The sequence below is a fragment of the Rhinopithecus roxellana genome, chromosome 3, assembly GCF_007565055.1.
Source record: "Rhinopithecus roxellana isolate Shanxi Qingling chromosome 3, ASM756505v1, whole genome shotgun sequence".
In the NCBI taxonomy this organism is placed as follows: domain Eukaryota; kingdom Metazoa; phylum Chordata; class Mammalia; order Primates; family Cercopithecidae; genus Rhinopithecus; species Rhinopithecus roxellana.
Genome location: NC_044551.1, coordinates 39,850,880 through 40,139,237, shown reverse-complemented (window position 1 = coordinate 40,139,237; position 288,358 = coordinate 39,850,880). Strand labels below are relative to the sequence as shown.

Below are 288,358 nucleotides of genomic sequence, written 5' to 3'. Positions count from 1 at the left end.
CTGGCATTTCTACTGGTTACATACATAAAAATTATGATCCTTTGTCTTGTAAATTTTTGAATTGATGGACCAACTTTACTAAAAATGATCTTGAATTGCAATGCCCTCTTTAAGATTCCTTTGTTCTTCCTGAAATGGCTTTTCTCTGGGGACAACGGGAAGGATTGTGCTCAAAAACTTCTCAGCCTAAGTGGGACTCGTTTTTTTAACCAGTAGCTTGAGGCATCTAAAAAACTTCAGGAATCTAAAATTGCCTCTAAAAGAAAATATCTTGAAGCTAGATCATAAACTTTCCAAATTAGAAAAATCTTCTGACACCTGTAAAATTGAAACCACTACTGAACCAACTGCTCCCTAGTATATCTACCCTCTGCCTTGCCCTCCCCCAAGTTCAAGTCCCCTCATTCCTCTACCTCCTCCTTGCTCTTCACTTATTTACCCAAACTTATCTGAACTCCCCTTCTTTAATGAACCCCTTGGCCCTATTTCTGATTCCTCTGCCCCCCTCATCCATGCCCCATTTAAGGTTAAATATAATGAAGGAGCTGAAAGACCTCTTCAGTAACTTAGTCCCCTTGAACAAAGGCAGAACTCAGGGCTAGAACAAAGGACTTTCCTGACTCCTTAGAAAATCTAACTGTCTTTGCTAAAGAATTCAACTTGGTTACTAAAACGTACCAGCCTGGCTATTCCAACCTTTACCAGCTGATACACGTGCTTACTGGTGAAGGACGTGCTAACACGTATACGGAAAAGGCTGACTAGTAAAACCCTTTAGATGATTTCTCTAAGAGAAGAGTGACTGATCTTACCGATGTTCAAAAATTGGCAAAAGATCTCATAAACAAATCCCTGACGTTTTCTAAAAAACTGTGGACTGGAAAAACAAAATCCAACAATGCACCTAAGAACCAGATGACCTAGTCTACAAATTCATTATAGACTACAGAAAGTTTTAAGGCAATACTCTGGCTTTGGCAAAATAAATTACACAACCTTCTTTTGTAATTCAACTGTTACCCGTGGAGTGGAAGAAGAACATGATAGTAAAGTGAAATCAACTCAACTGGGCTACTATGAAAACCTCTGACTTGCTTAATCTGTCCAAAAATCTCTCTAACACACCCCTGAAAGGGCAGCTGGGAAGAAAGCAACTCATGCATTAGATCTTCAAATTCAAGCTGCTCAAGTAATGAATTGTCAAATGCAGCAATTAAAAACTAAACCTGTTCCCACCACAGACTGAACTCCCTCAGGCTGGAGCACAGTGGTACGTTCACAGCTCACTGCAACTTCAAACTCTTGGGCTCAAGTGATCCTCCTGTTTCAGCCTCTTGAATAGCTGGACCTACAGGCAGGGACACACCACTATGCCTGGCTAATTTTTAAATATTTTTGTAGATATAGGGTCTCGCTATATTGCCCAGGTTGGTCTGGAACTCCTGGCCTCAAGCCATCCTCTCACCTCAGTCTACCAAAGTGTTGGGATTACAGACGTAAGGCACTGTACCTGGTGTATTTCTCATTTTATTTTTATTTTATTTTATTTTATTTTTTGAGACACAGTCTCCCTCTGTCACCCAGGCTGGAGTGCAGTGGTGCGATCTCAGCTCACTGCAACCTCCACCTCCCAGATTCAAGCCATTCTCATGCCTCAGCCTCTGGAGTAGTAGGGACTACAGGCATGTACCACTGCGCCCAGCTACTTTTTGTATTTTTAGTAGAGATGGGGTTGGGGTTTTGCCATGTTGGCCAGGCTGGTCTCGAACTCCTGACCTCAAGTGATCTGACCACCTCAGCCTCCCAGTGTTGGGATTACAGGCATGAGCCACTGTGCCTGGCTTTATATCTCATTTTAAAAAGGCCTTTGTTCCTAAATGTTCTCTGAACTCACTGGAAATTTAAAACTGAAGTTAACTAAAAATAAAAACCATTCTGTATTGGAAGCAGACTATATCTGAGGCAGACAACTTTTCCCCAAGAATCTGGGCCAAGCCAGTATGTGATCATCCCACCACAGATAACAATTTTGATGTATTTAGTGTATATTGTCTTGTATGTACTTGTGTAACACTGTATATTATTGTGCTGTTGTTGTATGTGCTTAATGAATGTAAATGATACCACATTAGAATTTTGTTCTGTTTCTTCCTTTTTTTTTTTTTTTTCTGCTAGGCTCCATTCATGTTGCTAGGTTTCCAGTTACTACTAAAACTAAGGATGGAAATGCCCTTTGGCCCAGATACTCCACTTCCTCGTGTCCACCTTGAAGAAACCTTCCCATATTTCCTAAGAATGTGTATATAATAATATTCTTTGCAGCATTGTTTATGACAGCAGAATATTGGAAACAAATTCAGTATTTTACAAGGTTTGTTCATTAAATTGTAATATCAAATCTGTACTTTCTTACTCAATATCAACTTGCTTGTGACCAATATCTGATTTAAATTGCTTCTAGGCTGGGCGCTGTGGCTCACAACTGTAATCCCAGCACTTTGGGAAGCTGAGGCAGGTGGATCACTTGAGATCAGGAGTTTGAGACCAGCCTGGCCAACATGGTGAAACCGCGTCTCTACTAAAAATACAAAAATTAGCCAGGTGTGATGGCAGGCACCTGTAATCCCAGCTACTCGGGAGGCTGAGGCAGGAGAATCACTTGAACCCGGGAGACGGGGGGTGCAGTGAGCCAAGATCGCAGCACTACACTCCAGATTGGGCATCAGAGACTCTTGTCTCAAAATAATAATAATAATAATAATAATAATAATAATAATTGCTTCTAAGTGGAGTTATCATTCTGTGCATTGTGGAATGTTTAGCAGCATCGCTGGCCTCTATCTACTAGATGTCAGTAGCACACCTCCCTTGTGTAACAATCAAAAAGTGTCTCCAGACATTGAAAAATGTCCTCCAAGGGTGGATGCGGGACACTGAGAACCACCAGTATAAACACTAGGGGAAGATAAATAAATAAATTCACTTAGAGACCTTGCATGGGCCAATGACCATCATTTCTTGTATTTGTATAGAACTTTGGAGTTCTTATATACTTTAGTTTTCTTTTTTTTTTTTTTGAGACGGAGTCTTGCTCTGTCACCCAGGCTGAAGTACAGCGGCGCAATCTCAGCTCACTGCAAGCTCCGCCTCCCGGGTTCATGGCATTCTCCTGCCTCAGCCTCCCAAGTAGCTGGGACTACAGGTGCCCGCCACCACGCCCGGCTAATTTTGTTTTGTATTTTTTAGTAGAGATGGGGTTTCACAGTGTTAGTCAGGATGGTCTCGATCTCCTGACCTCGTGATCCGCCCACCTCGGCCTCCGAAAGTGCTGGGATTACAGGCGTGAGCCACCACGCCCGGCCTATACTTTAGTTTTCTACAAACTATGTTCATTGTAAAAAATGAGAAAATGTACATAAGCAAATGGAAAACAGACATATACATAATTCCACCAGCCAGAGATCAACTATTATTCCCCTAGCCCTAGACACACACACATATTCATTTTTACAAACAACCTTGCACTATAATATTGTCCTACTACCTACCTTTCTCACTTAAGGATATATCATTAGCTCTTTTTGATGTCACATTATAATATATTAAAACTTAATAGGGAAACAGAACAGAAATTTATTCTACTTTAGAGATGAGATCATTGAGGCTTAGTGAAGTTAAAAGAATTTCTAATATTCTGTCTTGTTATCAGCTCCCACTATCAACAGAGATTTGGAAAAGCAAATTTTAGAAAAAGGATGTGCAACAAGGCTAGTGAATAGGATTTTTTTTTCTTTTTTTTTGAGACAGAGTCTCACTTTGTCACCCAGGCTGGAGTGCAGTGGCACGATCTTGGCTCACTGCAAGCTCTGCCTCCCAGATTCATGCCATTCTCCTGCCTCAGCCTCCCGAGTAGCTGGGACTACAGGCGCTCGCCACCACGCCCGGCTAATTTTTTGTATTTTTTAGTAGAGACGGGGTTTCACCGTGTTAGCCAGGATGGTCTCGATCTCCTGACCTCGTGATCCGCCTGCCTTGGCCTCCCAAAGTGCTGGGATGTCTCTTCTTTTAGTTTTTAGTTTTTTTAAAAAAATATTTTCCTTTTTAGTTTTGGAAGAAACTAAAACTTTCTACCTAATAGCATTACAAACATGTTAAAGAGGATAAATGTGTACTGATCTTCCTTGGTTTTTATTCTTCAGATTTGGGGCTATCTCACTCTGGTGCATATGGGAGTGGGAGACAGGGAAAGGGGAGGGAGATCCTGCTTTTGTTCTGACTGTGACACTCTGGGTGGGAACTGGCCTCCTTTTAATAGTACAATAACAACATTATTCTACCCGAAGGAAGGCAGCTTCCCTTTGGCCTTAGCTGCCTTGTGAGTTTGGTGAACTCCCATCTTTGGCAATGTTCGACCTCTAAAATTCAACTGTAAAATCTTAAGAAATATTTTTTGGAACCCTAGTTTCCATGATTCCAAAACTACAAGCTTCTAGAATTCTGAGATTCTGGGATTCTAGCACAGTCTCTCAGTTGTTGTCCTGGTCTTTCTCTACAAAAGGCTATACTCACAGACAGAACCAACCCCAGGAATGCTTCCCACCTTCCCAGTAGGCTGGGAATTGAGGGACATGACTATTTTTGATACTTCATGGCAAGTCTGAAATTAATTTGGACAACATGTGTGAACAAATGGAAAATTCATCAGAGAGATAGAAATTATACAAAAGAGTCAAATTGAAATGTGATTAATAAAAAAATAGTAACAGAGAAAAATAATTTCTTTTAAAATATATATATATTTTTAGAAACAGGGTCTCACTTTGTTCCCCAGGCTGGAGTACAGTGGCACAATTACAGTGCACTCACATCCTGGAACTCCTGGACTCAATTGATCCTACTGCCTTAGCCTCCTAAGTAGCCAGGACTACAGGTGCATGCCAACACACCCAGCTATTTTTATATTATTGTTTTTAGAGATGGGGTTTTGCTGTGTTGCCCAGGCTTATCTTGAACTCCTGGCTCAAGCAATCCTTCTACCTTGGTCTTCCAAAGTGCTGAGATTACAGGCATGAGCCACCACACCCAGCCTAAGAATTATTTTGATGAAATTATCAGTGGACTCAATAAAGACAAGGAAATAACCTGTGAACCTGATGATAGGTCAATAAAAATTATTCTAACCGAAATATAAACAGAAAAAAACAAGTGGAAAAAAACGAGAACATCCAAGAGTTGTGAGACAATATCAAACAGTTTAGTATACGAGTAATTGGAATCCCAGATGAAGAAGACACAATGTGGCAAAAGAAATATTCGACTTTGAGAGGACAAGGTGAGAGGGTCACTTGAGCTCAGAAGTTCAAGACCAGCCTGGGCAACATAGTGAGACCCCCATCTCTATTAAAAAATACAAAATAAATATTTGAAGAAATAAATAAATAATGGCCAAAAATTTTCAAAAAATAATAAAAGACATAAAACTATAGATCAAAAAGTTCAGGGCTGAGTGCAGCGGTGTGTGCCTGTAGTCCCAGCTACTTCAGAGGCTAAAGCAAGAGGATGGTTTGAGTTCAGGAGTTTGAGGCCAGCATAGGCAACATCATGAGACCTTATCTAAAAAAAAAAAAAAAGTGCAGAGAAAAATACCAAAATAAAGAGGATAAGGAGGATAAGGACCAACACAACACACACACACACACACCTAGACACATCATATTCAAACTGATGTAAAGAAAAAATGGAGAAAACCTTGAAGGCAGCCAAGGGAAAAAGACATTTAGATACAGAGAAACAGATATAAGAATTAAAGTGTCCTTATCAGAAATTATGCAAATCAGAAGACACTGAAGTGATAGCTTGCCAGTGTTTACACAAAAACATTGTCAACCCAGAGAAAATATCTTGCAAAAATGAAGGAGAAATAAAGCCGTTTTTCTTTCAGACAAGTGAAAACTAAGGTAATTAATTACCGGCAGATCTGTTCTATAAAAGTTAAATTCTTCAGGAAGAAGAAATATTATTCCAGACAGAAACTTAGATCTGTAAAAAGAAATGACAATCTTTGGAGATGGTTAAAGTATAAAAGATAGTTTTTTCTTTTTTTTTAATTTTTTAAAAAACTGTTTTAGAGACAGGGTCTTGCTCTGTTGCTCAGGCTGGAGTGTAGTGGCACGGTCATAGCTCACTGCAACCTCAAACTCCTGGGTTCAAGCAATCCTCCTCCCTGGGCCTCTCAAAGCACGGGGATTACAGGTATGAGCCACTCAGCCTGTTCTTCTTTATTTTAAATTGCTCTGAAAGAGATTTGATTAAAGCAGAGACAAGCAAACTATAGCCTATGGGCTGGTGTGTATGTATGTGTGAAAGATTCTCCCCGGGGCCTGAAAGCTTTAAGGGATGACTAACTCCTCAGTTCTCAGGCCCCGTCCAAGGCGCAAGGCCACTTTTGCTAGCAGCGTGCGCCAGCAAGAGAGCAGAAGCAGGAAGAGAGCCGGCTGGAAGACACCTACCCTGGCGGGGAGACATGTACCCCTGAAGATCTAGAAAGAGGCTGTCCGGGTACTATGTAGCAGTCATGTCAGACTGGGACACTTCCTGTTTACAGAGGACTATGAAACCTCTGTCCCGTCCTCACTTGGGGCTGACGCCATTTTAGGTCTCAGCCCGCCTGCACCCAGGGGTTCATTAAAATAGCATGTTCTCACGCCTGTAATCCCAGCACTTTGGGAGGCCGAGACGGATGGATCACGAGGTCAGGAGATTGAGACCATTCTGGCTAACACGGTGAAACCCCGTCTCTACTAAAAATACAAAAATTAGCCGGGCGCAGTGGCAGGTGCCTGCAGTCCCAGCTACACGGAAGGCTGAGGCAGGAGAATGGCGTGAACCTGGAAGGCGGAGCTTGCAGTGAGGGGAGATCGCACCACTGCACTCCAGCCTGGGCGACAGAGCGAGACTCCGTCTGAAAAAAAAAGAAAAAGAAAAAAAAAAATAGCATGTTGCTCCACACCACCTGGTGCTGTCTGTTGGAGCGCTCTTGGAGTTCAAACGGATACAAGAACCTTTCTATGTGTATGTGTATGTGTGTGTGTGTGTGTATAATATTGTTTATCCATTCATCCATTGACAGACACTTAGGTTGATTCCGAATACTTGCTATTGTGAATAGCACTGCAGTAAACATACTAGTGCAAGTATATTTTTCATAAAATAATTTCTTTTCTTCTGGGTAGATAGCCGGTGGTGGATGGATCATATGATTGTTCTATTTTTAGTTTTTTTTGCGAACTCTCCATACTTTATCATAGAGGCTATAGTAATTTACGTTCTGTAATGCAAATAATACAATGTATTAGCATTTCTTTTATTCTGCTCCTTGCCAACATCTGTTATATTTTGACTTCTTAATAATAGCCTTATAGACTTCTTAATTCTGACTGGTGTAACATGATATTTCATTGTGGTTTTAATTTGCATTTCTCTGACGATTAGTGATGTTGAACATTTTTTCATATTAAAAAATGTCTACATACGTCATTTGGCAACTTTCTAATGGACTTATTAATGTTGGGGTTTTTTTTTTTTTTTTGAGTTGTTTGAATTCCTTGTAAATTCTGGGTATTTACGGATGCATAGTTTGCAAATATTTTCTCCTATTTTGCAGATTGTCTGTTCACTTTGTTAATTATTGTTTTGCTGTGCAGCAGTTTTTTAGCTTACTTAAGTCCCATTTGCCTATTTTTGTTTTTGTTGCCTGTACTTTTGAGGTCTTAGTCATGAATTCTTCACCTAGTCTAATGTCCAGAAGTGTTTTCCCTGGGTTTTCTTCTAGCATTTTAATACTTTCAGGTCTTATGTTCAAGTCTCTCATCCAACTTGAGTTGATTTTTGTATATGGTGTGAGATAGGGGGTCCAGTTTTATTCTTCTGAATATGGCAATCCAATTTTATCAGCATCATTTATTGAAAAGGGTATCCTTTTTCCAGTGTATGTTTTTGTCAACTTTGTCAAAAATCATTTGGCTATAGGCATGTGTCTTTGTTTCTGGGTTCTTTATTCTGTTCCATTGATCTTTGTGTCTATTTCTATACCAGTGTCATGCTGTTTTGGTTACTATAGCCTTGTGGTATAATTTGAGGTCAGGTAATGTGGTGCCTTCAGCTCTATTCTTTTTGCTTTGGATTGCTTTGGCTATTTGGGCTTTTGGGGGAGGGGTTCCATATAAATTTTAAGGTTTTTTTTCTGATTCTGTGAAGAATGAACATGGAATTTTAATAGGGATTACATTGAATCTGTAGATCACTTTGGGCAGTATAGTCATTTTAATGATATTAATTCTTTTGATCCATGAGCATGGAGTGTTTTTCCATTCATTTGTGTCATTCCTTTCATCAGTGTTTTCTAGTTTTCCTTGTAGAGATCTTTCACCTCCTTGGTTAAATACATTCGTAGGTATTTTATTTTTTGTAGCTACTGTAAATGGGATTGCCTTCTTGATTTCGTTCTCAGCTTGATTGTTATTGGCATATAGAAATGGTACTGATTTTTGTATATTGATTTTGTATCCTAAAACTTTGCTGAATTCATTCATCAAACTTGAGAGTTTTTTGTTTTTGGAGGAATTTTTAGGTTTTTCTAGACATAAGATCATATCATCATCAAACAGACGTACTTTAACTTCCCTTTTCCAATTGTATGCCTTTATTTCTTTTTCTTGCCTGATTGCTCTGGCAAGGACTTCCAGTACTATGTAGAATAGGAATGGTGAGAGTGGGTATTCTTGTCTTATTCCAGGTCTTAGGGACATAGCTTTAAAGTTTTCCCTCTTCAGTATGATATTGGCCATGGGTTTGCTGTATATGGCCCTTGTTATTTTGAGGTATGTTCCTTCTTTGCCTATTCTGTTGAGGGTTTTTATCATGAGGGAATGCTGGATTTTATAAAATTATTTTTCTTCATTTATTAAGATAATCATATTGTTTTTGTCCTTAATTATTTATGTGATAAATCAGTTATTGATTAGATAAATCAATAAATAGTCTAGCTAGAAGTTTGTCAATTTTGCTTATCTTTTCAAAGAACCAACTTTTTGTTCTGTTGATCCTTTTTATAATTTTTTTTTTGTTTTCAATTTCATTTAGTTCTGCTCTAATCTTTATTATTTCTTTTCATTTGCTAGCTTTGGGTTGGGTTTGTTCTTGTTTTTCTAGTTCCTGGAGGTGTGATAGTAAGTTGTTAATTGGTGATCTATTTTGTTTTGATGTAGGCATTTAACTCTATAAGCATCCCTCTTAGCGCTAATTGTTTTTTATATATCCCAGAATTGTGTTATATATCCATTTTCATTCATTTCAAATTTTTTTTTTTTTTTTTTTTTTGAGATGGTGTTTCAGTCTTGTTGCCTAGGCTGGAGTGCAATGGTGTGATCTTGGCTCACTGCAACCTCCGCTTCCCAGGTTCATGTGATTCTCTGGTCTCAGCCTCCTGAGTAGCTGGGATTATAGGTGCATGCCACCACACCCGGCTAATTTTTGTATTTTTAGTAAAGACGGGTTTTCATCACATTGGTCAGGCTAGTCTCGAACTCCTGACCTCAGATGATCCACCTGCCTCGGCTTCCCAAAGTGTTGGGATTACAGGCATGAGCCACTGTACCCGGCCAAAAAATTTTAAATTTCCATCTTAATTTCATCATGGACCCAAAGATCCTTAAGGGACATATTGTTTAATTTTCATGTATTTGTATAGTTTTGAAAGTTCCTCATGGTATTGATTTCCAGTTTTGTTTCCCTGTGGTCTGAGAAGACACTTGATATGGTTTTAGTTTTTAAAAATTGAGACTGATTTGTGGACTAACATACAATATGTCTTAGAGAATATTCTATGTGCTGATAAGAAGAATGGATACTCTGCAATTGTTGGTTAGAATGTTCTGTAAATATGATTTGGTCCATTTGGCCTAGAGTCCAATTTGAGTCTAGTGTTTCTTTGTTGATTTTCTGTTTCAGTGATCTGTCTAATGCTATGAGTGGGGTAGTGAAGTCCCTCAGTATTATTATATTGCTGTCTCTTTCTTTAGGTCTAGTAATACTTGTTTTATAAATCTGGGTGCTCCAGTATTTGATGCATATATATTTAGAATTGCTATATACTCTTCTTGAATTGATCTCTTTACCATTATATAATTATTTTCTTCTTTTTAAACTATTTTTGATTTAATATCTATTTTATCTGATACAAGTATAGCTACTCCTGCTCGCTTTTGGTTTCTGTTCGTGTAGAATATCTTTTTCCATCTTTTAATCTTCAGTCTCTAAGTGTCTTTACCAGTAAAGTGAGTTTTTCTAAGTAGCATATAGTTGGTTCATTTTAAAGCTCAATCCTGTAATCTATGTCTTTTAATTGGGGTCTTTATTTAGTCCAACTTGGCTTAAGATAACTTGAAATGGGCTATGAAGCTGTTGAGCAAGGGTGATGTGATCTTCACATCAGGTTGATGTTGGCTAATTTCCACACTGGTACAAACATTGCTGTCTCCATGCAAGAAAAAGGTGAAAGAGCAGGACAGTCATTCACTTTTATTTACAGGTTTTTAATTTTTTTATGGGACTATACAAACCACTTACCAATATATTCAAAGTTCTGGTTCATTAAACACCATCCCAGCAGACTGTGAACTGCTTTGAAAAGCAGAGTATGGCATTCATAGTAAAGTCTTTTCTCCCACACTCCATTTTCAAGGTCAGCAAAATTGGGGTCTTTGCCCCACCAAAATATTGACAATTCTCTTCTTCTAGGTATTTGATCTTGCTGCCAAACACCAACTGTATCTGTCTTAACGCAGCGATTAAAGCTGTTCAAATTAGGGTCACCTTGAGTCGCGGGAAACATATTAGGGGCAGAAGTTGGGCCTTGCCATATATATCTTTTCCATTTAATCCTTGTCAAGTCAGCCAGGCAGAAGAGGTCATGGTGACCATCTTGCAGGCTGGCCTGGTTCATCATGAAGGAGGAATTCATCATCTCTCATAGCAGCTGCCACCAGCAGCCACCATCTGCCATTACTGCCATCGCCAACCACAGACAGAAACGCTGGACACCGGGGAGGGTGAGAGGTGGGTGGTGGTTGGAGGAGTTGAGGTAAAGGAGGTTGCTGGGCCACTTGCCACTTCTACTCACCCCCTGCCACTGCCATGAGCATCCACTGCCACTTGGCTGGCACACAGCCACCTGGGCCTGAGGGCCAGAGGAGGGGGCCAATGCTGCACTCACCCAGCAGGCTGGACTGTGGAACCTATGGATGGACAACTGTCTCTCTCAGAAGGACAGAGGACATGTGTGGCCTTTTCACAGGAACAATAATAAATTACATAATAAATAATCAAAATTGGGTCAGAGCTGGCAAAGCCCAAGCCCTGGAGGGTTCTTCCAGGTGGGGAGGTGCTTGCACAGGGGCAGGAAAGCTGAGAATGGGGAGAGAAGCCCAGGCCCCCAGCCTGGCAGTGGTAATGTCCTTACGCCTATAGTCTCCTCAATGGTGGCAGAATTTTCAGACTGAGACCATTCTCTGGCTCCATCTTTGTATTGTCTCTTGATGAGCCAGACTAACATTGGCCCTCCTGCTGCCTCACTGCCTGGATGCCATAGTCTCCCCCATTTTATGAGCCCAGCAGGCAATGGTTTTCCCCTACTTTAATTGAAATTTATAGGTTTTCTTATTTGTTTATTTATTTGAGACAGAGTTTCGTTCTTGTTGCCCAGGCTGGAGTATAATGGCACAATCTCGGCTCGCTGCAACCTCTGCCTCCCGGGTTCAAGCGATTCTCCTGCCTCAGCCTCCCGAGTAGGTGGGATTACAGGCATGCGCCACCACACCCAGCTAATTTTGTATTTTTAGTAGAGATGGGGTTTTGCCATGTTCGTAAAGCTGGTCTCGAACTCCTGACCTAGGTGATCTGCCCACCTCGGCCTCCCAAAGTGCTGGGATTACAGGCATGAGCCACCGTGCGTGGCTCTCTTCACTTTAATTGTGGCCACAGGGACCAGCTTGCCCTCTCTGGGGTAAAGTTAATTTTAACATTATATTTAACTTAACACAATATACCCCAAATATTAACTATTTCAATGTGTAACAATATAAAAACTGTTAAAATATTTTACATTTTTTGTATCACAGTTTTAAAGTCTAGTATTTATTTTATACTATGGCACGTCTCAATTCAGATTAGTCACATTTCACGTGCTCAATGTGGCTAGCAACTACTATATTAATGCAGGCATACAAGAAATATTATAGCATTAAGTGCTTATGTAAGAAAGAAAATAGATCTCTAATCGATAATCTAAACTCTGATGTCAAGCAACTAGAAAAAAAATTAACTCAAAGCAAGGTGAAGGGGAGAAAAGGAAGAAAAAAATGCACAAAAGTGAAAACAGTGTAAAAACAATAGAGGAAAATTAATAAACCAGAAAGCTATTTGTTTGAAAAGATCAATAAAATCTACCAGACAGTTCAAGAAAAAAAAGACAGAAGACACAGATTACCAATATCAGAAATGAAAAATAGGAGATCACTCTAGATCCTATTGACATTAAAAGGCTAATAAGGAAATATTAAAAAGAACCCTAGGTGGGAGGCTGAGGCGGGTGGATCACCTGAGATCCGGAGTTTGAGACCAACCTGGCCAACATGTGAAACCCCCTCTCTACCAAAAATATACAAATTAGCTGCCACAGTTGTGGGGCGAGGACTGGAATAAGCAGGACAAACAAGAGTGTCTGGAAACCCAAAGGCAGAAGCAGAAAGAACGGATACTGCAGCTCAAGACCCAGCTAGATGACCTGGAAACATTTGCCTATCCAAAAGCAGTTATGATGCCCTGCCGCAGTTCGTGGTGTTGGAAAGACAGTGGGTGATCCTAGACGAGTTAATAAAGAAACTGGACATGAATCTGAATGAGGACATCAGTTTCGTTCCCCGTCCACGGAAGAGCTTGGTCAGTGTGTAGATGCAGTAGTGGCTCACATCGTCAACCCAGCCCTACTCAAAGATCAGTTGGTTGAGCAACTGGAAACTCAGATCGGAGACTTCTACATGTTCATCAACCTCATCCAAGATGAAGTGGGAAGCCTCTTGCAGACAGGTGGTGGACACTGTAAGTGCAAGACCTCTGGGAAAACAGGAAATGGCTCCACCAGAACTGGCAGCAGTGGACCCACTGCCTCCAGGACACAGCAAAACAAAGACAGGGGAGGTGAAGAAAGTCCAGGGAACAGGGCTGCACCTGATACTGCAAGTGCTGGCAATGCTCCAGATTTTGCTGTTAGCTAATTTGGTTGTGCCACAGTCCAGATCCCTCCAACCCTGTAACAGAGGAGCCAGGTTGACAGATTACGCTCCCTTGCTGAAGAGGCTGGAGGTGTCAGTGGACAGAGTAAGCAGCTAGCCTTGAGGCACCAGTCACACGACCATGTCACCACCTCTGCCATCCTCCAGGACCTCTCTCTGGCAGGCAAGGATGAACTGGCCATGTGGCTGTGTGGAAGGGGCTGATGGTGGCTGTGAGGGACCTGCTAGCCCATGAACTATATGTCTCCTCCTCAGGAATGAGCCTCGTCATGGCTCCTACTGCCTGTTTGCTGCCAACCTTCTCCTCAGCCCCTGAGCCCATGCACCCCTGGGAGCTCTTTGTAAAGTACTGAAACCACCTTTGCAAAATGATGACTGAGACAGTGAAAGAGATCTAACTTCACTCACTCCATCTTGCTTCTAACTTGCGAGCTGTCTTTGTTCATTCCTGGGCACAAGCTGAACTAACTATGGGAGAAACTTAGTTTGTAGTTTATAGTTTAAACAAAGATGGTAACAGCCCTTTCCCAAAACAGAACTCCTTCTTACCTGGGGACTAGACTAACATTAGCCACAGGATTAGAAATTATGGTTTAGGAGTCATGCAGCTGGAGGCTACAAGATTCTGACCCTCCCGAAACTGCTCCTAAGATCAGTGCTTGAGATATTTTGCAGACTCCGCACTTGATGGATCAGCTGGCACCACCCAGATTGATAAACTGGCTCGTCTGATCTTGTGGCCCCCACCCAGGAACTGACTCAGTGCAAGAGGACCGCTTTGACTCTATGATTTCATCCCTGACCAATCAGCACTCCTGGCTCACTGGCTTACCCCCACCCACCATGTTATCCTTAAAAACTCTGCTCCCCGAATGCTTGGGGAGACTGATTTGAGTAATAGTAAAACTCCGGTCTCCTGCATAGCCGACTTTGTGTGAATTACTCATTCTCTATTGCAATTCTCCTGTCTTGATGAATCTGTCTGCGTAGGCAGCCAGCAAGGTGAATCCCTTGGGGGGCTACAGTACTACTATGCTAAAAATGGCGGTGCTTATGCCCAGCCCGGGAGCTCTCCCAGTCTTTGCCCTTTCTGTTACAGGAGGCACTGTTGTGACCCCCAAAGAGAGCCTACTGACCGTCATCCACGTGGTGCTGACAGACCACGACCCTTGTAAGCACAGTGCAGACTCAGAATTGAAGGCTTTGGTGTGCATGGCACTGAATGAGCGGCCTCTGATGTCCTGGGTGAACCTCATCTGCAAGTCCGGGTCACTCATCGAGCCTCACTACCAGACTGGGAGCTACGGAGCACACACAGGCTTTGAGAGTGCCCTCAACCTGCACAGTTGCCTCAGCAGCCTCAAGTTCAGCCTCCCTGTAGATCTGGCCACGAGCCAGTTCAAAAATATCAAAGATGCCTTTTGATGAGAATGCCCTGACCCCAGGCAAGCTGCTGGCTCAGTAGGGATAGATGTGTTAGTCTTCTAGCATAGAAGCAAGGAATCAAAGGTGGGGTTAAAGGCATTTTTCCCAGACGCTGCTTAGGTCCTCAACCAAATGAGTGCAAAGTGTGTTTTCCCCACCAACTTAGCATCTTGGAAAGATGTGCTGGAGACCCTCTTGTTAAGAAGGTTCTGCCCTGGTGTGTAACCACAGTGTACATATGGACACATGTGCCTGAGCCTGTGTTAAAGGAATCAATCGTGGCACATAGTACCCCGACTAATTGTGCCAAATCTGATTCTCAGAAAACCTGGGTTGCTTTAACCATTCTTTTTATGGCCGTGAGTGACAACATGAGTGAGTCATTGGTCCCAGAATAATTTTGCCCAGAGGAACCTGTTGGTTGAGCCATCTTTGTTCACTTGAAGCATGTTTGAGAGGCCAAGACCAGAATCTAAATTCCTTTTATGAATAGATTTCCCTTTCTTCCTGACCCCAAGGCCAGAGAAGACTATATATTCCATGGCTGCCTCTAAAACTAGGAATGGGAATATCTGAAAACAACATTGCTAAGGGAGGTAGCCACAGGTTGATTTTAATATGGGCCCTTTTTCTTGGAGAGGTAAGGAGTGACATCTTCCTGACAAGGTGGTTCTCTTCTCATGGCACAGACAATGGGCTTTCTGTTTATGAGGAGAGAGAGCTGATATTTGGTATTCTGTTCTCTAGCAAGTAAACATTCCTCTGCTCTCCTCCCAGTAAGAGAGACATGGTCTTTTAATTTTTTTTATTTTAATTTTTTGAGATGAAGTCTCGCTCTGTCACCCAGGCTGGAGTGCAGTGGTGCAATCTCAGCTCACTGCAACCTCCACCTCTTGGGTTCAAGCAATTCTCCTGCCTCAGCCTCCTGTGTAGCTGGGACTACAGTCACATGCTACCACACCTGGCTAATTTTTTGTATTTTTAGTAGAGACGGGGTTTCACCATGTTAGCCAGGATGGTCTTGATCTCCTGACCTCATGATCCGCCCACCTCGGCCTCCCAACGTGCTGGGATTACAGGCGTGAGCCACTGCACCCAACCCACTGTCTTTTTAGAAGTAAATATATTCAAGCTAAATGAGAAAATCCTTGCCACCCAAGTCGAGTATGTACAGGAATGCAAATTGGTAACCTGCAGCTGTTCCTCCTTGGGTTGTGACTCACTGGGCACCACTTGTCCTGGAGGCTGGCTGGCTGGAGGACATCTGATCTGGTAATAAGTACTGCAGCAGGGGTAGGTGCCACAGCAGGATGACAACTGCAGCAGATTACTGTTTCCAGGCCGGGGTGGAGTATTTCATTGTGAAACGGACTTTAGAATGGCTTTATTTGGTCTTCAGTATTTTAGCCTCATTAGTTCACATTTGTCACACAGCTTGTGATGAGTACTACTCTAGGACTGGCCAAAGATGGGCAAAATGTATCACTCCAAACACTACTGATTCAGCGTTGTTATCATGTCTTAAATTGCCAGCTGCGCTTTTTTTCTGCACTACCTAATGTCGTGCATTTTAACTTAATTTTTTTTTTTATTTTTGAGACAGAGTCTCACTCTGTCGCCCAAACTGGAGTGCAGTGGCACCATCTTGGCTCACTGCAAGCTCCGCCTCCCGGGTTCAAGCCATTCTCCTGCCTCAGCTTCCAAGTAGCTGGGATTACAGGTGCCTGGCACCATCCCCGGCTAATTTCATATTATTAGTAGAGATGGGATTTCACCATGTTGGCCAGGCTGGTCTCAAACTCCTGACCTCAGGTGATCTGCCCACCTTGGCCTCCCAATGTGCTGGGATGAGCCACCGCACCCAGCCTTTAACTTAAAAATTTTTCAGCAACATGTTACTTGTTTAAGAAATGTTATTGGTATTTCATTAGAATTAGTTCACCTTCCCTGTGAAACAAGGCCATTGTAAAATGTAGTGGAAAATGATACATATGTGGTTGCTAATAAAATCATAGTGTTTTGTGACAAAAAAAAGAACCCTATCCCATGAAGGTAAATGTCTTCATTTTTGAAATTCTTCAAATTTTTCTCTCTAAAATGTTTTTATCTTCCAAAAAAAAATTTCCTAGTGTGAGCTGCATAACATGTTGCACCCTAGATTGGGAATCAGGAGACCTGTGTTCTAGTCCTCGCTCTGAAACTAACTCTCTGGGAGATCCAATATGTATCCTCTCCTTTCTGGGTGTTGGCTCTTGAGGCACTTTCAGCTCCCTTATCTGTGCTCCATGAATTATTAGTTACTTGCCCGAGAGGTCTGACTCAGGGTGCCTCCAAAACAGTTCTTAGATGTTAGGGGTGAGCCAGGAAGAAACAATGCAGGAAGAGAAATCTATGAGTTGTATATTTAAAACAAATGAGAGCTAGCAGTTTACACATCTAGAGTGAATATTTTCAAGGCAAGCATGTATGTTTCATGACTTCTATAATCTGCAGTTTACAATGCATCAGACAATAGCTAAAAAGCATCATCCTTCAGAAATTTTTGATTTTCACTTACAAGGAGAACCAAGGAAGAGAATCTCAGACTTGGAAGGAGCTTCTCATAGGTTATATAGCAAAACTATTCCTCTCTTGAAAATTGGTTGTCCTGCCTCTGCTTAAATACCTTCAGAGATCAGGCACTCACTATCCTCTTCTCACCCAGTGTAAGAAAGCTCTTTGTTATGTTGAACCTAAAATATGCAACCCTCGAACCTCTCACTCATTAGTGCTTATTCCAACCTCACAGTATAAGCCATTCCATGCTCTCCATTTACAGACATGAAGCCATTGTGCTGAACAGCCAGTAAGGGACCCTGAAAGTCATCCAGTAACAAAATATAAAGTCAAAAAGATACAGAAAGAAGTTTGTTTTATTTGGCAATCTTATCTTTTTTAAGTGGGGTGTGTATGTGTGTGTGTGAGAGAGTGTGTGCGTGTGTGTGTGTGAGAGAGAGAGACAGAGAGAAAGAGGGGTGGGAGGGTGCTTAAAGGCCTTCATAAATACCTTGGGAATAAAGTCTAGGTCCTGGTTGCAAATTGGCCACCTGAGTACCACACTTTTTGAATTAGCTGCCACTATTTAAAAACTGGAAAAGTTGCACAGGCATACACATAACTAGAATTCCTGGCTTCCTTGAGACTTGGAAATGACCCAGCATGGACCCTCACCAGCTGGAGATGGGTAACTTAGACTGAGCCATGTGCTGTTTCCTGGGCATGGCCCCTGCTCAGTCACTCACCTACTCTTCCCACCTGGCCATGGCAGGCAGGAAGAAAAAGTCACATTTTTAAACCTAGTTCTCTGAGCAGACTGTGGAGATCCTGGGAATTTCCAAGGAGAAAAATCCCAGAATCTCCATCCAAACTGGAAATGCCATAGAGGGCTTCCTACAAATTCTCATTTTCCAGATTGAGAAATGATTTACATTTTCATCCTTGTCTCTGGTAGTAATAGTGGCCAGGATGGGGCCAGGTAGCTCTGAGGAAGTAGATTCTGACTGAGACCATCTGAGAGGGCAGCCTCTTTGTTGGCAGAGGTTCAAATCTTTCACAACCCCTTTTGCCAAATTGGGAAGAACTAGGGAATCTTAGGGCAAAAACCCAACAAAACAATAAAAAAAAAAAAAAGAGACAAAAACCAAATCAAACAAACAAACAGCAACAACTACCTTTACATACCATTTTTGCACACAATTCTAGGAAGTTTATGAGTCATTGTTCAGGTTCTAAGATGAAGCCTTTTAAGAATAGAGGTTTCCTTCTGTACCTTTTTTCTTTTTTTTGAGACAGAGTCTCACACTGTCTCCCAGGCTGGAGTGCAGTGGCATGATCTCAGCTCACTGCAACCTCCGCCTCCCAGGTTCAAGTGATCCTCCTGCCTCAGCCTCCTGAGTAGCTGTGATTACAGGTGCCCACCACCAAGCCCAGGTATTTTTTTTTTTTTTTTTTTGTATTTTTAATGGAGATGGGGTTTCACTACATTGGCCAGGCTGGTCTCAAACTCCTGACCTCGTGATCCACCCGCCTCAGCCTCCCAACGTGCTGGGATTGCAGGTGTGAGCCACCGCTCCTGGCCCCTTCTGTATCTGACTTCTTCAAATTATGAAGCCAAATTTCGGCTTTATAGTTTGTTGTCAGATCTTCAGGGTCCCCTACTGGCTGTTTGGCAAGCTGGCTTCATGTCTATAAATGGCACGTGTGGAATGGCTGATACTCTGAGGTTGGAATAAGCACTACTGAGTGAGAGGTTTGAGAGATGCGTACTTTAATTTGAACTTAGTTTCCTCCTGATCCAGAGCTTTAACTAATTTTAGTATTTGAAGACAATAACTCTGACCATTTCTCTAAGTTGGCTAATGTCATATCTAACTCTGTCCTGTTTTTCACAGTTACCCTTACGTGGTGACTTCTGTCATGTGATGTTCATTTGTGTGGACATCTGTTGCTTTTAACACTCTCCAATTCCCCATTCTTGGTGTAGAGCTCATTTTTGCTTTGCGGTACCATCCCTCTCACTGCATGGGAGTCTTGGTGGCACTGTCAAACAGATGGGCTTGTGCAATTGGACACTCTCTCCATAGAATTTGCATCTTGAGCATTGCACTGAAGAACAGAAAACAGTTGGTGGAAATTTATCCCAGAGGCAGAGTCCCACTGACTTCAGTCTCAGGCTCTGCCTGGTCCCTGTCTTTCTCAATGTCTGCTTCTTTGACTTTCCCTTGACTCTGTGAGGCATTTTCAAATCCATTTGTTTTAGTTTAATTGTCCAGAGTTATATTCTGTTGTTTGCCTCCAAAGAACCTAACTGATGTGTTTCTCTCAGGTTCAGCTTAATTCCACAAACATTTACTAAGCTTGGAATTTTGCACTTGCTCTAGGGAGGTCCTGGTAGCCCAACTCCTGTAAACTCCTGGGGCCTGGTGGAGGGACAGAAAAGAAGCAAGTCTTTCTGCCTTTTACTCACATGTCTTTCAGAGCATGGCAGAGCTAATGCCCAGGTCTACCATGAGGGTTCAGCACTTGCACACCCAGGAAACAGTGAAGGGCACAATGATCTTGGCAGAGACATAGAACTGCAGGGGGTAGGTAAGGCAGATGCCATCCAAGTAGAGGAGCTCGACAGACTGGTACAAGCTGTGCAAGGCAGAGGGGATCAGGAAAGATCCACACACAGACACCAGCAGGCTCTGGAGGACCCATGGAGGTTAGTTGGGAGATCATTCAGGCCAGAGCATGAGGCAGAAATTGGGAATAGTTAAAATTGCTTCCAATAACCCCCTAATTGCCAGAGAATATAGCAAGGTGCTAAGAAGCTATCTAGTAGAAACAATTGTATACATGTCTTTAGGCACTAGAGTCTCACTCAAGTGGCAAGAGTCTCACTCTCTATGAAGGGCATGAAGGTGCCAAGACCTACAGAGAAGATGGTGGATTCATGTTCTCCATCTCAACTCCTTCACAGACACCTATTCAATGAGTTGGGTGGTGGGCGAAACTGCCTGCACTATTTATTTATTTATTTATTTATTTATTTATTTACTTACTTACTTACTGAGACAGGATTTCACTCTATTCCCAGGGCTGGAATGTAGTGGCACAATCCTAGCTTGCTGTAGCCGTGAACTATTGGGCTCAAGTGATCCTCCCACCTCAACCTCCCAAGTAGCTAGGAATACAGGCATGTGCCACCATGCCCAGCTTGCCTGCCCTTTAAGGACTCTTTGTCTTTTTGAGAACTAAACTCTTACCTTTTTTCTTCTCTTGCACAAATTCCTATCTCAGGGGCCTGGGAAGTCGTGCCCTACAGAGCATAAAGTCTCATCAGGAGGGTTTTATTTAACCCTATATATGTGACTTGCTTTCAGATCTGACTCTGGCATAACATCACATAACAGATAAGGAAATCAAAATATCATAACCCCAAATATATTTTCCTTGCCATATCTTGAAATAGCCCTGCAAAGTTGTTTCTTGTTAGGGAAAAAAATCTACATTCTGTAGAGAACCCCCTTCCCATTCCAGGCCTTTTTCTTCAAATCCAGGAGAGAATCAACTAAGTCTGGTTTCTTTTAAGTCTGAAAAGAAACATTTACAGTCTATTCTCTCTGAAGCTTGCTACCTGGAGGATTTGTCTGCATGATAAGAACCTTGGTCTTGGCAGTGGCTCATGACTGTAATCCCAGCACTTTGGGAGGCTGAGGTGGGCAGATCACCTGAGGTCTGGAGTTCCAGACCAGCTGGACCAACATGGAGAAACCCCGTCTCTACTAAAAATACAAAATTAGCCAGGCATGTTGGTGCACCCTGTAATCCCAGCTACTTGGGAGGCTGAGGCAGGAGAATTGCTTGATTCCGGGAGGCAGAGGTTGTAAGCCGAGATGGCAACACTGCACTACAGCCCGGGCAACAAGAGTAAAACTCCATCTCAAAAAAAAAAAAAAAAAAAAAAAAAAAAGAAAAGAAAAAGAAAAAGAAAAAAGAAAAAAGAAAAAAAGAACCTTGGTCTCCACAGTCTTAACCCAGAAAATATATAAAACCTAGTTGTGGCTCAACCACCTTGGACACATATTCTCAGCGTCTCTTGAGGGTTGTGTCATGGGTCATGGTCACTAGGATTTGGCTCAGAATAAATCTCTTCAAATATTTTACAGAGTTTGACTGTTTTCGTCAACACTTTCATAATTGAATTCACATGAGGTCAGAGAGTGTGTGCTGTTTATATTGGAAAAACTACTAAATTGAAATTCAGGAGACCTGAAATAACTCAGCCTCTACCCCTAAGTATTTAGGTCACTTTACTTCCCTGAACTTTATACGCCTCATCTATAAAATGGAGATACACTCTTTACCTGCTAGAAGGTAGGGGCTGGATCTGATGGTCTTTGAAAATCTACAATCATAAAACACTAACCACATGGAACTAATTTTTATCAAAAATAGAAAAAAAACCCCACTGCTTTTAAGGGACATAAGGCAGATGAAACATTAGTGCCATGTTACTCTGATACTTAAAAAGTCTTTAATCATATCTCATTGCCTACAGGAAAGAGTTACAAACTTGATCCTGGGATTCAAAGTCCACTGGACTTCAGGTCCAGTGGTTCTAACTGTCTGGCCCGGTTACAACGTTGAGAATATTGTTCCTCCCTCTGTCTCCACCTTCCTGTGCTTGATGTTGTAACCATTCCAGAGAATGTGTGAAGCATGCAATACACCTTCAAACTCCATGCCTTTCCATGTGCTATTCCCTCTGCTAAGAAGGCTCTTTTCCTCCCTTTGTAATCTGTGATATTTCTGCTCATTGTTCAAGTTCCTGAGGCTCCTGTAATGCCTCCTGTCCCCTGGTCATAATTAATCCTCCTTTTGAGTTCCTATAACACCAGTCCTCATCCATGTCACAGAGACTCTCACATGGAATGTGAATTGGTGTGTGTGCATCAGCGTTTCTGTGAAGCTAGGGATTGTGGCCAAATCATGTCAGGATTCCTTGTACCTAGTACTCTATCTTCAGACAGAGTGGTAGATGGGCTGTGATAAGGATGAGGTCATGCCTGGAAACCACTTATGACATGGGAAACACTCAGTGAATACATACTATTTTTCTTTCTTCTTTATTATTATTATTATTATTTTTTGAGACAGAGTCTTGCTCTGTCACTCAGGCTGGAGTGCAGTGGCACAACCTGGGCTCACTGCAACCTCCACCTCCTGAGTTCAAGCGATTCTTGTGCCTCAGCCTCCTGAATAGCAGGGATTACAAGTGTGTACCAACACAGCTGGTTAATTTTTGTATTTTTACTAGAGATGGGCTCTCACCATGTTGTCCAGGCTGGTCTCGAACTCCTGACCTCAAGGGACCTGCCCACCGTGGCCTTCCAAAATGCTGGGATTACAGGTGTGAGCCACTGCACCTGGACTTATTCTTCTTCCTCCTCCTCCTTCTTCTTCTTCTTCTTATCATACATATATATGTTTTTTGAGATGGAGTCTCGCTCTGTCACCAAGTCTGGAGTGCAGTGGCACAATCTCGGCTCACTGTGACCTCCGCCTCCCAGGTTCAAGTGATTCTTCTGCCTCAGCCTCCTGAGTAGCTGGGACTGCATGCATGCACCACCACGCCTGGTTAATTTAGTAAAGATGGGGTTTCATCATATTGGCCAGGCTGGTCTCAAACTCCTGACCTTGTGATCCACCCACCTCGGCCTCCCAAAGTGCTGGGCAAGCCCGGCCTCTTCTTCTTCTTCTTCTTTTTTTTTTTTTTTGAGACAAAGTCTCGCTCTTGTCACCCAGGCTGGAGTGCAATGGCGTGATCTCGGCTCACTGCAACCTCTGCCTCCTGGGTTCAAGCGATTCTCCTGCCTCAGCCTCCTGAGTAGCTGGGATTACAGGCACCTGCCACTATGCCTGGCTAATTTTTGTATTTTTAGTAGAGATAGGGTTTCACCATGTTGGCCAGGCTGGTTTTGAACTCCTGACCTCAGGTGATTCGCCCACCTCAGCCTCCCAAAATGCTGGGATTACAGGCGTGAGCCACCATGCCCGGCCTCCTCTTATTATTATTAATGATGGGTATGAACTACCCAGAAAGCAAAATCCAAGTTATCTCATTATATTTTTCTAAGTCTTTATTCTTTATAAATTAGATCAAGAATGTAGATTTCTGTTCTTTGGGACCATTGACTTACAGTAGCCAATAATTAATTAGGGGTCACACACAAGAAAAAAGAAGTATGTTGGTTTAGATTTTTTATTTAAAGAAAGAGGAATGACGTGAATGGGATTGCATTTCCAGGGGGAAGGTAATAACTTAGTGAGTCACTTCTATGTGGCAGGCACTGTGCTAAGCTCTTTACTTGGATTTATATTGTTTGACTACAACCCTATGAAACAGGCACTGTTTTCCCATTTTACAGGTAAGGAAGCTGAGCCTTTGACAGGTTAAGCAATATTCCCAAGTTCATGAAGCTAGCAAATGAGGAACATGAACTTGGACCCAAGTCTCACTGACTTCAGAAGTCACACTCTTAAGCATTCTGTAAGGGCTCAGCTAGGCCACCTCTCCTTTCATATGAGTTCTCTGTGACCCACCATCCCTGGGATATTAGTGATGCGAATTGTGTGCTTATGGACCATAAGCACTCTGGACAGAGCAGTGTGAGTCCACATGGACTTCTCTGTGGGCCTGGTAAAATTAATAGCAATTACCATCCAATCTCATTTGTGGAGTTTATAAAGCACTTTCATTCCCGATACTGCACATGATCATTATACCAGCTCCTGGCTCCACGTAGACAGCTCAGCTGAAGCTCACACTTAAAACTTCCCACCTGTGCCTTTAAGGACCAAACACTGTCTGTTGTATTCACCCCACACATACCCACAGAGCCCATTCCCAGCGAGGATGTTAACATAAGAGCACAAAGTGGGGAGCGAAACAAAAAGGGTTTGTGTGCCTGAGAACCCGAGTGCTTTTGGAAAGTCAAGATGGTGAGCAAAAGGCAGAAGAAGCTGCTAGCCACTCTATAGTGATATCCCACTCACCACCCTTTTCAGTGATTCCCACATCTTGCCTGACTTACTGAGAAGTGGTAAGAATATCAAATGGGTAGGACACAGTGGCTCATGCCTGTAATCCCAGCACTTTGGGAGGCCAAGGCGGGTGTTCGAAACCGGGGCCAACATGGTGAAACCCCGTCTCTACTAAAAATACTACATTAGCCGAGCATGGTGGTGCATGCCTGTAGTCCCAGGTACTTGGGAGGCTGAGGCAGGAGAATTGCCTGAACCTGGGAGGCAGGGGTTGCAGTGAACCGAGATCACGCCATTGCACTCCAGCCTGGGCAACAAGAGCAAAACTCCAACTCAGAAAACAAAACAAAACAAAACAAGTCAAATGACTGTGGCCTCCAGATTTAACTAAAATTATTACATGTGGCTGGGCACAGAGGCTCATGTCTAATCGCTGTGCTTTGGAAGTCCGAGGTAGGAGGATCGCTTGAGTCCAGGAGTTTGAGAACAGCCTGGGCAACATGATAAAACCCCATCCCTACAAAATATTATAAGAATTAGCCAGGCGTGGTGGCATGTGCCTGTAGTCTCAGCTACTCAGGAGGCTGAGGTGGGAGGATAGCTTGAGCCCAGGAGGTTGAGGCTGTGGTAAGCCAAAGTCGCACCACTGCACTTCAACCTGGGTGACAGAGTGAGACCCTGTCTCAAAAGAAAAAATTATGTATGGGCAGTCATTGGATTAACTGACCCAGCAACCATTGCCCCTGAGTTAACAGGAATCACCCTATACCTCTGCCTCTGAGTAGCTTCATGTCCCACGGCTGAAGACTATCATCATTATTATAATTTTTGTCACAGAAAATGGCAGTTAGAATGTACAAGCTGGTGTCTTTGCAGGAGTTCAGTTTGTACGCTCAGTCCACCAGGAGGAGCACCATCCCCATTTCGGGTGTAAGGTGACCCGCAGTAACGCAGGTGTGTGGGCTGAAATAAAATTTTGGATTCCTTTTGCTTGGGGTGTTAAGAAGAAAGTATCATATATATCAGAATATATAGCAGCTCCTGACCAAAGGATGGAAAAGGAGTAGATATTGTACTGGAACCAGGACTAAAGAAACCTGTTTCCTTATTTGTGGTTTGAGTTAGTTGTCTAGAAAAAGCTCCAATTGCTCATCCTGTATTCCAGCCCCAACTGTTCATGATCTGTGATTCTGTAATGTGTGAGCATCAGCTCCCAATAACTCAGTCTTGTCAAAGGAGAACTAAAAGGAAAACTGTTTAAAAAGAGCAACAGGGGAAGACCAGAGAAGAATTTGAGTGAGGAATGAATTGGTCTGGGAGCTGATGGGTAAGGGTGCAAGCCCTGGCTTTGGAATTTAACATATGCTCTCGGACAGCCACGTCACTTCTCGCCCTTGGTTTCATTATCTGTGCACGGATGTGGGCACCACTTCAAAATAAGGATAAAATTATGATCACTTGATTTTGGAATATTTCAGACTTACAGAAATGTTGGAAGAGTAGTATGAAGAATTCCCATATACTTTTTGCCAGTTCCCCAAAGATTAGCACATTTGCTTTATCATATTCTCCTTCTTGCTCTGCATGTGTGTATTTTAATGTGTATATATATGTGTGTGTGTGTAAATATATATATACATATATATTTTGTTTTTGTTTTTATTTTCGACAGTCTTACTCTATCACCCAGGCTGAAGTACAGTGGTACGATTACGGCTCACTGCAACCTCTGTCTCCCAGGTTCAAACGATTCTCCTGCCTCAGTCTCCTAAGTAGATAGGATTACAGATGTGTACCACCACACCTGGCTAATTTTTGTATTTTTAGTAGAGACAGGGTTTCACCATGTTGTTCAGGCTGGTCTCGAACTCCTGACCTCAGGTGATCTGCCCACCTTGGCCTCTCAAAGCCCTGGGATTATGGGCGTGAGCCACCGAAATGTACATATATATTTATATCCCCATACATATATGTTTGAGGGATGTGTGTATTTTTTCTGAGCTATGTAAGAATAACTCGGATTTATTTTAAATACTTTGTTCTTTTTGAGATTTCATTCGAAAGGTTCAGAGGATAAGAAATATTTGAAAACTACTGCTAAACTTTTAGTGCTGACTTTTAGTAATTTTTCTCATGCTGGATTAAAATAGCTGTAGCACTCAAATATGCTGATGAGGCCATACTCAATTAAATAGTGATTTTTAACATGAAAATAATAGTGTGTCAATAGGGTGACTTGTTGGTAGAGATTGTCATACAGAGATTTTCAGTTCTCTCATTTTACAGATGAATAAAATGAGACCCACTGAAAAGAGAAGATTTGCCCAACATTCCACAACTTTCTATCAGATATTTTCTCTAGCACATTAGCATATTTTGCATACACATAGTAAGGGATCGTGTAGCAAAATAATAATAATCATTGTTTACTTTGTGCCTGGCAATGTGCTAATCATTTTGCCTTCCTTATTTCTTTGAGTTGTTGCAACATCCATGCTTCGTAGGTATTATAATCCCCATTTTACAGATGAGAATGAGGCTCAAAGAGGCTCTTGTTTATTTATTTAATTTACAACTTTTAAATTTGGGGGTATATGTGCAAGTTTGTTACATGGGTATATTATGTGATGCTGAGGTTTAGGGTATGAGCGATCCCATAACCCAGGTAATGATCACAGTACCCAATAGATGGTTTTTCAACCCTTGCTCCCCTTCCTCCCCCGTCTAGTGGTCCTCAGTGTCTACTGTTCCCATCTTTATGCCCAATGTTTAGCTCCCACTTATCAGTGAGAATATGTGGTATTTGGTTTTCAGTTTTTGCATTAATTTGCTGAGTATAATGGCCATAGCTGCATCCATGTTGCTGCAAAGGATATGATTTCATTCTGTTTATGGCTGCATAACATTCCATGGAGTATATGTACCACTTTTTAAAAATCCAATTCACAATTGATGGACATTTAGGTTGATTTCATGTCTTTGCTATTGTGAACAGTGCTGTGATGACCATGCGCATGCATATATCTTTTTGGTAGAATGATTTATTTTCCTCTGGTATATACCCAGTAGTGAGATTGCTGACTCGAATGGTTGTTCTATTTTTAATTTTTTGAGTAATCTACAAACCGCTTTCCACAGTGACTGAACTTACTGTGAACCACTGTTCCACCAACAGTGTATAAGTATCCCCTTTTCTCCACAGCCTTGCCAATATCTGTTTTTTGTTTTGTTTTGGTTTGGTTTGGTTTTTTACTTTTTTGTAGTAGCCGTTCTGACTGATGTGAGATGGTAACTGTTTGTGGTTTTGATTCACATTTCTCTGATTAGTGATGTTGAGCATTTTTTCATGTTCGGTGGCCACTTGTATGTCTTCTTTTGAGAAGTGTCTGTTCATGTCTTTTGCCTACTTTTTAATGGGGTTATTTGGTTCTTTTGCTTGTTGAATTGTTCAAGTTCCTTACACATTCTGGATATTAGATCTTTGTTGGATGCATCGTTTGTGAATATTTTCTCCCATTCTGTAGGTTGTTTGTTTATCCTGTTGACAGTTAATTTGGCTGTGCAGAAGCTCTTTAATTTAATTAGGTATCACTTGTCAATTTTTGTTTTTGTTGCAATTGCTTTTGAGGGCATAGTCATAAATTATTTGTCAAGGCCAATGCCTGGAATGGTATTTCCTAGGTTTTCTTCTATGATTTTTATAGTTTCAGGTCCTACATTGAAAGCTTTAATCCATCTGGAGTTAATTTTTGTATATAGTGGTAGGTATGGAGTCCAGATTTATTCTTCTGCATATGGCTAGCCAGTTATCCCAGCACCATTTATCTATTGAATAGGGAGCCCTTTCCCCATTCCTTAATTTTGTCAACTTTGTCAAAGATCTGTTGGTTGTAGATGTGCAGTTTTATTTCTGGGTTTTCTATTCTGTTTCATCAGTCTATGTGTCTGTTTTTATACCAATACCATGCTGTTTTTGTTACTGTAACCTTGTAGTGTAGTTTGAAGTCAGGTAATGTGATACCTCCATCTTTTTTCTTTTTGCTCAGGATTGCTTTGGCTACTTGGGCTCTTTTTTGGTTCCAGATGAATTTTAGAATAGATTTATCTAATTCTGTGAAAAATGACATTTGTAGTTTATAGGAATAGCATTGAATCTGTATATTGCTTTTGGCAGTATGGCCATTTTAATTATATTGATTCTTTAATCAACTCCCTTAAGAACTCCCTTAAGGAGTTGCCACACCCCAGAGATGTTGGTATGTTGTATCACTGTTTTCATTTATTTCAAAGAATCTTTTGATTTCTGCCTTAATTTTGTTGTTTACCTGATATGATTTGGATTTGTGTCCCCACTTAAATCTCATGTTCAATTGTCATCCCCCCCAGTGTTGAATGTGGGGCCTGGTGGGGGTGATTAAATCATGGGGGTGAATTTCTCATGAATGGTTTAGTACCATCCCCTTGGTACTATTCTTGCAATAGTGAGTTAGTTCTCGCAAAATCTGGTCATTTAAAAGTGTGTGGCACCTCCCCCTGCTCCCAGAACCAAGCTCATGCTCTTGCCATGTGATCTGCCTGCTCCAGCTTTGTCTTCTGCCATGAGTAAAAGTTCCCTGAGGCCTCCCGAGAAGCAATGTACAGCCTGCAGAACCATAAGCCAATGAAACCTTTTTTCTTATAAATTACCCAGTCTCAGGTATTTCTTTATAGCAATGCAAGAAAGGGCTAATACATTACCCAAAAGTCATTTAGGAGCAAGTTGCTTAGTTTCCATGTAATTGTGTGATTTTGAGATATCTTCTTGGTATTGATTTCTATTTTTATTCCACTGTGGCCCAAGAGTATGCTTGGTATAATTTCTGTTTTTTAAAGTGTATTGAGACTTGCTTTATGGCCAAGCATGTGGTTGATCTCAGAGTATGTGCCATGTGCAGATGAGAAGACTGTATATTCTGTGGTTGTTTGGTGGATTATTCTGTAGATGTATATAAGGTCCAATTGGTCAGGGGTCAAATTTAAGTCCAGAATTTGTTAGTCTTCTCCCTTGATGATCTGTCTTACACTAAGTGGGGTATTAAAGTCTCCCACTATTACTGTGTGGCTAAGTGTTTTCACAGGTCTGGAAGTACTTGTTTTATGAATCCAGGTGTTCCAATATTGGGTGTGAATGTATTTAGGATAGTAAGTCTTCTTTTTGAATCGAACCCTTTATCATTACGTAATTCTCCTCTTTGCCCTTTTTTTTACTGCTGTTGGTTTTAAGTCTGTCTTATCTGATATTAGAATAGTGATCCTTGCTCTTTTGTTTTCTGTTTGTGAGATAGAGCTTTCTCCATCTCTTTATTTTGAACCTATGGGTGTCCTTACATGTGAAATGGGTCTCTTGAAAGCAGTTATGTTTAAGTATTAATTTTTTTTATCCAACTTCCCACTTTGTGCCTTTTCAGTGAAGTGTTTAGACTGTTCACATTCAAGGTTAATATTGATAGGTGAGATTTTGATCCTGTTGTAATGTTGTGAGCTGATTACTTTGTAGCTTTGATTCTGTAGTTGTGATATAGGGTCTGTAGGAGATGTAGTTAAGTGTGTTTTTGTGGTAGCTGGTATCATTCTCTCATTTCCATGTTTAGAACTCACTTAAGGATCTCTTGTAAGGCCGGTCTAGTGGTAACAAATTCCCTTAGTGCTTGCTTTTCTGGATAATATTTTATTTCTCCATTGCTTATGAAACTTCGTTTGGAGGAATATGAAATTCTTGGTTGGAATTTCTTTTCTTTAAAAATGCTGAAAATAGGCTGCCAATCTCTTCTGGCTTGTAAAGTTTGTGGCGAGAAGACTACTGTTTAGCCTGATGGGGTTTCCTCTTTGTAAGTGATCTCATTCTTCTCCAGCTGCCTTTAAGATTTTCTCTTTCTCATTGACCTTGGAAAGTTTGATGACTGTGTGTCTTGTACAGTATCTTGCAGGGGTTCTCTGAATTTCTTGCATTTGCACGTAGACTTCTCTAGTGAGATTGAGGAAATTTTCATTGACTCTGTCCTCAAATATGTTTTCCAAGTTACTTACTCTCTCTCCTTCTCTCTCAAGAATGCCAATGAGTTGTAGGTTTGGTCTCCTTACATAAGCCCATATTTCCCATATTTCCCAAAAACTTTGTTCAGTTTTTAAATTCTTTTATTTTTGTTGGACTGGGTTGATTCAAAGGACTGGTCTTAAAGCTCTGAAATTATTTTTTTAGCTTGGTCTAGTTTGTTATTAAGGCTTTCAACTATATTTTGAAATTCCTGTAGTAAATTTTTCAATTCCAGAATAATTTAGTTCCTTCTTAATATGGCTATGTTGTCTTTCAACTCTTGAATTGCTTTACTGACTTCCTTGGGTTGAATTGCTACTTTCTCTCTTTTTTTTTTTTTTTTTTTTGAGACAGGGTGTTGCTTTGTCACCCAGGCTGGAACACAATGGCCTGATCATGGCTCACTGTAGCCTCAACCTCCCTGGCCGAACAATCTGCCTGCCTTGGCCTCCCAAAGTTCTAGGATTATGGGTATGAGCCACTGCACCCAATACCTCTTGAATCTCATTCTGCTTTCTTGTCGTTCTATATCCGTCATCTCAGACATTTTAATCTAGTTAGGATCCTTTGCTAGGGAGCTAGTGTGAACCTTTAGAGATAAGAAAATACTCTGGCTTTTCTCATGCTGATTCCTTCTCATTTTAGGGGGCTGGTGTTTCTTTATCTTTTTGAATTTGCTGTTATTTGGACGGGGCTTTTTGTTTCTGTGTTCTTTTTCACTCTTGGGGTTTGACTGTAGTATATCGTGTATAGTTGATTGGCTTCATTTCTGGCTGCTTTTAGAGGGCCAAGGCTCTGTTTGGTTTCCTTAGTTTTGGTTATTTACCTGCATTGGGTTTTACAGGTGTTGCTTGGTGAAGAAATTTATCTTTGTTTGCTAGTATAATTTAGGCTACAATCCAGTAGATAGTGCTTAAGAGTGAGGGCTGACAGATAGGCTGTTACTCAAATGCGTGCCTCTTTTGTGTTTCAGTGCCTTTGCAGTAGCACTCTAGGAAAGGAGGATGAGAGGGTAAAAGATGATCCCTTCAGCAAGTCTCTTCCTGGGCATTAGGAGTTCCCCCTCCAATCACTGGTGCTGCACATGCATTTCCTTAGCCCCAAGAAGGGCCCTGGCAGTTTGCACACCTTCCTCTCTTGGGGTGGCTTGAGCTGAAGGTTAGGTCACCAGGAAACCTGCAGGTCCCTAGAAACCTGCAGTTCCTCTGAGCTTGGCAGAGTCAGAGCAGGCTGTGAAGTATGTCTGTGGATTCAGAGAGATTTTAAAATAACTGTCCAAGATCCAATAGCTTGAAAGGATGAAAAAAACGTATTCAAATCCATGCCGTCAGGCTCCAGAGCCAGTACTCTTTATCTACCCCATGCACCTTCTTCACTCTGCATAGGGGATGGGGGCACTCACTCCATCTCAAACCTTACCACTTCAATACCTTCAAGGCAAAGACAGTTGTCCCAAAGAACAGGGACTAGGTCTTCCAGTTTGCCACTAGGGGCAGACTGCTGGAGTCTGGGATTTCTTGAAAGAGAAACACAGGAAAAATGGTAATGGTTACCATAAAACTGGACTTGAGAAAACCCAGTGGAAATAAAGCAAACAGCGAAACAGCCAGCTAGCAGAGCTCCACAATGGGTTCAACTTTCTGCTGACCTTCATCCTTTGGTGGATGGACTTTGTTTCTTTAAGAAGACAGCAGCAGCAGGAAACCCTTAGACTCAGAGGGGAATCGAGAGTGAGAGGGGCTCAGTTCTAGGGCTGAAATAACCACACAAGCATCTGAACCTCAGTTTCTCCATGTGTATAATTCAGTGGGGTGTTGGGTCTGGGGATGGAAGTTGGCCTTCTGCCCTCTGGCGTTCTCTGGAGCCAATGTTTGGGCTTAGTGAGAGAACAAGAATACTGGATGACCAGAGACGCTTAGGAAAGGAGAAGGAAGGTCCTTAGAAATCCTGTGGTCTGATGCGTCATTTTATACATGGGAACCTGTTAGGAAGGCTAACAGTGATTATCATAATAAAGTTCCTCCTCTAATAAGATAATATAAGCAGTGAATATTTCTTAGGTTCTTGTGATGGGCCAGGCACTGTGCTAGTGCTTTAAATGCGTGGTTTAATTCTTGCCACAATGTTACAAAGCAGGGATTATTATCTTCATTTTAAGGATAAGGAAATCAAGGCTTATGGTCACTCTAGCTTTAGGTTCTCTTCCCATAAAGTAAGAAAGTTGAACTAAAACAGCATATCTTCAGTCATTTATTGTATTTTTCTCATCAAGTCAGTGTTTTTTTTGTTTTTGTTTTTGTTTTTTTGTAGTTGTTTTTTGAGACGGAGTCTCACTCTGTCACCGAGGCTGGAGTGCAGTGGTGCGATCTTGGTTCACTGCAACTTCTGCCTCCTGGGTTCAAGTGATTCTCCTGCCTCAGTCTCCCAAGTAGCTGGGACTACAGGCACACACCACCACACCTGGCTAATTTTTGTATTTTTAATAGATACAGCGTTTCACCATATTAGCCAGACTGGTCTTGAACTCCTGACCTTGTGATCTGCCCGCCTTGGCCTCCTAAAGTGCTGGATTACAGGCATGAGCCACCGTACATGGCCAGGTCAGTGGTTTTAACATTAGATTAATTTTACAAAGAAGCATTATAATGCAATTCTCTCCATTTCCATTAATAGAGGAGAACATATATACATACATACTACAAATACATAATTAACAAAACAAACATTGTATGTCCCCTCCCCAAATTTATTACACACACCACCAAAGGCATGGAAATGCACCTTGAAAAACCACTGAATTAAATGACTTGTAAGTCTAGCCCTATATCTGTTTCTGTAAGAATGCAGAATTCTGGAGTCTGGTGAGGCCTGAGAGCTGGAGAACAATGCTTTTAAAGAGATATTCAGTCATGAAAAGAAACACCAATAAAAATCCACTTGCAAACAGGATGACCTCCAAGATATTTATAGCAACTGATTTCCAGGAAGGATTTGTTTGTTTGTTTGCTTTTTCCTGTCTGAGAACAGTTAGAAACCTTTCCAACCAGGAAAGTGGTAAGTGAATGACTTCTCCTTGAAGTGAAACATGGTAAGGGTGGATTTTCTTTTCTTTTTTTTCTTTTCTTTTCTTTTCTTTTTTTCTTCTACTTCCTTTTTTTTTTTTTTTTTTTTTTTTTTTTTTTTTGACAATGTCTCACTGTGCTGCCCAGGCTGGAGTGCAGTGGTGTGATCATGGCTCATTGCAGCATCAACCTCCCAGGCTCAGGGTGATCCTCCCACCTCAGCCTCTGGAGTAGCTGGGACTACAGGTGCATGCCACTACACCTAGCCAATTTTTTGTGTGTTTTTGGTAGAGACAGGGTTTCGCCTTGTTTTCCACTTTGGTCTTGAACTCTTGGGCTCAAATGATCCACCAGCCTCAGCCTCCCAAAGTGTTAGGATTACAGGCATGCGTGAGCCACTGCATCTGGCTGGGGTCGGGGTGGGGGGATACATTTTCATTGTTGCTCAGGCAGGAGGGCCCTCAGGAGGCAAAGACTATCTGAGGAGTTTGCATCAAGCCTCCTTTTACTTGCATTGCTTTTGACTATCAAAAAGAAGAAACAGTGGCAGCTATTTGATCTCAGTGCTCGATCTCCAAAACACTGATAACCAAGTGTTCAACAGGCATTTTGGTCCCCCGCATTACTGAGGACGTGGAAACCACAACATACATGTACACAGTGCTTTGGAGCTTTTGACTCAAAATGTGCGCTGTGAACCAGCAGCATCAGCATCAGCTAGAGGCTTGTCAGGAATGCAGAATCTCAGGCCCCACCCTGGATCTCCTGACTCAGAATCTGCATTGTAACAAGGCCCTCAGGAAATCTGTGTGCACATCAGACTTTCAGTAGTTCGATTCTGCTGGTCCAAAGGCCACACTACAAAGCAGAGATTCAGAGCAGCCATCTCAATACTTGACTGATCATCTAAACCAGCAGGGGAAATGTATTTCTACAGAAAGATTCCTGGGTTCTGAATTCCAAAGATTCACATCCAAGACAACCAAAGCAGAGCCTGGGAATCTGTTATCAAGCAAAATCTCAAGGTGATTCTGACGCTCATCCAGGTTTTGGGGAAATAACAACTTGCATTTATTTAGGGAACACTCACTATATACTAGGGAAATCCTGAGCTCTTTACATGTATAAATCCATTTGATCTTAACAATAGGTTTTGGAGATAGGTATTAGCATTGTCTCCTTTTCCACTTGGGAAAACTGAGGCACAGAGATAACTTGTCAAAGTTTGAAATGGTGGAGCTGTAATCAGATTTCAGGTAACTTGGTTCCAGAGTAGAGTTTCTCAACCTTGGCACTATTGACATTCAGGGCCAGATAATTCTTGGTTGGGAGGGGCTGTCCTGTGCTTTGCAGGCTGTTTTACAGCATCTCTTGCTTCTATCCACCCTGTCCAGTTATGACAACCAAAAATGTCTCCAGCAATTGCCAAATGTCCACTGGAGAGCAAAGTCTTTTCCAGTTAAGAACCACTGGTCTAAAGTCTATGCTTGTACCCACTCTGCTGACTCTAAGAACTACTGTGTTCTCACTTGCAGTTTTACACCAAAACAGCCCATCAAGAGAGAAGTTATTAGCCTTATTTTAAAAGTGTGACTTATCCAGGATCACAGAGCTCATAAGTGGCAAAGCTAGGACTCATATCCACATTTCAAACCTGTCCTTTCATTCTCACCCATGGTGGGTGTCAGGAGGAAGATTTGTGCCTCAAAAATGAGCAAAGTTGAAGGAGAAATATTTACTCCTGATTTCTCTTATTTCTTCAGGGCTTTGTCATGGATACCTACAGAATGATCTGCTCAGCAACCGTTCCCCACGTTCCTTAAATGACCTGAACCCCCTCTGTATCAGGTATAGTTTCTATTCGTGTTGCCCCCAACTGTAGGAGATTGATCCAGGGACGGCACCTGACCCGAGCTGAACCAATGAATTCCTTTCCTGAAATTTTGAGACCTGAGAGAACATCAGATTAGTCTCCTTCTGGTGGCTAAATTGTAAAATGTAAAACTCAGAAGCTGTGGACAGAGCCAGCTCACATCGAGAGAAAGAGAGAGGTATAAAGCCAATACACAGAGCCAAACTAAGCAGAGGCGTTGGAGTCCTAATGTGGGTCCACCCCTGGGTTGGTGTGACCTGAAAAGCCTGACTGCCTCAGGATCCTTTCAGGGCTTGGCTGTTCCTTGACACCTCCTAGAATCTTTCTAATAGTCTCTTTTTCCCCCAGTTACTTCAACTTGAGTTGAACAAGGGTCCTTAGTACAGTTTTTCCCATGGATAAGAAAATACCTGCTTGTTGAAACAAAACAAAACCAAACCTCCTTCATAACATTAATCTGCTCTAAAAATCAGATGATCTGGGCAAAAACACTGATAACCAAGTTCCTACTATTTTAAATAGGAGAAATTGTGAGATGAACATGCATCCCAAATACTCAACCAATTCTTAAGACGTAACTAAAACAAGCAAAATGCCAGTATGTAAGCAACAAACTATGACGTTAGTCTATGAATGCTTAAAACTTGATAGTAGGCTGGGTGTGGTGGCTCACGCCTGTAATCCCAGCCCTTTGGGAGGCTGAGACGGGCAGATTATGAGGTCAGGAGATTGAGACCATCCTGGCTAACTGGGTGAAACCCCGTCTCTACTAAAAATACAAAAAAATTAGCTGGGCGTGGTGGTGGGCAACTGTAGTCCCAGCTACTTGGGAGGCTGAGGCAGGAGAAGAGCGTGAATCTGGGAGGCGGAGCTTGCAGTGAGCCGAGATCATGCCACTGCGAGACTCTGTCTCAAAAAAAAACAAAAAACAAAACTTGATACTAAGCACAAATGAACATGGTTGTCACAAGAAATTGCTTTGTCTCTGGTCACATCCTCCACATCCTCTTTGTGGATGCTTGTTCTCTTTCCAAAGTGTCTGTGTGGGTCCTAACATTTAACTAAATCTGGAAGGTAAGACAATGTAAAGAATGTCTCAAGACATTTCCCACAGGTTGTTTTGTTAAATATGTTATATTGCGTTTGGGGACAGAAATGTAAACATTTCCTATGTAAACATGGGGAAAAATTGTAGTGAGAGAGATATATTCATTCCCTGGAGTTTGGGCATTACGCAGAAATTTTCTGTGTGATAATTCCATATATATGTCAAACAATACAGACACATATAAGAAAATAGCAACCTGAACTTTCCCTCTCTAGAGGAAATCATTGACAGTCCGGAGGACGTGTTTCCAGGCTTTGTTCTATACACACACACACACACACACACACACACACACTCTTCTCAAGGCGACGGCATGGGGTGGGGAATCTACCTGGAGGAGGTGTTGGAGGATGAGGATGAGACTTCCCAGTGTGGAGACTTTGTTCAGCACCGAGAAAGTAGGCAGGACACAGAGGCTCTGGAGGAACACCAGCAGCACCAGCAAGGGAAATGTGAACACTGTGTAGATGTGGCATCCACGGTGGGTGTGGGAATCACCACCCTTCTGCCCTGGCAGTCAGCTATGATCTCATCAGTTGTCTTGATCACCTATGGATAAAAAAGGATGATGTGAACCTTAGCTGCGACCTGCCTGCTCCCACCGTTGTGTCCTCCAGCCATTCCTGTCAATCTTCAGCCCTTAAAAGCACCAGCCTCTGGAGATTTTCTCACTCCTGAAAATCTTCTCTCCCAAAATTCCCTTCTTAGTGACTGCTCAGCCTTTAGAGACAATGTTCCCTCCAAACTCCATCAGGCCCCTACTCTTATAGCACCATTGCCTCTATAGGGCTTATCATGATTTGTAATTTTACACTAGCATGATTATTGCTAAATGTTTATCTTTCCCACTAGAATGTAAGTGTCTGAGGCAGGAACTTTATGTGGTTTGTTCACGGCTATATTACCAGCACAGTGGCCAGCTCAAGGACAGATATTCAACATGTATTGGTTGAATGAATTAATTCATTCATTGAAAGAGAGTAGTGAAATTCTGAACAGGGACAGAGAGATGACCTAGGCATCTTTTTTTTTTCCCCAAATTATCTTTGGAGACTCTTTACAGAGTTTTTTGTATTGTTTATGACAGCAATAACATAAAATAAAATAGAAATAACCAAAATATCTGTCTTTAAGGACTTGGTGCATAAATTATATACAGTGAGTCCATGATATATCATTAAGCATGGAAAAAAGCAAACAGCATATCAATATCATAGTCTGAAAAATTATTATATATGCATGTTTGAATATTTATAAAAAAATGAAAAACTATTCACATAACTTTTGCTTTTTTATTTTTTATTCCCTCATTTTACAGATGGTCACATAACTTTTAATGTGTGTTTTTGCAGAAGGAGAAATATATGGAGACCTTTGATATTTTATAGTCTCATGCTATTGTTTGATTTTGTTTAAGAAAGAGGTGTTGCTTTTGTGTTCTGAGGGGAAAAAACCAACCACATGGATTTTATATCACTCAAGAGACATCATAAAAAATAAATAAGAGTTTAAAATGAAGATGAAAGATGGGCTTGTAGATTCATTTCAGAAAGGTATATTATATATTGGCAGTAGATATTATATTTATTTTTACACAGGATATATATGTATATACATACTTATGCAAACATAATATATTTATAAACGTAAGATCTAAGTGAACACAGTGCTTTGTGTCCTGCCTTAAGTGGCTATACCACTTGAATTTCTTCAAGCACTAGAATGTACAGATCTATTTGCTCAAAATACACATATAAAAATAACTTGCTGAGTACTTACTTTGTTTTAAGAGCTCCAAAGGAACTTGTCTACTCTCTATGAGCTCACAGCCTAGCTATAAAGAAGACATAACTGTATTCAAGGAAATCTGTAAATATATTTAAAGAGTAGGATTAAATTAAGAAGAGGAAAATAAGGTAGTGATTCCATTGTGTGACTCAGGGAATGATACCCAGAGGAGGTGAGCGTTTAGGATGGGTGTGATTTGGATACATGGAGATGAGAGAGGAGAAGGGAGCATGTTACCTATAGGAAAAACAGCATAAGTAAGGGCTCAGTGTTGGGAAAATGCACCATCTATTTGAGAATGGTAGATAGAAAAAAATGTACCATCTATTTGAGAATGACAGATAGCCCAGATGTGTTGAACATATAGAGAGAAGTAAAAGATCAGGCTGGAGGGCAGGAAGGGACCAGAGCACCTAGGGTCTTGTGAGCCAGATTAAGGTATTTGGAATATATCTTGTCCAATAAGGAGATATTGAAAATTTTCCAGTTGAAAAAGTATCCTGTTTCATCTGTTGTTGCTCAGAGACAAGGACCTGGAGTGTCCAAAGCAAAGATGATTTCACAGGCTTTCACGAACTTGGTTGATTTGGATGGAGCTGCTTGAAACTGAAGCTGGGCTATCTCGTGCCATCTTGTATTTCCGCTTGAGTTCTCTGCCCTACTTGTTTCAGGTTATCTGTCAGAAACATCAGGAACACACAGCAGAAGCCCAGCTGGTCCACAGCCAGGAAGAACACAATGTCCCTGGGCATTGGGAGAAGATTGTTATAAAAAGAGGGAAGGGAAGGTGACTATGTGGCTATCTGATGTGCTGGTGTTTTCAGCTACTGCCTTACCTCTCTTATCTGATGCCCTCACTTCTCACAGCCACAGGTAGAAGCCTGGCTTGTAGCCTCAGACCTCCTCCAGCTCCAGAAGGGGCAGGAATACCCTGGCAGGCTCATTACATTTATGTCCAGGTATGTTTCCAGGCAGAGCCTTTGCATCCAGGTATGGAGTCAAGAGGGCCTGCCTTGATCTCCCTTCCTATCATCTACCACCCAACCTCATCTTCTTGGAGAGGGAGGGGCTTTGTTCTAAATTCTGACTGATTTGATTTTGACACTGAATACTCTGCTTGGTCTTGGCTGTCCCTTCCCCCATGGAAAAAATCAGCTTCCACTCTTGCCCCTCAATCTATGTCCCACACAGCAGCTAGACTGATCTTTTGAAGACTATTGATTTTATTATGTCCTTCCTACGCTTGGAAGCCTTCTGGGGCTTCCCTCTACTCTGGGAACAGCATTCTGATGTATTAACTTGCCTACAAGTCACTGAGTGGTTCAGCTCCGGCTGACCTTTCCATTCTTCCCTTCTACTTCTCCTCCGTGCTCTGCCAGTTCCTGCAGTCCTCTGAGCTCTTTCCACCTCACAGTCTTTTGCTGATACCTTTCCCTAGGAAGTTCTTCCCACCCCTCTTCAAAGGGCTGGCTCTCACTTACCCTTCAACTCTTAGCTTAAACTTCATCTCCTCAGAGAAGTTTTCACCACCTCTTTGCAGCTCTTATCCCAGTTCATAATTAAACATTTGTATCTTTTCTTATTTATTTTCCATCCCTACTGCAAGATCATAAAAATCCATTGAGGTAGAGATCGTGTCTATTTTGTTTGTTTCTATTTTCCTAGCACCCAGCGTGATGCTCAGCCCATAGTGGTTACTCGGTTGATGCTTGTCCAATCAGTAGATGAATGAATTAAGGAGTGAATGAGGCCCTGTTTCTCTGTGAATAGGCTGATACTCTAGAAAGTACACAGAGTCCAGCTGGGCACAGTGGCTCATGCCTGTAATCCCAGCATTTTGGGAGGCTGAGGCAAGTGGATCACCTGAGGTCAGGGGTTCGAGACCAGCCTGGCCAATATGGTGAAACCCTGTCTCTACCAAAACTACAAAAAAAATTAGCCAGGTGTGGTGGTGGGTGCCTGTAATCCCAGCTAATGGGGAGGCTGAGGCAGGAGAATCACTTGAGCCCAGGAGGCAGAGGTTGCAATGAGCTGAGATCACACTATTGCACTCCAGCCTGTGTGACAGAGTGAAACTCCATCTCAAACAACAACAAACAAGAAAGTACACAGAGTCTATCTGACTTTGAGTCCCCACATGCTGCCTGGCATTCCCTAATGCCCAGTTTCAGGAACAATCTCAGGCATCCCAGCAGCCTCCTTATCCTGTCCTCTTTGTGCTTACATGCACCTCTTAGCTTCTCTGCCCTGCTTACTGCAGCCACTAGAGCTGGATGATCTCCACCGCCCAAGTCCTGGGGCCTAGCTTTCCTTGGACCTGGACTCTTACTGCTTTGATCACAAGTAACAAAGTCAATAGAAGTGAGGAAATATGTTCCCAGAGCACACCGAAGGACAGTTACAACACAATGTGGTGTCAAAATGTATTTCTTGTACATGATTGCTGGTAAATGCTTTATCAAAACTGGACCTTTGCTAAATTGACAATGATTTATTTTGCACTATGAGAGCAATACCAAGGAAATAACCTCATTGTTCAATCTGTTGCCTCCTAATAGCTAAAGACTAAAGTAAAAGAAGAGCTGGTGAAGAAAACAAAACAGCTCTGCTGTCAGGGTGTCAGGGTGTCCCCTGGCTGCTAAGATAGGTGATTACAAACTTCAGCTACCAGAATCTGTCCATCCACACTCAGGATAATCCAGGACGACCAGGTGATATGGTTAGATTTTGTGTCTCCACCCAAATCTCATCTTGAATTGTAAACCCCAAAATCTCCATAATCCCCACATGTCAAGGGGGAGACCAGGTGGAGGTAATTGAATCATGGGGGACATTTCCCCTGTGCTGTTCTCATGACAGTGAGTGAGTTCTCATGAGATCCTATGGTTTTATGACGGGCTCTTCCCCTCTTCACTTAGCACTTCTCCTGCCTGCAGCCTTGTGGAGAAGGTGCCTTGCTTCCTCTTTGCCTTCTGCCATGATTGTATGCTTCCTGAGGCCTCCCCAACCATGCTGAACTGTGAGTCAATTAAACCTCTTTCCTTTATAAATTACCCAGTCGTGGGCAGTTCTTCATAGCAGCATGAAAATGAACTAATAGAGTAAATTGGTACTGAGGTAGTGGGGCACTGCTATAAAGATATCTGAAAATGTGGAAGTGACTTTGGAACTGGATAATGGCAGAAGTTGAAACAGTTTAGAGGGCTCAGAAGAAGACAGGAAGATGTAGGAAAGTTTGGAACTTCCCAGAGGCTTGTTGAATCACTTTGACCAAAATACTGACAGTGATGTGGACAATGAAGTCCAGGCTGAGGTGGTCTCAGATGGTGATGAGAAACTTGTTGGGAATTGGGACACAGGGTACTAAGTTCTGCGACTGCACAAAGCACCAAGGCCTTGGGCCCTACCCACGAAACCATTTTTTCCTCCTAGACCTAGGTTACTCTTGCTATGCTTTAGCAAACAGACTGGCAGCATTTTGCCCCTGCCCTAGAGATCTGTGGAACTTTAAACTTGAGAGAGATGATTTAGGGTATCTGGTGGAAGAAATTTCTAACAGCAAAGCACTCAAGAGGTGACTAGAGTGCTCTTAAAAGCATTCAGTTTTATGCATTCATAAAGAGATGGTTTGGAATTGAAACTTATGTTTCAAAGGGAAGCAGAGCATAAAAGTTCAGAAAATTTGCAACATGACAATGCAATAGAAAAGAATAACCAATTTTGGTGGGGGGAATTCAAGCTGGCTGCAGAAATTTGCATAAGTAATAAGGAGCCAAATGTTAATCACCAAGTCAATGGGGAAAACATCTCCAGGGCATGTCAGACATGTTCACGGCAGCCCCTCTCATCACAGGCCTGGAGGCCTAGGAGGAAAAAATGGTTTTGTGGGCCAGGCCCAGGGCCTTACTGCTTTGTGAAGTCTCAGGACTTGGTGGCCTGCACCCCAGCAATGGCTAAAGAGCTCAGGTCATTGTTTAAGAGGGTGCAAGCCCCAAGCATGGACAGCTTAAATATGGTGTTGAGCCCACAGGTGCACAGAAGTCAAGAATTGAGGTTTGGGAACCTCTGCTTAGATTTCAGAGGATGTATGGAAATGCCCAGATGTCCAGGCAGAAATTTGCTGCAGAAGAGGGGCCCTCATGGAGAACCTCTACTAGGGCAGCGAGGAAGGGAATTGTGGGATTGGAGCTCCCACACAGAGTTCCCACTGGAGCACTGCCTAGTGGAGTTGTGAGAAGAGGGCCACCATTCTCCAGACCCCAGAATGGTAGATTAATTGACAACTTGCACTGTGCACCTGGAATAGCCACTGACACTCAACACCAGCCCCATGAAAGCAGCCAGGAGGGGAGCTGTACCCTGTGAAGCCACAAGGGTGGAGCTGCCCAAGACCATAGGAACCTACCTCTTGCATCAGTGTGACCTGGATGTGAGAAATGGATTCAAAGGCGATCATTTCAGAGCTTTAAGATTTGACTTCCCGGATGGATTTTGGACTTGCATGGGGCCTGTAGCCCCTTTGTTTGGCCAATTTCTCCCATTTGGAATCAGTGTATTTACCCAATGTCTGTACCACCGTTGTGTCTAGGAAGTAACTAACTTGCTTTTGATTTTACAGGCTCTCATAGGTGGAAAGGACTTGCTTTGTCTTAGATGAGAATTTGGACTTAGGCTTTTGGGTTAATGATGGAATAAATTAAGACTTTGGGGGACTGTTTGGAAGGCATGATTGGTTTTGAAATGTGAAAGGGACATGAAATTTGGGAAGGGCCAGGGTGGAATGATATGGTTAGGCTTTGTGTCCCCACCTAAATCTCATCATGAATTGTAAACCCTATAATCCCCATAATCACCACATGTCAAGGGAGAGACCAGGTAGAGGTAATTGAATAATGGGGGCCATTTCCTCCATGCTGTTCTTGTGATAGTGAGTGGGTTCTCATGAGATCTCATGGTTTTATAAGGGGCTCTTTACCCCTTCACTTGGCACTTCTCCTGCCTGCCTCTATGTGAAGAAAGTGCCTTGCTTCTTCTTTGCCTTCTGCTATGATTGTACATTTCCTGAGGTTTCCCAAACCATGCTGAACTGCAAGTCAATTAAATCTCTTTTCTTTATAAATTATCCAGTCTTGGGCAGTTCTTTTTTTTTTTTTTTTTTTTTTTTTTTTTTTTTGAGACAGAGTCTCACTCTGTCACCCAGGCTGGAGTGCAGTGGCCGGATCTCAGCTCACTGCAAGTTCTGCCTCCCGGGTTTACACCATTCTCCTGCCTCAGCCTCCCGAGTAGCTGGGACTACAGGCGCCCGCCACCTCGCCTGGCTAGTTTTTTGTATTTTTTAGTAGAGACGGGGTTTCACCATGTTAGCCAGGATGGTCTTGATCTCCTGACCTCATGATCCGCCTGTCTCGGCCTCCCAAAGTGCTGGGATTACAAGCTTGAGCCACCGCGCCTGGCCTTTGGGCAGTTCTTTAAAGCAGTGTGAAAAAGGACTAATACACCAGGAATTGAACACATTTCGATAACACCTTTGCTCAGATCATGATTTTCAGCCTATCATGATTTGCTGTTTACCCCTGGGAAGTTTGCTTTCTGTCTTTAGGGCCTGATTTCCCCATCTGTACTTTCAGTAAGTTGGATTCCAGCAGCATCTGGCTGTGTCCCTGTAGGAATCCATCTGGACCCATGTACACATCTTGAGTCTTGGTTATTGTCCCATGGCTGTCTTGATTTTAGGACTAAAGAAAATTCTCAAGCTAAGCACAGGAAATAGCAATTTCTGATATGTTAATTTGTCCCCAGAAGCTGCCTTTGTTGTCAACAGTGTAAAGTAATTTCTTTAGGGCAGTGGTTCTCAAACTTTTGTGTGAATTAGAATCATCTGGATGTCTTGTTAAAATACAGATTTCTGGGTCCCATCCACAGTTTCTGATCAGTATGTCTGGGTGGGGTTGAAGTATTTGCATTTCTAATAAGTTCCCAGGTGGTACTGATGCAGCTGGACTGGGGACCAACTTTGAGAACAACTCTTTAGGATATCTGAAAGTATTAATATTAATTAGAACTGTATTTCCAGAGGGACAGATACCAACATTGGACTACAGGATTTGTGGGACCTCGACGGGATACATCATCCTTCCCCATCCCAAGCAAGGAGAGGACAAGTTACCTCCCCCAGTGGGCGTGATCATGGAGCCAGGCATGGGGGCTGGCCTCTAGCACTGCATTGCAGTGCCTCCATAGTCCATCAAGGGCTTGTTGAGACTGTGGGAGAGAGCAGAAGACTTTGTTAGGTTCAGAAGTATAACATGGGGAGAGAGAAAGGTAGATCATTTCCTAGTACAAGGCTGAATGGAAAGATGTATAGTAGGCAATTTGGCAGAAGTGATAGGTCCCATTACCCACTGGTGCCCACCGAGCCTCCCTCATTTCCCTGAAGGGCTCCAAAAATCATGCACCAACTCACTGAACAAGTATTGAATGGCTACTGAGTGCTGGAGTTATACAAGGCCCTAGGATCCATGTCAGTGAATAAAATAGGCAGGGCTCCATCCTTCTGGAGCTGTCAGTCAAGTGAATTAATGAGTTCTATGCATTCACTGAATGCCTGGGGTCACTTTGGCCCATGGCAGGCAGGGCACTTGTCCAAAGCCACACAGTGAGCTGAGGACAGAGTCAGGACCTGACCCTAGGTCTCCTGACTCCCATAACAGTGATTTTCCTATGACACTCTGCTGCTTCCCCGAGACCACACACACTGCTGGTCTTCCTGCTAATGATGGGGATGATCGTGCATGCCACCCATTGGAGTAATGATTTTTACTAGGAGCGCAGGAGCTCATAATCCCAGGAGTGCATCAGAATTTCAGGAAGTGAGAGGGAATGTGATTATTTTCCCAACTTCATTAAAAAATATAGCAGTAATAATACCTACTATAAAAAGTCAAATGGTACAGAAGTCTATAAAGTAAGAAAGGAATGTCCCTGTGCATATCCTCCCCTGTCTCATCCCAATGTAGTTCTCCTCACCACTTCTTTTAATAGTGTGGAGTGATTAAGTCCAGACCTTTTAAAATATATTTATAAATAATAAATGTAAATAGGTTATTTTTAAAGAAATCTTATAGTTTTTCCTCCCTCCTTCCCTTCTTTTTTCTTTCTTTCTCTCTCTCTCTCTCTTTCTTTCTTCTCTCTCTCTCTCTCTCTCTCTCTCTCTCTTTCTTTCTTTCTTTCTTTCTTTCTTTCTTTCTTTCTTTCTTTCTTTCTTTCTTTCTTTCTTTCTTCTTTTTTTTTTTAAGGTCTGGCTCTGTTGCTCAGGCTGGAGTGCAGTGGCATGATCTTGCCTCACTGCAACCTCCACCTCCTGAGCTCAAGTGATCCAGCTATTCCAGGAACTGGAGTAGCTGGAACTACAGGCATGAGCCACCACACTCAGCTAGTTTTTGTATTTTTTGGTAGAGATGGGGTTTCAGCATGTTACCCAGGTTGGACTCCAACTCCTGGGCTCAAGCGATCCACCCACCTCAGCCTCCCAAAGTACTGGGAATACAGACATGACCCACCACACCAGGCAAATCTTGTAGTTTTTTCTTTTTCCTTCTTTCTTTCTTTCTTTTTTTTTTTTTTTTTCTGTTGTTGTTTTAGATAGAGTCTCACTCTGTCGCCCAGGCTCTGGAGTGCAGTGGCATGACCTTGGCTCACTGCAACCTCTGCCTCCTGGATTCAAGGGATTCTCTTGTCTCAGCTTCCCGAGTAGCTGGGACTACAGGCATGTGCCACCATGCCCAGCTAATTTATTGTATTTTTAGCTAAGATGGGTTTTCATCGTGTGTTAGCCAGGATGGTCTTGATCTCTTGACCTTGTGATCCACCCACCTCAGCCTCCCAAAGTGCTGGGATTACAGGCATGAGCCACCGTGCCCGGCCATCTTATAGAGTTTTTAAAAGCATGCTTAATGTTATTTTTTAAACTGTGTAGAAAGTGGAAGAAAGGACACAACTTTTGTGATGGAAACTGCAGAATAAAAAACTGAGCCAACTCAGGGCTGGTGGGGTGTGATCAAGAGGCCATATTCTGGCAGGTTCCTGAACACAGATAGCAGGAGAGTGGGAAAAACATGCTGGGGGAGGTAAAGCAAAGAAAGTTGTGCTTGCAAAGAGACTTAGAGCCTCTCACCTGTGGTGAAAGTGGCAGGTACATTTCACCAGGACACCCACAGAGTACACGGCCAGGAGGCCTGTCACCAACAGGCTGACAGCAACCTGCTGGAGAGGAAGAGAGTTGAAGAGGTATGTTAGAATGAAAAACGTAGGACAAAAATTGATTTGTTAAGAGAATAAGAAGACAAGCCATAAGGTGGGAAAAAGTATTTGTAAAAGACATGTGGGATGAAGGGCTGTTATTCCTCTTCAAACTCAATGATAAGAAAAGAAACAATCAGATTAAAAAATGGACAAAAGGGCCTGGAGCAGTGGCTCATGCCTGTAATGCCAGCACTTTGGGGAGTGGAGGCAGGAACCTCTGAAACGGCAGAGTCTTTAGTCTTCCTTCAAGACCAGCCTGGGCAATTTAGCAAGACCCTGTCTCTTAAAAATATTTTAAAAATTAGCTGGGCATGATGGTGCATGCCCATAGTCCCAGCTGCTTGAGAGCCTGAGGTGGGAGGATCGCTTGAGTCCAGGAGTTTGAGGCTGCAATGAGTTATGATTATGCCACTACACTTGAGTCTGGGTGACAGAATGAGACTCCATCTAAAAAAAAAATATAGCCTGGCCCACATAGTGAAGCCCTGTCTCTACTAAAAATACAAAAATTAGCTGGGTAGTAGTGGCGTGTGTCTGTAATTCCAGCTACTTGGAAGGCTGAGGCAGGAGAATCGCTTGAACAAGGGAGGCGGAGGTTGCAGTGAGCCGAGATGGCACCACTGCACTCCAGTCTGGGCAACAGAGTGAGACCCTGTCCCCCACCACTGTCCCCTCCCCACACAAAAATAGACAAAAGACCTGAACAGACACCTCACCAAAGAAGATGGCAAATAAGCATATGAAAAGATGCTCCACATCACATGTCGTCAGGGAATTGCAAATCCATGCTACAATGAGCCACCACTACAAACCTATTAGAACAATCAAAATCCAAAATACTGATAACAGCAAATGCTGGTGAGAATGTAAAGAAGCAGGAACTTTCATTCATTGCTGGCTCCGGAATGCAAAATGGTACAGCCACTTTAGAAGATAGTTTGGCAGTTTCTTACAAAATGAAGTATACTCTTACCATATGATCTAGCAATTGCATTCCTTGGTATTTACCCAAACGAGTTGAAAACTTATATCCACAAAAAAACCTACATGTGAATGTTAATAGCAGCTTTATTCATAATTGCCAAAACTTGGAAGCAACCAAAATATCCTTCAGTAGGTGAATGGATAAATAAACAATGACACACAGGAACATTGGAGTATTATTCAGCACTAAGAAGAAACGAGCTATCAAGTCATAAAAAGACATGGAGGAGCCTTAAATGCATATTGCTAAGTGAAAGAAACTGATCTGAAAAGGCTGCATATTGTATATTTCAACCATATGATGCTCTGGAAAAGTCAAAACTATGGAGACAGTAAACAAAATCAGTGGTTGCCAGGGTTTGTGGGAGGGAGAGATGAATAGATGAAGCACAGAGAATTTTTAGGGCAGTGAAACTACTTTGTACGATACTATAATGGTGGACACATGCCATTGTATATTTGTCCAAAAAACATAGAATGTACAACACCAAGTGTGAAACCTAATGTAAACTGAGGGCTTTGGGTGATAATGATGTGTCAAGGTAGCTTCCCTGATGTAACAAATGTACTACTCTGGTAGTGGATGTTGATAATGGGGGAGGCAGTGAGTGTCTGTGGGGAGAGGGTATATAGGAAATCTCTGTACCTTCCTCTTAATTTTGCTGTGAACCTAAAACTACTGAAAAAATACGATCTATTAAAAAGCAAACAAACAAAACAAAAACTTTGAATATTTAAGAAATGTAGACGGGAAGACTAAGAACTCTGTCATTTGATAACATTGGTACAAATGTACAAGTCGCCTCACATGAATGGGCAATAAGACACCATGGAGGGCAGGCGGGGCTGCCTATGCCACCCTCCCTCTCAACCACTCTGCAGAAAAAGCCTCTCATTGCCTGGGTGTGGAGAGTGGAGAGTCTGGCAATGAAAGTACATTATGTTGGACAGGACGTGGGTTTGAATATGGAGACTCTCCCAGTCACCTCTAATATCACAGAGAACAATGATGGAACCCAAAGTGTGCAGCAACTTCAGAGAAAGGGGAGGGGTGGGGATTTCAGTGACACTGGAGGAAGAAAGGCAGAGGACAGGTTTTAGGGACAAAACTGATCTCCAGAGCTAAGAAGGCAGACAAGGGAAGCTAAGAAAATAGGAAGGGAAGACAACATGGACTTCCAAGTCAAAAGGGAAGAAAAGGGTTATCACTCCACAAGACTGTCCAGAGAGAGACATTTATAACCTTTTCTTCTTTCATTGTTTTGTCACAGACTCATTTTTCATGAAATAAATTTATCTCCCAGAAAAACAGCAGATGTTAATCACTAGACTTTGCCTACAATTTCATGAGTCTTATGGAATTGGTAAGACCCAGGTATGATCCCCTGGCCTAGGGAATAAATGAGATGAGAATAATCATTAATAAATAATAATAATAATAATAGAAACCATTTGATTGTCGAGTATTCTAAAGTTTACAAAATAATCTTACAAAATTATTTAATCTTTCTAATAACTAAGCTGTCAATTCCCATTTTACAAGCGAGGAAACTGAGGCTCAAAGAGCTAGGGAGAGAGTGACTGTAAATAAACAGAAGGTTTTTGGGGGCAATGCAATTTGTTCTAAAATTAGATTGTGGTGACGGTTGCACAACTTTGTAAATTTAATGAAAATTTGTTGAGCTGTACACTAAAAATGAATAAATTCTACGCTGTGTAAAGGATACCTCAATAAAGCTGTTAAAAAATAAACAACAAAAAAAGGGCGAAGGCTCACATAAGCTCACCTGGCTTACAAGCAGCAGAGCCGGGGTGAACTCAGACTTTCTGATCCCAAGTTGTGCAGCAGAGTCAACCTGTTATCAGGGACTCCTGAGAGAGAAGTGGTCACAAGGACACTTGATGTCAAACTGTGCCCCATGTCACTCAAATGAGGTTTGCTTTCAGGCGAATGTACAAGCACCAGAGACATCCCAATCCCACATTGCCTCCCAGTCAGGACCACTCCCTGCCCCTCTTACCAAGATGCCCACATTCTTCATGATTGGGGCAACCTCAGGAGCCACAAGTCAATGTTGCATTTTACTATGTGGATCAGAGTTGGCAACCACCTAGGGAGGAAGAGAAGGAAGGCATGAGAGAGGCTGGCCACTGCTGACCTTGGCCCCAGAGCCAACTGCTTGGGGAAGAGCTGGCAGACAGGCTTCTTGCAAATATCCAGTGTAGAGAGTCACTGTGTGAATGTAGGGGGACCAATGGATGGATGGATGGGTGGATGGATGTACGAGTAGATGGATGGACAAGTTGATGGATGAGTGGATGGATGGATGGATGGATGAATGGATGGATGGATGGATGGGTGAATAAATTAATTAGGTAAACGACCAAAACAAAAATAAAATCCAATGTGTCCCAAGTCTGTATTTACAAAAAAATGTTATCTAGAAACGAAATTCACAGCCTGACTTTTCTCTTCAGAACACAGGCCGTATTTGGACTATAAGGCCTACTTATTTTTAAATAGATACATAGTTTACCAGAATAAGTGATATTATACATGGTGAAAATATAAATACTTTAAAAGTTTATAGAATGAAAAGTAAATCTTCCCACCTGTGACCCCTGAAATTCCAATTCCCCTTTCTGGAAGCAATCACTGTTAATAGTTTCTCACATATCCTTCCAGAGATAGTCTCTCTCTCTCTCCCTCCCTCTATCTACTCTATCTATCTATCTATCTATCTATCTATCTATCTATCTATCTATCTATCTATCTATCTCTTTCTCTCTATCTATACCTATGTCCTTACACACATACTTTTCTTTGCAGTATTAAACTCACTTCTACGCTTATGTTTTTAAGGAGGGAGGTTGTGCATATCAGTGCATAATAGATGTGCTCATTCTTCATTTTAACAACTGAATCCTATTCTGGTTGTATCTGAAGGGGGCCAGCCCCTCTACACCTGTGGGTGTTTCTTGTCAGGTGTGACGAGAGACTGAGAAAAAGAAATAAGACACAGAGACAAAGTATAGAGAAAGAAAAGTGGGCCAGGGGACTGGCGCTCAGCATACAGAGGACCCACGCTGGCACTGGTCTCTGAGTTCCCTCAGTATTTATTGATCACTATCTTTACTATCTCGGTGAGGAGGATGTGGCAGGACTATAGGGTAATGGTGGGGAGAGGGTTGGCAGGAAAACATGTGAGCAAAGGTCTCTGTGTCATACATAAGTTTAAGGAAAGGTGCTGTGCCTCGATGTGCACGTAGGCCAGATTTATGTTTGACTTTACACAAACATCTCAGTGCAGTAAAGAGCAGTATTGCCACCAGCATGTCTCACCTCCAGCCATAAGGCAGTTTTCTCCTATCTCAGTAAATAGAATGTACGATTGGGTTTTATGCCAAGACATTCCATTCCCAGGGATGAGCAGGAGACAGAGACCTTCCTCTTATCTCACCTGCAAAGAGGCCTTCCTCTTTCACTAATCCTCCTCAGCACAGACCCTTTACGGGTGTTGGGCTGGAGGACGGTCAGGTATTTCCCCTCCCACAAGGCCATATATCTCAGGCTGTCTCAGTGGGGAGAAACCTCGGACACTACCCAGGCTTTCATGGGCAGAGGTCCCTGCAGCCTTCCGCAGTGTATTGTGTCCTTGGGTTCTCGAGACTGGAGAATGGCGATGACTTTTACCACACATACTGCCTGCAAACACATTTTTAACAAAGCACATCCTGCACAGTCCTAAATCCATTAAACCTTGAGTCAACACAACACATGTTTCTGCGAGTACAGGGTTGGGGCTAGGGTTACAGATTAACAGCATCTCAAGACAGAAGAATTTTTCTTAGTACATGAACAAAACGGAGTTTTTAATTTCTTCTTTTTTCTACATAGACACAGTAACAGTCTGATCTCTCTTTCTTTACCCCACAGTATCATGGCTTATTTAGCCAGCCCCCTATATGTAGTTGCTTCAGTTTTTTGCCACTCTCAGCCAAGCTGAAATGAATAATTGTGGACATATAATTTCATACATACATGAGGGCTTGTCTGTTGGATACATTCTCAGAAGTGGAGGTAGTGAGTGGGTCAAGGGTAATTGCTTTTAGAGTTTTGAGAGACATTGGCAAATTACCCCCATGGAGCTGTTTCGATTGCTTCTGCACCAGCAGAGGGTGACAGGGACTATTTGCACCTGATCTGGCAACCACCGTATGTCACACTTTCTGTCCTGAGTCGCAGCTTCCTGTGGGGTTCGTTTGCTTTTTGGGGCTTAGTTCCTTATTTTTCACTTTGTTAAGAGTTTTGTCAGACTGAAACCTGTTCAGAGGTGAGTTAAGTTGTCAGGGGCCAGGAAAGTAGGTCTTAGGAGTAGAGCATGAAAGGACCTAGTGGAAACTAGGATGGCCGTACATACTCACACCCTGCCCCTCTCAGAAGGGCTGTCACTGGGATGAGGGGGAGACAGTGCCATGCACTTAAGTGGGAACCCCTGTGCAGCAACTTTCACCCTAATCACAGCACTCAGATCTCTCCAACATAAGGCGAGCTCCCTGCCACTCTGGGTGTTCAGACAGAGATGGAGGGATGCAGGATAGGGTTGAAGGACATTTACATTATTTTGATGTGCATTCTTCTACTGCAGAGGCTGGAGAGTGAACAGTTACATCTCCCAGACTCCTGGAAGGCACAGTTCTAGACAGAAAATAGAAAAGTCAAAACGGGAGTCCAAAGGCCACTGCAGCAGCAGCACCAGCGGATCCCCAGGACACAGCTACAGCCTTTTGCTCCTGACTCTGGTCCCCCAGGGACTCAGGCTTCAGCCTCCCGATTGTGGTGGAGGTGGTGGCTCTCCCTGGTGGCAACTCCAGGGACGTGTTTCTGGGAAGTCCAGCCTTGAATTCTCTCCTCCAATCTTTCTAATGGCTATGTAAGCCTTAATTACCATTCCTAAATATATTTCTGGTATTTTTCTGCCCCAAGTATGTTTTTTCCTCTAAATCCTGACTGATAGGAGGCAGGGGTGTACAGGATGAGATGACCTCCATGGTCTTGTCTCACTTGCAATTTCTGTGACCTCATGATATTGTCCCTCAGCAGAAAAAAGCAGTCTTCAAAAATCAGTTGTTTTTACTGAGGGAGGCAATCCTGGAGGAGCAAGGGGTGGCCCAGCTCCCAACTCATCCCCCTGGCTGCATCTCCAGGCCCTAGCTGGCCATACAGAAGTGAGCTCCAGGTGTCACAGCGGCTCTCTCAGATGCATTGTTCTTCTTTGTTCTCTTGGCAACAGTGTTCCAGGACAGGCAACCTGGCCTTCAGTTGGGGAGCATCCTGGGGACAAGTGATAAAGAGCATTTCCTTCCTCTGTTGCCTTTTTTTTTTTTTTTTCAGACCGAATCTCACTCTGTTGCCTAGACTGGAGTACATTGTCATGATCTCAGCTCACTGCAACCTCTGTCTCCCAGGTTCAAGCAATTCTTCTGTCTCAGCCTCCTGAGTAGCTGTGATGACAGGCATGCACCATCACACCCGGCTAATTTTTGTATTTTTAATAGAGACAGGGTTTCACCATGTTGGCCAGGCTGGTCTCGAACTCCTGACCTCAGGTGATCCACCCACCTTGGCCTCCCAAAGTCCTGGGATTATAGGCGTGAACCACTGTGCCTGGCCATCCCTCACCTGCATTTTGAGCTCTTGAGGAAAAAGCTCCTTGTGAAATGGGTAAAGCTGTCACATCTCTGGAATGGGCAGAAAATCCACAGGATGCCTGAACCAGTTTCAGACCCTACCCCACACAGGATCGTAGGGAGAAATCCCAGGTATGAGTGCTATCTGCATGATGCTTATCCCCATGGCCTCATTTCACTCTCTCAACAACTCTAAGCAATGGATATTCTTCTCAGCATTTTACCTATGATTTAAAAAGGTTTGGGCTCAGGAATGGGGAGAGCTTGCTCAAAGTCACACAGCTAATATAGGAATAGCAAAGCTGGGACTGGAATCTGAGTGTTTCTCTGTGCCTTAGCCACATGTTATCCTGCATCTTTAGAAATCATTTAGCTCAATATTCTCTTCCTCTCATAAAATGCTTGACTTTTTCCTACTACAGCCAATGCTTGAACACATGTAGAAATAGACTTCAAGCAGGCTGGCCTCTTAGACCTTCAAGGACAGATGACCATTTTATCTTCTTAAAATATCTTTGGCAATAACATAGACTTCTTCAGAAACCCATTCCAAGATTCAATGATACTCATTCTCAAAAAAGATCTTCCCTCCTGTGTAATTTAACAGGTTGATATAGAAGATCCCTTTTCTGTGCATGCATTCATTTTGCAAACCTTTACTGAACTCCTTGTGCTCAGGCTCTGTGTTAGGAGGATATAGAGGTAAATAAAGCCTGGTCATTGCCTTTGGGTTTCTCACCATCTGGGCAGCTAGTCTGAGTCAGACTAGAATTAGCTAACCCCCTTTTTTTTTTTTTCCAAGATGGAGTCTTGCTCTGTTACCCAGGCTGGAGTGCAGTGGCACGATGCCTGATTCAACCAATTCTCCCGCCTCAGCCTCCCAAGTAGCTGGGATTACAGGTGCACGCCACCACACCCAGCAATTTTTTTTTTTTTTTGAGTCTCACTCAGTTACCCAGGCTGCAGTAGCATGATCTCAGCTGACTGCAGCCTCCACCTCCTGGGTTCAAGCAATTCTCTGCCTCAGCCTCCCAAGTAACTGGGATTACAGGTGCCCGCCACCATGCCTGGCTAAATTTTTTTGTATTTTTAGTAGAGACAGGATTTCACCATGTTGGTCAGGCTGATCTTGAACTCCTGATGTCATGATCCACCTGTCTTGGCCTCCCAAAGTGCTGGGATTACAGGCATGAGCCACTGTGCCCATCCATAGAATTAACCCTTTACTGAACAGTTACTGTATGTCAGGTACTGTGTTAAGTTTGTTGCATGGATTATCTCAGTTGATGCTTATTGTCTGAAATCAATACCATTGTTATTATTCTGCTGGATAAAGCTTGATTTATCTTCTTCAGTGGAGGTAGATAATGCTTTTTGGGTATCCTCACTGGCAACATCCTTTCTCCAAGGACTAGATCAGTCTTAGCTCCTGTAACACAAAGCCTTTCCCATTTTCACCATCTGGTAATAACACCCTCCTTTTCTGAATCCTTGTAGAACACTGAGTTCATTCCCTGGAATTTCACTTCTATGTGTACATATCTTCCTCCCTAGGCTGTGAGATCCTTAGCTGCAGGGACCCAAATGGTATATTGTGTTCATTGCTTTCATTCTACAGTTCCCTGGTGTTGGATGTTGAATGAATGGGCCTCTAAAGAGTTATGCTTAGGATTCGAAGCATCACTTCACGGAGCATTATTTTTGCTACTAACACAACTTCTCTACACCTCTTTGCTTGTCTGTCAAGAACTACAGGAGAGCACAGATTTAGATCTTTGGGTTACTAGAAAGAAGAAGAAAAAAAATCCCACAAAAGTTTTCAGGTCCAAGGTCTCAGGCCCAGAAGCTTCTGTGGAGCAAATGACACTTACGAGGTCCTGCTGGCCCTGTCCTGGCAGCAGGAGCCCTGGGGGGAGGAGTTGCTGTACCCTCCCTCGGGGCTGGCAGGGTATTTTTTGGGCTGCATCATCCAGGGACTGGTAGCCGGCAGAGGCACCCTCAGGCCCAGGCAAGTGGATACCTCGCTGTTTAGCTCCACGTATTGGGCAGGTGAGGGGTTTGGAGCAGCCATGGTGATATGGTTTGGTTGTGTCCCCACTCAAATCTCATCTTGAATTATAACTCCCACAATTCCCATGTGTTGTGGGAGGGACCTGGTGAAAGGTAATTGAGTCATGGGGGTGGGTCTTTCCTGTGCTATTCTCGTTATAGTGAATAAGTCTCATGAGACTGGATGGCTTTAAAAAGGGGAATCTCCCTGCACAAGCCCTCTTCTCTGCCACCATGTGAAACTGCCTTTCACCTTCCGCCATGACTGTGGGGCCTTCCCAGCCACGTGGAACAGTAAGTCCATTAAACCCTTTTTCCTGTATAAATTACCCAGTCTTGAGTATATCTTTATCAGCAGCGTGAAAATGAACTAATACACATGGCTTTGGCAGAGGCTATGAGCAAGAATAGCTTTGGCATGCAGGAGCTGCAAAATATGATCTCAGCTCTTGGGCCTTAATAAGTTCAAGAGCTTAAATACAGCTTCACCCTCCTTGCCCAGAGTGGCTCAGACTCTGCAGCTTAGGAAGAATGAATGACCAAAAGCATGAATGGATGGATAAACGGGCTTCTCCACCACCCACACAGAGGCCACTCACAGTTGCTCTGACAATCTGTTCTTTTCTTTCTTTTTTCCTGCCAAATGACTGAGTATCACAGGCCAGGCACTTTGATGGGTGCTGGGAACCAAACAGTTCCAGATACTGCAGTCCCTGGAGGCGATTAACTTGGAAATTATGAATATTAATCATAGTTTCTCATAAATAAGTTTTTAAAAATTCAACAGTGATAAAGCACATTGAAGGAAAATGAAAAGAGGCAGGAGTGTATAACAAAAGCAGTTGCTCTCGCAAAGGTGGTCAGCAAAGCTTTCCCTGAGAATGAGGAAAATCCCTTGCATTGCAATGTCTTCCCCACCTTCTTGCTCCCACTCAAAGGTGGCTCCCCGTGAGGCCACTGCTGTCTTTGCAGGCCTCTGAGAGAAGTGTCTTTTTTCCTCACCCCCCTCATATTAATATCACAGGGCCAGGAGGGGGTAGGCATCCTTGCTCCCCCTTGCTTTCAGATCCCCAAAACTCTTATCCCCTGGTTATTCAATTAAATACTAATCTAGGTACTCCTGTGAAGGGAATTTGCAGATGTCATTAAAGTCTCAAGTCAGTTGACCTTAAGATGTGGAAGCTAGGAAGCTATCCAGGTGGGCTTGACTCAATCAGATGAACTCTTTAAATGCAGAATTTTATCTGGCTGGGCAGAAAGGGAGGTCAGAGAGACCAGAAGCATGAGAAGGGTTTGATGTATCATTGTTGGCTTGAAGATGGAGGTGGCCACATTTCAAGGAATACAAGGAGTAGAAGCAAAAAGCAGTCAGACATCAAGAAGCCCGAGCCCTTAGTTCTATTACTGCCAAGAACTTGAATGAGCTTGGAAGAAAATGCTTCCCCAGTCACTTCTACAGACAGAATACAGCCTGGAAACACTGTAATTGCAGCCTTATGAAATCCTAAGCAGAGGACACAGTGAAAGCCATACCTAGACTTCTAACCTAAAGAAATGATGAGATAATAAATGGATGTTTTGTCAAGCTACTGAGTTTGTGGCAGTTCGTTACATGGAGGTAGAAAATGAACATACTCAATAAAGCATTGTGATTCTGGGATTCCAGTTTATAATTTTCAGAATAAAATACTCATTATAATTATTACCATGGTAATATGACAGGCTAGGTAACCAGGTTGGCCTTGCTGCTGAATATAACTAAAACTTCTGAATAACATATATAACATATATGTGTATATATATATAAAAATATATATATATATATATATATTTTTTTTTTTGAGATGGAGTTTCACTCTTGTTGCCCAGGCTGGAATGCAATGGCAGGACATTGGCTTACCGCAACCTCTGCCTCTCGGGTTCAAGAGATTCTCTTGCCTCAGCCTCCCAAGTAGCTAGGATTACAGGCACCCACCACTACATCCAGCTGTTTTTTTGTGTGTGTTTTTAGTAGAGACGGGGTTTCACCATGTTGTCCAGGCTGGTCTCCAACTCCTGACCTCAGGTGATCTGCCTGCTTTGGCCTCCCAGAGTGCTGGGATTATAGGCCTGAGCCACTGCCCCAGGCCTGAATAACATATTTTTTAAAAAATTCTTAATAATATTGAGGGGAGATCAAGAGAGCAAGGAATTTCTAGGTGAGTACTCACTCAGCCAGGTGAAGATGGGAACTCTGAGACCTTAGTGGAATGCAGCTACAGCTTCACTCCCATGGGTATTTGCTCAACCCAGTGAAGTTGAGCTTTAATATTATGACCTTATGGGGCATGAGACAAATTCCAGAGCTGAGGACCTCTTCCTCAGAGTAAGAGGGAACTAGAAATAAATCAATATCCCACTCCCACGCTACTGCCTCCCTACCTCCCAATCAAGGGACTTGGAAAAATAGCGACTGTCCTGAACCTAGTGCCCAGAGGATGGAGTAAAATTGTGGCTAAAATGTGGAATGAGAATTCAAGCTTCACTCAGTTCCACAGTCCACTTCATCTACCGTGGTGGTTCAAAATACCTCCAGCCCAGAATGTAGTTCACAAGAACCTAGACTGATAGTTGCCAGCTGCTGGCAGAAGCAAATACAAAGTCTTTCAGGAGGAACTCACCTTCATTTCAGATCTCAAAGAATTTCTGTAAGTAAAATTCCAAGGAGTAGCAAAACAAGAGAAAATTTAAATAGAGCGCAAGAACTTTGCAAAAGAGAAATGTATGATACAAACGAAAAGTGGCTTTTTTAACATATTTAGAAACAAAAAAAATGTACTGGAAAATATGTACAAGGAGAAAGATACTCTGAAGCGTAATCAGGTGAAATTGAAAGTTAATTAAATAAAACTTCTAGAAAATAGAATTATAGTAGTTGAAATTTAAAACTGAATATTAATTTGAATTTTAAAAATATATTTGAGTTAATTTTAGTTGAAATGGATAGACTTGATAGGAGATTATACACAGTGAAGAGAGAATTAGTGAATCAGAACTAGATCTGGGAAAGGTATTCATAAGATAGTCCACAGAGACCAAGGGATGAAAAAACTAAAAGAAAAGTGAGGGAAAATGGAGAATACAATGAAAGACCTAAATATATCCTACGTCTGTTATGGACTGTGTATTGAAATCCTAGCTCTCAATGTGATGGTATTAAAAAGGGGGATCTCTGGGAGGTAATTAGGTCATGAGGTAGAGCCCTCATGACTAGGATTAGTGCTCTGTAATAAGAAACATGAGAGAGTTTGGATCCTCTCTGCTCTTTGCTATGTGAGGATACGATGAGAAGACAGCCACATGGAAGCCAGGAAGTGAGCTCTCACTAGACACAAGATCAGCTGGCAGCTTGATCTTGGACTTTTCAGTCTCCAGAACTGTGAGAAATAAATGTTTGTTGTTTAAACCACCCAGCCTATGGTAATATGTTATAGTAGCCCAAACTGACTAAGGCAACATCAAATCAGACTCCTAGAAGGAAAGTTTAGAGAGAATGTGGTAGAATAAATACTTGAAAAGATAATGGCTGAGAATTGTCCAGAAATGATGAAAGACACCAACCCACAGATTGAAGAGGACCAGTGAATTCCAAGCAGCGTAAATAAAGGATACACATATCTGGACACTTTATAGTGAAACTTCAGAACATTAGAGGGATCTAAAGTCAGCCAGATTGGTGAAAAGTATTACATTCAAAAGGATTGCAGTGTAAAAGAAATTTCAAAAGGAAGAGGAAAGATTTGCAGTCAGGCTGTCAGCTGTTTTCTTAACAACAGTAGTGGAAGCCACAAGATACTGGAATGATCACCTCTATATGCTGAGAGGGTATAAACTATCTGTTAAGTGCAAAATAAAGACGTTTTCAAACAAAAGAAATTGGAGAGACCTTCACTAAAGGAAAATTTAAAGTCCATATTTAGAAGAAGATCTGAGATGCAAAAGGAAATAACCCAACAGAGGTAAATGTATGGGTAAATTTTGATTCTAATAATAAAGTATTATGGAGCATAAGAAAAATGAATTTAAAATACATGACATTATTATTATAAAAAATGGAATGCAGTGAATAGAGATTTTTTAAGTGCCTATATTTTCTGCAGTGACTAAAGATATTGCTTAACTTTTTGTTAATACTTTATTAATTCATACATGTTAAAATTATTAGGGTATGGCTAGAGAATAGAAATAAAGTCTTTAAGTTCCAAATTATTAAGAATAAAGCAAAATAAAATAAGGGAAAATTAATCCAAAGGAAGCTCAATAAAGGAGCAAAAAAATAATAGGTGGAAGCTATAGAATAAAATAACAAGGTAAATATGACTGTAAATATATCTATAATTATTAATACAATAAATAGAAATAGAATAATTTTTAAAATATCAAAATAATATTTATAAAAGACATATCTAAAACATAAGAATGCAGAGAGTTTGAAAGTAAAAGGGATAGGAAAGATTTAGCAGGCAAATTTTACCAAAAGAAACCAATATATTAATATTAATTCAATAATTATTACTACTGCCCCTGCTACTACTGTTTACTGAGCACCTACTATGTAATAGGCAATATATGAATTAATCTTAACAACATCCCTCTAAGGCAGTTGCCTGAAATGTTTAAAGTATAGTTTATATACAATGAAATGCACAGATCTTACGTGTATGGTTGAATTAGTTTTGACAAATGAATACACTGGTACAACTTACCCAGAAAGTTTCTTTTTGCTTGTTTGCAGTCAAACATCACCTCTCTCACTTACCCAATAACCACTGTCTAGATTTTTATCACCATAAATTAGTTTTGCCTGCTCTCGAACTTTATATTGATGAGATAATACAGTGTGTAGTCTACTCTTTCCAGTCTCTACAATACTGAAAGGCAGATTGAAGGGAGGTTGGAATGGATGTTGATGGCCACCCCACCATATCCACCATTCTGCACCTTCCTATGCAAATCATGATCAAGGACTCCAAGGGTCTAAGTGAGGGGTCACAGATTCTCACACAACCTTATGGCAAATTGTGACCAAGGAATCCTAGGGTCTATGTGAGCGATCACGGGAGAACCCATAGATTCTCATGCTGGTTATAAAGTGTGACTTTGAACAAATGCCTCTGTCTTTCTGAGGCTCAGTTTCCCGTGAGTAAAATGAATGAATTGCCATAGACCATCTCAAAGAAATTCTAAACCCTAAAGCCATGGTATCATATATAATGATATATTATATATGTCCTGGGACCTATCCGGTCATGTTTGGTAGGAGAAATGTAGCTGAAGCCGGGAAAAGGAGGACTCTCAGAGTTGCAAGATCTGAGAGCTGAACTTCTCCTATTCATTTCATTGGTGAGAAACAGAAACCCAAACTGAAGGGGACCTGCTAGTAAGTGGCAGGGCTGGGCTCAGTCTTTTTTTTTTTTTTTGGCGCCTATGTCATCACTTTTTCACTGGCAATGGGTGGTGTTCCTCTCATCCAAGCACTCCCAGGCCCTTTGTTCCCATTGTGAGGTAACCCTGAGGTCTGCCTACCCCATAGAGGGTGCTTTGGGGGTTTCCTCCGGAGTTCTTAATCTGCCTGGGCCCAACCCTGGAACTATTCCTCATTCAATGGTGTCTTTTCCTGCCTTATTTCAGAAGGATCTACCAGTTGGCCCTATCTTGTGCCAAGACTGACAGCAAGGAAGCTTCTGGCTGAGTAAGAGTTTAGGGGAGGCTCTGAGTTGGGTGGAAGCTGTGAACACATTTTAGGTAGAAAGGGGCTACAGCTTTGGAGAACCTGAGCCCAATAAGCTCTTGAAGTTGTCCCCTAACACAATTTTACTTTAACAATTAATATTCACATTTTTAAAAAATGCTCATGGTTAAACTATGATTTATTTTAACTGAAGGATTTACGATGAAAAGCTATAATCTCCTTATCTGACTTACTCTATCTAAAGCTGTTCTTTTTAGGACTATCTTTCTGTTTTTTAATCAGTGATTTGATCACTTCTTAGTCTTTTGGCTAAGATCAAGTGTAGTAAAATCAGTGGTTTGTTTTAGTTCTTTAGTTCTTCATTTCTCTATACAATATATCTATAATGATATTTCTCAATTGATCAACATTATATTAGATGAAAATTTGTACCTCTTAAACTCCCCTACTTCTCAATATAATTATTTTACTGTTTTAGTTCTGTATTGCTTACCTTCATAATTTTAATAATGATATAAATATAAAGCTAAATTTCTTTTAGATTATAAATAATATTCATTTCCTGTTGCTGCTATAGCAGATTACTACAAATTTAGGAGATTAGAACAATGCAAATGTATTCTTTCATAGTTCTAGAAGTCAGAGGTCCTAAAATCAAGGTGCGACAGGGCTCTGTTCCTCTGGAGGCTCTAGGGAAGAATCTGTTTCCTTGTTTTTTCCAGCTTCTAGAGGCCTCTTGCATTTCCTTGGCTCATAGGCATCTTCTTCCATCTTTAAAGCCAGTAGACTAGAAACTTCTCACCTTTCTGACCCTCCTGCCTCCCTTCTATTAAAAAAACCTTGTGATTATATTAGGACCATCCAGATAACCCAGGATAATCATCTCACCTCGAGATCCTTAACTTCATCACATCAGGCAAGTCCCTTTTGCCATCTAAGGTAACAAGTTCCCGAGATTAATTAATGTCTTTGAGAGCTGTGATTCTGCCTACCACACCATACATTCCACTTTACCTGGGACAATTCCACTGTGTGCCTGTTGTTCTGGTGAAATGTTAACACAGCCCCTTTTATTCTCAAAAGTGTCTCCACTTGAACAAATAAATTATATGAACACCCTGCTTATCCAGTGCTTCCCAATCTTTTTCACATCATAACATGAAGGAAATAATATTTTGGAGGTCCTTGAGATCAAAGAACAGGCTGTTCTTAACTAGAGATTTAAAAAAGAAAAACACCACAGGTGCTGTAGCTACCTTAGGGCCCACCTGGCACTCAGCACCCCCTATGACTCATTTGTGGTACCCCATTGGTCACCGCACATGATTGGGAAAGTCTTCCTCATGGTAAAGCAATATAATGTGTTTAAAGCCTGTTCTTTTGATGAGCTCCTGTGTGAGCAGCATTTTGTTCCAAGAAGAGGAGTATACCTGGGTCTCATACATGTGCTCTGACACTCCTGTCACTGTGATCCTGCCTGTAGATTGCCAGGCAGAGGTGCTCTCTGGCATCCTTTGACATATGCTCTGCAGGTCTCTGTCCCTGCAAAATTCATCATCTCTCATGCACTCTCCCAGGCACCAGAGTCCTGGCATTGGTGGCAGAGCAGTCCTGTTTAATCACAGGATGGGATCTTGAATTACTTGCAACACTTTTTTCTGAATCCTCAGAGTGCATGCATCTATTACCTCTGTCACATTGTTTTTTCTTTAAACATATTTTGTTTACCACAAAAATACAATTGACATAATGTTTTATTGGGTATTAGTTCATTCTCACACTGTATTAGTTTGTTCTCACACTGCTATACTACCTGAGGGTGGGTAATTTATAAAGAAAGGAGGTTTAATTGATTCACAGTTCCACATGACTGGGAAGCCTCAGGAAACTTAGTCATAGCAGAAGGTGAAGGGGAAGCAGGCATGTCTTACATGGCAGCAGGAGAGATAGAGAGTGTGTGTAGGGGAAGCTGCCACTTTTAAACCATCAGATCTGAGAACTCCCTCAGTATCACTAGAACATCATGGGAGAAACCACTAATGACCCAATCAACTGCCACCCAGGGCCCTCCCTTGGGACTTACAATTCGAGATGAGATTTGGGTGGGGACACAAAGCCAAACCACATTATATCGTAATTACCTCCTTTCAAATCATCAAAAAATCAAATAAGAAATGTGTAGAACATGCCAGATGTGGTGGCTCATGCCTGTAATCCCAGCACTTTGGGAAGCCGAGGTGGGCAGATCATGAGGTCAGGAGATCAAGACCATCCTGGCCAACATGGTGCAACCTCATCTCTACTAAAAATACAAAAATTAGCCAGGCATGGTGGTGTGTGCCTGTAGTCCCAGCTACTCAGGCGGCTGAAGCAGGAGAATTGCTTGAACTTGGTAGGTGGAGGTGGCAGTGAGCTGAGATCATATCACTGCATTCCAGCCTGGGCAACAGAGTGAGACTCCATCTCAAAAAAAAAAAAAAAAAAAGAAAGAAAGAAAGAAAGAAAGAAAGAAAAAGAAAAAAGAAAAATAAATGTTTAAAGTAATAGCATAGCCTGAGGTACGTTCCAGTTGTGTTGATCCGGCCCCAGCACTTTTCCTATGTACTTGAGCTGATGTTTTCTTGCTTCAGTGACTGTTTTTCATCTGTTCCACTCCAGTGCTAATTTACTTTATAAGATATACCCTCCTAAGTCACCAGCATGTCATATCCTGATGGTGTTTGGCCTTCTTTAGAGCAATTTTATTTTTTCTAATTTCCATTTCAAAGTTAAGGAATTTTCAAATTCATTTTTCAGCACTTGTGCCACTTAATGAATTCTTGAATTTTGTTGTGATTGGATTGCCAAATATTGAAATCATAATGCTGATGAATGCTTATACCACAGCAAAGAATTACCCAGACCACCCATAGGAGTTCCATGAGTGTGAATAACGGCACTGCTGTCTGTATAGTGACAAAAGTAGGTGGGCCTTTTGCATCCCAGCTGAAGTGTCCACTGTGTGGCAGTAACAGTGTAGCATACTTTACAGTGTAGCAGGCAACACTCACCGCAGCTAGGGGATAGGGCTCCAGCTCTGGTAAAGGAGATACGGGAAGGGTACCTACAGCATCTCCTATATGCCTCATAGGGCTGCCATGAGGATTGACTCAATCATCAAGAAACTAGCACAGTTCCTGGCACATTGTAAGCACATGATTCTTTATTTTTATTTTTTTTTAAGATACAAAACCTGAGAATTTTAGAGCTAGAAGCAACTGTAGGGGGCAGTGCTCTTAACAGAGAGAGGCTGGACAGTAGTGCGATCAGTCACAGAATGTTCAGGAGGATGGATCAGGGACCCAAGGGGTCTCAAAAAGGGAGAAGGAGAGGGAAAGGGGACACTGGGTAGGGTTCCTGTGACATCTCAGGGGCTGGTACCCTTGAAGGCTTGGGATGGGTACAGTGATAAAAAAAAAAAAAAAAAGGGAAGTTACATGCCTCAAGATTATTAAATGCAAAAGGATTAATTTCCCTAAAATCTCTCAGCAGCATAACCCCTCATGTTATAAATAGAAACTTTGGTGCCTGATCTCATCTAATTTTCCAGTAACCCAGGGAGGGAGGCAGAACCAAGGAGGGTTTTCAATCTCACTTTCCCGATGATGAAACCAAATGGAGATCAAAAGTCTTGCCCAGGTCACCCCGCTGGGAAGTAAGGGGGAAAAAACCTTCAAATTACTTTCTACCACTCAGCAGAAATAAGTCACTACCAGGGGCTGGCCACACAACATGTTAGCACATGACTGAAGCAAGTCCCTCCAGAAGCTTGTCCTTTAGGGCAGTGGTTCTACAGCATGAGAGAGCATCAACTCTCCTAGATGGCTTGTCAAAATGCAGATTGCTGTCCCCCCATAACCCAGGGTTTCTGATGCAGTAGGTGTAGAGTAGGACCTAGAATTTGCATTTCTGCAAGTTCCCAAGTGATGCTGACACTGCTGGTCTAGGGACCACACTTTGAGAAGAACTTGCACAATGGTTAAAACAGAATGCATGCTAGCGAGGTGCAGTGGCATGCACCTGTAGTCCCAACTACTCGGGAGGCTGAGGTGGGAGATCACTTCAGCCCAGAAGTTTGAGGCTGTAGTTTGCCATGATCACTCCAATCTGGGCAACATAGCAAGACCTCATTTCTAAGAAAACGAAACAAAAGACAGGAAAAATGGAGTGCATACTCTAAGGCAAAGTTTTTAATAGTATGTGCTATAAGCAAGAGGTTGTATTTAATGTGAGTATGTTAATATACATCAGAGCTTCTAAGAAGACCTATGAAAAAACAGTTGTGCACATATTGAAAGTGGAGGAGACAGCTGGGGTTAGAAGGGGGAGAAATGAGAAAATTGTGAAGAGGAAAAATCTTAAGCAAAACAACAAGTACCAGTATTTATGATTTTAAATTTAAACACCATAAATCTGTACCTTTCTATACATAGATACATATTTCTATAATTGTATAAGATAGGGTTTGGAGAACAATACACACATGCTGGTACCTATAAACCTTTGGAAAGGGGATTTTCAATTTGTATATTTCTATATTGTCTAACTTTTAAGAATATATTAACCTATTACATAATTTTTTACTGAATATCTTAATGGCTTTATTGAAGTATAAATTACATACAATAAACTGCACATATTTAAAGCATGTAACTTGATAAATTTCAACATGTGTATTCACCTGTGAAATTATCACCGCAATCAAGCTGGTGAACAAATTTGTCCCCTCGAAAATTTCCTTATGCCCCTTTATAATTACCCTCTCTCCTGTCCCTCCTCTGCATTCCCAGGCAATGATTGAAGTGTATTTTCTGTTACTCTATATTATTTTGTATTTTCTAGAATATTATATAAATGAAATATTTTTCCTAATGTCTTTTGCTTAGCAGATTTTATGATTTATCCATGTATAATTATTTTGATATTTATCTATTTTGTAGCTGCATTAATAGTTTATTATTTTTTTAGTTGGGTACATAATTTTTGTTTTAAAATTATTTTTCAAATAAATGTTTTTGTGTATATTTAGCATTTACAACATGATGTTATGGGATACATATAGATAGTAAAATCGTAACTATAGTGAAATGAATTGTCATCTCCATCATTTCACATAGCTACCCATTATTTGGGGTTTCTTTTTTTGTGGCAAGAGCAGCTAAAATTTACTCATTTCACAGGAATTTGAAATACAGTGCAATTTTTTAATTTTTAAAAATTTATTTTTAATTGACATAACTATACATATTTATGAGGTACACAGTGATGTATACAATGCACAGTGATTACATCGGGGTAATTAACATATCCATCATCTCAAACACTTATTTCTTTGTGTTCACAACATTCAAAACCCCTCTTCTAGCTATGTGAAAATACATCCTGTATTATTGTTACCTATGCTCATCCTACAGAGCTCTAGAACTGATTCCTAGCTAGCTGTAATTTTGTATCCTTTAACAAATCTCTTCCTATCCTTTCCCTCCACCTGCTCAGCTACTAGCAACCTCTGTTGTCATCTACTAGCAACCTCTGTTGTACTCTTTGTACAGTACAATTGTATAACCTATAGTCCTCATGTTGTCCCTTTGATCTCTAGACTTGGGGATCCTACATATCTGCTACTCTGTATCCTCTCAGCTGCATTTCTCCATTTCCTCCCTCCAACACTCCTGGGCCCTGGTCACCACTGTTTGATTCCCTATCTCTGTGTATTTGACTTGAAAAAAAAGATTCCACATATAAATGAGATCATGCAATATTTTTTCTTTCTCTGTCTGGTTTATTTCACTTAGCATAATGTCCTACAGTTTCATCCATGTTGTGGCAAATGTCAGGACTCCCTTCTTTTTTTAGAAAAATGTTTATATATATACCACAGTTTCTTTATTCATTCTGCTGTCAACAGACACTTAGATTGTTTCTACATCTTGGTTATTGTGAATAAAGCTACAATGAATACAGGAGTGCAGATATCTTTATGGGGTGATGATTTCATTTCTTTGAGTATTTGCCCAGAAAGGGGATTGCTGGGTCAGGTGGTAGTTTTATTTTTAACTTCTTTAGAAACCTTTATACTGTTTTCTATCCCACCAACAGTGTACTAGAATTCCCTTTTCTCGACATCCTCACCAATATTTGTTGTCTTTTGACTTTTTGATAATAGCCAATCTAACATGTATGAGTTGGTATCTAATCATGGTTTTTGATTTGCATCTCCTTGATGATTAATGATGTTGAACACTTTTGCATATACTCGCTGAGCATTTTTATTTCTTCTTTGGAGAAATGTTTATTCAGGTCCTTTGCCCATTTTTAAATTGGGTTGTTTTTCTATTGCTGAGTTATATGAGTTTTTGATAAATTTTGGATATTAAGCCCTTATCAGACATAGGGTTTGCGTATGTTTTCCAATTCATAAGCTGCCTTTACACTTTGTTGATTGCTTCCTTTGCTGTGCAGAAGTTTCTTAGTTTGATGTAGTCCTATTTATTTATTTTTGTTTTTGTAATCTGAGCTTTTGGTCTGATATCCTAAAAAATCATTGCCAAGGCCAATGTCCAGGAGCTTTTCCCCTACGTTCTCTTCTAGGAGTTTTGTAGTTTCAGATCTTACATTTAGGTCTTTTATCCACTTTGAGTTGATTTTTGTGCACAGTGTAAGATAAACATCCAATTTCATTCTTTCTCATATAAAAGTCAGTATTTTCAGCACCATTTATTGAAGACGCTGTCTTTTCCCCACTGTGTTCTCTTGATGCCCTTCTTCAAAATTAGTTGACCATATATGTTTGAATTTATTTCTGGGCTCTCTATTGTGTTCCATTGGTGTATCATATCTGTTTTTGTGCCAGTACTATACTGTTTGGATTACTATATCTTTGCAATATAATTTTGGATCGGGAAGTGTGATGCATCCAGTTTGTTTTTCTTTCTCAGAATTGTCTTGACTATTCAGGGTCTTTTGTGTTCTCATGCAAATTTTAGGATTGTTTCTTATATCTCAGTAAAGAATGCCATTGGGATTTTGATAGGGATTGCATTGACTCTGTATATTGCTTTGGGTAGTATGGACATTTTCACAATGTTAATTGTTCTGTTCCATGTGCATGGGATATCTTTTCATTTATTTGTGTCTTCTTCAATTTATTTAATCATTGTCTTATAGTTTTCAGTGTACATACTATTCATGTCCTTGGTTAAATTATCAAGTATTTTTTAATGCTATCACAAATAAAATTGTTCTCTTAATTTCTTTTTTAGGTAGGTAATTATTTGTGTATAAAAATATTATTGAGTCATATATATATATATATATATATTTTTTTTTTTTTTTTTTTTTTTTTTTTTTTTGAGGCAGAGTCTCGCTCTGTCACCCGGACTGGAGTGCAGTGGCCGGATCTCAGCTCACTGCAAGCTCCGCCTCCCGGGTTTACGCCATTCTCCTGCCTCAGCCTCCCGAGTAGCTGGGACTACAGGCATGCACCACTATGCCAGGCTAACTTTTGTACTTTTGGTAGAGACAGGGTTTCACTGTGTTGGCCAGGCTGGTCTTGAACTCCTGACCTCAGGTGACCCGCTGCCCTGGCCTCCCAAAGTGCTGGGATTACAGACATGAGCCACTGTGCCCAGTCATGTATGTTGATTTTTATGTTCTGGAAATGTACTAAATTCATTAACTTTACAGTTTTTTTTTTATTCTTTGGGGTTTTCTACATATAGGATCATGTCATCTGCAGATAAAGATAATTTTACTTTTTTCTTTCTGATTTGGATGCCTTTCTTTCTTTTGCTCTTTTGACTGATTGCTCTTGCTAGTACTTCTAGTACTATGTTGAATAGAAGTGGTGAGGGTGGGTATCCTTGACTGGTACTGGATCTTGGTGGAAAAGCTTTCAGTTTTTCCGCATTAATTAAAATGTTAACTGTGCGTTTTTCATAAATGACCTTATTATGTTGAGGAATGTTCTTTCTATACCTAAACTATTGAGAGGTTTTTTTTTTTTATTTTTGTCAAGAAGGTATGTTGGAGTGGGGGTTAGGGAAGGAAAGGATGTTGGACTTTGTCAAATGCTGTTACCAGGTCAATTGAGATAACCTCGTGGTTTTCATTTTTCATTCGGTTAATATGATGTATTATATTGCTTGATTAGTGTATGTTAAACTAGCCTTGCATGCCAGGGATAAATCCCACTTGGTCATGCTATATAATTTTTTTGATTGCTATTGAATTCTATTTGCAAATATTTTATTGAGGATTTTTGTACCAACATGCTTTAGCAAAATCAACCAGTTATTTTCTTTTCTTGTGGTGTCTTTCTCTGGCTTAGGTATCAAGGTGATGCTGGCCTCATAAAATGTGTTTGGAAGTATTCCCTCTAGCTCCATTTTTTGGAAGAGTTTAGTAACAAACATTCTTCTTTGAATGTTTGGTAGAAGTCAGCCGTGAAGCCACCTGGTCTTGCTGGGAAGTTTAAACAGAAAACTAGAAAGTCAAATAGTCCCTGTCTCATCTTCAATCTCTTTATTTGTTATTAGTCTGTTCAGGCTTTCCATTTCTTCTTGATTTCAATCTTGGTAGGTTGTATTTTTCTAGGGATTTCTCCATTTCCTCTGGGTCATCCAATTTGTTGGCAAATAATTGTCATGATAGCCCCATATGATTCTTTTTATTGCTGAAGTATCTGTTGTAGTGTCTCCACATTCATTTTTTAATTTTATTAGAGTCTTCTTTTTTTCTTAGACTAGCAAAGGGTATGTCAATTTTATTTTTTCCAAAAAATCAACTCTAGTTTTATTGATTTTGTCTGTTTTTTTTTTTTTTCTGTTGTCTATTTATTTCTGTTCTGCTCTTTATTTCTTCTTTTAACTTTGGGTTTTGTGAGCTCTTCTTTTTCCGGTTTTCTGAGGTGTAATGTTAAACTAATTGCTATCTTTCTTCTTTTTAAATGTAGGCATTTATTGCTATAAACTTCTCTCTTAGAACTACTTTTGCTGCATTCCATAAGCTTTGGTATGTTATGCTTCCATTGTCAATTGTCTGAAAATATTTTTAAAATTTCCCTTTTGATTTCATCTTTGACCCATTGGTTGTTTAGAAGCATGGGACCAGGTGCAGTGGCTCACACCTGTAATCCCAGCACTTTGGGAGGCCGAGGTGGGCAGATCACCTGAGGTCAGGAGTTTGAGACCAGCCTGACCAACATGGTGAAACCTTGTCTCTACTAAAAATACAAAATTAGTGGGCATGGTGGCACACGCCTGTAATCTCAGCCTCCCAAGTAGCTTGAGAATCGCTTGAATCCGGGAGGCAGAGGTTGCAGTGAGCCAAGATTGCACCATTGCACTCCAGACAGGGAAACAAGAGTGCAACTTCATCTCAAAGAAAAAAAAAAAAGAAGAAGCGTGTTGCTTAATTTCCACATATTTGTGAATTTTCCAAGATTCCTCCTGTCATTGATTTCTAGCTTCATATTATTATGATCTGAAAGAATATTAATATGATTTCAATCTTCTTAAATTTAAGGCTTGTTTTTTGGACTAGCATATGGTCTATTCTAGAGAAGTTCCAAGTGTGTTAGAGAAAAAATGTGTATCCTGTTTCTGTTGGATGGAAATTTCTGTATATATCTGTTAGGTTCATTTGGTTTAAAGTGCAATTCAAGTTCATTATTTTCTTATTTTCTCTCTAGTTGCTCTATCCATTGTTGAAAGTGGGATATTGACTTTCCTACTATTATGTTGCTATCTATTTCTCCCTTCATGGCCATTAATATTAGTTATATGTATTTAGGTGCTCCAATTTTGCATGCATATATATTTACAATTGTGTTTTCTTGATGAATCGACCCGTTTATCATTAAACAATGATCTTCTCTGTCTCTTGTGACAGTTTTTGACTTCAAGCCTATTTGTTACATAATTGTTAAAGGAAAAATCTGTAACAGGAGGTAAAAGGAGAAGCCTAGATAATATGATACTGAAATGCTGCCATCCATTTAAAAATGTTACTTTAAAAATTTAAATGTATTAAAAGATAACGTTGCCCTACCCCACAGTTCCATTTCCAGTAGCAACCACAGATGAGAGTTTTTGTATGCTCCTGAAAAATTGACTGGAAGATTTTTTTTTAAAAAATGCATATTTCTTATTATAAAAGCAATACAAACTCATCGAGACGTGTAAAAGAAAATACAGCCAGTGTAAAACTTAGCAATATTTCACAAACCCACAACTCAAGGGACAGTGCTCTTCGACTGGACTCTGTCCCATGCCGCGTTCAGTTCCTACTTGCAGTCCCCAGCTCCCCGGAACACAGTTCTCCCAGCAGTGGCAGTAATAGGTCGCCAGGTGGTGCTGTGGAGCAGAGCTCCGGAGCTCAGTGAGAAAAAAAGGCGCGGCCGCGCAAGGGAGCACGTGACGTAGGACTCTGGCGTGGGCGGTGGGATCACGTGACGAGGCCCGGAAGCTGCTGCCCGGGCAGCAAAGGAGGATGGATAGGGGCTGACACTGAAGCCGGGAAGGGTGGGCTGTGCTGAAGCCAGAGCCGGAGCCTGAGCTGGGGCCGGAACCCGAGCAGTGAGTTCCTCCACTGACGAGCTCCGGCTGGCGGCGCTCGCCGCCTTGGGCAGGACCCACCTCGCCTTCCTGCCGGCGTAGCAGATGCTGCAGGTCAGGCACTGGACCCGCCTGGGCTGCGGGTGCGCGACTCCTCGGTGTCCCCGGGCCGCAGCTGCGGTACGACGCTGGCACCCCTCTGTGAATTGGGCGAATTGTGGAGATCCCTTGTCCCTCGCGCTGTCTCCCTTGACCTCGTGGGGTTGGGATCTCACCGTCCTGTTTGACTGACAGGTGGGGGAAACTGGGGTAGATGGTGAAGACAACCCAAACGACCATCTGGGGCGTCTTTCACGCTTCGCAAAGGGCCCCAGCTGTTTCCAGTAAATGTCTTGCCCGCTGCGGGAGCCCTGCTCGGGACAGGCTAATAATGGGTCTTTGGGTCAGAACTGCAAGGACCCTGGGAAGTCGTCTGGTGCAGCTCCCTCCTAGGACAGTTGGAGAAACTGAGCCCTTACTCCAGGAAGGCGTAAGGGCTTGCCTAAGGTCATCCAGAGAGTTAATCGGAGACCCGCGATTAGAATGCAAATATTCCTAAGCTTCAGCAGCTGTTTGCTTTTCACCACGCTGCCTCCTGCGGGAAACTTGACATATGAAAAGGCACTCCTTTCTGTCCCTTTCTCCTTTTCCTCTCCCTTTTTAGCTATCTGCATTTTCCACCGCTGGGGTTGGATTGGCTCTGGGTGTGGTTCCCTGTTTGTTCATTATTTTTCTGCAAACTCATCCTTCTGTAGGTTTGGTTTCTAACCGTCCTGCATTCTGTGTAAGTCACACCAAAATATGAAATATGAATCGTAGTGTGCTCCTGGGAGGATAGGTGGCTGAGCCGAGGTTGTGGAGAGCCCTAACATTAACTTGAAGAATGTAAAGACCTTTGCTTTATTTTTTCTGTAACTTGTCAGATTTGGGATTGCTTATTTGGATGGATGTTTTGCAGTTATTGGAATTTTGCTGAAGATAGCATCATGGTGCAATGGACAGAACAGAGATTGGGGAATCAGGACGTTTTGTCCTAGCTCAGCCGCTTACCTGGCAATCTTACGTGACTCGTGTTTAGGTTTCTCAGTCTAGACAGTGATGGAATTGAATCCTTAAGGGCACCTTCTGCTGTGATCTGGATGCTGTGCATCCTTCTAGGTTTGGGTTTTTGTTTGTTTTTCAGTAGAGATGCGGTCTCACTATGCTGCCCAGGCTGATCTCAAACTCCTGGGCTCAAGTGATCCTCCCACCTTGGCCTCCCAAAGTATTGGGATTACAGGGGTGTGAGCCAGTGCCACTGACCAGGGTCTGTTTGGTTTTTTATTCAGAGAGATTTTACCCCCTGTGTACACTGAGTATCAGCCTTGCAACAAGACCTAACTGTTGTCTAGGAAGCAGTTGTCTCTGCTTATTCCTCTGATGCCATAAAATCCTCCTTCTCTTTCTTCCTATCACTGTATTATGTCTAAGCTAAATACTAACAACTGAAAATGATTTTTAACTGTCTTTTATTATTTTAAACATGATCAGGGCCCTCTTCTGACTCTTGTCTAGAGCCTCGTTTACAGTAATTAACTTACTTGTACATTTAGAACATGTTTTCTTTAAAGATGTTCTTGAAGTCAAGTAGAAAGGGACACAAAAGGCTCTGTCCTTCACTTTGTGTTTGCCTGGGGATGGAGGCTACGTGCAGCAGAGGCAGTGCTGATAACAGCATTAAGCCTCTCCCTTTGTTTTCTGATGGTATCATTTATATTTGCCTGCTCTGGAGTGCTTGTTTTCCCTTTAAGTCCTGTAGCTGTTCGTTCAGCCTCCTCTTGTGGCAGTTCGAAGTGCTCAGAGCTGTCTCTGTGCCAAAGGCAGTGTAAGAAAAAGGGATTCCATTTATTTTGTAATATTCTGGAGACTACAACTGGGACCAATAGATGAAAGTGCCATAAGGGAAGGGTGTTTGGTAAATGTAAAAACTTTCAAAGAATTAGTGGTCTCCTGTATTAGAATACTGAGCGCAGAGCTCCCTGTCACTGGAGGTAATCGTCTCTGGGCAATTACTTCGGGGATGTTGTAGATGAAGTTAGATTGTTGGGTAGCGGGTTGGACTAGACAAAGTTTTAAGTTTTCTTTCAACTCAAGAGTCTGCGACATTCTAGGACCGGACTTACTAGCATGTCGAGTGGACGGAGCAGACGTCCACTTACTAGCGTGTGGGATGGACGGAGCAGATGTCCACTTACTAGCGTGTAGAGTGGATGGAGCAGATGTCCACTTACTGGCATGTAGAGTGGATGGAGCAGATGTCCACTTACTGGCATGTGGGATGGATGGAGCAGATGTCCACTTACTAGCGTGTAGAGTGGATGGAGCAGATGTCCACTTACTGGCATGTGGGATGGATGGAGCAGATGTCCACTTACTGGCATGTAGAGTGGATGGAGCAGATGTCCACTTACTAGCATGTGGAGTGAATGGAGCAGATGTCCACTTACTAGCATGTGGAGTGAATGGAGCAGATGTCCACTTACTAGCATGTAGAGTGGATGGAGCAGATGTCCACTTACTAGCATGTAGAGTGGATGGAGCAGATGTCCACTTACTAGCATATGGAGTGGATGGAGCAGATGTCCACTTACTAGCATGTAGAGTGGATGGAGCAGATGTCCACTTACTAGCATGTAGAGTGGATGGAGCAGATGTCCACTTACTAGCATGTAGAGTGGATGGAGCAGATGTCCACTTACTAGCATGTAGAGTGAATGGAGCAGATGTCCACTTACTAGCATGTAGAGTGGATGGAGCAGATGTCCACTTACTAGCATGTAGAGTGAATGGAGCAGATGTCCACTTACTAGCATGTGGGATGGACGGAGCAGATGTCCACTTACTAGCATGTGGAGTGAATGGAGCAGATGTCCACTTACTAGCATGTGGGATGGACGGAGCAGACGTCCACTTACTAGCATGTGGAGTGAATGGAGCAGATGTCCACTTACTAGCATGTGGGATGGACGGAGCAGATGTCCACTTACTAGCATGTGGAGTGAATGGAGCAGATGTCCACTTACTAGCATGTGGGATGGACGGAGCAGATGTCCACTTACTAGCATGTGGAGTGAATGGAGCAGATGTCCACTTACTAGCATGTGGGATGGACGGAGCAGACGTCCACTTACTAGCATGTGGAGTGAATGGAGCAGATGTCCACTTACTAGCATGTGGGATGGACGGAGCAGATGTCCACTTACTAGCATGTGGAGTGAATGGAGCAGATGTCCACTTACTAGCATGTGGGATGGACGGAGCAGACGTCCACTTACTAGCATGTGGAGTGAATGGAGCAGACGTCCACTTACTAGCATGTGGAGTGAATGGAGCAGACGTCCACTTACTAGCATGTGGAGTGAATGGAGCAGATGTCCACTTACTAGCATGTGGAGTGAATGGAGCAGATGTCCACTTACTAGCATGTGGGATGGACGGAGCAGATGTCCACTTACTAGCATGTGGAGTGAATGGAGCAGATGTCCACTTACTAGCATGTGGGATGGACGGAGCAGATGTCCACTTACTAGCATGTGGAGTGAATGGAGCAGATGTCCACTTACTGGCATGTAGAGTGGATGGAGCAGATGTCCACTTACTGGCATGTAGAGTGGATAGAGAAGATGTCCACTTACTAGCATGTGGGATGGACGGAGCAGATGTCCACTTACTAGCATGTGGAGTGAATGGAGCAGATGTCCACTTACTGGCATGTAGAGTGGATAGAGAAGATGTCCACTTACTAGCATGTGGGATGGACGGAGCAGATGTCCACTTACTAGCATGTGGAGTGAATGGAGCAGATGTCCACTTACTGGCATGTAGAGTGGATGGAGCAGATGTCCACTTACTGGCATGTAGAGTGGATAGAGCAGACGTCCACTTACTAGCATGTGGGATGGACGGAGCAGATGTCCACTTACTAGCATGTGGAGTGAATGGAGCAGATGTCCACTTACTGGCATGTAGAGTGGATGGAACAGATGTCCACTTACTGGCATGTAGAGTGGATAGAGCAGACGTCCACTTACTAGTATGTGGGATGGACAGAGCAGATGTCCACTTACTAGCATGTGGAGTGACTGGAGCAGATGTCCACTTATTAACATGTAGAGTGGACGGAGCAGATGTCCACTTACTGGCGTGTAGAGTGGATGGAGCAAACGTCTAATTTTGTGATTACTTTGTTTCTATTGATAACCTTGTGTCAGGTAACTATTCTCATGTTAAGTACTCCTGTTTTTTCTTTTTATCACCACCCTCTCTCCTCTAGTGAGTGTCTCAGTTCTTTAAATGCTTGATACCTCTTCAAAGGTCAGATGAGTGAATAGTCTTCTGTTTCTGCTTTTCCTGGCCTGGTGCTGATAACCTGTTCTGAAGTGCATGACTGATTAACACTACTCATACCTAGGCCAGCTTTTCTTTTTCCCGTGGAGGAAACTCACATGGAATCTGTTTATTTCCATCCGGGCCTTCTCTTGTTTCCCATAGAGGAAACTCTCAGTCTGTTTACCTCCACCCAGGCCTTGGAAGAATCCTGTATCTCTCTCCTTTGGCCAGGCCTTACTGTGATGAGCACATAAAGATAGCCTCTACTTAATGGGCATGGGGGCCGATACACGGGGCATTGTAAATAGGCTGAAATAGGAACCACATGGTGCTGCATTTCGGGTTGTTTAAAAATCCCCCAAAACATTTCTCTTGGAAGCCTTGACACCCAGGACCAGTTGTTTTTTACTTATTTTTATTATTTACTTTATTTCATTTTATTTTATTTTGGAGATGAGGTCTCACTATTTTGTCCAGGCTGGTCTTGAACTCCTGAGCTCAAGCAGTCCTCCCCGCTTGGCCTCTCAAAGTACTGGGATTACAAATGTGAGCCACCAGGCCTGGCCCCAGGGCTAGTTCTTAATGACTATCTCTAGTAGGAAGAGCCCCTCTGTGCCTTCCTTTTCAGTGAAGTTAGGAAAACTGTCTGTGGGTTACTGAGATGTTCATGCCACTTAGATCGCCATCTGCAAGATAGGAACCTGGCTCCACAATCCAGTTTTAAATGGAGCCCATACTGCAGACTTTGTTTAGTGAACTTTCTGATTTCCTGTCCTTGAACTTATCTGTAGTGATAATCACAATTGCTATCATTAATGAGATTTTATTGTGTTCCAGACAACATATCTAACATTTATTTATTTTTTCCTCCTATCTATCTTCATAACAATATTGTGATGTAGCTGTTATTAATGATATCTTTCAGATGAGGAGACTGGGGCAAAGGGAGGTGAAGTAACTTGCTCAGAGTCACACTACCAGACTACAAACTCAGGTGCTTTTTATTATGAAGAATACCCACTGCAGACCTAATCCTGCCCCAGGCTCTGAGGCCAGCTTTGTTCACAGGGAGATTTTAAGGAGGGTTTATAATTTAAGGTGTGGTAGAAAGAACACTGGACTGGGATGCTGGTTTGCTAGATTCTCATCTCAAATCTTTGACTACCTGGGCCCTGAATGAGTCAGCCTTTATGTGTGGACCCTGGTTTTCTGACCCCTAAGAAGGAAGCTGGAGCTTGATCTTTTCTAAAGTTATACCTGGCCCTAACATTTAGTGGTCTTCATGGTTGTGAGTAAAAGTGTGCATGTTTGCCTGTTCAGCAGCCGCTTTGTGCAGAACCTGCTGAGGTCAGCAGCTGCCCTGTGCATGTTCTAGCATCAGACTCTTACAGGAAAAAGTCTCAATTTATGGAATGTTCTGCTCTGGTAAGTTGGATGGAATTCTATCCAATGCTGTTTTAAAAACAAATTATGTAGAAGTCAAACCATGTTACTTCCCTCCCTGTAGACCACACGTAGCAGTACAGTCTGTGTCCTTGTTCATGTTTTTAGAATTCCATCGACAGAGAGGAGAAAATACATCTGGGGAATTTGCTGCTGCTCTGAGTTCCAAAGTCCAAACCAATGTAATTGTTTGAGAATAATGGATGACACTTTTAGCTTGCAAACAAGTGGCACCATTGCATGAATTCTGGTAGGAGGTAAGGCCTAGGGTACCTATCATAATAAGATTGTATATTTTTTGTAGTGCTTTATATAAATCTACCTATAATCAAGATGACCTAGGAAGCTAGTTAAAAATAAAACACCTCGTGCCTGTAATCCCATCACTTTGAGAGACTGAGATGGGTGGATCCCTTGAGGTCAAGAGTTTGAGACCAGCCTGGCCAACATGGAGAAACTCCATCTCTACTAAAAATACAAAAAATTATCCGTGCGTGATGGTGGGCACCTGTAATCCCAGCTACTCGGGAGGCTGAGGCAGGAGAATCGCTTGAACCCAGGAGGCAGAGGTTGCAGTAAGCCGAGATCACTGACACTGCAGTCCAGCCAGGGCAACAGAGGGCGACACCATCTCACAAAACAAAACACAACAACAACAACAACAACAACAACAACAACAACAACAACACATAGGTTGGGCGTGGTGGCTCACGCCTGTAATCCCAGCACTTTGGGAGGCCAAGGTGGGTAGACCACCTGAGGTCAGGAGGTTGACACCAGCCTGGCCAACATGATGAAACCCCATCTCTACTAAAAATACAAAAAAATTACCCAGGTGTGGTGGTGCACGCCCGTAATCCCAGCTACTCAGGAGGCTAAGGCAGGAGAATTGCTTGAACCTGGGAGACGGAGGTTGCAGCGAGTCGAGATCTCACCACTGCAATTCCCTGGGCAGCAAGGGTGAAACTCTGTCTCAAATAAATAAATAAAAATAAAATAAAATAAAATGCTCAGGTGGAATCAAGTTGGACTCAGAAATGTATTTTTTTTATTGAAGTATGTTTCATTTTAACCCAATATATCCCAGATATTATTGCAATATATAATCAGTGTAAAGATTATTAATTCATAGGATATTTCACAATTTTTTTGGTACCAGTTCATTGAAATCTAGTGTGTGCACATTTCAGTTTTACCCAACTGTATTTCAAGTGTAAGATAGCTATTTATGGCTAGTGGTTACTGTACTGGATGGTACAACTTTAGAATATGTTACCATCTGTTGAGTCTTAATCCTCCTTTATTTTGAACAAACCCAATCACTAAAAAATTGAAATTGGAATCCTGAAACTTTAGAAGTGAAAGTGTACTTAGAAATCATCTAATGCAATCTTCTCAATTCTGTATCAAAATAAGAAAACAACTTTGGGATTAGAATGACAGCCAGGTTATGTTCTCCTAAGTCCTAAATCCCATGCTGTTAAAATGGGAATATTAGCATTTGAATTTATTAGAAAAATTTCTGGCCTTGCCTTGAAAAAAAATCACTGTAGAATTCCCCTTAAAATTGCCCACTTCTGGAAAATTTAATGCCTGCAAATTTTTATTTTTAAAAATAGAATAACATGTACTTTATTTTTAAAAATAAAAATTCAATTTGCACATACATTTTCCATACTGCATCCATTGCACAAAGTGATTCCACCTGCTCATTTTTAGTGCCAAGTTAAAAATGGCATATTTTGTAGATTGAAGAGCAACTCTTATCTATTTACACAGCTAAAAGGAAAAAGAAGGAAATGTTTTAAGGTTTATACACTTACATTTTTTATTTTTATTTTTTAGCCATCAAACTTGCAGACTTTTCTTACTTAGTTGCTCACTCTTCTGAGTCTAAATATCTGCTGGAGATTTTGACTTTGTGTTCTGTTCATTGTCCTCGAGAATCTGAAGGACAAGCTTGCCTTCAACTCTCACATAGTACAAAACTCATTTGGACAGTTACTAGGTACTATTAAAATTTCCCATAGGGCAGGAACTGGCGATTGCAGCAGTAGACTTGATTATCAGATTTCATCAAAGGGAGCCCAAGGGCAGCGTGGCCATGGATGCCAGCACTCATGGGGATAGACAGAGAGCAGCAGGAGGAGACCTTGGTTTCCAGAAAGAGCCATAGAAAGAACTCCAGGGAGTGGCTGTGCCCACCGTCTGATGCTTGAATCCTTACATAACCACTCTGAGAAAGGACTTTTGCTTGGATTTTTTTTCAGGGATAAGGGAACAGGCTTTCTCCCAGAGTGATCTGCTCTATTTGGAACAGATCTGTCTTTGATAGAAAGTTCTTCCTTACGCCTAGCAAAAAATCAGCCCTCTTGACTCTCCACGTACTGATCCTAGCTCTGCCTGACCTTTGAGGCTCCAAATAACAAGTCTAATCCATGTGACAGCTTTTAAAGACAGGTTGTGTACCCCTCAAGTTGCTAGGTAGAACCTCCTCAGTGCTTTCAACCATTCCTCATTTAGTTGGTTTCCTACCCCTCTTGACCCTAGTTCTGACCCCTGGATATACCACAGTTTGTTGTTATCCCCTTTATAGCATGCTGCCTGGAAGAGAACACATTATCTGGCAATTCTGAGTTGTGTAATATCTACCCATGTGTAACATCTAGCATGCAGAGTGGACAGAGCAGATGTCCACTTACTGGCACATAGAGTGGATGGAGCCGATGTCCACTTACTAGCATGTGGGATGGATGGAGCCGATGTCCACCCGTGATTCTCTCATGTCCTAATGCAACCTAGAATTGTGTTGGTTTATTTGGTATCTCGGATTATATTATTGTCTTCTATTGAGCTTATCATCAACCAGAACTCCCAAGCAGAATTTTTTTTCTTTTTTCAATATGCATGCAGTTGCTAAGCCACATCTTCCATATCCTGCAGGCTTATTGGACCTTCTGTAGATTTCAGCTTCTTCTTGAGCAGTTTTCTTAGCAATATTCTGCAGTGGGTAACTTCAGTTTTTATACACAGCATAAAGAAGGCTCTTTACAGTGTTTGAGATAAATTGAACATCTGTACCAAGTAAGCAACAGAGTGGCTTCTCGGTTGCTAGGGAAGGATTGGGCAATTTATGAGTCCCTGTATTCCATCCTTTCACCTTCAGTAATATATAGGTGTCAACCTAAAGGAAGAAGCTGAGACACAAAATGCAATTTTTAACAGTTTACTTGAACCAAAGTGAGGACAGCTGCCCGGGACACACTTTCAAGTTGCCTGGGGGAGTGCTTCCTTCGACCTTTGTTACCACAGGTTCTTAAAGGCAAAAGCGAACAAGGAGAGGACTGATACAAAGTGATATGACAGGAATTCTCATCAGTTTACAAAAATAGCATGGATTAGTGATGGGCTGTACATTGTTGGACTATAGGGTATGAGTTATGATGTCCAGTGTTAGCATTATATGACTTAGTGATGTCAGTCTAGAACCCACATAGCAAGTGGCTTCAAGAGGTAATTATTTAACTTAAGGCGGGAGAGAGACGTGACTGCTGTCACATTTCAGTGCCTCTCTGGACCTGTAATTTAAAGGGATTCTTCAGATAAAAAGTTTCTTTTCTTTCTCATAAGATTCACTTGGAAGGTTCTATCTTCAGATGCTTTTGGTATGTTGGGACTAGAAATCAGCAGCTTTTTCTTTTTTTCACCAGAGGCAGGGTCTTACTATGGTGCACAGGCTGGTCTTCAACTCCTGGGCCCAAGTGATCCTCCCACCTCGGCCTCCCCAAATGCTGGGATTACAGGTGTGAGATACTGCACTCAGCTGCTGTTTGCATAAATAATTATGTTCATGGACACCTAGAATGTTAGTGCTAGAGGGAGCTGAGAGGTATTTTAGTTTACATCCCGTGCTTTTTGCACATTTGAAAATGGTTCAGAGGTACTAAGCAAACTGTTGACAGAGGCAGGCTTGGCGCCTCGGCCTCCTGATAATGCCTATAAACTGACTTACGAGCTTATGCCTATATAGCAAGAGGTTTCAATGCTGGTGTTAAGATACTTCAGAGATTTTTTTTCTCCCCACCCTCTAATGAGTTTATATGCCCCAGAGCTGGATGGTGTCCTTGAATTCCTCTAGCTTATGAGTAAGTGAAGCTGTCATAGATTTTTAGCCAAGTGGCTCTGGCAGTGAAGCTAGGCAGGATCCTCTCTGGGATTTCCAGGTCCTTTGCTGGCATTTTGCCAGATACTTCCCTTGTGAGATAGCTTGGGGGTCCTTCCTACATTGCAGCTGGTGAGAGAAAATGTGATCTCCCATGGATCTCTCTGGTGCCAGGCTGGGGTGTTTCCAAAGGAGTCCCCTGGGACTGGACCTAAGGGGAGGCTTCTGCGGAGCACCATCCTCTGGCAGGTGGTGCTGGGTGTCAGGGCAGAGTGGGGTGCTGTGACAGCAGTTGGAGATCCTGTCTCCTCTCAGGGTAGCTGAGATAGGGTGCCTAGGCTTAGGGTGGGCATCCAGCCCCATGCCGGAGGACAGTCTCACGGGCAAGCAGCTGTGCCAGTCTGCCAAGTGTCGGGAGGGTTTTTGTCATTTTTAATCTTAATGTACCATTTTGTTGTCACTTGGTTCTCGAAGAGCAGGAAGTTGACTCTTCCCTGTGCTCTAATGCTCTCTCATAGCAACTGGCACTCTATAGAGTAGATGTTTACAGATTCCGACAGGGGTCAGGAGATAACGTTTTCTGCTTGGCACTACCTAGCTGTCATAAGGCAGGTTACTTCATGTTTTAGCATTGATTCTTCATCTTTAAAGTGGGGCTTAGAGTGACCTGTGAAGGCTCATTTAGCAATGGTCTGTAGGATTCTAGGGGCCTACGTCACTCCCAAGATGTGTCCTTATTGTGTATCTTAAAGAAGCCCTTGCTCTTCTCTTTTGTGTAGTATTAATAGTATTTCTGAGTAAATCCACCCAGGGGACAGCACTCTCACCATCCTCCCAACATATTGAAAGGAGAATTTTTTTCTCTCACCATTTTAAAAATGAGCACATCTATAAAAATAAAAAGGAAGAAGGGTTGTGGATGGGAAGTGTTGAGACAAGGGCCAGGGTGAGCACCCTTCAGGTTCCTGGTCTTCCTCTGACCTGCTTTCAGCTGCCATTTCTCGGTACTCAGGTTGGCAGCAAGAAAGGAGTCCCAGGGTCAGGGTATAAGAGTTAATTGGTGGCCTCCAAAGAGTATTGGATCAGCCTGTGGCCACAGCAGGGAGAAAGAGAACGGCACGTGTGGCTCTGGGATTTGGTGGGAGTTTGAGCGGAATTGGATGATCCAGAGGGGATTTCTGTTTTCTTTGTTTTTTTGGTTTTTTTTTGAAATGGGGTTTCACTCATTGTCGCCCAGGCTGGAATGCAGTGGTGCGATCTCGGCTCACCGCAACCTCCGCCTCCCGGTTTCAAGCGATTCTCCTGCCTCAGCCTCCTGAGTAGCTGGGATTACAGGCATGCACCACCACGCCTGGCTAATTTTGTATTTTTAGTAGAGACAGGGTTTCTCCATGTTAGTGAGGCTGGTCTCGAACTCTGGACCTCAGGTGATCCACCCATCTCGGCCTCCCAAAGTGCTGGGGTTACAGGCGTGAGCCACCGCACCTGGCCCAGAGGGGATTTCTTGAGTGAAACGTGTTCTGTATTGAAGGCAGAGGAAAAATAGTATACAATGAGAAATACCCAGATTTCCATCCCCCCACGAGCTTGTGCATATATATATATATATAAAATCGAACTTTTGCGCAAGGTCCAAGAAATTCGCTCAGAGAAAGGAGTCCATAATCCTGACCTACGGAATGGGGAATCCTTCCAGGAAGCACTTCCCTTTCATTTTCGCCCACTCCTCCCGAGCAGTGCCTCACGTCTGCCTTGTCTAGCTGTACTCTGGAAAATTGAGAAATGGATGAGTGTAGCACCGAGTATACCAATGGGAAGGATGGGAGTCAGAAGTCAAGTAAACTCAGCCCGCCCCTGTGTACTTTGCACTTTTCCATTTCCCTGGGTACCAGGCACTTTCATACTTAATCCATAGCGCAGCTGTCATGGTGAGCAACTCTGACAATGACAGCTTCTACCCCAGAGGCCACCCCAGACATGGAGCTAAAGGCTCCAGCTGCGGGAGGTCTTAATGCTGGCCCTGTCTCCCCAGCTGCCATGTCCACGCAGAGACTTCGGAATGAAGACTACCACGACTACAGCTCCACGGACGTGAGCCCTGAGGACAGCCCGTCGGAAGGCCTCAACAACCTCTCCTCCCCGGGCTCCTACCAGCGCTTTGGTCAAAGCAACAGCACAACGTGAGTAGCTGCTACCTTCTCCTCTCCCGGGTGGGATTCGTGTTCCTAAGTCTCCCTTGGACTTATTTTTCCTCCCCAGTTTCATCAGTCCTCCACTTTACAAATGAAGGTCAGCAATGAAGAGATTGGGCTGAGCGACTGCGCTGAGATTTGCCTTCCTGGGCTTCCACTCTCTAGGCAGTTTCGTATTCTTTGTTCCTTTCAGCTGTGTTGGCCCCACAAGGCTGGTGCCAAGTAAGAGCTTGGACTTAAGAAAAGCATCTACAGAGGACATTCTTTTAATTTAGAACTGTGTCATCTGTGCTAGAACCCCAAATAATCTCCAAGCATAATCGGAAGCTTCCTTTGCAAAGTCTTCCCCTGACTTCTGCCTCATCACCAAATCACTATTTGTTTAACTGAAGAAGTGGGAATAGGGAATTAACTCCTGCGCTTAAAAAATTCAGGGTTGATAGGAAAGGAAAGATAGACTTTGCATTCTCCAAAGAGGGCTTACATCTTGTCTCCAGAAACTGGAACCCCAGACTCATCTGGGCTGAGTTTGGCCCTCTTCAGGTCTCACTTTCCCCAAATGTAAGGAAAAATTGAGGACTCCACTGTGAAGCTATGCTGGCTATGTGGGGCTCACCACTTGAATTAGAAAATTCAGAGGAAGTTTTGCTATTCCATTGAGTTTCCCAGCTACTCCTGATCTCAGCAGACCTCTGACATTTCTGTGTCCCAGCATCTCAGCTTTTCCAGCCCTTCCGTTTATTCCTCAAGCTTAGCTATCAGCCTTTCTGTGTGTCCTTGTGGATTGAGTGTGACTTACTGAGAGATCTTTCATGTCCTAGACTTGGGCCATTCCTGATGACTGCCCAAGCAGACCATGGAAGCTTCTCCTGGAGCTCATCACTGGAGAAGCTCCCCCTGCGTGCACTGTCTCCTGGTACAGGGCATTTTCTCTTGTGAACTGGGATGGAACTAGAAGATGTGGTCTGTCTGTATTCCCAGCCCATCACCACTACCAGCTGATTTCTATGCCCCAGGCTGGAAGTACTCAACCAGTCCTCTAAGATTCGGTTTCTGTGGCTTATTTCTCAGGGGTATGTTTTTGTAGATTCCCGATTAGCCTGCAGTGGGAGTTAGCTGGTGGTAGATTGCCTAGAGCACAGCTGGCAGCAGTGTGGATCACCCTGCCCCTCTTTCCTCCAACCTTATCAGCATTGGCAGCCCCCATGCAGAAGCAGCTCCACACACAGCCAATGGCATGTGATGGCTTCCCTTCAGAGGTCATGCTCGTTATCATAAGATACTTTTAAGCTTCCCTCTCTGTAGTTTCCTTTGCAATTTTTGCTCCTTTTTGATCTCAGATATCAACTTGTCTAAGCAATACTTACCAGATGGGATCTGGATTTTTATTTTTAGAGAGACCTCTCTGAAGCTCAAAACCTACCAGCTCGCAACTGTAGGATAGTAGCTCATAGGTTGTGGACATGTGAAAGCTGATGCATGCCTGTTAGCTATTCTGAATATGTCTTTTATCTCTATATCATGTTATAATTAACGACCAATTCAAAATATGTCCTTGTTTCTTGGAAATCGAACAAATCAGAAGATGACTTCCTGAAGCTTGTATTGTGACATTTTCCAGGATACACTTTGTTCCAAGGTTCCCTTCCTGCCCTGATGTTGTGATACAATGTAGGTGACCAGGAAAGCCCATCTGTAGTTGATGGCAGGTATTACAGTCCCATTACAGGTGGTACAAGATAAAGTAATTTGCTAGGGCTTAGAGGACTGGTTGAGTACTTCCAGCCTGGGGCATAGGATCCACGCAAGCATTTATGTAGAAAACATGCTAGGTATGATTAAGGTAGAGGTTGATTTGGAGGACCTTCTTTACCTAAATTAATCTTTTAATATGTAGGAAGTATTAGGGACAAGTTTTTGAGCTGGGTTCCTTTTATATTTCTGTTTTGCCCCACCCTTTTATCTAGTTTGCCAAGGAACAAAATACATGGAAGTACTTCTACACCTACGGCACATATGCATGCACACACCTGGCTCTTCTAGAAGTCAAGGGCTCAGTAAAATTCCCTAGTTAGGGGGTGCAAATAGGAACCCCAAACACTTCCATGAGTTTCATGAGTTATTTCCTTTTTTTTTTTTTGAGACAGGGTCTTGCTGTGTTGTCCAGGCTGGAGTGCAGTGGCACAGTCATGGCTCACTGCAACCTCCATCTCCTGAGCTCAAGTGATCCTCCCACCTTAGCTTCCTAAGTAGCTGGGACTACAGGCATGCACCTGGCTACCTGTTGTATTTTTTTTTTTTTTTTTTTTTGTAGAGATAGGGTTTTGCTATGTTGCCCATTTGGTCTTGAACGCCTGGACTCAAGTGATCCACCTGCCTCAGCCTCCCAAAGTGCTGGGATTATAGGCGTGAGTGCCATGCCCGACCTGTGAGTTATTTCTTAGTGTGTTCAGTGAGGTTATTTACTAACACTTGATGTTGTCAAGCTATTGACTGCTTTGAAGACAGCCTCATTTTATGCTGTTGGGAAAATTTTTCTTCTTGTTGCGCCTCTGAGTTCCATTATATATATCAAGCCTCCGTGCGTCTTCCCCATGCAGACTGAAACCAGCAGACTGAAACTGGCTATCTAAAGGTGAGCTGGAGTAGTCATTTGCACAATGTGGTCTGCACACTTTTTGGACTTCCCAAGACCATTTCAAGAAGTCTATGAGGCTAAAACTATCTTCATAATAATACTAAGATGTTATCTGCCTTTTTACTTGTGGATATTTGCACTTATAATGTAGAAGCAATGGTGGATAAAATTGCACTGTAGAATGAACCAAAGCAGTGGCACCAAATTACACTAGTTGTCATTGTATTTTTTGCTGCCACACATGCGCAAAAAAAAAAAACCCTTTGCACTTAAGAATGTCTTTGATGAAACAGTAGGATTACTAACGTTTAAAAACTTGAGAACCTTCGGTATAGGTCTTTAATATTCTGTGTGGCAAAATGGGAAGTATGCATGAAGTACTTCTGTGAGTACCAAAATATGTTACTTGTCTCAAGGCAAAGACTTTAAGTGATTGTTTGAGTTGTCAACCAAACTTGCTTTTTTTTTTTTTTTCATAGAACTAGAAAGAACAACTAACAAACTGTAGGTCATTCAGACCTGAGTACTTGTAAGACATTTTCTTGAAAATGAAAGAAATCAGCTCATTACCTCAAGGAAAATAATAGACAATACATATCTCTCGCTCAGAATAAAATTCAAACTTTCAAGCAAAATTAGGAAAAAAAAACTTGTATCCAGTGCCATGAGCCTGATAGCCCCTCTACTTGAAGACTTTTCTGATGAGATAAGTGGTGATATTAACAAATGTGACTTTTTGGTATTATTAATCTATAATGAAGATGTTAGAGTTGGAAGATCTGTATAAACTCAACCAAAGTATGATGTTAGGAATTCTGTGTGGGTAAAAGATCCATTGAAAGAGCAAGATCACCAATGGATTTTTCTTTCTTTCTTTTTTTTGAGACAGAATCTTGCTCTGTTGCCCAGGTTGGAGTGCAGTGGCACAATCTTGGCTCACTGCAACCCCTGCCTCCCAGGTTCAAGCGATTCTCCTGCCTCAGCCTCCCAAGTAGCTGGGATTATAGACGGGGCCACCACGCCCAGCTAATTTTTGTAGTTTTAATAGAGACGACGTTTCACTATGTTGGCCAGGCCAGTCTCGAACTCCTGACCTCAGGTGATCCACCCTTCTTGGTCCCCCAAAGTCCTGGGATTACAAATGTGAGCCACTGTGCCCAGACCACATTGCAGGTAACCTCTAAAACATTAACATGTGTTGCATTTTGGAGAAATGTCAAAGAAAAATTGCCATAATTGTCTGGAGGCCATTAAAATACTCCTCCTTTTCCAACTGCATGTCTATGAGAAAATAAACTTTTTTCGTGAATTTCAACAACAACATATAACAGTAGATTCAACGTAGAAGTAGGTAGTCCAGCTGTCTTCTGTTAAGTGAGATACTAAAGAGATTTGGGGGGAAAAAAAAAGACAGTGCCATTCTTATCACATTTTCTTTTTTGGAAAACAGGGTTCTTTTTCATTAAAAAACTATTCGTATTAACATGCAATGAACTTAGTTATTTTTAAATTAAATATTTTAAAATTTTTCTCAGTTTTAATTTTTATTATGGTATAGATCAGCAGATGTAATCCACATCAGCTAAAGCTATTTGGCATCTTCAATGATTTATCAGAGAATAAAGGGGTCCTGAGACCAAAAAGTCTAAGAATGAGTGATGGAGCATGAATGGAAGTACAGAGATTTGCTAGGCTTCTGCCTTCCCTTTTCAGAAAGATAGTCCTCCCTTGTAGTTAAGATTTCACTGTTCTTGAAATTGATTTTGTGCTTTTTACACAGTACTGGGTAATCCCAGCTTGGGGCCATCTATTAAAAATAGTAATTTTGGTCAGTTGCTTGGAGTCCTGGTATTTCAGAGCTGAAGGGATCGTGGAGATCATTTTGTCCTAGTCTGGTTCCCTCACCATACAGATGAGACAGCAGGCCCAGGAAGGGAGGAGAGGAATTGTCATATGAAGGTGATGGCAGAGCTAGGGCGAGGGACCTAGTGTCTCATGCTAGCCAGCTCAGAGGCATTTTGGGGAGGTCTCTGGTAGGTAGGTGGGTTTGATACAGTTCTTACCTTTGCCCTTAAGTGGATTAAACATTTGTCAAGATAGAAATTTACTGAACCCACTGTCTTACAGCCACAGGATACTGATAATGCATTTACTGTAGACACATATAATGCTTAAGCTGTTTCCTCAGGACGTCTTAACCTCTTCTCATGTGGAAGCAAAGTAGTTTCCTTGGTCTCTCTTGAAAAAGATGGGGACAGTAGGAAGATCAGGAGATTTTTTCCCTCAAGGTAAAAGGAGAAAGGTTAAAGTGAAGTTCTTTTCCAGGGGGTGTAGATGGGTCTTATTCATGGCCTATATGAGTAACAAGTGTTACTTGCTTTGAGTTTCTAGTGGATTGCAGATCTGAAGAAATGCATGTAAACATCAGTTTTGAGGGGTTTAGGTTACATGTTCTGTAGAACCACAGACAGTGCCAGGGGCCAAATCCTAAGTGATGTGGGGCAGAAATACTGTATTTGACCTGTTTCCTATCCTTCTGGAGGTAACAATGGATAGAAACTGAAGACATGACCACCACTCTTGTCTTCAGCATAGTAGGAAGACAAGGAACCCCTTGGATGAGTTCCTAGTCCCTGCAGAAAAAAGAGAAACTTCCTGCCTCTGTCCTCACTCTCACCCTAACTCGAATGGCAGCTAAACCCAACTACTCCTTCTGATTCCCATCCCAGGTCTCTCTCGAGGGTGCTGTTCTGAAGCCCTTCTCTTTGCCAGTGGTGTCTTTTTCCCCAGAAGCACATTTACAGTTCCTGCCTGTGCTGCTGGGCTCAGCTCGGGTCTCTTCTGTACAAAGCCTCACCTGCCTCCCTTCTCCCTGCTGTCTGTTCTTGAGTTTTTCTTTGTTTTCCTTTTTTTGAGACGGAGTCTTACTCTGTCACCCGGGCTGGAGTGCAGTGGTGTGATCTTGGCTCACTGCAACCTCCGCCTCCTGGGTTCAAGCAATTCTCCTGCCTCAGCCTCCCAAGTGGCTGTGATTATAGGTGCCTGCCACTACACCCAGCTAATTTTTGGTATTTTTAGTAGAGACGGGGTTTCACCATGTTGGCCAGGCTGGTCTTGAATGCCTGACCTGGTGATCCACCCACCTTGGCCTCCCAAAGTGCTGGGATTACAGCCGTGAGCCACTGCGCCCAGCTGCTGGGTTTTTCTTAAAGACAACAATCTATTTTTGGTGGTGATTAACGTGTTCCCTTATTTTCCCCGAGACATTATTTCTGGAGGCTGAGATGCATACCAGATTCATACTTATTTTCACCACTGCAGTTAACACAATGCTTTATATGTGATAGATGGCATTTGTTGAGTGAAAAAAATGAATGAGGAAGTATGAGAAGCTTTACCATTGCAGCTTGAAGGGGACAGTTTGTACAAATCTGCCCTCACAGCAGAAGAGTAAACTAGGTGACTATCTGAAAGGGCTTCTCTGATCCTAGGACTCTATGGCATTTGACTTTTTTTTTTTTTTTTTTGAGATGGAGTCTCGCTTTGTTGCCCAGGCTGGAGTGCGATGGTGCGATCTCAGCTCACTGCAACCTCCGTCTCTCGGATTGAAGCAATTCTCTTACCTCAGCTTCCTGAGTAGCTGGGACTACAGGTGCCCACCACCACACCCAGCTAATTTTTGTATTTTTAGTAGAGACAGGGTTTCACCATGTTGGCCAGGATGGTCTCAATCTCTTGACCTCGTGATCTGCCCGCATCAGCCTCCCACAGTGCTGGGATTACAGGCATGAGCCACCGCACATGGCCTGACTTTTTTTTTTTTTTTTTTTTAATGCAAAGTGTATAAGGGACTTCCTGGCCTCTTATGGTATGGTGTGACTTTTACGGTATTCACTTTGTATCTTTCTGTTACAGGGTTTGGGGCTTCTAGTTTTTTTTTTTAATTTCTTCTGTTCTCTCACCAGTGTTTGTCCATCATAGTTTGGTTTGTCATCCTCTGTTGCAGTTTTGGGGTCTGAGTCTTGTTTATTTTTGAGATGGAGTCTCCCTCTATTGCCTAGGCTGGAATACAGTGGTGCAATCTTGACTCACTGAAACCTCTGCCTCCCGGGTTCAAGCGATTCTCCTACCTTAACCTCCTGAGAAGCTGGGATTATAGGTGCATGCCTCCATGCTCAGCTAATTTTTGTATTTTTAGTAGAGACAGGGTTTTGCCTTGTTGACCAGGCTGGTCTCGAACTCCTGACCTCAGGTGATCCTCTGCTTCGGCCTCCCAAAGTGGCGGGATTATAGGTGTAAGCCACTGTACCCAGCCAGGTCTGAGCCTTTACAATGGTCAGTTCAGTGGTTAGAACCAGACCCAAATATACTTGGAAAAGATAGAGTATCTGGAGAGAGTTGGAGCAGGCAGTCAGTTGGAGCACCCCTCTGGTCTAATCTCTGAGAGAAGGGATTCTCAGAAATGTCACAGAGAGTGGGGACTTACAGCACAGTGGATAAGAGGGGGAGCTCTGGAGTCAGACTGCCCAGATTTGAATCCTGCCCCAGCCCTTTACTAGCTGTGTGACCTTGAGCAAACTGCTTGATCATCTGTAAAATAAAATCTTACAGGATTGTTGTGGAAATAAAGTAAGATAATGCATATAAAGCACTGAGATCCTAATAAAAGTTAACTCTCATGGTTATCATTTCTTTGGCTGTCTTCCACTTCAGATGGTTCCAGACCTTGATCCACCTGTTAAAAGGCAACATTGGCACAGGACTCCTGGGGCTCCCTCTGGCAGTGAAAAATGCAGGCATCGTGGTAAGGGTCTGCATCAGTAGAGGGGAGTGGTGACAAATTTTAGGAGATAGGTTTTTGTTGTTGTTAAAATGTACTTGCTTTAAAACATTTTAAATAGAGAAGCATTTTTTAAAAATTCAGTTGACAGAAAGCAGAATTCAGACATTCATTCACCTAAAGATATTTATTGAGAGTGTTCTGTGTGTTAGGCACTGTTCTAAGCTCTTAGAATACATCAGTGAATTAAAGATTCCTGCCCTCATGGAGCTTACTTCATGGTGGAGAGGATGTACTGAGATGGCTCGAGCAGTTTCTGTCAATAATATGAACTGATGAGTTAGTTACAGATGTCTGCCCATTTTCTACACGGTCCCCCATGCCTTGTTCCTAAATGGCCAACTGCAAGAATCTTATGTCTTCTTTTTGTGATTTACCTCCAGTTGACTGCCTGCCTAAAGCCATTCTGGTTTCTTTTGGAGTTGAAGAGAGGCTCGGAGATGTGGGTTGCCCTTAGCTAAATGCAGTCTTTCTTGATCTGGCATTGCTGTAAAGATAACTTACTCGTCTCACCTCACATCCCTTAGCCCAGCTCTTTCCACAGTCACAGGAGCCTTCTATTCTGCTGACGTGCACCGGTCTCGGAACAGACTTATCTTATGTCCTTCTTCTCCACATGACTAAATCTTTCGAAAATGTTCAGAGTTCAGATAGCGCCCATCTCACAGAGCTAATCTCCACGATCACATTTCTCTCTCTAATGCTGGGCCCGAAGTTTTGTCAATGAAAAGTGCCTTAGTAGCTTTTTAATCATTTGCGAACCGAGTATCCATTGGGTTCACTCCTAATTCTACCCACTTCTCTCTCTCTCTTTTGCCTGCAACACCTGTCCCCAGATGGGTCCCATCAGCCTTCTGGTCATAGGCATCGTGGCCGTGCACTGCATGGGGATCCTGGTGAAATGTGCTCACCACTTCTGCCGCAGGTGAGAGCCCTCTGTGCCACCTCTCAAGGGACAATTTGTTATTTTGGGTTCTGTTATCAACCCTGAAAATGAGCACTGATGCAGACCACTCTCAATTCTTTACACTGGCTGGAGGTAGTGGCTTATGATTGCAGCGTTTTCCTTTCCCTGATTATTTTTGTGTTCTTTTCTGGCTCATTATCATCTGTTAAATTGACTTATGCCCAGTGGGTAGACACTACATTCTAATTTCATGTGCGTTGTCATGTTTACCCCAGTGAAATGATTCTACCAGATGGTTGTTAATTATAATAAAAGTAACCATCCTGTCGACTTAATACTTCTGGTCTTTGAAAGCACAAGGTACAGGACTCAGAGTGGTACCTCCAGGGTGACAGGTGGGAACTGACCCAGGTCTCAGTGGCTCTATTGATTCTGTCTAATCCACATGCTCTGCCTTTCCTCTTCCCTCCTCCTCTTCCAGGCTGAATAAATCCTTTGTGGATTATGGTGACACTGTGATGTATGGACTAGAATCCAGCCCCTGCTCTTGGCTCCGGAACCATGCACACTGGGGAAGGTAACTGATTTCCTCCTTCCTTTCAACTGTGGCCTCCCAGTGTGAGACCTTCAGATGGGGAGGTGCAACATGGGAGACAGTGTAAAGCATGGAAAGAGTTGCTGTTTGGGTCAGTTTGTCTTGGGCTGTGGCTCAGCTTCACTGATAGTAAGCTGTGACCTGGGGCTGGGTAACTTCTTTTTTCCTTGGGTTTCAGTTTCCTTATCAGGAAAGCATGGGGCCTGGCCCGAATGGTCTCTAGAGCCATTCCAGCTTTGACAATCTGTGACCAGTGATTGTTTTTGATTCACTCATTTGTTCAACAAATGTATTTAAGCACTATCTTATAAATGGAACAAAACAGTTCTAGGTAAGAAGGGGAGATTTCCTGAAGTAAATTATGTGGTTCCTACCCTCCAGAGGCTTGTAGTCTGTAAGGAAAAAGATATCTGGGAAGAGAAGCCAGGGAATAAGATACGAGATGAGTAGTAGGAGACACTTGTAAGAAGAAAGTGTTGTGAGCTAGGAATACATCCTCAGCGCTCAAAGAAGGAGGAACTTTAAAGATTCTCTTGTCGGCTGTGGCAGGTGAGAAACGCCCATGAGAGCTGGGAGCAGAAAAGGCTTCAGGAGAAGGAGAGGTGAACTAGAGCAGGGTGTGGAGATGAATTTGGAGGTGGGAAGTATTTGCACATTTCTCCTTGTGGTAACTCTTAGATGTTTGGAGAGAAATATTATTTTTGTTTTCTACATTTAAATGTAGGAAATTGATACTATCAAGGTCTAAAAATTATTTAAAAACAAAAACAAAAACAAAAACAAAAAACGAACCACATTAAAACTATGTTCTCTAGAAAAGTTCCTTTTTGTGGCCATAGAGGAAACTTACCTTCATTCATAGTCACCTTTATCCTGTGATGCAGATTATGTAGTTCTTTTGGCCAAATTATTTTCTGTAACTGGGAGAAGCTAGATTGCCAAGTGACCACCATGAGTTGGGTGGTTGTTAATTCTTCCTTCCTTTCTTTCTTACTACTTCCTTTCTTCTGCCCTCCTTCCCTCCGTTCCTTCTTTCTTTATTAAAATGTGTGTTATTTTAATGTGTGCTCATAGTAAAAACTTTGTTTTGATCAAGATAGGATATAAAGTAAAAAGTGAAAGAAAATTTTGGTCACAGTTGCATGGGTAGCCTTTTGGAATTTGCTGTATAAGTAGAAATACAGACATACTCTTAAGTTTTTGCACAGATTGACCATACTGTGTGTACTGTTTGGAAACTTGCTCTTTCCCCTTAAATGTCTGAGACGTTTTTCTCTATCAGCACATAGAGATTTAACATAGTCTTTTTAACTGCTGTGTAATGTTTCATTGAAGAACAGTCTATAATTTAATCACCCTCCTTTTGATGATCCTTTAGGTTGTTACCAGCTGCTATTGTTCAACCAGCAGTCTGTTTTTGGTACATCAGTTTCTGTGTCCTTAATGTAGGACTTGGTTGGTTCTTGTATCCAAGTTAGAGAGACAGTGAAGGAAACTATTCTGGTGTTTTATGTCAAAGGCCCCCTGTAACTTTAACGAAACAGTGTGAGATGGGATAGTTGGGCAGATGTGTAGAGAGGAGGCGAAGGGGCTGGGCAGTGGTCATGGTGTCTGTGCATGTGTCTGACCTCATGCAGCATTCCAGATGAGAAGCCAGGAAGGGGATGTCGGAAACCACGCAGATAGCACCTCCCTCACCTTCTTCCCAACGCCCCCAGCCGGTGGCACCTAGCATGGTTTCTTCTCCTGCCAGGGCATGCTCATCCCTGTCACTGCCAGGAAGGGTCTGTGATGGCTTGGGGAAAAAGCACTGTTAAAAAAACACTGGGTACAAGGTGCACTATTTGGGTGATGGTTACACTAAACGCCCAGACGCTACCACTATGCAGTATATCTGTTTAACAAAACAGCACTTGTACTCCCTAAATCATTAAAAAACAAAAAGAAAAAACACCTCCCCTTCTGGGAGTGTTGCATTTGTATTGTAACAATCTTTGTATTCCTTCCTTCCCCATCTCCAGACGTGTTGTGGACTTCTTCCTGATTGTCACTCAGCTGGGATTCTGCTGTGTCTATTTCGTGTTTCTGGCTGACAACTTTAAACAGGTAGGCACCTGGTTAAAAAAAAAAACAAAAACAAAAACAGGAGAGAGGATGGCAAAAGGGATGATTGAAATTTTTGTTTAGGATTTTTTTCCAAGCCAGCTTTTGTCCACAAAAGAGTTAAAGTTTTCACATTTTACGTAGAGCCACGTCTTCTGTTTGATTCCCAGGGAAAGAGCTCGGGCGTAGAGAAACCACCACGTCTTGTCCATCCTCCTGTGCTAGGTACATACTGATCAAACCTAGCTCAGACAATTGGGTTGCTGATGATAGTCATGAAGATCTCTAAAGATGGCTCACTGGCCACAGATTCTAAAAGGCCTTGTTCACACACGTGAGCCTTTCCTCAGGAACCTCTTGCAGCAGAGGATCCACTGGCCTCTGTTGTTTGAGAGGTGTTTCCGTTTTCTTCCTTCCCCTCATTCTAGGTGATAGAAGCGGCCAATGGGACCACCAATAACTGCCACAACAATGAGACGGTGATTCTGACCCCCACCATGGACTCGCGACTCTACATGCTGTCCTTCCTGCCCTTCCTGGTGCTGCTGGTTTTCATCAGGAACCTCCGAGCCCTGTCCGTCTTCTCCCTGTTGGCCAACATCACCATGCTGGTCAGCTTGATCATGATCTACCAGTTCATTGTTCAGGTCCGTGCCTAGGCCCTCCCATATCATCTTGATTCACTATTTTAAAAAGGCTAGGTGCGGTAGCTCACGCCTGTAATCCCAGTACTTTGGGAGGTTGGGGCGGGTGGATCACCTGAAGTCAGGAGTTTGAGACCAGCCTGGCCATCATTGTAAAACCTGTCTCTACTGCTAAAAATACAAAAATTAGGCGTGGTGGCGTGGTCCTGTAATCTCAGCTGCTAGGGAGGCTGAGGCAGGAGAATTGCTTGAACGTGGGAGGTGGAGGTTGCAGGTGAGCCGAGATCGTACCGCTACTGCACTCCAGCCTGGGCAGCAGAGCAAGACTCTGTCTCAACAACAACAAGCAACAACAACAACAAAATATATATATATGTGTAAGCAGAATGTAAGTAGTTATATGTTGCTACCGGTATATCTAGATTAGAGGTTCTTATCTTGGGCCCTGCTGACATTTTGGGATGGATAATTCTTTGCTGTGGGACTGTCCTGTGCACTGTAGGATGTTTAGCAGCATCTCTGGTCTCTACTCAGTGGGTACCAGTAGCAACCCCTCCACAAGTTATGACAACCAAAAATGTCTCCAGATATTGCCAAACCTCCCTGGGGAGCAAAATCGCCCCCCGCCCCCCAGGAAGCACTGGTTTAGACTTTTTTCAATTAGATGGTTAATTCATGATCATTCTATACAACTGGAAAACAGAGGAAAATATTAAGATTAAAATAAAAATTAATTTTTCTTTTTTTTTTTTTATTATACTTTAAGTTCTAGGGTACATGTGCATAACGTGCAGGTTTGTTACATATGTATACTTATGCCATGTTGGTGTGCTGCACCCATCAACTCGTCAGCACCCATCAATTCATCATTTATATCATGTATAACTCCCCAGTGCAATCCCTCCGTCCTCCCCCCTCCCCATGATAGGCCCCAGTGTGTGATGTTACCTTTCCCAAGTCCAAGTGATCTCATTGTTCAGTTCCCACCTATGAGTGAGAACATGCGGTGTTTGGTTTTCTCTTCTTGTGATAGTTTGCTAAGAATGATGGTTTCCAGCTACATCCATGTCCCTACAAAGGATGCAAACTCATCCTTTTTTATGGCTGCATAGTATTCCATGGTGTATATGTGCCACATTTTCTTAATCCAGTCTGTCACTGATGGACATTTGGGTTGATTCCAAGTCTTTGCTATTGTGAATAGTGCCACAATAAACATACATGTGCATGTGTCTTTGTAGTAGAATAATTTATAATCCTTTGGGTATATACCCAGTAGTGGGATGGCTGGGTCATATGGTACATCTAGTTCTAGATCCTTGAGGAATTGCCATACTGTTTTCCATAATGGTTGAACTAGTTTACAATCCCACCAACGGTGCAAAAGTGTTCCTATTTCTCCACATCCTCTCCAACACCTGTTGTTTCCTGACTTTTTAATGATTGCCATTCTAACTGGTGTGAGATGGTATCTCATTGTGGTTTTGATTTGCATTTCTCTGATGGCGAGTGATGATGAGCATTTTTTCATGTGTCTGTTGGCTGTATGAATGTCTTCTTTTGAGAAATGTCTGTTCATATCCTTTGCCCACTTTTTGATGGGGTTGTTTGTTTTTTTCTTGTATATTTGTTTGAGTTCTTTGTAGATTCTGGATATTAGCCCTTTGTCAGATGAGTAGATTGCAAAAATTTTCTCCCATTCTGTAGGTTGCCTGTTCACTCTGATGGTAGTTTCTTTTGCTGTGCAGAAGCTCTTTAGTTTAATTAGATCCCATTTGTCAATTTTGGCTTTTGCTGCTGTTGCTTTTGGTGTTTTAGACGTGAAGTCCTTGCCCATGCCTATGTCCTGAATGGTACTACCTAGATTTTCTTCTAGGGTTTTTATGGTATTAGGTCTAACATTTAAGTCTCTAATCCATCTTGAATTAATCTTCGTATAAGGGGTAAGGAAAGGATCCAGTTTCAGCTTTCTACTTATGGCTAGCCAGTTTTCCCAGCACCATTTATTAAATAGGGAATCCTTTCCCCATTTCTTGTTTCTCTCAGGTTTGTCAAAGATCAGATGGCTGTAGATGTGTGGTATTATTTCTGAGGACTCTGTTCTGTTCCATTGGTCTATATCTCTGTTTTGGTACCAGTACCATGCTGTTTTGGTTACTGTAGCCTTGTAATATAGTTTGAAGTCAGGTAGCATGACGCCTCCAGCTTTGTCCTTTTGACTTAGGATTGTCTTGGCAATGCGGGCTCTTTTTTGGTTCCATATGAACTTTAAAGCCGTTTTTTCCAATTCTGTGAAGAAACTCATTGGTAGCTTGATGGGGATGGCATTGAATCTATAAATAACCTTGGGCAGTATGGCCATTTTCACGATATTGATTCTTCCTATCCATGAGCATGGTATGTTCTTCCATTTGTTTGTGTCCTCTTTGATTTCACTGAGCAGTGGTTTGTAGTTCTCCTTGAAGAGGTCCTTTACATCCCTTGTAAGCTGGATTCCTAGGTATTTTATTCTCTTTGAAGCAATTGTGAATGGAAGTTCATTCCTGATTTGGCTCTCTGCTTGTCTGTTACTGGTGTATAAGAATGCTTGTGATTTTTGCACATTAATTTTGTATCCTGAGACTTTGCTGAAGTTGCTTATCAGCTTAAGGAGATTTTGGGCTGAGACGATGGGGTTTTCTAAATATACAATCATGTCATCTGCAAACAGGGACAATTTGACTTCTTCTTTTCCTAACTGGATACCCTTGATTTCTTTCTCTTGCCTGATTGCCCTAGCCAAAACTTCCAACACTATGTTGAATAGGAGTGGTGAGAGAGGGCATCCCTGTCTTGTGCCAGTTTTCAAAGGGAATTTTTCCAGTTTTTGCCCATTCAGTATGATATTAGCTGTGGGTTTGTCATAAATAGCTCTTATTATTTTGAGGTACGTTCCATCAATACCGAATTTATTGAGCGTTTTTAGCATGAAGGGCTGTTGAATTTTGTCAAAAGCCTTTTCTGCATCTATTGAGATAATCATGTGGTTCTTGTCTTTGGTTCTGTTTATATGCTGGATTACGTTTATTGATTTGCGAATGTTGAACCAGCCTTGCATCCCAGGGATGAAGCCCACTTGATCATGGTGGATAAGCTTTTTGATGTGCTGCTGAATCCGGTTTGCCAGTATTTTATTGAGAATTTTTGCATCGATGTTCATCAGGGATATTGGTCTAAAATTCTCTTTTTTTGTTGTGTCTCTGCCAGGCTTTGGTATCAGGATGATGTTGGCCTCATAAAATGAGTTAGGGAGGATTCCCTCTTTTTCTATTGATTGGAATAGTTTCAGAAGGAATGGTACCAGCTCCTCCTTGTACCTCTGGTAGAATTCAGCTGTGAATCCATCTGGTCCTGGACTTTTTTTGGTGGGTGGGCTATTAATTGTTGCCTCAATTTCATAGCCTGCTATTGGTCTATTCAGGGATTCAACTTCTTCCTGGTTTAGCCTTGGGAGAGTGTAAGTGTCCAGGAAATTATCCATTTCTTCTAGATTTTCTAGTTGATTTGCGTAGAGACTTTTATAGTATTCTCTGATGGTGGTTTGTATTTCTGTGGGGTCAGTGGTGATATCCCCTTTATCATTTTTTATTGCGTCTATTTGATTCCTCTCTCTTTTCTTCTTTATTAGCCTTGCTAGCGGTCTGTCAATTTTGTTGATCTTTTCAAAAAACCAACTCCTGGATTCATTGATTTTTTGGAGGGTTTTTTGTGTCTCTATCTCCTTCAGTTCTGCTCTGATCTTAGTTATTTCTTGCCTTCTGCTAGCTTTTGAATGTGTTTGCTCTTGCCTCTCTAGTTCTTTTATTTGTGATGTTAGAGTGTCAATTTTAGATCTTTCCAGCTTTCTCTTGTGGGCATTTAGTGCTATAAATTTCCCTCTACACACTGCTTTAAATGTGTCCCAGAGATTCTGGTATGTTGTATCTTTGTTCTCATTGGTTTCAAAGAACATCTTTATTTCCGCTTTCATTTCATTATGTACCCAGTAGTCATTCAGGAGCAGGTTGTTCAGTTTCCATGTAGTTGAGCGGTTTTGATTGAGTTTCTTAGTCCTGAGTTCTAGTTTGATTGCACTGTGGTCTGAGAGACAGTTTGTTATAATTTCTGTTCTTTTACATTTGCTGAGGAGTGCTTTAGTTCCAATTACGTGGTCAATTTTGGAATAAGTGCGATGTGGTGCTGAGAAGAATGTATATTCTGTTGATTTGGGGTGGAGAGTTCTATAGATGTCTATTAGGTCCGCTTGGTGCAGAGATGAGTTCAATTCCTGGATATCCTTGTTAACTTTCTGTCTCGTTGATCTGTCTAATGTTGACAGTGGAGTGTTGAAGTCTCCCATTATTATTGTGTGGGAGTCTAAGTCTCTTTGTAAGTCTCTAAGGACTTGCTTTATGAATCTGGGTGCTCCTGTATTGGGTGCATATATATTTAGGATAGTTAGCTTTTCCTGTTGAATTGATCCCTTTACCATTATGTAATGTCCTTGTCTCTTTTGATCTTTGATGGTTTAAAGTCTGTTTTATCAGAGACTAGGATTGCAACCCCTGCTTTTTTTTGTTCTCCATTTGCTTGGTAGATCTTCCTCCATCCCTTTATTTTGAGCCTATGTATGTCTCTGCATGTGAGATGGGTCTCCTGAATATAGCAGACTGATGGGTCTTGACTCTTTATCCAGTTTGCCAGTCTGTGTCTTTTAATTGGAGCATTTAGTCCATTTACATTTAAGGTTAATATTGTTATGTGTGAACTTGATCCTGCCATTATGATATTAACTGGTGATTTTGCTCGTTAGTTGATGCAGTTTCTTCCTAGCCTCCATGGTCTTTACATTTTGGCATGTTTTTGCAATGGCTGGTACCAGTTGTTCCTTTCCATGTTTAGGGCTTCTTTCAGGGTCTCTTGTAAGGCAGACCTGGTGGTGACAAAATCTCTAAGCCTTTGCTTATCTATAAAGGATTTTATTTCTCCTTCACTTATGAAACTTAGCTTTGGCTGGATATGAAATTCTGGGTTTAAAATTCTTTTCTTTAAGAACGTTGAATATTGGCCCCCACTCTCTTCTGGCTTGTAGAGTTTCTGCCGAGAGATCTGCTGTTAGTCTGATGGGCTTCCCTTTGTGGGTAACCCAACCTTTCTCTCTGGCTGCCCTTAAGATTTTTTCCTTCATTTCAACTTTGGTGAATCTGGCAATTATGTGTCTTGGAGTTGCTCTTCTGGAGGAGTATCTTTGTGGCGTTCTCTGTATTTCCTGAATTTGAATGTTGGCCTGCCCTACTAGGTTGGGGAAGTTCTCCTGGATGATATCCTGAAGAGTGTTTTCCAACTTGGTTCCATTTTCCCCCTCACTTTCAGGCACCCCAATCAGACGTAGATTTGGTCTTTTTACGTAATCCCATACTTCTTGCAGGCTTTGTTCATTTCTTTTTCTTCTTTTTTCTTTTGGTTTCTCTTCTTGCTTCATTTCATTCATTTGATCTTCAATCGCTGATACTCTTTCTTCCAGTTGATCGAGTCGGTTACTGAAGCTTGTGCATTTGTCACGTGTTTCTCGTGTCATGGTTTTCATCTCTGTCATTTCGTTTATGATCTTCTCTGCATTAATTAGTCTAGCTGTCAATTCTTCCACTCTTTTTTCAAGATTTTTCGTTTCTTTGTGCTGGGTACGTAATTCCTCCTTTAGCTCTGAGAAGTTTGATGGACTGAAGCCTTCTTCTCTCATCTCGTCAAAGTCATTCTCTGACCAGCTTTGATCCGTTGCTGGCGATGGGCTGTGCTCCTTTGCAGGGGGAGATGCGCTCTTATTTTTTGAATTTCCAGCTTTTCTGCCCTTCTTCTTCCCCATCTTTGTGGTTTTATCTGTCTCTGGTCTTTGATGATGGTGACGTACTGATGGGGTTTTGGTATAGGTGTCCTTCCTGTTTGATAGTTTTCCTTCTGACAGTCAGAAGGACTGTCTGTTGGTCTGTTGGAGATTGCTTGAGGTCCACTCCAGACCCTGTTTGCCTGGGTATCAGCAGCAGAGGTTGCAGAAGATAGAATATTGCTGAACAGCGAGTGTACCTGTCTGATTCTTCCTTTGGAAGTTTCCTCTCAGGGGTGTACTCCACCCTGTGAGGTGTGGGGTGTCAGACTGCCCCTAGTGGGGGATGTCTCCCAGCTAGGCTACTCAGGGGTCAGGGACCCACCTAAGCAGGCAGTCTGTCCGTTCTCAGATCTCAGCCTCCGCGTTGGGAGATCCACGGCTCTCCCCAAAGCTGTCAGACAGAGTCGTTCGCGTCTGCACTGGCCCTCGCTGCTTCCCCTGTTGGTCTTCAGCTGTGCACTGTCCCCAGAGGTGGAGTCTACAGAGACAGGCAGGCTTCCTTGAGCTGTTGTGAGCTCCACCCAGTTCGAGCTTCCCAGCGGCTTTGTTTACCTACTTAAGCCTCAGCAATGGCGGGCGCCCCTCCCCCAGCCTCGCTGCTGCCTTGCGGATAGATCGCTGCAGACTGCTGTGTTAGCAGTGAGGGAGGCTCCGTGGGCGTGGGACCCTCCCGGCCAGGCGTGGGATATATTCTCCTGGTGTGCCTGTTTGCTTAAAGTGCAGTATTGGGGTGGGAGTTACCCGATTTTCCAGGTGTTGTGTGTCTCAGTTCCCCTGGCTAGGAAAACGGATTCCCTTCCCCCTTGCGCTTCCAAGTGAGGCGATGCCTCGCCCTGCTTCAGCTCTCGCTGGTCAGGCTGCAGCAGCTGACCAGCACTGATTGTCCGGCACTCCCTAGTGAGATGACCCCAGTACCTCAGTTGAAAATGCAGAAATCATCGGTCTTCTGTGTCGCTCGCGCTGGGAGATGGAGACTGGAGCTGTTCCTATTCGGCCATCTTGCTCCGCCCCTCCAAAAATTAATTTTTCTAACATGTATTTAGATAAGTAATTCCTTATCAACTCCAGTTAATTTTTATTTGTCAAAATTATAAATTCACCTGTTCCCTGCCCTCACTTAGCCCATGCAGGCAAGTCTGTGGGGTGGCATGAGAGAGAACATCTGTATATAGATGGGTAGAAGATCAGGAGATCAGGCTAAGAAAAATGTGCCCTTAAAACACTATGACTGTTCATGAAAATGACAATGCATTTTCTAAGGCTTGAGAAAAGGAAAAAAAGTAAAAGCAGGTAAATAAAAGAATAACTTAAAAATGATACTTAAATTCAATTCACCAACTAATTCATCAGTACATATTCATTAAAATGCAGACAACACAAATACCTCTTGAATACCACGTCCCCACCCTGAGTCTCCTCTCAGGGACTCGCTCTGTGTGATTGGTCTGTCTCATTCTAGATCCTGTTAATGGATTTACAGCCCATGTAATATATCGAGAAATACATTAAAATATATTTTGTTTTCGTTTTTGAAACATAATTTTGTAAAGTTACATGTTCATCTACCTTGCCTTTTTCCACCTTAAAAATGCCTTAGCGAGCCTTCCAGGTTAGTATTCCTGGCTCTACCTTGTTGTTAGCTGTCACATTGTATCACAGAGTAGAGATTTGCTGCCATTTATTTAACCAGTCCCCACTCAGTGGCTATCAGGTAATTGATAATTTTTAGTATTATTTCAGTATTAAGACAGTGAGATGTTCTTGTGCATTCCTTTTTGTGGACTTGTATAAATACTTCTTTAAGATATTTGTCTAGATGTGTAATTACTGAAGTATGCACTTTTGATTTTTTTTTTTATGTTACCAAGTTGTTTTTTCCAAAAGCTATTTCCTAATTTCATAGAGACTCCCTTCCACAGTATTTACATGCCCATTTTTCCACCCTTAACTAATACTGGATGTATTAGTATTATTTATATTATATTAGTATTATTTATATATAGTATGTATTATATATTATATTAGTATTATATATAGTATAATTATATTAGTATTATTTTGGTCAGTCTGACAGGTGAATATTATCTCATTTTCATACAGTCTGCTTAACAGTGACCCAGTCACCCACTGATACAGTTTCCAGGAAATCAGTGGCTCATAAAAAGCAGAACTTATTGTGCTAAGCAAATGACATTATCAGTTTAGATTAACATTGTGCTCTGTGAATATTGACTGTTTTTTCATCATGATAAGTCAGATGAGTGGCAGATATTGACTCTTCTTCTGCAGAACTATTTTTTTAAACATAAAATAAATAGTTCTTTGCGTCCCCTTTTTTATGAGACTGGAAGGAGGGCCTGCGAATGCACGATAGACCATTTCCATTACCAAACAAGGAAGGGTAAATATTTACCCATGATTTCACATTGTAATAAGAGCTCTCAAGAGCACCTAGGATATACTCCAGTGGACATTAAAGATGAATTGAGTGATGCCACTCCCCATAGACAGGCACACCTGTTGCATTTAGTTTTAAATCATTGCAGGTAGTCGGGCTGTGGTGGTTGCCATGATCAGAGGGCTGGGATGAGAATTTGGGTTCTTGTAGCGTCTCAGTCCCAACCAACTGGTAGTATGCATCCAGAGTGATGTCTATTCATAGTATAACCAGGACACAGAGCAATGTCTGCATAAGGGCAGCCCTGCTGATTTCTTGAGAGCAATTCCGAGTCTTCCTCTGGGCTTAGCCAGAAGTTGTGCTGTAATCAAATAGTGCAGCATGGGGGAGGAGGTTTGGCTGTGTTTTGATGTAGTCGCTGCCCATAGTGTTGTAATTGCTTCATTTGGATGTGTCATACAGCTAAATACGCTCCCTCTAGGTCATTTTTGTTGCTGCTGCCTCTGCTGCTTGTTACTACTGTTCTGTTTTGGCATTTTGCCCCACTTACCATGAGGATTCCCCTACTGTTCAATGTTTCTGATTTTTTTCCCTAATCCTAAGCACATATATGACTGTTCCTTTTGCCCCTCATGCACGTGCCATTGTAGGTAGCAGACCAAGGTCTTCCACCTGAGCAGGTTCCCTTCTGTCTTCGGCATGTGGAGTCTCAAATGGAAGAGTTCCAGGCAGAGTGCTTTGCACAGAGGGAGCTCCCAATAAATGTTTTATCACTGCATATTGTTGCTTCTGAGATGTATTTTTTCATAGTTATAACAGTTTCAGAATTGCAAGAATACATCTCACAATCCATGTGTACATTTAACAGCATTTTCTCAAAATACTGTTATTATTATAATTGATAATATGGTAAGACCTCACATAACATCGATACGTTCTTAGAAACTGCAATCCATGAAATGTATATATAGCAAAATCAGTTTTTTTTTCATCAGTGTTATAACAAAACAGCATTGAAGGAAGTGACTACATCGTTTCACTTAAGGTCTCAGTTTCCAAGAACCTATTGATGACGAGTGAAGACTTACTGTGTTACAGAATTGAGGAGCTATGTTGATAACAAGCTGATTTTAACATGTATGTTTCTTTATAAATTAAACTTTTCTCATTTAGTTGGCTGGGTCAGTAGCAATCAGTAAGTATGTAGAATATACACTCCTTCTGCTGGCGTCATTCCCACAATATCCCCAGACATGGATTGTGAAATTCCCGATCTGATACTTGAATCTGATCTAATGTATGAACAAGAGCGGGAGTCATTCACTAACCAACAGATAGCACCTGTTTCCAATAACTTATGTCACATTTGTGACTCAGGAATAACTACAGGGCACTCTTGCTCTCAAGTCCCATTGTAGACGAAAAATACCTATTAGCCTGTCTTCATTCCACGTATTGAAATGCTTCTTACGAAGAGACCTAACAGATTTCTTAGCAGGGGCCCAGGGAAACGTATTTATTTAATTTTTTTTTATTTTTTCAAAAGCAGTATCGCTGCTTTGAAATCTTTCAAAGAGAAGGCTGTTACAGAGATTAATAATGGATCTCCTTTTACTTGCCTGAAATTATTCTGAAGCCTGTTAAGAGCATGCCTCGTATTATCCAACTATCCATATAGTTAAATCAATTGTAAAACATTGTAAAAGGCTGTTTTAACATCAATTTTCATTTTAATTGAAGCAATGTATGCATGAGGTTTAGAAAGCCAAATTTTAAAAAGAGAGCAGTTTGAATCCCCCCTCCTTACCCTGCCCCTTCCACACAGTCTGTTACTGGAGACTTGTTCGGTGGAGGATTTTGCAACTATACCTCTGTATTAGTCAGGGTTCTCTAGAGGGACAGAACTAATAGGATAGATGTACACATACAGGGGAGTTTATTAAGGAATGTTAACTCACACGATCACAAGGTTCCACAACAGGCCGTCTGCAGGCTGAGGAGCAAGGAAGCCAGTCCGAGTCCCAAAGCTGAAGAAAGCGGAGTCTGATGTTCAAGGACAGGAAGTATCCAGCACGGGAGAAAGATGTAGGCTGGGAGGCTAAGCCAGTCTAGCCTTTTCATGTTCTTCTGTCTGCTTTTTAATCTGGCCACTGATTGAGCTGGCAGCTGATTAGATGGTGTCCACCCAGATTGAGGGTAGGTCTGCCTTTCCCAGTCCACTGTTAATGTTAGTCCCAGTCCCAGTCAAATGTTAGTCTCTTTTGGCAACACCCTCACAAACACACCAAGGAACAATACTTTGCCTCCTTCAATCCAATCAAATTGACACTCAGTATTAACCATCACAGCCTCCTTCCTTATACAATCTTAACATTGTACCTTCAGTTAACAGTTGCCCCCTTTTTTTTGGCCTATTTTTGAAAACATTCTTTTTGCTCTTTCTCCCCACATGTTCCAACACTCCTATTGTGTGCTTCTTGGTAATACTTTCAGAGTGCTCAAGCTCATTGATAAGAATTTTAAAAAAGGGTAAGAGAAGAGGAAAAAGGAAGAGAACCAATCTGAAAATTTACCACTTTCTCTTCCCTTCCAGCTTTATCTGTGGTGTTTATGTAGTTGTATCAGAGTGAATATATAAATTAAAATTAAAATTTTTTCTCCCTAATATTTCATAAGTAGATTTTCATAGTCTACTTAGTTGTCTCAATTTTTACTTTTTAATAGTGCATACTGGCCAGGCGCAGTGTCCAATGCCTGTACTCCCAGCACCTTGGGAGGTCGAGGTAGGCAGATCACTTGAGATCAAGAGTTCACAAACAGCTTGGGCAGCATGGTGAAACCCTGTCTTTACCAAAAATATACAAAAATTAGCCAGGTGTAGTGGTGCACACTTGTAGTTCCTAGCCACTTGGGAGGCTGAGGCACGAAGAATTGCTTGAACCCAGGAGGCAGAGGAGGTTGCAGTGAGCCGAGATCTCGCCACTGCACTCCCGCCTGGGCAACAGAAGGAAACTCTGTCTCCAAATAAATAAATAGTGTATGTATTCTGTGGTTTAGCTGATATGTTGTTAATTACTTAACTGATCCCTTGTTTAGGATCTCTACAAAATATACAATATATGCTTGTTTGGGAGCATTTATGTTGTTTTCAGTTACTTTATTAAACAGCTTTGCTCAGTGTTTTTCATCTTTGGTTTTTTCCTACTTGAATTCACTTTCTTGGGATGGGATTACCTCGTGAAAGAATGTGACTCTTTTTATGCAAGCCCCAACATTTGAGTTTTTAATAGTATGTTGGGCTTGTCTTTCCCCCAAACAAGTGGGTTTTTCTTAGCCTGAAGAGAAAAACGTACAAAGGTTAAATGTCCCTAAACATCTGTCAGATATTAGACTACCTTCCTTTAGAGAATCTCGGATTTGTTAAAAGGTATGACCCGTCTGATTCACAGTTCAAATCTTGAATTTCTGTATAGCCTTTTGCTTTGCTTTGCTTTCTCTCTTTCAGAGGATCCCAGACCCCAGCCACCTCCCCTTGGTGGCTCCCTGGAAGACCTACCCTCTCTTCTTTGGCACAGCGATTTTTGCATTTGAAGGCATTGGAATGGTAAGAACCTGCACTGTGATTTGGGCTAGTGTTCTCTGGTGCCCTTGGTGTCCTCCAGGTCTGTTTCAAGGAATGCTGAGGAAACATTGTTAGAAATTATCTTCTGAGGCCAGGCGCAGTGGCTCACACCTGTAATCTCAGCACTTTGGGAGGCTGGAGCCTGGGGATGACTTGAGGTCGGGAGTTCGAAACCAGCCTGGCCAACATGGTGAAACCCCGTCTCTACTAAATATACAAAAATCAGCTGGGCATGGTGGTACACGCCTATAATCACAGCCACTCAAGAGGCTGAGGCAGGAGAATCGCTTGAACCAGGGAGGCGGAGGTTGCAGTGAGCCAAGATCGTACCACTGTACTCCAGCCTGGGTGACAGAGCAAGACTCTGTCTCAAAAAAAAGAAATTATCTTCTGTGACTCACTGGTCAGTTAGTGAATAGTGTTTCGGTGATTCCATTGAGATTTCCCAGCTTCAACTTTTCAAGACAAATTATATGTAATTTTAAAATGTTTACATTCAAGGCCCCTTCATTACACACTTATCTCCTATGTGTGCAGTAAACAATAGTATATGGCAATCAGGAAGGCAAGGTCTAGAGTCAGACTGACTTGGGGGTAAGTCCTGGCTCTGCCATAGAGTAGCTGTGTGACCTTGAGCAAGGGCTTCACCTCTTTGAGCCTTCATTGTTTATTCCTGAAAAGTGAACTTAATGATTCATAGTTATTAGGATTAAATGAGATATGTGCAAAGTGCTTTGCACAGACCCTGACACATGGTAAATGTTTAATAGATTTTAACTTTATTAATATTATTTTATTATTGAATCAATAAATGTATGAATAATTTCTCTGCCCTACAACATTGGTTTGGTGTATTTTCTGCATGCAAAAAAGCAGGCTTCACTCTTGGCTCAGCATTCTGTGATTTCACCGAATGCTTTTCCTAAAGAGGAATCTACCCCTCAATTTTACCTAATTTGAATTTGATTTGTATTTTTCATAATAATGGTACAAAACTCTTCGCTGAAGAAAGTTATTCCTGGCCAAGGGCTCCACAAATGGGAAGAGCCTCCTCCTGGCATGGCACTTCTTTCTCTTTTTTGATTTCCCAGACACCTTATTTGCTTTTAAGAAAACCTAGAAGCTGTACACATTTTTTGTCAGAATCGTGAGAAATCACCCAAGTGGTGTTGATGGAATACGTTGAGGCTCTGACCTCATGGAGGAGGCTTTGGGAGTGATCACATGTAAATCACTGATCTGCTTGAGGTTTTATACCTTGCCCTGTGCTCTTTCTTGGGGCTTTTCATTGCCCATGAAGAGGATCTCACTTTAATTCAGAAACACAAATGGTTTCTTGCTGCTGGGGCAGAAGCCTGAGCGGGCCCGTATTTCAGCAGTGAGAAAGAGATCCCAAGAACTCAGGACTGGAAAGAAGAGGCCGAGAAAGTGTGGAAAGATGCCAAGAGGCCTTGGGTTCCTGGGCATCCTAAGGGACCTCGTGCTAAATTGTTAGTAGCTTTCCCTAACAGCACAGTGCAGAAATTGTTTGCTTGGTTTCATCACCACTTGTATATAAAGTTATTCTGTAAACATTATTTGTTTTCAAGATTTCTTTGTATTTCTACTTTTTTTTTTTTTTTTTTTTTGAGACGGAGTCTCGCTCTGTTGCCCAGGCTGGAGTGCAGTGGCCGGATCTCAGCTCACTGCAAGCTCCGCCTCTCGGGTTTACGCCATTCTCCCGCCTCAGCCTCCCGAGTAGCTGGGACTACAGGCGCCCGCCACCTTGCCCGGCTAGTTTTTTTTGTATTTTTTAGTAGAGACGGGGTTTCACTGTGTTAGCCAGGATGGTCTCGATCTCCTGACCTCGTGATCCGCCCGTCTCGGCCTCCCAAAGTGCTGGGATTACAGGCTTGAGCCACCGCGCCCGGCCTGTATTTCTACTTTTTTACAATAGAGAGAGAACACTGCTAGATTGACTCTTGGTTTTGGATCTAGAGCTTGTTCATTGCATCAGGGTAAAGTGCCAGGCTGCACACTGTGTATTCATCGTGTGCTCTGTGTTCATGCAACTGTCACAGGCCAGATAGGACATGGAGGAGATGGGCTCCCTGCCCTCTGGCTCTTTGTATTCTTGGTATGAAGAAAACTGACAGATACATTTAGAAGCTGTTTCTAATGGATGTGGATTAACTGAAGCTGGAGCAGGTGGTGGGGGACACTGGGAGCCCCTGGGAGCACTAGGCCTGCAGCAGGATGGTGTTGGTGTGTGCAGCACAGACCCATTGTGCTTCATGGCCGCAGGCGCTGCAGGAAAATAAGTGTAATAACAAGATCAAAGTTTGTGGCACGGCTAGACATTGCCCAGTGCTGCTCTTCCATATTAGCCGTGCCAGATCCAGTTGATGGCAGACCGTGAAGATCCTCACAGTCACACCATTTTCCCAATTCCTAAATAAACTCATTTTCATAGGGGCCTTTCCTTTGCCTTTACCACAGTTAAAGAATGTCCTCTGTTATGACGAAGGAGGCAGCAAAGGTCAGTGGTTTGTAATAGGAGTCTGGAAACTGGGCGTTGTTAAGTACCCATGTCTCGAGATCCTCTATGAAGTCATGCTGTCTTTCGCACTGCAGCTTCTATCACTTGGAGGTTTAACTTGTCGCTGCTCGTGCTTGCCCCTGTTGAGCTAGAGTGGCAGTTTCCCTGACCTATATTTTGCATTCTTTAGACAGGTTAGCAGGAAGCTGTGATCTCAGGTTAGATGCCAGGTGGGCATGATGTGGGAAGGCCTTCTGATTGCCATGTGGCCTCACTCACAGGGCAAGGGACATTCCCAGCCTGCAGGGATCCTGCAGCAGGAGAACAGAGCACTGTCCTGAGCCAGGAGTCCTGGGCTCGTGTCCTGCCCACCCTTACTTTTAGGACTTCCTGGCTAGGCAGTGGACTGCGGAGTCCCTTCTAGTTCCAAGAGCATAACGTCTGATGAAATAACTTTAAAGAGGAGATGTGCTTCTGGAGAATTCTGGGGATAAAAGAGTTACTTTTTTTCTGAGCATTTTTTTTTCTTGGCCATTAACTTTGCTTTTTTCTGCACTTTCTCTCCTCTCTCACTCCTCTCTCATAGGTTCTACCCCTGGAAAACAAAATGAAGGATCCTCGGAAGTTCCCACTCATCCTATACCTGGGCATGGTCATCGTCACCATCTTCTACATCAGTCTGGGGTGTCTGGGGTACCTGCAATTTGGAGCTAATATCCAAGGCAGCATAACCCTCAACCTGCCCAACTGCTGGTACGTCAGGGGAGGATGGAAACCTAGGAGCACTGGATATTTTTTAAAACTAATGGATCAGAGTGTGGATTTTTCCTCTTACTTATCTCTTAAACCAGCCCACTTCAATCTAGCCCACCGTCTTCTGCTACTGCCAGCCCTCACTGGCTGCCCTGGACTGCATTCTGTTTACGTTATTCATGTAGAGCCTTCTGCTGAAGCCAGTGGTGCTGATCAGCTGATGGATAAGCCATTTCTCCTTGGAATTCCTAAGCTCAAAAGGACCGAGTATCTAGTCCATTCACTGTAAACCATTCCAAATGGACAGGGAGATGGGAGGGCAAACCTGCATTTGGTTCCCAGCATCAGTTGTGCCTCTCCCTTGGTAGTCACAGGCTTGATATGCAGGTGGGAGCATCTCACTGTGGGCCGGGGATTGTTGGGAGTCCTTTCGTACCTCTCTTGCATTGATGAGTGTATTATAGGGAAATAGCCATATTGAAATGCTTCCTGAAAAGGTAGATGGTATCTCAGGGCATGTGCTGAGCAACCATCCTGTTTTGAAGATTAATCATCTCATGGTGGAGAGCAGCTGTTAGCAGACACTGAGAAGCTTGTTGAGTGCCCTGTGGATCAGAATCACCTTTCAGTCTAGGCTGGCTGATCTGCCTGGGTGTGCTTTTTATTTTGTTTTGTTTTGTTTTATTGTATTGTATTTTTTAAATCAGCAGCACTCAATATTTCCAGGGGCTTTCCCATTCAAGTACGAACCAGGCTTGACCCTGCTTAGCTTCCAAGATCAGATGAGATTGAGCACATTCAGAATGGTATGGCTATAGACCTGGATTCGCTTTTTATTTTTTAAAATTCTTTTTCAGTTGATTTTAACTCGTGAGGCATACTAATTATATATCTGTATGCAGTATGTGTGACATTTGGATACATATATACAATGTGTAATTATCAGCTCAGGGTAATTGGCATATCCATCTGGTGCCTACTTTTAAATTGCCAAACATTTCTGCCCTTCCAAGAAGGAAGAGGCAGGTAGTAGCTTGGTGTAACTGTGTCACTTTTCCCTGAAAGATAAATGAATCGGGAGCAACAGAAGCAGCCCACATGATCTGAAGCCATAGAGGAGCATCTGTCTTCTTTCCTAACACCCCAAACCCAGCTGCTGTAACTTTTCTGCCTCTATTTGGGTGTAATTTATTTGGCTATCCCTGCAGGTGTCACTCTCCTGAGTCCAGACTTCACAGCTCTCCAGAGGCTTTCGGGCTGCTTTGAGTTTAATGATAGAGCCACCAAATTGTTTCAAAGAGTTTTTATTATCTATTCGTGGAGCAAATATGACCTTTTACCAAACTCAGTCTTTACAAGGTTGTTCTCCTGCTTATAGCATAAGAACATCTTCTAGATTTTAAGTTCAACCACAGAGAAACTCAATGCACATATACACAGTCTGTATTAGCACATTTAAATAGATTTCCAACAAGGGAGAACAAATGTTTCTTGCTGCTTAACACATGAAGGTCTGGTTTGAAGTGGAGCTTTGCTTAGGGACAGAGACCTTTCCTTTTAATGACCACGTCAGATCTGTAAGTTGATCACAGACTTTTTTCCTACTCTGCAGTCAAGGCACTGAAGTGATAAAATAGGGATATCCCATGGTGAGTTAACGTCTTTTTTGGAAGCTACACCTGAAGCAGTAGTAGGAAGAGAGCCATAGTGGTATGGAAAGATGGAATTCTGCTCCGGCCTCTTGGTCCTGCAGTGTCTTCATCTAATTCTAGGGACACTTGACTCGGATGGGACAGATATAAATAGGCTTGTGACATTTTAATTGCATTTTTGTTTTTATTTTCGAAGGCATATACACCCATATACCCATGGCAAAGATTCAGATTTTCAAAAGGTACACAGAGAGCATTTAGTTTCCACCCCTCGCCCTCCACTCTAGTTCCCAGTTTCACAATTTCCCATTTCAGAGGCAATCATATTCCCAGTTTCTTTCTTTCTTTTTTTTTTTTTGAGATGCTTAATGTATGTAAGATTGTCATGTGGGGCGAGGGTATGTTTTTTTTCCCTCTTTTTTCTTTTTTAAGACAAATTGTAGCACTCTATAGATACTGTATTGCTTCGTGCTTTCTTCACTTAAAAAAAGTGATATAAAAGTGTCCCCATGATAGTGATATACTATATCACATGATAGAGTGATATATCATGGGGATAGTTTCATATCACACCTGGAGTTCTGCCTTATACTTTGTTAAAAGCTATATGGGGGCACCACGATTTGTCTAACCAGTTCCCACTGGTTAACATTTAAATTGTTTTCAGTCTTTCCTTCTTAAATAGTGCTGCAGTGAGATATTGTGAATATAAGCTTTTGTGTACATGCGCGAGGATATCTGCGAGCTAAATGTTTAGACATGAAATTGCTGGGTCCGAAGGACGTGGATTTGTAGCCTTGATAAGTGTCAACAAATCGCAATGGGACCATTTTGCACTCTTGCTGATGATGTATAAGTGTGCTGAGCAGGCTTGGAATGTCTCCTGTCTGTCTCGGCAGGTTGTACCAGTCCGTTAAGCTGCTGTACTCCATCGGGATCTTTTTCACCTACGCGCTCCAGTTCTACGTCCCGGCTGAGATCATCATCCCCTTCTTTGTGTCCCGAGCACCCGAGCACTGTGAGTTAGTGGTGGACCTGTTTGTGCGCACAGTGCTGGTCTGCCTAACGTGTGAGTAGAAGACAATAATTGCCTTGCTTGTTTTTCCCTAAAGGGCACCCAGTCTCCAGGGCTTGCGTGAGAAAAGACAGTACGTGTCTTTTGACACATACTGCCTATGTTTGTGAACAGAGAACCTGGCCCATGGCCTCGCTTTCAGAGTTGAGGCACCTCCAGATGGGGAAGTGAATTAATTACATTATGTACTCTAAAGAACATGGGAATGAGGACAGTGGTTTATTTATAGATAGGGTATGAAATGCTGTGGAGATGGTTATCATTCAGAGTAAAGACATACAACTGCTATCCCATATTAAATAAGGTAAAGGTCTGAAAGCCATTTAACCCGTATCTGTAATGAGTATAAGTTACTTTGATGAAGGGTACTTATTTGTTTTTTCGAATTGTTGTTTTTCCAGTGTGACAAGTTACTCCTTAGATTTCCTTTAGAGCCTGTACGATAGTATTCTACACATTTTTTAATGTCAGTCTTACTAAATATGTTTCAGAAAATTTCTAGTGATTAACCTAGGCATTTGATTGATCACTTGTGTTTTATTCTTCTTCTCTCAGCCCCGTTCCAAGGAGTGTAAGTTAAAAGACAGGATATCCTTCTGTTTGCTGTGGTTGAAAACTGGTGACATTTAGAAAATAAAAGTAAAATTTTTTTTTTGTAGCTTTTGTGAGTTGGTAGACTAGAGAACCCTGGAGCAAATTGGTCTATAATAGTGAACTTAAGTTTCTAAGAGATTTGCAATAGTTTTCCAAATGGAAATGCTTAAAGCATAGATTCCTCTTTTTGGTTCTATTTGTTTTTGTTTTTGTTTTTGTTTTTTTTTTTTTGAACAAGAACCTCTTTGCTTACATTGAGACTTCCCTGAGAATTTTCTTAAATTATTCAGTCTGAGCCTCTGTCTTTGGAATAAAAATAGATCCATATGATTTTTAAAATTCTAATTCGGGTTGAATGTTTTAAGGATGAAAGATGGGAATGTTGTCTAGCATTTGCTCTTAGTCATTCTTTCAGGCCCTCTCCTAGACCAGCCTATAGAAACAGCCCACGCAGCTGCTAATCCAGGGCCCAGGGCTGTTGAAAGCCAGCTGCTCTTCCCACAGTGACTGAAAAAGAAGGAACATGATGTATCCTGCTTTTCTAGTAGATTGCCTTAACGTGTACTGCTAAGATGGGATGTTTGGATTCCAGATTTTAATCCTATCTTGTGCCAGTAACTCCCCATGCTTTGATTCTAAGGTGTATATTTCCATCGTGGATGGAGTAGCTCTAAGTGCTGAGGAGACAGCTTTCACGTGTACCGTATTTATAATGTAAACTCTCAGGGCCCAATTCTTAAATCTAAAGGGCACTGGAAGAAAGAGTGTGGTTAGTTCAAATAATCTGCTTTTCTCCAAAGTGTTTCTTCCAGAAAAAGTAGGTCTCTCTAGGTAAAATGTGCCTTCCTGACTAAACAGCTTCTCCTCCCTGCCAATTGAACTGGGGCAGTGACAGGAGCCTGGCTCCTCTCCCTGCCCAGTTTTCCCCTCCAGCCTGACTCAGCCTCCCTGTAGCATATGTCACACTTCCTGCCAGGTTTATTTCTGCAGCACCCCACAGGAGACAGTAGTCTCTGATTCACAGACCTCATGTTATCCTTAGATGCCTCTTGGATTTTGCTTCACTTTTCCTGGCCCTGTCTGTGAGTCTCGTCTCCCTTCAACAGCACGATGCTCAGAAGACACGGCTGCTTTTGGTCTTCAAGTGTGTGCAGTTGTTTTTCCCTTCTGTGATCTGTTGTGACTTAGCATTGCATGTCATCCTGTTCAAAAAGGCAGCCCCCTTTATCTCTCAGAGCACTCACCTTCTTTGGAGACTTTGAAGTAATTGTGGGACTCTGTAGAGGCCTTTCATGGTAGCAGCAACTTAAATGTATTCATGCAAGTTCATTTTGTTCTTGCTTTTCTGTTCTTTCAGATCTTTCAGCACCATTGATTAGTGTGTGATTTTAGATCTTTAATTGATGTTTTTCATTTATACTCATACATTTTAACAGCAGCTTCTTTTTTTGCTGTTTCTGGTGTTTTCCTATCTTTTCCACAACTTTTCCTCCTCCTCTTCATCCTCCAAGGGGAACAGGAGGAATTTGGTGTAGTTTCATTTTTTTTTTTTTTTGCCTTCTTGGAATTCAGCTTTCTCCCCACTCTCCCCCATCCTCCAAAGATGACTATGGCTGATACGGACTTTGTGATGCTTAATTTCAAACTGTTGGAGAAAAAGGGGAGGAAAAACAAGTATTTCATAGAATAATGCTCATTTTGTTATGATTTCATATTGGACAGTATCTACTTCCAGCCCATATTTTTGGAAATGCTGACTTAGCAGGTCACCTTATGTCCAGACCTTGTGTGGAAGAGGCTGGCCCCACCTGGTGGAGTCTGGAGTTGTAGGATCAATGGTTTTTTAGATTTCTTTGGAGCAATAACCCATCCATCCTTCAGTGATTCATACTGATTCTCTGTGGCATTTGCCATGTGACACATTTTACTTCAGTTCGCTATGAAAATTTCAGAAACCTATTTCTGAAGATATAATTACATAAAATCGCATTATTCAAGAAGCCTGTTCAGACTGGAATGCAGAGCTGCAAAACATTCCAAGCAGTCAGATTTTTAGAGGATGAAGCTTCCAGGTCCAAGCAGAGTAGCTTCTTCGAACCTCTGGGCCTTTCACACTTTTTAGTCTTGCAGCTACAGTGAAGAAGAGCAGTATCATTCACTAGCTGTGTAACCCTGGCCCGCCTCCAGGAACCCTCGCAAGGCCTCAGGGTCCTCAACTGTAAGATAGGACGGGTGTCTGATCTCCAAGATTTCTCTGAACTCCAAAATTCTGTGATTCTGTACAGATGCTTGGCGCTTGATTTTAAGTTTCTACACAAATATTACTCTAAAAGAAAGTCAGTGTAAAAACATTTGGGAATAAAAGAAGAAATTCCAATATTCCACCAATTTAACAAAGTAATATATTTTTTGCATTGTATCTTCTGTGTCTTAATCCTCATGGGTTCATTGTAAAAATAGTTGCAATTGTAGTTTACATATGACTTTGTCTTTCACATTTTATTTAATTTTATATCACGAATATTCATATCTTTCACTAATATTTTCATGACCTCATGGTATTTCACTGTATTGGTGAATCATATTAACTAAGGTACTTCTTTAATGTTAGACATGGAGGTTGTTTCCTTTGCTTTCATATTTTTTAAATTTATACCCCCACTAAGTCAAATTTTGTATTCTGTCCAAGACTATTGTGAATTTTAAAGGCATATTTATAAACATTTAAAAGTAACATGGTAGGTTTTAAGAGCTTTGATCATAATAAAATAGCAAGAGCTCCCAGCACAAGAGCCGTAAATGGCGAGCATACTTCCTAAGTGTGTGTTCTTTTCAGTGCTTTGCTCTTGTCTTGTGCATAAGTCAGCTCTTTCTGATGCTGGTTCAAAACCACAGGCTTCAGAATCCAGTTCCTTCTGTGAACATGACTGTTGGCCTTATGTTGCTTCAGCAGTTTAAAAGATCATATTCTTTGTGTCTCTTCACCCGAAGGGAAGACGTTTTGTAATACTGTTGGAGCCCTCTTGACTAATCGTGTGGCCGAGCTGAGGTTGGCCTCTGTCCCCGCTTTGATACATACCACAGCTGAGCTGCTGCCGGGAAGTGTATAACTGAGTTTGTTATACATATGTCTTCCTCTTTGTCTGGGCTGGGGTCTTTTCGTGTGGGGGGGCGGTGCAGGGATTAGGGGAGAGTTGGGAGAGGGGTGTTCCTGACTGGCTGCTTCCTGAGATCTCTACCTTGTTGAGTTTCTCTTCGTAGGCACTTTAACTCACAGAACACATTTGGTGCCAGAAGGGGTTTTATTTGCCCCCACGTGTCTGAGTAGTCAATTGCTGCTTCTGGAGTTAAAGTCATTTTCCATGGTGGCAAAACAGATACCCGTGCTGTTGAACCCTGGGAGCTGCTGATACTGATTTGGTTTGGACATCCTTCTCTTCTTCCCACTTCATGTTAGTGGGAGGCTCGCTCTTGCCCTCTGCGGTGTCACGCTTTGTGTAGGGTTCAGTGGTGAGTATGTGGTTCAGCTAGGACACGAAGAGGGACTTCCCTTTGCAGCCATGTGATCTTGGCTTTAAGAGGAGAGAAATGTTCTTAAAATCTCTACTAAGGATATTTTTATTAGGCATATTTATCTTATATAGTGGTGAAAACAAGAACAAGTTTTTAGATTACTTATAAAATATCATGATGAAGCAGAAGATCTTTGTCCGATCAGAGGAAAAATTGTGATCCCAAGCTTCTGTATCTGTTTCCACTTAACTCTCGCCACAGAGTGGAGCATGTCTCTGACTCCACTTAACTGTCATGAAGTGCCCATATGTCCTGCTAGGTCAGTATGGGAGAGGGTGGGGAGATGACAGACTCTCAGGGCTGGGAGAGGCTCTGATTTGTCTCCTGCCAGGGACTCATTTTCTCTGATAATAAAGGCCTCCTGTCTCTTGAGCAGACTTCAGCATTTGTGGAGATGCTTGTGTGGCTGGGACTGAAGGAATAACTCACATTTCCTTTATTCATACGAAACCAAGTGGCTTAGAAGCTCCCTTTTGGGCAAGCCATGTGTTCCAGGAAAGGAGCCCCATCACTTCGCTGTGCCACCTTCAGGCAGGATGTGGTGCTTCCCAGTTGTCAGTGAGGTGAGGAACATATCCCAGAACACAGTCCTAAGTGACTAACACTGGAATGTATAGTCCTTAGAATTTCAGAGTTGGGCGAGACTTCAGACATCACCCAGTTACCATATTTCACAGGTAAATGAATGAACTGAGGCTCAGAATAGTAAGCTGATTTGCCCTGTGCCACTCAGCTTGTTATGGAGCAGGGACTAGTGATAATACTGAAATATTTATTATTGGTTTTTAGAGCTCTAATTTCTTTACATGAGTGATATCATTTGACCATCCTGTTTAGTAGTTGGGGAAATGAGTCTCAAAGAGTTTAAGTAACTAGCCACTGAGTGGTAGAGCTGAGGTTGAAGCCTGGGCATTCCAAATCCACAGCCTACACTCATTCCTATACCACCCTCTCCCTGGGGCTCAGTTCTCCCGATTGTTTCCTCAGTGCAGTTTCCACCCCACGGTAACACCTGGCGCCATCACTGCGAGGGTGACATTAGGCAGGAAGACGCAGAGCCCACAGAGAGCAAGTGTCTTGGTGTCGGTACCACAGTAGACCAGCTCTTTTGTTGAGCGTCAGATGACCTATGATGAGAATGCTGTTTTGTCATCAGCCTACAATTTTACCTCTAATTTTCTCCATATTCAACCCTCAAGGTTTGGGAGATGTCACCAACTCTATTTAGAAGCAGCGAAGGGCTGAAAACATACTATTTTTGAGTTGCAGGGAAATTAAAAGCCTAAACTTTTTGCACACTTCTCAAAGCCTTGAGATCAGTGAAGATGTTAATGAGAATTGCCGTTATGGTTGATTAATAGAAGAAGGAAAGATGAAGAACTGATCCAGAGTATATAACACTGTGGCAGAGGTGGATCTGAGACTCAATATCCTTGTGCCCCTTTGCTGTCAGGCTTTGAATCCCTTGTCCAATTCCACTTGACAAAGCAGAAAGAGGTCAGGGCTGATCGTGTGCTGGATTCTCCACCACGCCCCATGGTGCGTCCCTGGGAAAGCTAGCCTGGGTATCTGCCTCCCATTTCCTCACAGACAAGATCCTGCCACTGATCCGCCAGACTCCCTGTCTCCTCTCCCTCTGCATTTCCTTGACCATCAGGTCTGTGAGGTTATGGCCCAGGGGCTTGAGGTCCTGGATCCTGGTCCCAGCTCTATTGCTTCCTGTCGTTTACACCCTCTGGGCCTCTCTTTCCATAGGACTGTAGTAATTTTATGGAGTTACATACCTGTGAAACAGAGGCAGATTCACCTCCACTAGTGAGTGCTTAGCAGTGCTGTCTGCTGGGTATCACTAGACATTCTGCAGTGATGGAAATGTCCTATGTGAGCCACTAGGCACCAGTGGTAGTTGAGACTTTGAAATGTGGCTAGTGTGAATAAAGAACAGGATTGATTTCATTTTAATTCATTTCAGTGTAAATAGCCATCCATTGCTAGTGGCTACTGTGTTGGACAGCACAGCTCCAGGGTAGGTGTGAGGCAGGAGGCATGAATCCACTCTTTCCTTGGTGTGTTAGTCCATTTGCATTGTTATAAAGAAGCACGTGAGACTGGGTAATTTATACAGAAAAGAGGTTTATTTTGGCTCATGGCTCTGCAGGCTGTACAGGAAGTGTGATGCCAGCATCTGCTTCTGGTGAGGGCCTCAGGAAGCTTCTAATCATGGCAGAAGGCAAAGGGGGAGCAGGCCTCACATGGCAAGACAGGGAGCAAGGAGAAGGGAGGTACCAGGCTCTTTTAAACAACAGCTCTCTTGGGGAGGGCACCAAGTCATTCATGAGGGATTTGCCCCCATGACTCTTCCCACCAGGCCCCACCTCCGACATTGGGGATCATATTTCAACATGAAATTTGGAGGGGACAAATATCCAAACTATATTACCTGGTAAGTCCTGGTTCCCACATGTCTCTCATCTTACTGCAGGGAGTGCTATTCTATGTTGTTTGTTTTTATGGCTCCTCAAAAATCAACTTCAGACATTTCAGTTTAAAGTGTTTCTTACAAAATCTGGTCTCGAAATGCAATCCAATCCTTTCTTCTGGTGCTCATCCAAAGAAGCAGTGATCGATGTAGACATTGGCTGCCTTGGACTCAGACGTCCTGGCAATCTCACCAGTGTGATGCCTTCTTAGAGTGACTTGACTACATTTTTGCCTTACAAAATGAACTTAGAAGCAAACCTCTCATATAAAAGGTAACCCTCTTGTAGGAATCAGTGAGGTAGTAGATAAGCTCTGGATGTCTGTATCAAGGCTGGGAGCATCCAGCTGTAGCCCAGCAGTGGGAGAGACAATCTGTGAAACTGTGTTTGATTACTGACAGGTTAGCAACTAACAGGAAGTCATGCACTGTGGCAGGATGCACTTTTCATGGCCAAAAAGATGAATACTAATGACGATAACGTTAACATGTAAGACATCCCTACTGTACACCAGGCCTTTTGTGAAGCACCTGCATAACCTCATTAGACCATCATGACATCTCTATGATATAGGAGCAGTTAATATCCCCATTTTGCCAACAAGAAAACGGGAATAGAGAGCTACCATACCTTCCCCAGTGTCATTCAGCTAATTAGAAGCAGAGCCAAGATCTGAACACAAGAACCTAGTTCCAGAGCCCACAACCCTCAATAAAGCTGTGAAACACTGGCCTTTGCCTGCCTGGTGGAAAGATCAGTGAGATGGGAAGCATGGGGTCAGTGGGCACTAGGATAGGTGTATTCGGTGAAGCCTCCTCCTGCTTCCAGCACTGTCTGGCAGTGTTGGCAATGGCTGGTATGGCACGGAAGCTGATGGCACCTTCTGCGGCAGTGCACCATTGGTCTCTTGTCAGTTCCTCCTTCCTCGCTCACCCGTGACTGAGTTTCAGATGTGAGAGGCAGTGGGTGTCCTGACACAGAGATATGGTTATTGTGTGGGACTTCGCCAGGGGTCAGCCTGCAGATAGAACTGCTTTTTTTCACCTGTATGAAAATGCTCTGTGAAATGTGGTTTTATCACGGTGTCTTTCCAGAAAGAGGGGTTTCTTTTCCTATTTGGTTTCTTGTCAGTCAAGTAGAAATGTTTGTGTTGGAGTCTCCCTGAGTGGTAAGAAAATGAGCAGCTGCTCAGAAATGTCCACCTCCTTTTCTGCCCCCTACCCTCCCTCCTTTGGTAGAAACCAGATTGCCCTGAAATGTAATTTGGTTCCTTTTGTGCAGAAAGATGGAAGTCATGCGCTGTAGCAGGAAAAGCTGAAAGCCCAGGACCTGGAGCCAGAAGATCCAGGTTCCAGTCCCAGTTCTGCTGACCTTGCAGGGGGACGCCAGTTCTTCCACGTTTCTGGGCATCTGTTTCACAGAGATTGAACTGGATAATGTCTGCGTTTTCTTAGAGCTCTCTATCCTAGAACACGGACAGATGCTGAATTTGCTCAACAGTAGGGAGACAGACCTGTCCCAGCTCTGGGCATCTTAAACAGGCATGTCCTCTCTTTCTGCAGGCATCTTGGCCATCCTCATCCCCCGCCTGGACCTGGTCATCTCCCTGGTGGGCTCCGTGAGCAGCAGCGCCCTGGCCCTCATCATCCCACCGCTCCTGGAGGTCACCACCTTCTACTCAGAGGGCATGAGCCCCCTCACCATCTTCAAGGACGCCCTGATCAGCGTCCTGGGCTTCGTGGGCTTTGTGGTGGGGACCTATGAGGCCCTCTATGAGCTGATCCAGCCAAGCAATGCTCCCATCTTCATCAATTCCACCCGTGCCTTCATATAGGGATCTGGGTTCGTCTCTGCAGCTGTCTACCCCTGCCTCGTGTGTCCCCCGTTACCTGTCCCCAGAGCCTCAGGTATGGTCCAGGCTCTGAGGAAAATCAGGGTTGCTGTGTGGGAACCCCTCTGCCTGGCTCCTGGATACCCCGGGCCAGGTAACCTGAGGGCAGGGGAGAAGTGGGGTGGCAGACATGCAGAAGTGCCACTAGTGACAGGGCCGCCATCGGTCACTTGTACCTATTTACACCCAGAACTTTCCAGCTCCCCCTCATCATGCCTCCTCCTTCCTCCCCCGCTGCTGGTGCGCCTCACCCAATTCATTCTTACTGCACAGTTCACTTTATTTAACAATTTTAGTGTCCCCCACCTCATGTGTTCACCTTTTCTGGTCTAGGCATAGATTAAATAACTGGGAACTCCCCCTCTTTATAAAGCTGGGCTTCTTTCTCATCTCTCTCCCAAATGTTGTATCTCAGTATTCTTCCTACTCGAGTCTCCAGGGGGTGGCTGGACCTACCTGGTCGTTTGAAACAGGCCCCCCAAACTGGAGTTTTTAATCTTGACTCTCTGGCTTGCTGTGCCCCTTAAGGCAATGCTTCTCTTCCGCGGATTCCTTAGGATGGGTCACAGTACTGTATTCTTAGTTGCTTTAGCTCTTAAAACATAGGAAGTGTTGCCTAAACTGAAAATATTTATCTTTTATTTAAAATCAGATTTTTGTTTTTAGACTGTCTCTAGATCTGGGGCTATTACGAATTACTTCTTCTTCAGTAAACTTTGACTCAACTTCTCCTGCTGAAAAGAAGCCTTGCTCCAGGAGATGTCTGCTGGGGTCCTCGGCACTCTTGGCTGAGGACTCAAAGGTTTTAATCAGGATCATCTAAAAATGTACCTCGGTGAGGAGGCACAGATTTTGCCTCCTGTTGACCAGCCTGGTTTCATACTGAAAAGACATTGAAGGACTGCAGAAGTGTGTGGGTGCACTGGGCTGAGGGAAGGGTGGCTGAAAGGCGTATAAAATGGGGCTGTGTGCGTGCAGGCCCATGTTTCAGCCTCAGCACATGCCAGGTGAAAGGATCAGCAATGCTCAGTTGCCATCGTGCCGGGACGACACCCGCTCTATTGCCATGGATGAGTAGCTGAGGTCAGTGTGCACAGAGAGTTTGAAATTAAGTTCAGTAGACTTTACAGCAACTGGTCTGACACTACGCGTGGTGCTTGGTTGTTTACAATCAGTGGGGAATAGGGCAGAACCAGTGCCCGGCCCCACACTGCCTCTGTGTCTTGGACTTTGAAAGGAACCACTGAACACTAATTATGAGCCCTGTCTTTCCCCCAGAATGCCTCCCTGGGTTTCGCAAACAGCCTTGAGGTTGGCCCTCCTCAAGGTCAGCCTTCAGATTTGGGAGCAAACTTCAGAGAAGGCAGAGGAAGATACATTGCCTTGCTGTGGGCTGCCTCGTCTTTCCTCTTGGTGTACGAAGTATTTCAGAAGGCCATTGATGAATTTCCCCTCTTTAGCTGTGTGTGTGTGCACATGTGTGTGTGCATGGTGTGTGTGTGCACATGTGTGTGTGCACAGTGTGTGTGTATGTGTTCCTGTGTAAGTAACAGACCCGACTCCTTGTCTCCTCTGTTCCGTCACCAGGCTTTTACTTCACTGCAGATACAGTTCACTCTGAAAGTTGGTTGAAGGAGAGCAGCAAAAATGTATCAGGGATTTTGCTTCTGTGTTTCACCCAAAGCTCATAAGGGCTGTGACCCAGCCACATGGCCCCAGTTTTTTCTGTCTCTTCTGTTCCAAAGCCAGGAGAGCTGACTTCCAGGTGAAGGGATGGGAAAAGTGGACTCTTACTGTAGTGACTCCCCACCTACCTAATAATTTGTTAACTTAGGAACATGCCGTCATTGTTGACTTGTTCTTCCTTAGGAGAAGGACGCTTTTCACCACCCTTTCTGTTCTATGGTGGACTCTTAACAGGTGCTATGTGACCACGAATCTAGCTGGGAGTAGCAGAGGCCCTGTCTTCTGAAGTCTCAGGCTTAGAAGTTACCAAAGTGGGCTCGGAAACTGTCATCTCCTGGTTCCAAGTTTGGGCTCTGGCAGCCCAGCCACTATCTTAGCTGTCTTCCCCAGCGGTGCTAAGAGTGGTCTCAGTGAGAAGGTAGAGGCCAACTAGAGGGCCAGACCTGTGTCCTGCCCATGTCCTCCTTGGTGGATGTTTCTGTTTACTCAGAGCTGCTAGAGGCCATCCTGCCCAGCCGAGTTCTGAGATTGGGACTGTGATGTTGGCACCTGAGGACTGGATGGGAGAATACTGGGAGTCCCCCAGCTCTTAGCAAGATGCAGGCTATTGCTGCCTGACTGTGAGAACACGGTATGTAGGAGAGTTGGCTGTAGCTTTAGGATTTCTGGAAGCCAGTTTGGCATTGCCTGTTTGATCTCTGGCTTGTGTTCCTGCTACACTTACAGACTGATTGCGTGGCTCCTCCAAAAGACCCAGGAAGGGCAGCTCCAGCTGGTGGGCCTTCCTGGCTATGCAGGTGCACAGCTGTTAGGCATCAAGCAAAGGGTCAGCCAGTCAGTAGTAGTGGGAGGAAGCCCTTCTTCCTCTTATGCAAGCAGCTCTCAGCCAGCCCAGAATCTCTTATGCAGCCCAAAGGGCTTCTTGAAGCAGAGAAGCCTCCCTGGTGTCCTCCCACCATAAGTAGAAATACGATCACAGAGCAACAGAGCAAAGGCTTTCAGGAGTGTGAGGCTGCATCTGCTGGAGCAAAGGGGAGCCGTGGGCTTTCCCAGCCAGATACTCTTGAGCTTTGTGACTCTGCTCCTGTCACTCCAATTTCCCCGAGTCAGAGGTAGCTTTCTCAGAGCCCCTTGGTGGTTCTCTCCTCCAAATGCTGCTGTTGGGAGCAGGCTTCCAGCTCTCAGTGGGCAGTGCACCTCCTGCTAAATGCAGACACTTGCTGGGAAGAGTGTGAGCTGGCATCTTCTGTTCACTCTGCCTAGCAGTTGTCACCATTCAGAAGTGGCATTATTTATGTTGTGCTGCTGTCCAGCTGCTATGATCCCTTCATCTGCACAAGCCCTGGCGAGATATGTGTGAATGTGTGTCATTTCACTTCAGCCGCCCTCTTCCATCTCTCCTCTGCAGCCAGATTCATTGGCTGATGCTCACTGCTCACTGTCTATCCCCAGGAAATTTATAGTTTTATCAATAGTCTTAAAGTGTTGATCCTAAACAAGTGCATTTGAAAAATCATGTTTCTTCTCTCTCATCTTACTTTTCTCTTCTCAGATTTCTCCCTTCCTAGAACATTATCTCTGTTTAGCACGAATGTTCACCTCATATTTTTCAGAAGTGCAAAAATCTCAATTTATGTCTGTTTACAGCTCTCTCTCCTCACTGCTCACAGCAAGGGTTTCTGTATCAGTGAATTTTATTTTGTAGCTGCTGAGATGTTAAGGCAAGCTTCAGCATCTGCCCCCACGGGGTCCACAATGCTGCTTCCTCAATGCTGCTTCCTCAAAGAGAAAACACACAGTCCAAGTGGCAGGACTTGAGGCTGGCTTCCAGTCTGCCTTAGAAGTTAATTTTCCAAAGTACATTACAAATCTCTGAGTCCATTAGGGGAAAAGGAAGGGGTGTGGTTTGTCTTTGAAATTACGGTTAATACTTTTAGACAGTAAGTCCGACTGGTTGTTGCCCCGACAATATCAGCCTGTAACATTTCTTCTCTTTCCTTTGTGCCACTGAATCGTTCCCTGGCCAGAGGACATAAATGGTCCTGATAGGAGGTTATCAGAGTGAGGAAGGTAGGAGATATAGGTGCAGGGTGCCTGTCATTCACTGTGTTATTTGGTTTAAATCAAAGTGATTCTGGGGAAGCTATGTTCTTTCAGTGGATAATAAAATTGGTAACTCTATTGTAAAACATGTCAATGGTGTGTGAAGAAAATCAACCAATCCATAGGTGTTGCTAACTAGACAGTACTGTGTATGTTACTTGCCTGCGTGGATGTGCACTTCCAGCATGGTATGTGTAGCGATGTGGATCATGCCAGAGTTCATAGATTCTGTTTGGGGGTTTGCACATGGATCATATGTTAAGCTTTTTCTTTTCAATAAATGAATTTTATTTTTTGTTTTTGAGAGGTTGCTGTGTCTTTTTTTTTTTCCTTTTTATATCACTCAGATCCCTTGACTAGATACTGGGTTAGATGTTTCTGGTTTATGCCACAGAGTTCATATGAGAGTGGCACAAGCAGTAGACCCTTCCATGGAATTAAGAGTTGCCCAAGAAGAAAGGGACCAGGAATTTTTTTTATTTTTTTCTGTTAGACAATCCTCCCCTCCCTAACCCTCCTTCCGCTTCTCTCGAAGATTTGAGTAAGAATTTTCAGCCCTCTCCTTGCATAGCAGATGAGCCCACATGATAGGTGTGATGGCCAGTTTTATATGTGTCAACTTAAAATTCAGTCAAACACTAATCCAGGTGTTGCTGCGAAGGTGTTTTGTAAATGTGGTTAACATCTATAATTAGTTGCCTTTAAAAGAGGTTTTCTCAGTATTGTGGGTGGGCCACATTCAATCAGTGTAAAGGCCTTTAGAGCAAAGCTGAGGTTTCCTTGGAGAAGAAATTCTGCCTCCAGACTGCAGCATCAACTCCTACGGGCCTGCCCTATGACTCGCAGACTTGCCGGCTCACACAGTCATGGGAGCTAGTTCCTTGATCTCTCTCTCAGTCTCTCTATGTGTATTTATATTCATATATGTGTATGTATATATGTGTGTGTATATATATATATCTCCTACTGGCTTTGTTTCTCTGAAGAAATCTGACACAATAGGTAACACTTAATTTTCTTGAAATGTGGAGATTTCAGGACAGGACAATGGAAGAGATGACACCCCTTCCCTTCTCTTTTTGTCACTGAGTGGGAAAACACACTTAAGGCTTAAAATGTTTATTCTCAATACATTGACTCCCCCCCCCCCAAAAAAAATTACTTGGAATTTGTTCCCACCAGCAAGCATGCAATCAGTTCTGCAGCAAACACTAGCCAGGTGTGCTCCAATTCAATTCTGACACCAACTGCCTGGAGATGGCATCAGATCCCACAGGATGAGGGCTCAGTCCCCAAGAGTGACACCCCTCATCACCACCACCACTTCCAGTGCCAATTGCAAGTACCAGGTTGTTTACCTGTGCTTCTGACTGGCTAAAAATTGTAAATCAGGGTTCCCACGACTCTGTTTTGGGGTTTGATTAATTTGCTAGAGTAGCTCATAGAACTCAGGGAAATACTTACTTGTATAAGTTTAAAAACAGAGCCTTCAAGGAACACTCTTAAAAGTATAATATTTTGCCAAGAGAGGAAGGCGAGCATGTAGTCTATTTTCATTGTCATTATCATTTCTGGAACAGGAAGGTCAAAGAGATTTAGCAGCTATACCAAGCTGCCCACCAGTAGGTAGCAGCATTGGGATACACACGCAAGTCTTCTGGTTCCAGAACCTGAGTGCTTCCCAAGGCGCTGGCTGCCTGTCTTTGTTGCAACCTCAAAAGGGAGGTTTGCCTTGAGGAATTGTCATGAGGGTTAGAGAGAAGGTTGTAAAGTGCCATATGTCATAATCACAAAGGACTTATTAAACATTTTCTGAAATATTTGCTGACTTGTAGAAAACCAGAACTCCAAAGTACTTCTGCTTGTTGTTCTGGCTGGCTGTCCATGCACTGATGTCTTGTTGACTTCCTCTGTGGAGGGCACTTGATCCTCTTTTAGGTTGTCCACCTCTTGAAGTTTTTATTTCTGCTCACATTTATACCTAATGGCTGTAACCTCGTCTTCCAGAGAGCCAGGGCCCTCCGGTAAGCCCATTGCACTACTACTGGAGGCATAAACCTGAGTGACAGTGGACTGAATTTAGACCCTAAGCCTGGGGCTCTTTGCTATGTAGGTTACCTTCCTCGTACTTAGCCTATTGTGGTTGTGCTGAGGAACTATGTGTGTCTTTAATGGGTATGCTTTACTAGACCATCGGCCATTGGTCTCCTTTTAAAAAAAAGGAGTAAAATTTACATGTAATGAAGTTTAAATCTACCTTTTCAAATGTACAGTTCAGTGTCTTTTGCATACAGTCATGTGACCACCATCTCAGTCAAGATACAGACCATCTCCTTTGCCCCCAGAAGGTCCCTTGTGCCCCTTTGCAATCAATCCCATCCTCACACCACTCAGCCGTTGGCAACTACTAATCTGTTTTTTCTGTCTCCAGTTTTGTCTTTTCTAGAATGTTGTATAAAACCATTAGGTATGCAGCCCTTTGTGTCTGGTTTCTTTCACTTAACATAATCATGCTTTTTATATTCCTCCACATGTATCCATAATTGTTGTTACATGTTGTTACATGTATCCATAATTGATTCTTTTTATTGCCGAGTAGTATCCATTGCATGAGTGAACCATAATTTGTTTATCCATTCATTAGTTGATAGTCTTTGAGGCTGCTTCAAATTTTTAGCTGTTATGGCTTAGTTATTTTAATGTAAATTCCTGGTAAACAATTTAGAAACTGCCTCTTCTTTCTTCCTTAAAACTCACTTGTAACTGCTGCTAATCAGAGTATGTTATGAGGGCAACTTAAATCTGTGCACCCCAGTGGCCATTCTCAAGTTTTGGGCTCAAATATACTCTATACTTAATTATAAAAAAATTACTATTATGAATAAAGCTGCTATAAATACTCATGTACAGGTCTTTGTGTAGACCTATGTTTTTATTTGTCTTGGGTAAATACCTAGAGGTGAAATGATGGGGTTGTATGGGAAATGTGTGCTAACTTTCGGCAAATTGTTTTCCAAAGTGGCCGTTCCCTTTTGGATTCCTAATGTATAACAGTTACAGTTGCTCCATATCCTCACCAATACTTAATATTGTGGTCTTTTAAATTTTAGTCCTCTAATAGGTGTGAAGTGGCATCTCATTGCCGTTGTAATTTGCATTTCCCCAGTGACTAGTGATGTTTTGCACCTGTTTACATGCTTATTGGCCTATCTTTTTAATGAAGTATTTGTTCAAATATTTTGCCTCTTAAAATTCAGTCATCTACTTCTTTTGATATAAGTTTTTTATTGGAAAATAATTGTAGATTTACAGGAAGATTCAAAGGCACAGGAGGGAGGTCCAGGTCCAGAGCACCCTTCAGCTGGGCTTCCCAGTGTTAATATCTTGCATAACTGTAGTACATTATCGAAACCAGGAAATTGACATTGGCACAATCCATAGAGCTGATGCAGATTTTGTTAGTTATACAGATACTCATCTGTTTGTGTGTATGTTTGTGTATAGCTGTATGCAGTTTTATCATGAGTAGCTTTGTATACACCACCACCACAAACTAGATGCCTAACTGTATCATCACCTCAAGACTCCTTTATGCTCCCCTTTATAAATACCCACTCCCTTCAGTCCCCCACATCCCTAACCTTTCCCAGAAGCCACGAATCTGTTCTTCATCTCTATAATTTTGTTATTCATGAAATAATAATAATTCAGTAAATTGAATTATGCCATATGTATCTTTTTGGGGTTGGCTTCTTTCACTCAGTGTAATTTCCTTGATGTTCATCTAATTTGTTGCATTTATCAATAGTTTGTTTCTTTTTATTGTTGAGTAGGATTCCATGGTACTGATGTTTAACCATTCACTCATTGAAAGAAATGTGCATAGTTTCCAGATTTGGTTATTACAAATAAAGTGCTATAAATATTTGTGCAAGTGTTCCTGCATGAAAATAAGTTTTAATTTCTCTGGGATATATGCCCAGGAGCACAACTGTTGAATTGTATGGTGATATGGTTTGGCTGTGTCCCCACTCAAATCTCATCTTGAGTTTCCACATGTTGTGGGAGGGACCCGGCGGGAGGTGATTGAATTGTAGGGGCATGTCTTTCCTGCACTGTTCTCGTGATAGTGAATAAGCCTCACGAGGTCTGATGGTTTTAAAAAGGGGAGTCTCCCTGCACACGCTCATTCTCTCTTTGCCTGCCACCATCCACTTAAGATGTGACCTGCTCCTCCTTGCCTTCCACCATGATTGTGAGGCCTCCTCAGCTATGTGGAACTGTAAATCCAATTAAACCTCTTTCTTTTGTAAATTGCTCAGTCTCTGGTATGTCTTTATCAGCAGCGTGAAAATGGACTAATATATATGGTAAGCCCCATTATTAGTTTTAAAAGGAACTTCTAAACCATTTTCCAGAATGACTGTACCATTTTACTACTCTAGCAACAATATATGAGTGGTCTATTTCCTCTGCAACTTTGCCAGCCTTTGCTGTTATCACTACTTGTGGGTTTTTGTTTATTTGTTTGTTTTTTGAGACAGAGTCTCACTCTCTCACCCAGGCTGGTGTGCAGTGGCACCATCTTGGCTCACTGCAACCTCCGCCTCCTGGGTTCAAGTGATTCTCCTATCTTAGCCTCTTCAGTAGCTGGGACTACAGGTGTGTGCCACCATGCCCAGCTGATTTTTGTACTTTTAGTAGAGAGGGGGCTTTGCCATGTTGGCCAGGCTGGTCTTGAACTCCTGACCTCAGGTGATCTGCTCGCCTTGGCTTCCCAACACTATTTGTTATTGTAACCATTTATCAGATCCTGTGTTTTGTTAGATTTATACTTAAGTATTTAATTTTTTTTGGAGCAATTATAAATGGTATTTTTTTATTCCAGTCTCTGTGTGTCCATTGGTAGTATATAGAAATACAACTGATTTGTGTATTTTAATCTTGTATCCTGTGACCTTTCTGTACTCAATAATTCTGTGAGTTTTTGGTTAGATTTCATGGTTTTTTTTTTTTTTTTTTTTTTGAGATGGAGTCTCGCTCTGTGGCCCAGGCTGGAGTGCAGTGGCATGATCTTGGCTCACTGCAAGCTCCACCTCCCGGGTTCATGCAGTTCTCCTGCCTCAGCCTCCCGAGTAGCTGGGACTACAGGCACCTGCTACCACGCCCGGCGAAGTTTTTGTATTTTTAGTAGGAAGAAGGTTTCACCATGTTAGCCAGGATGGTCTCGATCTCCTGACCTCATGATCCACTCGCCTCAGCTGCCCAAAGTGCTGGGATTACAGGTGTGAGCCACCACGCCTGGCCGGGATTTTCTTTTTAGACAACCACGTTGTCTGCAAATAGAGATAGGTGTATTTCTTTTTTTCCAATATGTATCTCTTTTCTTTTTTCTTTTTTTTTTTGGCCATATTGCAATGGTTCAAATTTCTAGTTTAAAATAAGTGGTGAGAGTGAACATCCTAGTCCTGTCTCTGATCTTGTAGGGAAAGCATTCAGTCTTTCACTTTAAGTATGATGTAAGTAGTATACTTTTTATAGAAGTTCCCCTCTATTACTGTGCTGAGATACTTTAAAAATCATGAATGAGTACTGAATTTTGTCAAATGCTTTTTCGGTATCTGACATGATCATACAGTTCTTCTTTTTTCACCTTTTAATATGGTGGATTCCGTTAATTGATTTTTGAATATTGAACTGGCCTTGCTTACTTACTTGGAATAAATCCTACTTTATCATTGTCTACTATTCTTTACATTGTTAGATTGCCTTTCATTTTTCACCCACCCTGATATTTACTCTCACAGATGTAGAATCCAGAATGGTGTCTTTTTAGAAATGAGCAGAACCATATGCATAACCTCGATTTTTGGCATAAGTGTACTTTTGCCCCAGGCTAGATTTCCAGCTGCTCCATGCTACATAAAGGCTGCATGGGTTTCTTTAGGGCAGAGTTTCTTAACCGCAGTATTATTGCCATTTGAGGCTGCCTAATTCTTTGTTGAGGGGCTTTTCTGTGCATTGTAGGATGTTTAGCAGCATCCTGGGCCTCTGCCCACTAGATGTCATTGCACCCTGCAAGTTGTGACAACTAAAAATGTCTCCAGAATTGCCAAATATCCCCTTGGCTGGGGTGGGGGATGGGGTGGAAATCACCCACCTCAGCTGCCAGGAACCAATGCCTGAGAACATTTAGCTCCCACCCACCTACCTTTAGCTGGGAGGATGTCCTTTTTTTTTTTTTTTTTTTTTTTTTTTGAGAAGTCTTGCTCTAGTCCCCGAGGCTGGAGTGCTAGTGGCACGATCTCGGCTCACTGCAACCTCCGCCTCCCGGGTTCAAGTGATTCTCTGCCTCAGCCTCCCAAGTAGCTGGGATTACAGGTGCCTGCCACCACGCCTGGCTAATGTTTGTATTTTTAGTAGAGACGGGGTTTCACCACGTTGGCCAGGCTGGTCTCGAACTCCTGACCTCAGGTGATCTGCCCGTCTCGGCCTCCCAAAGTGCTGGGATTACAGGCGTGAGCCACTGCGCCCAGCGGAGTGGGTGGGAATGTCCTTTTATTGTGGCCATGGAGCAAAGGAAAGTGTGTCAATATGGATAGTACACAAAGAGCTGCTTTTCCAGTAGTAGTGGTAAAATATCTCTAACATCTCCTGAACATTCACTTTACCAGCTACGCTAAGCACTTTATGTATGTTGTCTCCTTTAATACTCAAATCCAGTGAAGGAAAGTGCTGGTAATATCCCCACTTTGCAAACTGGGCATAAAAGTTTACATGACTTGCCCAAAATCACATTTCTAAAGTGGCGAAGCCAGGTCTGACATCAAACCTCATGTCCTTGCTGCTGGAATTTTCTCCCCTGCCAGCTGATTCCTTCATTCCTGACCTCACCTCCTTCAGTGAGCACAGCACATTTCCAAGCCTGTCTTTTGACTCCAGTCTGCTTTGCACCCTGCCCTCCATAAGTCACTCCCAGCCGTCAGAACTACCCATCATTGCCCAAATACTTAAAACCTCTAGGCCTTCCCTTTGGGATTTTCCCTTAGCCTAGCTGACCCTCCTTTCTGTGCTAAATCAGAAGCTCTGCTTTAAGACCAGCTCAGATGGCTGGGCCCCTGTAGACCTTCCCTGGCCAGTTCAGTCAGAACTTACAACTCGTCCTCAGCAATGCTGTCACCTTCCTCCTCTGGTTATCCTCATACCTGCCTGCGCTGGAGACATGTGACTACTCGGCCACTTGCCCCAGATTGTGAGCTGTCTGAGGGCACTGATCAAGTCAGATGACATCTACCCCTACTCTACCCTTGGGGGCTAATTATATATCTGAAATCTTTGGTTACTAAATTCAGTGTAGTCTCCTTCCATAGTGAATAGTGCCCTGGACTGCTAAGGAGGTGACATCACTATATTGTCATCTTTGTATCAATCTAACCAAGCACCTTTCTTGGTTGGACCCTTTGGATTCATTGAGGAATTTTGAGAAAAGTTTTGAAATTGTCTTTTTGCAGCTGGATGCCTGAGAAAGTTCCTGCTTTTCATTCAGTGAAACAGCTGGTGCCCCTGTTCTGGAAGAAGTCAGAGGCTGCCCGAGGGTTTCCAAAGCCTGTCCTTAGACACTGCACCACAGGTGATGGATCAGCACCTGGGTCTGGTGCCCTAGCAGGCTGGCAGTGCACCAATGTTTCAAGTCGTGCAAAGAGGTTGGGTTGACTCTTCCATACTAGACCAGCTGCGGGCTCTGGGCACAGCATTCCGTGCCTTAAAACTTTACCTGGTGGGTCTTTTTTGCCCTCTAGCTCTTTTAGAATCTTCATACATAATCTTCAGTGCAACAGAGGTCATTTTCCCCCCAAGGCCTTTGGCTCTGTCCTTCCTTATCCCCAGATACTCACTTTTTGAGGGTTCTAGCCCAGGCCTCATGCCTGCCCCAGAGATCCTGTGTGCCTCCCTCCAGAGCACTGCCCTGATGCCTGATAAAACATATGTGCCCTTCCTGTAAAGGCTTGAAAACCACCCCTGTGACAACAACTGCAAGCCCTTCCTCACCCGCCAGCCCCAGAAGGAAGCTGTTTCCCAATTCTCCTGTTTCCCAATCCTTACACCGTTTGTCCTGGCAAATGCCAGCTGCGTTTCCTTCTCCAATAGCAAGGCCTCGTCTGGCTCCTGAAACCACTCCTCACAGCATGGCAGCAAGTCCCCACCCTGCCCCTCCCTTCCAGCCTGCTCCTCTTGCAATGCTCAAGGTCGCTGTGCCACTCTTAAGGCCCAGCCCCAAAAGTGGATGTAGGGCTTCAGGAGAGGCCTGGGGTTGAGCCCTAAGGGGAGCAGACCCCCACCTCCCCAAATCTGGATACCCTGGCTCTGTGCCACCTAGAAATGAGCGTGGCCTTCTCTTGGCTTGTTCTGAACTCAACCTGCTCCTTTGCACTTGCCGCTGCTCATCAGTCCCCTATATTTGTAATTTATTTCACGAACCCAAATGTAATGCGCACCTCCCGAGTCAGGCCAACCTGGATTGGAATCCTGGCCCTGTCACTCATGAACTCTGTGACTTACCTTATTTAAGTTACTAACACAAATTGTGAGCCCCTCCGTTTATCTGTGCCTCGGTTTCTCCATTTGTAAATGATGATAGTACCTACCGCATTAGGGTTTTTGTTGTTGTTGTTGTTTTGAGACGGAGTCTCGATCTGTCACCCAGGCTGGAGTGCAGTGGCATGATCTCGGCTCACTGCAAACTCCATCTCCCGGGTTCAAGTGATTCTCTTGCCTCAGCCTCCCTAGTAGCTGGGATTACAGGCACATGCCACTGTGCCCAGCTAGTTTTTGTATTTTTGGTAGAGACGGGGGTTTCACCATGTTGGCCAGGCTGGTCTCGAACTCCTGACCTCAGGTGATCCCACCACCCGCCCTCCCAGAGTGCTGGGATTACAGGTGGGAGCCACTGCGCCTGGTGCCTCGTTAGGTTTTTGTGAGAATTAAATGAGATAAGACGTTAAGTGCACAGTACCTGGCATAGCAAATGCTCAGTAAGAGGAGGCAGTAGAGGTGGTGGCTGATGGCAGTGAGGGTAATGATAGTGAGCTGAAAATCTGCCTGAGCGCCAGTTGTTTAGGATGCCGGGATTTACCTGAAAACCTTTAGCCCTCCCCGCAGGCTCAGTAAACTAGTCCTTGATCCCAGAGAGCCCTCTGGTGGCTAATCTGTGAAGACTCAGGCTGTGGACGAAAAGGAGAAGGCGGGGCCTGGTGGGGAGAGGATGCAGGTGGGCTGGATAAGAAGGCGTTCCCCATCCGGGAGAATGGGAGGCAGGGAGGTGCTGTGTGGACATTCCCAGGCTGGGTGTCGGACCTGAGTTGGGGTCTTGCCCCTGGAATTCTGACTGAGAGACCTCAGACAAATCCCTTCTCTATGGGCCTTAGTGTGCAGAACATTAGGAATGAGGAGGACCAGGACATTGTTTCCCAAAGACAAAGAGGGGGCCCCTGACAGTCATTTTTTAATCTGAATGGTTACTTATTTTCATGGTATCAGGAAGAAATACTCTCAAATCCTTTAGTGTAGCGATATTATTGTTTAAAGATGAATAGAGAATATTTTGTAAACATCGAAATATATTTTTTTAGTATTATAGTACGAGTTGTGTTCTATCAGGGTAAAAATTATGAAAGTGATAAGCAAAACAGAAATTTGGACAACACTGGACAATTTGTGATCTCCTGCACAGTCCTGATAAATCAGTCCTATCTGTATGCTACCTGTCCTTTTTTGTTTTTTGTTTTTTGAGACAGAGTCTTGCTCTGTTGTCCAGGCTGGAGTGCAATGGAGCAATCCTGGCTCACTGCAACTTCCACCTGCCGGGTTCAAGCGATTCTCCTGCTTCAGCCTCCTGAGTAGCTGGGACGACAGCCGCCCACCACCACACTCGGCTGGTTTGTGTATTTTTAGTAGAGATGGTGATTCACCATGTTGGCCAGGCTGATTTTGAACTCCTGACCTCAGGTGATCCACCCACGTTGGCCTCTCAAAGTGCTGGGATTACAGGTGTGAGCCACACACCTGGCCTGGTATTATTTTCTATTATACTGGCCACCATTTATTGTTTATGCTTTAATAAGCTTTCCATTTACATATATTTCTTATGACAATATGAGATAGCTATTATTCCTATATTATTTACTATCTTCATTTTACTGAGGAATGAGAGGCCCAACTGAACTTTGATAAAGGGGCAAAGGCACCACAATGAAGCAGACAGCCTTTTCAGCAAATGGTGCTGGACAGCTGGACAGCCACATGAAAACAAAATGAACCTAGACACAGATCTTACACCCTTCACAAAAAATAACTTAAAGTGGACCATAGACCTAAATGTAAAATGCAAAACTATAAAATTCGTAGATGATAGCATAGGAGAAAACCTAGAGACCTTGGCTTTAGCAATGACTTTTTAAATAAAACACTGAAGGCATTATGTATAAAAGAAATAATTGCTAAACCGGACTTCCTTAAAATTAAAAAACAGTAGGGCAGGTGCAGTGGCTCATGCCTGTAATCCCAGCACTTTGGGAGGCCAAGGTGAGGGGGATCCTGAGGTCAGGAGTTCAAGACCAGCCTGACCAACATGGCAAAACCCTGTCTCTACTAAAAATACAAAAATTAGCTGGGTGTGGTGATGGGCACCTGTAATCCCAGCTACTTGGGAGGCTGAGGTGGGAGAATTGCTTGAACCCAGGAGGCGGAGGTTGCAGTGAGCTGAGATTGCATCACTGCACTTCAGCCTGGGCAACAGAGTGAGACTCTGTCTCAAAGAAAAAAAAAAAAATTAAAAACCTGTGCTTTGTAAAAGAGTGTCAAGAAGACAAGGCACAGACTGAGAAAATATTTTCAAAGGCATATCTGATAAAATACTGTTTTCTAAAATATACAAAGTACTCTTAATACTGAACATTGAGAAAACAACCCAGTTTAAAAATGAGCCAAACATCTTAACAGCCCCCTCACTAAAGCAGATCTAGAGATGTCAAAAAAAAAAAAAAAAAAAAAGAAAGAAAAAACATGAAAAGATGCTCCACATCATATGTCATCGGGGAAATGCAAAATTAAGACAACAGTTAGATACCATACCACACACCCATTAGAAAGGTCGAAATCCAGAACACGGACACCACCAAATACTGGCGAGAATGTGGAGCAAAAGGAGCTTTCAGTCACTGCTGGTGGGAATGTGGAATGGTTCCGCCACTTTGGAAGACTGTTTGGCAGTATTTACCCAAAGGTGTCAAAAACCTATATCTACATCAAACCTGCACACAGATGTTTACAGCAGTTGTATTCATAGTTGCCAAAACTTGGAAGCAACCAAGATGTCCTTGAGAAGGTGAATGAGTAAATAAACTATAGTACATCCAGACAGTGGAGTATTATTCGACACCAAAAAGAAATGAATGATCAAGCCCTGAAAAGATATGGAGGAATCGTAAATGCGTATTACTAAGTAAAAGAAGCAGGTCTGAGAAAGCTACATATCATATGATTTCAACTATATGACATGCTGGAAAACTGAGACAGCAATAAGTTTTGTGGTTGCCAGGGGTTGGGATAGGAGGGATGAGTAGGCAGAGGGGTTAGGGGGCATGAGGGATGAGTAGGCAGAACACAGAGGATTTTTAGGGCAGTGAAACTATCTGCAAGAGCCCGTAATGCTGGATCCATATTATACATTTGTCCAAACCCACAGAATGTACAACAGCAAGAGTGAACCCTAATGTAAACTATGGACTGTAGGTGATAATGGCCCATCAATGGAGAGTTGTCAGTTGCAACAACTATACCATTCTGGTGGGGAATATTAATAATGAGGGAGGCTATGCATGGGAGGGAGGGCATATCCCTGTACCTTTCAGTCAATTTTGCTGTGAGCCGTAAAATTGCTCTAAAAAAATTCTCATTGAAAAATGAGAGGCCAGCCAGGTGCGGTGGCTCACACCTGTAATGCCAGCACTTTGGGAGGCCGAGGCGGGTGGATCACGAGGTCAGGAGTTCAAGATCAGCCTGGCCAACATGGTGAAATCCTGTCTCTACTAAAAACTACAAAAATTAGCTGGGCGTGGTGGCAGGCGCCTGTGGTTCCGGCTACTCGGGAGGCTGAGGCAGAAGAATAGCTTGAACCCAGGAGGTGGAAGCTACAGTGAGCTGAGATCATGTCACTGCACTCCAGCCTGGGTGACAGGGCGAGACTCCATCTCAAAAAGAAAAAAAGAAAAATGAGAGGCCAAGTCATGTCTGCTCAAGGCCACATAATTAGTGTGTGACAGAGCTGGGCTTGGAATCAAGCCTGTCCAACCTCAGAGCCACCGCCTGTGTGGTATCTCCCATGGGTGTGCCTTCTTTGCCTAGCTGGACTGGGAACTTGAAGGCAGGAACTGGGCTTTCCTGTCTCGGTGTTGTCATGGTTGCCTGGTGAAGTCACATTTAGCTGGTGACTAAGGGTGTGCTGTGGAGTAGCAGCCATAGCCTGACCCTGGGTCCCAGGAGGGCCGGCTTCCCAAGACTTGTGATAGTTAAGTCCTTTCTCCGTAACTAATGCCATGCAGTGCAAAGGGTGCTGCAAGGGCAGGAAGCCCCAGGTCTTGTCCTGGGCTTTAGCTAGCCTGCTGGTTAGTGGACTCATCACTCAGAGCTTCAGAGCCCCATCTAAATGGAGGGGTTTGAACGACTGCAGACAGTTGTATCAGAGGCAGAAGGTTTTTTCCAAATAGTTTCCTGGGCCCCACCCCCAGAGGTTCTGGTTTTGTGTCTGGAGTAGGTAACGTTGCCAGGTCGGGAATCTCTTTACTTGACAATCTCTAGGATCCCTTCCAGCTCCCAAAATCCATGAATCTTGGAAGGGCCTGTGGACCCTTGCATCATTCCCCTGACCCCAAACAGGCTAAATGACACAGAAAATAACAGTAAAAAAGATACTTTATTGTTAAAAAAAAAAATTACCAATGAAACCATGTATCCGTCACTCACACTCACAGTCACACACGCACCCGCAAACCACTCACACAAATTGGCTCTCGCCCACACAGCTCCCTCTCGCGTGAAGCAGCAGCCCTGTGGGCAAGTCTCCATTGCTCTTCCTTTTGACTTCTGTCTCCAGAAACAACACACATGAAAAGGAGTGGACCAGAGGGAGGGACTGGGTGGGAGGGAGTGGTGAGGTCACCAAAGGCCACAGAGGCTTCTGGTCCCCACCACTCCTGGCTACATACATTCTACACATGTGTACACACGTATTATCCATGGGCACCCACATGTGTAGACATGTGCCCACATTGACCCTCCATGCATAGGGTTGAGTCGCTGCAGGTAACACTTGATGGGCAGGCGTTTGCAATGGAGAGGAGGCAACGGCAGGTGTCCAGCCTGGACACTGCGGTCCAGCTCCCTGCTTCCAACCTGCCCTAAATAGGAGTTCAGAGTTCCTTGTGTCTAGGGAAGAAAAAATCCCATTGAGGAAACTCATCCAGACAGCAAGGTCAAAAAGTGCCTAAGAATTTTTAAAATGAAGAATTAGTTCCTTCCTTCCTTTGGCCAAAAGTGCCTGGGAAACTTGGGATGAAGAACCCAGAGTTCCATGAGGTCTGAATTCTTTAACAAAGAAGGTTCAGAGCTGCGTAGACTCCTGGCAGGCCCTGACTGGCAGACAGTGGTGTGACTCTGAGGCAGGCCATTCCTCTGCGTGTAGGCTGAGGAGCGGGACCTCTGGAGCCCGAGGCCCGGTGATGCTCCTCGGAGTCCTTGTTGCCCTCCATCACCGTTTTCTCTCCGGTGCAAAGCACAGTGCCTGATATGGAGCAGACACTTGACAAAGACACAGTGAGTGCTCGACTGAGGCAGGGGCACAGGGGACTGTGCCTGCTCCCCTGCTGCTCACCTCTCAGTCCCTAGTAGGACGCCACACAGCCCTCTAGAACTCCTTGGTATGGCCCGCGTAGTGGGTGCTGTCAGGCACCAACCTGCCTGCCTCCAAAATGGAGCTGTGGGCAGGTATGAGAATGCATCTTGGCGAAGCTGAGCCAGCACAGTCAATCAGGCTCTGCCCTGGGGACTGAGAGATGGCAGATCGGGGAGACCGCCTGTCTCTCGCGCACCCCGGGAGTCAATTGTTCCTGGTCTTCCAGGGTCACTGCTCTAGGCATGCCCCTCTCCTGGGACCCTAGTGCTGTTTCTGGAGCTCTATCCTCAGCTTCCCTCCTCCCTCAGGGACTAGCTGGGGGATTGGAAGACCACATTTCAAGGGACAGCAGCCTGGGCTGGGGGTGGGGCCTTCCCTCCCACTCTCCCAGCCACACTCAACTCACCCGCTATGAGACAGGAAGAAATAAGCCAAGTCCAGTCCTTGGCCTCCCGCCTGCCTTGCTCTGGGAATGGGAAGCTAGAACATGACCTCCTCACAGCTGCCGTAATCACTCTCCACCATGTCAGAGCCCTCATAGTTGGGGGGCACCCGGTGCTGGCCCTGGCCTGCAAGAGGTGCCCCCTCTGCCTCACAAACAGCATAAGAGGGCCCAGCTCGGCTGAGGCGCATACTCATCCCCTTGTAGCCCCCCTCTGCCAGGCAGGGCCCTCCCCCTCCCTGCTGGAACTGCGAGTGGTAGTAGCTGATGGCCGTGTACTCATTGAGACAGGGGGCAACCAGGCGCTCCCGGGGACTAGGGGGCCGAGAGGGCATCAGATCTTCCAGGTTCTGGTTGCTGTAACGGGGTGGGAGAGGTGCCCGCTTATTTTCCATCTCCAGGGGGAAGGGGAAGCCCCCATAGAGGCCAGTGGGCTCTGACATCACGACGGGGTTTGAGTGGCGGTGAGCCGAGGGCGGCAGAGGGCCCTGAGTCACTTCAGAGTGGGGGTATTCCCAGCGTTCATTCCTGGAGTAAGTTGGTGGCCAGACCATAGCTCCGCCAGGGTACACTGAAAGGGAAAAGCAAGATAGGGTGACTTCATTTTCCCCGGGGAAGGTTTCAGCTGGCTCTAGTAGCAACTATATATAACCTAGCGTGTTGTGGAGACAGGAGTGGGTGCATTTGGGCCCATCTGTGCAGGTTGTCTCTGGTGGCTCAGGTTGATATATAGAATCCAATGGAGCAAGCTCAAGGCTAGAGGTTTCACCCAAAGCCAGCCCATCTTGCCTAAGTCTCTGCCACTAATCTGAGGGTCAGTGAACAAGGGAAGGATCTGGATGGCTCCATGCACCCCACCCCCACAGCTGGGTACAGTAACTCCATCCCAAGTCCTACTGGTGAGTTTCATCCCCTTAACCGAAGGAAACACACACAGTTTGGACTCACAGGTATGATGGAGTCTATCATGGAGAGTGATGAAAGGAGATGTGGCTCAGAAATCAGGAAACCAGGAGCCCTTGGTCCTAGCCCTGCCTCTGCTACTGAATAGTTGGGTGAGTTAGAACAAGTCACTACATCTTGACGGGCCTCGGTTTCCCTATTTGACACAGTGAAAATACTTGTCATAACTGCTGATGATTATGCCAAAACACGAAGTGCTTTACTAATGCATCTCCTTTTGAACCAAAGATGAGAGGAAGGTGATATTCCCCCTCTAGATGAGCCGGGTCTGGCCCAAGGCTGCTGCACTTCCAGGTTGAGTAACCACAAGCTTAGACCACTGCTTCTCCTTTCCCTTCCCAGAAAAGCACAAATGTGCAGAAGCCCCCTTCTCACTCCAGGGATTTACCCAACCCTATCCAGGGTCTACAAATTTCTGTCATGAACATCAATCCCATGGGGTGACTTGGAATTTAGGGGAGTGCAATAGAATGAGACCCAGAAACCTGGCATCTGCTCTAGCATCAGTGCCCTGTAACCTTGAACACATGTCATCATGTCCCATCCCAAAGGGTTGGATGTGTGGTGGCTAAAAATGCCTGTGCCTCAGATAACGGAGTGTTTAGGACCACCACCCACTGCCATCAATCCCGGAGGCTAAGCGTCTCTGGCTGTACTGACCCATCTCCTTGCCGGACCAGGTTCTCTTAATGACAGGCTCATTGTCAGAGTGGGAAGGGACTGCAGCTGGCGGGAGTCTGGGGGGCACACTGCAGACCACTGGCCGTTGCTTAGAATTGGGTCCAAATGTGACGAGTTCATTTGGAAGTGAGGTCTTGCTGGGTTCCGGTTGGTTCAGGTTGTTGCAGGAGCTGGCAGTCAATGGGTTGAGCTCGATGGCAGGTATGGCTTGGGTGTCAACACCAACACTCCTGGCCAGGAGGTCTGGGTCCTCCATGGCCACAGGCTTGTGAGACTTGCAACGGCGGCAGTAGAGGAGAAACCCGACAGTGCTTATGATAATTAACACTACGGCCACTATGATGATCAGTAACTCCTGCTGCCCCCAGTCCCCCCTTGTGATCTCAGGAGTAACTAGGCAGTGTTCTTCTGAGCAACCCCTTGCCTCCATTTCACACCTGCAGAGATAGAAAAGTAGTCAGGGGGCCGAGTCATGAAATTGCCCTTTCCATGTCCCGTCTTACAGAGATCTATGGGATAGAGACCGCTCCCCCAAAAACCTACCATCTCCCATTTTTCACCCCCCAAAAAAGCAATTATCAAGCATATCAACATCAGAACTTTCCACCTTCCACCAGTAAAGTACGGGTCTCAGCTACATCCTCATTTGTGACCATTAGGATCTGGGAATGTCTATTATTTTTCCAGCAATGAGATCTAGGCACTGGATACACTCTCTATCATGAAGTCAGATTTCTTCCCATATCACTGCAGTAGAGACATCGACATACCCGCTGCCCTCTAGCAATGATGTCAGGGTTCCAGATACAAGTCAGCATTGCCCAGTAATAGCAGCCAGGCACCCGTGTTCCCTGCTGTGCTTCACCAGGAGGTCACAGGAGCCACCGTGGTCCTGCACAGATCAGCCACCTTACAATGGGCAACTTGCTCAGAGAAAGCATGTGATCTCTCAGGGTACCTCTTGCTTGGCATTCCATGGTGTGAAGCTCCAGGGAAACTTCTGTGGCCAGCTTTATCCACTTTTGAGGGTTATTGGGAAAGTTTGCCCCATCCCATTTAAGTCCAAAACATTTCTCAGGGCCTGAAATTTCACTACCAGTTGTTTGTTATTTTGGGTTACATGTTGTCTTCCCTAAGGTCCTCTTTTAAAATGCAGACACCACTTTCAGCTGTGAAATGTCCTCCCAACACATCTCGTGAACGAATAGCATTCCCTACTGCAAAACAGGACAGGAAGCAGAGCAGGACACGCCAGTTGCTGAGAAAAAGGACTGAGGTCGACCAGGCGTAGTGGCTCACGCCTGTGATCCCAACACTTTGGGAGGCCAAGTAGGCTGGATCACTTGAGGTCAGGAATTCAAGACCAGCCTGACCAGTATGGTGAAACCCTGTATCTACTAAAAATACAAAACTTAGCCAGGTGTGGTGGCACATGCCTGTAATCTCAGCTACTTGGCAGGCTGAGGCAGGGGAACGGCTTGAACCTGGGAGGCAGAGGTTGCAGTGAACTGAGATCACGCCATTGCACTCCAGCCTGGGCGACAGAGTGAAACTCCTTCTCAAAAAAAAAAAAAGGACTGGGGTCATCAACATACCCAGAGTAATCATGGGAAAGCCCTTTCCCTGCCTAGGCCTCAGTTTCTCCAGCTGTAAAATGATTGGGTGAACTACATCACTGGCTGTTATACACAGGCTAATAGCAAAGGGATCCATTGGGAGCTTGTTAAAAATAGAAGCTAGGCCCATTCTTGGAGATTCTGGTTCAGTTGGTCTAGGCTGGGTCTGGGAATCTATATTTTTCATGTCTCTTTCGTGATTCTTTAAAGTCTCCTAAGTTTGGGAGCCATAAAACTAGATAATTGTCAAAGTCTCTTTCCCTCTAGGAGTCTAGCAATGACAGTTTCACTTGCAACTGCCGCAGCCCCACACAGTATGAGGCACAGACAGCTGGCAGTGGGGTTCCAGGCACAGCAGCACCTGCCCAAGTGGAACCATTTTCCCCAGGCCACTGGGAAGTTTGGGTCCAGAGTGAGAGAATAAGCACTTCAGCCATTTTCAGACTGCAGCAAGGACCAGAACTACCTGAGGAGCTGGTTACACGTATAGATTCCTAAGCCCCAGCTTGTGAATCTGAGGCAGCAGGTTCAGAATGGGGCTGGGGAAATCTCTAACAAGCAGCTTCTTCCTCCAGAAGTGTTGTAATGCAGGGGTTGGAGAGAGATGCCCTAACACAAGGGTCCCCAACCCCTAGGTCATGGACACATACTAGTCCGTGACTTGTTAGGAACCGAGCTGCACAGCAGGAAACGAGCAATGGGTGAGCAAGCATTACCACCTGAGCTCCGCCTTCTGTCAGCTCAGTGGGGGCATTAGATTCCCACTGGAGCACGAACCCTGTTGTGAACTGTGCATGTGAGGGATCCAGGTTGCGTGCTCCTTATGAGAATCTAATGCCTGATGATCTGTCACTGTCTCCCATCATCTCCAGATGGGAACGTCTAGTTGCAGGAAAACAAGCTCAGGCTCCCACTGATTCTACCTTATGGTGAGTTGTATAATTACCTCATTGTATATTACAATGTAATAATAATAGAAATAAAGTGCACAATAAATGTCATGAGCTCGAATCATCCTGAAACCATCCCCCCTTTCTCCTGCCTCGTCTGTGGAAAAAGTGTCTTCCATGAAACCTGATGCCAGAAAGGTTGGGGACCACTGCCCTAACACATGGGAAAGGCCTAGAAGCCAGGTCCTTGCAGCACTCTCCCCTGGCCTCCCATTGGACTTTCTAGAGGTCAGAGTGCAGAGCACATTCCCTAATGGTGCCAAATCCAAGGTGAGGAGCCCATGGCAGGTGGCCTCTCTTGGGATTACCTGTCTCCTGTGAAAGGATGAGGGCAGTTACAGGAAGCTCCTTTGGGGGAGAGGATGCAAGTTTCACCTTCCAGGCAGGGTGCAAAAGTACAGTTCTCCCTTCCTTGTTCACAGTGCTTCCCAGAGAACTGTGGGGGACATTTGCAGACATAACCTGGGAGAAAAAGAAGGGAGGTGAGAGAGCACTCTGGCCTAGCAGTTAGAGACCTGGCATTGGCAGACTCGTGTGTTCGTGCAGCCATTCAGTTACCGTTTATTTATTTGGTTTCTCCTCTCTGTGCCCAACACTGTGCTGGGCATTGGTGCCCTGCTGAACCAGAGCACTTTGGTCCCTGCCCTCGAACAACTGACAGCTCACCAGAGAAAACAGTCATCTAAAGAACAGTAATAAACAGGATAATAATCATAGACACTAACTTAGTCACTATTCCAAGGATCTTCCTGTGTTGGCTCATTTGATCCTCACGATGACCCTGAGATTGGTGACTGTCACCATCTTCATCAGGGGACAGGTACAAAGGGATGGCAGATGAGGAAAGGAGGCACAGAGAATGGACAGAATTTGCTCAAGGTCACATAGCCAGTAAACGGTATAGCTAGGGTTCAAACTTAGACAGCTAGCTACAATTCAGTATCTCACTAATTATAATAAAATTAGTTTTATTAAAGGGAAATGCTGGGAGGGGTGGGGGATGAGGCTAGCTTACTCTAGGGACCTGGAAGCTATTTCATTTGAGATCTGAAGGATGAGTAGAAATTAGCTAGCAAGAAGATAGAGGGCAAAGAGAAAGGTGTTTCAGATGGAAGAGAAGAGTGTGTGCAAAGGCTAGGGAAGGGTGTGGCGTGGTCAAGGAACTCAAACCACACCAGGGTGGGCCAGCCCGGTGAAGGACAGGGAAAGTTTGAACTATGGCCTGGGAGGTGCAGAAGCCACATGCAGGGATTGGACACTATCCTAATAGCACAGCAGCCACTGAGCAGTTCTCAGCAGGAGAGTGCCATGCATAGGTCTGTGCTGGATAAAGATTACCCCGGCTCCTGCTGGAAGGTGGAAGGCAAGGGGAGAAGCTGGAGAACAGGGAGGAGGCTGGTGCCAGGGTGAGAAGTGATGGGAGCTTGGGTGAGAGGGACGGCAGTGGGGAGGGAGAGAAGTGGTGGACTCCTTGGATATTTTGCGGGTAGAAATGACATGATTAACCAGACAAAAATCAGAAAATGGGGTAATGCGAAGTGTTGACAGGCACGTGGGTACATAGGAACCTCTCACGTTGCATGTGATATATAGATGGCTGCGGCCATGCTGAGAGCACTGTAGCCCTATTTAGTCAAAATAATTACTTACATGCTGTGAGCATGAGACTTCCACCCCTGGCTGTTGGGGGTGTGTGTGAAGGAAATTCTCACACAGGTTTACAAGAAGACATATAGGAGAATGCTCACTGTAGCATTGATGATGGAGATGGGTGTCTGGAGTGCGAGGGTGGAGAGGGAAAATGTGAGTGCGTGTACATCATGGAGTACTGAGCCACAGTTAGAAGCAGTTAATGAGAATTGCTCATGGCAGCATTGACGGATCTTAAAAATATGGTGCTGAGCAAAAGTGTAAATAACATACCACTTATATAAATTGGAAATTTAAGCATACGAAAAACAACATGTATTTTGTAAGAACTCATTCAAAAACTTTAAATGTTTGCCTCTAGTGTTAGGGAAGGGGAAGGGAGTGGAATACAAGTTAAAGGGGAATGAGAAGGAGACTCTGCATAGACCAATGAGGACACTAAGGTATGTGATTAATTCAACCCTCTGCCCCTGAGGTCTCCATTCATATCCTCCCTCATCCCCCCAAAAGTAGAAAGACAGTTTTTGCTGATGGGGAAGGAAGACTCCTGGCTTCCCCCAGTCTAGATATTGCAGATTCCAACCTGTTACTCACAAGATAGGGGAGAGAGAAATTTGGAACCAGGAGGCTCTGAGATCTCCACCCTGACATGCCTTTCCCACCTGAAGAGCCTTCTGGGATAAACCCTGGGTTCAGCCTGGCATCCCAGCCCTCACCTGCCCCATGGGTCCATGAGCACTTCCCACCATTGAGGCACGGATTCTGGCTGCAGTAGTCACTGTGGAGGCAGCACTGGGTGAGAGCTTGTGTCTCCAGCAAGCCTGCCACCGTCTTGCCAGGGACCAGCAGATCTAGAGCCTCTTCATTGACCATGACAGCATCCAGGCAGCCTTCAAAGCCCTGGGAGACATTCGAGGAAGAATGTGACAAGACGAGGCCGCCCAGCAAAAGGTGTCTTTCGGGCCTCAGACCACGGCAGTTCTCTGGGACCACAAGGGAGGTGTTGCCCATGCTGTCAATCATCAGGCGAATGGAAGCGTCCATCTCCTCCACCAGGATGGAATGCCACTCATGGTCATTGACATGGCGCTGAGAGGAAAGGTTTCCATAGAAACCACCCAGACAGTGATATTCCAGCTGGGGCACTCCACTGACCAGCTGCAAAGGAACCCAAACAGCCATCAGCAAAGTCAAGGAGTCCTTGTAAACCTGCTAACAGGCTGCCAGTTCAAAGAATGTTGTTTGTATTTTTATGGGTTGGGGGCGTGTTTGGTGATTTTCAAGGCTGGTTTAGACATGGCATTTGCAAAGCATAAAAGCCCTCAAAGTGCTTTTGTGTTGATGGTTTCCTTTGCTCGCACCACACGCCATGGGATGGTCTGGGTAGGGGGTGGCATCTCCATTCACAGATGAGGAAACTGAGGCCCAGAGATGCTTTGCTGATCAAGACCCTGTATTTTGGATGCTTCTTCACAGGCCTGTCCAGAGTTCCACATTTGTGAATACTGGCCTTCAGGGATTTGAAAAACCTCTCTCTCACTCCCACTTCCTTATTCAATAGCTTAGCAGTTCTCAGAGTAGGTCCCCAAGACCTTTTCAGGGGAGCCACAAGGGCAAAGTATTTTTATAGTAATCCTAAGAGTTGATTTGCTTTTGTTTTCTCACAAGTATACAACAGAGTTTTGCAGACACATGTTGTCACAACTGATGAATGCAGAAGTAAATATGAGAAGCCAGCTATCTTCTATTAAGCCAGACAAAAGAGAGGCTTGCAAAAATGTAAAACAATGCCACTCTTCCCTTTTCTTTTGGAAATTATTTTTCATAAAAGTGTATAATTAAAGACATACACTCATATGTTGATTGCAGCACTTTTCACAATAGCAAAGACATGGAATCAACCTAGATGCTCAACAACAGTGGGCTGGATAAATAAAATACACCATGGACTACTATACAGCCATAAAAAGGAATGAAATTATGTCCTTTGCAGCAACATGGATGGAGCTGACAGCCATTATCCTAAGCAAACTAACACAGGAACAGAAAATCAAATACCACATGTTCTCACTTATAAGTGGGAGCTAAATGCTGAGTACACATGGACAGAAAGAAGGGAACAATAGACACCAGGGCCTACTTGAGGGCAAAGGGTGGGAGGAGGGTAAGGACCAAAGAACTACCTATCAGGTACTCTGCTTATTCCCCGGGTGATGAAGTAATATGTACACCAATCCCCTATGACACATCAGTTACCCATATAACAAACCTGCGTATGTACCCCCGAACCTAAACTAAAAATTGGAAGAAAAAATTAATTTATTAACTAATTATGGTATTTATGTTAACATGTGAGTTTCTTATTATTTCTAAATAAATTAATACATATTTTTAAATGTCTCTGTTTTAATTTCTAATACTGAAAATGTTGATAGTTATAACCCACATAAACAAAACTTCCCTGGCATCCGCAATAATTTTTAAGAGTGTAAAAAGTCCTGAAGTCAAAAGGTGTGAGAACCACTGGGTTAAAACATTTTCTTTCACTTCATTCCCAAGAGGTAGGACTGCTTGTGGCCAAATACTTTTCTGGTCACTTTGGGCTACGTAGAGTTTTCTCTGTTGAAATTTGAAGATCTAACCCAGTGTTTCTTATACATTGGTCATCTGTACACCACCTCTCAGATTTTTGCCCTGGTTGAATACTACCTATACCTTTATTTACTTAAAAAGGAGACACTATTATTAGGGTAAGTAGAAAACCAATACACTTGCCATTAAGAAATGGGAATAACAAAAATGAATGCAACTCAAGTAAAACATTGCAATGAAATCATTTCTTTTTATTTGTCTGGGACCACAAATCTGTTGATCCCACTGTCTTTTCATTGTCTCCCACCTCCGTAATGTCCTCGTTCCTCTCCTTATCCAGCTTAAGTTCCATAGTCAATCATCCTAACTACTCCCTTCACATACTCTTGACCTGTCTCTTTCTTACTTCATAGAACTCGCTTGGTAAACCCACAACTGTGGAAAAAGCTGACTCTCCACCTGCTCTATACAGACATGGAGCAGAACATGGCTGGAGAAAAACATGCAGCTTTGCTCACCAGCCTCTCTTTAATTTCATGACCATGGCTCTCAAATGAGCCTTTAATGATGCCCAGCAATCACACTCCCTTCCTGAGTCCATCCATTCTTTCAGATGATGGTTTTCACTACGTCTCTCTCCTGAGATCCCTAATGCCTCTCTCCTCATCCCCACTCTCAGCTGATCATCTCACATCCTACTGAAGTCATCAGATGGCGGAACCTGCAGACACTTTCACCATCACATCTAGCCACCTTAGCTAAAGCCAGTCTCTCCATTTATGCACTAGATTCCACCTCCTCACCTCCTCAAGGCTCTACTGATTCTCCTTCCTCTTTCCTACATCTTTATTCATTCACCACTGAATCATTCCACAGCATACAAACATGCTGTTATTGCTCTAATCTTTACTTTCAAAAATATACATTCTTTACAGATGATAATCTTTATTTTTTTAAAAAAGATTGTCTTCACCTCAGTTTTCCAGCCAGATATTTTCCTTCTTTGCTCTCCCTTTTCAGCAAAATTTCACCCTAACCCACCATACACGGAAACCATTGGTGTCAGGGGATTCAATGATCTCTGTGTTGCCAAATCACTTCCCATCTTACTGGCCTCTCAGCAGCAGATCACCCAGCAGATCACTCCTTCCTTCTTGATACGTGTTCTTCACTTGGCATCCTGCATACAATATTCCCTGGGTTTTCTTCCAGCATCACCAGTTACTCATGTTCAGTCTCCTTTGTTGAATCACCTCTTCTCCCAGACCTGCTAATGTTGGAGGGTCTCAAGGAGTAATCATTGGCCTACTCTCTCTTCAATCTACACTGCCTGGTGATCTCCTCCCATCTCATGGCTTTCAGTACCATGTATGCGCTGAAGACTCCTAGATCTCCATCTCCAGCATAGACCCCTCACAACATTAGGCTTGTCTTTCCAGATCCACTTGGAGGTCTAATGGGCATCTGAAACTTACACATCCAAAATTGCTCCCTGATCTCCCCTCCCGAAACTTTGTATCCACCCATGCCCTTCGCCAGACCTGCTGGAACAAACTCCATTCTTCCAGTTGCCCAGGCCAAAATCTCACCACTTGCCTTCTCTCCCACCCTTCATTCAATTCACTGGGAAATTCTGTTGACTTTGCCTTCAGAATCTTTGCAGAATCTATCTTCTTTCCAGTTCCTTTGTCATCACCCTGATCTAAACCACCACCCTGTCTTATCCAAATTAATTCAGTGGCCTCCTGACTGGGTCTCTCTGCTCCTATCTTTGTTTCTCTAAAGCTGATTCTCAACAAAGAAGCCTTGATGACGCTTTTAAAATAGATCATTGCAATTATCTACTCAAAACCTTCTAATGCCTCCACTGTGCTCAGAATAAAAGCCAAAGTACTTACAATGTCCTACAAGACCTTTATATAGATGTGCCCCATCCCATTATGTCTCTGACCAATTCCTCTTCCTACTGTTCCCTTGACTCACTTCACTGGAGCCAGGTAGAACTCCAAGCCATTGCTTAAACATGCTAAGCATTCTCTTGCCAAAAGGTGTTTGCATTGTTATTCCCTCTACCTAGAATGTTGTTCCTTCCAGATGTCCATAGAGCTAACTTTCTCACCCTCTCCAAATTATTGCTCAATTATTATCTCAATGAAAGCTTCCCTGGCCACCTTATTTAAAATTGTAAAATTGTAACTCTGGCTGGGTGTGGTGTTTCATTCCTGTAATCCCAGCACTTTGGGAGGCCAAGGTGGGTGGATCCCTTGAGGCCAGGAGTTCGAGACCAGCCTGGCCAATGTGGTGAAACCTCGTCTCTGCTAAAGATACAAAAGAAAAAAACTAGTGAACATGGTTGCGCACACCTGTAATCCCAGCTACTCTGGAGACTGAGACACCAGAAGCACCTGAACCCAGGAGGCAGAGGTTGCAGTGAGCCGAGATCATGCCACTGCCCTCCAGCCTGGGCAACAGAGTGAAACTCTGTCTCAATAAATAAATAAATAAATAAATAAATAAATAAATAAATAAATAAAAATTGCAACTCTCCTCACCCCTGATGCCCCTCCAGTTTTTCCTTTTTGCTCATAATACTTATCAAATTTGAATGAATTCTATAATTTTCTGAGCTATTATTATGTTTATGTTTATTGTCAGTCTCTCCCCCATAGAACGAAAGCTTTAAAAGGGATTTCTATCTTTTTCACTGATGAGACCCAAGCACCTAGAACAGTTCCTGTCACATAGTAGATGCTCAATAAATCTGTATTGAATGAATTAAAATCTAGTGGCCAATGTTGAAATGGTAGGTTGGGGCCGAGCACAGTGGTTCATTGGTTCATGCCTGTAATCCTAGCACTTTGGGATGCCGAGGAGGTGGATCACCCGAGGTCAGGAGTTCGAGACCAGCCTGGCCAACATGACAAAACCCCATCTCTACTAAAAAAATACAAAAAACAGCCAGGCGTGTGCTTGTAATCCCCTACTTGGGAAGCTAAGGCAGGAGAATCGCTTGAACCTTGGAGGTGGAAGTTGCAGTGATCCGAAATCACACCACTGCACTCCAGTCTGGGTGACAGAGAGAGACTCTGTCTCAAAAGAGAAAGAAACGGTAGATTGGCACATGTGATAGAGGTGTTAAAATCAGACAGGCAGACTGTGACCTTCTACGTGACATAATCCAAATAACTGAATGATTATTACAAAGGAAATTTATTTTTCTTCCATGTGATTCCATGTGACTTCATGCTGGGTTTGTCATCTTGAACACCCCCAGTGGTAGGCAATCCCCCCCTCCCTGGGAAACACTGGCCTATTACTCAGCAAAAATGATAATGTCACCAGGGCTAGGTGACCTCATCCATCTCCATTTCTATCTTACCTCCCAGAGTAAACAGCCCCATTGTGGTTGTCCTTGGACATATATCTCCAGATTGGGTGGCTGTAACCATCCAGGACAGGACAGTCATGTGGTCCAACAGTCACACCCAGAATCCTTGAAAACTGTGCAGGGATTTCTTTGGCAGAAATGGGCTTCCTGACATTCCTCATGCCGCACCCCATACCTCCCCAGCCTGGCACACCCACGTGAAATCTCTCAGGCTGGCAGTGCCTTACCTTCAGGGAGATGGATGCTGTTTCATTGGTGAATAGGAGAATGGCCTGTGGCTGGAGTGTTTTCAGATAGAAACGGATGTGCCAGTTCTGAGCCGCTGGGGCCCTGTACCGCACGTAGCTCTGACCACTGAACCTTGCAGCAGTACCTGAGAAAGCAACCAAAGCTGTCACCTCTACTTGAAGTGGTCCCCACTGAGTCCTTGGACTGACTTTGTCTTATTTGATCGTTGGGTGGCAGACAGAATCATTGCTCATATTTTATACGAAGAAACTAGGCTCGGTGTGGGGCGTGTCGTACCTTTCCAGTCTCACACATAGAGCCAGACAGGAGCCTTCACCCTACCTTTTGTTGGCTGCAGGGACCCCTGCCTTAGGTCCTGGCCTGGGTCAAGAAGTATGAACTTAAACTATTAAGAAAGCAAAAGTCATCCAGGTGTGGTGGCTCATGCCTATAATCCCAGCACTTTGGGAGGCTGTGGTGGAAGGATCACCAGAAACCAGAAGTTCGAGACCAGCCTGGGCAACAGAGCAAGACCTCATCTCTAAAAAATAAAATAAACATAAAAATAGCCAGCCATGGTGTCACATCCCTGTAACTCCAGTTACTTGGAATTACATCCTCTCAGCTGAGGCAGGAGGATCACTTGAGCCCAGGAAGTCAAGGCTGCAGTGAGCCATGATCTTGCCACTGTATTCCAGCCTGGGTGACCGAGAGAGACCGTGTCTCTAATAATAATAATAATAATAGTAGTAGTAATTTTAAAAATAAAGTAAAAATCAGGCCAGAAATGTAATGAATCAAGTGTGTGAAAATCAAAATTTTTATTCTACTTAGTTTCCATGTTATTTCTGGCATTGGGAATCTACATTGGGAATGTAGATTTTGCATGTGGGTGTGATTTTAGACCCACAAAGGTTTTTGCCTCAGGATATTTTCTTGTATCAGTAGCAGTTAATTATTTAGGAGGTCAAGAGCCACTCTATATGATAAAGAGAGGGGGGCAGTGATAGACTGTATGGCCAAAAGTTTTTTAAAGTCTGGCATCCTCCATCCCGCCTTAGCAATGGCTAATGCACAGTTGCATAGTATGGAGTAAACTTGAGTTTCTTAAGCTTCTTTGACTGTGGGACACTCTTATGTGGACCACTCTTAGGAATAGCATTCTGTTGAACCCCCTTTGGGAAGCACTGCCCTCCCCAGATTTTTTAAAAATCCATCCTCCCCAGAAGTGAGTCCAGCTATTAAATCCCCAAAACCTCAGTGTAAATTAGCTTGTCAGTTGTCAGGGGAGAGGATGAGCGGTCCAGTCTCTAGATACCAAGCAAAGAGGAATTGTTGAAAAGAGAGAACAAAAGCCAAAAGAAGGAGAAGGAAGAACCAGAAAAGATGAGGCACAAGGGATTATAACATCCACAGATTCCAGCTGGATGCAGTGACTCACACCTGTAATCCCAGAACTTTGGAAGGCCAAGATGGGGGATCACCTGAGGTCAGGAGTTCGAGACCAGCCTGATCAACATAGTGAAACCCCGTCTCTACTAAAAATACAAAAATTACCCAGGCATGGTGGCACTCGCCTGTAATTCCAGCTACTCAGGAGGCTGAGGCAGGAGACTTGCTTGAACCCAGGAGGCGGAAGTTGCAGTGAGCCGAGATCACACCACTGCACTCCAGCCTGAATGACAGAGCGAGACTTCATCTCAAAAACAAAAACAAAAATCCAGAGAAGTCCGAAATTCCCTGACACTGGCAATTCCATTGTAGTAGGTGTGGGTGGGATATTGAATGGGATGGGATATTGAAGACGATCTAGATCAGAAATTCCCACCCCTAGCTGGATATCAGGATCAGCTAGAGAATCTTTATGACACAGAATCCTAAGTTCTCCTCTCAGAGAGTCTGATTCAGTAGTTCTGGGTGGCACGTGGAAATATGTATTTTAAAAATCTTACCATCGTGGGTGTAACTGGAAGGGGGCCCAAGGGAGGCTTCTGAGATGGTGGTCATATTCTTTCCTTGATCTGGGTGCTGGCTACACAGATATATTTGCTTTATAAAAATTATCTGAAGTGTGTACTTATGATACATGAATTGGTTTCCTGTGTGTTTTATATTTCACTAAAATGTTAAAAAATAAAAAAACCTCTTTTCAACTGATTCCGGTGATCCTTGAGTTTATCTAGTATTTCTTCAACTTAAGCCCTTGCACCTGCTGCTTCAGAATTAAATGCCAATTCTAGGACTCACTCAGAACCTTCTAAATAAAAACCTCTGGAAGTGACACCCAGGAGCATGTCTCTTTATAATCACGCTCTCCAGAAGACTTTGCAAAATCTTGAATTTTAGAACCCCTGCTGTCTGATGCCAGGTGGCTGAGAGAGACCCTTCAGCCTTCTTGGCTTTCCCTGCAGCAGGCCCTGGGGCAAGAAACACAGAGAAGGAAATCCTCTCCCTGACAGAGAGAAGCCCACCCAGCCTAAATCGAGTGGTCCCTGGACAAAGTCCACAAATCTTCTGAGAAATTATATCCCTAATGCCAGGCGGCTGGACCCATAAGGGGCAGGCCAGGCCAGGCCAGGCAGGAGCGCTGGTGAGCTGAAGGTCATGTCACTTTCCTTTAGCCAAGACTCCTGAGCTGCTCCCTTGGTCTTAATGCCAGGGGTGCTGGGTGAGTCTTGGAGTGCCTGAAGAGCTTAGTGAAGAGTTCAGGCTTTAGAGTGGGACACACAGATATTTGAATAACCAGGCCTTCATTGGAAACTGTATAGTTTCAGGCAAACGAAATCTCATATCTCAGTTTCAACTGCAGATGGGGATAACGACCCTGCCTGGTAGGGCTGTGGTACCAATTAGTTTAGGTGACATCTATACAGAGCGTGGCGTACAGCAGGCTCCTTAGAGCAACAACTGCTACCACGGGAATGACAGTCACCATTGATCTGGGGCTTATCATGGGCCAGCCACGGGTTAAGTGCTTTTATAATTATTATGTAACTTCCACCCCCCACCCCAGCCCAACTCCAGGAGGCAGATGTATTTATTTTCACTATTTTATAGATGGGAAACTAAAAAGCTCAGAGGGTTTTAACAACACACCCAAGGTTACACAGCTAGTGACTGATGGAGCTAGGGTTTGAACCTGAGCTGTCTGAGCTGCCTTGAGCTTACAACCACCAGACTATGGTAATAATAGTAGCAGTATTAGTAACTCACATGTATTGAGCACTTTCTATATGTCAGGCACTGTTCTAAGTAAGCACTTGATACATAGAACTGATATAATTCCTACAGCAGCCCAGCTCAAAGTCGCAGAGAGGTTAATTTTCCTAAAGTCCCCTGGTTAGGAAGTGGTAGAGCTGGGATTTTAACCCATGAGGACTGAAGCCACAGCCTATGCTCTTAGCCATGATGTTAAACTGCATATTGTAGTCTTACTGTTATTTTCTAAATCTTGAAAGGGAGCTGAGAATTGGGTATTATGCCATAACCAGATTTTGTGAGGCCACTAACTGTCTTATGGTGATCAGTGGCCTTTGGGCTCATTAAAACTTCCCTGAACTCTCCCACAGAGCCTCAGTGGAATCTCCATGCTTAGAGTCAGGCGGGCTGAGCCCAGCAGTGCTGCTTGTCCCTAGGGAGGACGCGGTACTTACCATTGCAGGAGCAGCTCCTGTGCAGGTGGTGCCGTGGGGTCAGGATGCTAAGCCTGGCGGTGCTGTATGTGGGCCCAACCTTGGGGTCCAGATGCACTGTGTTATGGCAGATTTGACTCTGGCAGGTTGGCCCCTGGCAGGGCGCCACGGGCATAGCTGACCGCATGTGAACCCCCACTGAATGCTCCATCTCCTTGGCTGAGTGAGTGATGATGGATGCCAGCTCCTGGAACTCATAGAAGGTTCCAGAATGCCCCTCAAAGACCAGGAGCACGTCCACCCCAGCCACGGCCTCTGCAGGCTGAAGGCTGGCCAAGTGAATGTTAGCCCGTTTGATGTCCAGCTTATGGCTGAGGAACCTCTGCAGGTTCCGCCAGTGGTCACTCACCAGCTCCTCGGGGGTGAGCTGGTAGAAGCCCATCCACATGGCCTGCTGCAGAGCCTCCCGCCCCACATGCCACACGTACACGTGGACCCCAGCAGTCGTGGTGAAAGTCCCATCGCTGACTGAGACGTTGAACGAGTAGCGGCCACGAGGCAGGCCCTGGGCGGCAATAATCTTGCCATCGGGCGCGCCCACTGAGAAGTGCCTGCCCAGGGTCTCCTCTTCTGCCAGGCTATAGGTCAGCATGTCTTGGGGGTCTCGGTCTGTGGCATGGATCTTACCCACCATGCCACCCTGGAACTCCTCCTCCCCGACAGTGATGAAGATCTCCAGTGGGAGAGCAGAGGGTACATAGTGGCTCTGCTCTGTGACATGGACACGGACAGATGTCGAAGATGAGAGGGGAGGGATGCCACTGTCTGACGCCTGTGGACAAAACAAACACTGCTGTCACCCAACAGAACTGCAGTGCTCTTGGGCCTGACTGAGGCTGGGCCTCCCTGTGGAGCTACGTTTCTCTGCCCCACACCCAACTTGAGGGCTGGCTCAGTGCATTGTCGCATTTAGAGAAAAAAAAAATCTAACTCCAAAAACACTGACATGTAATAAAGATTTTCTGAAGGTTTTGTAGAGATTGAAGGAGGGAGTTACATCCTATACCATGCAGTAAAACAATGCAGTTTCCTCGTCTGACATCTCTCTGAGCCTCTTCCTAAATCTCTCCAGCCATAGACTTGGGCTAACTTCCTCATGAACTTTCTCATTCTGTCCCTGTCCTCAATTGCGCTGTCAGATGTCTCAGCGATTCTGATGCACCATGTACCCTGCTCAGCCTAAGAAAATTCTCCCTGGGATACCCTTTTGCTATGCGATTGGAGTGGGAGTCGGGATTTGTTCTTCTAGTCAGTCAACAAAGTCTCCTGCTGTGGCCAGGAGAAAAGAGATGATAAATAAGTTACCAAATAACTTGGATAAAGTGCTGTGAAGGAAATAAACAGAGACCTAACTTGGATCAGGTAGAAGGGAAGGAGTCTCTGTGGAGTGACATTTGAGTCCTGAGGAATGAGAAGAAGAGGTGACAGACAGAGGGAACAGGAAGTATATGGTCCTGGGGTAGGAATGAAGGCGGTGTGTTCAACAGCACAGACGGGGCCACTGGTGCTCGAGCAAGTGGGCAGGGAAGCAGGCCTGGCCTCACCGCTGGGCTGGCACATGCAGGGTTGCAGTTTATGTCAGAACTGTGAAAAGCTGTGAGGGTGACAGGGCCTCACTTAAGTAGGGAAAAGAATGTAAATCATAAATGCATTTTCCTTTCATGTTTCACCACACATCCCTGCAACTTCCTGCCTGACTCAGAAAGGACAAGCTTGCCTTCCTCTCCTCAGTGATGTTATCACTTCCTCAGCTATCAACAAGGGTCTCCACAATTTTCCCTGTAGTGATATCTTATTCACCTGCACTCCAACACTTTCAATGTACAAGAAAGTTGTAGGATTACACCTACTGCTGGAAGTCATGCAAACACTGAAGAGATATCAATGGCAACAACAATAATTAACTACTACTAATTATAATGTATAGCTAACATTAGTTACAACAATACTACTACTACTGATTATGTATAATACAGAGCTAACATTAACTGAGTACAAACCATGTGCTAGTCATTATCATAGTTTATCTTTCTTATGAGATAGGTACTATCAAGTCACCCATCCTACAAAAAATATAACTGAGGCTCAAAGAGGTGAAGTAACTTGCCCAAGGTCATACAGCAGGTAAGGCCTGAGCAGAATCTAAATGCCTATCTGTCTCCATAGCCTGTGTTTTTCTTGGCTGGCCTCTGGTGCCTCCCAGTGCACGGAAGTGGAAATATGGGACAAATGCAATTGATGGTGATGATGCCATTCGTTATCAAGCTCCTGTCTAGGCAGGGCGTGTGCCTGGGTCTTAGAAAACAGAAGTCAGGAAGCCGTTCTCTGTCATCTCTCCCTAGGCAATCACATCCATGCTCTTGACTTTAAGGGCCATCTACCTATCCTCTGAGCTGCCAACTCCAATTCCCAGCTACTCATTGGACACCTCCGCTTGGACGTCTCACAAACAACTGGGAAATAATGTGCAAAACAGAGCTACGGTTTAGCCCATAAACCTGTCCTGCCTTCCCGTCTGGGCCTTTCCAGTCTCATAAATGCACTACCACCCAAGTCTTCACAGGAGCCAGCAATTTAGAAATCCCTGAATCTTCTCTTTTCTTTCTATCCCCACATCCACTCCACCAACTCCTATCAATTTACATACAAAATCTGTCCCAGATCTGTCCACTTCCTGCATCTTCTCCATCATCCCTTGGTCTCAGCCCCACTGTCTCCAGCTTGGATGACTTCTCATTTGTCTCCCTCACGCACTCTATAGAGCTTGAAAAATGAGCTTCCTGAGACACAAAAAGGATCCCTTTTCCATCTGAAACCCTTCAACCACCTCTTATTGTACTTAGATTAGAATCTAAAAGTGTTACCAAGGCTTATACTTAGAAGATTGGCTGCCCTGGTTTGTCAAGGATGGTTTTGATTTTTACCTGTTGTAAATCAGCTATTACCAAGTATTATTTTTAGTGCCTGTTTTGGACTGTATGTTTGTGTCCCCTCAAAATTCATATGTTAAAATCTAATTCCCAGTGTAACAGTATTTGGAGGTGGAGCCCTTGTATATGGGATTAGGGCCCTTATGAGAAGGGCCATGTGAGCATACAATTAGAAGCCAGCAGTCAGCCATCCAGAAGAGGGCGCTCACCAGAACCTGGCCATGCTGGCACCCCGATCTTGGACTTCCAGCCTCCAGAACTGTGGGAAATACATTTCTGTCCTTTAAGCCACCCAACCTGTGGTATTCTGTTGTAGCAGCCCAAATGGACTAAGTCAGTGCTTCTCTCACTCTCAAAAGGTCACAGTTTGGATCTCAGGTAGTACAGTCATCCAAGCCACAAGGCCCACATGATCTACCCAGTCTATCTCCTCAGCCTCATTCCCACCCCTGCTCATGATGTTCTGAGCACCTCAGGCCACTTCAGGCTCTTTCCCAACTCATGTTGCTCTTCCTGCCCAGAAGACTCTCCTGCCCACTTTTCACATGGTTGGCGGCTCAGCTCTCTGCCCAAATGTCACCTCCTGGGGGCAGCCTCCCTCTGAATGTGTGTCCCCCTGTCTTATGAGTCTCTCATCACTTTACTTCCTTATCATCATTTGTAAGGATGTTACTTCTTTCTTTATCTGTCTATTGTTTATCTCCATGATTACAGTTGAAAGCCCCTGGAGACAGGAACCATTCCCTCCTTTCCCTCTGCTATGTTCCTAGCAGCTTGCAAAGGGCCTCCCATGTCATAGATGCTCAATAAGTACTTATTGAGAGATGGACTGACTGACTGAAAGAATGAATACATTATTCCCAGCCCATAAGTTCACAGAATAGTAGGGTCCACTGGACTTGAGATTTAGGAAAGGGATTTGGGGAAACAAAGTGAGGTAGAGATATCGGACCACCATCTTGGCCGCTGTTCTTTAGCAATTGCTATGCAACCCATAACACCACCACCAGAATCCCCTGCACATGTGCATACAATATCTGACTTGAGCCCCATGCCGGTTCTCTGAGGTAGGTTGTTTTAGCTCCTGAGGTTCAGAGAGCTGTCCTGGCTAAGCTCTAAGAGCTACAGTCAGAGGGTGTTTTGCCCAGGCACAGAGCAAGGATTAAGAATTTGGACTCTGGGGTCAGAGTGCTTGGGTTTGAAGCAACCCACCTTTGCCACTTATTACCAGTATTACTTTAAGCCAGTCACTTAAATCCTCTGTGTTCCTCAGTTTCCTCATCTGTAAAGTAGGGTGGTAACCATACCTGCCCTGAGTGTTGTGAGGCTTTAGTCCTGAGAAGCACCTAGCCCAGTGCCTGATGCATCCTAAGTGCTTTGTACATTTTTCCCCTAATGATAGAAGCACTGGTGGGGCTTGTGCCAGCATCTTTACTGTCCCCATGGTCACCACGAGAAGCCTAGCACAGCTCTCACCTGGATCTGAAGCTGATACCATTCCTGGGCCTTCCTGCTTAGGCCCTCAGCAGTCACCAGCCATCCATCTGGGGTCACTCGGAAGGCAGAGCCATTGTTCCCCTTGGTGATTCGAAATGAGTAGGGGGGGCCATTCTCTGGAGAGTCTGGGTCACTCAGGATCAGCTGCAGGACTTTGCTGCCAATGGGGGAGTTCTCCTGAGACCAAGAGTGACAGGAAAGCAAAGAGCAGAATGAGTCCCAGTTCTTCCTTTTGCACCTGTCTGGGTCCATCATCTGGAATGAGTCATCAGTACTCTGACTGCTTGTAGATGATGCCTGGACATCAAGCTGCTGCTCATTCATTCTGCCTGCCTTTGAGGTAGTTGTTGACTGTCCTGTCTCGACCAGGAGCTCCCCAAGGGTAGTGTTGGGTCTTAGAAACACAGCCCATTGGGGCAGGAAGGATCCTTAGAGACCAAAGGTTAAACCCTTCATTCTGTAGAGAGATGACTTGCCCAGCATCACACACTGCTGAATCATGTATTTAAATTAGTTATTACCTGGGTTACAAAAGGGAATGTTGTGATTTGCAAAGCCAGTTGAACACTTATAAATGATTTCTTCCTTAGAAGACCTGCATGCAATATGCATCTGGTAAGCACACTTAAAGATGACTAGGAATTTAATTAAGAAAAACCAGATTCCCTGAGTATCATTTTAGACTTTGTTGTATAACATGGGAATTTAGTATACTAGAACACAATGATTGCTAACTTTTTAGCTTCACAATATTATCTACAAAGAGAATCTAATGGGCAGAAACTGATCATTGCCTATCCAACAGACATTCTGTGTTCCTTTCTTATAAAATCCTGCTTGTGTTCAGATGTGGACTGGCGATATTCTCAGAAAAGATATTTTTAGTCAGGTAACTTGTTATTTGCAGCTAAAGCATCCTAACCTATACCCATAATATATAAAACAGGTAAAAGTGGAACAGCCCTAGGTAATGCACAGTGGGACCTAGAACTCTGCCTTTTTATTCACTCCCTCACCTCCCTCACCACTTATGACCCTGAAAATTACTCATAGAATCCCAAGGCCCTCTCCAAATCCTATTTGCAAACCATTAGTAGGGAATAACTTGGGTTCTGGAAACAAGCAACAACAACAAAAATGGGGTTAAATCCCAAGTTTGCCACATTGTAGGTATGGCATGTTTTTATACCTCAATCTTCTAAATCCGTAAAATGGGTACTACCTACTTCAGGCTGTTATGAGTCTCAAATGAGGTAATGGATACGAAAGTGCCTAACACAGTGCCTGATTCCTTTTATTTCCATAATGCCCTCCAGCAGTCTGTGTTGCCTTTGGGGACATCAGTGGCAAGGTCACAGCCATTGTTCATGTGGACTAATACCACTGAGGAGCATCTTCTGCTAGGAGGGAAATGAAGGCAGGAAGGGCTCAGGGTGCCTTGGAAGCTCAAACTTACCTGGACAGTGGTGCTGTAGTTGAGCTGGAAGAATCTCGGTGGGTTATCATTGACATCAGCCACTTGGATAGCAATGTCTGTGTCCTTATGCAGTGGAGGCTGCCCACTGTCTGTGGCTCGGAGCTTCAGGGAGTAACTAGAGGCCTGTTGCAAAATGCCCAGTGCAGGTTAGCAATGAGGTCGTTGTCCCTCACTTCTGCCCCGTGAGTCACCACTAATATTTTCAGAAAAATAAGATGGAGACACTTTCCTATGCCCACCCCCACCGCCCACCCGTAGCATTTTAGGGCTTAGGTTCTGGAGTCAGACAGAAATAGGTGTGATTCCCTACTCAATCATTTGCTAGCAGTGAGACCTTGGGAAAGTGAATGAATTTATGTGAGGATAATGTCAGGATGCACTTCCTTAAATTATTTTGAGGATCAAATGGCATAAATCCTTATAAAACATTTAGGAAAGTGTCTGGCTTACAGTAGATGCTCAAATAATGTGGCTATTTTATAATGATCTAACGATCCCTGCTCAATTGTGAGAACCCACCTGAGCTCCTCTAGGAAAGGTTGTGGGGTCACTCAGGCCCTCTCCTGCCTCTGGCCTCACAGTCCACAGAGGCCCCACAGAGAAAACAAGTGAGAGACATTCTGGGCAGGTCTGAGGAAGTTTCAGGATGGGGTTTTGACTGCGATTCATCTTTTGGACCTGCAGTGGGACTGTGTCTCTGCTCTAATGAGCTCAGGGTGCGCCCCTCCCACATGACTCACCTGTTCCCAGTCCAGGGCCTTGGCTACCTGTAGCTCCCCCTTCTTGGGGTGAATGGTGAAGTGCCCAAGCTGGTTCCCTCCTACCAGGCTATAGGTAATGTCACTATTTAGGGGTCCATCTTCATCAGTTGCTGATACCTGCAGTGGGGGAGGGGGATTGTGAAGGGAGGGACAGGAATCTTGACTCCTGGGAGTGTAGGGGGAAACGGATATGTCCCTGCCCCAATGACTGCCTTTGGGCTAGCAGTGCCTGGATCACAGTCATCCCTGCCAAAGTAATCTCTTCACTTATATCCTCGTGTGGACTTCAGCATGCCATAGTTTATTCATTCACTCACCATTCACTTTTGCTAATAGCATGCTAGGCCCTGTCCTAAAATGTGAGGAATGCGCTAAAAGGAATATGCCTGCAGGAAGTTTAATGCCTAATTTTATGGGTAATTCTAATTTGGGGTAAAGTATGATCAGCCTTATGAGAGCACAGAGCACACAGTGATACATTACACTGGGGATATTAGGAAAGGATTCATGAAGCCTTGAAGGATCAGGAGGGCTTTTGGGGCTGGAGCAGGCATTCCAGGCAGAGGAAATACTGCGAGCTCAGAGTGTGGAAGTGCAGATGATGTTTGGGGGAAAGGTAGATATTCCTGTGTGGTTGGAGCATAGGGTGTACCATAGTAGGGAGTGCAGGGAGAGACTGGAAGGTGGGATGAAGAGTGTGGGAGTGTGGGTGGACAGAACTGGGTTTCACTCCATTGAATGAGGGAGCTATTGCATATTTAAATGCAAAGAGGTATTATCTGATGTCCCCTCAGTCCCTGCTGTCATTGACATTCCATGTAATCCGCTATGGCCAGGCCCTTCCCAGGCTTAGGAGCCTCTGGCAGTCCTCTGGGGCCTGTCTCTTTTCTCTCCTCTCCTAACAAACCTCACCTATCCCATGCCCCACTGCATCATCTCTGATCTTATTATATGGCTCTGAGACATTCTCTCAGGAGAGATCGTTTGGCGGAGCATGGTTTGGCCATACTCAAATCTCACATAAACCTCTGACAAGTCAGAGTCAAATCTACAGTGTGTTAACTTAATAAACTAATCCATGCTCATAGATGGCTGGGTGTGGGGGTGAGATAAGAACCCACCCCAGAGTTCGTCCCCACAAAGAGCAAGGTGGCAGATCCTTACCGTAAGGATGACGTCACCCACAAGGGCATTCTCTAAGACCCTTGTGCTATATGGATCTTGGGGGAACTGGGGCCGGTGTTCATTGACATCAGTGATGTTGACCACGACTGTGGTCACGTCACTGAGGGAAGAGGAGCTCTTCCGGCTGCACTCAATGGACAGGAAGTACTTGGGGCTTGTCTCAAAGTCCAGGCTCGCGTTGACATACAGGATCCCTGAAGAAGCAAGAGGTGACAGGAGGAATGAGACAGTTGGGCCCTCAAAGGCACAGGACTGAGGGTCTGAGCCCAGCCCTAGGAGAGGCAGCTCAACAGGGTTAGGCAAGGCGAGTGTCCTCTGTCATCTCCCTGTCCATCTCCCTTTGCTATCCCCTTGACTCCGTTCCCCATCATCTCCCTCATTTTCCTTGTTATTATTCCAACAGCTGTATTTCCCTCACTTACTTCTGTAATATTTGATTTAAATCTCATTTAAATGTGTGATGCTAAATTTATCTCATTGAGACCTATAAGAACCCTGTGGGGCAGGAACAGTTATGATTCCCATTTTCTAGGTCAGTCCATTGACCTGGATGCTCTGATAGGCAAGTGACTTGTCCAACCTCACCCAACTACTAAATGACAGACCTTAGGTCATAAAATGAGATTCATAATACTCCAACTTGCCAACAAGTTGTTAGGGCATAGGTTATTATTCTGAAAACTGGAAAAAAGAAATAAAAGAACAAGGATTTATCCTGCCTTTCCTGGCTAACCAAATAGTTAATGGTGGACACTCTGCTTTTTGTTTTATTTTATTTTTCTTTCAACAGCATCACTTGCCAATGAACATCTTTTTATAATTCAGTCAGAAAATAATGAGGAGTAATAGGATTAGAAAATCACCATTTTACAGCCCTTAATGAAAAGGTATATCTATCTAGGAAATGATCAGCAAAGGCTGCTAAAACCATTAGAAGAAAGGCTGATGAAGAAGTCTATAATGGACTTACATACCCAAATTATAACTATACATTTATATATAATGGATCAGGTTGACAACACCTGAACTTACCATCTATCTTAACACCAGAAAAAAAAAAAAAAGCCAGTTAGCCCTTATGTCCCTCCAGACATGATGCAAACAGCATAGCATCTTCTATGAAGCACCATGTTGACCAAGCACTGTCAACTAAACCTGATCAAGGCCTTTGATCCAAATGTCATTCCTGGAAAATACAAGGACCCAAGGGATATGCTATATGACACTATAAGGAGCCAACCAATCCAAACGATGGAAAATTCTATCAGACACATGACTCAAATGTTTCATTAAATAAACGGCAGGGGGAACTAAAGAGGAAGAAGAAAATGTTAGAGATTTAAGGACACTTAAAATCTTGCATATCAACCAAATACAATATGTAGACATTTTGGGGATACTAACAAACCAACTTCAAAAAGACATTGATGAGAATCTGAAAAATCGCCTGGTGATATTAAGAAATTGTTATCTTTTAGGTGTGATAAGGTATTGTGGTTTGGTTTAGAAAAAGACTTCTTATTATACAGAGATACACACTGAAGTCCTTACAAATGAAATGACACTGTGTCTGGGATTGGATGGATGTGGGGGCCGAAGGGTAAAGAGGAAACCAGGCTGGCCTCTGCTGATGGTTACTGAAGCTGGGTGGTAGGAACATGGGGCCCATTGTACTATTCTATTGTTTTAATATGTTCAAAATCTCCATAGTAAATTTTTAAAAATATTGCTCAATGATAAGGCAGCTGTTTGGGGAGGTAGAGAGCACCATTCCAGGGGAGCCATGGGGAGGAATCTGCGTGAGACACAGGCTGACCTGGGTAGTCTCTGAGGCCCTTCGCTGAGTTTCTGTGAGCCTTAGATTCTTCTGTGGCTAGTAGGAAAGAAGAGAGAAGGTTTCCTAGTTCTTTCTCTCTTCATGAGAATAAGAGAAAATTAAGGGGTGCCAGGATGTTTGGAGCGGATGTGGGGATCCAGGAGGGAAGCAGGCAGGCTTGTCCAGGGTTGCTTAAGCCCCAGATTCCAGCAAGGGCTTCCTGCCTCTGCAGCCAAGCCTTTTCTGCCTCCTGCGCTGGGCCTGAGCTGAGACCATGAAGCCGGTAACTGTGGGAGGAGACTGTTCTTTGAGGGTCCTGGACACAGAGGCCTGACTGGGGACGTGGGAGGGTCCCCTTTAAGGGAGGCTCCCACATAAGCTGGCCCCCCGGGCGGAAGGAGGGACCTGGTACTCGGAGAGAAGCAGGAGAGAGTGGAGAAACGACCACAGGAGGCCTGCTCTGGGAGGCGCAGCACAGGGCAAATACGCACACAGGGGAGGAACACAGCGCTCCCAGAAACCCTGTAGGCGATGCTTCGGGGCTTGGTGGATCAGGCTCTCACCTGTGCGAGCATCCAGGCGGAACCGGCCTTGCTCGTTCCCGCTGACCATACGGTAGCCGGTCTTCTCTGCACCCGGGCGAGTGAGGGTGGCCAGCTGCAGCACCTCCGTGCCAGGTGGGGCGTCCTCGGGCACCTGCACGCTGTGCTCGGTGTTCAGGAACACGGGCAGGTAGTCTTCTAGGCCCACCACCGAGACTGTGACGGTGCCCAGCGTGGACAGCGATACTGGGGTGCCCAGGTCGGAGGCACGGACCGTGAGCTCCAGTGGTGCCTGGGGCCTCACTTGCAGCGGCTTTTCCAGGCGGATCACCCCCGTGGTGGCGTCGATGGAGAAGTGGCCTTCGGCTGAATCCGGCAGAGAGTAAACCACTTGGGCATTGGCGCCTGGCAGGGAGACCAAGGGTGTGATCCACACTGAGGGCGCCTCCTCCGGCTCTGCCTGCAGCAAACACTGCAGCCACAGGAGGGGCTGAGGAGGGGGCTCCCATGAAGGCTGACAAGCTGGCTCGGGTATGTGAGGAGTTAGGATCTCTCCAGCAGGGGGTCTTGACTGGGGCAGGGAAACCCAAGGCCTCACTGAAAGGTTTTTGGGGGAACCTAATCTGCAAATCTATCAAACTATCGGAAAATATTATGTGGGGATTAGGGTCTAATATCAGTTTATTAATGAAAAACGTGCAGATAAAACCACCCATAGAGAGTTCCTTGACTGAGATAGAACAGCTCTGTAGCTTGATTGTGGTGTTGGTTACAAGAATCTAAACGGAATAATATTGCATAGAACTAAGTGTGTGTGTACACACACACACACACACACAAATGAGTTCATATAGAAACTGGTGAAATCTGAGTAACAAGGCTGTAGTCTAGTTACCAACAATGGACCAATGTCAGTTTTCCAGTTTTGATATTATTCTGCTGCTATGTAAGATGCTCCCATTAGGGAAGCTGCATGTAGCATGCACACAGTCCCCACCAGTCCTATTTTTGCAACTTCCTATGGAGTCTATAATTACGTCAACATAAAAAGTTAAGAAAACACCCATGGAAGTTCTTAGTAAATCAAAACACACAGTGTTTCTCCAGCTTTGTCTCCAATTCTGTTATTTTCTTTGGTTAAGTACCAGATGAAGCAGTTGGCCATAGTGTATGAAAAACACCAACATTTAAGGCTCAGCTGTGAGATCCTGCCCCAGTGAGATGAACACAGCCCCTGAGTCTAAGCGTCTCACGTCTCCCACACACGGAACACACACTTCTCCGGTGGAATGGTGACAGGAGTTGCCTCTGAGAAGAGTTGAATTTATATCCATTAAATGCACATCCCATGCAACTTCCCCATATAGGCACTTCTATGAAGAAACCATAATTTTTCTAGAGACAGAGAGATGCTGGTCAAGCCACACCTGGATTATTTAGTTGAAATATTTGGGTTGGAATAACCATTTTGGAAAGATTAATGGTAAATTGATACAAGGCCACTCTAGGAGCCATCTAGGAGATCTGTGTGATTGTAGAGGGCAGGACCAGGACTGACAGATGTCCCACTTGATAATGGCCTGAAGAACCATAGAAGGAAGGGGCTGCTTAGGAAGTAGGGAGCATCCTGTCCCTGGAGGTGTGTAAGCAGTGGCTAAGGGAGCACTCACAGAGCCCTATAGCCATTAGATGGAGAGGTAGATAAGATGGCTTATGGGTCACTCCAGCTCTGATGTATTCCAGATCTCTCCTATCAAACCCATTTCTGCATCTCAAGCAAGTCTATTCCACTTGCACTTGTTACCTCCAACACACACGCACACACACACACACAACACATACATACACATTTCCCAGATCCAGCTACCCTGCCTTTCTGTTGACTGTTTGCCCTCTCTAGAACCCCTTCATCCCTCAAATATCTCACCTCCTTCAATGCCAAGCTAAAACTCACTTTCTCTAGGAAATCTTAATTTTACCCTGCTGGTGTCAAACAAAGCAGGGTGTTTTGATCCCACTTTTATCATCATCATTTTCCTGTGTTGACCTGGCTACTCTGATGCTGACAGCATTTTTTTTAACCCTACCTGCATTATAAAATTTGACTCAAGAAAATTGGACAGCTTTTAAATATACATATATATATCTCTCTCATATTAATGAGATATATATATGTATGTATACACACAAGTATGTATATACAATCAGAATAGAACACTTTGTGGTAGCAGAAGCTATAATTGGTACAATATAGAACAAATATGTTTGAATGAATGCAATTTACCTTGTAAATTTTAAAAGAAAAAGAATTAACTCCAATGAAAATAGTGGCATCAGAGTTAAAATGTAAAATATTGAAAATGATTCAACTTCACTGTTTAGAAAATTGATCAAGGAATGTAATGGGTTTACTGGGGTTGGTGCCCAAAATTCCTTTCCTGAGGCAAATTAATCAGAATTGAAGAAGTCTGATTGGTATATTTCTGATTAAATTTTTGTACTTAAAAATGCCTTTGTGGTTAAATGGCAGTATTGAAAAGTCCCCAGGTCTAAGTGGAAGGGGAGAAACAATAAGGCTGAAATACCTTTTATCCTGCTTCAAAACATTGCTAAAATCATTTGTCATATAGCACTTAGGTGTGCAGTTTGAGGATAAATACTTTTTACTTTTAAGTGTCCACAGACTCAACAAGGAGGCACAGCCCTTACCAGTCCTAGAGAGACACAAAGGGGACCCAGGAGATCATTGGAAATAGCCTCAATCCTTCTCAGACTCACCTTGGTCGGGATCCCGGGCAAATACTACAGCCACAGGGGTCTTCACTGTGGTGTTGTCAAAGACAGCCACAGTACAGTGGCTGGGGAAGAACCGTGGGGCATTGTCATTCACATCCTCCACATGGAGGGTGATGTCTGCTTGGCACGATCGGCCACCTCCATCTGTTGCTTTGGCAACAAGGTTGAACACATCCTTCCTTTCTCGGTCTAGGGCTGTGAGTGTGGTCAGCTCCCCTGGCCAGAGAAATGACAAAAGTTGAGCTTTCTCTGGGGAAATATTACCCAAGCATGTGCCCTCTAGATATCTACAGGAGACAAACCCAGCCACACAGAGTTTTGTTCACAGCAAGGAGGGCTCAATACAGTCAGGAAAGCAGCTAAGCCTATATTCCCCCACACCCATTCACCTTCCTGATTCTCCCAAACACACTTCATCACATTGCCAGTTTAAGATCATCACCAACAAGCTAAAAATAGGTATATTCTTAAAGGCCAAGTAGGCAATTTCTAACAATATATAAAATGCATTTTTCGTTTAGTTCATAATTCCACTTCTAGGAATATATATATTCTAGAGAAGAATCAACCCAAAGATAAAAATCCTGTGTATAAGGATATTCTCTGCAGCACTGTTTATAATAGCAACATACTGAAATCATTCTATATGTCTTTCAAAAAGGGACTGGCTAAGTATATTATGATTTAGCCACACAGTAAAATACCATGTATGGTGTTATATGTATCTTGGTTTTCATGAGTGGCTTCTGCCTATAACTCCCACAGCCCTTGTTGCACAGTCTTTTGTTATAATGTTGGGTGTGTTAGGCCTCAGGAAGCACGATGTCTCTGACCTTCTCCTGCTCTCCTTTCACCTGCCCCAAGGCAAGACTCCCATCTTTCCCCCCTTTTCTGATTGTGGGTTTTAAGACTCTCCCCAGAGAGGGTCCTGCCTTATACCCTGGGGGAAATAATGCTGACATCATGAGGCTCCCATAACCACCCAAGAGGACTGGGTTCCGAGAGCTTCCACATAGCTGAACACATGGCGATTCCTGGAGGGTGGTGCGCCCAGGGAGGACATGGGAGCCCCTTTCCTCATGTCTCACCCTACACCTCTCTTCACCTGTATCCTTTGCAATATCCTTTATAATAAACCAGTAAACACAAGTGTTTTTCTGAGTTCTGTGAGCTGTCCCAACAAATTAAACCCAAAGAAGGAGTCTTGGGATCCCCAACTTGAAGCCGGTTGGTCAGACATTCTGGAGGCCTGGACTTGCAACTGGTGTCTGGGTAAGGGGGTACACCTTGTGTTGTGTTGTGGACAGAGCCCTCAACCCGTGGGATCTGACACTATCTCCAGGTAGATAGTGTCAGAATTGACTTAGAGGACGCATGAGTGGTCTCCGCTGCTTGTTGTATGGGGAAAACCCACACACATTTGGCCACAGAATTCTTCTATGTTGATGATTGTTTTGGTGTGAGAGCAGAGGAAAAACCTGGTTTGAGAGAGGTTTGTCCAAAACACCATAAAACCAAAAATGGCCAGGCGCGGTGGCTCACGCCTGTAATCCCAGCACTTTGGGAAGCCGAGGTGAGCGGATCACGAGGTCAGGAGATCAAGACCATCCTGGCTAACAAGGTGAAACCCTGTCTCTGCTAAAAACACAAAAATTAGCCAGGCGTGGTGGTGGGTGCCTGTAGTCCCAGCTACTCAGGAGGCTGAGGCAGGAGAATGGCATGAACCTGGGAGGTGGAGCTTGCAGTGAGCCTAGAGTGCGCCACTGCACTCCAGCCTGGGCGACAGAGCGAGACTCCATCTCAAAAAAACAAAACAAAAAAACCAAAAAACAAAAAACAACCAAAAATGAATTATGATAGAGCTTTGAGATACAGCTGAGTGAAGAAAAGCAACTTACAAGTAGTATTCTACTTTCATGAAGTAATTATATAGAGATTTTGGAGATGCGTGGAAAACCAGTTGGACAGAATATATACCAAGAGTCCTTATCTGTGGAGGAAGGGGTTATCATGCAGACGTTCCAGTTTCTGCATAATGCATAACTACATTACTTGAATTTTATACCATGAACATGTATTATTTCCATATTCAGAAAAAAATGCCAGTTTTTTTTTTTCTTTAAGTCCTTACTGATCATCCTGCAAAGAGCAGCAGAGAGAGGTTAGGTAACCTGCCTGGGTCACTCTGCATGCCCCTGCTGGGTTTAGGAAGGACAACATTGTCCCCTATCTACCCAGACAGCTTCCTATGACACCCCTCTCCCCTGCCACCTCCTGCTCAGGTATCTCCAAGTCATCCTTTGAGCTATTGGACCCAAGCCAAGTGTCAGCAGCTGTCCCTTGTGACCTAGGCCTTCTGTGCTGCCCATCCCCACACCCTCCCCTGCAGCAGCAGGGCAGGAATCCCTCCTAAGTGGGCTGGTCTTCCAAAGGAAGTCCAGTCCACCAGACTCTCACAGCCCAGCCTCTCCTGGCTACTCCTGGCCTACCCTGCAGGAATCTCTGCTTCTTATTTTGCTCTATCCCCTGGCTAGTAACAATGATAATGGCAACCACATCTACTGAGCCAGACCTGGGCTAGGCTTCCATATGGTTTCTCACTTGTGATCTTCACAACAATTCTATAAGACGTTATCCCCGGTTTGCAGCATAGATACCTTGAGATCATGTTCTTGGCCATGACAGTCACCTGCCTAAATCCTCCAGTGGCTCTAAAGGTGGGATTTGGCCCTGCCCACCCTGGGGCCTCATTCTTTGTCCTCTCTCTTCCCTCTCTGGGCACCAGTTTCTGGCTTTCTCTCAGGTCCTCAGTGTGCGTACTATTTCCCCAAAGAAGGTCTTCGTATGAATTCTCCTGCCTTGAGTGCCCTTTCCCCCACTCTGTCACCCCTGGCTAACTCTTCTGTGTCTGCAAGGCTCACATAAAGTGGCATTTCCTCGGTGATGTTTTACTTAACCCCCCTCCATAGCCCAAGTCAAGTTCTGTTGCCAAATATTCCCATAGCTAGCAAAAAGACAGAAAGATGAAAGAAAGAGAGAAGAAAGAAAGAAAGAAAGAAAGAGAGAGAGAGAGAGAGAGAGGGAGGGAGGGAGGGAGGGAGGGAACAAGAGGAAGGAAGGAAGGAAGCAGGCAGGGTGGAAGGGGAGAGAGAGAGAAAGAAAGAGAGAGAGAGAGAGAGAGAAAGAAAGAAAGAAAGAAAGAAAGAAAGAAGAAAGAAAGAAAGAAAGAAAGAAAGAAAGAAAGAAAGAAGGAAAGAGAAAGAAAGAAGGAAGGAAGGAAGGAAGGAAGGAAGGAAGGAAGGAAGGAAGGAAGGAAGGAAGGAAGGAAGGAAAGGAAGGAAGGAAGGAAGGAAGGAAGGAAGGAAGGAAGGAAGGAAGGAAGGAAAAGGGAAAGGGAGAAAAGAAAAGGAAAAAAGGAAAGAAAAGGAGGGGAGAGGGGAGGGAAGGAAAGGAGAAACCAAGGAGTCAACTGTGCTAAAATAAATTTTTAAGGAATGAAATTAATCCCCTTAGCATTCTGCATTTTTTCTTAATTTAGCTTATTTAAAACCACTAATTCAACGACTCCATTTCCCACTAGATTGTAAAGACCCAAATCTTGTCTTATCAGCCTATTTATTATGTCCCCAGTACAATGCTTGGCACATAGGGCCAATATATGTTTGCAGATGGATGAGTGAACTCCTGTTTCTTCTCCAAGGAGAATACCATGGCACTGCGCACTTGCTATTCAGTAAAGATGTTCTTGTCTTGATCCTGCAACTCAGGAAACCTACCTGTATGAGGATCCAGCTTGAATTCATGCGCCCCAGGGCCATGCAGAGAGTATGTGATCTGAGCATTGGTATCAGTATCCAAGTCTGTGGCAGAAACCTTCAAAATGAAGTGTCCTGGAAATACATCTTCATGAACCTTGCCAGTATAGAGAAGCTAGAGATGGAAAGACAAAGAAGAGGGAGATTGTGGGAACTGCATTCAGATCCAGAGAGAAGCAGAGTGACTGACTGAGGGAGCCAGAAGCAGAAAGAGAGAAACTAAGAGGGCAGAGATGAACAGAGACAGAGAGAGAGAAAGAGAAGCAGAGAGAGGGAGGGAGGGGAACAGAAGGAGGTAGAATAAGATGAAACATCCAAGGAAAATTGAGGTTTAAAACAGGAAGAGGATGACAAGAGAACAAGTCAGAAAAGAGAGAATAGAGAAGTTCTGCCATCCAAAAGCCCACAGGCAGGGCTAGAAGGGAGTGCTACAACTTCTTCCACCCAGTCCTTTGAGGCTTTTGGAGGAGGAAGGAGAGATGAGCCTGACGCAAGCATTCTGGAAGGTGTCAGGTCAACCTCCCCTGCCTCTGTGGCGAGGCCATGCTATTAAGCTCATCTCCCTGATTTGTCCCTATATTCCCAGGACAGACCCTTGACCTCTGAGTCAGGTCTGGACTCAGACCATCGCTTGGCCTACCCTCCCTTTGCTGCAGGTATCATCACGGCATCTGAGGGAGTGGCAGAGGGGAAAGGTTAGAGTTCCCTGAGAATTCAATTTTTCTTCAGTGGCTGGCTCTGAGCCAGCCTCCAAGCATCATGGTTTCAACCACTGTGGAGTGTGGGCAAGCATGGACCCCTACATGCCCTGGATGGAAGCTTTATTCATTTTCTTGTTTTCTTTTTTTTGAGACAGTCTCACTCTGTTGTCCAGGCTTGAATGCAGTGGTACAATTTTGGCTCACTGCAACCTCCTCCTCCTGTATTCAAGCAATTCTCCTGCCTCAGTCTCCTAGGTAGCTGGGAGTACAGGCGTGTGCCACCACACCTGGCTAATTTTTTTTGTATTTTTAGTAAAGACGGGGTTTCACCATGTTGGCCAGGTTGGTCTCAAACCCCTGCCTCGGCCTCCCAAAGTGCTTGGATTACAGGCGTGGATGGAAGTTTTATGCCTGGGCAGGCCGTGTGGAGGTGGTTCCCCAGGCCTCTTTTTTCTGGCTCTAATGATGCTGTGAACTATCTCTGGGAGGGCCAGGGTGAGCCTGATCCCAGCCTCTCCCAGCATGGGGAGGACAGAGGTTGGTTGTAATGATGGCTGAGGGAAAAGAGAAGGAAGGTGACCACCATTCTCCCCAAAAAAGCCTCCCTTCTGAGACCACCCCAAATATGGTCATCTCGGATCCTGAAAAGACATTTTGCATGCATACCAATAACCAGACTCTCTTTTTCTACTATGCTTTTATGTGACTGGCATGTAGAAGAGCGGAGGAAGAAAAGGTGAGGAGATACATGTATTTATGTGTGTTGCTAGGTATGTGTCTATACCTGTATATGTATGTGCAAGCAAATCAAAGTTTGTATATATGCAAATGCGTAAGTATGTTCATGTGAATTTATTATGTATAGTTGCATGTGTGGGTGAGTATATGGATGATTATGCTAGGTATATAGGTATATGCTTATACGTTTATGTGTATACATGTATAGGCATTTGCCTGTGTGTATAGGGTTGTAGATGATCTTTTGTGTATATGTGTGGGTATATATAACTGTGCATTTGTATATATATATGGAATGGCTGGATTATGATAATTTGAGATGTTATAAAATTAAAATGTTAGCAGTTTAACTTTGTAAACTTTGAAAGAATGTAAATCCTCTCAAAATTAAAAATTACTTACTGTATTTTAAAAAATATGTTTAAAAGCAAAGTTCCATGACAGCAATTGTTGGTTTATGCCTCTAGGAACACAGTTTCTCTCCTGACAATGCACACACACACACGCACACACAAACACACCACTCAACATTTGTTCCCGCTGGAATTTTGGAGTTGAATTACATGAGATCCTTAAGAAAGTATCCCTCACCAAATGAAATTGCCCTATCTCATGTTTGTATCTGTATAAGTGAAAGAGGGTATCTCAAAGGGCTAAATTACCCCAGCCGATGTGGAGAGGTGCATATATGGGCATGGGGCAAGGGGTTTGTCTGGGGCCAGGTCTCTATGAGTGTATTTGATAATAGTGAGCCATGTCAACAAGTTGAGCAGTGCCAGGGGTTTGCCCATTGGGCATGGCTGTCTGTGTTTGGAGAACGCGTATGTTACTTTCCTTCTGGATATGTTCTGCAGAGAAATAGACCTTTGTTGGGAATGTAGGGGGAAAGATGTGGACCATGAGTCTTGAACAGCTTGGTATATCCCTATGGGGGCCAAGGAATTACCTAGAATGGTCCCTGCCCCCAGGAACTCGTCTGAGGCTTGCTGGGGAGAAGCAAGGGAGGTGAGGTCAGTGATGGCCGGCCTCAGAGATGGATCCCTTGGTCCTCCTTTCTCCTGCCCCTCACTCTCTGTTCTCTTACCCCTCAATCTCCCTTCTCCTGCCCCTCACCCTCTGTTCTCCCACCCCTCACTCTACCTTCCTTGCCTCCACTACCCACTCCGCCCCTCACCAGGCTCTCACCTGTGAGCACTGTGGGCTGTTATCATTGACGTCCAGGACAAAAATCTCCACGGTGACTGAAGCCTGGAACTTGCCATCAGATGCTGTGATTCTGAGTAAGTACTTGGCTGTGTGCTCGCGGTCCAGGGTCTTCCTTGAGGAAATCCTCCACTCATCTCCAACTTGGCTGATGCCAAACTGGCCCAGGGGGTCTCCCTCTAAACAGATGGGGCAGAGCTTTCAGAAGCCAAGCAATAGAAATAAACTCGACTTTGTGTCACAGGTGGCTGCCCATTGGACACATTTTTTAGAATTGCTGGGAAAGCAAACATTTCCTTCCTTAACTAGGAACCCACACTTCTCCACTGAGTCCACTTTTTGGTGTTATGAAGCTACTTCGGACTTCAAATGCCTTCTGTTAAATGAAATTATCAATGCAAGAAGCATCACTCCAAAATATGTGGCTGAAGGGAGGGTTTTTTATTTTTGTGGCCCAGAAGACATGGGAGGAAGTTAAAGGGAAATAAATTTCAATTCTATGTAAATGTCTAAGAGGCATAACTATATAACAGTGGAGAGGTAGGAAGCAATCAAAAACACTAAACACTCCAAGGTGTTATTTTATAACTAAGGACCCACCCTAAGTGGAGGTTCTGTAGGAGCACTAGGTTTGCTTGCTAAGTCATCTTTCTTTCCTTGACACTAATCACTGACAAGAATGTAGGAATATGGATTTCTTACTCTGAGATCCTAAGATTCCAGAGTTCTAAGATCCAACTGCTCCAAGAATTGATAATATGTTGACATTTATTACTCTATTATCCTGAGATTTTAAGACTTCTGTGTTTTTAGGGGTCTGATATTTTAAGATGATAAGATTCTATTTTTCTACAACTCTGTATTTCAAACAGCTTTGATCCTATGTCTTCAGGAGTCTGTGGTTCTTGGTCAGAATTACAGGCTCATGGGCTTTTCACTGGACAGCTGTGAGAGCAGAAGGAGCCATGTTCATGGGAATAGGGGGACATGGCACCCGGGGTGAGAAAAAAAAAGGACACAGGAGTGAAGAAACTCTCTCATGGCCACTGGTTAGCTGGCTTAGTCACTGGATTGGGAATAGGGTAACTTAGTTTCACAGTAGGTATCCACTAAGAAAAGCAGCTTGTAGGTTTGGGTTTTAATCCCAGCCCTGAAGCAAGCACAAGAGTGTGACCTTGGTTGAACTTCTCCATCTGGGTCTTGGTTTTCACATATGCGAAATGAGGGAATTATACCTAAGGAAGTGCTGTCATTCCTACACTTAGGACCTGTGATTGACTAAGAAGCGTTTTTTATCATTCACGACTTTCCCTGGGCAGGACACTCTCCATAAAGATAGTCACTTGACAGAATTTTCATGGATCACACAACTTTCTTGGTGCCTCCTCCATCTTTCAAAACACAACTCACAGCAGTTAGAGTATGACTCACGTGAAATAATGAGACGTCGTTTTTGGAAAGCACTTTCTAACGTATAGGTGCTTTCTATAAATTACAGATCTTACCAGCATGCCTGTGAGGTGAATCATAACATGCATGCCAAGTCTATAGGTGGAGAAACTGAGGTCCTAGGGATTTAAATGTGCCCAAGGTCACACTGCTAATAAGTGGCAAACCCAGGACATGAACCCATTTTAGGGCACCTCTTCCTCGATGTTTTTCAATGCATTCCAGAGCCTATAGTCCATGACAGGTGTTCTTACCTGTGATGTAGCAGGTGACCTGCCTGTTCTGCTCAGAAATGTCAGCATCCAGGGTCTTTAGAGTCACCACCAGTTTGCCAGGCTCACTGTTCTCAACCACAGATCCTCTGTACTCTTCAGAAGCAAATCGGGGAGCATTGTCATTCTCGTCTGTAATGGAGACCTGAACCAGGGCCTGAGAGGATAGCTGGATGGTCTGTCCATGGTCATAGGCCACCACATGAAAATGATAAGTCTGGCAGGTCTCACAGTCAAGTTCTTGGAGTGTGGTGATCCAACCACTCTCACTGTCAATGGCAAAGAGCTCATGGACATTGCTACCAGGGTCTGCAGACAGCCTGTAGCTCACCTGGCCATCTCTCCCAGTATCCTTGTCAATGGCAGTCACCTGAATGACTGAGGTCCCCACTGGCATATTCTCAGTGAGGACAGCCTTATATGGATCAGCCTCGAATACAGGCCTATTGTCATTGACGTCTCCCACTTGGATGTTGACAGAGACCAAGGACACCACGTCACTGTTCTGAAGGCAATGTGCCATCACATCAATCTGGTACAATTTGGTGGATTCATGGTCCATGGGCTTCCTCACCTTTATGACCCCTGTGTCTGGGTCCAGGGAGAAGATACCATCCTTGTTGCTCTCAGGTGTGGTGCCCCGCACTAGACTGTAGATGACTGGATCTTGAGCTGCCACTGCTTTAACAACCCCAATTTCAGACCCCTCTGGAAGGTCTTCAAGTGCAGAGAAAGTATACAGAGGTTCAGAAAATTTCGGCAAGGATACTTTTTTAGGAACCACCTGAAGTCGTACTGGCACCAGAGAATTCCAGTGAGGAGGGCCTCCATCTTGGGCTTTGATGAAGAAGTCAAGGGTCTGATTTTCCAATCCCACCAGGCTGTCTTTCACCTTGACCACACCAGTGACTGGGTTAATTTCAATGACATCTTTAACTAGGTCCTCTGGATTCATTGAGTAGGTGACATCTGCATTCTGACCTTCATCTGCATCATAGGCCAACACCTGGATAACCGGAGAGTCTTTACTGACATTGGATTGAATGGATACTGTGTACTCAGATGCTTTGAACTGTGGAGGGTTGTCATTTTCATCTGTGAGGATGATCTTCACCGTGCAGAAGGCTACTCTTCCTCCTCCATCCCGAGCCATGACCTTAATAGCAATGACCCTCTCTGTTGAATTTTCCCGATCCAGTTTCTGTAGAGTGGCAATCTGGCCATTGGGGTTTATGGAGAACTTCTCACTTGCTAGTTTATTGATGATAGTATAATCTATAGTGCCATAAGGACCACTATCTTTGTCTATGGCTAGCAAATCAATCACCTTGGTTCCAACCATTGCATTCTCTGCTAATTCTGCCTCATAAAGGTGCTGCTGGAACTCTGGGCTGTACTTGTTGACATTTGTAGTGTTGATGTACACAGGCACAGTTGCTCGGAAGACTCCATCAGAAGCGCCTATCCTCAAATTGTAAGAAGAGTCCAAGTGCTTTTTGCAAAGGTTGAACATAGAAATTATTCCTGATGAGCTGTTAATGGAGAAGTGCCTGTCCTGATTGCCAGAAAGAATTAGATACTCCAGGCGGGAGGTGTCCCTGCTATCAGGATCAATAGCCTGGACTTTAAGAACCAGGTGTCCACAGGTTGCCAATTCACTGACATTGGCTTCATATTGAGGTTGTCTGAACTCTGGGGGGTTGTCATTGATATCAGACACATTGACAACCACAAGGGTTTCACCAGTGAGTGGGGGATCTCCTTTATCCATGGCCCTGACTTTCACATGAAAGTGTTGTTGGACTTCATAATCCAGTTCTTGAACTGTGGACATCTCCCCTGTGCTCCCATTGATCTGGAAGAACTTGGAAACATCTGAGCCATCCTCCACAATCTGATAAGAGACGTCACGGTTCTGCCCTGAGTCCCGGTCAGAAGCCAACAGTTGGATCACAGGGGTCTGAGCAGGCAAGCCTTCTGAGATGGAAGTGGTATAGACCAATTGGGAAAAAGTGGGAGGGTTATCATTGACATCCTCCACTAGGACTTCCACTGTGGCTTCAGAAAATGACCCCAGAGCTGTATCCGTGGCTCTGACTGTGAACACATGTTTGGTCTTGGACTCATAGTCCAAAGGCCCTGTTACTGTTAGGACACCAGTCTTAAAGTCAGTGGTGAACAGCATCAAGGGTTCTTCCTCCACAATGTTGTAGATGAGCCGGAGTCCCTCTGGACTCCGGGCCTGGGTGTGGAGAATTGGGGTATAGAGGGTGATATTTTCAGGTACTCTGACTTTGTAGTAAGGACTCTGAAACAGTGGGTTGGATTTATTTCTCACAGTGACAAGTACCTCTTCCTCACTCTGGAGGGATGGCGTTCCTCCATCCCGAGCAATGACTTTGAGGCGATACTTATTTAAAGCTTGATAATCAAAGGGTTTCTTGAGTGTTATGTCCCCAAGATAGGGGTCAATTCGGAAATATGTGTAATCTTCTGCAAATTCATATGTAATGGCCCCATTTGTCCCCAAGTCCTCATCAGTGGCAGATACCTGAAAGAGGACATCCCCTGGCTCTGTGCCATCTTGGATGATTGTGTAATAGGGCAGATGCTTAAATTTGGGGGGATTGTCATTGACATCCTCAATAGAGACTCTGACCAAAGCCTGAGCCACCCGCTGAGGTGTCCGATTGTCCCTCACTTCCACTGCCAGCTCGTGAGTGTCCTGCTGCTCCCGGTCAAATGCCACACCTCGTGTCTGTAACACGCCTGCTGACTGGACCATATGAAACACATCCGTGCCATTCAAGAGGAAGTAGGAAAGGGTGTCATTCAAGTGATTGCCCTGGGCACCAAGAATCACCAGTGCCTTTCTGTCCTGAAAGTTCTCCTTCACAGCTGCCGTATAGACATCCTGACCAAACTGCAAGCTTTTGTCAAGCACTTGGGTCAAAGAAATTTTTACCAGTGCAGTGTCTTGATATAAGCCATCAGAAGCCCTGATGGTGAGCTTCCGAGAGAGTCCCAAGAAAGCAGGATTCAGCACAGATATGCTACCAGTGATAGGATGGATGGTAACAGCTTCATCAGCATTGCCAGTTTTGATGCTGTAATTGACTTCCGAGTCATCATCACTGGCCCGCACCGTGAGAAGCTCCATGCCTGGATGGATAGGTCCCACTATTGCTACCTCATATATCTGTTCTGAGAACCTGGGAGGAGAGTCATTCACATCTCTGACATGAATGATGACTTGGGCAGGTCTAGGTGCAAATAATATGGGGCTTCCTTGGTCATGGACATAGACACAGAATTGGAAAGAGGGCATGCTCTCATAATCCATCTCTGATACAATGGTTAGGGTTCCCATGCTGGGATCAATTTTGAAAAACTTCAAGGCCTCCGGCTCCAAAATTTTATAGACCAACAAGGAATTAGTTTCTTTGTCACTGTCAGAGGCATGAATCACAAAGGGGTTGTTGTTTTTATCCATGATCATGCTGTACAATGGAGCTGCTTCACTAATTTGGCCCACAAAAGTTGACTTTAAGAACATAGGAGCATTGTCATTTTCATCAATTATGTCAACCACCACCATGACATCAGTAAATGCACCTGCCATATTGCTGCCTCGGATTTTCAGCTGGTAAGACGAGATTTTCTCATGGTCCAAGTTCTTCTGGGTGGAAATGAGGCCAGAATATGAGTTCATAGAGAAGACTCCATCCTTGTTTCCCTCTCTTAACTCATAGGTAACTTCAGAGGAGCTCATAGCAGAGACAAGGAGGATTGGGGAACCAACAGGGATTGATTCAGGGATCTCTACAAAGTACTCAGATTTTGAAAAGATGGGGGCACTCCTATCTGAGGGGTAGACGTGAATGATCACTGTAGCCAGGTCACGCCATTGTGGGGAGCCTTGATCTTCTGCCTTCACTGTCAGAGTATGTGGGGCATGATTTACCCGATCAAGCTTTTGAGCTAGAGTAATGATGCCTAGCAGGGCGTTGATGTTGAAGAAACCTTCACCGTTCCCTGAAACAGAAGACAAGACAAACAAGTTTGCCACACCCTCGAGAGGTTATCAACTAGGCTTTCTAGATCAGTAAAGGGACCATCAGACAAAACCTGGACAGAGCAAAATCTGCATATAGTGTATATCCACCATGGATATAGTGTATGGAGTAGATACTTTATAAAATCTCTAACATGGTGCACTTAGTAGGTGCTTCATATCACACTGTCAATTATCACTAAGTTTCTGGGACACAACTTAAGCTACAAACCAAAGCTATAGTAGGTGTTTGAAACCAAACAAGGAGGCTCCATAGGAAAAGCATACTCCACCCTGAATTTCAGTGAAGCCTTTCGTAGGAAAAGCTTCATTTTGCATTATACAGAATTTGTAACCATCTTTTGTATAACTTTTTTTTTTTAGAGTCAGGGTCTTGCCTGTCACCCAGGCTGGAGTGTAGTGATGTGAGCATGGCTCACTGCAGCCTCAAACTCCTAGGCTCAAGTGGTCCTCCAGCCTCAGCCTCTGCTGGGATTACAGGTATGAGCCACTGTGCCTGGCTACATTTTTAATATGATTTTTAATAGCTTTGGTTATATAGAACACCCACATCTCAAGGCTCCTGAGCAAATGTCTTTGCCCCATGCCTGTATTTCCTAAACTCTAGGCATTCTCACATCATCTTTATAATTTTTTCAATATCCATCTATTGCTTGTGTTATGTTACACTATTATTTAATTGATGTTTCCTTTAAATTAATTCACTCAAAATTTGATAAATATTATAAAGGTAACATTATGTTGCTTCTTTAAATAAAAACACCGTATTGCTTACCATAAATCAGAAGTTACTGTAAAAAGAAGTCAATGAAAAAATACCCTATTAGAATCGAGATAAAATCTGCTTGCCAAAAGGTTTGAGCCTGTGAGCTATCCTCTTTCTTTGGTAGACAAAGAGTGGCAGGTGTTAGAGAAGACGACAAGACATTCTAGAACCCAACAGAGGCTTTGTTCTTCATTCTATCAGGGAGCTTGAGTAATTTAAAGAGGAGTGCTTTCTCCATGCCCAATAACCTTTTAATGCCATTAAATGAGTAATAGTTGAATCATTTTGCTCACCACCACAGGTACAGCCCTTAACACTTGAGAAAATATTGCCGTTTACATGTCTTACTCCATCACATGGGTGCATATTTTATTATTTCAACAGCAAAGCAAATGGCTAAGTTTTGTCATAAACTTTCAATCTGATTCTTCCACCTCTGAAGCCCTTCTCAAGCTGACTGGTTAGGTGATTTGTCACATAACCACTAAATTCAGTCAAAGAACATGGTTTTAAAGAGTAAGTAGTCGTTTTAAAGTGATTCCATTAAAAGCGGCTAAGTTAACAACCTAGATGTAATTCTGATTGTAATTTATGATATAATATCACACTGCTGAAAGAAATAAATCAGGGCACAAAATTGTATATTCATTATGATCTCAATATTACAAAAATATGCATAGGGCAAGATGAGAGGGAAAGACAGAAAATCATTCTTTTGGGGTGATGAAAATGATGGCTGTGTGTTATGTTCTTTATATATTCCTGTATTTTTCATGTTTTCAAAAATGAGCATGTGTTACTTCTATAATCAGAAGAATATTTTAAAACTAATCTTATCTGGAAAATAAAATCATTATCTCCATCAGTGAGGTTGTTAATGAGATAAAAGATGTGATTTCATTTCATAAATCACAAAAAGCAAGCAATGCATTATAATCCATATTCTTCTTCTTTGGGGGTGAATAGACTTCTGTTATATGGCAACTGTTTCTTCCAAAAAGAAAAGTTAAAGCTACTGGCTTTATACAGTACCAGTAGCTACTGTATAAGCTACTGGCATGCAATAAATGAACATTAGGTCTTGTGAGGGCAGACAGCAAATTATGTTCATCTTTGTTTCTCATAGCAACTAGCTCTATGAAGTATTATTATTAAATATAATTATTACTATTAAATATCATTAATTATATATTATAATTATTACAAATTATCATTAATAACTAGTTGGATACTGGATATTATCGCTTTTGTTATAGTAATTGCTTATAATTAACACTTATCAATGATAGTAGTAGCCCCTGGCATTTGTACAATATTTCAATTTACAACATATATTAACATACATTTTCTTTTTTGAGATAGAGTCTTGCTCTGTCACCTGGGCTGGAGTGCAGTGGTGCAATCTCAGCTCACTGCAACCTCTGCCTCCCAGGTTCAAGCGATTCTCCTGCCTCAGCCTCTCAAGTAACTGGGATTATAGGTGTGTGCCACCATGCCCGACTAATGTTGGTATTTTTAGTAGAGACAGAGTTTCACCATCTTGGTCAGGCTGGTCTCAAACTCCTGACCTCAGGTGATCTGCCCGCCTCGGCATCCCAAAGTGCTGGGATTACAGGCGTGAGCCACCGCGCCCGGCCAACATACATTTTCTCTTTTAATCTTTGCAATGACTTTCTGGCACAGGTAAAATTATTCCCATTTTTCAGATGAAGAAACCCATATAATAGATACTAAATCACTGTGCAGCCTTGTCAGAAAATAAAAATTACTTCTAAAACTATGCCATACAACTCATAAAATATTCTAACATACATACGTGAAGTTATTACATTTTTAAATGTTGCATGGACTTCATAAATATCTTCTACATGTTTGGTCACTGGTGGGTTTATATAATATATATGTAAATTATCCCACAGCATGAGTGGTCCTTACTCATACTGTAGTAGTTATGTTATTACTATCTTTGGATAGTAATACTATCTTTGGAAGTGCATTAATTTAGGTAGTCCCAGGGAATGCTCTAGAATTATTGTTTGCCAAGGCCTAACGAGCTTGGTACTCGATTAATTTGCAAATTCATGCCTCTAGTGCTTTCCTTTCTTTCTAAAGCATCTTGACCCATCCTCTGAGCTCATGGCCAGGCGTCTCACCTTTCAGGAGGGAGTAGTGGACCTCAGCATTGACTCCCCGGTCGGCATCCATGGCTCGGACCTGCAGCAGCTCTGTGCCAGGGACTATGGTATCAGGAACACTTGCCTCATAGTGGAGCTGGGTGAAGCGGGGTGGGTGGAGGTTTCCATCCTCCACATGAATGGTCACCCACACGAAGTTCCTCTTGATGGGTATTTCCTGGTCTCGGACCTATAGGCCCAAAGGGGTAATTGGGTGAGCAGCAAATGGAATTAGGAGGAGGCAGGGTTAGGGTAAGGTCAATGAACTAGAATGCCAATTTAAAATATGCCCAGTTGTAACTAACTCTCCGTATTCTTTTAAATCTTGTTCTAATCTATGCTCTTTTTCTTCTTTTATGTAAATTTGTCAGTCAATGATTCCTAGGCTTAGCTATTTTAATGGATAATTCTATTTTAGAAGAAAGGCAGAAATAGGCAGAGAAGCAATGTTTTCCAAATTACGTCTCGGAGAATAATACTCATTCTTCAAGATGTTAACATGTTATGCAGGGAAAAAAAATTATATGGTCACGTAAATTTGGGGAGCACTGAATTAAATGCAAACAGTTTTCTTTGCTGCAGGACTTCACAGAGCCTTGAATACATATTATATGCCCAAATGATGATAAATTAGCGTAAGAACCCTGATCTTTAAGACAGGAGGCCAGACTCCGATTCTGGTTCCATCATAAATAACTATATGGCAGTGAGCAAGTCTGTCTTTCTCGGTGGGTTTCAGGTGTAAGATGAGACAAATGGGCAGGATCAGGGATAGAACTAGGGGTAGGCAAGTAGGGTGCAAAATTTAAAGAGGCCCTAACTCTTGGGGTCATAAAAATGCAGGCACATGGCCCAGAGAGAGTGAGCCCTCCTTACATTTTGTGTCCTGCATGGCTTGCTGGCCTAACCCTAGTCCTTGCTCTCAGTGGGAAAGCCTCCGTGTCCCTTCCAGCTCTGACACTGTATGAATCCACATTGTGTCATGAAGTCACTGAGCAGGGAGATAGCTCTTGGGGAATATTTGGGGTGAATCCAGAGAAAGCTGAGGTTGACAGGAGTTTCCTTGGCAGCCGTCCCATCTCTACCTTCACTTGCAGGCATCCCTTATGGAAGGTGCCCTTCGCCAGCTCTGAAATGTCACAACTCTGCCTCATGTATGGTCTTTATGAGCACTGGTGTGCCTGGCTCACCAGGGAAGGGGACCTTCGGCATGTCTCCAAGCACGTCCACCCCCACACATCTGCATGCAAGCATATTCTCACCAGGTTTTTCCATTTACTCACCATGACTGTCAGTGTGTGCTGGGAGGGCCCCAAGCCCAGGTCCAATTTTCCCACCGTTACCAGGACACCAGTGCTTGGGTCCAGCTGGAAGAGGCTGGCACTTCCTGGGTCTTGGCTGCCATGTATGGTATAGATGAGGCTTTTGCCCTTGTCTTGATCTATGGCCTGGACTCGCAGGAGCTCCACCCCTGGCACGGTGTCCTGGGGCACTCTGACCTCATAACGAGTTTCCAGAAACTGGGGCCGATGGTGGTTAATGTTGGCAATCATGAAGATGTGGACCTAGGGAGGGAGGTGAGGGAGAAGGTCCACTGCAAGCCCCAGGGGAACAGGGACTGGGTCTGTCTGGACCTCCCTGTACCACGCAGGCCTAGCACAGTGCCTGGCACTCAGCAATCACTCGATAAATATTTGTTGAATGAATGATAGTATTTCAAAATCAAAAGACTTTCAGATGCTGCACAGTCTAGTGTTTTTCAAAAACAAAAATTTTCTTGAAGGGCCTTTCCATCAAGTGAAATGTTGTGTGAAATCCAAATGTGAGAAACAGATAAAACTCTGGCTGAAGCCAGAATAGAAATTCAGAGCCCCACTTACCCAGTCATCATCCCCCTATACCCATGGAAGCCCCATGGTACTCTATCTTTAATTAAAACTGCTCATTTAAACAAGCTTCCAATTATAGACAGATTCAGAGTGGGAGCAAGAATTATCCCAGGGTCACAGAATTACAGAGTGCATTAGACAAGAACCTTGATTCTAAATTCAGTGTTCCTTGAGGAACACCACATCCACAAAAAACCTCTGTAGCCTCATCCCAACCAAGGAGGCCTTCCATCTCCTCTCAACACAGCGGTCCCCAGCTGAGGCCTCTAACCTGGGTGGCAATGGTGCGGGACCCATCTGTCACCTCGACAGTCAAGTTATAGCTCGACCTCCTCCTGGTATCAAGAGGCCTGGCAATGACGATGCTGCCTGTGGTCTTCTCAATGTCAAAGTCCATGTCCTTATCCCCACCTAGAGTGGGAGTGGGGAGAAAGCACACACAACCTCAGTGATTTAGGCATCACAGCATAAGACAGGCTTTGGTTGTCAGGCTCAGAGGACGTGGTGGTAAAGTCCACAGTGGTAAAGATGGTGAAGATGGTAAAGGTGGTAAAGGTGGTAAAGATCTGGGTGACAGGCCCCCAGTCCCAAAAGTGTAATTTATTCTGTCAAGTTGTTGTCAAGTTATTTTCATTTAAATTTTATTAATAAATCAAATTGATTAATAAACTATAAGAATCCAAATGTAAAATAACATGAAGTTTTAAAAATGTCTAGTATATAGAAATATGTTTAGTGACATGGAAATATATTCATGACATATTACACTTAAAAGTATTACAAAACAATATTTTAATATAACCCTAAGGGTGTGTGTGTGTGTGTGCGTGCACACGTGCATGTAAAGGAAAAATGACAAGAAGGAAACACATCAAAATTATAACAGTGGATTATCTTCTGATTGGTGGAATTTTAGGTGATTTTTATTCTCTTCTCTGCATTCATTTGTATGTGCGTATTTACCTATTTATAGACAGGCTGTCACTCTGTCACCCAGGCTGGGGTATATGGTGCAATCATAGCTCACTATAACCTCGGCCTTGGCCTCAAGTGATCCTCCTACTTCAGCCTCTCAAATAGCTGGGATTACAGGTGCGAGCCACTGTGTCCAGCCCATTTGTGCTTTTGAAATGTTTTAGAGAGCACATGCATTAATTTGGTATTAAAGAAAAAAAGTCAAATAATTAAAAGAGCAGTAAACCAGAACTGGAAGTAAGTCCAGGAGTTTCAAAGAGCTTGGGTCAGGAGCATATGTCCTATCCTACTCTTAGCCAGGACAGAAAACTGTACCAGGACTCCATGTTCATGTGGGTGTTGAAACTCTTAGAGATTTTTAACCTGGAATCCCTGGATGGGTTTCAAAGAGCCTATAAATCCTCTAAATTGTAGGCAGGTTTACATTTGTGTGTGTTTGTGCATGCAACTTTTTGGAATGAGGACCTAAGCATTCATCAGATTCCTGAAGGGTTCTGTGACCCCCAGATGTTGAAACAAAACCTTGATTTAGAGACAGAGAGGAATTTCAGAGAAGGCCATCAGAGCCTGGATCCAAGTGCCTCCTAGAATGAGAATGGGCCCTTTCCCCTGATCTCAAGGGCAAAACCTGAAGCCAGAACATTGTGCATGGCCCCAGGGTATAGCTGATGGCAGGCTCACGGTCAACTATGATTTTCACATTGAGGCGGAAAAGGAAACACAAAGCGTTTCTGCTCTGAGTCTTCCTGGACCATCTTAGGTCTCCCAGGTTCTTGGGGCAACTGGAGGCACTGCCAACTCTGGCTGGGGTTACAGATCGTGGCTGGAGTGAAAGGAAAGCTTGGCATTCGTGGCATTCTTACTGCCTGTGCTCCCAGAGAACCAGGGAAGAGGCAGTCCGCCCTCAGGGCTGAAAGAGGGGGTGCCAAGGAGCCCGACCTTGAGAGGGCTCAGAAGGACTGTAGCAGGAAAACTAGAGCTGGTGTATAAGGACAGGAGGGCCTGGCCCTCGTTGGGCCCTCAGCCTCGCCTCACCTGAGATGTTGAACCAGAAGAGGCCAGGTCTGCCCTCTACGCTGATGACCCCCACCATGTGGTTCACCGGGTCTGTCTCCATGACCGTAAAGCTGTAGTGGGTCTCATCAAAGGCCAGGGGGATGGAGGATGGCCGAGGCTGAGGGATCCACTCAATGTGTAGCCGGACACTGGCTGAGAGTGGTGGCTGCCCACTGTCTGTTGCCTTGATCTGAAAGGAGGCCAACACCAAAACTGAGGGCAAGAGACAAGAAGACCCAAGCAGCCAGGATGAGAACCAGAGTGTTCTGTGATTCTGACCAAGCTGGCCTCTTATGCAGTCATTCATTCATTTGATGCACACTTGAGGGCTTGCTGTAAACAGGCACCCTGACAGTTGCTGCAGGCACGGTGGTGAACAAAACATATAACCTGTGCTCAAGAACCTCATGGCTAGTGTAAAAATAATAAATGCCACTGTTAACTGAAGACTTACTGTGTACTACTTCCTAAATTGAACTTTACATACATATGCCCTTTGCTCTTCCCAACTACCATAAACCTAACAAGCTAGAATTGATTGAATTCTCACTATTATCAGGCCTTGTTCTAAGAGCTTTGTGCACAATATCTGATTTAATCCTCACAATAACCTTGGAAGAGGTCCTGTTATCATCTCTCTTTTACAAGAAGAAACTAGGGCTCAGCGTGATCAATTCACCTACCAGATGAAATGCCTGGCTAGCAATGAGACTGGGGTTGAATTCAGGCTGACTGATGAAAGCACCCATGCACTAGCTACTTGATATATTGGCTTCTCACAAGAAAAACTTTCTTATCTCCATTTTGCAAATGATAAAACAAAGGTTAAATGACTTGTCCAAGATCACACAGGTGTAAAATGGCAGTACTAGGGTTGGAACCCAGGCTTATTGATTCCAAATCCTCTCTTACTCTCACTAAATCCTTCTTTCTATGAGTCGAGGGGATTTCCCAGGCAAAGACCTTATTGCCCTCAAAGAGAAGGACCCAGAATTTGATCCTTTGGCTGAAGCTGGGACTCCCAGTTTCTCTGGTAGAAGGCCAAGAAGGAGAGTACCACTTCCCTCATGACGGCGGGCTGTCTTCCTCCTCCTGAATTCTCAAAGAAGGTCACTAACCAGCATGCCACTCCTCCCTCTGTGGCTTCCTTCTGTCTGCTCACCGTTAGGATGTTGTACTCTCCAGCTGTAAAAGTGCTGCTGGATGACACCACACCTGTGACCGGGTCGATACTGAAGCCCTCCTCATCGCTCTCCTTGATACTGTAGGTGACTCTGCCATTAAGACCCTCATCCAGGTCTGAAGCCACCAGCCTGTACACAGGCCCAGAGGACACTGGGCTCAGCCTCTCTGGAAGGCGGACATTGAAGAGCTTATGGGAGAATACAGGTGGATTGTCATTGACGTCCAAGATGCCTATCACCACCCTGGAGGTGGACTTCAGTGAGGGCTCCCCATTGTCCAGCACGGTCACCTGGGGGCAGAATTGAGCATGAGCACCTGAGCTGACAATTGCAAATTAGTGACTATGCTTTGCCACCCACCACAGCCCTATCACCCCTTTTAACAACCTGGAAATATCAGTCAGTTTGTTCTTTGGTATCAGCTTGTGCTTTTTATTATCATAACTTCACCTACTTGGAACTCAGCTCTCTGGCAACTTTGCCCATGGGAAAGCCAGTGAGAACAGAGAAAGGAAGCAGAAAGAACTGGAAGAAGACAGAGTCAGTCTCTAGACAAAAGCTGGTGCTGTGTATGTGGGACAGCCCTGGGCCATTTCTCAGAGACTACGTACTTTTTACTTGCTTGTGTTTCTCATAATCTTAGTTCTCTGGTTTCCTTAAGCTGCTCAATATTAGAGAAAACAAATGAGAAAATGTTTATGAGGGAATGAGTGGTACTTTTTGAGTCAGACACGTGGCCCAATGCAATGAAATCGAGTGAGAAAAAGCCCCCAAACCATTTCAGAACCAGTAGTTATTTAATGCAAGGGCAAATAATCACATGCATCAATAGCCCCAAGGGCATCATATCAGACAGGACCTTTCCACATGAAATGGTTCCAAATTTTTAAAAACACTTCGGTGTTTAAAGGTAAATATCTGTTACTGAACTGTGGAGAATGCTTTCAGTCCTTAGGAATTCTAGAAAGCCATTTAGCTACTTCTTACTAATAATACCTGTTTCTTTTTTTCTTTTTTTGAGACTGAGTCTCGCTCTATCGCCCAGGCTGGAGTGCAGTGGCACGATCTCGGCTCACTGCAACCTCCACTCCCGGATTCAAGTGCTTCTCCTGCCTCAGCCTCCCAAGTAGCTGGGATTACAAGCGCCCGCCACCACACCTGGCTAATTTTTGTATTTTTATTAGAGATGGGGTTTCATCATGTTGGCCAGGCTGGTCTTGAACTCCTAACCTCAAGTGATCTGCCCGCCTCCGCCTCCCAAAGTGCTGGGATCACAGGCATGAGCCATTGCACCTGGCCAATAATACCTGTTTCTTACCAAAGGAAAAAGAATGTGCAGAGCATGGAAGTATCAAAGGCAAAATTTATTTCCTGCTGAGGAATATGTATTGCCCCCTCCTGATGCCTTTAAAACTAGAAGAGATAATCAGTGAAGGACAGCTCAGGAGGGGAAATAGTTAGATTTCCACCTGATCTCCTTCTCTTCTGATTTCATTCCCTCTAAGCCACTAACTAAAGCCTTTCATTGGAATAGGCACCAGGAATGCCTATGTGATTTTAGAGGCATCCTAGAAAGAACACAGATCTAGAAGACAAAGGTCTGGTCTTCATCCTGGCTCTGCTACTGACCGAGAATGATTCTGTCTCCCTGGGCCAGGAGGGATGGACTGGACTCAATAAGTACATAGCACACATGTACTGCTCCCCTGTCCTTCACTCCCTGCAGGCATTACTAATCAATCAATGGTGCCTTCCCAGCCTGGACACAGTTTCAGACTCCTTCCCTTCTCAGTGCTGAGGAGCTAGCAAAGATCCAAGGATCATCCAGCAAGGCTCAGCTCATGTGTATCCTCCTCCCTGAGGCCAAACCCTCCTCAGCCACAGGGCTAGACATGCACGTGGCTCCAAGGCCTAACATGGCTCCACAAATCGCCTTCTGTGGGAGGCATTCAAACCCAGTCGATGGATTCACCACCATTACTTACCTCCAGGATGTGTTCATCCTTGTTCTCTCTGTCCAGCTGCCGGGCTGTAGATAGGAGACCTGGGAGAGAGACGGTAGGGGAGAGACATGAGCAAAAGGCTTTCAAGGCCACTTTGCTGAGGCAAGTTCAAGAATTACATTCAAATCTCAGATAAGAATTCTTCTGATCTTTGAAGAACACCTAAAGATCATCCTCGACTTAGGATAGTTCAACTTAAATTTCCTACTTTATCATGGTGTGAAAGCAATACACATTCAGTACAAACCATACTTCAAGTATCCATACATTCTGTTGTTTACTTTCACTTCAGTATTCAAATACTGAAGTATTGAGTACAAATACTGAAGTGTTGAAATATTCAATACTTTATTATAAAATAGGCTTTGTGTGAGATGATTTTGCCCCCTTAAGCTAATGCAAGTGTTCTGAGCACGTACAAGGTAGGCAAGGCTAAGCTATGATGTTCTGTAGGTTCAGTGTTTAAACACAGTTTGGACTTACAGTATTTTTAACTTATAATGGATCTATTGGAATATGACCTCACTGTAGGCTGAGGAGCATCAGAACACTAAGGGGAAATGAAACTCGGGGGAAAGGGACGGTGAAGTGAGGAGCTGGGAGAGAACAGCAGAGATAATATGTCAGGTGAAGTTCCCAGCTACTTCCTGCTTTCACTATTAGGCAGGGGTGATACATCAAAACTTCAGCAATCGGCCCACCGTGAGCAGCCTCCGCAGTCAGGATGGTTGCCAGCTGGAAGCACCCAGTAGGGTTACTGGTGCACAGGGGTTAATGTCAGCACTGCTGTGATTTTGGTTTCTTGTCACTAAAATCTATGGAACATGTTTGCATCTGGATGTCTTCTGCTCATCATTCATTTCCTCTTCTTTTAATTAACAAACGCTAGTTCTCCTGAGGGGAAACCAATTTTAGTCCTTCACTATCTGGGGTGCAGCTGAACCTCCTGGGGAGAAGTTTATAGCCCAAGGAGAGCCAGTCAGCACAGACTATCCCCCTGGCCCTCGCAACTGGCTCTGCAATAGACAAGGGACCCGTCTGTCTGATAAGAATCAATTCTGGGACTTTTGCAAGAGCTCTAGAAAGATACTTTTTCTGCTGGTGTGCTGAGAGGACAGGAGGAAGCCTGACAGCAACAAGAAGGACTCCTGAGGATAGATCCACTCAGAGAAAATAAGGCCAAGAGATAAGCAGAGGCAGAGCCTTCATTACATTATTCGAACGCTGGCTACACCTGTGCCTGCAGCCATCCTATGTCTGGAATTTTCCATAAAGTAAGAAAAACAATGTATTTTATTGCCTCAGCCAACCTGCATTGGGTTTCTATCTTTACATCTGAAAAAGTCCTGGCAACCAATTCAATTCTGAGAATTCATATGTTGGGACAGGAATGGGTTAGGGGTCATGGTGAGGCTGGGAAAGCATTCAGGGTCTTTGGGATTGGGAGGCCTCCAGAAAGGACTCTACCTCCTGCCTCAGCCTCTCCCTTCCCCTCCTATGGCCCTGCTAACCCCCAACTCCAGCCTCAGGTTCCTTACAGGGGACCCATTAATCCCCTCTGTGCCTTGCTTGACTCCAGGAAGCTCCTGTTAATTTTCCCAACCTTATTTCAACCCCAGCCTCCTCTGCAAAAGGAGGAGTGGAACTGGGCGACCTTTAACATCTTTCTGGCTTAAGTTCTGAACTTCTCATCACACTTTAAGGAATTTATTCTAAGGAAATCAATGCATACATCTGGGAAGATGAGTACACACGGTGTTCACCTTAGTCATGTTTTAAAAGCAGATAATTGGACACAATCCATATAAGGGACCAGTTGGATACAGTTTACATAAAAAGGAATCTTAAGCAACTATTCAAAATACATTTTGTAGATGGGGAAATGCTGCACACAATATATTGTTGAGTAAAAGAGGCAGCTTGTCGCCCGGGCATGGTGGCTCACACCTGTAATACCAGCACTTTGGGAGGCCAAGGTGGGCGGATCACTTGAGGTCAGGAGTTTGAGACCAGCTTGACCAATATGGTAAAACCTCATCTCTACTAAAAATACAAAAAAATTAGCCGGGTGTTGTGGCATGTGCCTGTAGTCCCAGCTACTAGGGAGGCTGAAACAGGAGAATTGCTTGAACCCAGGAGGCAGAAGTTGCAGTAAGCTAAGATCGCGCCACTGCACTCCAACCTGGGTGACAGAGCAAGATTCCGTAAAAAAAAAAAAAAAAGAAAAAGAAAAAGAAAAAGCAGCTTGTCAGGAGCTGCAGCAGAAATAACAACTATTGCCTTCAGTTTCAGAGAAACCACGAAGTGATAGCATTTTCCCCATTTATTATTATTACTATTCACTAGGGTCCTAGTACTGGCTCTTCCCATGACAGGCTGGTGCAGATGAATAGAGAGGGGGCTCCTCTGGGCTTCTCTCAGTTCATCCGTAATTGAAGAAGTTGGGCAGAGAAGGTGCTAGCTCTCTGAAAGATTCCGGGAAGTTGAGGTGGAGGTTTTCAGGGGCCCAGAGGTCATCCAAAGCCATGGCCTGAGAGGCCATGGCTGGTGTGGATGGTCTCTTGTAAATGAAAGCAGAGTTACTGGTCAAGGTTAATGGAACATCTGAACACTTTCAGTAAGTTTCCTGATCTTGTTTAGGTGATGAAGTGATTGAGATCATAGAATTAAGTGTAGAAAAAGAAGCTCAGTGAAGAGCCCAGAGGTTCCCTGGGGGGCTCAGTGACAGAGCTGGGAGCTCAGCAAGAGGAACAGGGATTCAGTGCTGGCCCAGAGCCTCCAGTCATGGCAATGGGAGTGTGGTGCGAGGATGTGGGCTCTGTCAGGGGCATGTTTTCGCCTTGTGTAGTTGAACACAAGTCATTCCAGCTTTTTCTTCCCTAACTGAAGGTTGGCATGTGAGGAATTGGAGAAGGCTCCTGAGAAGCTCCACACTCAGGCACCCTTCCAGTCAAAGAAGAACAAGTGGAAGGAAAGACACACTCCTGTAGCGGGAGGGTGTGGATACTGTCCCAGCTTGGCCCCAAGCTCAGGTGCCTCATGGGGGAGGGCCTAGGGCTGGGGTCCCCCAGGAGAGGGTAAGGACTAGGGGGTCTTGGCAGGTAAGCTTTCCATCTGGCTCCATCCCTTCCTTTCCTCCCTGCCCTTCTCTCCTCTCCCTTTGCTCTTTTCTCTCTGTGTATCTCCTTCACCATCCTACTCCTCTCTTCCAGCTCTTCTCTCTCCTCTCCCCTTTTGTCTCTGAATCTCAGCCTCTCTGTCTCTCTCTCCCTCTCTCCTCCAACCCCATATGGCTTTTCTTTTCTCTTTCTGCCTCTCACCACTGCCTCCCCTGACCTTCTAAGGTCCTGTGCCCCTGGAATCAATGCTCTGTGGCATCCTGCACAGTGGCCCCTATTCTCATCTTCATCCTCCTCTCTGAAGTCAGTGTCAGAGTTCCCAAGAAGTGCCTGAATAGAATGGGGATATAGCAGAACCACCTCCACAGGGCTGCGTGCACATTCACTAAGGTGCATAGAAAACCCCTCTCGCCCTTCCTGGATGAGGTGGCACTCAGTGGACTTCACTCTTACCATTTTTCTCCTCCAAACAAATGTTTCCCCAACACCCTATCTCAGACCCATATTTGACCCTTCATCTTCCCTCCTCCAACAGTTTTCCGACTGTTGTTGATTCTATCTCTGATAGATTCCTGATCTTGAATTCCTCTTATCCTGAGTCACCAAAATCTAGGTCTTGCCCCAGCTACCTTTCCATCTTTATCTTCCTCTTCTTCCCTCCTGCAGCATCAAAGAACCAACCCTATTGGAGCTCTCACATGCACAGGCATTCAGCTAAGCTCTTTCTGTAGCTCTGTATATTAACTCATTTAATCCTCACAACAGCCCAGGTGGTCTCTATTATAATCTCCATTTCACTGGTGAGAAAACTCAAGCATAGAGCAGGTAAGTCACTTTCCCAAGATCTCATTATTTATAAGTGGTGGAACTGCGATAAACCTTTAGAAAGTCCATCTACTTGTATTGTCTTCAACAAGATCAGGGTCTTCCTCCCTCTCAGATAGCACCTGTGTCATCATCCTCGCCCATTTGCTCTCCCAGACTGCTGCCTCTCAAAATCCTCCCACTCTCCAGCTCAGCATAACCACCCCTGTTCCGTGAAGCCCTTGCAGATCTACCACCCAGAGCAGCTTCCTCCTTCTTCTGAGTGGCCAGGGCACTGTATCTACACATATTTTTGCGATGTTACACCCTTTCAAACTGGTTCTATCGTGTTTATATCCAAATCTTCATGCTCCTGATGGACTGAATTTCTCAACACTTGAAATTGTGTTTTATTTGTCTTCATATAACTCCACAGCACATTGTTTAGAAGCCTCGTGAGGGCAGACACCTTTAAACATTTGCTGAGTGTGTGCATGAATCCTAAGTTTAACAAAACATTGTGGATGCTGGCAGAGATTCATTCATCCATTTAGCAATTATGTGTTGAGCTCTTAATGTGTGACAGGTACTGAAGAAATTGTGGTGGGCACCAACAGTTAGGGACCCTTTTCTCGGGGAACTCTGAAGTCGAGTGAAGGACACAGCCTATTAATGGAATAATCACACAAGTGAATATAACATCACAAAAGGAGTAGGTGGTGCTGGAGAGTGTGTTAGGGTATCAGGACAGACTTCTCTAAGGTAAGAACAGCTGGGCTGGAATCTGAAAGAAGAGCGGGAGTTAACCAGACAAAAGGAGAGAAGAGTCGCCTGCTAGAGAGAATGGCACATGCAAAATTCTGTGTGGAGGGGCCCCGACGGAGGCAGGCCATGTGACTGGAACATGGGGAGGGGCAGCAGGAGAGGGGCAAGATGAGGCCAGAGAGGTCAGCAAGGACAGACCAGGCATGACTTTGTAGGACACAGCAGAATCTGACTTTCTTTCTTTCTTTCTTTCTTTTTTTTTTTCTGAGACAGGCTCTTGTTCTGTCGCCCAGGCTGGAGACCAGTGATGTGATCATGGCTCACTGCAGCCTCGACCTCCCAGGCACAAGCCGTCTTGCTCCCTCAGCCTCCTGAGTAGCTGGGACTTCAGGTGCACACCATCACGCCAGGCTAATTTTTGTATGTTTTGTAGAGATGGGATTTCGCCATGTTGCCCAGGGAGCTCTAGAACGCCTGGGCTCATGGCCTCCCCAAGTGCTGGGATCACAGGTGTGAGCCACCATGTCTGGCTTACTGACTTTATCTTAAGGGCACAGGGAAGCCATGCAAGGCATCCAAGTAGGGAAGTGGGACAAAGTAATGCTGGTGATGAGAAAGGTGGGCTGGGGGCGCACTGGTGATTTGTTCTACTTTTGAAAATGTTCATGCGTATAAAGATTTCTTCCTTTCAACTGCAGGAAGGCTAAGAACATCTCTGCCCTCTAGGGCATTTTGCCAGACCTGCTGTCAGGGAACTGTTGATAGTAAACAGAACAAGGATTTGGAAGAAGCTGAGAAGTTAATGCCTTAGGTGAGAGATCTCTTCCCACTCCTGAAGAGGGAGGGACAGGGAGGGACAGGGTGGGCCCAGGTAGAGAGCCAGCTTCAGCCTGTTTTCCAGGAGAAAAGCATCCTCCTCCTAGAACTACTCCATACCCTGAGGTCAAAGGTTAACAGGAAAGGTTGGCAACAAATGTTACCAGGCAAATAGGGACTTATATCTCACTCACCCTCCTGTCTGCTCCAGGACTCCCAGCCTCATCCTCCTCCTGGTTCCCTTTTGTCTTAAGAATAAAGGGACTGCCCGCCCACATTCTTCCCTTCCTCCAATCTCACCAGGTTCCATCCTTCTCGAACAAGAGTAAATTGTTGGAGACGGAAAACAAGATGTTGGGTTCAGTGGGGAATATGTCAGCCTTCTCTACAATAGGATTGTTGTTCATCCCCCAAGAGGAAGATGCGGCTTTAAGAAGCGTGTGCAGCCGTGGGACCTAGCTCTCACACTGCAGCACCAAGGAAAGCTAGGCAGGTGGTGTCAATGAGGGAGGCAGGCTGGGAATAATACAACAGGGGATGGCAGGAACTGCAGGGACCAGAGCATCTGTGCCAGGTCTACAAAGGGAGCAGCTGTTGGCTCCGGGCCACTGTGGCCCAGCGGGACTATGAAGACAGTGTGGCCCGATCCTTCCATTTTTAAAGAACAACCAGAAATCTGGAACGTTTTGTGGAATTTTCTAATTTTATGTGTTGGCTACAACTTAAAAAATAATTGTATAAAGCTTAAGCAAATCAAACAAAACACCTTTATGGGCAATGTCTGACTCATTGCTGCCAGCTGCCAATGTCTGGATTTCTCCCAACCATCCACCATCCTTGCCCCAGAAGGCTTTGGGCAGGTGCTCCCGAGATGGTTGACAACATAAGTGGATTCACACTGCCAACACTCTGGGCAGGGTTGAGATCAGTCTGAAACTAGGGTTAAGGGATTCAACCTGTGGCTCATGACTCAGGAGAGAGTCAGGTTGGGACCACTTGGAGGTCTGAACTAGTCTCAGGTTGACCAATGGGCAACCTGCTTAGTTTCCTTGGGCCCCAAGGAAAGAAACATGAAGACAGATCCTTTTCATTTTCACACAGAGATGGACTTTGTAGAACAGCATTGTCAAATGTTAGCACACATTTGAAACACATCAGAATCCCCTGCAAGTCTTGCGAAAACACGAACTGCTGGGCCTCACCCTCGAAATTTTGATTCAGTGGGTTTAGGGTGGGGCTGGAGAATTTGAATTTCCAAGTTCACAGTAATGCTGATGGCGCTGATTGGGGCCCACAATTTGAGAACCACCATTTTAGAGATCCCTGTTCAACCAGTTTTTGGATCCTTACCTGTAACAGGGTGAATAATAAAGAATCCCATGTGGTTTCCACTGGTGATGTTGAAGGTCAGCTTCCCTTTGGAACTGGAGTCTGGGTCCCAGGCATTCAGTTGAAGCACAGAGGTGCCCACGGGAGCATCCTCCTGGATGGAGGGGTAGAACACAGCTTGGGACATCTGGGGTGGGTTGTCATTAGCATCCGTAACCTCAATGTAGACTTCAGTTACAGAAGAGAGGGGCACAGAACCTCTGTCCACTGCTAATACCGTCAACCAGTAGTAAGATGCAAATTCTCGGTCCAGGGGTGCCAGAGTCTGAATCATTCCTAGGGACAGTAAGTCAGCAAACCCAAAATACTTTAGAGCTCAAAGTGGCTTTAGAAATCACCCTTACCCACCATTCCCCAAACTGTACTGTGGAAAGGATATTAATAAGTAGATTTCCGGCGGGCGCGGTGGCTCAAGCCTGTAATCCCAGCACTTTGGGAGGCCGAGATGGGCGGATCACGAGGTCAGGAGATCGAGACCATCCTGGCTAACATGGTGAAACCCCGTCTCTACTAAAAAATACAAAAAACTAGCCAGGCGATGTGGCGGGCGCCTGTAGTCCCAGCTACTCGGAAGGCTGAGGCAGGAGAATGGCGTAAACCCGGGAGGCGGAGCTTGCAGTAAGCTGAGATCCGGCCACTGCACTCCAACCTGGGCCACAGAGCGAGACTCCGTCTCAAAAAAAAAATAAGTAGATTTCCTATGAAAAGAAGAAACTCCTTCTACCAATATAATGTGGGAGATGCTGAGTTGAACACAGGGGAATTAATATCCTTATTCTAGAACCTCTCAGAACATTCCTCTGCTAAAATGGGCCCATGCCTTTAGCATGTGAGCATATTTAGGGTTTTCAGAAGACAGTGGTAGTTTATCTACTTTCTCTTGACTACTTAAATCCAAGTTCCATTGATCTATTTCACATTCTGTAAGTGAGGTTTTCTTATAGTTGTCCTTAAATTCTTCACACTTTATGTCCTGGTAGATAATCAGTTTCAGGGTTAGGGATTTGATGAATAAATTGCCATTCCCTTCTCCATCATTTTCATGATTTTAAGGGGCTGAGCTTCATTTTTTAGTTCATTCCCTCCACAAATTGCTTACTATGGACTAGCACTGTTCTAGAAGTTGAGGGTCCAAGAATGAGGAAAAGAAGATTACACCCCAAGCTCTCATGGATCATGCTGTACTGGCAGGGTCTGTGTGAGAGGGCATGGCCCATGCTTACAGCCATAGCATGACAGAGATGACCACTGGGGAAACTGAGGCTTACAGAGGGAGCACGACTCGACCAAGATCATGTAGCAAGTATGTGGAAGAACTGGGTCTGGGATTGACTCTTAATCTAATGCTCTTTCTAATTACACAGCTTAATTAGATTAAGCTGTTTTCTTTCAGTGGCTGGAGTTAAGAGACAAAGGTTGCTGAAAGCCAACATTGAGAACAAGTTATTACAACTTGGTTTTGGTGGAAATAAATCACCTACCAAATTGCAAACTCCTTGAGGGCAGTCATCTGCCTTTATTCACCTTGGATCTCCTGCAGGTACCTATCTTAGGGCCTTACCAGTACTGGGCACTCAAAAAGTGCTGACTTACACATATTTTCCTTGAAACTTAAAAAAAGGAATGTGGTTGTGTCACATTTTTGGAGAGCAATTTGGAAATACTTGTTAACACAGAAAATGCACATTATCCTCTGACCTAGAAACTTCATTTTTAAGAATTTTTCGGCCAGGCACGGTGGCTCACGCTTGTAATCCTAGCACTTTGGGAGGCCAAGATGGGTGGATCACCTGAGGTCAGGAGGTCGAGACCAGCCTGGCCAACATGGCAAAACCCCATCGCTACTAAAAATACAAAAGGTAGCCAGGCATGATGGTGGGTACCTGTAATTTCAGCTACTTTCGAGAGCCTAAGGCAGGAGAATCGCTTGAACTCAGGGGACAGAGATTGCAATGAGCTGAGATTATACCACTTCACTCCAGCCTAGGTGACAGAGCAAGACTCCGTCTCAAAAAAAGAAAAGAATTTTTTTCTGTAGAGACTCAGACATATAAGTAAAAGTATATAAATAAGAATATTATGCCTATATGGTAGAATAATATGTGGCCAATTAAAACAAATGAACTGACAAATAAAATGTGTTGATGTTATATGACATGAAAAAAGTAAATTTTAGAATAGTATCTATTATACTATATTTTCATAATAATAAAATGAACAATATATGATATATAAGACACAAAGAAAGAAACTTTAGAAGATTATAGAACAAATTGTTAATAAAGATTATATCTGGGATGATGGAACATGGGGGAGCATTCATTTTAAAATTTTATATAAAAATTTATAATCTGATGTATTAGTTTTATAAACAGAATATGTAATATATGTGCATATATGTGTATGTCTATATGCACATATATAGATATATATTTCCAGTAAAAACAAATTAAAAATAAAATACACAGGAAAAAGAATCCCTATTTATTTTTTCCTTCAGCCCATCTATCCCAGGACCTGGCACCCTATCCTACCCCACCCCCAGTACCTGTGTCCTGGTTGATGCTGAAGGCTGCGAGTCCAGTGCCAGCGCGCAAGAAGTACTGAAGCTCTCCATCCAAGCCACTGTCATCGTCCTGGGCAGCCACTACCATCACCTGAGTTCCCGAGGGGCTGTTCTCCTGCACCTGGCCCTGGTGCACGAAGGAGGCAAAGTGGGGAGGGTGGAGATTCTCATTCACATCCAGGACAATCACCTCCACATGGCAGAGGGTCCTGCGGGCCAGGGGCCTCCCACTGTCACTGGCCCACAGGCTCAGATTGTACCCAGCTCGCCTCTCAAAGTCCAGCTCTTTCTCCAGAATGAGCGCCCCTGTCATCAGGTCCACCCGGAAGGTCCCATGGGCGCCATCCATCAGAACATATCGCACCTCACCTGCGGGGCCCAGGTCAGGATCAGAGGCATCCAGAAATGTCAAGACAGTCCCGGGGGGCAGGTCCTCTGGGACCTTCAGCCTGTTGCGTTCTGTGATGCACTGGGGGGAGTTGTCGTTGACATCCTCCAATGTGATTATCAGGTCAGTGACAGAGAATAGCTGGTGGCCCTTGCTGGGCTGATCCCTGGCCTCCACCTTGAGTATGTACCGAGGCTCTGATTCGCGGTCCAGGTGTCCTGTAACAACCAGTTCCCCAGTGAGAGGGTGGAGGGAGAACTTCTCTGTGGGGCTTAGCAGGGTGTAGCGAACCCTGCCATTGTCTTCTGAGTCAGCATCTTTGGTTGTCAGCTCTGCAATTGTGGTTCCAACTTCTGTGTCCTCCGAGATGGTTAACTGGTACCCACCAGGAGGAAACCTGGGTGCGTTGTCATTCCAGTCTTTCACATTCACTGTCAGCAGCTTCCAGGAGGACTTCTGGGGAGTGCCCAGGTCATATACTGTTACATTGAGGATGTAGAAATTGGTGGCTTCATAGTCCAAGGGAGCAGCTACAGTGAGCACCCCTGTCTCCAGCTCTATGTCAAAGCAGCCCTCCTCATTGCCATCTGCAATCACATAGACCAGTTTGCCATTAAAACCAGCATCAGGGTCAGTGGCTGCTAGGCGGGCCAAAGGGGTGTTGATAGGGACACTCTCAAGGACATCAATGGATTGGGGGAAGTGGTCCTCAAACTGGGGGATGTAATGATTTATCTGATATGTGCTTAAAGAAGTGAATTCCTCATCACTGGACTCCTGGTTCTGAAGCCCAATAGAGTGGAGGATAGTCTTTGTGAACTGTGTCAATACTCCTGTTTTATCACATGTTACAGGAACTTCAAAATGAGGGTCCTTCACCACAGTAATATTCAGAGTTGTGGGTGAGGCATAGTTTTTGCCATCTGAGGCTGTAATTTTCAGGGAATAACTGGTGGGTTGACCAGCAGTAAGATTGATAAAAGAGCGTTTGAGGGATATCACTCCGGAGAAATGATTTAGATCAAAATACTCTAATTCATTGCCTGATACAATCTCGTATTTTAGGTTCTGAAGCTCATCCACATCTATGGCTGACATAGTCACTATTGATTTCCCTACTGGCCAGTCTTGGTGGATAGACCCTGTGCAGTTGACTTCTTCAAACATGGGCTGGTTGTCATTCAAGTTCCTGAGCTGAAGAAAAATGGACACTTCCTTCTCCCGGCGAAAGGGGGATCCCCAGTCTGATGCTCTTACCCGGAAGGTATAAATTCTCTTCATGAGTTCATAGTCTGTGGGTTTGGAGGTGGAGATGATACCCAGGTAAGGGTCAATAGAAAATGGCAAAGCTTTTGGTCCAGCAATGGAATAGGTGACATATCCATTCTCCCCATGATCCCGGTCAGTGGCAGTCACAGCCAAAACACTGGTGCCTGGAGGGATGTTCTCATCCAAGGTGCCATCATAGGAAGACCTGTTGAAGAGGGGGGCATGGTTGTTGCAGTCCACAATGTCAATGACAACCATGGTGGAGACCTGGCCCGGTGAGGTTCTGATGTGTAGCTGATAGTGGGCTCTGTCGTGGAAGTCCATGAGCTTTGTGGTGGTGATCAACCCAGTTCGAGCATTAAGTTTAAATCCTACATTCTCTGAAGATGGCTTTAGAACATACTGCAGGTTGGGGAAGGCTGGGGTGACTCTCACCATCACTACCCGACTGCCAGGAGGGGAAAACTCACTAAGTTGCACTCTGTAAACAGCCTTCTCGAATTTGAGGGAAGCCAATTTGGAAGGTGGTAGGTGAAAGCCCCTGATCTGGGAATAAAAATAAGGACCACTCCCACTCCTGGCCTGGAGGCTGAGGTTGAACCCATGAAGGTACTCCATCCAGTTGATGTCTTTGACAGACACCAAACTGAACTCATTGCTCCGGGCATAAGACTTGATGGCTTTGAAGTGCTTTCCAGGGTCACCACCAACAACTTCCACTGACTCCACTTCAGCTCCTGAGCTATTTACGTCGACCAGTACAGTGGCATAGGTGGTACCATCATTGCTGTCTGGTGGAGTCACCACCACCGAAGCAATGGCTGGGGGCTTCCTGAGGGCAGGCTCCACATGAACCACAAGTGCAGCCAGGCTGCCAAACCCATCGCCCTCAGAGATTTTGCGCATGCGGTCCACAGCTAGCACCTGGAGCTCATGCTTCCCTCGCCAGGTGACGTTAAGCTTCCCAGCCACAGTGACCACACCGCTGGTGGGATGGATGGCAAACATCTCTGACCTTGTGTTAAAGGCATAATAGAACTCAGCATTCTGGCCTAGATCAGCATCTGTGGCAGTCACCTTGCAGATGGGGCTCTTCAGGGGCATGTCCTCAGAGATGGTGACTCTGTATGAAGGTGGAGAGAAGAGAGGCTTCAGGTCATTCTGGTCCAGGATGTGGACCACCACGCGGGTCAAAGCTTCCAATTCCAAGGTCTTCTCTGTGGCTTGGATGATGAGGGTGTAGCTGTCTCGCACCTCTCTGTTCAGAAGAGCTGTGTTGCTGCTCTTTGTCCTTATTCTTAGGAAGCAGAAGTTGCCCACCACATACTCCTCAGTTTTAAATGCATTGGCCACGTCTCCAGAGATGATCCGGTACCTCACTGCCCACTGTGGCTCCGTGAGGTAGATGCCCATTTTCTCAAAGCTCTCCACATAGGTCTTGGGAGAAGAGTTTTCATAGATGGTGGCATTGTAATGGGAGTGTGTGAAGTGCCAAGCAGAGGAGGAGAGAATCCCTTCTAGAGGCTTCTCACAGGTCGCACAATGGAGCAAGAATATGGCAAAACCCAGCAGGGCAATAGTCATTGTGGAAAACTCCCGAAACCCTGGGCAGAAAATAAAAGACAGGGTGCAAGTTAGGAAAAAAAATGGTTTCTACTGCTATGGTTCTTAACTGGAGGTGATTTTGACCCTCAAGGGACACTTGGCAATGTCTGAAGATACTTTTGGCTGTCCCATCTTGGGGCCAGTGGTGCTAATGGCATCTGGCAGGTAGAGGCCGGGGATACTGCTAAACATCCCACAATGCATAGGACAGTACCTTTGCATTAGTCAGTTCTCACGTTGAGAATAAAGACATACCAGAGACTGGGTAATTTATAAAGGAATGAGGTTTAATGGACTCAGTTCCACATGACTGGGGAGACCCCACAATCATGGCAGAAGGCAAAGGAAAAGCAAAGGCATATCTTACATGGCATCAGGCAAGAGAGCGTGGGCAGGGGAACTCCCCTTTATAAAACCACCAGCTCTCATGAGACTTATTCACTATCACAAGAACAGCATGGGAAAAACACACCCCCATGATTCAATTACCTCCCACTGGATCCCTCCCGTGATACTGGGGGATTATGGGAACTACAATTCAAGATAAGATTTGGGTGGGAACACAGCCAAACCATATCAGCCCTGCAACAGAATTATCCAGCCCCAATGTCAGTAGTGCATGGTTGAGAAACCCCGTGGCTGAAGAATAGCAGACTAGTTCAAAATGCTCTCTCAAAGGCACTCAGCAGCTAGAACACAGTCCTGAACTCTTACTCTTTTTCCCAAAAACTTTCTGTGACTCCTTGGGTGATGGTGAGATAGTCCCAACTCTTAGCCAGGAACCAAGTTTAGCAATCTGGTTCTAAACTACTCTTCTCTCTCTCCTTCCTACAAGGCCTTTCCATTAGGGCTGAGCTCTAGTCAAACTGAGCTGTTTCCGCACGTGCAGAGGCTGCAGGAAAGCAAAGTGACCAAGATCCCAGGCCTGGTGTCTGGCTTCCTGGTTCTCAGCCCTGCCTCAGTCATTTGCTAGGTAGGTGACTTTTAGAGCAAGTTATTTAACCTCGATGAGCCTTCATTTCACCTTCTGTACAATAAGGATAAAAAATTATCAGTCTCATAGGATTGTTGTGAAAATTTAGTGAAATAATAAAGGTAAATGACTTATCAGAGTGACTGGTTTATCGTCAGTTCTAACTTAATATCAGCCATGACTGATAATAGGAAACTAAGGTTCATAAAAGGAAGGGAGCTGCCCAGGGCCTTATAGCTAGTGGGAACTCCTTGCACAGACCAGGGTTGCCTCCCTGCCCCAGTCCTATTTATACCTGTTTCACCACATGTCCCTTATAGACAGGGCATGACTCTGACTCATCTTGTCACCTGGAACATGAAAACTCCCAGACTCCTGGAATGTCTGAGTTGAAATGAACATTAGAGATGATGGGGTTCTATCCTTGCTTTTCATCATAGATGAGCATAGATGGGGAAATAGAGCCCCAAAGTCGAGATCAGTCCAGCTCCAAGTCACACAGTGTGTGACCAGGTAAGAACTAGTCCCTGGGAGTTAGTTCTTGTTGAACTAATCATGAATAAATGCTTTGCCTCTCTTAGACCCTTGTTGTTTCCCACAGAGCCCATCCCTGAACTCTAGCCTGGGTGAAAATGTGAGACTCACCAGGGCCAAGGATGCAGCAAGGGGCAGGTAGGAGCGGGGCAGAGTTCAGCAGGGCCATGTGTAGGGCTGGTGCACGAGGCTGATGCCTGGCTTGCCCCGGGAGCCTTGATTCCTAGGAGCTTCGTGGCTGCCAGCCAGATGTGCTGAAGCATTCTTGGATAAACCTGGCCAGACTTGATTTTCCAGTTGCCTTGCTCTTCAAAGCCAAGGAAGAGTTAAACTTCCAAGGCAAAGGGGGAAGGAGAGGCTTGGAGCCGAGCCTTCCCAGAGTCCTGTGTGAACTGGGCACAGGGTTCCCCAAGATTCTGCTGACAGCATCCCGAGATAAGAGGCAGGAATAGAAAAGTCTGCCTAACTCGGGGTCTGAAGGACTGTGACAGAAAATAATTTCAATATGTCCCACCCTTCCAGCTTCCCTACCACCTGCCTTCTGACTCTTGAGATTTTGTTGGTGGTGCCTTAAGCCCAGGCACCTCAGAAAAGAGAGGGCAGGAAGGAGGCAGATTCTTCACTCGAGGTCTGAAAGCTAGTGGCAGAAAGAGCTGTTGTACGTTCCCCGCCCTGCCTGCCCCCTACTGGCCCTCCATGCTTAGGGCTGCAGCCCCAGGCAAAAGTCTGCCCCAGGCAAAAGCCACACTCACCCTACCCCGACCCAGCCCCCACAAGCAGAAGGGGACCCCTGAGTCATTCAGCCTCCAACCCCTGCAGGATGGCATTGCTTTTAAAGTTGAAGCCCCAAGGGAAAATGAGTCCTCACCCCAGTCCCAGGTCCACTGGCTCCACAGCTCTGCCAGCCCAGGGTGCACGCAGCCTCCCAGCCCTGCCTGCCCTGCTGTATGGAGAGCTTCCTGTTCCCCAGGTCAGTACCTGTGTTGGGCAGGTCCCAGCAAGATACTCTGCTGGGTGGCTGCACAGGCGCCTTGCAGTGCAGGCGCCGTTAAGATGAGCTGGAGGGAAGGGGAAGGGGAGGGCTCTCCCTGGAGGAGGATAAAATGCAGAGAGAATGCACCCTGGGATGGCAGCTTGGTGCCCATGGCCTGCCCAGGCTGTAGGACCTGCACACCTGGGGAGTAGTTTGCTGAGGGAAGGAACAGTGTCTGCACAGCTGTTTCCTGGCCCCAGGTCCAGATGAGTGAACAGGCTTGCAGGGCACAGAGGCATGTTGGGCTCCTTGTACTACTTTCCTAGTTCACGACACCCAGGGACCACTATTTTAAAATCTTGTGTAAACATACATCAATTCATCTGACTTACCTGCTTAAAATTTTCCAGTGGCTTCCCGTAACACTTAGATTAAAACATAAACTCCTTGGCCCATGTTACTTCTCCAGTTCACAAGCTACAGCCACACAAAACTGGGACCTGCCTCGGCGCCTTTGCAGTTACTGCCTCCCTTAAGATTCTCACATGAATAGTTCCTTCTTGTCATCCAGTTTTCACTTAAATATCACCTCCTGAGCCCCTGTTTGGAGTAGCCTTCCTGCCAACTCCCTCTTTATCACTTTGCCCTATTTTCTTCATGACACCTATCACTACCCAATATTTTCTTGTTTGTTTAATGACTGTCTTCCCACTTGACACTGGACTCCATGAAGAGAGTAGTTCTGTGTATCTTATTCACAGATGAATTCCCTAGTGCCTAGAACAGTGCCTGGTATAGAACCAGGCTCAATCAATACTAGTTGAAAAATGGAAGAATCTGGACTCAGGAAATGCCATGACAGAATGAACGCTGAAAGAGCCTTTCATGATCATTCCTTCCTTTTGGAAGCTGGAAAGTAAAGTCCCAAAGAAAGAAAGAGACTTGCCCAAAGTTACAAGGTGAGAATTAGAGCCAGGTTCTTTCCTCCCGACTGTGCTTCCGGAAAGAGCTATGGTCACTTATGAATCTGACGGTTTGAGTTCAAGTCACAACTCTACCACCTGCTACCTGTTTAACCTTAGTAAGTTACTCAGTGTCCCTGAATCTCAGCTTTTTCATCTGTGAGAGAGGGCTATTAAGAGTACTGCATTCATATTCATAGGGTTTTATGGAGACTACACAAGATCATGCACATTAATGTACTCAGCACAGTGCCTGGTATGTAGACAAAACTCAGGACATATTCGTTATTAGATTTTAATGCCACGGCAGAATCAAAGCCTGGGCTGGGTTGAGGGCGGGGTCCACTGAAGCCTCTGGAGAAGGTCCAGCCTGTGCCCCAACACAGCAGGAAGCCACTGGTCTCTGGTCAAGTCTAAGCTTGCTGGCCTAGCCACAGACTGTTCTGGGAAGCTGCGAGCAGGCTCTTGTCTGGGGTGGGGCCTCATGCTCCTTGGCTCCTCAGGCCCAGAAAGAGACCTGCATCTGAGTGAATATGCACATTTACAAGAGGGCACACATGCATACTTAGTAGTCAATTTTTTGAATAATTGTGTGGGTACATTAGTTCTGTGTCTACCTGGCAATGAATGGACCCTTTTAGGATATATGTATGAACCAACTTTGCCTCCATGTAACTCCCATCCCCATTTCAAAGATGTGGAAGGCAGGAGAAGGTGGCTGACAACACACAGACTCTGGCTGTGTGACCTTGGGCAAATGACTTGCCTTTTCTGATCCTCAGTTTCCCTGCTTCCTGAGATCATTTCGAGAATGAAAGTGAGTTAATGTACATAAGTGCTGAGCACAATACGTGATACAGTTTTCAACAAATATTACCCAGTAATACTGCTTTTTAGCACCTGGCTTATACTATTAACAGTTGAGTTTGTGGATAATAAAAACTTTCAGGCCAGGTGCAGTGGCTCATGCCTGTGATCTCAGGATTTTGGGAGGCCACAAAGTCGGGAGATCAAGACCATCCTGGCCAACATGGTAAAACTCTGTCTCTATTAAAAAGACAAAAATTAGCCAGGCATGGTGGCACGTGCCTATAATCCCAGCTTCTCGGGGGGCTGAGGCAGTAGAATCGCTTGAACCAGGGAGTTGGAGGTTGCAGTGAGCCAAGATGGCGCCACTGCACTCCAGCCTGGCGACAGAGCAGGACTCCATCTCAAACAAAACAAAACAAAACAAAACAAAACAAAACAAAAAACACTTTCAGATAAATTATTCCATCATCCCTGATCTATGCTTGTGCAGGCTGATTTTCTGCAACTTAGCGCTGTAGGGCTTTAAAGAGGTTGTGATTCATTTCACCCTGTGTTTCAGCGCTCTACTCCAGCTTCTCAGGATCTTGATTCCAACATTCAGAAACCTGATGGTGGTAACATCCATGTCTTTATCTAACTCATCGATAAAAGTTTGAATGTGGAGAGCTCCTGCTCACTGGGGGAATCCAAGCAGAATCTGGGTGGCCACCTGAGGAGCATATTCTACTGTAGGAGGATATTTATCCTTGGGGGAGATAAGAAGCATTCTGAAGTCCCTTCCAACTCATACAGGCATAGTTCTTTGGCCTGTGCATACCTATGGTCTCTATCAGACCCTAAACGAGCCCCACAAAGGCAGCGAAGGGATTTCCTCTGGCTGTGGATCAGGGTTATACACCTGCCAATGCTTGTTTGAGAGTCAGTGTAATAAACTGATCCCTGACCTGGGTTCTGGGAGGCTGAGACCTAAAGTCACTCATTCTCTGTCTGTTCTTAGTCAAGTAAGTCACCTAAGCCCTGCGGACCTTTTTCCTCATCTGTAAATAATGTGTGTGCATATAGAGGGCAGGGCTGTAATGGATCGGTGATTCCAAACCACTCTAATTGTCCTACCATCTGCCCCACGCGTTCAGTGCCAAGACTGGCTCTTGTGACTCTCAAGAAAGAATCCTAAACATATTCTGTTTATGAAAAACCTTAAGGAGGTGTGAGAAATAAATTAAGAAGGACTGTGCTTTGAACCAGAATAAAAACTGTAAATGAAAGAATGGTGACATTCGAGGTACCTGTGAGTCAAGTCTTAGCCACTGAAATAATTTCTCTCCTTGGTAGTAGAGTGTCATTGATGGTTTTTGAGAAGAAGCAGGACCAGGACAGGGCTACATCATTGGGATGAGTAATCTGACATTAGATCAAAAAAGGATTTTCCCGTTCAAGACTCCTACTCTGGTATGGACAGGGCTTGAACACCAGCTTTGTTGGTTTAAGACAACTGGAGTTCACTGAGGGTAGAGAGGCTTAGTTTACTTTCAAGAAACTTGGATGAACATGTGAGTCATTTGTTAGTTAGTAGGCAGCCATTGTTGAATTCTCATGTAACAAAACAAAGAACTGGATGTGGCCAGGAGTGGAGTCAGTGGTTGGAGCCATTGATGGGTCCTGTGACTTGAGAATGCCACAGAATCTCTCCTGGGCCTCAATTTGCCTGTCCCTGTAAAATGGAGATAATAATAGCTACTCCTACCTACTTCCCAGGACTTCAGGGAAAACAGAAAATTTGACAGGTGAAAGCACAGGGAGGAAAAATGCAGAGTAACACCTTATTAGAACAAATAATGGCTCAGTAAATGGCAGGCTGAAGGTCAGCTGGCAGAGAGGCCATCTTAGGGGGGTTGACTGTAAAAGCCAGGCCTGTCCTAGTCTGGAATTAGAAATGACTAAAAAGAAAATCCTTATCTAAAACACGGATGAAAGAGAGCTGGGACATGAGGTCCCATTATTTAATAGTATTCTTTTTATTATGGATGACAAAAATTATTCTGTCTTACATCTGTATGATAATCTATAAGTTTTCAAGTAAGCATTTGCATGCGTTATCTCACTTGGTCTTTGGGTAGAGTATGCAGTACTTGACAGAATTAAAAGCTAAGAAAGTGGGCTCTGGGATCAGACAGACCTGGTTTCAAATCCCAGCTCCCTGTTTATCAGCTGTGTGGCCCTGGGTGATCATTTAACCTTGCTGATTTCAGTCAAAGGGAGATGACAATGGTACTTAGCCCATGGAGTTCTTGAGAGGGCTGAATGAGTTAAAGTACGGCAAATACCTAGCACTGGAGCACACTCAGTACCATTTAGTGATGTACCATCATCATCTGTACTATGACATTCATTACTCTGAATCTGTAACTGTGAAATTGAGGCTTGGATAATTTGAAGACTGTGCCTAGGTTCACTCATCTAGTAGGTGATGGATGCAAGCACCGGCACAGAATAGGAATCCACATTCTAAGAAGAGAGACATCCCAGAGCCCTGGAGTAGCTGGAGCTCACTCTAGAGCTGCGCTTTCCAGCAGAACTTTCTGCAGTGGTGAAGTGTTCTGTCTCTGTGCTGTCCAGGGTGGGAGCCACGAGCCATGCATGGCTGGCTATTGAGCATTTGAAATGCGGCTAGTACAATTGAGGAGTTGAGTTTTTTATTTTATCTTATTTTAATTAATTTAAATTTTAAAAGCCACACGTGACTTGTGTCTACCACATTGGACAGCCCAGCTCTAGAGAACATGGCATAGGAACCACAGCATTCGTGAGATTCAGAGAAGAATGCTGGGTCTACTCATCTATAAGGCACAGCGGGCACACCCAGGACCCAGGACTACACATACTATTAAAGCAGAATGAAAAGGGAGAATCTCTTAAGAAAAATTGAGATCTTAATATGTGGGCTAGAAAGATATGGAAGGGAAAAAGCTAAAATTCATATATATACTTAGCAGTATGGTGTAGGAACAAGGGGGTATTTTTAAAATGGTTAGCTTTTGGAATGAGTATGTCCCCAGATTATGTCTTAGAGGAGGATGAGAATGATCTGAGGGAGCAAACTGGGAGATATTATCTGGAACGGTGGGCCTCAACTATTAGCGCATATTAGAATTACCAGGAGAACATTTAAAAACATTTCACTCACCCTTAGTTTAAATCAATTAAGTTATACTATAGGTTTTTGGGTTTTTAAACATCTTTTCAGGAATGAGGACTACTGTAGAAAGTTACTATAGTTAATAAATTATTGAGAATTTCCTTTTAAATTTGAAAATGGAATCAATAATAAATGTTTTAGTTTATTTTAAATACAAAAGAAAGAAAAACTTTTAGGTTGAGTTTGGATATATAATAACACAAGTATGTCTCACTTAACAATGGGAATACATTCTGAGAAATGTGTCACTATTTGAACCAGAATAAAAACTGTAAGTGAAAGAATAGTGACATTCTAGGTACCTGCTAGTCAAGTCTTAGCCACTAAAATAATTTCTTTCCTTAGTAGTAGGGAGTCATTCATGGTTTTTGAGAAGTTTGCACAAGTTTGTCATTGTGCAAACATCATGGAGTGCACTTACACTAACCTAGATAGTGAAGCTTACTATACACCTAGGCTATGTGGTACAGCCTATTGCTCCTAGGATACAAACTTGTACAGCTCCTACTGTACTGAATAGTGTAGGTGATTGTAACACAATGGTAAGTATTTGTGTAACTAAACATAGAAAAGGTACAGGAAAAGTATGGCATTATAATTTTATGAGACCACTCTCGTATATGCAGTCTCACACTGACCAAAATGTCATGATGTGGTACATGACTATATATGCATCTTTATACCAATGATGTCATAGAACGTAATTATAATTTATAATTGTTTCATGGAAGAAGGGGCCCACGAAGACTAAGATGCTTAGAGCACTCAAAAGTCATAGTATGACCCTGCAGAAATGAATACTTGAAGGAAGAAAAGGGCTTCCAGTGGCCTGGGCTTTGGGGAAGAAAAAGAACAAAGTGGGGGATGTGAAGAAAGCGTTTTATTATTGAGCTTCCTCTGCTGAAGTCATTCATTCATTCATTCATTCATTTAATACTCACTGAGGGCCTGCCCTGTGCCAGGCACCTAGAGCAGTGAACAAGAGAGATGAGGTTTCTGCTCTTGTGGAGACTGTATTCTAGTAGCAGAGAGAGACAATAAACAAGAGAATATTGACTGTGTCAAGTGATGAAAAGCAATATAAAGAAACATCATGTGGGGCAAGAGGTACGGCACGGAGGGGAGATGCTATTTTTTAAAGGGGAGTCAGGGAAGTCCTATATGACAAGGTGACATTTGGGCAGGGAGCTGAACAGAGTGAGGAAGAGAGCCACAGAGCTATCTTGAGGAAGAGAGTTCCAGAGAGAACAGGCAACTCAAAGGCCCTGAGATGGCAGCAAGGAAAACGCTGCTGTGGGTTTTTGAGAGTGCAGATCCTGATACTCAATGAGGCCCAGAGAGAGGAAGAGGCGTGTCTGGGGTCTCTTCCTCTTAGGGTTGTTTAATATGGATCTATGAGCTTTGCATTTGCCGCTGAAAAATCCCTAAGCCAGAGGGAACCTCAGAACTAGAGGGCCTAGGGTGGCAGGTAGAGAAGGGAAGAATCCTGAGGGATCAACAACTCTAGCCCCACTTCTTCTGGGGCTCTCTGGTAGGAGGAGTTTGTTAGATGAAAACCATTAAAATCCATGAAAAGGGAAAGGTGAAAAAAAAAATAAAAGCCAACTCCAGCTTAGCAGAACACTGCCTGGTATTTATTCATTAGAAACTCTAAACACAGAACAGACTCTCCAGGAGGACTAGAAAGCTTCTTTCAGATGGAGAAGAGAACAAAATGCAAAGGCCAGAATGTACCTGCTGTATGGGTCTCGTTTTGTGGGGTGCTTACTCTCCTGTGGTTCTTGCCACTTTGATCCAATGGAATCCTTTGCGAAAGGATGAGTTTTCAAACACAGACCTCAAGTCCCAACTGAGGCAACCTTGGATAACTTGATCTCTGAGCCTCTGTTTTTCTTCACCTTTGAAAGAGAGATACTTAAAGCCACAATTAGATTATGTTAGGATGACTATTATCGAAAAGACAAGAGATAACAGCTGTTGAAGAGAATGTGGAGAAAAGGGAACTGTCAGACACTGTCGGTGGAAATGTAAATTAGTACAGCCATTACGGAAAACAGTATGGAGGTTCCCCAAAAAAATAAAAAATAGAACTACCATATGCTCCAGCAATCCCACCACTGGGTATACATCCAAAGGAAACGAAATCAGTATGTCAAAGAGATACCTGCATGCCTGTGTTTACTGCATTATTCGCAATAGCCAAGATATGGAATTACCCTAAATGTCCATCAGCAGATGAATGAATAAAGAAAATACGGCCTATATACACAAGAGAATATCATTCGGCCTTAAAAGGCGGGTAAACTCTGTCAATTGTGACAGCATGTATGAACCTGGAGGACATTATGTTAAGTGAAATAAGACAAATACATAAGGACAAATTCTGCAAATACTTTTTTAGAATCCACATATACTCACTTCTGTGTGAATTCTAAAAAGGTTAAACTCATAGAAACAGTGAATAGAATGATGGTTACCAGTGGCTGGGGTGAGGGTGGGGATTGGGGAGATGGTCAAAGAATACAAAATTTCCATTTGGAGTTGAAAAATTCCTAAGCCAGAGGGAACATCAGGAACACAGGGCTTGGGGTAGGAAGGACGGAAAGTAGGAATTCTGAGGGATCAACAAATCCAGCCCCACTTCTGGGGCTCTGTGTTTGGAAGGGAAGTAAGTTCAAGAGATCTATTGGTACAACATGGTAACTATAATTAATAAATGCATTGTATATTGTACTTGAAAATTTGCTAAGAGAATACATTTTAGATGTTGTCATCACAAAAAAATAAGCATGTAGGGGCCAGGCATGGTGGTTCATGCCTGTAATACCAGATCTTTGGGAGACCAAGGCAGGAGGATTGCTTGAAGCCAGAAGTTTGAGACCAGCTTTGGTAACATATCGAGATCATATCTCTACAAAACATTTAAAAATTAGCCAGGGGTGGGGTTTGCATCTGTAATCCTAGCTACTCAGGAGGCTGAGGTGGGAGGATTGCTTGAGCCCAGGAGTTTGAGGCTGCAGTGAACAATGATCACACCACTGCACTCCAGGCTGGGTGACAGAGCAAGACCCTATCTCTAAAATATAAAAAAAAAAATTTTTAAAAAGGCATATGAGTTAATGGATGTGTTAAATGGCTTGGTTTAGCCATTCCACAATGCATACATTATCAATACATTATGTTGCACATCATAAATATATACAAATTTTGTCAATTTAAAATACAAATAAGCAAATATTTTTTTAAAAAAAGAGAGAGAGAAAGATACTAACTGAACCCACCTCAGATAGTGTTCTGAAGGTAGAACTAGATGGTGCCTGTTGAACATTCAGCACATCCATGGCACCTAGTTGCTAAATAAATGCCAGCTGTTGTTATTTTATAACTATCATTCTTGTTATGTTAAGCAGATTGAAACAGACCTGCTGTGATAGATGTGAGAGGAGCCCCAGAGACCCATCCCCTATGCATCGTCCCTTTGTCGGTGAAATCCTCGGCCTCTCTAGGGCACAGTTTGAAGACAACTATGAGTCCAAGCTCTGTTTAATAAAGACGAGAGAACTATTCCCAGAGAAGGGAAGGGGTCACTTTAAGTTGCATAGCATGTTGGTGGCAGAATTGGAACCAGAACCCAGGTTCCCCATCCTGGGGTTTTGCCACTGGCCATGCTGTTCTCCCAACTCCAGCTCCGCTGTCAACCTGTAGGATCCTCAGGAACCCACAAGGCCAAGGTCTTCTGCATTAGTCAAGAGGAGAGTGCAGGGAGAAAGAACTGGTTTCAGGATGAGACCTGCCCTCAGTACAGCCTCTGCTTGCATTGAGGGGCAAGGCTGAGCCTATCTAAGCCTCAGTTTCCCCATTTGTGAAATGGGGCTAGTAACACCTTCCTGGAGGATTTCATGAACACATGCATGGATGGCATTTGGCATGGCGCCAGTCATGCAGAAGGTCGCTAATGGGTGATGGTTGTTACCATGACAGTAGGTGCTCAAAAAATCTGTGTAGAATGTAGGAATTCTTTTCTGTACGTGTGCTGACCCTCACTCGTGCCCCAGGAGCCTTTTGTGGGAAGGTCCCTTAACACACACACGTACACACACACACACACACACATACACACACATGGGTCTTTGTGACATTCCTTCTCTTTTTGCAGTGATTTGCAGCAAAGCTGAAGCAGCAACTTGAGCACCATTAAAATAATAACAGATGTGACCTCCTTCAGAGTTGAAGAGGGGGCAGAGGGTGGATGTGAAGTGGTCAGAAGAGTATTGACAGTGAAAACACCAGGTAGAAAGTGTCCTGCACATTCTATAAAAACATACATCTCCCGATCTTTTGTGCTCTGCCACTGACATGTTGGGGTAACTACTCTGGGCCCCCTTCTTGTCTCTATCCAAGACACAATAAGCGGCCTTCCCAGGATCCAGCAGGCCCTGTGGCCAACAGCAAAAGGAATACTGTTCCTCTTAACTGCTGAAACAGAAGCTTCTCCTTGTTCCCTTCCGTGAGCCCATCAGTCTCACGTGGCCACTCCCAACCAGGTTCTGCCTCTAACTCAGGCACCTGCAGGAGGTGGGGTGGCTACAGTCAGGCCACATACTCAGGCTCTGGAGAGGGGATGCCTGTGTTGGAGTCCTGCCCTGGCCCACTGCTGGTTGTATGTAATGTTGAGCAAATCATGGGACCTGACAAAGGCTCGGTCTCTTCAGGCGTAAACAAGGGAACATAATCATTCCCTCATTTATGTTATGAGGGTCAGAACTAAGAAGAAGGGCACAAAGTGGTGGGCACAGTGGCTTGCATGTGAGTCCCCGCGAGGTAGCTGCTGTGATGAAGATGACAATCCAGGGACCTCAGCCCCTACTCCTTTGGTATTATATCGGAGGGCCAAGCAGGGGGCCCAGTGAGACAGCCCCGAGCAAATCCCCTCATTTAATGGAGACTCCACCCATCCATCTGGGAACGGAGACTAGCCCCTGCTTTCCTACCTCCCTGAGCTAACCCTCTGCTGAGCTCTCACCAGCTGCCCTGAAGACGGTGAGGTTGGAACTATGGAGAGCTTGCAGAGGCGCATGCAGCTGCTCACAGCTGACATTTATTGAACATTTATTGGGTGCCAGGCCCTGTGGTGAGCACTTGGCAGGCATTATCGCTTTTAAGCTTGCTTACAGCAACCTTATAATTATCCTCATTTTGTAGATGAGATAACTGAGACTCAGAGAGGTTATTTAACTCCTGAGATCACACAGCTAGTATGAGCCAAGCCAGGATAAAACTCAGATCACCTGTGTGTCCAACAGTCCCCCTGGCCCGCTCCCCATGCCCATGGGTTAGAAAGAGCAATTGTGAAGGCGGAGGATGATATGATCCCGCCCCCATATCAGGAATCACATAACCTCAGATCCTCTCCTGCCAGCAAACACAGATTCTCAGCATAGGTTTCATTTCCAGTCTTCCCTCTCATTCCCATTTCCTCCAGCCTGGCCCAGCCCAGCCCAGCCCAGCCATCTGTCTGTCCTCTCCCCTCTGAGTAGAACAGCTTAGGACAAAGCCAGGCAGGCAGGCAGGTTGCTGCAGGTGGGAGCTGTGCTCTGGCAGTGGGGCAAGACAGGCTTTCTGCTGTCTGATGCATCCAGTCCTGCTGCTGAGCTGGCTGAACCTAACTGCAGAGCCAAGGCACGAGAGAGGTCAGGGATGATTTGGGAGCACCCTGAGTAACCCAAGGTGCATACTAATGAGATGCAAATGAGCCTCTGCCGGTGGGCTGCAGGCTAAGTCCCTGTGTTCAACATTCAAGCCCCCTGGGTTCCGTCCACACATACCAATTTTTCTTAGCCAAGGCAACTGCTCCACCCAGCCATCAGCAGACACAAAAACAGAGTGGCTGGGCCCGTCTGTGTTCTCATCTACAAAGCTGGCCGGTGGATTGAACTGGTGATTCCTACCATTAGGAATTCCCTGAGGGGATGGGGGTGAAGGTTAAAAATATAGATATTCCCAGCCTCACCCCAGATCTACTGAATCAAAATCCTTAGGGGTGGGGCTCAGAAATAGATGGTTAACAAGTTCCCTGGGTGATTTTGGTATGACCGGTGTTCGAGAACTGCTGAACAAAGGAACCATCTTTCTTTAGGATCTTATGCTTTACCATGCCTCTTTTCAAAGTTGATATCCCAAATGTGGCCTGATCCTACGCCCTGGTGGAGAGGGGATGGAGGACATCAGGAAAAGAGTGCAGTCTTTAGAAACTGTTCAGGCTAGAGAAGTGATTCTCAAATGTCACTGTGTTAAAAATCGCAACCTCTTCCTCCAAAAGCCTGTTTCAGGAGGGCTGCCGTGGGACTCAAAGTGGGGCTCATATTTCCCCTGTAGGTGGTCTGCTGACTGTTGGTGTGGGGAACACTGGCCCTCAAGCAAAGTGGACACAACGTTACCGCTAAAGTCAAACAGAAGAGCAGACAGGAGAGGGAACGCAACAGATCTGAGTTTCATGCCTAACTTTATCACCTGGAAGTCTCTGAGCATACACATGTCACTGTCTGCACAGGCCTCTGTTCATCAGCATCTCCAACCCCAGGGGCAGCTGTTCATCTTCCTGAGGTCTTTCGATCTCCTAGATAGAGACTGAACCCTGGGGAGCCATGTTCTACTTGTAATAAATAAATAGCCATGTTCTAGTTGTAATAAATAGAACTTAACCTGAAAATAAGAGAGTTCCATTCACATATGCACAGCTCATGACCCAGCAGTTCCACTTCTAGGTCAACAGAAGTGTGAACATATGTTCACCAAAAGATTCATCACAAGACTATGCAAAGCAGCACTAGCTATAGCAGCCCCAAATTGGAAACAAACCAAATGGCTATCAAGAGCAGAATGGACAAGTATATTTCAGTACGGTCACATAATGGAACACTACACAGCAAAGAAAATGAACTACTGTTCTAGGCACAATAGAGATGAATCCCATTCACAAAATATGGGGCAAAAGAAGCCATATCTTAAAAAGTACATACTGTGGTAGTCCATGTTTATAAAGTTTAAAAACAGGCAAAACAAATCTATAGATTAGATTAAGATAGAGTCACTCTCATGTGGGGGGGAAGTGGTGAGTGACTGAACAGCGTACAAAGAAGGTTTCTGGAATAGTAGTAATATTCTATTTATTAATCTGGGAGCTGGTTGGTTTCTGGAAAATTCATTGAGCTGTACACTTGTGATTTGTGCGCTTTTATGTATGCATATTATACTTCATTAAAAAGGTTTTTTTTAGGGGCCAGGCATGGTGGCTTGTGCCAGTAAATCCAGCACTTTGGGAAGCCAAGGTGGGTGGATCAATTGAGGACAGCAGTTCAAGACCAGCCTGGCCAACATGATGAAATCCCATCTCTAGTAAAAATAAAAAAATTAGCTGGGTGTGATGACATACACATGTAATCCCAGCTACTTGGGAGACTGAGGCACAAGAATCACTTGAGCCTGGGAGGCAGAGGTTGTGGTGAGCTGAGATTGTACTACTGCACTCTAGCCTGGGTGATGGAGTGAGGCTCTGCCTCAAAAAAAAAAAAAAAAAAAAAAAAAAGTTTTTTTTAAACACTAGTAAATGACTTCAAAGAAGACTTTAATTAAAAAAGAAGAAGACATTAAAATAATAAAAGCATTTGGACTACCTGCAAATTGCATGGGATTTCACAGCTGTGGGATCTTGGACCCTTCCTGCCCCAGGAACCAGGAAGGAGACAGCTCTCAGAAACCAAGAAGCTCAGGAACCATGCCAGGGCATACCAGGGCTGTGGAAAACTGACACCTCAACGGTTCCCTTTACCCTCCCCTGCCCGGCCTGCACTCACAGAACCACGAGGACAATGGCAAGCCCACTTTCCACAGGGTTCCCAGGCTTAGCTGGGTTCCAGCTCATTGGGGTTTACTTCCTGCAGCATTTTTCTGTTCTTGGAGCAATATTCTGGTCCATTTTCTTATTTAATTCCTTCAAAGACCCTATGAAGGAAGCAAGGAGTATTTCTATTTTGTAGATGGGGAAGTCAAGGCCAGGAGATGGGAGCTCAAAAGGCTTGTCCAAGGTCATATACTGCTAGCAAGTGGCCTGGTCAAGACTCAAACACAAAACTTCAGATGCCAGATTCAGCACTCCCTTGGCTCCACCACATACGGTCTCTGCCCAGTATAACAGTAATGTTGATTATAGCACCTAGCACTTAGTGAGCGCTTGTACTGTGGATGTCTCAGTGCCTTTCAGCAACCCACAGAGGCAGGTACTATCCTTTCATCTATCTCCATTTCACAAATGAAAAAACTGAGGGTCAGAAAGGCCACGTGATTTGTTCAAGGTCAATGGCCAGTGTGGATCACGGATTGGAACAAATGATCTATCTGACTTGAGTCCAAACTCTGAACCGCTAGTCCAATGGCTACCAAGCCCAGTTAGACCTCACCTCGAGCCTCCTTGGAGCTTAAAAATATATATAGATTCCCGTCCTGCACCCTCACACTCCTCCATCTAACTTTGTAGACTTAGGATGGGGCTAATTTGTATTTTTTAAAAAACAGCCCCAGACATTTGGGAAACTTGCCTCTAAATTAGGCTGCCTCTGAAATATGACAGTAAAAATTAAAAATTTAAGGTAAAGTTTAATTTAGCAACTTCCAAGTTAACTCACTGGACCTCTCTAATAATTGGAGTTCTCCTAACAACAGTAAATAGCCCCTAAAGAAGGAGTGACATGGCCATCCTCAGAGGCATTGAGAATAGCCTGGCCATCTGAATAACAGTCACTCAACAGGGGCCAGTGACTGGCAAGGGGCACCAGGGGGATTTCAGGGGGCCGGGAACATCTGCTTTTTGCTCCAGTTACTGGTTAGCCACCATCTGAGTTCACTTTATAAAAATTTATCAGCTGTGGCCAGGCTCCTGCCTATAATCCCAGCACTTTGGGAGGCCAAAGCAGGTTGGATCACTTGAGGTCAGGAGTTCGAGACCAGCCTGACCAACATGGTGAAACCCCATCTCTGCTAAAAATACAAAATTAGCCGGGCGTGGCGGCACATGCCTGTAATCCCAGCTACTTGGGAGGCTGAGTCAGCAGAATCACTTGAACCCGGGAAGTGGAGGTTGCAGTGAGCTGAGACTGCATCATTGCACTCCAGCCTGGGCAACAGAGCAAGACTCCATCTCAAGGAAAAAAAAAATTATCAGCCATAACTTACAATTTATGCACTCTGTTTTTGAATTTGTCATATACTACCAGGACAGAGTAGAGAGTGTATACCAGGGATCCAACAGGGTTCTCTAATATATGCTTCCAAGAGTTTGAGCTTCTAGGAATTTTTCAAGATGCTATAATTCTCTGAGTCAATTCCCAAGACTTCAGGAGCCCCTAAATCTATAATAGTAACTAACATTTAGAGAGTTCTTAGCTTGCGCCAACTATGCTAAGCACTCTACATGCATCAACTCTCAGCAGCTCTGGGCGATAGACAGCATTATACAACTCTCAGAAAGGTGGAATCATGCATTAAGGTAACAGAGATGGAAAGTGTTAAGGCCAGGACTGGAACTCTAGCACCCCAGCTCCAGAGCCCACGTGCCGTACTGATAGCGATCTCTACCGCTTCCTCAGGCTAAGCTTCCAAGGGTCCAAAATGATACGTTTTGCACCATTGAGCCTTGCATTTGATGGGAAGACCCTGAGGGGAGAGGATGCTGCAGGGACAGGCAGCAGCTCTGACACTGGACACGTGAGCACATGCAGGCCAACACGTGCACACATGCTGACGTTACCGCACCACTGGCTTGTTCCATCCTGCTTGGCTTGTGCCCAGGCCAACTGCTGCGGGCACTGGAGCCAAATGGGAACCAGAGAATTCTCGTCTGTGAGCTCCCTGCCCCCAGCCAGCAGAAGGATAGATGGCATTTTCCTGTTGCCTCAGGTGGTCTTGCAGGGGCCGCCCAGGAATGGAAAAAGGAGCAAGGGAGGATTTCTGTCTTTTGCAGACTCACACTGGAAAATGCTTATGACATCGCCCCTTTCCGGAAGAGATGGATTTCAGAAGATAATTTGTTAATCAATGGGTAGTGGTGGAATATCAGGCACTGTGATCGGCCAAGGGGGAGAAAACAGGATATCTTAGCCTTCTAATCTGACTCCTTTCCTTGAATTGGTGTTCCACCTCACGGGCAGATAGGTCTACCTAGCCAAAGCACTCTAACTTAAACTCCTTTAACGGTCCTCCAATGTTTATAAAATAAAAGCCATGCTCCTGAAAATACTTTCTGAATTCTTTCTGTTTTAAAGAGATATATGGAAATATTTTCAGGTGCAATCATATATCTGGGATTTTTGCTTCAAGATCATGTGATAGGGGAAGAGTTGGAGGAGGTATAAAGGAAACCTAATTGTTGACCAGGCACAGTGGCTCAGGCTGGGCGCAGTGGCCCACGCTTGTAATCCCGGCACTTTGGGAGATAGAGGCAGGCAGATCACTTGAGGTCAGGAGTTCAAGACGAGCCTGGGGCAACATGGTGAAACCCTATCTCTACTAAAACTACAAAAATTAGCTGGGTATGATGTCACACGCCTGTAGTCCCAGCTACACAGGAGGCTGAGGCACAAGAATCACTTGAGCCCAGGAGGTGGAGGTTGCAGTGAGCCAAGATCATGTCACAGCTCTCCAACCTGGGCAACAGAATGAGGCTCCGTCTCCAAAAAAAAAAAAAACCAACCCATGCCCCAAAATAAACATAGTTGTTGAAGTTGAGTGATAGGCTTCTTTACACCATTCTGTTTACTTCTGTGTATAATTTTCCTCCAATAGTACATTATATATATGTGACATTTTTTTGAAAATGCCATGCTCCTTGGCCTGACACATACAAAAAAGGTAGGTTGGGGCCTTCAATGATCTGGCCCCAACCTATCTCTCGGACCATGTCTCCAGATGTTCCCCACCCAGTTTATAGGTTCCTGCACACTCTGCTGTTTTCTTTAACTGCTGTGCCTTTCCATATGTTATTTTCCCTCTGTTAAATGCCTTTCCCACTTATCTTTCCTTATTTAACTCTCATTCAGCCTTTAAAACTGGTGTTCAGTGCCAACTCCTCCAAGAACTTCATTGAATTTATAACCCAACTACCGTCACTCCTCTGGGTCCCCATGCCAGCCTGAGTTTTACCACCTACCTCGAGATATTAAACCACCCATTTATGGGCCTATCTCTACCAACTGTGAGTGTTTGGGGGCCTGACACATTGTAACTGCTCATTAAGTGTCTATTAAGATAACAGAACCATGTGACTTACAGGGATTAGCTTAACATTTCTGAGTCTCTATTCATGGTCTCCACACTGAAAACCATGACAAGAAGAAGCAGTAGAGGGTGATGTGGGCAGTAGTGCAGAGTAGAAGAGAGGGAGTTTGTGAAAGGGCCTAACCTGGTGACCTGCACATAGAGGGTCTAAGTCATTGAGAATTCTCACAAATAGCTCACTGTTGACTGCATGCCCACCCAGGCAAACTGACTATGTGACTCTAGGCAAGTAGTTCAAAAGCTATGGTTCCATCTGTAAAATGGGAGCAATGATTCTTCAAGGGAGACTTCAGAGACTTCCTAAGGTTCTTCGAGTTGTACAGTTACAGCTATCTGTTGACCCACTGGCAATAGTGATGGAGTGGTGTGTGTGTGTGAGTGTGTATGTGTGTGTGTTGGTGGATGTTGACAGAGAGGAGTCTGATTGATGATGTTTTTGTCCCCTGGAAGGCAGCTGACAATCTAGAGATCAACCTCATTGCTGATCCCACATTGCCTCTGGAGGATGTGGGAGCCAACTGGCCTTCAAGACTGACCTGCCACTTACGTAAAAAACAGGAACACCTCCTGAACTGGGCTAGGCAGAGAGAAGCAGAGGCAAGTCCAAGTTCTGCATAGTGGTCTGGTTTTCCCCACCGCTGTGTGACCTCAGTCAAGTTACCAGACTTCCCTAGTGAGGCCTCACCATTACCAACTGTCTGACTCAGTGATCTCTAAGGGCCTTCCACTGGACTCTATCTATGAATGGGTTGGGGCTAATAGTTAGTCCTCCAGTAAGCAGCAGTTCTCATCTATGATTTCAAAATGAAGATTCATTCATTCATTCAGCAGATAGGCAATGAGCTTTTCTTATGTGCCAGGCACTGTGCTGGACCCAGGCACCCGGGCAGTGAGCAAGACAGACCCATGGCTTATCTTAGTAGGAGAACCAATATAAAAAAAGTTACACAAAGAATTAATAATTATAATTGTGATCATTCTCAGGAAGGGACACTTCAGGGTGCTGTGAGATGATACTCACTCCAGGAGGAAGAGAGAAGAATCAATTCTTTGATGACCGTGAACATAATAAATAAGGTCCTACACATTTCCTGCATTACCTTCCACGCACCCCCTCATTTCTCACATCAATTCTCTGAGGAAAGAACCATGATGATCCCCATTTTTCAAATGAGGAGCTTGAGGTTTTTAGAGAAGTTGAGGTCCAGGTCACTTGGCTAATAATATCCTGGAGTTGGACCCACACTTTACTTTGTAAACCTGTCTAGAAACCTCCATCATGAATGTGTTAGTACTATCAGTCCTAGAAATACTAGTGTTGAGGCTCTGAGCTAGCTCAGTTTGCACTCTAGGAGCCCAGGGATCATAGGAGGCTTCATCCCCACTCAAAATGAATCCAAAAGACAGGGATTATCCAGGGGGTGCAAGCAGGTCCCCAACTGTACCAACTCCATCTCCCCCCAGACACACACAGACTGTCTGTAAAACTTAGCGCCTACCTGACAGCCTCTCCCACCTGGCCTTAACTGGCCAGCACCAGGCCAGTGCCACAGCCTGTCATAAAGCATCTGGAAGGAGAACTTACAGGCCAAGGTGAGTTCAGTTGCACTTAGGTTAGAGTATGCCGGAAGCTGAGCATCAGGCTAGCTGACATCATGGATTCAGCATCTTCCTGCAAGAAGTCTAACATGTACTCTATGGAGAGCCCTGGGGGAAGACCCTCATTTGCCTCTTACAGGGACATGGAACATTGAGCCTCTCAAGGTTCTTCAATAGCAAGATGGAGACAATCACTCCTGTTCTGTCTATCCAACAGAATAGATTCAGAAGGGATCTTGGCCGGGTGTGGTGGCTCATGCCTGTAACCCCAGCACTTTAGGGGGCCAAGGTGGAAGAATTGTTTGAGCCCAAGAGTTCAAGACCAACCTGGGCAACATAGTGAGACCACGTCTCTACAAAAAAACATTGTTTTTTAATTAGCCAGGTGTGGTGGTGTTTGTCTGTGATCCTAGCTACTCAGCAGGCTACTGTGGGAGGATTGCTTGGGCCCAGGAGGTGGAAGCTAGAGTAAGCCATGATAATACCAGTGCACTCCAGCCTGGGTGACAGAGAGAGACCCTATCTCAAAATAAATAAATATTTAATAAATAAATAAAGGGAGGAGGGGATCTTAACAAACATCCAACTGCCTTTATTTTATATGTTCAGACATAGGCCCAGAGAGGTAAGAAACTGTCCTAGGCCACACAGCCTGTGAGTCACAGAGACATGATTAATGAAATTCTCTTCCCACTCTGCCACACTGCCTGGATTTGAAACCTCAAAAATTTCAAAAGACCATGCATGCTCAGCATAGTCCCCAGAGCACAGGAAGCATTCAATGAGCATAAGCTGTAATAATTCTTAATAGGGTCCTGCAAGCAAGGCATGTTCACCTGTCCAGTCTCTGCTCCCACCTGTAAAGCAGGGCTGAAGGACTAGAAGTACCTACTTCCTAGCCTACTTCTCCACCTCCCCTGAGTCCAGGCACCAGCTCCAGATTAAGGCTGGGCACAGAGGCAGCCTTTCTGAGCCCTTGGCAAACTTCTGCACTGCCTCACTGCTCCCCATGCTGGGGCAAATGGCACTGCACCCGCTCTGAGAACTGAACTCTAGCCTAGTGGTTCTGCTCAGCGTTTCACTCTGGCTCTCCTGCCTCCAGAGATATGCATCAGATTTCTGCTTTCCCCAAGACAGGGGAGCAGGGCTGTTCCCACCCCAACAATTCCAGTGCTGTTTTAGGTGCCACTCAGACTCACGGTCTTTCACAGCCATTAGAGACTATGCATGCCCCCATTCTACAGTCAGGGAAGCCGAGGTCCTAATCTCAGCAGCCACTGGAGAACCAGAGCTGACCAGACTATCTGACTCTCCCTTAGTCGCCAGGTAGATTTGTCTGTGATAAGGTTCCTGTGCCCACCTGGACACACACAAGAAGCCAGCAACTCTCAATTCCTGGCCCTGGCATTTCCCCCTAAAACTACAGAGGAAATCTCCTCCATGTCCTCTTAAAGGCTCATCTCCAGAAAGTCCAAGTGGGGGATTTGATTCTTCCAGGACAAGAATCCAACTTTCCACGTGTGCAAATATGACCTTCCTCCTCCATAAGATCACAGTCTCAGCCTTGCCCATTGCTGGGCCCCAATCCCCAGCTGCGGACTGGCTACCTCACTGGCTTCTTTCAGTGTACCTAGATGATCCAGGCCCAGATGTCCCTGTCTTCCCTCTCTGTGCCTGTTCCAGCCATCTCCTGGTTCCTTCTCTACCTTCCAGGAGTCCCCAGCTACAGCCTGCTTTGGAACCAGACTCGAGAATGGATTAACTTTGCCCGCCCCCCCGCCACCCACATCTTCCCATCCTCCAGCAATTCTTACCTGTGCCCTTCAGGTAGGGGAGGGTGCCCCAGAGCAGGCTGCTGGGCTGGCGCCCCTCTCACGAGGGCCAGGCTGACAGGCTCCAGAGGGAGGTGCAGAGACTCGGAGCAGGAAGGCGCGCAGCCCGCAGCCGGAGAGGCTGCTGAGAAAGTTGGAGTAGGTGTGTCCCAGCCCAGGAGGAGGAGGAGGAAAAAGGAGGTGGGAGAATTGAGGCGGATCATCCCCTCCTGCCAGCTCTCTGTCTCACGGAGAGGGAGGGAGGAAGCCAACTGGTTTGTGGCCCAGAACTCACGGTGGGGAATCGAGTCATGGAAAATGAAAGGAGCTGAGAAATCAGGCCCATCTCCACCTCCCTTCTTGGTTTCACCGAGGGATAAACTGAGGCCCTGGACAGTTAGTTATTGCCTCGGGTCACACAGTCACACAGAGACCACGAGGGAACTAGAAAAGGTCACTTGGCTCTCAGAACAGTGTTCTCTCCACTCCTCCACGCTTCAGATCTGAGACTGACAACCACAGCACCCCCTTCCCCAAGGCTTTGGAGCCAGACAGATCTGGTTCGAAACCCTGGCACTGCCACCTACCAGCTCAGTAAGCTTGGGTGAGTTACCTAGTCTGAGCCTCAGTTTCCTTTTTTGAAAAGATGGGGATAATAATAGTTCCTACCTCATAAGGTTGTTATGAGAATTAAATGAGATAAAGGTTGCTAAGAAACCAGTAAGGACTTAGCTGAGAAAGTCCCCCATAAAAGGTAATTCTTATTCTTATTGTTTTCAGCTGTGACTTCCCCCATACCTGACTTAACCTCTCTAAGTTTGGGCTCCCCCATCTATAAAATGGGGGTAACAAGAATACCTCCTTCATAAGATTGTACAGATTCATGAGACCGATTTTGTGTGCATCACAAAGCACAGTGAGTGACGGCTCACTGGGGTGCAGGACGCCTCGGCTTCGATGCATTTTGTGAGGTGCCTCTCTGTTCTGGCTCCCCAGATGATTCCACTGTGCACCCTGTGTTGAGAACCAGTGTTTTAAGGGAAAGCAAGAAGAGTTAGACAAGAATCAGCACTCGTCTCCCCTGCTGCCACGGTTTTAGTTATAGAACACATTTGTTTGCTTGTTTTGTGTGTTCATGCAGAGGTGAGGCCCATGTCTACCTTTTCCCAGACACTGTACTAGGCCCTGGGGACACAGAGGTAAATGAAATAGCTCTTGCCCCATAAAGCCAAAAGCAACTCTGCAACCATTCTGTCCAATCCCTTCCCTCCCCCCAGGTCTTGAAGCCCCTCTGCAACATTCCTGGCAAATAAATGAGTCTTTGCTTGCATACCTCTAATTACAAGGAGCTTATCACCTCTCCCAGCAATCAGTTTGAACTCTTAGCAATTCTAGTTGTTCAGCTGAGCAGCAACTCTTCCACCTGGTTAATAAATAAGAATTATTCCTATCGTTGTTAATGCTATTATTATTATAAGCTATGTGTCTCAAGGCAAATGACTTAAATTTGCTAAGTCTCTGTCTCCGCATTTGTTAAATGGGGTCACAACTGCGCTGGGACCACTCAGAACAGATCTGTTTCCCCTGCCATGTGACAAAACTAAGGCCTGGTTCTATGGCTAGGACTTAGGTGTCTAGAAGTTTAGGCTGTACCCTACAAATTAGTGAAACCTTGAAGGTTCTGGTCTTGTTGCTTATACAGGAGCAACGAGGCTTTTTGCTGTTTCCTAGCTCTCAGTGAGATGTTTATGCAGCTGCTGCAGTCACTGTGAGTTGTGCCTTCAGGGACCTGTCACCAGCATCCCGGATGACCACAGGCATCATGCAGGCTGCTATGGTGTGTTGCTCAAGATGTCCAGAGGGATTCCCCACGAGTAGGAGTCTCTGAGGCTTCCCTCCGACAAGCTGCCTCCACCCCAGATGAGAGGCCCAGGGAGTTGCAGCGTGAAGGGAGCTACTGTGATCCGCTCCCAGGGAGCCTGTGATCAAGGCTAACCTGAGCAATTATCCACTTGGCTGATTGCCACCCAGGCCTCCAAGTTTGGTCCGATTAGGCATTAACCAGAGAGGGGGTGGCAGGGCAACCCCACGGGCCCTTTGATTAGTCATGTGCAGAGTGGCAGGCGACTGTCTTCCCCCGGGGGCCCTCACTGGGGCCAAGGCTGGGCTCCAGCCTGTCCAGTGCAGGGACTATCTGCAGCCCATTGCAGGAGGGGGAGATGGGTATCAGGATGGATTTCGGAGCCTCATAAGGCTGCTGGTATCCATCCCCTTCTCCCCAGCTCCCTTACCACTCTCCTGAGCCACTCCTGGTCCTTCTCCCTGCTGGCCCCAGCACCTTTCTGGTGGGTCTTCAGGCTTCCAGTCTCCCGTGCACCAGGGAAATGGACTCCTAGTGCCCTCCAAGCATGCTCAGAAACTTCTTATTCCCTGATATCTGAAATTCTCTCTCTTCCTCCTGAAATTGTACCTCTCTGTCTTGGTATAGCTCATATTCCACTCCCCTTTGTGAGCACATCCTGACCAAGCCACTGACCTGAGCAAGAAGTAATAATAATAATAATAGGCTGGGTGCGGTGACTCACACCTATAATCCCAACACTTTGGGAGGCCGAGGCGGGTGGATCACATTCTAACATTCTAGAGTTCTAAAGTCTTTACAGGGGTGTTGTAGGCTTCTAAAGAAAGAACTAGAAGAGTCATGTCCATTTCCCCTACTTGCCTGGGGAAAGCTGTCTTCTTCCCTATGAACTGGGTGAGCTCTTTCTCTCTCCCTCCTGGGCTTTTCTTTCTAGAACAATATGGCTGCACTCACGGAATAAGCAGTGATGTAAATGAGGGGATGGAGCAGAGGACACTCTGACCAGGCAGCAGATTTCAGGGTGCTCATAAAGTCTGGAAGCATAGACAGTATTATTTGAATTTTTAAGACTGAACCCCCTTGACTCCTTCTGGGGCAGGCTAAAGGTTCAGATTTGTTCAGTGAAAATCAAACACAAATCGTCAGAGGAGGCATGTCACAGATGCATGCACAGGGCTGGCTGACCAACCGTCCCAGTTGGCCTGGGACTGAGGAGTTTCCCAGGATGCAGGACTTTTCAATAACTGTGACAGTCCCAAGAGAACCAGAATGGCTGGTCATCCTAGTGGAGGGAAATGCTGCATGACTGCACCGCATGCATCGCTTACATAGGGTAGGTGCCAAGTGAGTGTCGTCCACCTTAGAAGACCAGTAGCAAGAGAGGATTCAGCGCACTGGGGACAGTTGGCTGATGGACTGGTTACATTGCGACATGTTCAGTGACAAGTGCAAACTGTTTTTCCAGGTTGAGGCCCCTTCCTTTACACTGCATTCTCCTTGGGGAAGGTCACAGAGCAGGATGAGAGTGGAGCTGGGAGACAGGAACAAAGTAGAGACCCTGAAGCCTGGTCTGTGGACAGGAAAGCCTCTAGAGGCCCGACTGTCAAAGGGACATGATGCCTTTAAGGAGGATGAAGTCATCCGGGGATGAGGCCACCTGGCTCTGCAGCCAGGGCTGCTGCCGAAAAGGAGAAGCAGAAGGTGGAAGGTAGGAGGGCCGTGGGGGCCGGGCTTGGGATGGCAACTCCGTGGCTGACAGACGGAACTCAGCAGGAGTGGGAACGGCCAGCCCTGGTATTGCCTGGGGTGCCCGGGAATGTAATCAAACACTCAGCAGACCTGCTGGCCATAGGCATCTGGGCACCACCGGGCTCTCCAGCTCATCCTGACCCCCAGCCGGCAGTTCTGACAGGCTCCTACCAGTAGAAGCGTCCGGCCTTGTTGGCCAGGCCTGTGGGCATGAGCTCATCTGCTGCCAGCCCAGTCCTCAGTCGGCCTGGCCCAGGCTGCTGCTGGTGGGTGGGGCTCCAGGGTGAGTGCACTGGAGCTGGGCTGGCTGCTTCAATGGCCTTGGTTAGGTCTCCCCATTGGGACGCCTGGGAGGTGGCAGGCCACTCTGAAGACTTGAAACAGAACCTCTGATGTTATCCCCACCATTCCCTGCCCTGAGACTTGCAGTTGTGATGTGGCCATGGCCCAGGGAACCAGTACCCCTTCCTTGTCCCCTTCTTCATAACCATGAACTATATTTCCAGCATCATCTCCATTTTTCCCCATTGCATAGTAATAACAACAACAATAATATTTGTAGTAATAATGATAATATTTGATCTAATGTATTATGTACCAGGCTGAGCATCATCTCATTTAATCCTGAAATTGATCTTCACTATGAGGCCTTAGGTTGGTGCAAAAGTAATTGCGGTTGTTGCCATTGAAAATAATAATACTAGCCTGTAATCCCAGTACTTTGGGAGGCCGAGACGGGTGGATCACGAGGTCAGGAGATTGAGACCATCCTGGCTAACACGGTGAAATCCCGTCTCTACTAAAAAATACAAAAAACTAGCCGGGCGAGGTGGCGGGCGCCTGTAGTCCCAGCAACTCGGGAGGCTGAGGCAGGAGAATGGCATAAACCCGGGAGGCGGAGCTTGCAGTGAGCTGAGATCCGGCCACTGCACTCCAGCCTGCGCGACAGAGCGAGACTCCGTCTCAAAAAAAAAAAGAAAAAAAAAAAGAAAATAATAACAATACTATTATTGTCATTCTCATTTTGCAGAGGATGGAACTCAGAGTCCGAGAGACTTAAGTGACTTGTCTAAGGTTATCATACCTTTAAATGGTAGAGCTAGGATTTGAACTAAGTCTATCCGGCTTCAAGATATATGCTCTTAGCTACCACTGTTAGGCTATAGTCCAACCAAATCACAGGATTTGGATTCAGGGACGTGGCACTTGCACTTGTGGATAGACCGACACTTGATTCCTACTCTGCTGTCTCTGTCTTGCAAATCTCAATCACTTTTGAATAAGGTTCCCCACATTTTCATTCTGCATTGGGACCTGCAGATTATGGAGCTAGTTCTGCAAATCAGCTAGCCTATGGGTCCCAAGCTACAGCCTATCACCCTCTAATGCCTATGCTGTCTCTCTGCCTAGACTGTCATTCCACTCACACCTGCCAGGTTCATCAGAAGATCGTCTGCTCAGGACCATCTCTATGAATTACTACAGGTTCCCTGCCATTGTGGAGCATAGATTGCTCTGTTCGGGCCTCACAGTGAAATCAGGACAAGATATTCCTGTGTAGTCCTCATTCCCTTGCTGTGCTTGTCAGGGGAGTGGAGCACCGGGTAAAGTTTGAACTTGAAGTTTGGCAGATCTGGATTCAAACCCAGCTCTGCAGCTGTGTGGCCTTGGATAAGTAATTAAAACTCTCTAAGGAGTTTCCTCATCTGCCAAATAGAAATGATAACAGTTCTTATCTTGCAGGGGTTATCATGAGGATTACATAAGATGCTGAATTTGTGGTAATACACTAAGCACTGTGCCCAGGGCCAAAAAGTGGAAGCTTCCTGGATCCGTTTGGTGTCTAACTTACTGTAGATTTCCCATAGCTCTTTGCATGGTGCTGATGAAATGTGATGGGGCAGAGGATTTATAGATGCAAAATTGCTTTGGAGGTGCCAAAATGCCACCTGTGTAGAGGAGTAGGACATGGTTTTATGTGAAGAAACTGAGGCCTAACAAGACTTCCCAGCCTGTTCAGAGCCCTACAGCCCTCCCTTGCCCACTCGGAGGCTTGGCTTCCGCAGGTCACCTCAAAGCCAGTAGAGCAGGGGCCCTCATGGGCAGGAGTCTGCTCTCTGCTGCCTGAATTCCTGAGGCAGCTCTGGCAGCTGTACTGGCCCTGTCTCCCTGGGCAGCCACATTCCAGACATTCTGCCCAGGTTAGGAAGAGGCTGGCCCTGAGGGGAGAGACCCTGGGGAGCCCTAACCTAGACAGAGACAGCAAGAAGAGAGGCAGGGGTCTCCTGAGGAGTGGGGATTACTGGGCCACTCCAAACTTTCCTCACAGGCCAGGCCTCAGTCCCACCCAACACCCACAATGCAGGGAGGATTGCTCAGGGAAAAGAGACTCAGTAGCCCAATGGTTCTCTAACTTCAGAGTCTGTAGGAATCATCCATGGAGATGGGAGACGTGGAGTGTTTAAAAATGCACATTCCAGGACCCACCCCCATTATGAAGGGGCCCAGGATTCTGAATTGTATTAATTGACAAAAAGTATATATTTATCATGTACAACATGTTATTTTGAAATGTGTTGTGTTTTTAATTGAGCCTCCAAGAGGATGCCAAACCAGGTTTGGGAGACTGATTCAATCCACTGTACGGATGAGGAAGCTGAGGTTAAGAGAGGGAACGAGATTGCCCCAGGTCACCCAGCAACAAGGTTGTCAGGGTAGAAGCTGTGTGGTTCTCTCTGAGCCACTGCCCCTGCTGGAAACAGGAAGGAGCCTCAGGAGGAGATCTGGGAACAGAGTAGCTCAAAAAAAGAGTTGAGAAGATGAGCAGTGTTTGTCTTCCCCTTCTTCCCCCTTCTTGCCCCATCATTATCCCTGTTCCCCCAGCCAGAAACTGCTAACTGGACTAACTCAGCAGTGCACAGAGCCCTAGACCCCTCACACTCTGGTTGTGGACATCCATCACCCACCTCTCCTAGTGAGCTTCCTTTCTTGTCATTGTATGCAAGAGAACACACCACCTTGGAGTAAAACATCCTAGGATCAAACCCCATCTTAGTCACCACTATGCTGTGTGGTCTTGGGCAAGTTCCTTGTGGTCTTGGGCAAGTTCCTTACCCTCTCTGATCCTCAAATTGCCCTTTTTTATGATAAGAGGTTGGACTAGACCAGCTTTTCTTAAAGTGATCATCTCTACAAAAGCACTCCAAAGAAGCACCCAGAAACTTTGCCATTATGCAGATTCTTGGACCTCCAACCAGACAAAATAGGTGAAAATTTTTGAAGAAATCTGAACTTTAAAACAATTTATGTACACAAGTAATACGTGATACCTTTTCCTAATAAAAATAATGAAACATTGCATTTAAGGCTAAAGCCCTCTCTGCCATCACTACCAATAACCTTTCTAAAGACAGCCAATATAATAATTTTGGTATGTAATCTTTCTAAATATTTACATTCATATATAAGTATACCAGTGGGAAATATACAGAAATGGGTTGGTTGTGGGAAGGGGGTTGCTGAATAACATCTTCTGTGTCATTTTGCAACTTTTTATTTTACTCAACAGTGTGTCTTAAGGTCTCTATCATGTAGTACACAGAGATCTATCCATGCTTTGAGCTTCCCAGGTTATTCTGGGGCTCATTTAAGTTTAAGAACCACCGCTGTGCAGCCGTGCATGGTGGCTCACACCTGTAATCCCAGCACTTTGGGAGGCCAAGGCGGGCAGATCACGAGGTCAGCAGACTGAGACCATTCTGGCTAACAGGGTGAAATCCTGTCTCTACTAAAAATACAAAAAATTAGTGGGGCATGGTGGTGGGCGCCTGTAGTCCCAGCTACTCGGGAGGCTGAGGCAGAAGAATGGTGTGAACCCAGGAGGCGGAGCTTGCAGTGAGCAGAGATCTGGCCACTCTGCACTCCAGCCTGGGCGACAGAGCCAGACTCCGTCTCAAAACAAACAAACAAAGAACCGCTGTGCTTGATAAACTGATATCTTTGGAGCCTCTGCTTTTAACATATGGGAGGGCAAAATCAGCAAGCTATTTCCCAAGAGTGAGGGAAAGCCTGGCCTGACTGGAGTATCCTTGATGCTTGGACATGGACTCCATGGCTCAGATATCCCCTGTCAAGGGTGTGGTTCCCCAAGATCCAGCTGGGGCACCTCCACTTACCTTCTTTTAGCACTCTCAGGGCCACTCCTTCCATCCTTTGCCAGTCCCTGATCGCCCTGATGTGATCCATGTAGGTGAGAGCTGACTCAGGCTCTCTCTGCCACCCGGAAACTGGCTTCCTATGGCTCTCGATGGGGCCTGACTGGTTTGACTTGGTGAGGCAACTGTGGTTTCCCAATACCGCCTCTCTGGGGATCTTCAGGCACAGACCATCTGGCTCTGTGAGGACTTAGGAACTATCTGGGTGCAGAGAGGTAGTGTTCTCCTCGCTGTCATCAGGCTGTCCTTTCCTGGGTTTCCCTCCCTCCTCTGTAAAACGCTGTTTTCACTAATCTCTATGCCTAGCAAGAGCACCTAGCAAACATATGTAGGCAAGATTTGTTGAAAGAATAAAAGTTGTAAAGTTCCTTCCACCTCCTAAGGACTGTGAATTTAAGCCCTCTATTGCGAGCAAAATGCTTCCATTGTGTGTAGCCCTAGACTGGGAACTGAGGAAGGAATGAAACTCTTGAAAAGATACTGTCCTTGCCCTTGAGTTGCAAACAGTCTAGTTGGGGGTCCAGTCATCCACCCAATGAATATTTCCCTGGAGTCTGACATAGGGCAGGAATGGAGCCAGATCAGTGGCAGTCAAGGAAGGACAAAGAGTCCACTGACAATCAGTCAATGAATGTGACCCAGGAGACAGCAGAGACTGTAGTCACATGGACTAAGGGTCCTGCAAAAAGGCCGGAGGAGAAAGCATTCAGTGGAGGCTGGAGTAGTCAGGAAAGATGAGGTAGATGGAGCATGGAGCCAGGAGATACAAGTAGAGACAGTGCATGGCGCATGGCAGGTGCTGGGTAAATGTTTGCCAAATTGAATAGGCAGATTTTTATAGAGAATAGGTCATAATAAATGAATACACAGAAATAGATGAATGTATTAAGTAGATGACAGATATAAGCAGATGTGCGGATTCATGGACATGAGGATGGGTAGGTGGATGGATGGATGGATGGATGGATGATGAACAAATTGATGGGCAAGCAAAGAGACAGATAATCTTGGTCCAGGTTCATCTGGTTTTGGGTCAGATATCCAAGTCTGAATTTGGCCCTTCTGCTTACTGACTCTTACTGGCCATGTGATAATATGGATTTTGTGCTGAAAAACAGGGATAACCAGTCCAGCCTGCCACCCCAGGAAATTATGAGAATCACCTGAAATAGCAGATGGCAGGGAGTTCTGCACAAAGCTGTATGCCATTGTCAGAGGATAGTGGTTATAAACACATTTAAACAACATCTCAGTCCTAGATGCACATCAACAGGACAATGCAAGGGATTCAGAGCTGGTAATATGAAGCATGACTTTTAGAGGAATAGGATGTAGGAGCTGGAATTTATATTACACAACAGTAGGTCCCACTCCATCAAATAACAGTTGAGAAAGCTAAGGGCCTAATGTTTTGGAACTGCTTGAAGTCAGCATCTGGCTTACTCACTTTATCTTGCCATCCAAACCATGCCGTTCCTCCCTGATACCACACCTTCTGCTGAGATACTCAACGCTGGCTTCCCTCTTTAGAATCACTTAGATAAAACAGCTTCAGGGTTCATATCTAGAGCCCATCTATATTGGAATCGCTTGGATGCTGCTATTATTTAAATGTTTGTGTCCTCTCCAAAATTCTTGTTGAAACTTAATCCCCCATGCAACTGTACTAACAGATGGGGACTTTAGGAGTTGATTAGGCCAAGAAGGTCCACCCTCATGAATGGGATTAGTGCCCTTGTGAAAGGACTGTAGGGAAATAGCTAGGCCCTTTTGCCCTTCCATCTCTTTTGCTATGTGAGGACACAGCGTTCATCCTCTCTGGAGGACGCAACAACAAGGTGTCATCTCATAAGCAGAGACCTTGCCAGACCCTGAACTTGGCTGGCACCTTCATCTTAGACTTCCCAGTCTCCAGGGCTGTGTTCTTTATAAATTACCCGTCTCAGGTGTTTTGTTATAGGAGCAGGAATGGACTAAGACAGATGCCTACTAACAAAGGCAAATTCTGAGGTTCTCCCTCTGTCCTCTAAATCAGAGTACTTTGATGTGTCCGGATTGAGGCTGTCTGGCTTGGTGCTTTGCACACACTGATTGTTCTGTAAACATCTGTTTGTTTTGCAGCTGAAGTTGCTTGCCCACATTTACTGGTTGGCATCTGGCAAGGTTGAGATTTGAACCCAGCTCTCCATCTCACTATTGCAAGGCCCCTGTCAGTGTCTCCTGCCCAGGGACAAGAAAATAACTTCAATGACCTCTCCATAGCCCTTGGCCCTAAGATTTCAGACTCCTCAGCAGCTCCCAGACACAAGCCACTCAAATTGCCTGAGGATTTTGAGCTAAGCCCTCCAGCTTTCACCAGGCTTCTGTGGGGATCCTCACAGAACCTGGGGATAAGGGAGGCCTAATGGAGATAAGTAGTTCTTGTTCCTCCTCCTGTCTGGCTGCTGCCCAGATGGAGGCCACCTAATGCCGATGCTGAAGTCCCAGTCACCGGTGTGGGCTGTGCTGGTGAAGTCGAGCTGCTAATTGCCCACAGTAATCCCCGGGGTAGTTCAGAGCAGTTGTTCTCATTCCTTGGTGCTCATTGGAATCATCTGTGGAGCTTTAGAAATTACTGATATCTGGGCCAACCCCCAGAGATTCTGAATTAATTGGGATAAGATACAAGCCTGGGCATCGGATTGTTAAAACTCCCCAGTTAATGCAATTGTGGAGCTGAGGATCCTTGCCTAGGGGCTTGCTGTGTTTTCCAGCTGAAGTCCCAAGCATAGAATCCCATTTCCCAGATGGAAACAATGCTTCCAGCTCCCAGGAGCCTAAGCCCACTCCATACATATGTAAAGCCATAAGCCATACAGCCAACAAGTCCACTCTTGAGGATATACCCAAGGGACGAGTGCTTAGAAACATGACAACATGTTCCAAAGCACATACTCTGTTAGGTTCTCTAAAAGCCACCGAAACCAACCCCACCTAACTTAAGCAAACGGGAGATTTAATGAAGAGCCATGGGTGACACAGAGAATGAGAGAGAACACAGGGCTCACAGTTAGGAAAGAACCAGACACAACACATGTGCAATCTGTTCAGGCGATCACACATCACCACCAGAAAGATGCACCAAGGTTGGTCCTCTCAAGATCCAGATTTATGAAAGAGGGGTTAGGCTGGCTACGCTTGGGTCCCATGCAGGGCTGTGAGGAGAGTGAGGCTGACCAGGCATTTGCTGACCCTGAAAATGAGTGCTCTCTTATATTTTGCTCTGTAGGTGCTTTGGGCACCATACTTGCCCCACCATAGTGCTGGTCCTGATCCAACTTAGAAGGCACCTGAAGTGACAGCACACTGAGACTGCATCAGGTGGCAGCTGGTGCCTCCCCAAAGGATGACTGGTGGCTGTTAGCAGAAGGAGCAGAATGGATGCCAGACAGGTGAAAATACAGGTGCCCACTCCCTGAGGCTTTAGTGTAGAGTAGTTAATAACATGACTCTGGAGTTGGATGAATCTGGATTAAATCCAGGGTCTCTTCTCAATAGTTACTTGATTTGGACAAATCAGCTTCCTTCTCTGGAGCTCAGTGTGTTTATCTACAAAGCAGTACTCACAACGGTAGTATATGTTGATCTCTGTCTTCTGGATCTTCATTCCTTACACCTGTCCTTAATCAATGTGCCCCAAACTTCCCTCAAAGGGCACTTAATTGCAAAAGAAAGTGGGCTTGGTTTTCTGGGGGCTGGGAGTGGAGCCTGAAACCACAGACAGCAGCCACAGTATTTCCTTTGACATGCACATAAGCCATACAGCCAGCAAGTCCACTCTTGAGGATATACCCAAGGGAAAAGTGCTTATGTCCACAAAAAGACATGCATAGGGATGTTCATAGCATTGCTATTCATAAAATCCAACAAGTGGACACAACCCAAATGTCCTTTAGCAGTAGAGTAGGTAAATTGAGCAATACTACAGAACCATGAAAAATAGCAAGATACTGCTGTACATGACGACATGGACAAATCTCAGACAAAATCTTGAGAAAAGGAAGCCAGACCCAAAATAGCATATGCTGTATAATTCCATGAATGTGAAGTTCAAAAACAGATAAAACTGATTCAGATGACAGCAGAAAGAATAGTGGTTACCTTGAAAGGTAGAGATGTATATCCATTGGAAAGGGACATGAATGCAAATGCATGTCAAAATTCATTCAACTGCCCTATTAAGATTAGGGAGCTTGGCCAGGTGCAGCGTCAGCCTGTAATCCCAGCAATTTGGGAGGCCGAGGTGGGCAGATCACTTGAGCTCAGGAGTTTGAGACCAACCTGGGCAACATAGTGAGACCTTGTCTCTACTAAAAATACAAAAAATTAACTGGGCATGGTGGTGCTTGCCTATGTTCCCAGCTATTCAAGAGGCCGAAGAGGGAGCATCGCTTGAGCCTGGAGGACGGAGGTTTGCAGTGAGCCCAGATCACGCCACTGCACTCCATCCTGGGTGACACAGCGAGACCCTATCTCCAAAAAAAAAAAAAAAAAAATGTGTGCTCTACTGTATATCATACCAAAAATTTTTAAAAACAGGAAATTATTGTTAAAGCAAGCACAATCATGTTTGAATGAACTGTCAAATTCATTCAAACATAGTTGTGCTTACCTTAACAATAATTTCCTCCTAAGTGTTCAAGTAAAATGGACCCTCCTGGACTACAGGTCTTGCTTCTCCAGTGAATTTCAGTCTCTATATCTCTTCTCCTCAATCCTCACCTCCCTGGGCAGGCACACTTCCTAGTTTGAGAAGCTTTCCTATCACTTAAATTTGAACCCTCTCCACAAACACCTAAAGCTGAGAGTGACAAACTAATGATCCATGAACCAAAATCAACCTCCTATTCTATTTGACTCACTCTATTTTTTTAATTGAAAAAAAATTTATTCATTGCCAACATTTTAAATTTGAGAGTTTTCACAAAAAAAATCTGGGCTTCTTTTGAAATGTTGGATAATCCATAAAATGGGCATGTTGGCAGCAAAGGGCTGGACTCAGATGCTGCTGACTTTAGATGGAACCCAAGCATTCAGATCCCCACCCAGCCTGCCTCAGTCATCCCCTTGACCTGCCCGGCCCCTGTTGGTGGTTGAGTGTGTGAGCCCACTAGTTCACATCTGACTCAAACCTTCCCTGCTCCCCTAGCCAAATTTCTCCCTGATCTCTGTGCCTCCTCCAGAAAGCCTCCCAGGTAGACCTCCCTCAGCACTATTCTTTCCCTTCTACCTCAGAGGTCAGCAAACTGTGCCTCTGTGGCCAAATCCAGCTAGCTACCCGTTTTGTACAGAACCATGAGCCAAGAAAGGATTTACATTTCTCAATGGTTGAAAAAAAGTCAAAACAAGTATAATATTTTGGGATACATGAAAATGATATGAAATTTACATTTCAGTATCCATAAATGAAGCTCTATTGGCACACATTTGTATATAGATTTATTTATTGTCTATGGCCACAGAGTTGAGGAGTCCCAACTGAGACAGTCAAGCCTGAAATATTTGCCATCTGGCTCATTAAAGAAAAGGTGTGCTGACCTCCGTTCTAGTTCCCCCCATCCCTTATTCCACAGGATTGTTGCTGTATTACCTTTATGCGCTTTGCTGTTTGGATAATTAATAATTTGCCCTATTTTTTGCTCTTTAATGACATTGTATCACAGGCCACCTGTGTACCACTCCCTCCATGGTGTTACCTGTGGTTTGGCAGAGTGTTCTCTGCCTTGGAGATTGGGAGTGGGAGGCAGGGGTGGCAAGAACAGCCTGAACTCTGGAAATGGGTATGGAAGTCAGGTGAAAGATTCTGATTTAGTGTCCAAGTGTAAATGCCAAAGGAGGCAAACACTTGAACACCTGCTTCCTCTTTTAATGTCCCTGCTTTCAGGAACCTTAGGACCCTAAATCACTAGACCTGGAAGAAACTCCAGAGAGCCTTTGATTCATCCATTCACTCACTCGTCCAATATACCCTTAGCTTCCCTGTGTGTCCAGCACTGTGCTAGGCTAGGCTGCGGATTAGGACATAGTCTCTACCCGCCAGGAACATAGAGCTTAATGGGTAAGACAAATGTCTAAAGAGAGAATTATATTTCAATGTGAAAATCATCTTAAGGAGCTCTGAGCACACAGCTGAAAGAGATGCTAACTCTAATGAGATCTGAGCACACAACTGAAACAGATGCTAACTCTAAGCCTTTAATCTTGCAATTGAAGAAAATGAGGTTAACCAGAGAGGGTGAGAAACTTGCCCAAGGTCACACTGCAAGTTAGTGACAGATGTGGAACTAGATTCCTTTCCCAATTCCCATTTCTTTGCAGTTTACCTTCGCATTCCTTCCATCACTCACTCATTCAACAAATATTACCTAGCCCCTACTCAATGCCAAGCACTGCTCTGGTGCTGGCCATTGAGTCCTGAGGAAGACAGACATACTTCTCACTACCAGAGCTTCTGCTGGGGGAGGGGGCCAAGGGGAAGATGAAAAACAAACACATCAGCAGATACATCAATCAGATGATTTTAGAGAGCTATATGCTCTAAAGAAATTAATGCAGAGAAAGGGTTGGAGAGGCTTGGAGGCTGCTCTAGTGTGGTGGTCAGGGAAGGCCACTCCAAACAAGTGACCCTGGAGGGGACCTGGAGGGATAAGGAGCCAGCCTTGAAGATCAGCAAGGAAACATTCCAGACAGGAGAGCCTTGTTCTGTGCTACCTCCAAGACCCAACCTCTTACTCCATCCTGGGCAAAGAGATTTGCAAACTGGTAGATAGCTTGATAATATTTATCTTTTTGGGTTTTGCCTTGGTTTTTGCTTGTTTTGTGTCCATCTGCTATACTAATGGAAGCACTGGAGAGGAGGCAAAAAGAGAAAGTTCACGTTCACACTTTATCCCCTTTGCCTGGTAGGGACTGCTAACTTGAAGGAGAGGGTGGTGGGAGGAAATTCTGGTGAAGATTTGGAAAGTAAGAGGGTTTATCCCTAAGTACCCAACTGACAGTAAATGAGACTCTGCAAGATACCAGTTAGTTACCACGAAGTACCAAAGCCTCTCCATAACCCCCCATAATTGCTCCACTTAATTCATTAAAGGATTATATCTGAGACTGGGAGAAGGGAGGGAGCAGAATCTGGGAGTTCTGGCAGCAGCACAATCTCCTGTGAGGCAGCAGGGAGACCTAGGGACCCCAACTGTGGCAGAAACAACTGAGTCGGGACTCAGGGAGCCATAGTTCTAGTCCTGTCTCTGCCTGTGACTGACTGTGTGACCTTAAGCAGTATATTTCCCTCTCTTCAATGAATGAGGGAGAATGGGCTAAGAACAGTGATTTTGAACTATGCTTCAAGGAGCCCTAGAGTCCCAAAGAAGGGTGTTCGTTTGTTTGTTTGTTTTTGGTAGTGCCTTGAAGGAAGGAGCAGCAGAAGATAGACAGGACAGATAGAACTGGGGCCCCAACTATTTTCAACCAGAAGGACCCTACTTGAATCTGTTTCATGCTCTGGGCTTCCTAAATACATAGAGTGACAATGAAAATAAACACTGAGCCCTCACACGTTGTTGGGTGAATAACATGCAATAACACAGCTTAATGCAATAATTCTACATAGTATCTGTATCTCTGCTTTTTTTTTTTTTTTTTTTTTTTTTTGAGATGGGATCTTGCTAAGTTTCCCAGGCTGGTCTTGAACTCCTGGGCTCAAGCGATCCTCCCACCTCGGCCTCCCACAGTGCAGGGATTACAGGTGTGAGCAACTGCACCCAGCCTGTATCTCCACTTTAAAAATGAGGAAACCAAGGTTCTAAGCAGTTAAATAACTTGTCTAGAGTCAGAACTAGGGTGCAAATGCTTATAGTCAAGCTCCAAATCTTCACTTTTAACCATTCTTTGATTAAGAGTACTGATGTTTTATATAACACTGACAGTCTCTTGAGGTGCTTACTGACACCGTGGCCTTGAGTGCCTTGAGAGTTATTGAAGGACACAATGCACATGAGATGCTGAGCATAGTACTTGGCTCACAGTAAAGGCTCAACAATCATTAGCTATTATTATGATACGATTATTAGTATTTTAATTTCATGTAGAGACTGATTCTACGTAGTCCTAAGACATGCTGGGGAAGGACTGGAGTAGATGATCCCTAAAGATCTTCCAGCCCCAGCTGAACATGGCAAGCTGGACATGGTGGCTGAGACAGGAGGATTTCTTGAGCCCAGGAGTTTGAGGCCAGACAGGGCAACATAGCAAGACCCTTTCTCAAGAACAAAACAAACCAAAAAAACAGAGCATATATTCAGGGCAACTTGAATCTGTCTCTCAGGGAAAGAAGAAGAGAAAAAAAAGTAGCAGAGCTGGGACTCATTGAAGACCTCAGGACACCAGAGCCCTGCATTCTTAACCAATATACTGTCTGTCCTAGGGCCCACTTTTATGTTTAACAGCTTACAGCTTTATCGAGATATAATTTACTTGTCATAAAATTTATCCATTTAAAGTATGCTAGTCAATGGTTTTTACTTTACCTACAGAGTCATGCAACCATCTCTGTAATCTAATTTTAGGACATTTTCACCACCCCAAAAAGAAACCTCATACCCATTATCAGCCACTCCCCAGTCCCGATTCCTCACTTCCAGTCCTAGGCAACTAGTAATGTACTTTCTATCTCTATAGATTTGCCTATTCTGGACATTTCACATAAATGGAATCATACTACATCTGTTCTTTTGTGACTGGCTTCTTTCAATGAGCTCAATGTTTTCGAGATTCATCTCTGTTATCATATGTATCAGTACTTCATTCCCTTTTTTTTTTTTTTTTTGAGACAGAGTTTCACTCTTGTTGCCCAGGCTGTAGTGCAGTGGTGCAATCTCAACTCACTGCAACCTCCGCCTCCTGGGTTCAAGCGATTCTCCTGCCTCAGCCTCCCAAGTAGCTGGGACTACAGGCACATGCCACCACGCCTGGATAATTTTGTATTTTTAGTAGAGTCGAGGTTTTACCATGTTGCCCAAGCTGGTCTTGAACTCCTGACCTCAGGTGATGCACCAACCTCAGCCTCCCAAAGTGCTGGGATTACAGGCGTGAGGCATCATGCCCAGCCTCCTCATTCCTTTTTTAGTGGTTAAATAAAACGTCATGGTATGGGTATATCCCATTTTGTTTATGCGTTCATCAGATGATGGACATTTGGGCTTTTGCTACTTTTTAGCTATTAGGAATAATGTGGTTTATAACATTTCTGTGTGAGTTTTTCTTTTTTTGTGGATCTATGTTTTTATTTCTCTTGTGTAGATATGCAGGAGTACAATGGCTGGGTCATATCATAACTCTATCTTTAAACTTCTAAAGAACTGCCAAACTGTTTCCCAAAGTGGCTGTATTGTTTTATGTTCCCACCAGCAGCGTATGAGAGTTCCAGTTTCTCTCTGTTCTTGTCAACACTTGTTGTTATCTGTCCTTTTTATCATAGCCATTCTTGTGGGTGTGAGGTGATGTCTCCCTTTGTATTTCTCTAATGACTAAGGATGTTGAGTATTTTTTCATGTATTTATTAGTCATTTGTAATATTTGCAGAAATGCCTGTTTAAATCATTTGCCTATTGTCTTACGTGTGTTGTCTGCATATTGTTGAGTTTTAAGAGTCTTTTATATATTCTGGATGCAAGTCCCTTATCAGATATACAATTTGCAGATATTTTCTCCCATTCTGCTGGTTGTTCCTTTCACTTGCTTGATGGTGTCATTTGAAATACAAAAGCTTTTCATTTTGATGATGCCCAATTTGTCCATTTCTTTTATTCCTTATGCTTTAGAATATCATATGTTAAGAAATCACTGACCAGGCACAGTGGCTCACGCCTGTAATCGCAGCATTTGGGAGGCCAAGGTGGGCAGATCACTTAAGGTCAGCAGTTTGAGACCAGCCTGGCCAACATGGTGAAACCCCATCTCTGCCAAAAATATAAAATTAGCCAGGGGTTGTGGCACACATCTGTAATCCCAGCTACTCTGGAGGCTGAGGTGGGAGAATCCCTTCAACCCAAGAGGCGGAGGTTGCAGTGAGCCAAGATTGCACCAGTGCAGTCCAGCCTGGGTGAGAGAGCAAGAGTATTGCCTGCCTCAAGGTTGCAAAGATTTACACCTATATCTTCTTATAAGAGTTTATAACTAATTTAGGTCTATGACATATTTTTAGCTAATTTTTGTGAATGGAGCGATATAGGGGTCCAAATTCATTCCTTCATACCTGCATATACAATTGTCCCAGCACTGTTTATTAAGAAGCCTATTTCCCCCACTGAATTGTCTTGGCATCCTTGTCAAAATCAATTGACCATAAATATGAGGGTTTATTTCTGAACTCTCAATTGTATCCCAGTGACCCATATGCCTATCCTTCTGTCAGTATCACACTGTCTAGATTACCATAGCTTTGCAGTAAGTTTTAAAGTGGGCAAGTACATGTTCTCCAACTTTGTCCTGCTCTTCCAAGATTGTTTTGGCTTTTCTGAGTCCTTTGTATTTTCATATAAATTTTTAATTAGTTTGTCAAATTCTGCAAAAAAAGAAAGTGTCTCACTTTTAAAAGTGTTTCTTCTCATAAAATAAAATGATAGAAGATGACAATGAGATTTTTTTTTTTTAAGACCTTGCTTGGCAAAGAAAAAAAAAAAAAGCAAAAGCAATGTTGTATTCCCCCTCCCGATTGTGGGGGATAGTATCAATCTGTGAAATCCAAAAGTGACTTAGAACGTCCTGGTGAATGGGTCAGATTTTGAGGTGGGGCAGAAAGGTGCACTGCTGAGGAGGAGGAAGGTGGAAGGCAGAGATGGTTTCAAGTGGGGCATTGAGGGGCCCACCTGGGCCCACACTGTAATAGACACATGGTAGTGTCCAAAGGGCGGTGTGATGGGATGAGAAAGACCCTATTTACATGAAAGACCCAGGAGACTCCTAGGAAAGAAGTCACCCTCAGCAATGGGAACTAGAGCTCAGCTCCAAGACAGGGAAAGGAGTAATTTGGGGTACAGCCCAGTGTCTGATGCTTAGCCGTAGCTAATAATGACTAAGTACTTGCCTTGAACTAAGCACTTTACTGGCAGTATCTCATTTAATGCTCACCATGATTTCATGAGTTTACGCTATAATTGCTTGTTTAACTGCTTAACACAGCACTGTCCAATAGAAAAAGCATGTGAGCTGCAGATCTGAGTTTACATTTCCAGGAGCCATATTTAAAAAGCAAAAAGAAAGAGGTGAAATTCATTTTGGTAATATATTTGTATTTAACCAATATGTTCACAACGTTATCATTTCAATATGTAATCAATATTTAAACATTTTTGTGAGATACGTTTCATTTATTTTTTTTCTTGCAATGTCTTTAAAATCCACTATATTTTCAGATACTTCTGGCACATCTTGCCTCAAATGCTAAATTTTTGTTGGTGATATTTGACTTGTATTTAGATTTCATGAAATGTATAGCTGAAAAAGTAGCTTCACCTTCCCGAGTTACACCAAGCATACTTAAAAGCAAACTGAGTTTTTAAATTTAAATTTAGTTAAAATTAAGTGAAATTCAAAATTCAGTTCCTTAGTCATACTAGCCAGATTTCAACGGGTGGTCGGTGGCCATGGTGTTGGACATGCAAGCCAACAATCCCATTACACCGTGTCATGAGAGTTGTGGCCATGTCAGCTTGACCACTGAATCCCCTGCATTGTGTGTGCACATAGTAGGTATTCAATAAACACTTCTTTAAGAATGTGTATATGGATGAATGGATGGCCAAATTCAGCTAATAAACAAATGCATAGTTAATATCATTCCAATTTGATAAAGAAGCTGAGATTCAGAAAAGTAAAATAACTAGGCCAAATGCCCACAGCTTGTAAGTGGTAAGGAGGGAATTCAAAGCCAGGTCTGACTCATTCCAAAATCTATTGGCTGCAGGAAACATATGTGGGCATAGGAAAGGAAGGCTGAAGCTGGGCCGTCGAGCCAAGTGTCATCAGGGTGTCCACAGTGTCCTGCCAGGTCCCCACAGCCCCCCTCACTCACCTCCACTCCTTGACCTGCTGTGACAGCTTCCCCCTGGCCAAGCTCCGGGGATGCTCCCACAGCCCAGAGGACGAAAGGCTAGTCGGAGCAGGTGACGCCATAGACACAGTGATAGCCGGATGCACCAACCACTTAAGCAAAGCCCTGGGCATGGAAAACGGGCACCAGCAGCACAGACAGAGCCCTCTTTTGTCTTGAAATCGCTAAGACTGGCCTTATATCTGGTCACAAGTCCTGGGACTGGCCCAAAACCGGAGTGAGAAGCTAAGAAGAAAGTAGTTTTACTCACAGAACTTCAGAGCAGGAAAGATTGACAGGATTGCCTCATTCAGAACATTTATTTTGTAGATGAGGAGGTCCAGGAAAGGCAAGGTCCTGCATAAGATTAACAGTGAGTTTCTTTAATAGGAAAGGCCACATCTCAGTTTTCTTATTGCTGATGATACCTTGACTTCTGTTCTCTAAAATGAGACCAGGTCAGGAATCTCTTCCAGCACCCACCAATCCTTCTGCTACCTCCGTAACACTGGATCCCATAGTGTTCTTAGGGGAAGCAGCCACAGGGCTCAAAATTTCCACTGGTTACCCTTGGAGCTGTTGCCGACGGTCCTGTCTGCCTGAAATGCATTTCTTCCTTGCTCCTTTCTGTGCCACCCTTGCAGTCTCAGTCTGGCTAAATCGTACCCCCGCTTCAAGGCCAAGCTCAAATACCGCTGTCTCAACGAAACTTCCTCCTATCCTACTGAACCAGTGACCCTTATTCCTTTATTCCAGGGGTTCTCCAGAGTGGCTGTTGGACAATGGAGAAAAAGGGGTGGCTTCAGGAATCCAGGGGAGTTATGATATCCATGGTTGAGGGGAAGTTGTGGAAATTAAGATTGGAAAGAAAGGCTGAGGCAAGATGGGAGAATGGGGCAGGTTTTAAAGAGCTGAAGAGTGAGGAAGCAGAGGCCCTACTCTACAGCCCGAGCGGAAGCCAGGAGATCTGCTCCCATAACAGGGACATTTCTCCCAGAGCCTAACTTGACTCCATTTTCACGAGGAGATGGAAAACAACATTGCTTAAGACATAAGCCCTGGTCTCCTAGAGCTTCACCTCTAATAAAGGAGAGTCACTTATTCACGCATTTGTTTCACAATACTAATTGAGAATTTTACCTCTTGCCAGACACCATTCTAGGCATTGAGGACAAAAACTGGTTTGTGAGAGTCTATGTGTGTGTGGGAGGGGGTGCTTGTGTGGTATGTGTGTGTGGTATGTGTCTGTGGTGTGTGTGTAGTGTGTGTGTGGTGTGTGTGTCTCTGTGTGTGGTGTATGTGTGGTATGTGTGGTGTGGTGTGGTGTGTGTGTGTGTGGTGTGGTGTGTGTGTGTGTGTGGTGTGGTGTGTGTGAGGGTAGTGTGTGTGTGGTGTTGTGGTGTGTGGGGGGTGTATGTGTGTGGTGTGGTATGTGTGTGTGTGGTGTGTGTGGTGTGTGTGGGATGTGTGTGTGGTATGGTATGTGTCTGTGTGGTGTGTGTGTGGTGTGTGGTGTATATGTGTGGTGTGGTGTGTGTGTGGTGTGTGTGTGTGGTATGCGTGTATGTTGTGTGTGTGGTGTGCTGTGTGTGTGGTGTCTGTGTGTGGTGTGTGTGTGGTGTGTTGTGTTTGTGATGTGCGTGGCGTGTGTGGTGTGGGGGTGTGTGTGTTGTGTGTGTGTGGTGTGTGTGGGGGTGTGTGGGGGTGTGTGTGGTGTCTGCGTGTGGTGTGTGTGTGGCATGTGTGGTGTGGTGTGTGTGTGGTGTGGGGGGGTGTGGTGTGGTGTATGTGTGTGTGTGGTGTGGTGTGTGTGTGGTGTGGGGGGGTGTGGTGTGGTGTATGTGTGTGTGGTGTGTGTGTGTGGTGCCGGGGGTGTGGTTTGTTTTCATAGCGGAAAGGGCAGACGGGTAGTTAATAATTCTTTCAATCCTAGAGACAGAACTGTGGTTAAGGCAAGTAAGTCCTGTCTTAGAAGTTTCTTTTCTGGTGAGAGACCCTTGCTGAGTACACCCTGACCCGGTTGACAGGTGCGGTGTACTTCATGACAGGCGAGTAGAGAGCACTCCGGGACCATGCAACGGAGGAAGCTATTTGATCTGGGGCCTCCAGGGTGGGAGACATCTCGGCTGCTTTTGCTGATGATTCGTTGCCTGAGCTTTTGCTGATGATTCTCTGCCTGAAATGCCTCTCCTGCCTTCCCCTGCTCTTCTCTAATCCACCCACACAGTCTCAGCCTGGCTAAATCACACCCAGACAGGCTTCAAGGCCAGGCTCAGATGCTAGTGTGTCAAGGAAGCCTCCTTCCATTCCCCTGAACTTTCACATCCCCTCTTGCCCTCGCTTCATGAGGTTTCCCGCGGTGGCTGTTGGACAATGGAGAAAAAGGCGGTGGCTTCGGGAACCATGGGAGTTGGTTGAAGGTATCACTCTCCTTGACACTGTCAGCTGTCAGTTATTCCAGGGGCCCTTCTCTCTCTGTCTTCTTTACAACAGTGAATCTGTTAGATAACTACATGTCTGCATTGGGTACAAAATGAATGTATCTGTGATCCCAGCTACTCGGGAGGCTGAGGCAGGCGAATCGCTTGAACCTGGGAGGCGGAGGTTTCAGCCAGCCGAGATCGTGCCACTGCACAGCAGCTTGGGCATCAGAGCAAGACTCTATCTCAAAAAAAAAAAAGAATATATGATATCTGGGCAACACATACTCCTTATGAGTAAAATACATGGTAGAACCCATTGCAACTACTCAGAAGCCTTTTTGTGTTCAGCATGTGTTGGCTGTGTGACCCTGAGCGAAACTGAATTGAAGCTGACCAGAGTTTTAAAGTATGTGAAATGCACAGTGCCAGGTTCGTTGGGAGCACCTCAGAAGGGCACTAAACCTGGATGGAGCCGAAAGAAAGACCTCTTGGAGGAGTGTCATCAAATGCTCCCCCACCTTGATGTGTAGTGTAGATGGGAGTGGATACAGAGAAAAAGAACCTGTAACAGAAGCTCTGAGCTTTCCTGAGGAAGTGAGGTTTCAGATCTGAAACATAAGTGGCAGCTCACCGCTGAGACGTGGGAGACAATAGGTGTTCCCTGCAAAGGGACCAGCATGTGCAAAGGTGCTGGAGCCTTATAAACCCCAGACATTATTACAGTACTCGAGAACTGTTTTCCTCTCCAAACCCTTTGCTGAGGATTTCCAGGTCCAAACTCTGCGAAGCCAGAGTCCCGATGCCGGGAGAGTGCTCAGCTCATCTGCTGTGCTCTGCCCAGGGGGCTTTCTGGGCACCGCGATGCTTCTCCCTCAGACCTAATCCCAGACGGAGAGTGTCTGAAGAAATGTTAAAAACCACTGAATTTAGTATCATCCCCTCCTTTTCTGAAGGGAGGCTGAGACTCAGAGAAAGCAGGTGGTGTCACATAGAATCACTCTAAGCACTTACTAGGTACTAGCCACTGTGCTACGCATTTTTCCATCCAACACGAGGGAGACACAATTATTGATCTCATGTGTCACATGAAAAAAGTGAGGTTCACCGAGGTGATCGTGTCTGAGGTCACACAGACAGAAGGTCCCAGAGCTTTGAAACCCAGGTAGTTGACCCCAGAACCTACGTTCCTATCCAGTGGGACTCTTTGTCAGAACTTGGCCAGAATCCAGTTTCTCTTGAATGCAGTCTCATGCATTTATCATTGCAATAAAAATTCAGCCTGGCAAATACTTTTTGGGAGGCCTCCACATCTCTGCAGTTGGACTGACTGACCTCAGGCAGGTCTAACCCTAATACTACAGGGCACGAAGCTAGAGTACAAATGAAGGACGCTGTGGCTCCAGCCCACCTGCCTTCTCTTGACTCCTTTTCCTACAAGGAAAATGGTTACACGCAGGTGTTTAGACATCTCACCCCTTGTGACCATGCTCCATCCTCACCACCCTAATGCCTTCCCAGCAAACAACAACTTGGCCATCCCTCAGGCCACCCTTAGAGGTGTACAGCCTGCCTTTGGAGGAAAGACCCCTGGCAGAGGCCTAGAAAGTGACCAGGGGGCTATTGAGCTGGAAACCGACAGCTTGGGTGCTCAGAATGTGATCTGGAAGTGGTAAGTGGGTCACAGGCTTAGGGTAAGCCATTCCCTTGGCTCCACAGACTCCTCACCCCATAGCAACAATGTAGCTGGAGGAAGAGCAGGGCAGGGCCTAGTAGCTCCAATGTGAGGGAGTTCTAAAATGCAGACAGTGCCAGAGTTACAGCTGGGTCCCCTCTGCCTCATGAGCCAGCTTTCCAGTGGGGCTGACTAGTGCACATTCCTTATGCCCCTGCACAGTCACATAGCCACACAGCCACACCCTAACCTTCTCCAGAGCCCTTGCCTGATTACCTGATAGTGACCTCCCCCCTCTCACCACCAACATCACCCCATCCCCACCTTGGGTCGTGCCCTGACTTGTGCAAACCACAGGTCTAAGTACTGTGCTGAAACAGAATGAGTCAGGGGCAGAACTCAAGGTGTTGAGCCTGGGAGACTGCTCCAAGCAGGGAAGAGGAAACTCTGTGGCCTCAGAGAGGAATGAATCAGGCAGGAGGGGCTCAGATCCTGGGTTCTGGCTTCTCCTCAGCAAATGCGTACAGTAGCGGGGGATGTAGGGAGAGAGACTCAGGCACCCCGGTCATGAATCAGGCAGCATTTAGGAAGTCTGATTTTCCAGGAGAATATGTAGATGTCATTTCTAGCATTCCTGAGACTGCAATTTGCTTATGGGGGAAAATATAAGAAGGTTCCGTGTGTGTGCGCACATGCATGTGTATATACACACGTTGTGTACATATGTATGCCTGTGTCTGTGTGTGATACGTATATGTGTGTCTGATGTGGACACATTTATACGTGTGTCTATGTGTTTATGCCTGTGTGTCCTGTGTGTACAGTACCTGTGTCACTGTGTGTGAACATGCACATCGTTCTGCCTGTGGGTCTGTATGGATGTCCTTGCCTCTGTAGCTCAGGGTGTCCCCATGCTTGGGCCCGGCCAAATGATTCCAGTGCCTATAATCTATTGTTGTTTTTGTTGAGATGGAGTCTTGCTCTGTTGCCCAGGCTGGAGTGCAGTGTTGTGATATTGGCTCACTGCAACCTCCGCTTCCCAGTTTCAAGGGATTCTCCTACCTTAGCCTCCCAAGTAGCTGGGATTGCAGGTGCCCACCACCACCCCTGGTTTACTGTCACTACAGCTTCTGCCTCCCAGGTTCAAGTGATTCTCCTGTCTCAGTCTCCTGAGTAGCTGGGAAACAGGGGTGCACCACCATGCTCAGCTAATGTTTTTTGTATTTTTAGTAGAAATGGGATTTTGCCATGTTGACCAGGCTGGTCTTGAACTCCTGACATCAAGTGATCCACTTGCCTCAGCCTCCCAAAGTGCTGGGATTACAGGTGTGAGTCACCACACCCGACCCAGTGCCTATAATCTTAATCACTACATTTGACTGTTGACCCTGTGGGGACAGTCACCACTTCTTATTTTCTCACTATGGTGATAACAGAGCAGACATTCAGTATACATTTGTTGAATGAATATATCAGAAAGGCCCCCACCTGAACCAGCTCCCTGGAAGCTCCAGGAGTCCCAAAGAAAAGGCCCAGTGGAGAGAAGAGCTTCATTCAAGGTGATTCCTTCCTAGCTACAGGACACAAGTCTGAACTGACCTTCCTGATCCTCAGGGGCTTTTGCTCAATGTCCCCCTCTGCCCTGGTCAGAAGTCAAGACACAAAAGCTCTGGGCTCTGCCATAACCTGGCTCTATGATCTTGGGTAAGTCCTTTCCCTCTTGGGCCTCAGTTTCCCTATCTGATAAAAGAACAGATTGGACTTCTGGATATCAAAAGGCACACTCAGACTCAGCATGGGGTGGTTTTTTACCTTCGAGTTCTTTATTCAGTGGCCCCTGCCCATCTAGACACTGGATCAATATAATCGTCCCTCTCAGCTCCTTCTCCACCTACTTGTGATCCCAGCCAGGCAGCAAGCAGAGGCCCCAACCAGGCCTTGTTCGTTAGGGCCTCATGATATTGCTGCGAGTGCCTGTCGGTAACCCCCAGGCATCATAATTCAGATCATCTTTGCTAAAAACAGGCTGGAGGACATTTGTAGGCTTGGGAAGGGAGCATCTTGGGGAAATGGTGATGAAAAATGCAGTCTTCTAACACCCTGGCCTTCTGGGCCTGTGGAGGAAGGAAGTATTCTGTAAGCTGATTTTTCCAGAGAGCTGGGTTGGGGAGGGAGTCAGAGAAGAGGCAGTGTTGATCAATGTGTTAAACTTTTCTTTCCTTGTAACCATTTCAGGTGTGAACCTTCTCTAGCTCTGCTAGGTGCTTCCCTGCCTTTTCAAACAGGAAGCAAAGCATGATTTCATCTTTCCTTGGTTACTCAGGACCATCATAAAAACATTAACGTTTGAACTGAGTTTTAAAACAGAGGTGTCCTCAAGGGCTGCAAAGATATTTTAGGCTATTTGCCTCTCACTGAAAGGCAAGGCTTTTCTTTTTTGTGTTTAATCTTCTCTCATTGACACTGTCAGCTGTCAATTATTCCAGAGGTGCTTCTCTCTCTGTCTTCTTTATGACAGTGAATCTATTAGATAACTACATGTCTGCATTGGGTATAAAATGGATATGTAATATCTGAGCAAGGGACTTTCCTATGAGTCCTATGAGTCTACATAGTAGAAACCATTGTGGCTAGTCAGAAGCCTTTCTCTCTTCAGCACTTATTAGCTGTATGACCCTGAGCAAGATATTTCTATGACTGAGTTTTCCAATCTATAAAATGGGACTAATAGTAGTATCTGCCTCATAAGGTCATTGCAGCTCAATGTAAAGTTATGTGCAACTAAAGCACTTAGCACACTGGATTGTAACCTTAGCTACTCAGTAAATATTTGTTTTATTCTTAGCTATTTTTTTTTTGACTGAGTTTTGGATCAGTGACTTTGCAAGATAAGTACTTGACTCATTTTCAGAGAATGCTATGAGCTGCCTGCAAATAATAGAAAATCTACTAACTGTGGCTTAAACAAATAGGTTTTGGTTTGTATTATATTGCAAGAAACACACAGACAGACAGCTGTTGGCATTTGTTCAGTGGCTCAGTGGTGTCAGGGTGGTGTCACTGCAGTTCTTTAGGCTTCTGCCTCATAAACACAATATTGCTGCTGAAGCTCCAGACATTGCACTCACTTTCAAGGCAGGGAAAAGGAGATCGGGTGATGCTGGCTATGTCTACATTCCCAGAAGCCCTTTATGTTTTCTTTCCCAGCTGATTGCCCCTATGTTTCACAGTCTAGAACTGGGTCATGTGGCCACCACCAGCTGCAAAGAATCATGAAAAACAAGAAACAGGGATGTCATGATTAACTTACACCACCATTCCATCTCTCCTGGGGCTTAACACATTGTCTCTCCCTGCTCTCATTTCCCATCAGGGTTATTTTAGTGAGAAGGAGAAATGGATATTGGGTCAGTAACTAACACTGTTTGCCCAGTAATTATTTTTCTTTTTTTCTTTTTTGTCTTAATAAGGAATTTGATTGCAAATGACAGAAACCCAAATCACACTTGCTTAAGCAAAAATAAAGAAATGGATAGAAAGAAAAAGGGACCAAAGAAGAACAGGAGACAGTAAAAGAAATGAATTGACTCATATCCAGGGAGAGTTTGTCCTTAGGTCTAAGTATGAGGCCAAATGAGCCAACAGCATTGTCAAGAGATCACCCTTATCTGCTTTTTGGCTATTTTCCTTTGCATTTACTTAATTATCAGGTAGTTTCTCCTCAGCTGGTGGTCCCTGGGAGCTCTGAGTTCACAGTCTCCGAGGCTATTGTTCAGCTGAGAAAAGAGTGAGTCATTTCTTTCTGTCACTACAAGCAAAAGTCCCAGGATGAATATTGATTGTCTGTGATTGGGGTACAAGCCCATCCCTGAGCCAATCACAGTGACCACAGGGAACTCATGCTCTGATTGGCAAAACCCAACTCTGGAGCATAGGTTGGGTCCGTTGCCCCCAACCACTGGTTAAGCTTGAAGACTAGACTGAACCCCTCCTGAAAATCAGGGGCAGAACCAGAGGGAGGAGGAATCGATGCAGAGCACATGTAGGGCTTTGCAGTCTTCAAAGTACATTATTCCACACAGACACCTATGAATTAGGGAAAGCAGGGATTCTGGCCCCATTTTGCAGTGGCAAAATGTCTCAGAGAGGTGAAATGATGTGCCCAGAGTCATTCAGCTCACAGGTAGAAAGAAAGAGTCCCCATACCTCCAGGATCCTGGTGTTTCCCTGACACCACATCCTGAGATGACTGACAATTGGTCAACCCAGGTATTGTCCAGGAGCCATGGAGCCATGCGACAAAGTAGCCTGAGGGACCCCCAAGAGACCACTGGTTCCACACTGGCCTTTATAAAGTACTTTACCTCCATTGTCATGTTAGTTATACGCTGTGAGGAGAGCAGGCCCAGAAACGGAGAAAACCTGCATTTGAATCCATCTAACTAGCTGTGAACCCAAGAAATGTTTCTTTTCTGGGCCTCAGTTTCCCCATCTGCAAAAGGAGTTAGTTGGACTCAGTGATACCTAAAGACACTTCTAGCTCCAGCTTGGTCACTGTCTCAGGTTCCAAGATTTCCCCACACCTTGTGGTAGCTTCAGATTTCTTGCCTGGAGGAAGAGCTAGGGCAAGTTGCTACAGTTCTGTTCTCTCCACACAGCAGAGTGGCAAGGCTCCCAGCCCAGAGTGGAGGCTTACCTAACCCCAGCAAGCTGAGCAAATCCCTGAGAACAAAAGGGGGAGAGGACCTGACAAGGGAGGGGAAGGAGTGAGTCTATTCCTTCCTTGCTCAGCAACTTTAACCCCTTCCATGCCTCCCCAGCAGCAGGAGGGCAGGCAGGGTTTCCAGACAGAGGGTAAAGAATGCATCCCAGGCATGCATGGTCTTCCAGGAACTGCTGTGCCACCAAAGCCAGCTTTCCATAGGGGAGCCCTCCCTGGGAGCAACCACAGCTGGAGTTGCCATTTGTCCTTCATAGACCCAGACTCAAGGCATCAAAGCCCCTCCTGCTCCACTCCCCCAAAAAAGCCAGAAGAGGGCTGCATTCCATCCTTCTGCCAGTCAGGAAGCTGAAGCCTAGAGATGGGAAGGAACTTGCCCAGGGTAACATAGCTTTCGACTCACAGGAAGGGGCCTGGACTAGGACAGTGCCAGACACAGAGATGAATAAAGTGTGTTCAGCAACCAGAATCAAGTCCTCCCCACCTTGCGCTCCTTCCTCTGTGCCTACTATATTGCCTTTTGGGATTCTTAAATCAAAGTTTCCATCCCCAAATTAGAAGCAGATTGTTGAGGCCTGTCCATAAATTCCTCACTTGAACCTGTAGTGACTAATTCTCTCAGGAGTGTGGGATCAAACCCACCATGGCTATTAAAAATTTAATATGAAGCCCCAGTGCCTGGGGCCGTGCTTTCTCATCAGCCCTGAAACAGGGCGAAGCCTGCATGTCAGGTAGGGCCAAGAATGCGAGGCTGGAGTCCCTTCCCTGAGAAGCTTCCTGGGACAGCGACCTTCCTTCTGGGGAAATTCTCAGGGGACCTTCTGAACAGGAAGCATCTTTTTTTCCTGCGCCAATGCTAGTCATAGACAAAGTGGGGAGCCCCGTGGCAGAGACAAATCTGGATAAACAGTACCTCCTGGCAATGTACCCTTGCTCCTAACATTTCCCACATACAACTGACCTTCATGTGCAACAGTCTCCTGGTCTCCAAAGGTCTTTGTGAACACAGTGTGACCCACAGAGAAAGAAGCAGAGGTGGGGGGCAGTGGAGGAGGTTGGGGGAACAGATCCAGTCTATTGGTGAATTATAAGCAATGAACATATTTTTGACCTGAGAAAGCAATCAGAGTGCATCAAATTGGGAGCCTGGGCTTCTGCAGCCAGTGAGGGGGCAGAGGCCCCGGAAGAGGGCTCTGGGTGACCCAGGACAGTGGGTGATGGGAGCTGTCTCACCTACTGGACTTGGTTACTTATGGGACTGACGGTACTATCAGAGGGCATGTGGCCTGTGAGCCCAGGAATGCCTTCTTCAAACAGCCTCCCATCCTCCCTGAGAGGTCCCTGAGAGAGATGCAAGCTTCAGGGACAATTTAGTGACTGAGTGCCACTCCGCCTGGGATTATGTTAGGCACTTAAAGTGACAAATACAATCCGCACGGTTCCTCCCCTCAAGGTCAGTGACAGGTGAGAAATACAGAGATCATCTTGTTATTTCAGATGTGCCTGAATCCCGAAGTTGAGCTCTTTGGCAAACCAGAGCCCCACAGGATCCCTGGGCTGTGTTTATAATTTACTAGACATGTACCAACTGCATCCCACATGTCTCTCCGTCCCTCACAAGTGCATCTCACCTGTCAGTGAGTGCTCACAGCTCTACCTCCAAAACATACACCCTGAATTTCACCACTTCTTTTGGTCCCTCGCCCTACATCCAGTCACCACCTTTTCTTTCCTGGATGATTGTTCTTGTAGTTTCTTCTCCAAGGAGCAGCCAGAGTGATTTGCTCTAAGATAGTAAGTCACTCTCCTGCTAAAACTCTCCGTGGACTTCCCATGGCCCTTAGTGGGAAATGCATACCCTCTACCATGGCCCCTGGACAAGACTTTCACCATCTGTCTCCTGCCCATTAGGACGTCCTTCCCTTCCACACTGCCCCTTATGCACAGGCCTTCTTTCCACTCCGAGAAGATGACGTACTTGTTCCTTTCCCTGGGCCGCTGAAATTGTTGCTCCTCCTTGGAATGTTTGCCCCCAGCTTCCCATCTTTCAGGACTCAGCTCAAAAGTCACTTCCTTGAAGAGGTCCTCCTTGACCACACTAACCAAACCCCCGCATCACTCATTGCCCATCATACTCCCTTATTTTTATGTTCAGAACACTTATCAATAACAGAAATCATCTTATTTCTTTGTGTGTATGTTTACTGCCTGTCAGTCTCCTCCTGCCATGCCCCTTGAGGGTCGTGTTTCTCTTTTATTTCCTTACTACTTTCTACTTAGCACCCAGAGCTCAGTGCCTAGTAGAGTCTCCAAAAATCTTTGTGGCCTCGTTCAATGACTAGCACAATGCTCAGACATAAAATATCCGTGTGAAAAGCGCATAGAGATTGAATCCATCTACTCACTTATCAGAGGGGTAAATGGAGACTCAAAGAGGAACTGGGACTTGCCCACAGTCATACAATTCCTTCATTTATTCATATAAGCTGATACATGCAGGATAAGAAGGAGATATCCGTGTGAAGATATGGGGGGAAGAGCTCGTGCAAAGGGCCTGAGGCACGACCTTTACAGGAAAGCAGGCAGGAGGTGAGTGTACCAGAGCAACCTGAGGAGGAGAGGTGTGAGGGGAGGTGGCCAGGCAGGCAGAAGCCAGGCCATGCATTCGCAACTTGGATTGAGTTCCCTCTAAACCAGGGATGTGAATTTCTCTGCCCACTTGTGTAAGATGCTCAGACAGCATGGGACCTGGGAGACTAGTTGGGCACCCATAAGAAGCCAAGAGTGAAGATCCTGTGATTGAGCAAGTCCCATGGGTGTGTTTGCCAGGACATCAAAGGTGCTGCAGGCAGCGGCAGCTGCCCGTCTGAGCTCCATTACCATGTGAGAACTGCACAGGACCCGCCCAGTTAGTGTGAGTGCAGTACTCGCTGTGCAATTACGGCTGCCGCTGCTGGCTGACCCTGTGCCAAATTGCTGCACAGTTAGTTACTCATGCCACAGGCTTTGGACCAATTAAGTGAGAAAAGAGGGTGGTTAACGAGGAGTAAACAATACAAATGCCCATAATTACACTGAGGCTTTGCTCTAATGCATCTAAGCCAGGAGATGAGGATGGGCAGCAGGGAACATGGGGTCTCCTGTCCTTTGTTTTCTATGGTTGGCCCACTGAAATCTCTTTCACCCAGCCCACCCTGTCCCATACTCTGCTATCACTATCTGCTGATTATTTTTTTCTTGTCTCCCTTTTTTTGGTGGAGGGGTGTGTGTGTGCCAAATTCTAAGCGCTGAGATTACAACAAAACAAAGCAGCTCTTATGGAAGTGACATTTTAAAGTCAAACAATCAGGTAAATCAATATGATGCATCAGGTGGTAATACACGCTATGAAGAACACTGATACTGGGTAAGAGGAATAGAGAGCTCCCAGGGCATGGGTGCTAATTCATATAGCGAGTCTAGCGAAGGCCTTTTTGGGTGAGTGCAGTGGCTCCTGCCTGTAATCCCAGCATTTGGGGAGGCTGAAGCAAGAGGGTCACTTGAGCCCAGGCGTTTGAGACCTCCTGGGCAATACAGCATGACCTCATCTCTACAAAAGAAACATATACTTTTTAAGGCTGGGCATGGTGGCTCCCACCTGTAATCCTAGCAACTTGGGAGCCCGAGGCAGGCAGATCACTTGAGGTCAGGAGCTCAAGACCAGCCTGGCCAACATAGTGAAGCCCAATTTCTATTAAAAGTACAAAAAAAAAAAAAAAAAATTAGCCACGCATGGTGGCAGGTACCTATAGTCCTAGCTATTCAGGGGGCTGAGGCAGGAGAATCACTTGAACCCGGAACACAGAAGCTGCAATGAACTGAAATCTTGCCACTGCACTCCAGCATGGGTGACAGAGTGAGACTCCATCTAATATATATATATATATGTTAGCTGGGCATGGTGTTGCATGCCTGTGTCCTAGCTATGTGGGAGGCTAAGGCAGGAGGATTGATTGAGCCCAGGAGGTCAACGCTGAGTGAGCTAAGATCACACCACTGCACTGCAGCCTGGGCAACAGAGTGAGGCCCTGTCTAAAAATAAAAACTTTTTTAAAAATAAAGGTCTTTTTGATAAAGTGACATTTGAACAGAGACCTCTCTGAAGGAAGTCAGGGAACCAGCCGTGCAGTTGCTGGGGAGGGCATCGCATGCAAAGGGAACGGCCAGTACAAAGGCCCTGAGATTTCTGTTTGCAGGGCTAGACCAGTGTGACTGGAGCAGAGTTAGCAATATCATAGGATGATTTGGGATTATACAGCTACAGGGAAGGATAAGGGCAGGTTCCAAGTAGGGAGAACAGTACGCTCGAAAGCCTCCAGCGATGATAAGTGCTTTCTGTTTTTCAAAGTATTTTACCTCGTTTGATCCTCAGAACAATGCTGTAAGGGTAAGAAGGATAGATTTCTTTTTCTATTGACTGCTGAGGACCGAAGCTCTAGAATATCTAACCGTTCAGCCAGGATCACATAGGAATATTCTGATTCAGGGGCAGAAATCTGTGGTCTGCCCTATCCTTTCAGGTCAGATCAGAGGCTCATTCCTTTTGACACCATGCCATTGTGAGCTTCCAAAACAAGATCCGCTCTCAGGCAAGACTCTGAATGGATTACAAAGTTCAAAATGGAGCCAAGCACAAGACGAGTTGCCAAGCGTGATACAGAACACTCTGTGGGGAGCGGGTGTGGAAAATCAGCACACGCAGCGCCTGTCGTAATTGAACCAATACAGCAGAAAAACGTAGCTTGCGCATCTTTCGAAGAAACCTTTACAGAAACACTGAAAGGCTAGAATCCTCCCTATGTCCGATCATAATTTAATATTTCTGGAATAAAATCCTTCTAGGATATATGTCCTTTAGAATTCCTCCAAGAAACTTCCTATGGAGCTCCAGATAAACAGGACAATCTAAAAGTTAATGTGAAGGATTAAATTAAAAATGCCATCCAGAAAACAAGATTCCCCTGCAAGGGACACATATAACAGATTTTGCAAATGTGTGGTAGATCTGACTCCGTGCCATCAGCTCCTACTGAATTCCCAGTGCTATTGTTATCATCATTTTCACTACTTAGTTTCTAGTGGCCACCACATCAAGTGAGAGTGACTTGATGGGCTGTCACCAAATTTGGAAGGAATGTTTGCAAACATTTTGTATAAAGTATACGCTATGTAGGAAACAAAATTTACTTTGCAGGGCTCAGGCAGGGGTGCATCTCAAATTGCAAGGGAGTCATCTTAGGCACTGGAGGGGCTGCTGACCAAGAGAGGCCTGCCATAGTTCTCAGGAAGCTGCAGAAAGGGAAGCCCAGAGACAGATTCAAAATTTAAGTCCCATATTGCAAGTCACAAAGAGAGATCACCAGCACTGATTTTTGAGGGAGCTGGTTCTGACACAGGCTGCTCTGTGCAGCACAATCCAGAAATCTATGACTTCATCATGTTAATGAGACTGGCAGGCAATGCCGGGACCACACCTCAAGTGGGCCTCTGCTGGAGCATTAGCTCCCATGTGCCAAAGAGCGGGGAGCGTTTCCCTTTAGGCTTATGCAGCAGTTCTCAAGACACTCGATCTCAGGACCCCTTTACACTCTGTCTTTATTAGGAATTGAAACTGAGAAGACGGCCGGACGCGGTGGCTCACACCTGTAATCCCAGCACTTTGGGAGGCTGAGGGGGGGCAGATCACCTGAGGTCAGGAGTTCAAGACCAGCCTGGCCAACATGGCAAAACCCCACCTTTACTAAAAATACAAAATTGACCGAGCATGGTGGTACATGCCTGTAGTCCCAGCTACTCGGGAGGCTGAAGCAGAAGAATCGCCTGAACCTGGGAGGGAGGCAGAGGTTGCAGTGAGCCGATATCGTGCCATTGCACTCCAGCCTGAGCAACAAGAGCAAAACTCTGTCTCAAAAGAAAAAAAAAAAACTGAAAAGAGTGTTTTAAATATTTACATGGTAGTTTACATACTGGGTACAATTGTATACTGCTTGGGTGACGAGTGCACTAAAATCTCAGACATCATCACTATACAGTTCATCCATGTAACCAAAAACCCTTGTTACCCCAAAGTTATTGAAATAAAAATAAATAAATAAATACACAAATAAACAATAAATAATAAATAAATATTTATGTGGTAATTTATTTAAAAATAGCAATAAGCCCATTACGTGTTTCACATAATCATAATATTTTCTTTTTCTTTTTGGAGACAGGGTCTGACTCTGTCACCCAGGCTGGAGTGTGGTGGCACAATCATAGCTCACTGCAGCCTCGACCTCCTGGAGCCAAGTCACCCCCCCACCTCAGCCTCTTGAGTGGATGGGACTACAGGTGCATACCACCATGTCCTGAACCATACTTCCAAAGTAAAAAAAAATCATGAGAAGAGTGGCATCGTTTTACATGTTTGCAAATGTCTTCAACAGATACCTGGATTCTCCTAGCTGCTTGCTTTGATATCATTAAGGAGGCAGCCTCTGGAAAATGCCACTGAGCACTCGGGAGAGCATGAGAGCAAAAAGGTAAACGTGTTGTTGGTACTATCATGAAAAATATTTTGACCTCATGGACCATGTACAAGGGTTATGAGACCCCCCCTAGACAGGGGTCCCCAGACCACTCCATGAAAGTCTTAGTGTAATGGTGGAAGCCAAATTATTGGGGACTTTGGGCATGTTGCTAAACCTCTTCATGCCTCAATTTTCTTGCCTATAAAATATGGCTAGTAATAACTGTGCTCATAAGGCTCTTGTGAAAATAAAATGACTTAATATGGGTAAAGTGCCTGACACATAGTAACAGCTCAATAAATGCTGGCTGGTATTATGAACCGCTCAAGAGCCAAGTCCATGCGTTCATTGTTCCCCTAGTGCAGAGCATGGGGAAGGCATGTAGGAATCTTTCAGGAATAAGTGCAGGCACACGGGAACAACTCTGTCAGTGAGAGGACTTTCCAGCCTTTCCTAGGACTGGGAAAAGTCTCCCCCCCCCCCCCCATTAAATAAGCTAAACAGATCAGAGAGGCCATGTGACTCATCAAAGTCATTCAGCAGGTCCTGTGTGTAGCTGCTATAGCTGAGAATGACCCTCCTGCACCTCCCCACTCCACCCTACCCTCTGCATCCAAACTCATCCAAGCACACTAGGGATGGAGGTCCTGGAGCATCGATTTTGTCCTATTGTGAAATGTACCTCATGTGCAGTCTCAGGGGCCAAATGAGGTCTACAGAAAACTGTAGCTTAAGACATCCAAGCTCTCTCCTCCCTCTGTCATGCCATCTAGAACACACTTCTAAATTGTAATTACATACTAACTTATGTGATCACTCACTGCCTCCCCCTCCTAAGTCCCGGGACCCTCTCAGTCTTTTTGGTTTCAATGGCTGTCATGTCAGGGATCTGGTAGAAACTCTATCAATATTTAGATGTCTGTTTTAGGAAAGAAGGAAGAAATAAAATGATGTGTTTTCATTGACGAAAAGAAAGCAAACAACAGACAGCTGAATGTTTTCTCTAGATAATTAGGTGTTTGAGATAGTTCAGAAAAGAGGAGAGAATGGTAAAATGTTAAAACAGAAAATCAACCAAGAGTTAGGGTGTCTGTCTACCCAGAGTGCTGGTTCTGCTTAGTTTTAGAAATAATAACAACAATGACAAGGACAAGAATGGCTCATGGTTCCTGACAGCTTACCATGGACCTGGCATAGTGCTAAGCATTCTGCATGTGTTGTCTCACTGAGCGCTCAGTATCTGCTGTGATGTTATTTCCATTTTACACATGGGGAAACAGTGCTTGAATGACTTCTGAAGTCCCACAGCCGGTGAGTAACACAGTGCATCAGGGAGGTGGGTCATCCTTAGAAGGCCTGGGGCGTGGAATACAAGCTGGAGAAGGTGGAAGGAGACTGGGATGAGATGGTGGCAGGTTGGGGTGCCAGGCAGTAGAGGACGCCTGCGTGCAGGTGCTAGAAGTTCAGTGTCTCTGGTCCTGGGCACAAGTGAGCAAGGGAAAATGCTGCTGACTTCTTTTTGTTTGTTTGTTTGTTTGTTTTTGTTTTTGTTTTTTTTTGAGATGGAGTCTCACTCTGTCGCCCAGGCTGGAGTGCAGTGGTGGGATCTCAGCTCACTGCAAGCTCCGCCTCCTGGGTTCACGCCATTCTGCTGCCTCAGCCTCCCGAGTAGCTGGGACTACAGGCGCCCACCACCACGCCCGGCTAATTTTTTGTATTTTTAGTAGAGATGGGGTTTCACAGTGTTAGCCAGGATGGTCTCGATCTCCTGACCTCGGCTGCTGACTTCTTAATTCTGGGACAAGACACTGACTGGGGCACCAGGCACAGAGCTGGAGCACACCATATTTTACAAAAAGAAATGCTGAGGCTCAGAGGGAGAAAAGGCCTTGCCCAAGGTCATCCAACAAGTTAAAGCCCAGCCCAGTCTTGCTCCCAGCCCAGGGATTTTGGCACTGCAACAAGTGCCCCTCTTCTGACTAACAGACTCACACACTTCCACAATGGCAGGCTCCGCGGTCCCGGGCTCCCTGCAGAGAGGATGGCGTGGGAAGGGAGCAAAGCAGCAGACTTCACTCCAGGATTCCCCTCCCAGGGCAGGAAGGAGAGGGCTGTGGGGGCATGACCAGGCCTGCTGTGGCTAACTAGGGGTTCTCAACCAACCCCCCAACCCCAGAACAAAGCAAGGTTAATGAGAGCAAATTACAAAGGCTCTGAAAATGGAAGGGACCCTTTGAAGGCCGCCGGAGTGAGAGCAGGGATAGGACTACCCTGCTCTCTCTGTCCTCTTGTGCAATGCGCTTCACCAGGGAACAAGCTGGCACAGGACGGTGCTCACAGAAGCATCCATCCCTGTGGTCATTGCTGGGACTCTGGGTTGGGCTTCTACTCTGAATTTTTCTACTTTCCAATTGCTGGGAAAATGAAGATTTCTGATTGCAGACAGCTCAGCAGAGTTCCCCAGCCATTCCAAGACTTGGGGCTCAAAGGAGATTTGTGGGGAGGAGCTCCACCACACCCAGAACCTCTGCAGAACAGATTAAGGCTCTGCCCATCGCTGTGCATCATCTCTGCATTGGTTCACTTTTCTCTTTGTGGTGAGGGGTGGATATAGTAATATGCACTGACATATGTGATTAAATTCTTAGTCTGATGCTAGCACAGTGCTAAGGGGCTATACACCTTAACCCCGACAATAAGCCTATGAGATGGGAAACATCAAATTACCCCTTTGGGTGGCTTAGAGCAGTGGCTATCAAAGTGCATTCTTGGACTAGCAACATGAGCATCACTTGGAAATGTGTTAGAAATGCAAATTCCCAGGTGCTATTGCCTTAAATCCCTTGGGGGAGCATAAGAATCTCCCCCAAGTTGCATAGCATCAGGTGGCAGCCCAGGACTGCCCCAGGACCCACACTTCTGCCCACTAGTCACTGCCGCCTGTGTCTGTGGACCCTGTCTCCCTTCCACAGGGGTCGGTGAGTGATCATGAGCTGAGAGAGGCTGAAAGGAACACAAAAGAACAGCACATTCACTACCACATTCTTTGTAATTAGAAAAGATTGGGGCCCGGCGCAGTGGTTCATGCCTATAATCCCAGCACTTTGGGAGACCAAGGCAGGGGGATCACTTGAGCCCAGGAATTCAAGACCAACCTGGGCAACATAGCCAGACCCTATCTCGATAAAAATTAGGAAACAAAGGATTGGAAACAGCCTAAACATCCACCAGCCCTAGGCTGGTTAAATAAACTATGGGGTGTTCATGTAATGCAACAACCTTTTATAGAAAAAGAGTAGGAAAGCTTTTCATGTATACTATGAAATGGTCTCTACAATGGAGTATTAAGTAGCAGAAAGCAAAGTGTAAACACTAAATATAGGAAACTACCATTTGTATGAAAAAAGAGACAATATGTGAACAAATTTGTTTATATGCACACACACACACACACACACACACACACTGAAAGACAATTCAAAGAACTGGCAACACAGAGACTTCCTAGAGTTGACTGTGCAAAGGGATGTGAGGGGGACCTCTCATATGTGCTTTGGTACCTTTTGCATGAATTACCTACTCAATTGACAGAGTACAATTCAAAAGAAGAAGAAGAAAGAAGAAGAGAGAGGAGGACCAGACCGAGGGCTTATAAAATGCCAGATACTGGGCTGAATTCTTACATGCATCATCTCCTTTAATCTCCTCAACGACGCTTTGAGGTGATTACTATTATTAGCCCCATTTTGTTGGCATGGAAACAGAGGCACAGAGAGGCTCAGTGACTTTCCTTGAGTCACAGAGCTAGTGAGTGGCAGAGCTGGGATTTGAACTGACATATGTGTGACTCCAGAGCCCAAGCCGTAAATTACGATATTACTTTATATGTGTGAGTTTATTTCATACTACTAACTCTCTTTGGAAGAAGTAATGGTTTTCCCCTTTATAAATAAGAAAATAGAGGCCCAAAGGGGTTATGTGGCTTGGCCAAGGTCACATTGCTGAAGCATGACCAATCAGGAAGAGAATCCCTAGAAAGGATGTATAATTGCTGCAGTCTGTAGCTGCACGTTCTCACTAGAAGAGAACCCTTCTCAATAGGCTAGAGGGGAAAGGCTGTTGTCCTGTATGTGTGTAAAGGCAGGGACCATCATGTCAGCTGATTGCCAGTTTCTGGCATAGCATCTGGTACATGTTGAACACCTGAAAACTTTGGAAAGAAGAGAGGGAATAAGGAAGAGCAATGCTGACCAGTGGCTAACCCAGGCTCTGTAAGTCAGCTAGGCCAGATGGACAAACTGAAGCCTAGAGATGGGGAGGGGCTAGCTTAAACTGGTCCAGTAAGGAGGTTTTTCTAATTACTATTTTTTAATTTTTATTTTTAGACGGAGTCTCACTCTATTACCCAGGGTGGAGTACAGTGGCAATGTCTTGGCTCACTGCAACCCCCACCTCCCGGATCCAAGCGATTCTCCTGCCTCAGCCTCCTGAGTAGCTGGAACTACAGACATGCACCACCACACCTGGCTCCTTTTTTTGTATTTTAAGTAGAGATGGCATTTCACCATGTTGGCCAGGCTGGTCTCAAACTCCTGACCTCAGGTGATCTGCCCACCTTGGCCTCCCAAAGTACTGGGATTACAGGCGTGAGCCAACTGCACCAGGCCCAGTAAGGAGTTCTGAAGAGAATGGACACAAGGGCAGATAATACTTTTTAATGACCTGCTTGCAGGCTAGGCACGGCGGCTCACGTCTGTAATGCCAGCACTTTGGGAGGCTGAGGTGGGCGGATCACCTGAGATGGGGAATTTGAGACCATCCTGACCAACATGGAGAAACCCCATCTCTACTAAAAATACAAAATTAGCGGGTGTGGTAGCACATGCCTGTTAATCCTAACTACTCGGGAGGCTGAGGCAGGAGAATTGCTTGAACCCAGGAGGTGGAGGTTGCAGTGAGCAGAGATCGCGCCATTGCACTCCAGCCTGAGCAACAGGAGCGAAACTTCGTCTCAAAAAAAGAAAAAAAAGACCTACTTACCTTGGGAAATTTTCATGATTTCCTTCTGTCTCCCTAACAGGGATGGAATGGGACAGGAACTGGCCACTTTTGATTGGAATGAGAGGAAATATCCATCCCAAGGTTAAATTCAGTGGGAAGGAGGGTCTTTCAGCAGCTGTTAAGGTAACAGGGAGGCAGTGGATATAAGAAGGCAGCTGAGATATAAAGTAGAGGCCAATGGGTTAGAAATCAGGGGATCTGGGTTCTAGTCTCAGCTCTGCTTTGTGGTAGCTGGGTTATGTGAGCAAGTCACTTCCCCTCCCTGACCCTTAGTGTCTTCATCTATAAATAGCAGAGCTCTTGAGGGACACAAATGAGAATAGAGAAAGCATGCATAAAGTATGCCGGGCCCTGTGGCTCATGCCTGTAATCTCAGCACTTTGGGAGGCCAAGGCTGGCGGATCACCTAAGGTCAGAAGTTCGAGACCAGCCTGACCAACATGGCAAAACCCCATCTCTACTAAAAATACAAAAATTAGCCGGGCATGGTAGTGCGCATCTGTAATCCCAGCTACTTAGGAGGCTGAGGCCGGAGAATAACTTGAACCTGGGAGGCGGAGGTTACAGTGAGCTGAGATCACACTACTGCACTCCAGCCTGGGCGACAAAGACTGTCTCAAAAACCAAACCAAAATAAACAAACCAAAAGAGAAAGCATGAATAAAGTAAATGTTAATATGGGGAGTTATTAAGGACACACAACAGTACTGGTGACAAACTGCACTGGACAACTTGCCTGTCAGCACCAGCTATTCTCTTGATTCCAAATGTAGTGCGGAGCTGAGTCCATGCAGGTCTCCTTCACTTGTTGAAGGGGTGTTAACTGTCTGGGCTCCCTATGAGGCTTTTGCTGAGACTTCCCTTCCCCCAGAGCAGCACTTACTGTGTTCCTTGCTTAGGTGTCTGCCTCTCTCACTGACAGCTAATTGAGGGTGGTGACCATGCAGTGTTCCTCACTTAATCCTTAAACTTAGGACACAGTGGGAGAGATGGAGGGAAGGAAGGAGACATGGATGCATGGATGGATAATGGACAGTTGAATATTTTCAGAATCCAGAGGAAAGATAATTCTAATTCTGGTAAGTTAATACTTTTTAGAGAAAATCTATTTGGACTGAGACTTAAAGAGTAGGTAAGATTTCAGTAGGGTGAGATCAAGAGGTTAGAGAGGAGGAAGGTGGTCGGGTAGGTGAGAAGAGCCTGAGCTCAGGCACAGGGCAGGAAAGCTCAAGGCATCAGGTAGTCACGGGCAGTGGTCTGGGGTCAACAGAGCGGAAGGAGGGCTGTGGCGTGCTGCTGCTGGAAAGGCAGGTTTGAGCCAGGTTGTGGCAGGCCTTGAAAACTGAGCAAAGTGTCTGGAATCCTCCATCCTCCAGGCAATGGGGCGCCACAGAAAGTTTTGTAAGAGGAGTGACCTGCTCTGCCCTGTGCTCGCTGGCGGCGTGTGGAAGGGTGGGCACCAGGCCAGGGCCGGCTCGGGGAGGAGGTCTCACCACTTGCTGCTCTCTGCCGGGCTCTCCTGAAGAGCTGCTCAGGATCAGGGCGAGATGTGGGAGGCTGTGGATCCTCCTGCAGGGAAGGCTTCCCCCTCAGAAATGGCTAGATTGGACAGCAAGCTTTCCAGGCCTGCCTGCTGGGCATAGAACCATGAGGCCAGACTTACCCTCCACATTCCCCAGAGCACCCTCAGGAGCACTGCCCCAGTTGCCAGGAAGTGCCTCAGCTCTGGGTTAAAGTCCCGGGTCTTCCACAGACCCTGGGATTTGGGCTAGTCCCTGTGCCTCTCTCGCAGCCCCTGCGTTTCACAACTTCAGGAAGTCCCATTCACACGGGAGACAATGAAACAATGTGCCCAGACTTGTGCAACCCAGCGGCCCTGCTTCTAATCGCAGTTTCCTTGGCTGTGCCGAAAGGAGGACGAAGGTTGGTGTGGATCACCTCTGCAGGCCACTCTAAGTCTCAGTTTATAGCAGTCTGAGCAAAATGAGGGGCTTTGGTAGGAGATAGGGGACCAGGGCCTTTGCCCAGTGCCAGAGATGGTGCTAGAGAAGGTCTAGGGGCTGGAGGATGGTCAAACCCCCAAAGCAATCATGACTCCCTCCTCCCAGGGTGAGACCTGGATTTGTGTCTCTGATCCCTACTCTGTTTTGCAACCATGTAGAATCTCACCCCTCTAGCCAGGTTTTCCATGAATGAACCAGGGAAAAGAGAAACTATCCCTCTTAAGGTGACAGTGAGCATTAAAAGAGGTTATGCATGTCAGGCACTTAGCGGGGTGCCTACTCCAAAATTGTAGCTCAGGAAACTTTAGATCCACCAGAATTTTTGTTTTGTTTTGTGAAACAAATGTATCTGCTTCTGGGCATTCTTACCTTGACCTACCTCAAGATCACAATCAAGCCATCCAGGGATGGCCCCAGAGCAGAATTCGCTATTTGCCAAAAGCTCCAAAGGGGTTCTGGGGTGTGAGAAAAAGGAAAGCAGGACACCTCTCTTCCCACAAACAGAATGACCCCAACCTTCCGATGAACCCGTTGCTCTAGAGGTGGACATGGCAGCCCGAGGAATCTGGCCAAAGTTTCAGTTATAGGAATGAAGCTGTGATTCTTAAATTTCAGGTAGGATAATGCATGTATGGTTTATCTTCCTGGCCCCTGGAGTCAGGCTCTGTGGGTGGCATATACAGCACCTGGTTGTTGCACTAGCCCCAGCCCAACTTTCCATGGAAGGAGGAGAAGAAGCCAGCAGGGAAGACTACTCAGGGCCTGAGTGTTTCCAGCTGTCACCCGGAAGCATCTTGCAGAGGAATGGAGTTAAGCTCTGCCCTGCCCTGCCCTGCCCAGGCTGCTGGGATGGAAGGAAGGGCCAGGTGTGCACCCCAGAGAGACAGGAGAGCCCCATCTGAACTCTGGAGATTGTTAGAGTATGGAAACCAGCAACCAAAATCCACTAGATATGGCTCCTCAGAGTTTCATGTATTTTCAAATTTGATGTGTTTTTTACATACCTAGAAAAAATAACATTATATATTAAAAAACAGCTGGGCATGGTGGCTCACGCCTGTAATCCCAGCATTTTGGGAGGCCAAGGCAGACAGATCGTGAGGTCAGGAGTTCAAGACCAGCCTGGCCAACATGGTGAAACCCTGTCTCTACTAAAAATACAAAAATTAGCCAGATGTGGTGGCATGTGCCTGTGGTCCCTGCTGCTTGGGAGGCTGAGGCAGAAGAATTGCTTGAACCTGGGAGGCAGAGGTTACAGTAAGCCAAAACCGTGTCATTGCACTCCAGCCTGGGCAACAGAGTGAGACTCCATCTCAAAATAAAATAAAATAAAATAAAAACCAATACTAAGTTAGTCTGAAACTCAAAACATATAATCTCTAGTCCTGACTCTGCCACCAAATCTCTATGTGACGTTGAACAAGTTACTGACTCTCTCTGGGCCTCAGTTTCCCCAGCTGTACAGTAAGTACGGATTCCTTCTTGTTCTGACAAACTACCTGTCAAATGGATGCCATAATTAGGGTGGCGAGATTATAGATGCCTTTGCCATTCGCTTTTCATTTTTTATTTTCCACACTTCTTATAAATGTCCTAATTCTTTTTAAAGCACAATGTAATGGTAATTTGGCCACAACTTTTATTGTTATGAAGGAGAGAAGGAAGGAGGGAAGAAAGAAGAATTTTTTTTATTTGTTAGAAAGGCAGCCACTGAAAAATCATTTCTCCTCCTCCCCAGCAGGAAGCAAACCCCATACTCCAGGTAATTTGATAAATATGGGAACAGAGAGGGACCCTACGTTTCAGTCACCTGTGTAATTCTGACATTCCAAAAGCCCAGAGCCTTAGAATTCCAGAAAGCTAGAGCTCATCAGTCTTACAAAGATCATGTGGTGTCCAGTTGCCTCCCCTACACAGTGAAGTCTTAGTGAGAGGTGAAGCCAGCTGGACTTCCTGGGTCCAGTGAGGACTTGGAGAACTTTTCTGTCTTACAAGAGGTTCGTAAAATGCACCCATCAGTGGTCCGTAAGAACGCACCAATTAGTGCTCTGTGGCTACCTTGAGGTTTGTAAAATGGACCAATCAGCACTCTGTAAAATGGACCAATCAGCAGGACATGGGTGGAGACAAATAAGGGGATAAAAGCGGGCCACCCCCTCAGCAGCAGCAGCAACCAGCTGGGGGCCCCCTTCCATGCTGTAGAAGCTTTGTTCTTTTGCTCTTCACAATAAATCTTGCTGCTGCTCACTTTTTTGGTCCATGCCACCTTTAAGAGCTGTAACACTCACCCGGAAGGTCCGTGGCTTCATTCTTGAAGTCAGCGAGACCACAAACCCACCAGAAGGAACCAACTCCAGACACATTAGGATCAAAGAGAAAAGCAGGTGCCTAAGATCATGCAGCTCACCAGAAATAGAGTGGACACATCCAAAACCCGGGAAAGTCTCACATGCCATTGTAGTCTGTGACTTTATATCTTACCATAACTTCTAATTTATTTTTTAAAATAAAAAAGTACAGAAAACTCCCATAAATCCTTGACCCAGATTCACCATTTGTTTATATTTTGCCCTATTTTATTTACCATTCTCTTTCCTACAGACACACACACACAAACACACACATGCACAGGCATGAACTATTTGGAAGTAAGTAAAAGATAGCATCCCTCAAAGCTTCAGGGTGTGTTTCCCAAAGTAAGAACATTCCCTTACACAATCACAGTACAACGATCAAAATCAGGAAATTTAACTTTGATACAATACCACCATTTAATCCACAGTCCATATTCAAATTTCCTCCATTGTTCCAATAATTGACTATCTCCCACCCCACCTCAGAACTGGTGATGTTTTGCACTCATCACTCCTGTGCCCAGGAACCTGCTTGCCTCTGGGGGAAACATGAATAAGGTCTTTAATCCTTCTTCTACCCTCCCATCCTCTGAGTGCTCTTGTCCACTGCCCTCCCCACTCCAGCGTACCCAGACAAGACAGAACAGGGGGGTGCCACTATGAGGAGCACTCAAGCCTGACCTGAGAGTGCAGGAGGACCCCTGAGACTATGCCAGGTGGATAGGTACATGGAAAGCCCAGAGGACACACTTATCAGCCCTCAGTAATGCCCACCAGCCTTCCCTGGCCTCTAGGATCAAGAGCGGTGCAGGACACTGACTAGGTCAAGGAGCTTAAATTCTATCTGCTTCCAGAGACAAAATCCACTCCCATGAAAAATCCACACACCCCCAAATATATTTCAACTGTGAGGGATCCATGTCTGGGAAGGGGCAAGAAGGTACTTTCTGGAGTGCTAAAAATGTGCTGTATCTGAGGGGTGGTTACAGGGAGGCACACACATGCAAACATTTAACCAGCTGTGCCTGAAAAACGTCTTCCCTTCACTCTACATATATCTCAGTAAACAACGAAAGCTGTATGTGTGTGTAGTCAACAATCCCAAGGTGGAACATGGTGCAGTGGAGAAAGGCTGTGAGCTCCAGAGGAAGGGACAGGACAGCTTCTGCTTTTTTCTACCTGCCTGCAGTAGTTCCTGCCTGCCACTTGGTAGACACCAAATAAATACTGTTGAATAATCAAATAAATTAATTTGATGCTGTGACTATATTTCTTAACAAGGAAATTTGTCAATGATATCTTGCTAAGTGCAATAAACAGGCTATAGAAGAGTATGTGAGAATTATCTCATTTTTGTAAATATTTATGTTCATATTTTGTGTATATCTAGTCTGGAAGAACACACCAAAATCCTAATAAAAGTTCTCTTGGGTGAAAGATAAAGACAATATATTTTTATTCTTTTTTTCTTCGTTTGTACTTAAATTTTTTTCCAGCAAATTACACTGGGTGAAAAAGCAAGTGTGTGTGTGCATGTGTGTGTGTGTGTATATATATCAGTAAATTGCTCCAGGGCAACAAAGTAGGGTCCAGAGCACATTGGAGCCGATTTGTGAGTCTCTAAAAGGGGAATATAGTATGTAGTGCGTCTCAAGCTTACCTGACCAGAGACCATTTGGGGAACTGCTGCTCTAAAGAGAACTGCATAAAAGGAGTTGGGTCTCTGATAATTGCATGAAACCATCACAGCAAATCACAACTACTTACATCCAAACTTCTCTTATACACAAGAAAAGCAAACCCTCTGTGTAAGTTAATGTTATTTGGCTCTTCTACCATGCAGTTGAACTGAATTCTAGCTGGTACCGGAGCTTCGCACAGTGCTGCACACTTAGAAAGTGGTCAAGAACTGCTAACTGCTGTTGTTTGCAGCTAACAGGGTGCCAGGACCTGGAGAGGCTGTTTTCCCAAGACTTCCCCTGAGACGGGATTCCTGAGGCGGTTACTGAGAACAAGCCAACGCCTCCTCTGCTCCCTAAGCTCCAGTAGAACAAGTTAGAGACAGAGTCATGCTCTGGGGCTGGAAGCTTAAAAACCTGGAAGATATCCCAGGCAGGGCATGTCAGAACCCAAATGCATGTGGACTTGATAGAGCCTGGAGAGTGGCTGAAATCACAGCTGCTCAACTTACATGCAGAAGGCTCCTACCAAGGGAAGAACACTACACATTCTGAGAGGCAGAAGGAAACTGCAAAGGTAACCACTCCAATCTTCAACTTAATGTCTATTCTCTCCATGGCTTCCCCTCTAAGTGGCCCTCCAGCTCTACTGAGAACCTACAGGGTTGGACGCTCACCACTCCCCCAGGCAGCCTGTTCTGTCTTCAGAACAAAAAGCTCTAGAGAAAGCTTTTTCTTTACGTTGAACTATGACTTCCACCCTTTGACCTTGGCTCTGCCTTCCAGGAGAACACAATGCAAATCACACCCTCAAAAATCTTTCATGAGATTTTTCTCCTTAATCAAAATAATCATAATGATAGCTACCATTAATGTGGTCTTTACTGTGTGCTAGACACCATGTTAAACACTTTACATGCCTGATCTCATTTAATTTTCTCAACGATCCCATGACATAGTGTTTACAATTGGCCCCATTTTACAGATGAGGAGTCTGAGTCTTAGGTGAGATGAGGAACCTTACCCAAGATTGCTCAGCTAGTAAGTAGCAGAAACTGAAATACAGAAGCCAGATTTTTCATGTTCTAAACTCCTGATGAGCCAGGCATGATGGTGCGCACCTGTGGAGTCCTAGCTACTCAGAATGCTAAGGCGAGAAGCCCTTGATCCCTGGAGTTCAAGACTATAATGGCCTATGACTGCGCCTGTGAAAAGCCACTGCATTCCAGCCTGGGCAACAGAGCAAGACTCTGTCTCTAAAAATAAAAATATAGTTCCTGAGCTTCACCATTGCACTCTGCTACCTCCTGTGCACACCCACCCCACACATACACACCCCAGCAGTATGCACACTGACAACTCTGCAATGTCGCAATAGAAATTCTCACATGGTTCTGAAGGACCTAGAACTTTCAGGCGATTCTGCCAACTTCTCCTCTGGTTTGCACACCTCTCTCCTGCCATCAGCACCTCCTAATGCAGCCCTTGGTTTCAGCTCCTTACATTGCTCTTGGAATATTGCCGCTGCAGGGCATATGGGCTGTTTTCATTTGTCCAGCAGGCCTTCTCCTCCTCATTCCAAGTGATTCTGAGGGGCCCATCAATCGCATTGTCTCCACCCAAACCGTCACCACAGGCATGTAACCTGGGCTAGGCTGGCTCTCTTCCTCCCATTTTGGCACCAGTGATCCATACCACAAGAGACAGTTCCTTGAACCAGCTTGACAGTTCTTTCTCTGGGAATCCTGTGGGGACTTTGAGAGAAAGAAACGTCCTCTACCCCCATGGACTACTAGATTAGTAAATGAGAAGATGTAAACCTGGAGGGGTAAGGCCCTTACATTAGTTTCCTATGGCTGCAGTGTTGAGTTACCACAAATTCAGTGGACTTAAACAACATAAATATGTTATCTTATAGTTCTGGAGGTAGAAGTCCTAAAAAAAGAAAAAAAGGTGTTGGCAGGGTTATGTTCCTTCTGGAAGCTCTAGGGGAGAATCTGTTTTCTTGACTTTTTTTTTTTTCAGCTTCTAGGCTCCCTACAATCTTCAACTCATGGCTTCTGTCCCCACTCCATCTTCAAAGCTCTCTCTCCCTCTCTCTTTCTCACCTCTGTTTCCTTTTTCTTTTTCTTTCTTTCTTTTTTTTTTTTTTTTTTTTGAGACGGAGTTTCGCCGCTGTTGTCCAGGCTGGAGTGCCAGTGGTGTGATCTTTGCTCACTGCAACCTCTGCCTCCTGGGTTCAAGCGATTCTCTTGCCTCAATCTCCCTAGTAACTGGGATTTCAGGTACCTGCCACCACACCTGGCTAATTTTTCATATTTTTAGTAGAGATAGGGCTTTGCCATGTTGGCCAGGCTGATCTCAAACTCCTGACCTCAGGTGATCTGCCCGCCTGGGCCTCCCAAAGTGCTGGGATTACAAGTGTGAGCCACCATGCCCAGCCCTCACATCTGCTTCTATCATCACATCTCCTTCTACTCTGACCCTCTGCCTCCCTCTTATAAGCACCCTGGTGATTACATTGGGCCCACCCATAGATAATTCTATCATCTCATTTCATCCTTAACTTGGTCACATATGCAGAATCACTTTTGTCTTGTAAAGTAACATATTCACAGGTTGGGGATTAGGACATGAACACCTTTGGGGGCCATTATTCAGTTCATTCATCACACTCATCCATGTGGAGGAGCTCAGAAGCAGCAGGATACAGGCAAACATGCAGAGAGAACAGAGCTGAGAGATGGAGATGATAGGACCCTTGATCCAGCCATGCCTGGAGTCACAAGTTGTTGATTACATGAGCCAATGTGCTTAAGTCAAGCCTTTGTGCTTAAGTTAATTTGATCTCAGTTTCTGTCACTTGCAACCCAACAAATTCTGACTACTGCACATGCTTACTGGTCATGATTGTCTTAGCCAGACTTGGCTCTTCAAGCGCAGGTTCTCTAAGTTATTGCCACGATGAGTCCGTTTCAAAAACTCCAAATGGACACCTATAGCACAACAAACACACGGCTATGTTTGAGGAACAACAGACATGAGTAGAAAAATTGGGATTAACCTGGAACTCAAGTGGTCTAGGTAAGGATGGTACAAAGAGCAGAGCACTGGGGGAAAGGACACTTGGGTTTAATCTGAGCCCTCGTGGGAGAGATCCCAGGAAATTCCATAGATGCCTTGGTTTTCCCCATCTTCATCCACACAAAGGATTGCTTGGTTGAACACTAAGGTTGCATCCCACTCTAACCTTCTGAGAATACACTTGTTGCTCTGTGTTTCTATCATACACCAAGACACCACACCGAAAGTTAACAAGAAGGCTGGGCTCTTGTGGTACATAACCAGGGGCAATCACCCTACCCCTTTCCTGTTTCCTTTTCCTGCAGGCTTTGGCAGCAGAACAGTGACTTTGAGAGAAAGCCAAGGATGAGAAAAGGAAATGAAGCAGCTCTCTCTTCCAGCTGTTTTAAAAAATATATACACACACTCCTACACACATACACACAGGTAAAGCCCATCTACCATGTAGCCACTTGTACCCTTGTCTAAGTCACAATCCAGGCAAGGGAATGCTCTACATTTACTTAGTATGTTTTCCTATTTTTAGCATGTTGTTTTGCAATAACAAACTACTACTTTAGGGAATTTTAACAATAATGTTTTATGGGGTTTTTTCTTTTTCTGTTTTTTTTTTTTTTTTTTTAAACCATAAGATGATCAGATCTCTAAGGGCCCTTCTAGCACAATCACGTGAGGCTTCTCAGGATTGTGTGCTCAAGGGCAAGGTCAGTACAGAACCTTGGGAATGGCCAGGAGTGGCAGGGCTAGCTCGTACCTTGACTTCAAGTGCCTTTCAGAAGGATGTGTGCTGTGGGGGAGTCATTGCACTTCCAGGTCTGCTTCTAAAGTAGCAGCAGGGCCTTGAACTTTGTCCTCTTGGAACAGTTATTTTCCCCCATTGGGTCTTAGTTTTCTCCACTGCAAAATGAAAATATTGGACCACAAATTAATTAATAAGAGCCCTTCCAGGAGACATGAGAGAGGTTCTGGAGAGCTAGTTATGTTCTGTTTCTTAAACTGGGTGTAGGTTACACTGATGTGCTCAATTTTTGAAAATTCATTGAATTACACACTTATGATTTGTGCATTTTTCTATATGTATATTTTTCTTCAATTAAAAAGTTTACATTAACTATTTTTTAAAAAAGATAGGAGGCCTACTTGTGTTTCTGAATTAGAAGAATAAAAAAGATTGGAGGGGGATGAGCAGAGATGAAACAAAATTTGATGTGAATTGATTACTGCTGGAGCTAGGAGCTGGGCATGTGGACTCCTGATGCCATCTTCTCTACCTTTGCATATGTTTGAAACTTCCCAGAGTGGAAGTTTGAAATAAGAGCTCTTCTAGCTCTAAAATACTGTCATTTGAGGAGCTCCCACTATTATGCAAGAATGCAGAAGAAAGGACAAAGGAAAATCACAGCTCCCCTCACCCCAGATTTGAGTGTCTTGTAAAAGAGAAGGAAATGGACCCAATGTAGTCAAAAAAGAGTTATTATAACAGAAATAAGAAGTATTGTGACTGGATGTGGTGGCTCGTGCCTGTAATCCCAGCACTTTGGGAGGCCAAGGCAGGCAGATCACTTGAGGTCAGGAGTTCGAGAGCAGTCTGGCCAACATGGTGAAACCCCGTCTCTACTAAAAATACAAAAAATTAGTCGGGTGTGGTGGCACATGCCTGTAATCCCAGCTACTCAGGAGGCTGAGACAGGAGAATTGCTTGAACCTGGGAGGCGGAGTTTGCAATGAGCAGAGATCAGGCCACTGCACTATATAGCCTGGTCAACAGAGTGAGAATCTGTCTCAGAAAAAAAAAAAAAAAAAGGATTGTGCCTCTTGAACATGGTTTTTCTGTTCGTTTGTTTGTTTTTGTCCTAATTTCAGATCTCATTCGATGTATTTGTGTCTGACAGAACAAATTAACTGTATTAGTTCATTCTCACACTGCTATAAAGACATACCTGAGACAGGGTAATTTATAAAGAAAAAAGATTTAATTGGCTCACAGTTCTGTGCTTCTGTTTCTGGGGAGGCCTCCGGAAACTTACAATCATAACAGAAGGCAAAGGAGAAGCAGGCACGTATTCAGATGGCCAGCAGGAGAGAGAGAGGGCAAAGGGGTAGGTGCTGCACACTTTGAAACAACCAGATCTTTATCACAAGAACAGCAAGGGGGAAGGCTGCCCCCATGATCCAATCACTTCCCACCAGGCCCCTCTCTCAACACTGGGGATTACAATTTGACATGAGATCTGGGTGGGGACACAGAGCCAAATTATATCATTAACTAAGAGTGTTTTATGATATGGCTATTTATTTGTTATCTATAAGAATGTCGGTGAGGTCTGGTGTTGATTGGTTCTCAGTTGTCACAGCCTACGCACTGTTGGCTCCTCTGCCCTGGCATGAGCTGGGGCGCTTCAGCTGGTAGCAGGAAGTAGGGGAACGGGCAAATCCCATAAGGTCCCTCTGGGGTTTGGCTTGACCTTCAAACAGTGGGTACGATGTCACCCTCACACTTACAAGAGTTGTGAAACATCATTGCAAAGTGGCCAGGATTCACTTACTATTTAAATGTAATGAGCACCTACTCCATTGCCAGGCACCAGTCTAGGGGATGGAAATACAGCAGTGCACAAACAGACAAAACTCCCTGACCTCATGGAGCTTCCATAATTTGATAATTCACATAATAGCTTTAAAGGCTTTTCCAAGCCAGACAAAGTGGTGCATGCCTGCAGTTCCAGCTACTTGGGAGGCTGAGGCAGGAGGATTGCTTGAGTCCAGGGGTTCAAGATTGTAGTATGTTATGATCATGCCTGTGAATAACCACTGGACTCTAGCCTGGGCAACATAGCAAGATTTCATCTCTTAAAAAAAAGACTTAAAATTTTTGTAAATTGTAGTAAAATATACGTAGCAGTTTTTGTATATTTTACCACACTTAAAAATTTTTTCAGTTTAATAGTTGTTGTGAAACAGATGTCTAGAACTTTGTTGCTTTGCAGAACTGAAACTCTATACCCATTAGGCAACTTTCTTTTGCTTCCTCTTCCTAGCCCCTAGTAACCACCATTCTACTTTCTATATCCATGAATTCAACTTCTCTAGGCACCTCATAGAAGTGGAGTCATATAGTATTTGTCTTTTTGTGACTGACTTCTTTCATTTAGCCTAATGCCTTCAAGGTCCATCCATGAGGTAGCATGTGTCAGAATTTTCTTCCTTTTTAAGGCAGAATAATATTCCACTGTATATGTGTAACACATTTCATTTATCCATTCACCTGCCAATGGAGACAGGTTTACTTCCACATTTTGGCTATTGTAAACCGTGATCCTATGAACATGAGCGTACAAATATCTCTTTCAGATCCTGCTTTTAATTCTTTCGTGCATGTACCCAGAAGTGGAATTGCAGGATCATATGGCAATTCCATGTTAAATTGTTTGAGGAACTGCCATGTTGTTTTTCATAGTGGCTGCATCATTTTACCTTCCTATTAACAATGCAAATGTGGTCTAATTTTTTCACATCCTTGTTAATACTTGTTAATTGCCACCCAATAATAGCTATCCTAATGGGTATAAAGACTATTTTTTTTTTAACTACTTGTACTAGCTTAATTATAGAACAACTGGGCTAAATTAAGTTAGCTGGAAAGCTGGGAAGAACGCACAGCTCAAACTCACCATTTTACAAGTGACTAAATAAAATCTTCTGAATAAAGACCCCATCTAGGCATGCGTGGATGTGAATACAACTAAAATTAAAAAACGAATAAAGAGACTTGTTCAATATCAGGCCACGAGGGACTAATGGAGGTGGCACAGGTTTCTAAACCAGCGGCCAGCAAACTTCTCCCTAAAATATTAGATATTTACTCTCTGTTTCTAAAGCCTTTGACCACCATAGTCTCTGTCATAGCTTCTCAACTCTGCCATTGTAGTGTGAAAGCAGCCACAGACACTCTGTATAACCAAATGGGTGTAGCAGTATTCCAATAAAACTTTTGCAAAAATAGGCAATAGGCTATAATTTTCTAATCCCTGTTCTAAACCAATAAACTAAAGTGTGGGACCAGCAGGTGTGTATTGTTCCCCACCTTCCCCCCACTCTGGTAATAGCACCTTGATTTCCTTTTGATGAACTGCTTGTCTTCCTAGTGCCTGTGATCTTGGTAGAATTGTCAGTCAACGTACTTTGCCAGTTCTGGTCAAGAGGTGGGTCCATGACCCAGGCTGGGCCTTTCTATCTAAGGACTTTGAACCTTACAAAGGTACAAAGGGACAAGATGACTGAAGTTGATCCCACCTGTGTCTTTGGTGACTCTATTGAAGGGTTCCTCTACCTGGATCTCCAGAGTTGCCCAGCTCCTAGCCGTTTCCAAGCCTGTGTAATAATATTCCACTGTATATGTGTAACACATGTCATTTATCCATTCACCTGCCAATGGAGACAGGTTGCTTCCACACTTTGGCTATTGTAAACAGTGATCCTATGAACATGAGTGTACAAATATCTCTTTCAGATCCTGCCTTCCTTCCAGTTCTTGGAAGGAAGATCCAATTCTTTCTTCCATTTTGCAAGCAACCCCACATCCTTTTAGTAATTATTTTTTCTGCTAAATGACTTGAAGTCAATTTCTGATGCTCACAACCAGAGAATCCTGACTGATCATTCACTTTTAAGAAAAGATGTGCTATATAATTACTTTAACCACAATATCCCCAATAGCTAAAACAGGATTTGATTTGATTGCTTTTTTATTTTTATTTTTGAGACGGAGTTTCACTGTTGTTGCCCAGGCTGGAGTGCAATGGTGCCATCTCGGCTCACCACAACCTCTGCTTCCTGGGTTCAAGCGATTCTCCTGCCTCAGCCTCCCGAGTAGCTGGGATTACAGGCATGCACCACCACACCCAGCTAATTTCGTATTTTTAGTAGAGACAGTTTTCTCCATGTTGGTCAGGCTGGTCTCAACCTCCCAAACTCAGGTGATCCACCCGCCTCAACCTCCCAAAGTGCTGGGATGACTGGCATGAGCCACGGCACCCTGCCAGCTGATTTCTTAAAAAGCAAATTATCTGAACGTTTAAGGACGTAACAGACTCATCAGTTGAGATTCCTGCGTCCATGCCTGCCAGTGTGGACATACCAAGCTGGAATGCCATTATCCTCCAATCTTTGTTCAACAAATACCTCCAGCCCTGCTGAGCTCTCCCTTGTGCAAGCACTTGATGCCCGCTGGGTCTTGGATTCTTCATCTGTAACAAGAAGGGACTTAGTTTCCATCCAGCTCCAGACTTGGATCAGGGCCTCCTACTGTGTGCTCAGCACTGTGCTCAGGTATAAAAGAAGGCACCATGATTCCCCCAACTTCAAGGAGCTTGAGGATGAGTTGGGGAGACATGTCGTAATCAGTGGTGACACAGAGTAGCCTATGTAACATGCAGGTGAGGAAAACAGCCACTGGGGCTCAGACGGGAGAAAGTTGCTGTGGACCGGAAAGGACTTTAGCTGAGCCTTTAGAAGCAGATAGGCTTTGAATAAGGAGAGAGGAAGGCAAAATTACATGCACTTTGGAGGCCTATTCAGCACCCTTCAAACTAAGCTCAGGCAACAGTTCCTGGGCTTCATTTCCATCCCTGAAGCAGCAGAGGATGAATGGAACCAACCTTGCCAACAGAACTAGGGAATATCTGGTCCTATTCTACTGGTGACATTATTTGTTGCATTGGGTTTCTTGTAGGTATTTTCAGTTGCTGACTGCAGGAACAGGGTGTGGACAGCTCTCTGTGTGTTAGCTAGAATATCAGAGTCTTGCTGAACTTGCTCATTTTCTGCCCATCCCAGCTGTCCAAGCACTAGAGGCAGCCCCCTGGGGCCACCCGACCCCACCCTTCAGGCAGGCAAGATGAAAGGACGGGGGCTCACATTGTGTGGTCTAGCCCCCCAGGAGGTGCCTCTGATGCCAAGTATTCCTGTGGCTAATGAACCCCGGCTGCAGGAGTTGTGGGCCGGGTGGCACAGGGAGGTAGGGGGTGGCCCTCTCTCTCCTCCTCAGCTTCCTAAAAGCCATCTGTTCCCAAACCCAAGCATTGCTTTCCGCTACACCCAAACCACCGCTACACCCAAACCCGTGGGACTGGTTATCCCCAGCACACACGGCTCTCTGTTGCTGCTTGTGTTTGTTAGTTGGCATTTGAACAGTTCTCTGTGGTTCAAGTTTGAGGCTGGCCTGGGGCAAAATGAGATTGGCAGAGGTTGCCATGGCTGCTGCACCTCCCTCCCACTGTCCCACCCATGAGCCCAGACCCCTAAACTTCCCTCTTTCTAACAAACACCACCATCGCCCGAAACGCCCTTCCCCTTCAGGACCCCATTCTTTACTTTTTCAGATGGCTTATTGGAGAAACAACCTCTTCTAAGGGATGAGATGTTGCTAAAGTTCTTTTTCATAGGAGTCCTCCGTGGACAGCACACCCAGGATTCATGAAAGGATAATGGCTGGAAATTCCAGGCATGTGGCAACTTCTGAGGGACAGATGGAAGTAGATTATCTCCTCTGCTCTTACGTAAATCTTACGTTTTTCTATACATTTTCACCCAAGGTACGTAAGATTTTATTTTCTTTTTCTCTTTTTTGGTCAGGATTTCCCTCTTCGCTTAGGCTGGAATGCAGTGGCACCATCACAGCTCACTGCAACCTCTGTCTCCCTGGCTCAAACAATCCTCCCACCTCTGCCTCCAGAGTAGCTGGGACAATAGGCATGTGCCACCAAGCTTGGCTAATCTTTTTTTTTTTAGAGATGGAATCTCACTAGGTTGCCCAGGCTGGTCTCAAACTCCTAGGCTCAAGCGATCTGCCCGCCCTGGACTCCTAAAGTGCTGGGATTATAGGCGTTAAGTGCCTGGTCCTCTATTCATTTTCTGTTCGGCAGACACTGGGATGCACTGGCCTAGCAGGAGTGAGAACTGACTTCTTAATCAACTCAACGACTCATGTGCCGTGTCATCTTCCCTTTTGGGAGAACCTCAGTTTTCTTGTGTGAAGGGGTTTCATTGAGTTATTGCTGCTGGGCTCACAATTTATGAGGCAGTTCTCTGTTTTTAAAGAACTACCCATGAAGCTAGGAGACATGAGTTTCCTCCTGACTCACCCTCAGTTTCTCTGCTATTTGGGGTGGCTTTCATTGAGGTAGGGCACTTTACAATTTGCAGGATATCCAGACTGCCCTGACTTGATTCAGTGTCCAACAAATATTTTTGAGCATCTCTGAAGTGCCAGGCATGGTGCTGGTTCTGTGGATATAAGCATGAGTGAAGTAAGTGGTTTGGAAATAATGTGCTAGGGAAACGAACAATGTATTCAAAAGGTGCACAATGGCCTGGGGCGGTGGCTCAGGCCTGTAATCCCACCACTTTGGGAGGCCAAAGCGGGCGGATCACTTGAGGTCAGGAGTTTGAGACCAGCTTGGCCAACACATTGAAATCCTGTCTCTACTAAAAATACAAAAATTAGCTGGGTGTGGTGGGGGGCGCCTGTAATCCCAGCTACTCGAGAAGCTGAGGTAGGAGAATGACTTAAACCTGGAAGGCAGTGGTTGCAGTGAGTCGAGATGGCATCACTGCGCTCCAGCCTGGACCACCACATGAATGAGACTCCGTCTCAAAAAAACAAAAAAGAGAAAATGGAAGTGCACAAGTTCCTTGCAGATGGAACTTAAACTGTAAGGTGGGAATGAATAGAAAGAGCCCAGGGAGGAAGGTAAGATGAGGATTACCACTGCCATTTTACAGAGAAACCTTGGAGACATCGACTGACCATTCTAGACTGAATGGTTAGAGGCTCCCTCCCTGAGAAAGTGGTGTTTTAGGAGAACACTTCCTAACAAGAAGCAGCCAGCCTTGGGAAGAGCTAAAGGTAGCTTGCTCAAAGGCCCTGAGGCAGGAACCAGCTAGGCCACTGGGTACATTTGAAGACCAGAAATAAGGTCAATGTGTCTGGAACTTAGTTACTGCAGGATATGAGATTGGAGAGAAAAATAGGGTTGAATCTTTAGGGATTTTGTTTTGAGTGTAACAAAAAGTCATTGGTGGTTTTTGTTTTGGTTTTGTTAATTTTACATTTTAAAATGATCATGCTAGCTGCTGTAGCATTATCACCAGCACCACTTTGTACCTCTTTTTTTTTTTTTTTTTTTTTTTTTGAGGTGGAGTTTTTCTCTTTCACCCAGGCTCGTGGGAAGTGGTGTGATCTCAGCTCACTGCAACCTCCGCCCCCAGGTTCAAGCAATTCTCCTGCCTCAGGCTCCCAAGTAGCTAGGATTACAAGCATGTGCCACCACACCCAGCTAATTTTTGTATTTTCAGTAGAGACAGGGTTTCTCCATGTTGGCTGGTCTCAAACTCCTGACCTCAGGTGATCCGCCTGCCTCAGCCTCCCAAAGTGCTGGGATTACAGGTGTGAGCCACCTGGACCTGGCCCACTTTGTGCCTCTTTGGTGCACCATTCACTTTGTAATCAATATAAATGAAGACCTCCAGAGCTGTGCAAGGTGGAGCAGTCCCTATAGTTCTTCCCAAGCCCTGTGTGCTTTCAGGATCTGAGAATCCAGTGTTAAGAGACTTTGGGGTGGAAAGAGTCTTCCCTAGGGGCTTTGATGATGTTAATCCTAAATCATCTTGGAAAAGCCCAAGGGGAGCGCTGGCCCCTCCAGGGTGTTTTTATTGATCTCTGTAAACACTCCCTTCTCCCAAGCTCTTTCATTTGAGAGGCCAAGCCAAGTAGAGGCAGACGCTCGCTCACTCTCTCCTCCCTTCAAGCTGACACTCTGTAAGCCTTTAAGCAGCTTGTAACTCCACCATCTCAGCGCCCCTTGGAAGCAAGCAGCATCAGATTAAGCAAATCTGGGATCCAGGCGCTGAGGAATTTGGGGCCTCTCAGGTTTCTTGGCAGGGGTAACAAGTACCTGCAGAGACTCTTCTTCAGAACAAGTGAAACTAATCCCTTCCAGGGGCAGAAAAAGGCATGCTTTTGGCAAAAGACTTCATAAGATGTTATCTCAACATCTTCTGAAGTTGGAGCCTTAGGAGGGAAGGCAGTTGCTAAACCAGGTGGGAAAACGGATGGGATGGGAAGGAAAGACTTAGGTGGGTTCCCACATCAGTTCGGACCCAGGGTTGCCTCTAGAACCAGGTTTCCTGGCCTGAGGAGGGTGGCCTTATGCCTTTTCCACTCTCCTAGGACTAAACAGGGAGAAAGAAGAATGTGGAAGGGAAGAAAGTGGAGAAGAGAAGAAATGAGCTACTTCAGTTCATGGCCCCAATTCTACTCCTCAAGCTGGACAACTTAGAGGAAAGAGTTGCAGATGTAAAGTTACAGATGCAAGGAAGTTTCAGTATCATCCAATCTAACACTCTTATTTCTTATTTATTTATTTATTTATTAAGACAGGGTTTCACTCTGTTGCCCAAGCTGGACTGCAGTGGCACAATCTTGGCTCACTGCAGCCTCCTCCTGTGAGGCTCAAGAAATCCTCTCAGCTCAGCCTCCCACATAGCTGGGACTTCAGGTGCACGCCACCATGCTCAGTTAATTTTTTAAAATTTTTTGTAGGGACAGTGTCTCACTATGTTGCTCAGGTTGGTCTCAAACTCCTGGGTTCAAGCAATCCTCCCACCTCAGCCTCCCAAAGTTCTGGAATAACAGACCTGAGCCACTGCGCCCAGCGAAGCCTCTTATTTCATGGATGAAAAGACCAAGGCGCCGAGGATGAGTACTTTCCAGTGCTGACCAGGAGACGAGATGGCCTTCTCCTATGCCAGAGGAAGTTAAAAGTGACACATTTTGAAGGAAATTTTGGCAATATTTGTCAATGTTTTAGACACACATACATTATTTGGCCCAGCAATTCCACTTCTGGAACTTTATCCCACAGAAATCCTTGTACATGTGTACAGAGATGTATGTACCAGGTTGTCCTCTGTAGTGTGCTTTGTCAGTGCAAGACACCTCAAGAGACAGTACAGGGTGTGCTTATCAGTAAGTGCGGCATTAAACTGCTACATTGGTATTACAAAATACCACGCAGCCACTGGAAGGAAGGAGAAAATATATCTCATTACTATGGAAAAATTATGAGTGACATTGATTGACTGATTGATTGATTGAGATGGAGTCTCACTCTATCGCCCAGGCTGGAGTGCAGTGGCGTGATCTTGGCTCACTGCAACCTCTGCCTCCCAGGTTCAAGTGATTCTCCTGCCTCAGCCTCCCAAAGTGGTTGGGATTACAGGTGCCTGCCACCAGGCCCAGCTAATTTTTGTATTTGTGTGTGTGTGTGAGATGGAGTTTTGCTCTTGTTGCCCAGGCTGGAGTGCAATGGCACCATCTCAGCTCACTGCAATCTCCCCCTCCCTGGTTCAAGCAATTCTTCTGCCTCAGCCTCCCAAGTAGCTGGGATTACAGGCACCTGCCACCACGCTCAGCTAATTTTTTGTATTTTTAGTAGAGACGGGGTTTCACCATGTTGGCCAGGCTGGTCTCCAACTCCTGGACTCAGGTGATCCATCCCCACTTGGCCTCCCAAAGTGCTAGGATTACAGGCGTGAGCCACCATGCCCAGCCTATTTTTTGTATTTTTAGTGGAGATAGGGGTTTCACCATACTGGCCAGGCTAGTCGTCAACTCCTGACCTCAAGTGGGAGGCCTGACCACCTAGGCCTCCCAACATGCTGGGATTACATGCGTGAGCCACCATGCCCGGCCTATGAGTGATATTTAAAATTAAAAACAAAGCATGGCTGGGCAAGGTAGCTCACTCCTGTAATCCCAGGATTTTGTGGGGCCAAGGTGGGTGGATTGTTTGAGCCTAGGAGTTCAAGACCAGAGTGGGCAACACAGTGAGATCCCATCTCTACAAAAAAAAAAAAAACTAGTTGGGCATGGCACACACCTGTAGTCTTAGCTACTTAGGAGGCTGAGCTACGAGGATCACCTGAGCCCAGGAAGTCAAGGATTCAGTAAGCCCGTGTTTGTACCACTGCACTCCAGCCTGGGTGAAAGAGTGAGACCATGTCTCAAAAAAACAAAATAAACAAATAAATAAAAGCACATAAAATGTGTTGTGTTATCCCACTGATGCAACAAAAAGTATATGTATATGCTTATGTATTATTTTATTTTTATAGTTTAATATATATATATTTCCAGAAAGATATGCAAGAAATATTCATAGTTAATTTACTTCATTTTACACCGTATGCAGTTTGAAGTTTTTGTTTGGTAGATTTTTATCACATGTGTATTACTTTCATTGCAAAAAGAAAATTGAGATGGAAGTTGCTTGGCTGGGATCGTGTAATCATCCAATTACTTTGGGACTGGAACCAGACCAGGTCTCCTGACTTGTCTCTTTTGACTTTTGCACACTGCCTTCTCTTCTAAGCTCAACAGCCAGACTCAGGGCAGAGAGGGTTCTGCCTCCTGTTCGTCTGTCCAGTGGCTGAGAACTGGGGGTATGAAACTGTCAGTGCACAGGGAGGATGACATTCTAGGTTTTTGGGCTTCTGCCTATTGGACTTCTTTTCTGGCTGTGCCACTGAAAGTAGATATTGAGCAAATGACAAATTGCTTCTCTTTTCTGAGACTCAGTTTCCCCACCTGCATAGTGGTGGCGTGGGCGTGGGTGGTGAAATGAAGCTCACTCCTTCAATGTCCTGAGAACCTTTTAGCTCAGGCTGCTGTTCCTCCAGGCTGGGAAGTATGGGGCCCAGGAGTTTTCATTCCCTGAGCCAGGCTTCCCCCTGCTGGTCTCTGCCGGTAGCGCTCGGTAGGCTTCCAATAAAGTGTTCTAACCGGCCGTCGGTGGGGCAGGGGCTGGAGAGCTCGACATCCTGCAGTGGATGAGACAGTTGTGCACAGTGATGAATTGTCTCACCTCCTGCATGGCTTTCCAATAAACAGACGACCTGAGCTTGGAACTAACTCCCCTTTACAAACATTAACAAAGTGATTTGGGTTTGTGCCGTTTTGTGTTGCTTTGCTGTGCAACAGAGATGGTCTCTCTTGCCCAGGCTGGAGTGCAGTGGCATGATAATAGCTCACAGCAGCCTCCAACTCCTGGGCCCAAGAGATCCACCCACCTCAGCCTCCCATGCACCTGGGACTACAGGCCGGCGCCACCACACCTGGCTTGTTTTTGTTGTTGTTGTTTTGCATTTAAGATATATCGAATTGCAAAGACCCTGTAAATCAAGGGATGCTTGAACTTAGCTTGGTCCAGAGCCAAGAGTTGTTCACCATCTCACAAAATCATGTCACCAGTTCCACTTGTGTGGGAATCACCTTTTCAACCCCCTTGTGTCCATCTGCATTTGTAGCCATAACTCTTTGCAAATATGTAACCAAGGAGCTCTGAGACTACCTTTAAGAGATGGAGAACTAAATATTACTAAATTAGCACAAAGATATATGAAATACAGACATTTTATTTCATTTATAAAGGCTGTTTAAAATATATATTATTGCCATGTTTTATGTTTTTAAATTTTGGGTAGCACAATAATAAGAAAGCTATATTGTGAAAAATTATGTTCTTAACTTATTTATGTATCTTTTGGTTGCCTGGTTTTTTTCTGCCTGACTGATACTGTCCCCAGATATCTACCACATAAATTTGCTATGCCCCTTATAGTGTAATTTTTCTTTTTCTTTTTCCTCAATCATCTTGTGGTCCCCA

General features: G+C 44.5%; 2 protein-coding genes and 1 pseudogene across 6 annotated transcripts; 2 read left to right on the top strand and 1 right to left on the bottom strand.

The window, feature by feature from the left end:
- Nucleotides 1–12,736: 12,736 nt before the first annotated feature.
- Nucleotides 12,737–14,774, top strand: LOC104670436 (annotated as a pseudogene).
- Nucleotides 14,775–71,491: 56,717 nt separating this feature from the next.
- On the top strand, nucleotides 71,492–126,078 carry SLC36A1 (solute carrier family 36 member 1). 5 transcript variants are annotated; one of them, XM_030927295.1, is made up of 11 exons: nucleotides 71,492–71,713; nucleotides 83,644–83,791; nucleotides 91,155–91,245; nucleotides 92,118–92,206; nucleotides 92,670–92,765; nucleotides 94,805–94,889; nucleotides 95,315–95,533; nucleotides 107,336–107,434; nucleotides 110,557–110,723; nucleotides 113,275–113,444; nucleotides 121,660–126,078. In XM_030927295.1, the coding sequence occupies exons 2-11, from the start codon at nucleotides 83,649–83,651 to the stop codon at nucleotides 121,929–121,931; spliced, it is 1,431 nt and encodes a 476-aa protein (XP_030783155.1). In that variant the 5' UTR covers nucleotides 71,492–71,713; nucleotides 83,644–83,648; the 3' UTR covers nucleotides 121,932–126,078. The 5 variants fall into 5 exon arrangements, with proteins under 5 accessions (XP_030783155.1, XP_030783157.1, XP_030783156.1 ...); XM_030927297.1 differs by having other exon boundaries at nucleotides 71,506–71,779; XM_030927296.1 differs by lacking the exon at nucleotides 71,492–71,713 and adding an exon at nucleotides 71,771–71,893.
- A 12,650-nt stretch (nucleotides 126,079–138,728) lies between these two features.
- FAT2 (FAT atypical cadherin 2) lies at nucleotides 138,729–203,938 on the bottom strand. Its single transcript, XM_010358658.2, has 23 exons — nucleotides 200,673–203,938; nucleotides 198,086–198,400; nucleotides 191,214–191,272; nucleotides 189,207–189,518; nucleotides 188,024–188,234; nucleotides 186,285–186,424; nucleotides 185,408–185,689; nucleotides 184,104–184,314; nucleotides 177,092–181,144; nucleotides 175,371–175,567; nucleotides 172,708–172,861; nucleotides 168,914–169,147; nucleotides 166,157–166,540; nucleotides 163,757–163,971; nucleotides 162,572–162,709; nucleotides 161,811–161,954; nucleotides 160,334–160,531; nucleotides 155,889–156,699; nucleotides 152,235–152,380; nucleotides 146,744–147,185; nucleotides 144,686–144,839; nucleotides 141,791–142,248; nucleotides 138,729–140,738 (listed from the first exon to the last, which is right to left on the bottom strand). The coding sequence occupies exons 1-23, from the start codon at nucleotides 203,929–203,931 to the stop codon at nucleotides 140,206–140,208; spliced, it is 13,050 nt and encodes a 4,349-aa protein (XP_010356960.2). The 5' UTR covers nucleotides 203,932–203,938; the 3' UTR covers nucleotides 138,729–140,205.
- Between the last annotated feature and the right edge of the window lie 84,420 nt (nucleotides 203,939–288,358).

What these genes read in the sequence shown, in the direction of transcription:
- SLC36A1 (XM_030927295.1), top strand. Translation starts at nt 83,649, where the DNA reads ATGTCCACGCAGAGACTTCGGAATGAAGACTACCACGACTACAGCTCC. An exon ending in GCTCACCACTTCTGCCGCAG is followed by an intron (nt 92,207 to 92,669) that starts GTGAGAGCCCTC and finishes CTCCTCTTCCAG; the next exon opens with GCTGAATAAATCCTTTGTGG. An exon ending in TCTACCAGTTCATTGTTCAG is followed by an intron (nt 95,534 to 107,335) that starts GTCCGTGCCTAG and finishes TCTCTCTTTCAG; the next exon opens with AGGATCCCAGACCCCAGCCA.
- FAT2 (XM_010358658.2), bottom strand. Translation starts at nt 203,931, where the DNA reads ATGACTATTGCCCTGCTGGGTTTTGCCATATTCTTGCTCCATTGTGCG. An exon ending in CAGCATCAACCAGGACACAG is followed by an intron (nt 198,401 to 200,672) that starts GTACTGGGGGTG and finishes TACTGTCCCTAG; the next exon opens with GAATGATTCAGACTCTGGCA. An exon ending in CAGGAGCTGCTCCTGCAATG is followed by an intron (nt 152,381 to 155,888) that starts GTAAGTACCGCG and finishes TTGCTTTCTCAG; the next exon opens with GTACTGCTGCAAGGTTCAGT.